Below are 288,358 nucleotides of genomic sequence, written 5' to 3'. Positions count from 1 at the left end.
TTTCTCTCCTGCCACTGAAAAAGGTTGAGGAAGACCTCTCAGTCATTTGTAATCATCCTCACTGTTTTGGGGAGCTAAAGTTCATATGGTAATTGACCTAAATCTAATTATAGTTTTCATATTTCACTTTTCTTCCCTTAATGAACAAGACCTCAGAATTTGAGTACATTGCATGGGATCTGAGGTCAAGATTTTGGCACCTGAACCATACCAACTTCTGCTTTGCAATTCTGCCCAGGAGGTTGTAACCAAAAGGAAGATGAATCAATGGAAAACAAAGTATACCACTCATGTAATAGCTTTAGAAGAGCACCATGACTGCAGACTTCTCAGTTAAGCTGCGATTGAATGACTTAGGCCCCTGTCATCCCCTACCTTTCATAGAGAAAGCCTGGCTGAGGAAAGCCCAAACTCTGATTTCCCACTTCATTTGGAAGAGAGAATGATAGGCCTGCCCCCTAACAGGGCAAGAGAGACCGACTGCAGGTGGTTTCTGACCTGTTAATACATCAGCCCTGTTTATTTGTGAAAGTACAGCCTAATGGGTATCTTGGGCTCTCCTCAATCTGGTTAGCAACTCCTCTTCCCTTAGGAGGATTAACTAGGAAGGAGGCAGATGGAGAAGAGCAGGACATCCTAAATACTGTGCAGCCCCACACAAAAGGTGTGGGTCATGTTTTGGTGTTCTAGCCAATTTCTATGCCGTTGTTTAGTCGCTAAGTCGTGTTCCACTCTTTTGTGACCCCATGGACTATAGCCCACCAGGCTCCTCCATTCATGGGATTCTCCAGGCAAGAATATTGGAGTGGGTTGCCATTTCTTACTCCAGGGGATCTTTTGACCCAGGGATCGAACCCATGTGTGAAAGGTTGTTGTTGAATCATGCAAAGACGCTGGGATTCTTGGCCCCCGGAGGAGAAGAATTCAACACGGGGCCAGAGACGAGGCTTGATCGCTCAGAGTTTTTGTGTAATAGTTTTATTAAAGTATAAAGGAGATAGCTTCTGACATAGGCATCAGAAGGGGGCAGAAAGAGTACCCCCCTGCTAGTCTTCAGCTGGATGTTATATAGTCACTAGCAGTCTATTAATAAAAGAAAGGAATGTCTTAAGACTCAGAATGGCACCAGGCCCCTCACCCATAAGATGCATTTTGGGATAATCCTGGCACCAAATGGTTCATCTTGGGCCATAAAATGATTAACTTGAAGAAGGGCAGATCACCATACAAATAGTTTCATTTACATAAATTAGGGGAACAATATCTGAGTATAACATACTGGTTTGTCAAGTAGGTTCTGAGCCAAGAGGCGGAACTGACTTGACAGAGTTTGGGGTAAATGCATAGTACATTAGCATAGCTTAAGACAAACATTTCCATAAGAGAAATATATTGGTTATCTCTAGGTTTGACAATAGTTAACTTCAGGTGAAACCAGGTGTCATTATGGCAACACAGTCTTTTAAGAGAAACCTACTTTTAAATTTGCTGCTTGAGAGAGATAAACATGTCTGACACTTGCAGGCTATTTTCTTCGTTTGGAGACCCCTGGCCTTCCTGCCTGTTACCCTCATGTGTCTCCTGCAGGCTGGAGGCAGGTTCTTTACTGCAGAGCCACTGGTGAAGCCCTTCTATGCTGTACTACCATTAAACTGAAGATAAATTTCAAGAATGTGTTAGGCCTTCTAGATCTGCTCAGCCGCCAGCTGAATGACCTCACCTGATACCATGTGGAGTACAAGCCATCTAGCCCAGCCCTGGCCGGCTGAATCATGAGACTGAGTAAAACAGTGGCTGTTTTGAATCACTGAGTCTTGGGGCAATTTGTTACACAGTGATAACGAATGAACACCTATCACCTGAACCTATAAGTTTCCCCTTTCTCGCAGCTGGTGTTCAGTGTTTATTGGTAACTTTACATTTCAGAACCACCTCCATAGTTAGCTAAACCCGCATTTCATAGTTTGAAACATTCCAACTCTGATAAAACACCGATCTGCTTAAGACAAGTCATGCTACTGACCCTGCTTCAGGGAAATAAATTATAATTTGAATGCACCTGAATTTTACATTCTAGTCAGATGCTTTGGGGAGTTTGTAATCATTTTGTTAATCCTAACTGCATGCTTTCAATAAGATGTAGTTGGTTATTCTAAACAGTAGTTGTCATTGAGAGACTGAACTGAATGAGCACCTGCACACATTCCAGAGATGGTACTGAAAATTTTTTCATGAGTTTTTCTTATATTTGCTATATTTAGAATGCAACCCCTTGAATTTATCCCAGTTGCTCAAAGTTTCATTAAATGTTTCTGTACAGGCTTTCTTCCTTTTAAAAGCCTGCTATTTATTCTCTGAACAGCCAAGCATGGCTTGTAGTCTGACAGCCGTTAGGGAACCCATGAGACATTTCCTCGGGTCTTAAAAAATAGGTATAATGGTTTTCTCTAAAGCAGTTGTTTTTAATCTCACGGCAGAACACTGAACAGAGCGGATTTTTGTGTTAAGATTCTAGGAAGCTGAGAACCTGCCTTCATCAACTGCTAGTTTTCTAATTTCTTCCATCTTCGTTTTCCTTTCCCTAATTTCCTTACTTTAGGAAAAGCAATCCCCCCCGCCAAAAGAAACCAAAAACAAAACAATCAAAACTAGCATTGCAGACTATGTTTTTAATAAGTTGTCTTAAAAGCATTTCAGGGATCTTTCAGGAGCTCCTTAAGGTATTCTGAAGGCTCTTCTTTCATTACACTGTATCAGCATTTGGTACACTTTATAATGCTTTTGAGTTGAGAAGTCATAGTACTTCTGATAGTCATTAGCCTTCAAATAGGTCCAGTAAGTGAACTGAGTTTAGTTGACACAAGCCAAAGTCACTAAACCTGTTTCTCAATGGTTGTTTTGCTTAAAAAAAAAAAAACACAAGATAAATACATCCATTATTCAAACATAGATTTTTGTAGAAGCCTGAGGGCACGAAGAAACTTCCTTCTCATCTTTACCTAGATATACTTCTATACTGTGTTTTGAAGATTTTAACTTGTGAAGATCATATCTGAGATACAGCTATGGATCTTACCAGTTTTAATCCCTTAAAGAAAATGTTAATAAAGGTGACTTAAATTGACTTTCAGTTGAAGTATTTCAGTTTATTTCAGTATTTCACTGAATAAGGTATTTTACATTTGTTAACTCTTTACTTTGTTCCAAGTTATTTATGTGACTTAAAAAGATACATAAATAAAGGGACTTCCCTGGGGGTCCAATGGTAAAGACTCCATGCTCCCACTGCAGGGGGTGCAGGTTCGAAACCTGGTCAGGCAACTAAGATTCTGTATAATTTGCAGTGCAGCCAAAAAAAAAAAAAAAAAGATTGCAATATCCTGGAAAAAAAAGATTATTAGGTAAAAAACTAAGAAAATCTGAATAAAGTATAAACTTTAAAAAAAAAACTAAAGAATCAATGGAGACAAAAAAAGAGCATGTTACAATTTAACTAAGTAAATCCAGTGGACCCCTGAACAACACAGGTTTGAACTGGGTGGGTCCACTTATACATAGGTTTTCCAGTAAATCCATACTAACGTACTACATGTTCTGCAGGAGTTGACCAGTTGGTTCTCAGATGAAGACCCGTGGATATAGAGGACCTACTTTAAGTTTTTGACTTTTAGCTGCTTGGGGCTCAGAGCCCCTCACCCCTTTGTTCAAGGGTCAGCTATCTTCAGAATACATTTTGTGAGCACCTCTGACATGGGTTAGTGAGGCTGGCACCTAGGTTTAGTTCTTATCACTGCTTCCCAATCTAGAAAGCTCAAATGCTGCCCTGTGTGGGAAGGATTGGAGATTTCCAATTTTGTGTTCCCTGTAAATGCACTACAGTGTCCGAAATATCTGTCATAACTGCAGTTTTGAATACCAGATAATTCAACCTATTCTAGCTTCATGAGTCAGAAACCAGCACGCAGGTTAGACAGATAAAAAGTTGACCCATCCCCTTCAGCCTGAGAAAAAACTGGGTAAATTCTCAGTTGCACAGAGAAACACAATACAAAAGGGCCACCAGTTTTGAGTGTTCCAACACCCCAGCAGCATGAGTTGAAGAAACGTTCCGCTAAGAATGTCTCCTTCTGGAAGAATGTGTATGGGGTAAATGCTTCTTGATTTGATAGTTAATTCTCTCATAGCAGGTCCTTAACGTAAAACTTAATACTCTTGAAATAAAAGCTTTACTATAAAAGAGAACAGATGCTTCCCTCACTCTGCCTATAAATGTCATTTAGTTTTATTACTAGGCTGCTTGTGATGCTAAGCAGTAAACACAAAATAGGAAGCTGCTTATTTACTGAAATCCCAAGAAAGCAGTTCGGCAGAAAACAGAGGTCCCGTGAATAACGACATAAAGGAAGCAATAAGCCACCAAGAAGCATGAATAGAAATGACTGGTGTTCCTTGGGTGTCATGAGTTGCTTAGCAAGGATGCATATTTCTGCCACTGGAGACTTTACCTCCTGGCCAAGTTAAAATTATTTGAATACTATTCACTGGAACACAACCCTGAATATGGATAAAAATCTATCTTACCTCCTGTTTCAGTTGCTAAGGAAAGAAAATAGCTCTCCTGCTTCTACCTTTAACCCAAACTTTCCAAGTAGTCTATCTTTTAAGTCCTTTTCATAGCTTCATTTAGTTCTTTGGTCATATATTAACATACACACGCTCCAACACTTACAACATTTCTTTGATTTCAACTATGACTTTTACACTTGCAACAAGATCTCTGTATCCCAGCTTTACCAGTTTTCTGGATTTGAATGTGCAACTGACACAGGGCATCATCTCCCTATGTACACTTCTACATAATAATTACAGTATTGCTTATGTAGCTTTGAAAATACTTTAAATTTTTTGAATGTTAGCAAACTTTGTATTTTCTAAATATATTGATTGAGGTTCTTTTCCTTTTTACCCTCCTCAAAGGGTCTAAACATGAGTGGATCTTTTGTAGACACACCTATTTTTATTCCGGGTGGCATGTGACTGATTCTCTCTCAAATCAAATTTTAACGAGAAACCCCCCAATAGGGCCAGTCTATATTACTTTATGTGACAGTCGTGCTAATTTTTAAATTAGTAAATAAATAAAGAGGAGATGTACAATTTTGTGATTTGCTCGGTGAATCTTAATTACGGAACTTCTTCTTCTTTCGAAACTTCTTTCCTGCTGCATTTGCTGCCTTTTCAGCCATTATCTCTGAGTACTTCCTTCGGTTATATCTAAAAAGAAAAACCAAACCTTTAAGTTCTAAAGTATGACATACCAGACATTAGAAGTTAATGTAACTTTTTGGTGGTGTTTGGGGGGCAGAGGCGGGTGGGGGTGATGGGCAAGTGCTTCTAAATTTTTTTTTTTTTGCATTTTCACTATCCATCACATCTGTACCAAGTTCCATCATGAATAAGAAGCCATACTAGGAGCTGGAGACAGAGCAGTGAACTAGCCAGCCATAGTCCCTGCCCTCAGAGCTTGTAGTCTAGTGAGAAAAAAGTGGCCATGGTAGAGGCAGGCTTTCGCAAACTTTGAACCACTAGAGACCCATGCTGTAATTTCTGAGACTGCTATCACAATTACAAAATGTAGGTCAATATATGAAGTAAGCAAAGACTCAATCACCTTGTACTCGACACCTCTGTGGGATAGAAAGAGACAAGCTTAAGAAATAGGAAAATGGGAGGAAATCTGACAGTTTGAACATGGGATTGAAGGGAGAAGGTGGCGTTAAGGACTTGCCCTAAGGGATGGAGGGCAATGCCATTCAGTCATGAGAAACAGGACACTGGGAGAGGACTAGAATGTATAGGAAGGACGAAGTCAGGAGACCCCAAGTTAGCTCTCAGAGGGGCTTATGAGATACTCATTAGATGTTCCTGAGGCAGCAGCAGGTTATGTGGCTCTGGACTCAGGAGAGATCCAGACTATACATACATTTGAAAGTCAACAGTATACAGATTAATACAACTTTGTGGGGATGAGATTTCCAGGGAGAGAGAAATAAGTGAGAAAAGAGCCTTGCTTATTTCTAAAAGTTTCACCATTACCTAGAATCATGAAAAAGTTTATTTAACACTTGAATTAAATTTGTTTTCCATGCCTATATATTAAAATAATTTTAAAAATCCCTGATAAATATTTTCACTTTTGCTATTAAACCAGTCTGGAAGTTCAGCAGAAGTTTCTATATGAGGCATGCTTTTAAATCTATGCTATACACATACCTGCTTCAAGAACATTTAAACATACTTAACTGCCCCCATCTCAGGGGGAAAAAAATCCAGCTCCATTCACTAGCTGTGCCTCTTTTGTCTTGCTCACAACATCTCTTATTTCTTCAGTTCACTCTCAAGTACCGTCCAGTCTAGTTTCCTCCCCACCACTCCCCTAAAAACTCCTGACAAGGTTACTGTGACGTCCACGTATTAAATTCAGAGGAAGATCTTAGTTCTTAGCTCACTTGCATTCTCAGCAGCATTTATTCCTGTTAACCACTCCCTCTGGCTTTTCTACCTGCCTCTAACACCTTCTTTCCTTGACTTCTATGACACTGCTCTCCTGGTTTTCTTCCTGCCTCCCTGACTTCTTTCCTGGTCTCCTTTGTGGGTTCCTCCTCTAGTTAGTCTCATTTCCTTCTAAAGCAGTGGTTCTGAATCGAGAATGCTTTTGCACGCCAGGGAACATCTGAAAACGTTTGAAGACATTTTTGAATGTCATGAATTGGGACGGAGAGGAGTGCGCTACCAGCATCTAATGGGCAGACACCAGGGATGCTGTTAAAGATCCTACAGTGTAAAGTCCTCCCTAAGAATTATCCCACCCAATATACCTAATAGTTCTGTTGAGAAACTGTGCTAAAGCATTTAAAAATCATCTTGAATTTAAAGTTTTTGCACAATCTAAAGGAAAACATATATTATAAAGTGAAACATAAATTCCTTTACCTTCTGAACTCAGAATCAGCCAGCAGTTCCTCCACAATAGTTCTCTTCCTTTGTTTCTTGGGAACTCGTGAATGGTAGAAGTCAGCAGGATTGTCAACAATGGTTCCAATCTATGAATGAATGATTGAAATAAGTGATTGAAATAAGTCATGCAATACCTGAAAGTCAAGCTGTCGTCTTATCTCAGGGGAGCTCTAACAAAGTTTATTTATAGAAAGGAATGGAAAACACAGCTTATATTTTACCAGTATTAAAGTTAGTTTTGCCATTTCTTAAAAAAAAAATCACTTATTCAACCTGCACTGGGTCCTACTAGTGACATTTCTTCATTAAAATTTTTGAGTAAAACTAAAATTCCTTCTATGTAAGTGCTAGACTGTAAATTCTTGATGAATAGTCTAAACAGAAGAAAAATGGGACAGATAAAAATAACACCTTTTTAGTTTTCCAATTTAACGAGATTGATACACACATTCTACTATATACCTGTTAGATCTCCTAGGTTATCATAAATGCTGCCAGCTTAGAACCTTCTTACTGAACACTTGGCATTTGTTCATACATTCAACCAAGTAAAATATACAATGTTTGCTATGTGCCAGGAACTGGGCCAGGGTTAGGGAAACAAAGAGTATCTGGTCCCTGCTAGTGAGTGGCCAGTTTTATAGAAGATCCAAAGAGACATGGCTAAAAATGAAAGCATAACCTAGTATTATCTTGAACAAAACACTCTAGATTCTCTGAAAACAAAGTGGCCAATTCTACCAAATTCACAAGGATGACATTTTCGCTTGGACTTGTATGGGTAAAATTTCACCAAGCAGAGATGGCAGAGCCAAACACTAAAGTGAGAATGACTAGGCCAGCCAGTGCATATCCCGAGAAGACTGAGCAGCCGAGTGTGTTGGAGCTTAGAGGGCTATGTGACCAAAATAAGGATTAGTGAATTGGTGTGGGTGCAGATTGTAAAGGGCTACATCATAGGATAGAGATTCTATCCTACAGGTTATAAAGAATCACTGGTGGTATTACTGAATATCTTGATACCACTGAGGTGTATCATTAATACACGGTACACCCATCTTACAGGTTCCATATTCACAGAGCTCATCTGGAAACCTAGTTACCATTTGGAACACTGTATTTTGATAAGGAAAGCCATTACAGGCTGATGGCTATCTGAACTGGGTTCTGGCCATTATATGGTCCAAGCAGATATACACTGTAAATACACATTTAAGAGGAAACAAGTCACTGTAGTGTTTTCCAGACTAAAATCCTCACATCACCACTACCATTACTCTGTTTGCTTTATACCTGGAAGTACTTAGGGAAGCCATCTCTATCATTTTTCTTGTAAAACCTTTTTGGGTCCATGCTAGCTCTCATCTTCAGTGCTTTGAGATCATTTTTCAGTTCATCTGTCAGTTCTGGCGCTTTCATACCAAACCATCCATCACCTGCTGTTTTTTGTCGCTCTTGCTGAAATTCAAAATTTCAAAAACAATTAGAAAATTCTCATTTTTAATAAGTAGTGTATAACTACACCTCATTTCAATATTATGAAGAAAATTTCATGAATTAAAACCAAGTAAGGTTACTTAACAGGAATGTATATGTTAGTCTCCAGATACACCTTTCATAAAATGAATTAAATGACAAAAATCCATTTCTCTCAATACGTTAGACACAGCACTATCAGTGTCATAAATGACGGCTCCTTAAAATTAATTTTGTATCTCAGTAAGAACTGCTGACTTGTTGGGAGAATAGCCGACAATGTCGATGTTTTATTGTCTGAGATATCCTACAAGAGGTAAAGTATAAAAACATTCTTACATCTGGAGCCTTTCTATAAACATTTAACATTTTTATTCAGTCACCCAGTTGTCTCTTAAAAGTTACTCTCTCCAACATGCCCAGAATTTGTATTATTTCTAAAATTCAAAATCTTTCTGTTTTTTGGAAAATTTACAGCAAGTTATTTGCTCCATTTCATTGTTTTGTTCATCAGCAAATATTAATGTTTACCACCTGCCAGGGTGCTCTGGTCATATCAGTGACATTACTGGAGCACCATCCTCAAATTTCCTTGTGTACCATCCATAATTTCTTTATGCTTACTAGTTGAAATGGAAGTAGTCCCCTGTTTTTTACTCAAGAAATTCCTTGCTCTCATTTGGCAGACTAAATAGGCTGGTGTTTTTAGCTGGTGACATTACTTCAAGAGCCAGCAACAGAGTTCCCAGCCTTCTGTGACCAGTACCTATAAGCCACGACACAGTATGGTGTGGACAGTGACCACGTATGCTGGCTGCCACTGTTTTTAATGAAGGGAAAAAAGAGCTGTATCCAAGTGCACCAATCGCTGCACTTTCACTTCGTGAAAATTTACATGAAATGTGTTTATGAAACCATTTTATGGGCTCTTAATTACCTGTGATAATTTTCTTTGGAAACATATATTTTAATTGTACAACCATGTTAGACAAGCTGAATATATATATATATATATATATATATATATAGTCAAACACATTAAATGCTCTAAGTAAGAATCACTGTACTTACTCTGCGTTTTTTCTGAAGTTTATATTTTGATTCACTATATGGTGGGACACAGTAGTTTTTTTCAAATTCAGGCGTAATGACAGTTTTCTGCAGAAGCTACAAATATATTAAACTGGTTTTAAAATAATGTCAAAATGTCAACATTTTTGCCTTAAAAAGGAAACATCTCCCACACTGATGACTCCAGATACATTAACCTTCTTTATAGACAGATATACTACTGCAAAGTTGTTCCTGTTCTTAAATCTATAAATTATATAAAAATAAAAATGCTTTAGGAGACAAACTGAAGGGTTATTTTAGGGTATCTTTAAAATTAATATTCATTCAAATTTCTTTTTCTAATTTGAATTTGCACACACCAGACATACATTAATGTGTCCACTCGCATTTCATTGGTTTGCAACCAGCCACCTGCACCAACCAATTGGAAAACAAAGACAACAGAAACAATGCTATAGTGTTCTGGAACTTCCTGAAAAAACAAAAAAACACCTGACTAGCCTAAGCTCTTTTGATGTTGACAAAACAGCTTTATGTGATCTGAGACCAGCTAGACTTCTGATAAGAACAGCAGTATAGATTTTGATTAAACAACACATGCTTTTAATGGTACACCAATTAAATCATACCATCAAGCAAATCTGCTTTTTGCAACTCAACAACGTATCAAAGATGTTCTTTCAATGTCAATTCATACAAAGATCAACTTCATTCATAGCTGTTATGCACAATTTTTCTTGATATTTAGTTTAAGTCTCTATTAAATTTTTTTCCATTAAATATTATAAACATCTCTGAATACTTGTGATTATTTCTGTAAAACAGATTCCAAAACGTGTTGTTTAAATTTTGATAGGTACCACTAAATTGCCTTGAATCCAAGTAGTATAAACTCCTACCAGAAGGTAATCAGTACCTTTTTTTTTTTTTTTTTAACATAGCTAACACTGGTGATTATCTCTGTGTTTTGTCAGTGGTACCTCATGAATGTTTCCATTTGCTGCTGATCATCCTTTTGTGTTTTTTTTTTTAGCTGTGTATAAGTCTTCTTCCGTGGAACGCCTGCATCTGTTTGGGGTCGGGGTGGGGGGGGGGCGGTGTTCTTTTTTATTTTTATACAAGGTTGTGTTCTTATTAATTTGAAGAATTATATTCTGTATCTTAGTGGTATTAAACCCATGGCCTTTTACTTATCTTTGTTTAGATGTTTTTAATTGCCTAAGTTTAAAAACTTTAGTCAAATCTGTTATCTTTTCCTAAATGTCTTCTGCATTTTTTGATTACTTGCCTAGGGTAATTAAATACTGTCTTAATACTGTGTATGTGACTAAAAGGAACCTCAGACTCATTAGTCATTTCCCTAGAACAAGAACTAAAGACAGTTCACAAAACTGTTAGCCCGCAAAACAGTTCACAGGAACGTAGCAAATGTTAACTTGGTCAATAACATTTGCAATTATTAAATCTTCAATTCAAATTTAGGACTAGAAGTTGCTGCGTAGCACAGTAGTGGTCTAGACTTTCCTATCAGTCAGAGAAGAATGCATGACATTTATTTTATAGGTTATTAAGAGCTGGTTGTGTATCAAGTACTATAGTAGGGTTTAGAGTGGTTCTCAACTGAGAGCAACTGGCAATGTCTGAAGACATTCTGAGGTGGGGGGCATGAACTGGTAGAGATGGATGCTATTGGCACCTATGGGGTAGAGGCTGGGATGCTGCTAAACATTCTACAACACACACGACATCTTCCCACAACAAATAATTATCCGGCCCAAACGTCAGCTTTGCTAAGGTTGAGAAATCCTGTTTTTTTCCAGTGCTAAGAACACAGCAGGCAGACAGAGCCAGATGGAACAGAGGCACCTTGAAAGGCTCTGGGGAACCACTCAAGGACTTAAACAGGAGAGTATCATGGTCAGATGGTATTTTGTGTTTTTAGAATGAGAAATCTAGCAAGACCATTGAGGACGGCTTGAAGAAGAGGAGGCCAATGCAGTGGTCTAGACAAAAAGTAAAACAGATGTCACTAGTCAGTGACAGTGGGGTGGAAAGGAGGGAGCGGAATATTAATAGAAAGTATATAAGAGCACTGTCCTTTAAGCTTAGTTACTGATTACAAAAGAGAAATAGATTTTGGTGTTATTAACCAGGATAAATAATACAAGAGGAGAAGCTGGTTCAGGCAAAGAAGAAGAGAAGGGCAATTAGTGAAGTCAAGTGCCTGAATGCATCTGAATGAACAAAGAATAGGCACCTGAGTTTAAAGACCTGTGTAGGCTGCAAGACTAGGAAATACTACAGATTTAGGAGGAAGCCATTCAAGGTGGCAGCAGAAACTGAAGGCTTGTGTAAGGTTACCTAACGTGTAATTTCCTTCTAAAAATATATATACAATTTAATGTCTATGAGCACATATGCTTTTTCCCGGTGGGGTTAATGGGTACTCACAGCTTTCAGATTTTTAACAGAGTCCAAAGCAGTGAGGAACGAAAAATATAGCAAGAAAAAACGAAAAAACTCTGGGATCATAACTGGTGCTTGCCAGAAGAACACTGACCCTACATTAGTTTTCAAATACCACCTTTGGCTGGGATTTTATGATAAAAGAAAAAAGGAGCACAGTAGGCTAATGTGGTTTCACTGCAGGAAAACTAGTCTCTTACCAAGGACTAATCATCTCTAGAAGTGACTGGTGAGTTCTGTGCAGCTTACCTCATCTTTCCTTTTCTCTTTCATCTGTGTTAGGGTTCTCTTGTTCAACTGTACCTTGTCTGCATTGAAATTAATATACAAACCACCCAGCTCCTTAATATTCAGTCCAGTATCTATGCTGCTGCTCATCAACTTCAGACTGAAAGAGAAATGATCACTTTTAAGTGATTAAGAAATAATCTTTAGATCATTTAGCAATTCAAAATGAAAACTGAGACTTTTCATTTAGAAGAAATTATAGGATAAATAATGAATTAAGCCTTTTGAGAGCACATCCAAATTTATTCCCCAAATTTTCTTAAAAGAGGATTAAGGCCATATTATATGTCAACAGACTTCATACACGTATTTTACAAGGAAAGAGTTACAGAAAAAAGGAAATACATCTGGCATTTAGCTCAACTTCATATGTAGGTAGTAAATTAATAAATGTCCATATTTTTCCATCTCAAAAGCCAATGAGACAGGGCCTTTTTCTCTTTACTTCTAAGTTATCCAAACTTGGAATTTTTTCCTGAGTATTTAAGGACATTTAGTAGTGCCTCTAAATCAGTGAGTTTTAAACAACAGTGAGCATCTGTATTTTCCACCAGAGCTTAAAAAAAATGTAACTGTCATACCCTAGATCCACCAAATCAGAATCTTCAGCAGTTGGCTTCGGCTTCTGCCGTGTTTATGTAATTACTAAAGTCTTTTTTTATAAGTACACTTATATAAACACTTGGACTTAGTTTCTTCCCTAATTATTCATATAAACTGAGCAGTTTAAAGTTCCCATAAACAACCTCTATTCAATTACAGTGCCTTGGCAGTGATTCTCAACCCTGAGTGTATGTTACAGTTATCCTGGGGAAAGGGTGTGGCTCCTAAAAAATCAGTACACCTGAGACTAGTCTCGGAGATTCCACTGGTTTACAGTGAAGACTGGGCATCTGTTAACGTACAGTTCCTTCCAAGGATACCTGTATTTTCAGTGGATAGACTGCCACCAAAGGCCTGTGCCTGGGAAAAACAAATTTGGAAAACAGAAAAACTAAAGAAACCGCCTCCAAAGACTGCTTTTTAATGGCAGTACATGGGATTATAGGTTACTATTTTTCTCAGTTTTCCTCTATTTTTCAATTTCTCTACAATCAACATGCATAAAAAAGCCAAGTTACCTTCCTTCCCTTTTGTATGTTGCTCTTAATAATCATGCAAGAAAATCTTAACAGATCATTTTTAATATACCATCAAACGGAATACTTTTAGCTCTCACCAGTGGGAAAAATATGACTAACAAAGGCACCCACATAAACAAGGGAAACCCTGACAGATAAAGAACCCAAAGCAGTACTTTTTTTCAGTTCCTATGCTTTGTAATATTTCTATGGTAAATTATTGCCACTTGAAGCACGTATCAAAAGCTTACTTTAAAAAAATAAAAGATAAAACTTACAGTTTAGATTTTGTGTTACTTAGCAAGTTGTCTTCATCACTAAACTCATTATCTTTATTTCTGTCATGGTCTGATAGTTCTTCTTCACTTTCTTCCTCTTCCTCCTCCTCCTCCTCCTCAGTGGCAACCTCACCTGCCTTGTCTTCTTCATCCAAGTAAAAATTTTTATCAGCACTCAACCCGGGAGTAGTGTCAATCACAAACAATGCATTGTCATGTGACAGATTTTCTGAGTCTCCATTTAGGGACTCTTTGTTACCATTATTTTCAACAAAACACACGGTGTCCTCTTCATTCTCACTGTGTTCAGACTGTTGGCTTTCATCACTGCTGAGAACTAACAAAACAGAATCATCTTTATCCTGAGTTGTGTTGAACTCAAGATTACTTGGTTTGGTATCACTCTCAGAATCTACCTCCTTTTCTTTGCTCATGTCTTCACTAACACCTATAACTGTGCACTCTTCATCACTATCACTATAACTACCGTCACCAGGTTCTGAGCAGTCACTTGTTTTTATGGCATTCTTTCTCTCTTCATTCCATCTGTCCATTTCCACAACTGCAAATGTCTGAGCTAACGATTTCATCACAGCCTCATGGTTCAGAGTTGAAGACTCTGATGTGGTTTTGTCACTTTCAGGGGTTGAATGCCTTTGAGAAACTAACTGCTGAAGGCCAGTATCCTGAAATTCAGAAAGATTCAACTGAGAGTTCTTCTCATTACCTTCTTTTCCCCCATCTATTATTTTTTTGGCTTCTTCATCTAAACTTTTACAATTCTGCTTTGTTATTTCTTTGAGAGGTGAAATACTGTCCTGCTTTTCCTCTCTTATGGTAAAATTTCGGGTTTTTTTCACTGCTAGTTTTTTTCCTGAAATTCCAAAGAAGGAATCATCAGGGTCATTATAAATTTCATTATTAGAGAAATTTGGCTTATTTATCTGAGAAAGTGATCTTGCTAGTAAACGAGAAGTTCGTCTGTTAACTGAATCCTCTAAATTCACAGGTGTATGTATGATTTCCTTCTCATTTTCCAGTACAATCTTAGTATTATTCTCCTCAGTTTGTGCCTGTAATTTCCTTTGCATACTCCTTGTTGTTCTCCTAGTTGCAATTCCAGAAAATGAAATGTCTGAGCATGATGACTCAGCATCAGAAATAACTTCCACATGGGATTCTTGCTTTGGCTCTCTTTGGGATTTAGCCTTACTTCTTCTGGTTGTTATTTCTGTGGGAGGCATAATTCTAGAAATACCTGAAACATGTGAGTCTGCTTCAGAGACGACTTCTTCAGTATAAGACTCACTTACCCGAGTTATTTTCAGCCTTTTCCTTACACTAGAAACTGGGGTGCCTGCAACTAAGATCTGTCTTCTCCTAGTTACTCTGAACACAGGATCCTGGACCTCAGGCACAGAAGAACAATCTGACTCTGCTTCAGAGATCTCGCCATCCGTCGCAGGTTTGTTCATTTCTGGTAATGAGCCTGTAGTTCCACTCTTCCTGGTTTTAGGAGCTGGACTTCGTTCCGGAGTGGTCTGTGATTCAGTAGTATTTGGGTTATCAGGTGAAGACCCCTTCCTGCCTTTTGGGTGCACGTGAAGTCTTGTGACAGCAGAATTCTGTAAGCCAATTACACTGTAATTTAGGTAGGGCTGGGACAAGGGCAAAGTGAATGAGGCACTCCCTTCAAAAGCAAATTTTAAGGGGGCACTGGAAAAACTCAGTAAACAAAATTAATGTAAAATAATAACTACCATCACCACCCACAATTAAAAGAATCAATAGCTAGATACTGGATCTGACTTCGCATTTGTAGGTCCTGCCTCACTAGCGTTCACCTCAGTCCTGACTTCAGGAAACAAATAACTGCAAATAAAAATCTTCCTCATGCAAGGTCACAAATGCTTGGTGGACCTACATTCCGACACACATTCAGGAAAAGAACATTCCGACACACATTCAGGAAAAGAACAAAGAAACCAACGATGTGTTCAGGAAAACACGCCAATGAAATTACTTTTCATATCTACGTGGACTAATACTCCCTTCGCTTCATCGCAGCATCAGAGGCAGCAGACAATTAGCACCACTGAATTACGAGGTGACGTCACCGCGGTCCTCTCCCCTCCAGAAGGAAGTGCTGTCGAGGCACAGTCAGTCTTCCCACGTGAAAACGGTGCCTTCTCCAATCCACGATTGGCGGCCGAAATTAATCCTCCGTTAGCAGTAAGGTTAAAAAGCGAGCAGTGCATCTGCATTACGGAGCTGAACTACGCAAATCAAGTTACCTAATCTATTACCTGCCAAACATTACCTTAAAAGATCCCAATGTGGTCTTTAGAAGCTACAGGCTTAGAGAGGAGCCTGGTATGCAGAAGCGCGCCGCCAGTCCTGGCTTTTCTGCCGTTCCTTCCCCAAGGCTCCACTGGACCCCTGCACCGCCCACCTTTCTCAGCACTGCTCTGCGAAGCAGTTAGAAGAAATGAGGGAGACTTTCGAGTTTTCCTACCTTCTGCCGCAAGCTTTCAACTGACGTGGCTTCGTTCCCGGCCTGAGGCCGCGCAGACCTAGTAACCACCATCTTCCCGGCGTGTGGCTCCCGCAGCCTCCCTCTGGTCCCGCGACCCGGAAGTACGTCAGAGATGCGCCTCACTCGCGTTTCCCGCGAGAATCTCGGAACTCAAGAGAATCTCGTGCCGCCTCGGCCACTCAGACCTCAGTTCAGTCAGTTCAGTCACTCAGTCGTGTCCGACTCTTTGCGACCCCATGAGTCGCAACACGCCAGGCCTCCCTGTCCATCACCAACTCCCGGAGTTCACTCAGACTCACGTCCATCGAGTCAGTGATGCCATCCAGCCATCTCATCCTCTGTCGTCCCCTTCTCCTCCTGCCCCCAATCCCTCCCAGCATCAGAGTCTTTTCCAATGAGTCAACTCTTCGCATGAGGTGGCCAAAGTACTGGAGTTTCAGCTTTAGCATCAGTCCTTCCAAAGAAATCCCAGGGCTGATCTCCTTGCAGTCCAAGGTACTCAAGAGTCTTCTCCAACGGACCTAGGTCAAGGCAATCCGAGCCGGGATTCCGAAGGGCTCGGTTTTAGAGTTCAGTACATTGCGGGACTCCCATGGATGGAGGAGCCTGGGAGCTGCAGTCAATGGGGTTACTAAGAGACGGACGCGACTGAGAGATCACTTTCACTTTAATGCATTTTAGAAGGAAATGGCAACCCACTCCAGTGTTCTTGCCTGGAGAATCCCAGGGACGGGGGAGCCTGGTGGGCTGCCATCTATGGGGGTCGCACAGAGTTGGACACGACTGAAGTGACTTAGCAGCAGCAACAGTGCGGGACTTCGCTGGTGGCTCAGACGGTGAAGCGTCTACCGTCTGAGAATGCGGGAGACCTGGGTTCAATCCCTGGGTCGGGAAGATCTCCTGGAGAAGGAAATGGCACCCCACTCCAGTACTCTTGCCTGGAAAATCCCATGGACGGAGGAGCCTGGTAGGCTACACTCCGTGGGGTCGCAAAGAGTCGGACATGACTGAGCGACTTCACTCACTTGCACTCACTCACAGTGCGGGAGAAGACAGCCCAGGCTGGTGCAGGGAGAGACCTTCCCGCAATGATCTAGGGCCCTTGTCCCCATTACACCCGAATGGATTCGAAAATAGCATCATGTGCCCACTACATCTATCCTCTCGTTTGTTCAGCAAAAGACTTAATGTAGCCATGGTTATGGCCAAAGGAGACGTTTGCATTATTTATCGCTCCTCCTACTCCTGCTCCTAAGTCGCTTCAGTCGTGTCCGACTCTGTGCGACCCCAGAGACGGCAGCCCACCAGGCTCCCCCGTCCCAACACCTTAAAAAAACAAAAACATTCCCCCGCCCCCAACACACTCTTGTATTACGTGTGAAGTCAAATAAAATAAAAGCCCTAGTTAGGGTAAAAGATGTGTCTGCTAAATGCCCAGGAACTCGACTAGTTAGGAAGGAAGCTATATAATTTAAAGGTGAGATGGTGAGTAGGGATGGGGAATAAGCAGAATAGAAGAATGTTAAATTGCAAAGGAGATTTTTTTAAAAAAGATTTTTATTTTCAGTGAAAGAAAGAGAATGACCAGAACCAGGAAAAGCTTTTTGATTTTTCCTTCAGAATGGAGAAAGAAGAGCTAGAATATATTTGAGGGCAATGGATGAAGATGTAAACAGATGTTGGCGATGAGAACGCGCGCCTCATTGTTATCTTTTCTCTCCTACTTTATAACAGAAAACTATTTTTTTTTTTTTTTTTTTGCCTTAAAGTCACGAAGTACAGAATTTTCAGTGGGCACACTGCCCTCAGCTAAATAACTCCTCTCACAGTTTTATTTGCAGACAGATACGGCTGTTTGAGCTAATTACAGATCATTAAGTGTTGGGTAGTTCTCTGCTGCTGCTGCTGCATGGCTTCAGTCCTGTCCGACTCTGCGCGACCCCATAGACGGCAGCCCACCAGGCTCCCCCGTCCCTGGGATTCTCCAGGCAAGACCACTGGAGTGGGCTGCCATTTCCTTCTCCAATGCATGGAAGTGAAAAGTGAAAGTGAAGTTGCTCAGTCATGTCCGACTCTTCACGACCCCATGGACTGCAGCCTAACAGGTTCCTGCATCCATGGGAGTTTCTAGGCAAGAGTACTGGAGTGGGGTGCCACTGCCTTCTCCGGGGTAGTTCTCTAGAGACCTCTTAAAAGAGGAGGTTCTCCTTGCCTTTAACTTCATTCCACTCCCTGGAGAGTCATGTTCCCTGGTTTTCAAGCAGCAATCTTGTGCCATGAAGAGGAGAGCCATGCTTTAAGGATCGCAGAGCAGTGACAAAAACGTTTCTGACAAATTGGGGAACTGCCGTATCAGTTGTTGCAGTCACTCAGTCGTGTCCAACTCTTTGTGACCCCATGAATTGGAGCACGCCAGGCTTCCCTTTCACTGCTGCTGCTGCCAAGTCGCTTCAGTCGTGTCCGACTCTGTGCGACCCCATAGACGGCAGCCCACCAGGCTCCCCGTCCCTGGGATTCTCCAGGCAAGAACACTGAGTGGGTTGCCATTTCCTTCTCCAATGCATGAAAGTGAAAAGTCAAAGTGAAGTCGCTTAGTCGTGTCCAACTCTTAGCGACCCCATGGACTGCAGCCTACCAGGCTCCTCTGTCCATGGGATTTTCCAGGCAAGAGTACTGGAGTGGGGTGCCATTGCCTTCTCCCTTCACTACTGTCTCCCAGTTTGCACAAACTCACATCCAGTGATGCCACCCAACCGTCTCATCCTGTCACCCCCTTCTCCTCCTGCCCTCAGTCTTTCCCAGCATCAGGGTCTTTTCCAGTAAGTCAGCTCTTTGCATCATGTGGCCAAAGTATTGGAGTTTCAGCTTCAGCATTAGTTCTTCCAATGAATATGCTGATTTCCTTTAGGATGGACTGGTTTGATCTCCTTGCTGTCCAAGGGACTCTCAAGAGTAGTCTCAGCACCAAAGTTTGAAAGCATCAGTTCTTCAGTGCTCAGACTTTATGGTCTTGTTCATGACTACTGGAAAAACCATAGCTTTGACTATACAGACCTATGCTGGCAAAGTTATATCTCTGCTTTTTAATATACTGTCTAGGTTTCTCATAGCTTTTCTTCCAAGAAGCAAGTGTCTTATTCTAAACAGACTAATTTTAGAGCTGTTTCACCTGAGAGAAACATCTCTCACTTTAAACCACTGTTTTTTTGGGATTTTCTGTTTTGCAGCTGAGCCTAATCCCAGCTAAAGAATGGAATTTTTTAAAAAACTGGAGCTGGAGCTACAGAGGAATGTTCCTTCCTTTGAGGCAAGAGGGAAAAGTAGATAATTGAAGCAGAGAGGAGACTGTAAATGCAGGGGAATTAAAGTGGAGAGAAAAGGAGGGGATCTGAGAGAACATCAATCTATGTAAGTTGGAGTAGGTAAGAAAGAACAGAAGACATGCTAAATTTGAAGAGATGGGATGGGGTAGAGGAAGGAAGGTGAAGCAACAAGGTGGGTAATGGAGATCAAAGCAGCAGAAGACAACAGCTTCAATTACAGTAATCAGTAGTTCAGTTCAGTCACTCAGTCGTGTCCGACCCTATGACCCCATGAATCACAGCACGCCAGGCCTCCCTGTCCATCACCAACTCCCGGAGTTCACTCAAACTCATGTCCATCCAGTCAGTGATGCTATCCAGCCATCTCATCCTCTGTCGTCCCCTTCTCCTCCTGCCCTCAATCCCCCCCAGCATCAGAGTCTTTTCCAATAAGTCAACTCTTCGCATGAGGTGGCCAAAATACTGGAGTTTCAGCTTTAGCATCAGTCCTTCCAAAGAACACCCAGGACTGATCTCCTTTAGGATGGACTGGCTGGATTTCCTTGCAGTCCAAGGGACTCTCAAGAGTCTTCTCCAACACCACAGTTCAAAAGCATCAATTCTTTGGCGCTCAGTTTTCTTCACAGTCCAACTCTCACATCCATACATGACCACAGGAAAAACCATAGCCTTGACTAGACGGACATTTGTTGGCAAAGTAATGTCTCTGCTTTTGAATATGTTGTCTAGGTTGGTCATAACTTTCCTTCCAAGGAGTAAGCGTCTTCTAATTTCATGGCTGCAGTCACCATCTGCAGTGATTTTGGAGCCCCCCAAAATAAAGTCTGACACTGTTTCCACTGTTTCCCCATCTATTTCCCATGAAGTGATGGGACCAGATGCCATGATGTTAGTTTTCTGAATGTTAAGCTTTAAGCCAACTTTTTCACTCTCCTCTTTCACTTTCATCAAGAGGCTTTTTAGTTCCTAATCAGTAGAGCACTTACTATATGCTGGTACTACATGCATTAACTCATTTAATATATACTTATGTACACCATTTAATATATATGACCACTTTAACATGAACAAATGCATGAAAATAGAAATTAAGATCACAGGAGTTGTGTAGAAAATTGGGAGAATATTATTAATATATAACCAGTGTGTACTATTCACTTACAAGCATGGCCCCTTTAAAATGAAAAAGCAAAACGCTCCCAAGTATTTAGAATCTAAAAAGTTCAAGAACAAAAATAAAATACTAAGATTAAAATGTCAGTACATATTAGTAATATAAGAAGACTGGACTGGTCTGCTGATCAGGGGAAAAACTGTGAAGTATTCTATTTGAACTGAACATATCTGCCATGTTTCCCCATCTCTGCCTTCTTTACCTGCTCTCTTCTTTTCCCAAAGTGGATTTTGGGAAGATACAGTAAATATAAAAATACAGTAATTATTACTCAGGCCTAAAGGGAAACTCCCCCATAATATTTTACTAACTAAAAATCTTATAGGGTTGAATCTCTTGCAGGAATTTTAACCAAAAGGTAAGAGTTCAGTTCAGTTCAGTCGCTCAGTCGTGTCCAACTCTTTGCAACCCCATGGACTGCAGCACTCCAGTCCTCCCTGTCCATTACCAACTCCCGGAGTTTACCCAAACTCATGTCCACTGAGTCAGTGATGCCATCCAACCATCTCATCCTCTGTTGTCCCCTTCTTCTCCTGCCCTCAATCTTTCCCAGCATCAGGGTCTTTTCCAATGAGAATTTTAGTGCATATGCCTAAAAATACATACTATTCATGGTCACTTTACATTACTACATACAAAATATTACTTTTAAATTAAGTTTGACTGGTAAGATGGTCTCCATTGATCCTATCCTCTGGTCTTCATGCCCTTAAGTATGGGCTAGACCTAGTTTCTTATAATGAAAAGAACCTAACAAAAGTGATGGGTGTCACTTTCAAGATGAGATTACAAAAAAGGCTGGCTTCTCTCTTGTACCTTCTCACTCACTCATTCTGTTGGAAGCTAGTAACTGGTTGCTATGAGCTGCCCTATAGAGACGGCCATGTGGCAAGGAAGTGAGGAAGGCCCCTGGCTTATAGCCAGAAAGGAAACTGAGTCCAGTCAACAACCTCATGAGCAAGCTTGGAAGGAGACCAACCTCAATCAAGCACACAGAGGAGACTGGAGTCCCAGATGACAGGGACTGCAACATTTTGAGAGGCCTTGAGGTATCCAGGTGCAGCAATAGATAATACAGTCAATACTGTCTGTTCTAAAAATTTCATGTAAAGGAAATAATGTACTTTCATGTCCAGCTTCTTTCACTCAGCCTATTACCGAGACTCATCCATATTACTGTGTATGAAAGTGAAAGGGAAGTCACTCAGTCCTGTCTACCCTGTGGACTGTAGCCTACCAGGCTCCTCTGTCCATGGGATTTTCCAGGCAAGAATACTGGAGTGGGTTGCCATTTCCTTCTCCAGGGGATCTTCCCAACACAGGGATCAAACCTGGGTCTCTGCATGGTAGGCAGACGTTTTACCTTCTGAGCCACCACGGAATTCCAAAGTACTATAGATATTGGTATATGTCTTTTTCAGATATATGATTTCTCTTGTATGGATGTGAAAGTTGGACTGTGAAGAAGGCTGAGCACTGAACTGATGGTTTTGAACTGTGGTGTTGGAGAAGACTCTTGAGAGTACCTTGGACTGCAAGGAGATCCAACCAGTCCATTCTAAAGGAGATCAGCCCTGGGATTTCTTTGGAAGGAATGATGCTAAAGCTGAAACTCCAGTACTGTGGCCACCTCATGCGAAGAGTTGACTCATTGGAAAAGACTCTGATGCTGGGAGGGATTGGGGGCAAGAGGAGAAGGGGACGACAGAGGATGAGATGGCTGGATGGCATCACTGACTCGATGGATGTGAGTCTCGGTGAACTCTGGGAGTTGGTGATGGACAGGGAGGCCTGGCGTGCTGCGATTCATGGGGTCACAAAGAGTCAGACACGACTGAGTGACTGAACTGATCTGATCTGAAACACCTAGGAGTGGAGTTGCTGGGTCACATGGTACATTTTGTAAGAAATCTAGTAATTTTTCATAGTAGTTGTACCATTTTACTGGACCATGTGAGAGTTGCTTCCTCTACATCCTTGCCACTACTTGCTACTGTCTTTAAAAATTTTAGGTACTTTGGTGATATTTCATTATGGTTTTAATTGGCATTTCCCTGATGACTAATGATGTTGAACATCTTATATGTTCTTACTGAGTATTCATGTCTTCTTTGGGGGAAAAAAATCTGTCCTAAATTTTGCCTAATTTTTCTTGGGTTGTCTTAAACTGTAAGAAGTTCTTTAAACACTCTGGATGCAAGATCCTTATCAAATGTATGATTTTCAAGTATCTTATCCTGTTTTTAGGTTGCCTTTTGACTTTCTTAATGGTGTTTTGACTTTCTTGATGGAGGTTTGAAGTTTTTAAAAAAATTTATTGAAGTGCAGTAGATTTACAATTTTGTATTTTTACTATACAGCAAAGTTATTGTTTTATATATACACACACACACACATTCTTTTTATATTTTTTTCCATTATGGCTTATCTTGAATGCTGTTTTTGAAGTTCAACTTAAAAAAATTTATGTCCAATTTATTTTTCATAAGATTTATTGCATATATTTCATTGAGTCTGTGGCTCACATTTTCATTTTCTTGACAGTATATTTTTAAGAATGTAAGATTTTAATTTTGATTAAATCTGGTTATTGATATTTTCCTTTATGGTTACTTTTTTGGTGTTATTAGAAAACTCATAAGCCAGTTTTCATTTTCTTGCTTTATTCTAATTCCACACATATCAAAATGAATCAAATATTTCAAATGAAAAAAGAGACCAGAGGGAAAAACAGATTATTTCTAGGGAAGAAAATCCAGATTCTCATTAGCAAGAGTATAAATGCTGGAAATCAATGGAATATTATATTCAAGATGCTGAGAGAAAGTGTTTGGAAACTTAGAATTCTATAATGTCAAATGACCATTTAAGATTGTTAACAAAGACATTTTGAGACAAACAAAACCTAGGAAGTTTACTGCCCAAAGACTTTTAGTGAAAGAATTACTAAGGATATAATTAAGAACAAAGTAAATGTGAATGGAATAGGATGCAAGAATCAATAGTGAGTAAAGAAATAGAGAAAACAAAGCTAAGTCCAAATAAGTGATGCTTATTGTAAAACATGAACCTTAAGATAATGAAACCAAAACACAGACCAAAATCTTGTAGAACATTTTATACATTTATTCATTGCTCAGGGATACATATTAAGGTTTTGTCTGACGTTTCTGGTAGTGAAACTACATAAGACATACTCTAACATGTCTAGGGGACTGGCACAAGTTTTTGTCTTTTATAAAATGTGACTTTTCAAACCTTACCTACTCTTGTCTCACTAGAAGCCATTCCTTTCTATCTGATAAGAATAAGCTCTTGAAGAAAGTGTTTTCACTGAATTTCTGAAGTTTATATATAAACTGTTTCATCATTCAGTGTAAGTGTATTTATTGAATATAAACCAGGCACACCCCACATCCCACTCTATGACCCTAACTCTAAGGCTAGTTTCTTCAGGGAATTTTTCTTACGTATTCTCACTCTGCTTCCCAGCAGTCCCATTCCTTCCATATGACCCTACTCCCCTTTCACGGCTTTTATCATTAACAACACATGCAGCCCTTTATTGCTCTTGTTCACATTGAAATCTCTCTCGCCCCTCAAATATACTTATCTGCTCTTTGAAGAGAGGGCTGTTTTCATCTCTGTCTTTCTGCCAACACCTTGCACAGTGCCTGGCACATAGCAGGCATTCAATACATCTTTATTGAATGAACGTATGAATAACTTTATGGCTTGGAAGTTTAAATTTTTATCATAATTTATTTCCAAATCATACTCAGTTTGAATTTAAACAGTTCAAAATCAATGTTTCAAGATGCTTACAATTATTGCAACAACTCAATTAAAAAATATACAACTTATACTTTAAGTTCATAATATAGTTAAAATTAAAACTTATAAATATTTAATGATGCATTATATTTTGCCTTTATAGTATACTACTAAAGACACATAAAAGTAGAATTATCTAATTAAAACATTTCCCCCTCCTAAGTATATTTCTTACTCTGAAAACTATAAAAAATTAATAAAAGTTATAGTACATATTTTTAAAAAATAAAACTCACATATTGTGTATATACACACACACACACACATTATCTCTCTCTCTCTCTCTCAACTGCTTACATTCCTAAATATTGAATCTGGGTGGAAAAGTTAGAGAGACTTCTAAACTTTCTTAAGTTTAAACTTAAGAAGTTCTAAACTTGAACTTTTTAGGTTCTAAAAAGAGACACAATTAAATGAGCCTTAGACCTTTATCACTGAAAATCAAGATCCTATTTCAGTTACTATTAGGCTGTGGTAGGGAAAAGTCTTATCATTTATTCATAATAGAATAACTTCACTTTTCATTTCACACAGCTGTCTAAATGTTCCTGTGAATGGAAAAATTATTAGCTGTTATTCGTGATTCAATTTCTAGCAGCGGTTGTTGGATGCTCTATTATCATACTGGCACAATGTGGTCTTCAGAATTCACACTACATGAAAACACATTTTATAAGACACCTGGGTCCTTTTTTAGACTACAGTTTCTTAGATGAGAATTCAAAACAGACTCATTACAGAACAAATTACAAGTTACAGCACATTATTTTAAAATAAGGCTCCAGTGTATTTTGGACATATAATAATAAGCTGCAGCTTCTTGTCATGTTTACTGGAAAAAAAGTTATATAAATTCTTTATACCTTGGGTCACTGGATACACATCTCCCCAGAAAAACAAATCTGTTATATACACTATTGCTCACTTAGCTTTCAGTTTTAAGCAATTATTTGGTAGTATCATCACTCTTTATTTTATGGCTTTTTAAACATTAAATCCTTCAATATTTGAAAGCATTCACTATATTCTGACAGTTCACCAAATAAAGAAGTGAATATCAGCTTAGAAGATAAAGCCTTAAAAAACCAGTTTTTTAAAGAAAGGTTATTCAAGAACAGAAATTAAAGGTATAGAAGCAAAACAAAAAACACATTTAAAAAAAGCCATACATGATCTTCTTCATGAAATAAATCTATAATATTGGTTCCTTGTCAAGAGTTGGTGAAAAAGCACACAAAAAGGTCCCCCTGAAGTCTGGATATATTGGCAATATACGTTTTTGTTTTTTTTTTTCCTGTTTTCAAAATAACCTTTTAAAAATCCACTTTTGTAAGCCTAGGGTTTTAAAAAATAATAAATGTGATATTTAAGTACCTTGTTAAATATCTTGCCCAATTCACTGTATAGGCTTAAATTAAAATGAGCATTTAAGACTTATGTTACATGAAAAAATGTACATTTCTAAATTAAAAAGTTAACTATGTATACTTAATAACATTACATACAATTAATATAAAGGCTACAGAAGGCTTTAGGAAGCTGAAAGTCTAAACAAGTTTTAGCAGGTGAATCAGCTGATTTCACATTACAATTCTAATCAAATTATCCAACTACTGCTACTGCTAAGTCGCTTCAGTCGTGTCTGACTCTGTGCGACCCCAGAGACAGCAGCCCAGCAGGCTCCCCTGTCCCTGGGATTCTCCAGGCAAGAACACTGGAGTGGATTGCCATTTCCTTCTCCAGTGCATGAAAGTGAAAAGTCAAAGTGAAGTTGCTCAGTCATGTCCGACTCCTAGCAACCCCATGGACTGCAGCCTACCAGGCTCCTCCATCCACGGGATTTTCCAGGCAAGAGTACTGGAGTGGGGTGCCATTGCGTTCTCCGAATAATCCAACTAGTAAACCACAAAACCTTACTTAGGATAGGAGAAGAGTCTTGTTTGTTTATATAATATTGATTTTTAATGTGTTTATTTTGAATATGGAATCACAGCTCTTTTCCCTAAGCTGAAAAAACTTGGGCAAATTAGTTTTATATGAGTTACATACATGTGTGTAGATGTATATGTATGTGTATGTGTGTGTATGTATATATGTGTGTATGTATAAATATATATATTATCATTAGCTTAGTTTTACAAACCATATGTTAAAATACATGGTTTAAAAGTATTAATTGAGATACAAGAGATTTAAAAAAAATTTTTCAAACTATCTGGGTCACAGATACAAATTTATAGAATCACAGAGACCAACAGTATATGCCAAAGGTCACAACTTATTTGCTATTTTCTGGTTCTTAACCTAATGAGGAATCATATTAAATAATACACAGTCTCTTTTAGCTTTCAAGTTTGGGTTATACTCTTCTGCTTTTCAATAGTTAAGACTGTATCTCAAACAAAGTTGTCTAAATAGACAACACTGCCCCTGAACTAAAGATTTTTTTGACCTCTTTTCTGGCTTTTAGTCCCTTGTAGTTGGTTACTAGAAGGGAACAAGTATTGCATATTTTACTTAATTGTTTCTTCATCCCTGTGCTCCCTCCTTCCAGAGCCCACAGTGCCCAGCACATGGCAATCGCTCAATACTTATTGAATATTCGTGAATGAGTAGAAAGAGACTAAGGACAGATTGAGAATTAAAAAGAATCTAGATGTGACAATAGCTGCTTTTATAAAGTCCCCAAACAATAAGATCAAAGCTCCTAGTCTCCTTTACATATTTACTTTGGTCTGTCCTTGTAATAAAAGCAAGAGCAATTATGGCACAGAATTCAGCTTAAGTCATTGCAGGTAAACTACAAGCAAGGACACATTAAAAAATGTAAGTTTCCATTCATGTAGTGAAGAAAGGACTTTTATTTACACTATTAGTAGATCCCAGCTACTCCAGTGAGTCTGAGATATAATCATCTTATCAATGACAGAAAAAATATCTTCCAGTATTTCAGTTTTAACAATTGTAATTAAATTGCTTAGTTATACTATAGAGTAAGAAGCAATTAATGAATTTTTTAGAAATAAAAAATATGTATATATATTACCCTGATGCCTAGGCCAAAATATATCTAATGACAAATTTTCTTGATTGCTATTGTCATAAAAATAAAGGGAAAATATATTGCAAGTATATTCTTCATAGACAATTTCAATTAGAAAACAATAGTTTAATGAAAACAATATAGTGGTTCATGTGAGTGAACTGATATGGAAGCAAGAGAAGTATTCAAACTTGACAGATAACATATTGTCAAATATAACTAAAGAATATCTGCCTCCATGACACACTTACAGGCAGTAATTAGTTTTTTACACAGCTCCATGTTATCTTATATTCAAGGAAAATACAGGTCAGTAGGTTATGATCCTAAGCTGCAGTTACGAACCCTTTCTTTTAGCTTGTAAGATGTAGCCTTTTGATTTGATAATTCCTCTACTTTTAACAATGACTGAGTACCGCAGTAGCCACAGAGGCACCCACTCGTGTGCTCGAATGTCAGGGATGCTCTCCTGAAGTGCTTCTTGGAAACTTGCTTCAGAAAGCAGTTCTTAAAACAAACAACAAATAAAAACCCAAATTGTTAAACTTGAAATCAAAGCACTTTACTATGTAGGTAAGCATTTAAATACAACAAAAGAAACACCTCAAAACTGAATATTTATCCTCAATGTGTGCTACGAATATGAACCAGAATACCAGAAAAACCCAGGTAGTTCTTTAGAAAGTATCTACACCTGTAACGCAGCCAGTTCAACTCATAATTTCTGGTGAGAGGAGCCTGAATACTTGTGTTTTTTTGACAATCTCCAGGTGATCCCAATGTGCAGTCAAGGACAATAAAGAAAAAGGACAAAAGGAAAAACATGGACCATTTCACTACCGTGTATTTCCATCAAACTACTTTTTCCGTATATATTTATATGTATGTATGTATCCATATCTTAAAAATCAGAAATCATACTGTAGTTATAGCCTAATTTATTTATTTTTTCACGTATATTATGGATAGTTTCCCATGTAATTATTCTGTGAAAGCATTTTTCATAATTCTCCCAATATTTTATAGATATAATTTCTACATTTTCTTATTGTTGGCAAAAAAAATAGGTTTTTCCTAATATTTTGCTAATAAAAATAAAGCTTGATGAACATCCTTAAAATGCATGCCTGGCTATGGAATGACAAGGTCAAAGTACAAGTACCTTTGGAAGGTTTGATACATGGTGTATTGCCAATCGCTTTTCAGAAAGACTGTGCTTCACACTTGATACTGGAGTGCCAATCTTACCATATCCTCACCAGCACCAGCAATCATTTAAAAAATCTTTCCCGATGGTTATCTTTTAATCTGCATCTCTTTGATGAAATCATTATTTTCTAATTCCACATTTATATCTAAGACCTCTACCATTGCTGATTTACAACTCCCCTCCTCACTTCTTCCTCTCTAGTCACACTGGCCTCATAGCTGTAGCCTGAAATCCTCAAACATATTTCTACCTCGGGGGCTTTGAATTGGCTGCTCCCTCTTCCCTGAGCACTCTTCTTCAAGACACCCACATGGCTCTATCCCTTCTTGGAGGTCTGTGATTAATGTACCCTAGGACAGAGGCCTCCCCAACCGTCCTATATAAAACAACACCCCCTAAGCTGGGCACTCTTCTTCCTCAGGCAACTTTTCTCCATGGCACACACCACCATTTATCACATTCAACATTTATCTTATTTGTGTCTCCTCCCATCAGAATATAAATTCCATGACAGCTGAGATTTTCCTGCCTTGGGCCTGTATTTCTAGTACTTAGAATGCCTGGCACATGGTCTACTGAAGAAATCAGTCAATATGGAAAGATTCCACTTGGGTCAGAACCAATCCTACAGATAGGGATTAGATGACCATCTATGCAATATGATTTGGGAATGTCAAAGAACCTGCCTGCCCCAAAATGAACTGCTGTGATATCTGAATAACATCAATACTAAACTCTCAGTAAATATTAGCTACTGTCATGTGCCAGGCACTTTTCTAAGTACTTCACATGTATTAACTCTTTTAATCCATATGTTAACCCCAAGAGATGGATATAATTCTCCTTTGCAGGGAGAAATCGATGCAGAGACATTAGATAACTTGCCCAAGGTCACACAGCTAGTAAACGTAGTTTTCATAAATAAAATGGTAATTTCCCAAATATTTCTGTTCGTGGATCTGTTTTTCAGATTGTCTAATCGAGGAACCCTGAGGGAATGAGGCATAGTATAGACTTAATGGGAGTGAGGAGAGGAGTAAGGCCAATAAAAAAAGGAAAGCTCCTAAGTCAGAATCACATACTTGACAATTGTACTCTGACTGTAGTTAAACTGTTACCACAACTTCTAGGACAAAGAATAATGGAAAATAAACCTTCCTGAGGAATAAGGGTAATTACAGAAGAGAGGAAGGCCTTTAGGTGACTTATAAACAAGATTCTATTTTAGATGACAAATAAAGTTAAATGTTTTACAACTTGCTTGCTTAAAAAATAAATCCTACACAAAATCAGAAAACTATGTTATTCACTAACTACATTCTTTTAATTCAACTAATGTTATATCTTTAGAATCAGTAAACATGACAAAACTTTTAAGAGAACTGCTTCATTACAGATCAAAGTGTCTGAAGCTCCATTTATAGTATATGCAGGATCAGACTATAAATTCTACCTAAAGGGTTTAGAATTAAATTAAAGAGATATCCTAAAGTCAAATTACACTGGTAAAACAAAAACACACTCTCTCCAAAAGGATTAAATTTCTCTTCTCCTATACATATGTAGTATATTTTTCCATGATGATGTATTAGCACATAATCCACATGCCCACATTTAGATAAATGGAAATAAAACACTAGACACCTTACACTTTTCCTATTTCCTTTCCCACTGGAAAAAGAATTATGTGTTTTTCAAGTGGAGCTCAAATGGGGTACAGGCTCATCGATCAGCTGTTTGTAACAACTGCTGTTGGTGATAATTACAGTTGGAAGAGCCTCCACAAAGTAAATAGAAAAATTATATAATATATGCCAACACATAGGAATTTAAATTTTAAATAGCTTATATTTCAGAACAAATCAGCACAGCAATTCTTTGGTGGATTTTCACTAAAATGACCTTTTTTCAAAAAAATGAATCTAATTACTTATGCATGAAAGCTCTGCTAGAGACGGGAGGTAAAAGTAACTATGTCCTATTCTGGTATGATTTAAATGGAGGCTGATAAGAAAGTAAAGTTTCGGACCTGAAATACTACAATACTAACGTTTCAATCAGAGAGAGAGTGGGGAAAAGACTCCAAATTCACTCAGGACCTAGCTCTAAGTTCAGACTTCAGGCTAGGCCAAGCTGGGTGACCTTGAGGAGTTTCTTAAACTCTAAGGCTCTATTTCCTCATCCATAAAATGTCCAGTTTCAATTGTGAGAGTTACAATCTCTGAGGCATGTAGCATGCTGCCTAGCATTTGAGAAAGAATAACTATTAAAACTCCTCCCCCACTTCCTATAAAACAGTTAAAAAAAAAAAAAAAGAGAATGAGGCAGACTGTTTATAATAAGGTTTAAGAAGTTATCCATAAGCATCCTAAAAATAAATGGAATCACACCACCTATACAAATGCCATTTTTTAGAAATGAAAGTAAAAACAAAGTTTTTCTTTAGGAATCACCTATAAAATAAAATTTCCTCCAATTTTTATTAAATGAGAACTTCTATAAAAGTGAAAGTGAAGTCGCTCAGTCGTGTCCGACTCTGCGACCCCATGGACTGTAGCCTACCAGGCTCCTCAGTCCATGGGATTTTCCAGGCAAGAATACTGGAGTGGGTTGCCATTTCCTTCTCCAGGGGATCTTCCTGACCCAGGGATTGAACCCCGGTCTCCCGTATTGTAGGCAGAGGCTTTACTGTCTGAGCTACCAGGGAAAGTGTCATAGAAATTTGAAACTTTCACAAGATAGCTCTCACTTGACTATACCAAAAAGAACTATCTCATACAGCCTGTATATTTACTTAGTAAAACCCCAACTCTGCTCGCTATGAAACTGTGAAAAAATGAAAATGGAGCAGACTGCTAGTAACTAAAGTGTAAAACACTATCCTCCCAGCTTTCCAACTTATCTTGTAAAATGTTGATAAAAACATATCCTACAAAAGGCAGACAAGCCATTCTCATTAATCAAATAAAATTTCTGATTAACATCAAACATATATGTCTTGGTAGTAATGATTAATAAAATACCTAATCAAATACCCATCCTAAGATGCTTAAGTTTCAAATTAAATTTTATGTGCTGCTTTTTCCAGGTATTTATCCTCTTTAATTAAGTGGCCTTTTGGTGCAATCTCTGCTGTACTATATTATATGTGACACTACTTAGAGTATCTTACAAGATCTTCTCTGTGTAGCTTAGTATTTATAAATCTGAGCAGACTGGATGTTCAGGAAGTGATCTCTTCATTTCTTTTCCCATTGGTACAAAGACAAAATTAAAGCTTTCTGAAACTAAAATAAAGGTGTATGTATTTTTAACTATTAAGAATATTTCTAGGTGACAGCATTGTATCTTTATCACTATACAATTAAAAATTAAATTTTAACAAGTAGCTTCTTATAAAATAAAAGCAACTGATCAATCTCTACAAATGAAAATCTTAGTCTTACCTTTTGGATCATTATGAGTCAATAGCTGTATGTCAAACTGTTTAGCAAATGCAGTCAAATCAGGTGGCATCACACAGCAGGAGGCAAGATTAACTTGATTACTATTTGGTTTTACCTAGAAGTGAAAAAGAAAAATCATGACATCTCCTTTAAATTAAGTACTTCGAAAAGTAGAAAGCAATAAAAGGACTCAATTTTAGAGCATATGAAATATCACATTTTACAGTGCTTCAAGTTTATTTTTACATGAATTTATTTTTTACTTTTACTTATACTTGTGCCTGGAGAAGGCAATGGCACCCCACTCCAGTACACTTGCCTGGAAAATCCCATGGGCGGAGGAGCCTGGTAGGCTGCAGTCCATGGGGTAGCGAAGAGTCAGACACTTACTGAGTGACTTCACTTTCACTTTTCACTTTCATGCATTGGAGAAGGAAACGGCAGCCCACTCCAGTGTTCTTGCCTGGAGAATCCCAGGGACGCAGGAGCCTGGTGGGCTGTCATCTATCGGGTTGCACAGAGTCGGACACGACTGAAGTGACTTAGCAGCAGCAGCAGCATACTTGTGCCAGATTTTTTAAAATTTATTTTTTAATTGGAGGATAATTGCTCTACAATGTTGTGTTGGTTTCTGCCTTATATAAAACCATGCAGATCAGTCATGACTATATAAGTATCCCTGCCCTCTTGAGTGTCCCTCCAACCCCACCTCTCCATCCCACCCCTCTAAGTTGTCACAGAGCCCCAGCTTGGTCTGTGTCATAAAGTGGCTTCCCACTAGTTATCTATTTTACACATGGCAGTGTATATATGCTTCCCAGGTGGCTAAGTGGTAAAGAATCCACCTGCCAAGCAGGAGATGCAGATTCGATCCCTAGGTCGGGAAGATCCCCTGTAGAAGGAAACGGCAACCCACTCCAGTATTCTTGAGGGGGAAATTCCACGGACAGGGGAGATTGGTGGGCTACAGTCCATGGGGTCCTGAAGAGTTGGACATGACTTAGGGACAAAATAGCAGCAAGAGCAGTGTATATATGTCAATGCCACTTTCTCAATTCATCCCACCCTCTCCTTCCCCTGCTGTGTCCACAAGCCAATTCTCTACATTTGCATCTCCATTCCTTCCCTGCAAACAGGTCTATCAGTACCATTTCTCTAGATTCCATATATATAAACAAATGTTTGTGTGTGTGTGTATATCTATATATGCGTTAGTATATGGTATTTGTTTTTCTCTTTCTGACTTACTTCACTCGAACAGTTCTAGGTTCATCCACCTAACTATAACTAACCCAAATTCATTTCTTTTATGGCTGAGTAATATTCCATTGTTTATATGTACAACAACTTCTTTAACCATTCATTTGTCAACAGACATCTAGATTGCTTCCATGTCCTGTCTACTGTACATATTTCTGCAGTGAACATTGCGGGTACATGTGCCTTTTTTTTTTTTTTTTTACATGTGCCTTTTTGAATTGTGGTTTTCTCAGGGTATAAGCCCAGTAGTAGGATTGCTGTGTCATATGGTAGTTTTATTCTTAGTTTTTAAGGAATCTCCATACTGTTCTCCATTGTGGCTGTATCAATTTACATTCTTACCAACAGTGCAAGAGGGTTCCCTTTTCTCCATATCCTCTCTGGCATTTATTGTTTGTAGATTTTTTTGATGATAGCCATTTTGATTGGTTTGAAGTAATACCTCATTGTAGTTTTTATTTGAATATATTTATTAATATATACTTTTCTGACTCATGGTACTGGTAAAAGGAAAGGGAAAAATGGCTCTAAGGAGAGGGGAATAAGCCAATATATTACTACACTATTCAAAAGTCTCATGCTAGAACCTGCCATCTAATATATCTGCCTTGAAGACAAACATGATTCTAAGTGTGATGGTTCCACCTAGAAAGGAGATATCTTAGAGGATCAAATACAAATGACACATATATTTAATGCTGAAATATATAATATGGTTATTAATCATATACATTTGAAAAAGAGAAGAATTAGGTCATTTCTAATAGATGCTCTGGTTAATTTACAGATACATTTCAGATCACCCAAGTGATCTTAGCGATTCAGCAGAATCTTAGCCACATTCTGGCTATCACCAAGTCAAAGGGACAAGGAGGCAACTTTTCTCCAGGTTTTCCTGCCCAGAAGAAAATGAAAAGGCTGGGGATGAAGTAAAAGGAATAAAGAAAATACAGACAGTAAAGGTAAACTACTTGTAAGCAACTTCCCTAATAATTGTGTAGGTTATTAGGCCAGAGAGTGGGAGTCATTAATTTATGACTCCTACTCCATATCAAGTTATGTGAACTGAAGGTCTTACATGTCTTTAAATAACAGGGCAAAATATATGTTATATATGATATTCTCTTACTAGAACCATGGTCTAATAATACCTAAAGGAAAACATAATATTTTTATCACATAGTTCCAAAACTGAAGGAAAGAGCCTTAATTCATTTGGCTATGAATGTTTCAACACACATTTTCTAGAGTTTTCTGTCAAAGTCTGCCTCAAAATCCCCATATTTGCAACAGGCCCCCCACAGTGGTGTCTGCTATGTGCATGATGTTTAATGGGATGCAGCAAAGACTGTAAGGGACAGGCTGCTCCTGGGGTGCTTGGGATGCAGACGTCCTTTACCTGTGCCCACTGATACAGCTGCTCCAACTGGGTTTTGTCCAGATCAGAGGTACCAATAGCAACAATCTTTTTGCTCTGAACTAAGTTTTGTAATTCTTCCCAGTAAGGCTGCAAATGTTCCAAGGAAAGATTAACTCCATCTTCAATAGGAGGTGAAGCAATGATCACAGAATCCAGCTGTGCAACTCCAAGGACTGAACAGGCTGATGCAAAGGAAAACACAAAGAAGACAAACGTTTGTACGTAATAAAGGCAAGTTGTTTCTAATGTCCTTTCTCCCCCACTGAATTCTACCCATAGTTCACTAGTATTTTGTGTAACAGATTATTTCATTAGGTTTCATAATTTACCTGTCATGTATAACATTTCCATCTTTTTCAAAACAACGAGTGTCCGTTCATCTACTTGGTCTGTGCAGCAGACATGTGGGTTTCCTTGACTTGCCTCATTCCTGGGGAAACTCACAACTACTATAGGCTCCATGTTTCCTAGGCCCCAGGACTTTTTGGTAGCTTCTGACCTAATAGTCTATAATTGTTGGGTGTGCTGTGCGAGCATGCTAAATTGCTTCAGTCGTGTCTGACCTTTGGGATCCTATGGACTGCTAGGTTCCACTGTCCATGGGCTTCTCTAGGCAGGAATACAAGAGTGGGTTGCCATGCCCTCCTCCACGCGATCTTTCTAACCCAGGGATCAAACCCAAGTCTCTTACATCTCTTGCATTGGCGGTGGGTTCTTTACCACTAATGCCACCTGGGAAACCCTGTAACTGGTAGTCATAGCGAAGAATAAGCTTGAGACTATGAAAAACTGAATTTATGGCCTTAACTTACACATTAATCTAGGTGGCTCAGTGATAAACTGTCGCCCAAGCAGGAGATGCAGGTTCGATCCCTGAATCAGGAAGATCCCCTGGAGGAGGAAATGACAACTCACCCCAGTATTCTTGCCTGGGAAATCCCATGGACAGAGGAGCCTGTCGGGCTATACAGTTTAAGGGACTGCGAAAGAGTCAGATACGACTTAGCAACTAAACAACAATCGATATAGATAACTTCTTAGTTTTTATAAAAATGAGTTTATTTTTAACAATTTTTGTTCCTTCCATAGTTATATTAAACAGCTAGTTATTTAACTGTTCAATGTATGTAAATACAAGAAGAATGTTTTAAAAGAAAAAATACTCATTAATTATAATGCTATATAGTAACCTCACCATGTGATGAAAATAGATAAAAATGCTGTTTTTGCTGTTATTCTTTTGATATTTCACCTGTAGTACTAAAAAAGTTAAGAATATGACTAAAGAGAATTTCTATCTCCAAATATATAGTTCACATGTAATTATGTTACATCTTTTACATTCCTCTTATATATATCAAAATATGACCTTACATTGGTTGATGTGATTTCCACAGAAGCCTTAAGAAATTAGGCTAGAACTTGAAAAGGTAAATTGCAATGAGCTTTTTTTTTTTTTTTTAACTAGACCTGAACACAAGATATAATTAATACACTTACAGTAATTTAAGATTCACTATGAAAATAAAAGTTAAAATTTTGCTTACCCATGTCGACTGCATTTCTAGTCGATGATGAAGAGTTTGATCCTACAATGAACAGTTTTGCTGAGTGACAAAAACAACAAAACAGATTATTATATTTGAATAACATTCTACTACACAGCAGTAACACTGCTAAAATACTAAGAACAGATAATCCTGAATGAATTTTTTCCTTCCCTAGCTGCACTGTTTTATAGTTTTAAGACCTAAAAGTATATTTCCATGGTAATTTTAAAAAGATATGCTAGTTGCCAACAAGTATCTGATTGTCAAAACAAAAAGGCAAATATTAATTCTCCTTTATTGGAAAGCAGGGCAGATAAATATAGAAGCATTCAAAATATATATTTTTAAGAATTAAACATTAATGGAGCATATTATATACCTGGGCTTTCCTGGTAGCTCCATCAGTAAAGAATCTGCCTGCAATGCAGGAGCCCTGGGTTCCCTCCCCGGGTTGGGAAGATCCCCTGGAGAAGGAGATGGGAACCCCCTGCAGTATTTTTGCCTGGGAAATCCCATGGAGAGAGGAGCCTGGTAGACTACAGTCCATGAGTTTGCAAGAGTCAGACACGACTTAGTGACTAAACCACCACCACATTATATACTTTCTCCAATAAATTAAAGTCTATATAAAGATTAAATTAAATTGCTTGTAATGAGAAGAAAATTGAAAAAACAAAACCAAAAAACCCAAACAAACAAATATCTCACAATTCTACTTTCCTAATACAATCATTTTCAATTTTAGACAACAGTACCTTCAAGTTCTTGGTCATATGAAACATAGTATATATTTTGTACTTCTATGTATTTGGTTTATCACCCTTATGTAACAAATATTTTTTTTATATTTCTATGCAATATTTAGGTAAACTGCCAAGAGTCTCATCTCCCAAAGCAATTACTGTTTAGATTTTTATGTACTCTGTACTTTTCTTTTGCTTTTATTTTTTTTTTTTTTGGCTCTGTAGCTTGTGGGATTTTAGTTCCCTGACCAAGGGTCAAACTTAGGTCCTTGGCAGTGAAAGCAGAGAGTCCAGTCACTAGACTGCCAGGGAATTCCCTGTACTCTGTATTTTTAATGAATAATATCTATGGTAACTCTCTGTTCAACTTTATGCCTGAAGCATTTCTGAAGATCAGAAATGTAATTATGAGTCAAAGGATATGATTCTTTTGTTAGTCTTGTTTTATTTATCTCTTACTTAAAAAAAATTGTCTCAGGTTACCAGACCATTAAAAGTTAGAAGTTGCTCTCCTAACAATATAGGATGCTATTAAAAAAAAGATGTATATTTTTGCTAATTTGATACATAACAAAAGGAAATTGAAGCTCTGGCTTGATTTGACTCAACATTATATATATTGTATATATATATAAATATGTATATATTTACTTTATGTAATAAACTCACTGTTCAAAAATCTAAATTTACTCAACAAATAGAGTAATAGGAAAGCAAGAAGAGAGAAAATCATAAAGGGTAATAGAGAGAAAACAGGGTTAATGAAATACACTTATGTAAAGTGCCTGGCATTCAATATATACAACAAATTTTCTTTGTACAACATTTCTTGTTGTCATTTCCTTTGTCATTTCCTTTCTACTGCTGGATAATCTTCCTAAAATATTGCTTTCCTCATGTTACTTCTCTATCTAAAAGCTATCACAACTTCCTTACCAGCTGAGAGTCAATCTTCACCACTTTGCTCCAACTCAGCTCTGTAATTATATTCTGTGAAAACCCTCCCCATCATTACCCCACTGGCTATGAATTGGGTGTCATTTGAGATGGTCTCCTCTTTCCAAAAGAGGAGGCATTTTTAGGTAGGTGAAGAGAGGAAAGCACTTGATGCTTATCAAAAATCTCAAGCCTTTCAGGAATCAAGGATAACTTGTTAGAGTTCCAAGATGGATCTACACCATGATGAATTGCAATACACCAGAGAAATGCTGCTCTGATGACCTTTTCAACACAAACAGGAATGTGAAATTAACAAAAAGAAATGGGTTCTGTAGTCAGGCATACCTCGATGGACTCCTGGTTCAACCATTTACTTGCTACACGACAGCTTTCAAGTTATTTAATGTCACTTGTATAATGGGGATAATAAACCTACCTTGCAGAATTGTTTTGAAAATGCTATAGAACAAATATAACCATAATGTGGCAAGTACAATCTCTGGTATAAAGTGAGATTCAACAAATGGTAGTTATTAGAGTCAATGCTTTAATTCATCTTATGTGTTCATCCTAATAAGAATAATAATAAAATGACAACAACTACAACACAGCCACCAATAGTAATAAAAAACAGTTACCTGGCACTTTACTTTGTGCCAAGAACCATGCTAAGTGTTTCTTTTGTTATTTCATCTAACTCACAAGGAAGCTTAAGAAACAGGTGTATCCCCATTTTATAGATAAGGAAACTGAGCTCAGAGATGTTAAATCATTTGTTAGCCCTAGATTATGTCAGTCAGTAATCTGCACATCCAGGAATTTCAATCTAGTTAAGCTCAAGTATTTAATGACTATGTTATGCTGACTGTAAGCTGAGAACAAGAACGGCTTTCATTCCTTGAACTTAACACTATCTCTGGAAAGTAGCAGGATTCCCTCCACCTTTGTTGAATGGGTACAGTATGTATTTTATTTTTCTTCATGTGACTTGTTGCCCAGACTGGTTTCCCTGCTCCCAGGGGACCTCAGCCATTGCTTAGTAGTGTCACACCAGGAAGGGAGGACTTACGCTGGCTTCGGGTGAACATGGCTCTTAAGCCTTCCCTTTATTCTTTCTTACACCTTCTGCTACTGCTCTGATTAATAATGTCTCACATAAATTAGTGAGAATAAAATCAAGAGGTGAAGTTCTATTCTGCCTTGACTAAAGTAGCCAACAGTGACCTCCTATAACTCTTTCTTTAAAGCTGGCTATAAAATTATGTTATAAAGAATCTCTATATTTCCTACACTGAGTGATCGAGTTACTTATTACCAGAATCAAAGAAAGGCTTATCCCCATGCCTAACAAAACCTATTATCCACTGTAAAACAAAATGAACTGTAAAGGCTGGACTTTACCAGAAACTTTCATTTCTTCTCTTTCATCGGGATTTATCTTTTCTACTGCATGAGATACAGTACATTCCAAGACATCTGGAAACTCCTATAATAAACACATGATATTTACAATAAATATAAAATTAATGTTTTTACTTAGCTATATATTTTCTATTGTCCATAACACTCTTTAGAAGCAGAGAACACATAAGACAATAAAGTTCTTTACCTGATTGGCTTCAGAAAGTTTATAATGCCCTGAAATAAAGGTAAAGTGCTGTGTGTATATATGTGTGTGTCCATTTTCTGGGAAAAAGTGTCTCATTTTGATGAGATACTCAGGGCGGGGGTGAGGGAAGGATGTATGACCAAAAACAAATGAACAAACCAGCAAGCAAACTGGGCAGTAAGTGAAGAGTGAGAACCATTAATACAGTCAATACTTCTACTCTGAAATCAATGAAAAGTGGTATTTTCCTTCTGGATATTGACATGTTAAAAACTTCCCATATGTCAATCACAAACATTTTAATCCAAAATATATTTTTTTCTGAATGCAATGGAAACAAAGTAAAGGCAATTCCAATGCATAAAAATGAGTAGTTAATGAGTGAAATGTAAAATATTGGTACATAAAAATCACTAACATGCTAACATTTATAAAATTAAAACAAAGTAAACAAGATTTTCCCATAATTCTTGAACATAGAATGCCTGACCACATGTTAAGTATTTACAAGTCAAGCACAGAGTGAATGGTCACTTCTGAGAAAGGAGACTGACTGAAGACATTAGTGAATGTCTGCCTAGCGCCTTTAGTTACAAAGTTGCAGTATGCTCAGGGAAACAATTATTTTTAGTACATGTCCACTTTTTAAGTAGTCTCTGTGATTTGTGACAAGCCTTTGGCTAAGCTGGATTCCAAAGAGTGGTTTACAGACTGTGTTTTGTATATTAACATTTTTGATAATAGCCATATACTGATATTCAATGAAACCCTTACTGTTTCATAAGTAACTGACACAAAATTATTTTTAGCAACTATGTTTTGCTTATAGTCTACCAAAGCGATCTAGAAACCAGAACTGTTTGATAGTCATTCCTCTACTAGACCAAATATAAACTGGAACTAAATACACTCTGAGAAGACTGTGGAATCTTAGTAGCTTGTCTTACTGAAGAGTTGACTACAGAGTTGGATTTTCTCTTTCATGCTTAAGCCTACTGGGTCAAACTGCCATTTAGCAAATGGACCACAGTGATTTTCATGCTAGTTGCCTATCTGACTTCCTGATCAAACCTGAGAAAATTAATTTCCTGCTTATTACACGATATCTTCATTCACAGTTCACTCACCCTGATCAAATCTGGGCTGATTTGGGAACTCCACTCATTTAAGGTCTTTTGAATACAATCTCGAAGCTGCAAAAGAAATGCATTTTGAAACTGTTAACTATACACTACACTTTTTATGTACTTCTACAATGAAAAAAGGTTGAAATAAACCTTCACCTAAAGTTTTTTTTTAAAAAAGGACTGTATTAGTCTGATAAGTAGGAAAAAGAAGATACCCATAGGAAATACGATACAAACCAAAATTTTAATTCTACAAGGTTTTGTTTCCTTTAACAAAGATCAACTTATATCTATTTTTATCCTACTCTTAATTCTCAAATGTTCTTGATCTAAAGCAGTAATCTAATCATTTAAAAAGTATTTTTACACTAATGAAAATTTAAGTAAACTTTTGAGATGTAAAAGCATTCATAAAGAAACAAAATTTCAAGAATAAGGAAATTTATAAGTGGAGGAACTGTAATCAAGCCCAGGGGCAGCTGACTAGAATGAACCTTAACCACTATGTGCCTACATGAGAATCACCTGTGGTGTTCAATGACTGTTTAAATTCCCGAGCCCCATCCTAGATCTGCTGAATCACTTTCTAAGGGCAGCAAAACTTTCATTTTAAGAAGCATCCAAGTAATCAAAATGTACTCTAAAGTCTAGAAACCACCATAGTCATATCTCACAGGAGTCATCTTGCATAAAGTCAGTTCGTATAAGTCATTTCCTAACAGGCAGGTAGACCTTAGACCTGTCATCAATGTTTTCTTATACAATTTCCTTACACTAACATTGTAGTATTCTGTAAATTCATTCAAGTATCTAGTTATCTTTTATCTCTTATGACAGTGTATTTCCAACTTATTTAATAGTGGTCCAAAATAAGACATACACTAACACAGTGAGTACAGACGTACATACATATAACAACAAAAATTCACAACGTAATATTTATGCTTACTATATACCAGATAGTCTGCTGACTTCTACGAGTTAGAAAAAAATATGTTGCTCCATGAATCATTGAACTGACTTCTGACCACAAATGGGCCAACACTAGCAGTTTGAAATCACTGCCTTATAAATACCAAGGGCACAGTACTTTGCATTCTGTGGGCAATCAATGAAAAAATAAATGAGTAACTAGAAGCACATCCCTGAATTGCAAAAGCACTTTCCTAACACCAACAACAGAGATTAAACTTCTGAACTCACTATCTGATCTCTGAGTGCTTATGATACAAACCGACATAAGAACTTTACTGCTTATATTTCAGTATAGATAATTACAAGGGGCAACTGGTTTATCAAGAGCTCAGAATCACCTATTTAAGATTTACAGTATATAACAGTAATTCATGTGCTAGCCACAATAACCCACATGAATTCAATTTACAGGGTCTATATATTTATAATCAAATTTAAGTCATTAAATAAAAAATGATTAGTTGATAATAATTTTAGACAGATTTACAAGTCAATATTCTCTGAAAAAATTAATAAAAATTGAGGCAGCAGGAACAACAATTCTATCAGGAGTGCTGTGGCTCAAGTCATGGGAGAAATTTTAAGAAATTTTCCTCTTGTAAGATGGTTAACTGGTGGAAGGCTTTCCAGATGAATTTCTCAATTCATAAAGATAAGTATATTTTTAGAGTGTTCTCTCCCTTTTGTCAGGACAAATTATGGAACAGTCCAATGTTATAACAATATGAGAAATTCACTCACTATCACAAACTGGGTGATTTTTAATCTTTTATATGTTATCTATACTGAATGAACATTAACTTTGTACTTTTTTGTTCTCTGCTGTCTTCATTCTTACCACACATAGTATCATGGAAGATGAGCATCATCATAATTTAGTGTATCATTAGATCTGGAGTTGTATCAGAGTTTTAAATAAATCCTACATGATCAAATACCTTAACAAATAACTGTTCAAAACAGTCCAATAATGGCCCATTTAAAACACAAGATTTTATTTCAGAAAATTACAGTGAAACAAAAAATCTGGGCCGAGATTACAGAATAATTAAAAAACAAAACATTAGACTAGAAAAGACCTTTTAGGAAATTTAACGATCTCTGGTTTACAGCTCTGGTTGCTGCAAAGTTCTTTACACAGAAACAAAACACACCTCTCCTATTCTAATCACGTTTTCTCCACATATGCTAGCACCAAGCTTTCCTCAAAAGTTTTCAGATTTCTTAATTTTGTCCCTCCTTCACCTCACCCAAAATAAAATACACAAATCACAGTTAGTCTTTTGAAGAATATTTTTCAAACTGAGGGGTGTAACTCATTACTGCATTAACAGATCAAGGTTTTAAAAATTAAAATAAGAAAAAATTAGAATACATAGTATATAGTAAAATCTTTTCATAAGATTGTGTGTGTGTGTGTGTGTGTGTGTGCGCGCGCGTGTGCACGCACGCAACCATTAAATGGACTGTCAAGGCAAAATGCTTTTTTTTTTAACTGGGTTTACAGTCAAACTTCAAACTACTACTTTAGCATGTGTTGAGTGAGATAAGAGAGAGAAAATGTCACCCAGTACTATCTATGTGCAAAATGCTGTATTGAACCATCAACCCTGGAGAAGTTAAAGGTCTAGTACAAACACAGAAGTGTCTATCTTTGGGAGAAAAAGCACAAGTGAGGGTGTTTAAAGAAAAAAAAAACCAAGAGAGACAAACTGAGCTGCATCCTGGACACAGAATATAGTATGGATTCTGATTCCTATTAAAGTTGCAACCAGGAGTTACCATCCCCCGATTGGTCCTCACTGCCAACAGGAGGCCTGGGCACGGGTCCAACTCATACTCAGAGGGATGCTATAGCCACTACCTAGTATATCACCAACATCTTACTTAAAACTGATTAGGAACACAGTCGGTACCATCATAATTGACATAGCTTAGGAATTTTTTCTTTTAATCAAGATTTGTTTTATCTCTCTGAACCAGATGGCAAGGGAGATAAATGCTTGCATGGTGTTTCATATAGGATCTTTTATTCCTCACCGTGACCTGCTGATGATATAATCCAACTTTCAAGTCATGGAAATAGGCTCGCGAGGGTAACTTTCCCGAAGTCACAGAGCTCTTAAATTAAAAGTTTGTTTTATTGTTTGGTTTTTTTTTTAACACTAAAACCCGTCCTATATCACCAACATGCCTCAGCAATTAACTGTGCGTAATGATCAACTCTTCATTTCAGGAAGGACCAGCGATGTAACAAATATTCAAGGAGAGTATAATTCCAGATTATTCCCTGCCACTTCAAAACAGTGGTCAGTCTTTGCCAAACTAATCTTCGGCAAGAGAAATACATACCTTTTTCCAAAGCCGGATTTGAGTGTTCAGTCATTTGCCTCAGAGCCATAGAGAAACTACAGTCAACACCCTTAAAGCTAAATGGATTATTACTACTACCTCATCTGAGTCTTCAGCAAGCTAATCCCCCCAATTTTTCTTTACCTGGACATCGTGGGAGAAAGGGAGTGAGCTAAGGAGGGGGACGAAGCGCGGGATCTGCCCTCTCTGACCCCTCGCCCGGGAGAGCTATCCAATCAATAGGTTCGAGAGTTTGGTCATCAGCCGGGAGCACTGACAAGAGGCGTCACTCCTCATCAAGTTGCACCTGCCGAATTTGTAAAGACGCAGTGGCCCCCAACAGCAGGTTCGGACGCGACATCGAGCAGATAGCAGCCCCGGCTTCCTCTCGCAGGCGGAGCCCAGGTGCGCGCCTCGCCCACGTCCGCCGCGGCGCCCGGAGCCCGACCACCCGCCCGCGGAGCCTCCCGGCCCGGCCCGCGGCCTGTCCCTGGAGCCGGTCTCAGCCGGCGCGCTCGCCGCTCTCACCTCCTCGCTGTGCGTGGACGGACACTTCTTCCGCAGGCGGCCCCAGTTCAGCAGGTTCCCGGTCTGCAGGTGCAGGGTGCTGGCCCGCGCCAGGAGCGCTCCGGCCGCGCGGCTGTCGGTGCCCATGACAGCAGCCGACGGAGCGGGCCCGGCGGTGACGGGGCCGCAGGCGGGGAAGGAGGCCGCCCGCAGGACGCGGTGCCCGAGGCCGGAGAGCAAAGCGCGAGGCTGCTCGCCCCGCGCGGCGAGACCCCGGCCTGCGCTCGGGCCCAAGGACGACCGGGCGGCGGCGGAGCTGCGGCCGGGAAAGACGCACTGATGGCTGCGGCTCTCTGCTACAGCGGCCGCCGCGGTAGAGTGGACTCCCAACTGAGGAGCCGTTTCCTGGAAGACAATGACTAAGCAGAAATTGCGGCGGAGAAAGTGCTTCGTAACCGTTACCCGTCCCGCGGCGGCGCCGGGCGGGGCGGGGCGGCGAGCGGGCTGCGGGGCGCCGGCCCGCGGGTGACTGGCCCTCGGCCTGCGGCGGGCGTGGCGCCGGGCGGCAGGCGGGCGCGCGGCGGAGAGATCGCGGGGCACGCGGGGCGGGGCGGCATGGCGCGGGGCCCAGCGCGGGGCCCAGCGCTCGGCAGGGCTCCCCCTGCCGGCCAGAGGGCGGTGCGCCGGCCCGCTCCACCTTCCACCGGCTGCGCTAGCAGCCTCACTTCCCAGCCAATGGGCTATCACGTTGGTGATAGCCCTAAGATACCGCTTTAAAAAGAGAAAGTACCGAGGAGTTGAAACGCCCGCCGGTTTCAATTCTCAGAAGCAGTTCCTTTCCCTTCTTAAGGGCTTTCCCCCAAACTGTTCATTTTTCTTCACGTCCATTGATTAAAGGTCTATTGATTTACTCTATTTGCTGGCCAGTGTGTGAAGTCAAAGAGTAAGACTTAATCTCTGCCCTTGAGATTCTTCAACTGTAGTTCCCGATACGATTTAAGTATATGAAACAGTGAGTAATACTGTAAGAATATCATAGTTTCCAAATGAGATGAAAGAGAATGCTTAAACTGGTGAGATCAGGGAAGATATGCGCTGTTCCCTTAGAGTTTGTGATTCTTTCAGTTCAATTCAGTTCAGTTCAGTTGCTCAGTCGTGTCCGACTCTTTGCGACACCATGAATCCCAGCACGCCAGGCCTCCCTGTCCATCACCAACTCCCGGAGTTCACTAAAACTCACGTCCATCGAGTCGGTGTGATGCCATCCAGCCATCTCATCCTCTGTCGTCCCCTTCTCCTCTTGTCCCCAATCCCTCCCAGCATCAGAGTCTTTTCCAATGAGTCAACTCTTCGCATGAGGTGGCCAAAGTACTGGAGTTTCAGCTTTAGCATCAGTCCTTCCAAAGAACACCCAGGACTGATCTCCTTTAGAATGGACTGGTTGGATCTCCTTGCAGTCCAAGGGACTCTCAAGAGTTTTCTACAACCCCACAGTTCAAAAGCATCAATTCTTTGGCGCTCAGCTTTCTTCACAGTCCAACTCTCACATCCATACATTATCACTGGAAAAACCATAGCTTTGACTAGACGGACCTTTGTTGGCAAAGTAATGTCTCTGCTTTTGAATATGCCATCTAGGTTGGTCATTTTACTCCTATTAAATTTCATATGTAGTAGACTTGGTAGGAACCGCGAATTTAACATTTGCTGAGCTTTCCTCGACACATTTTTGCTTTTGTTGAGAGTAGTCAGATATATTAAACAGCAAAAACATAAACCTGGGTGGCTTGCAAATCTGACTTTATCAAGTACTGGTTAGTTTAACTTAGACAAGTCACTTAGTCTCTGTGTTTCATTTTCTCCCGTTTCTGCGGTTGATAGTTTAAACTTTGTGATATTGCTGATAACTATTTTTGAGCTACTGAAATAGCTAGTTCCCAGTGTTCCACCTAATACAACACTACTACGTTGGGTAAGTGTGAGGACTTAATGAGAGAACTTATGACAGCTGGCAGTACAGTACTTGGCTCATAGTAAATGTCCAGTAGGTGAGGTCACTTAGAAATACTGACTCTTCTCTTTCCCCCTTACAACCCACTTCTCACAACACTGGCAAGTTCATGATGTACTTCACAGCAACATCACTGTCATGTTTTTAAAATTTACACTTAGAGGGGAATTCCTGGGAGGTCCGCTGGTTAGGACTTGGCACTTTCACTGCGGGAACACAGGTTCAATCCCTGGCGGAGGAACTAAGACCTTGTTGGCCGTGGGGCATGGCCAAAACAAAAATTCACATGTGTAAACCCCTTTGGGCTTCCCTTGGAGCTCCGTGGGTAGAGTCTGCCTGCAATGCAGGAGACCTGGGTTCAATCCCTGGATCTCCTGGAGAAGGAAATGGCAACTCACTCCAGTATTCTTGCCTGGAGGATCCCATGGACAGAGGAGCCTGGCAGGCTACAGTCCATGGGATCGCACAGAGTCAGATTAAGACCTAGCAACTAAACCATCACCAAACTTTACTCTTCACAGCAACTCAGATAGGTGATTTGTTGAAAATCTTAGGTAGTACTAAGTTTTGGGGCCTCCACCAAAACCTAGATTCTTCATTTTCAAACTCCTTACTCTTCCATACAGCAATTTATGCTACATAAAGCATATTTATTGAGGTAATTTTAATTCTTAAATGTGTATGAGCATGATTTATATGCTTTCTGTGCTTGTACAGCTTTATTTTACTGTTTATTATACTGAATGATACCTTTGCCCTGGCATCGTAATTTTGGAAGAAAAAAAGCTTAATCTTCTAAATTTATTTGTTGACAAAAACAGGGAATACAAAATCAGAAGTATTTTGCTGTATATAGTTATTTTGAATGAGTTCCACTGCCCACCCCACCCCCGCCACCCCCCACTCCTTCTATGGAAGAGGAAAAAATGCTGACACATTCATCTTTGGAAATGGTATAAATTTCAGTTTTAGATACTTTCAAATTCTGCAAATGTGTGTAAGTATAAAGAGTGACTAATATTGACTGCCCTTTTTTCATTCTTCTTGACCTTTCTAGGATCTGATAACTACTGTCCAGGCTCTTCTTTAAAAACTACTCTCCTCACTTAGCTTGAAATAAACTACACTACATGTGAGAGTTTCCTCACCATATTTGATCACAGAACACTTTTAAAAATTATAATGTGTTGTTGGAAGCCCAATAGAGGCTCATGAGCTGTAAATGTTTATGTTAAACCAGACAGCAAAAATGGTCTCATAAATAAATTGTTGCAGGAAGTGATTATATTTTTAATTCATAGTCCATTTTTGTTTTATGTAAGAACAAGCAAAATATGAAAATTAAATTTATTTCACCTTATTAAGGGACCACTTGGTACATTTTATGCTTAATCAGTTAAAACTGATTTAAATTCTTGACTTTTGTTTTAATTCCCCAAATTAATGTTACCACATTCAGGAGTAACTAACTTGGTCATGGCCACTTTAGAAGTGAAGGTTTTTAAAAGGATTTCTCGGACTTCCCTGGTGGCTCAGTGGTAAAGAATCTGCCAGCCAATGCAGGAGACATAGGTTTGATCCCTCATTTGGGAAGGTTGCACATGCCACAAAGCAACTAAGCAGGTGTAGCACAACTACTGAGCCTGTGCCCTAGAACCCAGGAGCCGCAACTACTGAACCTCCCTGTGTGCCCTTAAGCCCATGCTTAGCAAAAAGAGAAGCCACCGAAATGAGAAGCCCGTGCACTGCAACTAGAGAAAAGCCCACGCAGCAATGAAGACCCAGCATAGCCAAAAATAAATATAACAAAATATAAAAAGATTTCTCTAGGGTATTTCTGAAACCCAGATCGTTTGGAAATAATACAACTGTCACTCTCACACAATTTGGAAGAACAGACTGGTGGCTTGGAATAGAAAGAACATGAGTTAAGTACAGAGGAGCGGAAACACCCACAGCATTTTTTTGAAAATAGGAAAGAGAGGCGCCTGCCTTAAGCAGGAGTACCCCTTAAAGGTGAAGGCAGTGAGAATGTGATTAATGGCAGACCATTATCAGCAACCTGGAGTTTTTGGATTTGGGTTAGGAAGACTTTGACCTTGAGTAAAACAAAGTCTTGACTCCAGGAAGTAAGAAAAAAAAATCTATATTTAAAGTAATATTAATTTACTCAACAGATATTTCTTACATGTCTAATACTTGTCAGATGCTGGACTAGGCACTACAGATTTAAGGTGAGCAAAGTGTGACTTTATCCCTGTCCCCACATAATTTATAATCCAGTAGAGGAGGCCACTTTAGTCATATGCTGCTGCTGCTGCTCCTGCTAAGTCACTTCAGTCGTGTCCGACTCTGTGCGACCCCATAGACGGCAGCCCACCAGGCTCCCCCATCCCTGGGATTTTCCAGGTAAGAACACTGGAGTGGGTTGCCCTTTCCTTCTCCAATGCATGAAAGTGAAAAGTGAAAGTGAGGTCACTCAGTCGTGCCCGACTCTTAGCAACCCCATGGACTGCAGCCTACCAGGCTCCTCCATCCATGAGATTTTCCAGGCAAGAGTACTGGAGTGGGTTGCCATTGCCTTCTCTGACTTTAGTCATATAATTACAAGTAAATGTAAAATTCTGCTGTGGCTGTTACTATAAAGAAGAGGTACAAATATTATAAGTCTACAAGTGGTATATAAAATTGTAGTGGGAATGTTTCAATGCCAAGAGACCAGTGCAAAGACTCTGGTAGTCATCTAGACATTGGTTAGTGAAAACCTGGCCCACAGTGAAAGAAGGCTGTGAAGATGCATTGAAACAGATTAGATGTGGGACTTCCCTGGTTGTTCAATGATTAAGACTCCGAGTTTCCAATGCAAGGGACATGGGTTCAATCCCTGATAGGGGAACCATATGCCCATGGTGCAGGTGAAAACAAAAACAAACCAACCAACCAAAAAAAAAACCAAATAGATTTGCCTTCATTTGCCCTAGTTATTGGAGAGAAATCAGGTTGCCATGGTGGGGTTAGAAAAACTGATAAGATTTACTTAAAGTAAGCAGAAGAGAAAATGGGGCTCAGAGAAAAGTGAGAGAACTGAAACGTATCAATTAGCCTTTAATGTTATTTTTCCATATCAATAAAGTGAAAAAAAGTGAAAGTGTTAGTCGATCTGTTGTGTCCAACTCTTTGTGACCCCGTGGACTGTATCTCACCAGGCTCCTCTGTCCAAGGGATTCTCTAGGCAAGAATACTGGAGTGGGTTGCCATTTCCTTCTCCAGGGGATTTTCCTGACCCAGAGATTGAACCTGGGTCTCCTGCATTGCAGGCAGATTCTTTACCATCCAAGCCACCAGGGAAGCCTTATCCATATTGATAAGAGCACAGAAAAACTGATGAAATCCTAACACCATCTGCCTCTCATTTATCACATCCAGTTTTTGAGTGTGTGTAGTGGGCTGAAGTCAGTTTGTGATAATTATCTATTACTTAGCAGATTGGGAATTACAGATTGGGGATCCTAAGGAGTGATCTATTTGCTCATGTAGACAGTATTCCTGTTAGTACAAATCAAGTGTCTGGCATGTGGTAGCTCAATAAATATTTGCTGAATGAATGAGTGAATGAATGAATGAATGCCATTTCTGATGATTTGTTTCAGACCTGGGTTGAGTATTTGCATATTGGTTATTCTCTGAGGTCACAATCATCTAGATGAATCATCTTCATTCTGTTGATGCTAAACTATTACTATAGCATCTGGAACTTAGGGGAAACAAAAGGCCCCAACAATCCCTTCTTCCCCATCCTCCAACCCTGGCCTCATTTTCCCCTGCCCCATAATGCTGCTACGGAGTCCAGGCAAAGGAGGGGAAAGCAGCCCTTTCTAAGGGAAGGCAGGCAGGGTGATTTCAAGTGGGTTACGTCTGTTAGAAAAAGGGAAGTAGAATCAGTCATTCACAGGCCTTAGCATGCACAGGACCACAACATTCCAGGGAAATAAATGGCATAAATAGCATTTATTTAATAATTCAGGAAATCTTATTGAATACTTCATGTGTCATCTAAGAACTTTTCTAAGGGATTTGGACTGGCTTTTCAAGATAGAGATGTTCCTTAATTTTAGTACATAGATATACAAAATAAGACTTTAAAATGATTTCAAATAATATTTAAGGCTATGAAGAAAATAAAAGGAGATTGTGATGGAGTGTAAGGGAGATTGGCAATCTTTATAACAATGCCTACAGTCTATTCATTGTTAAGCCCAAGCCCTGTGCACGTGCATTGCACCATTATAGCTTCAACTGTTATATTTTTCCATTACTAGGAAGAGGATATCTAGGGTTGAGTTACTGCTACCAAGAAAAGTGAGCAGATTTTTAATAAGGCTGTGTAGAGTTATTTTTCAGAAGGTCAGAAGGCAGCACTTTGCTGAGAGTCCTTCTGGTTTTCAGGTAGGCCTGGCTCACCTCCACAAAGCAGGTCAGACCCATTCTCCAGATACCAGACAACTTGGCAAGAATTCTGGACAGCAGGCTTCTGAAATTCCAATATTTCACCCTGAATAGGACACAACACCCACAGACCACTATGGTAAAATGATCAACCATCTTCTGTAAAATCCAAGCATGATGTTATTTAAAAATGAAGTTTAAATGAAATTCTGGGCTTTGGAGTCATTCAGAACTAGGTTTAGCTTCCTGTCCTATCTCTTCCTTTTTTAAGGGATGGACTCTAGAGCAAGACTTCCTGGGTCGGAATCTCAGTTCCACCTCTTAGTGGCCATTTGCACTTGGCCAAGTGACTTAACATTCTGTATCTTGATTTCTTCTTCTGTAAAATAAGCATAATTATATAAGCATAATTATCGTATTCTTGCTCATGTTGGTGCTATGAGAATTTAAATGAGTCAAAACCCATAAATCTCTTAGAATAGTGTCCAAAATATGTTCAATAAATGTTAGTTATATATGTGTTTTTGTGTGTTTAACATAAATGTGAATACACTATTATTTTTATGCAATTTATTTTAAATTTAATTATATATTACATGTATAATTTAATTATATATACATATATATGTATGTAGGTCAATACATAGATTTCTATTTCATGTATATTTAGAAACCTAGTATTATATAAATATACTATAATTTATTTATTTTCAGTATTGATGACCAGGTAGGTTGTTTTCAGGTTTTGCTAGAATAAACAATGTGGCCATAAGCATTCTTGGTACTTGCCTCTTTATATATCAGGGAATGTTTTTCCTGTAAGATAACTAAGTGTCGTATTGTTGTCCTGAAGGTGTGCATATTTTCTACTTTAATAGCTACCACTGAACCAATTTATACTCAAATCTAAATTGCATAAGACTACTCATTTCCTCCCATAATTCTCAATACTACATATTATCAGTCTTTTCAGTTTTTGCCAATTGAATAATAAATGGTATCCCATTATTCCTTGATTATAAAGAAGACTTTTAAGATTTTTGTTGTTTTATGATATACTGTGATCATATTCCATACGATTTTGCACCCCAAGAAAAAGAAATACAAAAAGGCAAACTGGCTGTCTGAGGAGGCCTTACAGATAGCTGAGAAAAGAAGAGAAGTGAAAGGCAAAGGAGAAAAGGAAAGATAAACACATCTGAATGCAGAGTTCCAAAGAATAGAAAGGAGAGATAATAAAGCTTTCCTAAGTGAACAATGCAAAGAAATGGAGGGAAACAATAGAATGGGAAAGTCTAGAGATCTCTTCAAGAAAATTAGAGATACCAAGGGAACATTTCATGCAAAGATGGGCACAATAAAGGATAGAAATGGTATGGACCTAACAGAAGCAGAAGATATTAAGAAGAGGTGGCAAGAATACACAGAAGAACTGTACAAAAAAAGATCTTAATGACCCAGACAATCACAATGGTGTAATCACTCACCTAGAGCCAGACATCTTGGAGTTCGAAGTCAAGTGGGCCTTAGGAAGCATCACTATGAACAAAGCTAGTGGAGGTGATGGAATTCCAGCTGAGCTATTTCAAATCCTGAAAGTTGATGCTGTGAAAGTGCTACACTCAGTATGCCAGCAAATTTGGAAAACTCAGCAGTGGCCACAGGACTGTAAAAGGTCAGTATTCATTCCAATCCCAAAGAAAAGCAATGCCAAAAAAACGTTCAAGTTACCACACAATTGCACTCATCTCACATGCTAGCAAAGTAATGCTCAAAATTCTCCAAGCCAGGCCTCAGTAGTACATGAACCAAGAACTTCCACATGTTAAAGATGGATTTAGAAAAAGGAAGAGAAAATGAAAAGTGAAAGTCACTCAGTCATGTCCGACTCTTTGTAACTCCATTGACTGTCCATGGAATTCTTCAGGCCAGAATACTGGAGTGGGTAGCCTTTCCCTTCTCCAGGGGATCTTCCCAACTCAGGGATTGAACCCAGGTCTCCCAAATTGCAGGCTGATTCTTTACCAGCTGAACCACAAGGGAAGCCATCAGAGATCAAATTGTCAACATCTGCTGGATCATAGAAAAATCAAGGGAATTCCAGAAAAACATCTACTTCTGCTTCATTGGCTAGTCTAAAGTGTTTGACTGTGTGGATTACAACAAACTGTGGAAAATTCTTAAAGAGATGGGAATACCAGACCACCTTACCTGGTTCATGAGAAATCTGTATGCAGGTCAAGAAGCAACAGTTAGAATCGGACATGGAACTACGGACTGGTTCCAAATTGGGAAAGGAGTATGTCAAGGTTGTATATTGTCACCCTGCTTACTTAACTTCTGTGCAGAGTCTGTCATGAGACATGCCAGGCTGAATGAATCACAAGCTGGAATCCAGATTGCTGGGAGAAATATCAATAACCTCAGATATGCAGATGATACCACCCTTATGGCAGAAGGCAAAAAGGAACTAAAGAGCCTCTTGATGAAGGTGAAAGAAGAGAGTGAAAAAGCTGGCTTAAAAGTCAACATTCAAAAAATGAAGATCATGACATCTGGTCCCATCACTTCATGGCAAATAGATGGGGAAACAATGGAAATAGTGACAGATTTTTTTTCCTTGGGCTCCAAAATCACTGCAGATGGTGACTGCAAGCATGAAATTAAAAGATGGTTGCTCCTTGGAGGAAAAGCTATGACAAACCTAGACAGTGTATTAAAAAGCAGAGACATTACTTTGCCAACGAAGGTCCATCTAGTCAAGGCTATGGTTTTTCCAGTAGTCATGTATGGATGTGAGAGACCATAAAGAAGGCTGAACACTGAAGAAATGATGCTTTTGAACTGTGATATTGGAGGAGTCTCTCGAGAGTCCCTTGGACAGCAAGGAGATCAAATCAGTCAATCCTAAAGGAAATCAATCCTGAATATTCATTAGAAGGACTGATGCTGAAAAGCTGAAGCTTCAATACTTTGGCCATCTAATGAGAAGAGCTGACTCACTGGAAAAGACCAGTGATGCTGGGAAAGGCTGAGGGCAGGAGGAGAAGGGGTTGACAGAGAATGAGATGGTTGGATGGCATCACTGACTCAAGGGACATGAGTTTGAGCAAGCTCCGGGAGATGGTGAAGGACAGGGGAGCCTGGAGTGCTGCAGTCCATGGTGTTCAAAGAGTTGGACATGACTGAGCGACTGAACAATAAGAACTTCTTGAGACAAACAAGCTTTTAATAAGAAGTGATGTAGACAGTTAAAAAAAAATCCACAAGTCAGGTTTCTTCTCTCTTGGTTCCCGGTTCTGTAGCATTTCCAATGGAGCGTGTTAAATAACCCTGCATACCTCTTCATAAAGCATTGGAAACTGCCATCCAGTTACTGAGTTGGCGGTTTGCCCATGGGACACAGACCACAGTGCCTCACAGCTATAGGAATTCAGTGCTACCTTATTTGATAGTGTGTTTGTGGTGAAAATCTTAAATTGCCACTCAATCCCCAAATTCCTTCTAGGGTGCTTTCCTGTATGATACAGCCTGCAGGCTCTTTCACTAATTCTCAGAATTCCTTACAAGCCCTTATTCTAGGTACAAATTAGATTACATGAATTCCATGTACTAGGTTTGGATTTCAAAGTAGAAGTTCAATGGAGGGCATCTTCCTGCATTGTCAACTGTTGAATTTGCCACAGCCATGGTCTGATGTTCTACCCCCAGCTTTGCAGATGTCACGGAGGCAGTTAGAACCACTTTCTGATCCCTGAATTGCAGCAATGATGATTCCATGGCAACCTCCTGGCTGCTCATCCTTCTTATTGTGTCCTAGGAGAAGCTCTCTTGAAGGGACAAGTTGAACAGTGTCACCATGGGTGTTATTTCTAGACACCTGGTCCAGAGCTTGTTTGTCCAACCTTCAATTATTTCCTGAATTAAATATTATCTTCTGCTTTAACAAAATAGTTTCTTTTTACCCCAACTGAACCCTGACTGATACCATTTCTATTCTTATAATTTCATTTAAAATGTGTTACTACTATGGGAAAAATGTACTACTATTTTAAGATGTAATATACATTTCTTCCCATCTCTAGCAAATAAATATCACTCTATAATTTTTAAGTATACATTGATACAAATGTTTATACATTTGGGCAAAGTGCTAACTTTAGTTTGCAATTATACCCACAAAATCACACTCATGAGTATGATATACATATTTTAAAATTATTACATGAAAATATAATAGTACAGTTCTGCTGTTGCTGCTGCTAAGTCGCTTCAGTCGTGTCTGACTCTATTCGACCCCATAGACGGCAGCCCACCAGGCTCCCCCGTCCCTGGGATTGTCCAGGCAAGAACACTGTAGTGGGTTGCCATTTCCTCCTCCAATGCATGAAAGTGAAAAGTGAAAGTGAAGTCGTGTCCAACTCCTAGCGACCCCATGAACTGCAGCCCACCAGGCTCCTCCGTCCGTGGGATTTTCCAGGCAAGAGTACTGGAGTGGGGTGCCATTGCCGTCTCTGAGAACAGTTCTAGGAAGATTAAAAAGAGGGAAAAACTAAATTCTCATGTGCATTTCTGAGGATGATATTCATTGATAGATGAATGATAGACAATGCTAACCAGAGAAGCATATACAGGAATGGTTAAGAGAGCAGGAAAGCTGCATCAGATGACCTTAGTTCAAACGTTTGCTCTGACACTTGCCAGAAGTATGTGTTTGGGTAAGCTTTTTACTCTGTTGAAGCCTCCGTTTTCTCATCTATAAAATGGGGTGGGGGTAATCCTAGCACCCAACTCATACAGTTGTTATGCAAATGAGAGAATATATATAAAATTCTTAGCATAATATCTTAGCATGTGTAGCTCAAGAAATGTTATCTATCATACAAATAAATACTTTTTTTGCATGATTTACTTAGAAAATACAAGACTATTGGGACAAGGATTCTAAGAGTTTCTGGCAAAGATACTGTCCTTATTAGTTTCTAGTTTTAGCTATTTGTATATATCATTTTATATTCTCTGTGATGTGTTGGCTACCTTATTCAAAGAAACATCCAAAATCCCTGAGGAAATACTCCATGATGAAAGAAACGAACTTTAAAAGTCTTTGAAACTTGCTAATACTTGCTAACTCTATACAAGTTATATTTGAAATCTGACTAGTGTTGAGCCAACTTTAGGCTTTCATTAAATTGTGGCTTATTGGTTTGGGGATTGGTGGGCATTAGCAGCAAGTCCAGAGAAGGCAATGGCACCCCACTCCAGTACTCTTGCCTGGAAAATCCCATGGATGGAGGAGCCTGGTAGGCTGCAGTCCATGGGGTCGCTACGAGTCAGACACAACTGAGAGACTTCACTTTCACGCATTGGAGAAGGAAATGGCAACCCACTCCAGTGTTCTTGCTTGGAGAATCCCAGGGATGGGGGAGCCTGGTGGGCTGCCGTCTATGGGGTCACACAGAGTCAGACACGACTGAAGCGACTTAGCAGCAGCAGCAGCAAGTCCAAGCATCAGTGCATGGTGGAATGTGGAAATCTAGATTCTGTCTTAAGTGTTCTCAATGATGCCTCCATCCCAAGATGAGCATGTTTGTCATTAAATGACAAATTACTATTAAGAGACTGAAGGGCTTGGAGAAAACTCTGGGCTGCCAGGGAATCAGGTGCCCAGGGATCAAGGGAGCAGAGACACAGAGCAAGTAAGCCCATGTGCCACAACTGTTGAGCCCTCGCTCTAGAGCCTATGAGACACAACTACTGAGCCCACACGCTGCAACTACTGAAGCCCATGTGCCCTAGAGCCTGTGCTCTAAGACAAGAGAAACCACAGCGATGAAAAGAACACACGCTGCAGTGAAGAGTAGTCCCTGCTGTCACAACTAGAAAAAAGCCTAGGCAGCAATGAAGACCCAGCACGGACAAAAATGCATAAATAAATACTTTAAAAAAGAAAACCTACCAATATAAATCATGTTAGCAGTCTTAAATTGAAAATCATATACTTACTTTGCAAATACTGAAAATGCATTTAATAAAATTTAAAAATACATAAAGAAGAGACTGAGTTGAGATATTCATATTATACTATTTGTGTGTGTGTGTGTCTGTATGCTCAGTGCAGTCTGATTGTTTGTGACCCTGTGGACTGTAGCCACCAGGCTTCTTCTGTCCATGGGATTATCCAGCTAAGAATACTGAAGTGGGTTGCTGTTTCCTCCCCCAAGGGATCTTCCTGACTCAAGGATAGAACCCAAGTGTCCTATGGCTCCTGCATTGGCAGTAGAATTCTTTACCACTGAGCCACCTGGGAAGCCCCAACACTATTTGGGACTGTCAAATACCATTATATAGTAGAAATCAAAGACTGGCAGGTTTAGGGGATGAGAACAGGAAATCTGCCTTTTAAAGAAGCCTTCCAGGTGTCTCCTAGGATCACTACAACTTGAAAACCATTGGACTTGTATATGTATTTTTTTTTTGACATCTGACTACAGATACAATTCGTTATGGGATCCTAAATTATTTTGTCTAGCAATTGTCTTTAAAAAATATTTTTTCACTATAAGAAGAATGTATTTTATCACAGAATATTTATAATATGCAGAAAAGTAGAAAAAAATAACTTATACTACTCAAACATATCTATATTGGTTTTTAAACACATATTTTTAATGTGTTTTTAAACACACATTTACATGACAATGACTCATACTGTCTCAACAAATGTATCTTTTTTCAACTTAACATCATAGTAAACATGATGTTTTTTTCAACTTAACATCATATAAAATTAATACCTGTTTATTATAAAAGATTAAAATATACAAACAAAAAAGAATAAAATCCAAAATCTTACCATCCCAAATCACCATTACTATGATCTGTCACTGGTTAGATGTCTTTTTTTTTTCTTTTTGGCTAGATGTCTTTTGCATATTTATATATCTTCATTTTTAAAACACGATCATACTGTTTGAATTGTTTTATAATCTATTTCTATTTACTATATTGTGAATATTTTTATGTTAACAAATATGCACAACATAAAATGCATTATATATATTCCTGACAACACTGGTTAGTAGCATTTCTTTTATTATCTCCATCTTAAAAATGGTCTCCTAAATCCCGCTTTCTCATGGAATTCTATGTCCTGTTAACATCCCTTATTTTTGGGCTTAGGACTGTTTCTAATTTTTTGCTATTACAAACTACTTTATATTGAATATTCTTGTGATACATCGTTAGGATGTTGTACTGTTAAATATGTAGAATAATTTTCCAAAAGTAAGATTGCAAATCATAAGAGTATATATTATAAATGTTGATATAAAGGATGATATCAATTTACAGTCTCACCAAAAGAGTACTGAGGGACCATCGTCACTCATGTTAGATGTTGTCAATTTGTAATTGCCAATCTGATAAGCCACAAATGATATATTTTTTAAGATTTGTATTTTTCCATATAAAGAATGTTGCTCGCTCCTTCACATACTAATTGGTCATTTGTCCTTGTTTTTCCAGTAGTACCTGATGATACCTGCTGTCTGAGACCATTTGGGCTGTTGGAATTAGTTATCATGACATAAGTTTATTTCTCACAGTTCTGGAAACTAGGAAGTCCAAGATCAAGGCACTGGCAGATTAGCGTCTGGTGAGGCTCTGCTTTCTAGTTGTAGATACCCTCTTGTCCCTGTGTTCGCACATGGCAGAGGGGCAAGAGCTCTCCCCGGGGGGTGACTTTTGTAAAGGTGGAGCCCCAAAGCCCCACCTCCTAATACCATCACATTGGGCTTAGATTTCATCATTTGAATTGGGAGGAGGGGACACAAGCATTCAGTCTATGGCACTTGCCATCATCAAATATTGATTATCCACCCTCCCACTGCAGTGGAGCCTACTTACACAACCAATTAAGGTTAGGCTTTGCCATCTGACTTGCTAACAAAATGTTAGCAGGAGATAGGTGACTAAAGGTCCAAACTGCTTGGATGGTGGGGAGTGCATGTTGGCCTTCTGCCATCTCTTTGAGAAGAACATGCCCAGGCCAGCCTGCTGCCAGAAGCATGAGAAACACATGGCTCGGGCCTGGACTCTGCCTGTGCTAAGCCCAGTGCCCAAACAACCTCAGTTGACTTGCATGTCATAAGTGAGAATAAATGTTATTTTACACCTCTGTATTCTGGGCCTCTTTATTATTCATCATTTTTGTGGCAATAGCTAACCTAGAAGGGCTTCCCAGGTGGTACTAGCAGTAAAGAACCTGCCTGCCAATGCAGGAGACCTAAGAGATGCGGGTTCGATCCCTGGGAAGATCCCCTAGAGGAGGAACGGCAACCTACTCTACTATTCTTGCACAGAGAATTCCATGGACGGAGCAGCCTGGTAGGCTACATCCATAAGGTCGCAGAGAGTCGGATATGACCGAAGCGACAGCACATAGCACACACAGCTAACCCAGACACTGTCCTAGCTACTCTTGCCACTGTTCTATTTTCTTACTGATTTGTAAGAACTATGGACATAATTGCTTTGCTAGTATGATGTTCCATGTAATTTTCCCTTTGGGCATTTTCTTTTTAGTTTCCGTTACTGTGCTTATTGATTTACTGAAGATTTTTACTTTTTTCTAATAGACAAATCTGGCATTCTTTTCCTTTATGGTCTCAGCCTTTGGTATTATCCTTAGAAGGGCCTTTCAAGATAACATAACTATCTCCCTCTTGTTTTCTTCTAGTACTTTTCTTGCTCTGGTTTTTATACTAAATCTTTACTTGATTTATAATTTATTTTATAAATTATTTTATAAAATAGCTTTATGAAGATCATGGCATCCGGTCCCACCACTTCATGGGAAATAGATGGGGAAACAGTGGAAACAGTGTCAGACTTTATTTTTCTGGGCTCCAAAATCACTGCAGATGGTGACCACAGCCATGAAATTAAAAGACGTTTATTTCTTGGAAGGAAAGTTATGACCAACCTAGATAGCATATTCAAAAGCAGAGATATTACTTTGCCAACAAAGGTCTGTCTAGTCAAGGCTATGGTTTTTCCTGTGGTCATGTATGGATGTGAGAGTTGGACTGTGAAGAAGGCTGAGTGCCGAAGAATTGATGCTTTTGAACTGTGGTGTTGGAGAAGACTCTTGAGAGTCCCTTGGACTGCAAGGAGATCCAACCAGTCCATCCTGAAGGAGATCAGCCCTGGGATTTCTTTGGAAGGAATGATGCTCAAGCTGAAACTCCAGTACTTTAGCCACCTCATGCGAAGAGTTGACTCATTGGAAAAGACTCTGATTCTGGGAGGGATTGGGGGCAGGAGGAGAAGGGGACGACAGAGGATGAGATGGCTGGATGGCATCACTGACTCGATGGACGTGAGTCTGAGTGAACTCTGGTAGCTGGTGATGGACAGGGAGGCCTGGCGTGCTTCGATTCATGGGTTCGCAAAGAGTCGGACACGACTGAGTGACTGATCTGATCTGATTAAATAAAATATTATTTATAGTTTATTTATAATTTATTGTGATAAATGATATGAAATAGGTATCATATAATTCATACCATATTTGGATTTTTAAAATTGAGATAGAATTGAATTTCAAGTGTACAATATAATGATTCAGTATTTGTATATAGTGTGAAATGATCATTACAATAAGTCTAGTTAATGTCTGTCATCATCAGCTCAGTTCAGTTCAGTCGCTCCCTGTCCGGAGTGACTGTCCGTGTCCGACTCTTTGTGACCCAATGGACTGCAGCATGCCAGGCCTGCCTGTCCATCACCAGCTCCTGGAGTTTACTCAAACTCGTGTCCATTGAGTCGGTGATGCCATCCAACCATCTCATTCTCTGCCCTTCTCTTCTCGCCTTCAATCTTTCCCAGCAGCGTCTTTTCAAATGAGTCAGCTCTTTGCATCAGGTGGCCAAAGTATTGGAGTTTCAGCTTCAACATCAGTCCTTCCAATGAACTCCCAGGACTGATCTCCTTAGGATGGACTGTTGGATTTCCTTGCAGCCCAAGGGACTCTCAAGAGTCTTCTCCAATACAACAGTTCAAAAGCATCAATTCTTTGGTGCTCAGCTTTCTTCACAGTCCAACTCTTACATCCATACATGACTACTGGAAACACCATTGCCTTGACTAGACGGACCTTTGTTGGCAAAGTAATGTCTCTGCTTTTTAATATGCTGTCTAGGTTAATCATAGCTTTCTTTCCAAGGAGTAAGTGTCTTTTTATTTCATGGCTGCAGTCACCATCTGCAGTGATTTTGGAGCCCAAAAAAATAGTCTGCCACTGTTTCCGCTGTTTCTCCATCTATTTGCCATGAAGTGATGAGACCTTATGCCTTGATATTAGTTTTCTGAATGTTGAATTTTAAGTCAACTTTTTCAATCTCCTCTGTCACTTTCATCAAGAGGCTCTTTAGTTCTTCTTCACTTTCTGCCATAAGGGTGGTGTCATCTGCATATCTGAGGTTATTGATATTTCTCCCAGCAGTCTTGATTCCAGCTTGTGCTTCTTCCAGCCCAGCATTTCTCATGATGTACTCTGCATATAAGTTAAATAAACAGGGTGACAATATACAGCCTTGACGAACTCCTTTTCTTGTTTGGAACCAGTCCGTTGTTCCATGTCCGGTTCTAACTGTTGCTTCTTGACCTGCATACAGATTTCTCAAGAGGCAGATCAGGTGGTCTGGTATTCCCATCTCTTTCAGAATTTTCCACAGTTTATTGTGATCCACACAGTCAAAGGCTTTGGCATAGTCAATAAAGCAGAAATAGATGTTTTTCTGCAACTCTCTTGCTTTTCCGATGGTCCAGTGGATGTTGGCAATTTGATCTCTGGTTCCTCTGCCCTTTCTAAAACCAGCTTGAACATCTGGAAGTTCATGGTTCATGTATTGCTGAAGCCTGGCTTGGAGAATTTTGAGCATTACTTTACTAGCGTGTGAGATGAGTGCAATTGTGTGGTAGTTTGAGCATTCTTTGGCATTGCCTTTCATAGTGATTGGAATGAAAACTGACTTTTTCCAGGCCTGTGGCCACTGCTGAGTTTTCCAAATGTGCTGGCATATTGAGTGCAGCACTTTCACAGCATCGTCTTTCAGGATTTGAAATAGCTCAACTGGAATTCCATCACCTCCACTAGCTTTGTTCGTAGTGCTGCTTTCTAAGGCCCACTTGACTTCATATTCCAGGATGTCTGCCTCTAGGTGAGTGATCACACCATTGTGATTATCTGGGTTGTGAAGACCTTTTTTGTACAGTTCTTCTATGTATTCTTGCCACCTCTTCTTAATATCTTCTGCTTCTCTTAGGTCCATACCATTTCTATTCTTTATTGAGCCCATCTTTGCATGAAATGTTCCCTTGGTGTCTCTAATTTTCTTGAAGAGATCTCTAGTCTTTCCCATCCTGTTTTTTTCTTCTATTTCTTTGCACTGATTGCTGAGGAAGGCTTTCTTATCTCTCCTTGCTATTCTTTGGAACTCTGCATTCAGATGGGTGTATCTCTCCTTTTCTCCTTTGCTTTTCACTTCTCTTCTTTTCTCAGCTATTTGTAAGGCCTCCTCAGATAGCCATTTTGCTTTTTTGCATTTCTTTTTCTTGGGGGTGGTCTGTCACCATAAATAATTATAATTTTTCAATGAGGACTTTTAAGATCTACTCTTTTATCAACTTTCAAATATGCAATGTAGTATTATTAATGATAGCTTCAGGTGAACAGTGTCGGATTCTTGATCTCTGAAGAAGACTTAGGTTTGGGACCAGGGACCAGGCTTGATCACTCAAGAGCTTTTGTGTAGCAGAGTTTTATTAAAGTATGAAAAAGGACAGAGAAAGCTTCTGACACAGACATCAGAAGGGGGACGGAGAGTGCCCCCTGATTTTTAAATTAGTTATTACAATAAATCAAAAGAATGTCTCAAGGTTGTAAAGATCTTAGTAGACCCACTCTTATAATCTTATTTTAAGATAACAGAATTAGCCAAAAGGTTTTCAGGAAGGAGAAACTGTCCTCAAGCAGGATACATTATTGTTATATAATCCTTAGTACATAGTTTAAACTGAGTTGTTTGTTGTGTAATCATCAGTTCAGTTCAGTCGCTCAGTCGTGTCTGACTCTTTGCGACCCCAGCACACCAGGCCTCCCTGTCCATCACCAACTCCTGAAGTTTACTCAAACTCATGCCCATTGAGTCGGTGATGTCATCCAAACATCTCATCCTCTGTTGTAATCATCACTTTAAAGAAAAAAACATTTTATGTGACTAAGACTAAGACTTAAGACTAAGGAATGTAGAGAAAAAGAAGATGTTTGTCCTTTCTCCTTGAGAATTCCAGACCCCTATGGGGCTTCCCTGGTGGCTGATAGGTTAAAGCATTTGCCTCCAATGCAGGAGACCCTGGTTTGATCCCTGGGTTGGGAAGATCCCCTGGAGAAGGAAATGGCAACCCACTCCAGCATTCTTGCCTGGAGAATCCCATGGACCGAGGAGCCTGGTGGGCTACAGTCCACGGGGTCGCAAAGAGTCGGACACGACTGAGCGACTTCACTCACTCACATCTCCTTCTTGAGAGCCCAAGACCCAAGACTGGAAGTGTGTATCTTTTAACCCCCTTTTCCCATTTCACTCATTCCCCACCCCCTGCCTCTGGCAACATGCTCTGAACCTATGAGCCTGGGTTTTGCTTTGTTCTTTTTAGATTCCACATATAATAAGATCATATGGTATTTGTCAGTCTTTGTCTACCTTATTCCACTTACATAATACTCCTGAGGTCCATTTATGTTCTCACAGTGCCAGAACTTCATTTTTTTTTCATTACTGAAAAATATTCCGTTTCCATATACATGTTACATTTTCTATATTTATTCGTCCATTGATTGACAACACAGAGTATTTCCATATCTTGGCGATTGTAAATAATGCTGCAATGAGAAGAGGGGTGCATATATCTTTTCAAGGTACTGTTTCTGTTTTCTTTGGACAAATACTCAAAAGTAGAATTGCTGAATCATATGATATTTCTATTTTTAATTTTTTGAAGAAACTTGATCATATGTTCCATACTGCCTGCACCAATTACATTCTCACTAACAGTACCCAAGTGTTCCTTTTCTTTAATATCCTCACCAATACTTGTCATTTTGGGGTTTTTTGATAATAGATATTCTAACAGGTGTGAGGTGACATCTCTTTGTGGTTTTGATTTACATTTCCTTGCTAATTAGTAATATTGAGTATCTTTTCATGTGTCCGTTGGCCACTGTGTGTCTCCTCCAGAAAGCTGTCCATTCAGATCTTTTGTCCATTTAAATACTTAATTAATTAACTAATTATTTAGTTCATCAACCAGGGATCAAATCTGTGCCATCCTGCGGAAGAGTCACAGAGTCTTAACCACTGGACTGCCAGGGAAGTCCCTGCCCATTTTTTAATTGGATTCTTTGCTATTTTGCAGTTGAGTTGATTGAATTCTTTATGTATTTTGGATATTAACCCCTAATTAGGTATGTGATTTGCAAATATTTTCTTTCATTCAGTAGACTGACTTCATTTTATTGATGCTTTCCTTTGTTGAGCCTTTTAGTTTGATGTAGTCTCAACTGTTGATTTTCTTGTCTTGTTGTTTGATATCAGTGAGCTTACTCCCTATGTTTTCTTCTAGGAGTTTTATGGTTTCAGGTCTTTCTTTCAACTCTTTAATCCATTTTCAGTAATTTTTGCGTATGGTGTAAAAGTGCAGTCTAATTTCATTCTTTCACTTGTGCAGTTTCCCCAACATCATTTGTTGACTACTGTCCTTTCTCCATAATATATTCTTGGCTCCTCTGTTGTAAATTAACTGATCACTTACATGTGGGTTTATTTATGGACTTTCTAATCTATTCCATTAGTCTATGTGTCTGCTTTTGTGCTAATACCATAGTGTTTTGATCATTGTAGATTAGGTCTGCTCCCACTCTTTCTATTCTCTTCCACAGATGGAAGACAAAACTACGATATACCATCCAGTCGAGGATGCATATGCATATGTTCAAAGTAGAAAGTAAAGGAAGGAAATGGTAGTCACAAAATTTAGGACAGTGAAGGTGAGGTTTCAAATTGGGAGGTGCACACAGCTGGCTTCTGCCAACATTTTATTTCCTGACCTGGGAGAGATTACACAGGGGTTCACCTTATAATAATTCTTTAAGCTGCACCAATATGTTTTGTTTGATTTTTCAATAAAGATGATAAGTCTCATAATGTAAGAGTGTTTTAGAAATTCTTCCTATACTCAGAGTACCTTTCAAGCATGTGTGTAGAGAGGATTTTAAATATAGCCAGGTTTGGATGCTTATACTTGGAAAGTTCAGATATCATTGATATGAACATTATTTTGGCATAGTTCACAGCTCATGGAGGCAGGTCTGTCAGGATGTTTGTTTCAAACCTTCTCTCCCATAACATGTTCAGACTTTCAGGTAAGGCCTCCAGATGTCCTTCACATCCCTCACTCCCACTCCTCAGCACCCACATTCCTGTTGAGGTCAGCACAGCCTGTGCCTGTCTCCCCATCTGGGTAGCTTCTGTAGCTCTCCCTCATCCGTCTTGACCTTTGCTATCAATCAAAATGCTATGAATATTGCTGGCTGTTAAGCTGTGAAGCTATCTATCATCACCTGGCATTCCTCACACACAGCTTCTGATCCAGTACATCCCCTTATCATCCACAACCAGGGACTCTCACTGCCCTCTGAACAGAGTCCAATTCTCTACAGGTCAGCAACTCCCAGCTCCAGTCTGCCTTTTGTCTCATGCGGTTGACTTCCTAGTCAGGCCCTACAATGAAGGCAGCTGCACTTTGTGCTTTTCCTCATACGGACTACATTTTTCAGCCTCTCTGATTTTGTCCTTCCATCTCAACATCCCAAGTAGCCCGGTCTTCCAGACCTACCTCACACACTGTCTTCGTCACAAAGCCACCCTCACCTCTGCTCTGCTTCTCTCATGGCCTCGTGCTCTTCTCCCTCAGGGGTGATCAGTTTGCCATCCATCTAGTTGTCCCCACTCCCACCTTTCTGATGCCCCATTTCCTTTTCTGCTTAGAGTCCCTTCTGAGATTTCCCATGACCTCCTCCATCTAGAGTCAGGGCCCTCAGACCCCCTCCTGTCCCGCTGAGGTCGCTCCTATGTGTGGACCCTCTGCTTTGACCAGAATCACCTATTCTCTAGTCTTGAAACACTTGGTGGGACACATGCTGCACCTTCAGTCCATTCCCTCCCTCCAGCCTGGTGGCCTTCTCCTTTATTTAGTTTAGTCTAGTCGCTCAGTCCTGTCCAACTCTGTGACCCCATGGACTGTAGCCTACCAGGCTCCCCTGTCCATGGAATTTTCCAGGCAAGAGTACTGGAGTGAGTTGCCATTTCCTTCTCCAGAGGACCTTCCTGACCCAGGGATCAAACCCAGGTCTCCCACATTGTGGGCAGACACTTTACCGTCTGAGCCACCAAGCTTGTTCAAACTCAGTTCATCCTTCAACACTACGTTTAGATCGCACCTCTCCTCTGTGAAATGTTTCCTCATTACTCTGATTAAACTTTCTATTTCCTACCTCTGAACTTTTGGGACATTTAATTTCTATTGACATTTGTTCCATTTATCCTTACATTTTCATTTTGGTACTTGATTATCTAGTTAATTAATTATCAGCTCCTGGAGCTGATGTTCTATTTCTTCAGTTCAGTTTAGTTCAGTTCAGTTGCTCAGTCATGTCAGACTCTTTGTGACCCCATCAATCACAGCACGCCAGGCCTCCCTGTCCATCACCAACTCCCGGGGTTCACTCAAACTTATGTCCATCGAGTCGGTGATGCCATCCAGCCATCTCATCCTCCGTCGTCCCCTTCTCCTCCTGCCCCCAATCCCTCCCAGCATCAGGGTTTTTTCCAATGAGTCAACTCTTCACATGAGGTGGCTAAAGTACTGGAGTTTCAGCTTCAGCATCAGTCCTTCCAATGAACACCCAGGACTGATCTCCTTTAGGATGGACTGGTTGGATCTCCTTGCAGTCTAAGGGACTCTCAAGAGTCTTTTTCAACACCACAGTTCAAAAGCATCAATTCTTTGGTGCTCAGCTTTCTTCACAGTCCAACTCTCACATCCATACATGACCACTGGAAAAACCATAGCCTTGACTAGATGGACCTTTGTTGGCAAAGTAATATCTCTGCTTTTGAATATGCTATCTAGGTTGGTCATAACTTTCCTTCCAAGGAGTAAGCATCTTTTAATTTCATGGCTGCAATCTATTTCTTAGGCTTCTCTATTTTTAGTATCTCCCATGGTTCTGGGTATTGTGCCTCAGCACCTTAAGTTACTTGGTACAGATGTATTGATTGAGTGCTAACAAAGTACCTAACTCAATTCTGAGTAATTGCGGGGTTCCCTGGCTTGGGACCTGTACATTTACCTTCTTCCTATATTTCTTTTCTTGTTTGAAAATGGTGATAATTTTATTAGGAATGGATGGGACAAAGATAAACCGGATATACGTTCTGTATTTTTCAGTGTTGTATATTTTTATTATTGCTTAAAATAAAGTTGCTTCCTATTTACGATGTAATAGAGGAAGCCAGTATCTCTGGGGTGTGGCTGCATTCCCCAGCTAACTTGTGGTAAAAGCTGATAGGGTTTGGATTCAACTAGATAGCTTAGGAAAAAGAAACAACCAACACAGAACTTCACAAAGTTCTACTTATGAAAAGCCCTCAGAATAGAGGGCTGAAACAAGCTCTGTGGCACACAGGGGAAAGGTTTTAGTCACTAAGTTGTGTCTGACTGTTTTGCAATCCCATGGACTATAGCCTGTCAGGCTCCTCTGTCCATGGGATTCTCCAGGCAAGAATACTGGAAGTGGGCTGCCATTTCCTTCTCCAGGGGATGTTCCCGACCCAGGGATGGGACCCATATCCCCTGCATTGGCAGGCAGATTCTTTTAGCACTGAGCCACCTCGGAAGCCCCATGTAGGGGAAACAGGTGACACCTTTCCTTTAGAAGTTGAAGCTGAGGAACGAACCCAGCCCGTGCTGTGTGCGCCATCAGACCCCTACATCTGTCTCCCCATCGGATATCTTCACTTGGTGGGCCCACCAGCACCTTGAACTCCTGCCCGCTGAAGCTGGCTCCTTATTTCCTCTCTGAAACTCTTTATCTGTGATGGTACCACCTTCCACAGTTCTCAGGAACCACAGGAGCCAGGGAACCCTCCTGTCATTTTTATTGCTCCTACTCCTTATGCTGAGTTTCCTTGTGAAAACCACCGTTGTTTTCCATTCCTACTCTGAGTCCCCTCAGTCCAAACAGTGCAGAGCCTCTTCATGCTGTGAATTTCCACAGTGCCACCTCAGAGATCTTTCTAAACTGCAAATGAGCATCTTTGCCACTGTTTGAAACCTATTTCTCTGTACTCTCTGTTCTGAACCAGATGTGTCTCCTCGCCTGTCCACCTGCACACAGACTCATCCTTGGAAAGCCCACGTGGCTGTCTATTCAGCTGGGCATCTTTGATTCTCCCAGTAAATTATCTCTCCCCTTCGCTTGTGTAGCCATCCTGTAGGTCCATGCAGCAGTCTCACACTCACTCTAGTTAGGGTTTCCAATCTGTTTTCTGTACTTGACCATGAGTACCTGGGATAAAGACGTGACTTCCTCATTTTTGTGGCCTGACAGAGTGATTTAATTGTCTTTGTATCACTGTATTCAGCAGGTTTCCCAGCACCTGATAGCAGATGCTTAGTTAATGTCTGTTGACTTGACCATGTGAGTAAATCATCGCAGGCTAGTGATCCAGCCAAAAGACAGGAAATGGTATCTTCTCATTTCAGCAGGTATCTTGGAGCCTCCAAACAGCCAGTAGCAGCTGCATGGCTTTGCTCTGCTCTGTTAATCTGTGCATCTGACGGGGCAATCCTTCTCCTCTTGTGCTCCATCTCCTTCCCATCAGCCACCCCTCTCCATTAAGAAGCAAATTTTCCCTACCCTCTGCATGGTGCAGTGGAAGGGTCACTGAATTTGGATTAAGTCGACCCAGGAACTCATCCTGGTGCCTCTGTGTGACCTTGGACAAATCAAGTATTTTTTCTCAGTCTCAGGTCTTCCTACTGCACAATGGCAGGGCCAGTGAAGTTTGACTACAATGAGAAGTTTTAGAAGTGCTCACGGGTAGAGAGCACTTCTTTGACTTTGTAGATCACAACAAAGTGTGGAAAAATTCTTCAAGAGATGGGAATACCAGACCACCTTACCTGCCTCTTGAGAAATCTGTATGCAGGTCAAGAAGTAACAGTTAGAACTGGACATGGAACAATGGACTGGTTCCAAATTGGGAAAGGAGTACGTCAAAGCTGTATATTGTCACCGTGCTTATTTAACTTTTATGCAGAGTACATCATGAGAAATGCTGGGCTGGAAGAAGCACAAGCTGGATTCAAGATTGCCAGGAGAAATATCAATAACCTCAGATATGCTGATGATAACCACCCTTATGGCAGAAAGTGAAGAGCAACTAAAGAGCCTCTTGATGAAAGTGAAAGAGGAGAGTGAAAAAGCTGGCTTAAAACTCAACATTCAAAAAACGAAGATAATGGCATCCCATCACTTCATGGCAAATAGATGGGGAAACAATGGAAACAGTGACAGACTTTATTTTCTTGGGCTTCAAAATCAGCGCAGATGGTGACTACAGCCATGAAATTAAAAGATGCTTACTCCTTGAAAGAAAAGCTATGATCAACCTAGACAGCATATTAAAAAGCAGAGATATTACTTTTCCGACAAAGGTCCATCTAGTCAAAGCTATGGCTTTTCCAGTGGTCATGTATGGATGTGAGAGTCAGACTATAAAGAAAGCTGAGGGCCGAAGAATTAATGCTTTTGAACTGTGGTGTTGGAGAAGACACGAGAGTCCCTTGGCCTGCAAGGAGATCCAACCAGTCTGTGCTAAAGGAAATCAGTCCTGAATATTCATTGGAAGAACTAATGTTGAAGCTGAAACTCCAATGCTTAGGCCACCTGATGTGAAGACCCTACTCATTTGAAAAGACCCTGATGCTGGGAAAGATTGAAGGCAAGAGGAGAAGGGGACAACAGAGGATGAGATGGTTAGATGACATCACCGATTCAATGGACATGAGTTTGAGCAGGCTCCCAGAGTTGGCGATGGACAGGGAAGCCTGGCGTGCTGCATTCCATGGGGTCACAAAGAGTTGGAAACGACTGAGCGACTGGTCTGAACTGAAGGGAAGAGAGCAACAGCTAGAACTGGGGCCTGGATCCTGCCTTCAAGCTCTGTCTTGATGTGTTTTTATTTGCTCATATATATTAGTAATATTTAGTTTGAACAAAGTGTTCCTCAGTCAAAACATGTTTGAAAATCCCTGGCATAGATGAATTTAAAATCCTTTTCTTCTTTCTATTATCCAGACTTCTTCATTTGCTAATAAGAGAAAGGCCGTCCTAGTCTTCTGAAAAGGATTACTACTGGCCAGGAAGATTTCTCCCTTTGTAGTTTTCTTAAAATTGAAAACTAGTCATAAGTCCCACTGGTTCTCTGAACTGACTTGATTTGTACAATCCTGATGTGTTTGTATGTTTATTGTCTTTTCAACCTTCGTTCTCAGTTCATGCTGAGATTTGCCAGTTGACTATAAAACACACCTCTGTGGTGAGGTCACCCTGGAGATTAGCTTTCTGCTCTAAGAGATCAGAGGCAGGCCCAAACTTGCTTTCCTGTGAGTTGAGTAGAAAGAGAAGCATTGGGCATTGGCAGAATTCATTTTAACATTCAGCATTTAAAATGCATTTATTAAAAAATATTGAGATGCAAATTAAAATTCAATGCATTCAAGTATAAAAGAAAAAAAGGCTTTTGCTGGATACCTACCGTGTGGAAGGTGTGCTGGGGGTGATGTGGGGAGTAAAAACAATAATGTCTTCTCTTAGGGAGTCTATAGACCAGAAATCGTTCAAGAAATAATTCAATTAACCTAAAGATTTGAGGTTCATGTTTGTTTCCTACTGAAAATAAAAAGAGAACTTGTGAGCCATTGTGACCTTGTTGGTATGACCTTCAAAGATGCCTTAAGTTCAGACTTGCTGTGGGGATCAGAACCTGAATTTTCTGTTTGTTCATTAATGGTTCAACGGACAGAAGGCATGTTACTAACTCTGATAACTGTTACTCAGTGACTGAACTTCTGTTTGCATCATTTTTTAAAATGAAGCAAACTCACCAAACAAAGTGTGGACTTTTGCCCCCACATTTTTCCACGTGAAGTCACTCAACCTGGAACATGCTTCTCCTTATCCTCAAATCTCCTTCCTGTGGTTTAAGTCTCTGTTTAGAGTGTGGCTTCCCAGGTAGCGCTAGTGGCAATGAATCCACCTGCCAATGCAGGAGACACAGGAGTTCTATTCCTGTCCTTTGGGTTCTGTCCTTGGGTCAGGGAGATCTCCTGGAGAAGGAAATGGCAACCCACTCCAGTATTCTTGCCTGGAGAATCCCATGGACAGAGGAGCCTGGTGGGCTGCAGTCAGTGGGGCTGCAAAGAGTGGGAGATGACAGCACACAGCAGCACATCCTTTGGGAAGCCATCCCAAGTCCGGGTTTATGCACCCTTTTGGTGTGCTCCAAAATAGTCTTGTACTTACCCTTGATATAGACAGCACTTGTATTTTACTATAGCAGTCTATTTCATTATCACTATAGTCTGTAACATTAACTTCTTTGTAGGACTTACTGGGTGCTAAGTGTAAACAGACTTAACAATGTATGAATTCACTTAATCCTCTCATCACTATGAGGTAGGTCACCATCACCACTGTACACATGGGGAAACAAGATACACAGGGGCTAAGTGACTTGCCCAGGGCAACAGTAGCTAGTACATGGTAGAGCTGGGATCCTAATCCAGGCAGGCTAGCTCCAGAGTCTATATTCCTAAGCATGATGCCAGGACAGTCTTGCTTGCAGGTGTAGCCCAGGGCCCAGAAATTTGCTTGGCACATAGAAGACATTAAGGCACTTCCTGCTGGAAGAGAGGATGAAGCATGACCCTCACCTCCAGGCACTTCCTGCTTGGTGGCCTGGTCATTGAGAGCACTAACATGAGGGTAGGGCAGAGATTTCAGGAATGCTATAGACCCAGGGCTGAGGGTGTGAGGAAGAGAGAGCGACTCCTGCTATCTGGGAGCTGGAGACTGACCACGTGGGCTCAACATTCTCCCGTAGGGAGCCAGCTAGGCTCTGCCAGGTGGTGATTGCCCTTTCTGGTTTGTCTGGACAACTTGGAACTGTCTTGTTCTGAACGTTGAACTAGTCACCAGATGACTTCAATTTCAAGAGAAATATTATATATTTGATTTGTAGAAATCATTAAAAAACAAATATACTCCCATATGTAAAAATAGATACCCAATGGGAAATGGCTGTATGACTCAGGGAACTCAAACCGGAGCTCTAGAAAGGTGGGATGGGTTGGGAGGTGGGAGGGAGGTTCAAGAGGGAGGGGGTGTAGGTACACCTATGACTGATTCATGTTGATGTATGGCAGAAACCAACACAATATTGTAAAGCAATTATCCTTCAATTAAAATGGACAACCAACAATAAAACATTTTCTCTCAATGCCAAACAGCTAAAAAAAAAACAAACTTTAAACTTGCAGGAACCATTTGCACAGCAGAATTTCCAAAACACAAAGAAAGAGCAATTTTCTTTTTAGAAAGATATTGAGCCTGAACAGCTTGCATGGTGGAAGCTACCCTGACCCTCCGCTGTTCACAGAACCGCAGGTATGTGGAGGGAGCAGGGTGTCAGCACCGGTTGGCTGAGAGGAAGGCCTGAGAGGACCATCCCTGCCTGCTCATAACTCTCTCATCCTGAGTGCTAGCTGCTAAAATTAACAGGTGCTTTAACAGCACTCATTTATACAAGTTCAGGTATGTTTTAAATTAGAGATTAGATACATTACAGCAGGAATGTGAAAAAATTTTGCCTTAACAAAGTCTATGCTTGGTCTTGCCCCCACTTCCTGTACCCACCAGACTCCTTCACAGCACGTGGGTGCCTGGCCTCCTGCCCGGGACCTCTCCAAATCCTCCCCCTTCCAGTGAACCTTCTTGAGTAACTGCACGGCTCATTAATCTCTCAAGTTTTGGAAATACTACATTTGTGGTTGGTAGTAAAAAGGTAAAGGTAGTATTACCTGATGCTCTCCCACATCAGGCTGTGGGGCTTAGGATCTGCTTCTGCCAGCTTTTTGAGCATGCCACTAACCCCTCTGAGCCTTCGCACTAGTGACAGCTCCTGCAGCAAGGGGTCACTAGGAGGATTAATTAATTAACATCTCACACCACAGAGATGTGGTGTGAGGCGTGTACCACCCCGTCATGGGCCAGTCCTGTACAACAGGACCCCATCGGCCTCTCTTTTTCTCTGGGTCCTCTTTGTTCCTGGTGGTGTCCCAGAAATGACTTGGTGTTTGAGGCAGTCCCATCACCCACCACACCGCAGACACAGGAGCAGGGAAGGTGAACAGGGACTGAAGCTACAAATCTAGTGTCTTTGTCCCTCCACGCAGGAAAGATCCCTTCTGGGCTACAGAATGGAATGTGCCAGAGCAGCTTAATCACTGGCTTATTTATTAACCAGCTCAGGGAGAGTTTGGCTGAGGAAGCTAACATAGATTTGGGGCATTAGTCTTTATTAACTCTATTGCCTGTCTCATTTTGATCCTTTGGTTTGAATAAAAAAATAAAAAAAAAAAGGACAGAAAGAAAGAAAAAAAGAAATTGAAGCTAACCCAAAGAGACAAAAAGGTTTATTGCCCCAGAGCTGGCAGAGACATCTGGGGTTCTGCTTCTCAGTTCCAGGTGCCATCTGTCATCATGTATCCTGAATATGCACCCTTCTTCCAGGTGGTTACCCCTCTACAAAGCAGGCTCAGGGATTTTTCATGAGATTAAAAAGTAACTATGCGGAAGGTCCCAGTATGAGTAAAGAAAAGCTCACTGGGGAGGAAGCACCATAGCCTCCAAGTCAGAAACTTGACTTTGAGCATCCTTCCCTCAGTGCTGTGCTGCCAGGGCAGAAAGAGATAGCAGATCTGAGCTGTGGGGATTCCTGGAGGGTCAGAAATAGGCTGGGTCTTTGGCTGTGGGTTTCCATTTTTACAGTTCTCAGTTGTTCAATCAAAAGTAGCTGGAACTGTGGGGTGGTGAGTGAGGTGGCATGAAGAGACCTGACTTATGGGCTGTGGGATCAGGATTCAATTCTGACCATGACTCATAGGGAAATTCTTATAAAAACACCCCATTTCTCTTGGCAGACATTTCCAGGCTGTAAAGATGCTGACATTTGCTCAGCAACTATCTAGGCCCTGTGCTGTGTGGTTGATAGATGTCGCTTCATTTGATTCCCGTAACAACTCTGCCTTGTAAGCCTCCCAGGTAGGCCTTCTGTCTGCACTCTGCAGATTCAAAACTGAGTGGCAGAGAGGTGGGTAACTGGCCCAAAGTCAAATCATTAGAAAGAGGCAGAATTGAGACCGGAAGCCAGGTCTCACTGATGCCCAAGCCTGTGCGTGTAGCAGAATAGAAGAAAAACATCAACGAACTTTCCTGTCCCCCAGTTCAGTGAAGTCACTGGGAATAGATGTGTTCCCCTCTACCTTATAGCACTTCCCAGGTGGCACTAGTGGTAAAGAATCCACCTGCCAATGCAGGAGACATAAAAGACTCAAGTTCTATCCCTGGGTCAGGAAGATCCCCTGGAGGAGGGCATGGCAACCCATTCCAATATTCTTCCCTGGAAAATCTCATGGGCAGAGGAGCCTGGCAGCTACAGTCAATAGGGTCGCAAAGAGTCTGACATAACTGAATTGACTTAGGACACGCACACTCTACATTGTAACATAGGCAGTAGCTTCCCACATCTAGCACCTTGGAAACAGGGTGTGGATTTGGCTCTGGAGTTGCCTCAGGGAGGGAGGCTCAGGCTGGTGACAGAACTGTGGGGCCGGTGACTGCCTGGTCTTGGAAGAAATAAAGTCCAGGTAAAACTTATACCCTGGGAAACGGGGTGCAAGGAGGCCTGTGTCCTTCCCTTCAAAGGAAAGGTGCCAGTTCAGTCTAGATTTGCTTGTTTGTGCAAAGCACCAGCTGCAAAGGCCTTGGTAAGATTCTTGCCCTGTGACCCAGATTGAATGTCTGCTGTGAGGAGCATTTGTACAAGGCAGGAGGATTTGGGTTGGTCTGTATCCAGGGCTGAGGTCAAGGTTGGGTGGAGCCCAATTGATATGCCTTTCAGATTGGTCAGCTCTTCTCCTTCCACCCCCAGGGTTTAGCCAGTACCTAGCCTCTACTCCACAGACCCTGGGGCGGACACAGGGGCTGCCAGGCCTGAGAGGTGAAGGCATGTGCCCACAGTCACAGCGAGAACTCCAGCCCCACGGTGCTTTTCTCTGTCCTGCCAGGCCTGAGACTCCCACTTGTTCCTGGTAAATTGACATACCAAGAACTTTGTGTGGGAGGCCTGCAGTCCCACTTAGCTCTGTGAGCATTTTAAAAATGTTAGTTATTTGTAATTGAAGGATAATTGCTTTACATCATGGTGATGGTTTCTGCCATACATCAACATGAATCAGCCGTAGGTATACATATGTTTTCCTTTCCCTCGTGACCCTCCCTCCCACCCCCTAGGTTGTCACAGAGCCTTGAGTTCCCTGAGTCATACAGCAAGTTCCCACCGGCCATCTCTTTTACACATGGCAGTGGATATGTTTCCATGCTACCCTCTCCGTTCGTCCCCCCTCTTCTTCCCACCCTCCATCCACAGATCTGTTCTCTATGTCTATGTCTCCTTTGCTGCCCTGCAAATAGGTTCATCAACAGCATTTTTCTAGATTCTCTCTCTCTCTATATATATGTGTGTGTTAATATATGACACTTGTTTTTCTCTTTCCCTTTGTGAGCATTTAACTCTCTTCTTATGTTCTCTTCCACGAAGAGACATTTTAGTAAGTGCTGTTATTTCTTGGTGTTTTGCCACTATCCTTCCCTCGGGAACTGTGAAGAGCTTACATGTGGGTCAGTGAACATGCAGGGCCCTCCCATGAGAATGCCTGCAGGGTGAGGCCAAGCCAGCATGTTCCTCTTCATTTAGCAAATGTTTACGGAGCCTCACGACCAGAACTGGAGGCCATGGTGGTAACACTCTCACTCTTGCTGGACGAAAAGCTACCAGTCAGCTGGGGGCTGCAGACATGTAATCAGGCAACCATTCTACAGAGTGGTGATGTTTCAGGGCGTCAGGAGCAGAGCTGCTGGTGTCTCACCCGGGGTGGGGGGCCCTCAGAGGGCCCCTCAGGGAGGACTCTGCAAGGGGTAATAATGCAACTGGGAATGGAAGAGTGAGGAAAGGGGCAGGTGAAGGGTAGAAAGAGGAGACCACTCTGGGGACCATACCTGGTTTAGTATGTTCAAAACTCAAAGAGGAGATAGATGAGGCTGGAGAGGAAGGCAGGGGCCAGGCCTTGTGAATCTGGATGAAGATGCTGGACATTTTCATGAGAGCAGCAGATCATGAGACCTCGGTTTCATCTCTCACTTGCAACCTAGTGTGTGTGAGAGAGAAACCCTCTGAACCCTGTGGTGACTGCCCCCAAAACAGTGAGTTTTTCTGAGATCTCGAAGGAGAACAAGTCAGGGCCTCTATGCCGGTGATAGTCACTAACCCTGACATTCCACGCTGGCCACCAAAACAACTTTTGCCCCTAGACACGGTTCAGTTCCAGAACCAGTTCAGGCCTAGGAAGCTCCTATGTATCCCTGTCACAGGTCACAAAACACGGGATGACTAATTGTGGACTGGTTCTGTTACCAGCCATGCTCTAGAGCAGGGCGCCATCCTTGAAAGGCAAATGCCGTATCCTGTGTATTTTTTTTTGTTTTTCTAAGTGGGACTATCTTTTTGTATGTTACTATTATGAAAGTAATATATGTTTCTTAAAAAAAATGAAACATCCCTGAAATGTATAAAATAGAAGGTAGAATTTCCTGTCTCCTCTCATAATTCCATTTCTCCAAGAAACCATTATCCCTCCAGACTTAAAAGAAATGTATGTATATATGTATGTCCAGACATTTTCTGTTGTAGTATCCCAAGTAAAACCAGGCTCTCAGGGCCCTCACAATGTCCTCCAGTTCTTTCTGGAAGTCCCCAAAGGGTGTCTCACCTCTGTCCCTAAACCTGTCTGCTGGTTCTGTCTCCATATGGTAACTTCTAAGTTTCTCTTTGCCCCTGCTTCTTGTGTATCTGCCCAGAAGCTTGGAGAAGTTAACAGAAACCCAATGTCAAAGTCCATGCCATGCAGTGCTATTTCTAGATGTCTCCAAAGTGTCCATTTTTTAAAAAACACTGTCCAGTTTTTTGAGGCCTATTCACTGACAGGTGCAGACCTGGACCCACAGGGCAGGGAACTCACTGGTACTTCTCCGTCCTCACCACTGCCTGGCCTGTCAGGAACTTATCCCAGGCTGTGAGCCTGCCCTGCAGGTGGGAGAGCAGCACTGTGAGCAAAGAGTGGCTCAGCAGCGCGAAGGCTGTGGGCTCCACACACGGGTGTGCGCTCACAGGTCTGCCAGCGGCTCAGGGCCGTGTGCAGGTTACCACGCCCCGCATGGTAACGCCCGCTGCCTGGAGCTTGCAGTCCCTGGCTCAGCAGCTGCGCAAGGCCAAGACGCTCTCCCAGGTAGTTAATGTAGGCCTTCATGCTGGGTTACATCAGGAAGAGCCTGTGGAGCAGGGAGTACGGGGAGGGGCTGTCCCTCCAGTGCTGGTGCTCCAAAGGTTCCAACTCTTGTTTGGCAGAGTTGGGATGTTGAGCTTCGGGCAGAGGTGGGGAAAGGGCCACCTGCTCACTGTGTGCCAACCACCCTTTGTCACTGGGGTCCCCAAGGCTGTTCTGCTTAGATCCCCAGACTCCAAACGTCTCTACTGAATGGCTTCATGAGCTTCTCTGCTAAAGACTTGTATTACCTCTATTAACCCTCTTATTGATCTACGTTGAAATATTTATGTCAGTTTATATTTAACATTGTTAGTCTTGTTATTTTTCCTTAAGAAGTTTCAAAAGTTATTTAATTAAACCCTCTAATTTTCCCTTTATTACCTCTGTGTTTTCTGTTCTGCTTATAAAGGACTGCTCCCGTCCAAGATTAAAGGTCAAGATTCTTTTGTAGCAATGTAGGAATTGTATATTTAAATTAAACACTTTCATCTACCAGGATTTGTTTTTGTGAATGTCATATATAGAGTGGAATTTTAAAATTCTCCATAGAGCTGAGTGTAGAGGCTAAAAGCTAAAAGAAGAGATGGAGGGAGCAACTCAGCTGGCTCTTGGATGCCCTGGGGAAGCTTGTTTGCTGAAAACACAAAGAATTGTGCTCTTGGCTGGCTTGGAGTTCCATCTGCTTCCTGCTGAGAATGACTCTCAAACCTTGTGTCTTTATAGCCAGTCTTCCGTGTGTGATTTTAATCCAGGCTTCAGAGGTTGAGAGGAATATGTTCAGGGCTGCATTCTGTTGATTGCGAGGGGAAGCTGAAGAATCACTGTGGACCTCACTGAGTTTCAGAGAGGGCCAGAACTCTTCTGTCCACAAGGTCTGGCTCCATCCTGGTGAGGTGGGCAGAGAACCATGAGTTCTTGAGTAGCTCCAAGACCTATGGCATCAAGTGGCATGCTTGCTACCTCCTAGCTAACTTTATTAATGTTGGGTCCTCAGTGCCTGGCGTGTGTTGGGACCTCAAAATATTTATTTGTTGAGCTGTTAAAAATCTGTTAGGAAGGAATGGGACTCCCAAGGAGATGATGGTCAAAACAGGAGAACTTTAATGGAAGTCATATATAGGATGACATCTATCATTTGCTCATTCAGTAAATATTAGGCGAGTGCCTACTATGTACCAGACACTTTTCTAAGAGGTTGGGTGTGTCATTTTTAAAATAACAACCAATTCTCTCCTTCTCTAGCACCATCTGGGTGTTCACAGTTCAATTCTGACACTAACTGCTTAGAGTTATTGCAGACTCCATAGGTTAGGGCTTCCCTGGCATCTCAGATGGTAAAGAATCTGCCTGCAATACAGGAGATCTGGGTTTGATCCCTTGGTCAGGAAGATCCCCTGGCAAAGGAAATGACAACCCACTCCAATATTCTTGCCTGGAGAATCCCATGGACAGTCAGGAGCTTGATGGGCTACAGTCCATGGGGTCACAAAGAATCGGACACGACTGAGCGACTAACACATAAAGGATAAAAATGAACAGCCAGATGAAATGGTACATAGACGAGATCCAAAAGGGTCTCAACTGCAGGAATTTTTGTCTTGGTGGAGTCAGGGTACATCATGCTCCAGGCATGCAATTTTGTTCAACAAACTGAAAAGTGCCCTGAATCTGTTGCTTAGAATTTGTATGAAAATGAAAGTGTTATTCATTCAATTGTGTCCAAGTCTTTGAGATCCCATGCGCTGTAGCCCGCTAGGCTCCTCTGACCATGAAATTCTCCATGCAAGATTACTGGAGTGGGTAGCCATTCCCTTCTTCAGGAGATCTTCCCCAGAGATTGAGCCTAGGTCTCCTGCCTTGAAGGCAGATTCATTACCTCTCAGCCAACAGGGAAGCTCTTTTGTTTAGAGTTTGTATAGGGAGTCTCATTACATAGGCACAATTGATTAAATCATTGGCCATTGTGACTGAACTCAAATTTCATCCCTTTTCCCCTCCTGGAGGTTGAGTGTGGGGCTATAAGTTCTAAACCTCTAATCATATGGTCGGTGTTTCTGGCCATTAACCTCCATCCTGAAACTATCTAGGACCTCACCACTAGTCACCTTATTAGCTTAAATTCAACTATGATCAGGAAGAAGCTCACTATGACTAACAAAATACATTCCCATAGCTCAGGAAATTCCAGGGGTTTAGGTGCTTTGTGCCAGGGACCAGGGGAAAAAATCCAGTTATATATGTACCACAATAAGATATCTTCCCTTGTGGGGGCTTACAGTCTGATGGGAGAATATACACAATAAGTCATATGATATGTTGGAAGGTGATAAATGCTTTGGGGAAAAAAAGGCAGAGCAGAGTAAAGGGGGTTTGGAGGGCAGGTGGGTAGGGGTGACAAATATGTTACAATTTTAAAAATGTTTCTGCTGAAAACTAATTTAGTTTTAGACAAACACCCAAGTACTGTGGTTGTAGCAGAATAAAGTGGTTGAAAGAAGGGACATGGAAGGAGGGCACAGTAGGGAATAAAGCATATGGTTAAAACAAATTGCTTTGATTTATTATTCTCTCTATTGATAAAGATCTGAGCTCAGTTTTGGCTGGTCAGCATAAGACAAGGGTAATGTCAGCAGTAACTCTGAGTCTGGTTCCCAGCTAATTTGAGGCAAACTTAAAGTACTGACTAAAATCCAGCATAGAAATGTGATATTGCAGTCGTGTGTTCTGCTTGGTGAGCCAAGTACAGATAGAACATTGATCAGATGGGCGTGAAAGAAGCTCCTTTAGAAATGGGGTCTGAGGGGCCAGCACTAAAGTCCCAGAATCGGCATGTTAATCTTTTCTTCCCTCTTCACAGAGCTGGATGTTGACATTCTTGTGATGTTGCACTCATTTGTTTCTGTAGGAAAAAGCTTCAAACAAACTCTGGGGTTCATCAAAACATATGCATTCCTCAGATAGCTGTATTAAAGTCTCCTTGAAATGACTGTTATACCAACCATCTACAGAAACCTAGACCTGAGGGTGGGTTTAGAAGACTTTTGGTCATTTATTTCAACTCCTGTTTTTATAGATGCAGGAATTGCCCAAAGATATGGCAGAGAATTAATAGGAATCACATTGCCTAACTTGTTATATGGTGTTTTCCCCATCCTATTGTTCTATCCATACAATAATTTTGTGCTTAGAATTTAGAGTTAGCTATATGTTATATTTTTATGAATAAATATTAGGAACAACTACTTTCCTTTGCTAAAAACTCTGCCCCTTATATGGGTGAGTCCTGGCAGCCATGTTTCTACCAGGTAACCCTGCTCCAGAACTGGCTGAATTAGTTGGAAATATTCACTTCTCATTCTGAGAATTTGGCCTGAGTCCTGAGGCTGGGAATTGAGTCATGTAAGCTGCCTCACCTGTAGAAGGAAGGTCTTTAAACTCCCTACTGAAACCCTTACAGGTTTCCCTGGTAGCTCAGCTGGTAAAGAATCCACCTGCAATGCAGGAGACCCTGGTTTGATTCCTGGGTCAGGAAGATCCCCTGGAGAAGTAATAGGCTACCCACTCCAGTATTCTTGGGCTTCCCTGGTGGCTCAGATAGTAAAGAATTCACCTGCAATGTGGGAGACCTGGGTTCAACCCCTGGGTTGGGAAGATCCCCTGAAGGAGGGCATGGCAACCCACTCCAGTATTCTTGCCTGGAGAATCCCCATGGACAGAGAAGCCTGGCCAGCTACAGTCCATAGCAAAGAGTTAGACACAACTAACAAAGAGTTAGACATGACTGAGCAACACACTGAGATCCTGCAAGTTGTCTTGCCCTAGTTATTGAATTTCATACTTCCAATAAAACCACATTTTATTTATGCTAAGTCAGATTGGTTTCTGTTATTTGCAACCATGACATCTTAGCCAGGAATCTTAGGAGCTGAGGACAGTTTCTTTCAGACATGAATTTTAGGTTTAGAAGTCATGGTTCTTTTGTTGTATGCTATTCATCATTACCATTTTGTTTATAATATTAAATCATGAGGGTTTATATGAAGACTTAGTCTACTTGGAACTATGATGAGATTGAGCAGTCATTGTGAGGGACTTGTTCTCAAAAAGCTTTTCTTCTGTGTTATGTTAAGAGTCTTGACTTGTATATTAAAAATACTTCTACGAGACAGTGTGGAAAAATGCTTGAGTGTTCCAGAGGGGAAACTCATTTCAGAAACAACCTCAGTTTCTTTACCTGGGAAGTAGTGCTAATAATATTGTCATCATAATGTGAAGAAGAGCAAATTACATTAAATGAAATAGATGAGAGAACACATGGGTGGTGAGAGAGGCAGACTTTGGCTCAAATCCTACTCTGCCTCTCATTAGCTGTATGGATTTGGCAGATCAATCTCCTAGAGCTTGCGTAGGCTCATCTAAAAAGTGGGGGTAAGAGTAGATACTTCAGAGGATTATCTTGAAAGCTTTTTTTTTTTTTTTGTCGTGGTAACTTGACAAATATCAGCGCTCCTCCCAAACCTATTATGTCTTTTCAGCCTTATCTGTTTGCCATGGGTGGGTTGCAGAGTCACAGGCTTTGCCATGTGATTATTACAGCTTAGGTAGCTGGAGGCTATGAACTAAGCTGACAGTTTGAGAACGGGGAGGACTCAGCCCAGTCCATCTGAAATACGGTCTCTCAGAATGACCATGCAGGTGCACACAAAGCCTTTTGTATAGCTGTTAAGATGAAGGGTGGCCCAGCTGTGTGTGTGTGTGTGTGTGTGTGTGTGTGTAAATATTGGTCTCCTGAAACTCACTTTTGTCATTTGGTGTCTGAAAACTGGTTGAGCATCTTTGAGTAGGGTCTCTGAGCTGAAGGCACTTGGGAGGGGAGGCAGTGGGGCCCCCGTCTTTGAGTTCCACCTTAATGGCACTATATAAACATGCTGTGGGGCATCCTAGGCCAGTAGGCCGCACAGAACCAATAGGTAGGGTTTTTGTTGTAATTTTTGTTTATGCCAGGTGGAAATTCTTGATTATAAGACCAAGAAATGGCTGTGTTTTCCAGACAAGGCAGCAAACCCAATTTTCTAGCAACTCATTAATTATAAATATTTTTGATACCTATGTTGAAACGTACCCTTCAAGTAAACATATCAAGTTAGATATTAGATTAGATCTTTTTAGGTACCAGTTACATACTCACAAATGTTATTAGACCTCTCTCTCACACATGCACACACACACACACATGTGCACAAATTATATTTACATGTGTTTGGCAGATTTCCCCAGTGGTACAGTGGTGAAGAGTCTGCCAGGGGACATGGGTTCAATCCCTGGTCCGGGAAGATTCCACATGCTGTGGGGCAACTAAACCCATCCACCACAACTACTGAGCCCAGGCACTCTAGAGCCTGTTCCACAAAAAGAGAAGCCACAACAAGGAGAAAGAAGCCTGCACCCCTCAACTAGAGAGCAGCCCCCACTCACTGCAAATAGAGAAAGCCTGAGCACAGCAATGAAGACCCAGAGCAGCCACAAATTAATAAATAAATTTAAGATAAATAAATGTTTATAGACTAGAATCTGACTGGCAAGTTAACACAGAAAAGCCAAAATATTTGAGGTAGTCCCCCTGATCCAAATGCAATCACCTTCTAATGGCTATTTAAAGTACCTGAACAAGATTATTTTTCTTCTCTAGATCCCCAGTGGGGTCCTGCCAGGTGGTCAGTGAGGCTCCATCACAGAAAATACTAGTCAGGATTCAGCTGGCAAAGGGGCAATCCTGTAAGCATAAGCCAACAGCATTATTCGGGGAGTATTCAGGAAACATATGTCCCAGGCTAGAGTCTGGTGCCTGGGCAGTGGCAGAGCTGAGCTGGGAGGACTTTGGCTGGGGCTAAGAGTGGGGCCAGCCTGACCACATGAAGGTCTCTTGGTCATTTCAGACCTGCTCATTGGAGTAGCTGCTTGGCACAGGGAGCCAGAAGATGCCCAAGACAGGATTCTTGCCCTTTGAGATGGTAGAATATGAAACAAAATGTTACAGATCACAGCATGGTCCAACTTTGGAAGAGATGTGACTTTTGCTCTGGAAGAGGCACGGGAAGGTGGACAGGTTCTGGGACTAAAGGCTCACTGGGCTTGGATCTAGGTGTGGGTGTGGGTGGTGAGTTGGGGTGAACATCACCCAGCCTCCTATGCTGTCAGCCAGCATCAGTCCGCCTGAACGTTTTACCATGGTCAGAATCATCAGATTATAAGAAGGCAGTTTTTGCAGAACTGCTGCTTGACTGATTCAGCAGTTCCAGGAAATGAGTGTGGCTTTTGGTTGGAATGTCATTGTTGTAGCCATCACAAAATATTTATCAGTGTATTTATTGCCATTGGCTGCAAGAAACTAGGCCATGCTAATCAGGATGGGTTCAGCTCTCTGAGGTGACATTATTGGCATTCCAGGGGAAAATGCTGATGTGGCTTGCACCCAAATCCCCCTGGGTCTTTATTAACCAAATGAGCACAGGTTCTGTCCTGTCAGGAGCTTCTGTAGCACCAACAAGACTAGACATGGGTCTGCTCCACCCGTCTGCCCCTTTAAGAGTCTGTGTCCTCCAGCATTCAGAAGTTCATCAGTGGACCTGGAGCCCCAAAGCTTTCCTGCTTTCACAACCAGTACCTCTTGTTGCCCTGGATTTGGAGCTACAAAACGTTCAGAACAACAGGCCAGGAGCACTCAGGCATAACTTTCCCAGTGGACTCCCTTCTTAGGAGACTATCTCTTTCAGAGCCAACTCTGAGCGCTCCAGGCCCTGGGCAACAGAAGGTTACTAGGGGATTATCAAAGGATTAGGGGCTTTTGCTGAGTGAGCACGTATGCATACTTTCTGCCAGAGCGACTTTTCTGAAACAGATTTGATCATGCCACCCCTCTATGACTCCCCGTCTCCTATAACTGAATTCAGAAAAGTACTGCCCAAGCATACTCTGCATCAGATTTACTCAGCAGAGGGAGAGGTTATTAAAATGCAGATTCCTGGGTCCACTGCCTGACCTGTTGAATCTAATGTTCTATGTGCAGGGTTCAGGAGCCATAGTTAAAAATGGGGTCCCTCACTGACTCTTATGTACACCAAGAATCAAGATACATTACAGGATAAAGTCCAAACTGCTTAGCCAGGAAGACAAAACCCACCAGAATGTGGGTATGCCTGCCTCTATCTTCTCATCCCTCCTGGAAGCACTTATCCACCCCACCCCGCCACGTCTAGACAAACTGATGCACAGAATTAGGGTCTCCCTCTACCTAATGCTCCCATTGCTTAAAACACTCTCCCTCCACTACCTCCCCTTCCCCATGTTACTCTTTTATTCTTAACGGTTCGCTCCGCTGCTGCCTCCTCTAGGCGCCTCTTAGCAGCGTCCACACTGACTCCTAACCATCTGGGACTTGTCTTTCTTCCCACTGGACTCTGAGCTCCACAAGTTGGGACTGTGTCTTGTCCTGGTTCCCCAGTGTGCTATGTTCCCTGGCCCTTAGTAGAGGCTCAGAAACAGTTGAGAATATATCAAAATTTCAAGTTAGAGGCACTGCAGGCTTGGGTCTACTTGAGTTGAGCACATCTTCTTAACAAAACCCAAATATTGGTGGTAGTAGTTGTTTTTAAATTCTGGTCTCTTAAAGACAACAATGGAGGGACTTCCCTGGTGGTCCAGTGGCTAAGACTCCGTGCTTCCAACGCAGAGGTCCTTGGTTCGATTCCTGCTCAGGGAACTAGATCCGATATGCTGCAACTGCAACTAAAGATCATTCTTACCACAATGAAGAACCCCAGATCCTGCGTGCTGCAACTAAGACATGGTGCAGCCAAATAAATATTTTTTAAAAAGACAGGAATGGGAATAATAAATTAAGTAATAAACCCGAGCTATGAGATTAATTATATACACTTTACTATAAATTGTTAGGCATTATATATGCAACAAATTTCAGATGGGGGTACAATCACAATTTGGTTACGTCCCATCTGTGCAAAATCCCATTCAGGGGGCCAGATTTAGATGATGAGGGTGTTGAATAGGTGGGCAGCTGCTGGGAGTTGAGGAACCCAGGGCTGAAACTAAGATAGGAGTCAGGACCTCCAAGGAGAAAGGAGTCAGAGGTCTGGGTCAGCACTAGCAGGCATACCGAGGGTTGGGGCTTCCAAGATTAAGTATCCTTACCAAAGCCTGAAGGCAGCAGTTTGTAGAGCCATGAACACCACCATTATCAAGAGTTATGAGCTGGATGAGAAGTGGGCCAAGAATGTGAAAAGTCTGGAAAAGGCAGGCTGGCACTGTTCTCCAGGAGCCCTTGGAACAGCGTGATGGTCTCCGGGATGGGGTTTTATAGTGAAGGCCCTGCTTTAAGAAGGTCAACTGAAGGTAGCTATGGGACCTAGACATAGGTTCATGGGAACATGACACCTTGGGGAAGGTGGGCATCTGGACAGGATGGTCAGGTAGCCCTGATAAAATTCTTACCAGCCTCCTTCCCTCCTTCCTTTAAAAATAAAGCTGTTTATTTCTCACGGTTCTGGAGTCTGGACGGTCTGTGATCAGGGTGTCAGCATGGGAGCGTTCTCGTGAGGATCCTCTTCTGGGTTGTATGCTGCTGACTTACTGTATCTTCGTGTGGCTGAGAGCAGAGAAGGGAGTACGTACAATTATTACTCCGCTTTGTAGATGAAGAAATGCAGGCACAGAGATGTTAAGCATCTTGCCCAAAGTCACACAACTAGGAAGTGGTGGAAGCTGTCTCTTCCCTGGCCACAATAATTCTGACCCTGAGATTCTGGAATTTCATGGTTCTAGGATGTCTAAGGGAGAAGGCAATGGCACCCCACTCCAGTACTCTTGCCTGGGAAATCCCATGGATGGAGGAGCCTTGTAGGCTACAGTCCATGGGGTCGCGAAGAGTCGGACACGACTGAGCAACTTCATTTTCACTTTTCACTTTCACGCATTGGAGAAGGAAATGGCAACCCACTCCAGTGTTCTTGCCTGGAGAATCCCAGGGACAGGAGCCTGGTGGGCTGCCGTCTATGGGGTTGCACAGAGTTGGACACGGCTGCCGTGACTTAGCAGCAGCAGGATGTCTAAGAATCTACAACTCTTAAGGTCCTGGTGGCCCCAAATTCCATCAGCTTGAAGATCTTAAAATTCTCAGATTCCAGGTTGAAAAAGCAAATGCCTGGCATCCGTGGGAGTGGGGGCCCAGGCTGTGAGGGGAAAGGAAACTTTTTTGTTCTCTCTGGCTCTGCTACTGACCACAACTTCAGTGGTTTTAGATAAGGCCAGCATCCCTTTTCCCGCTCTGGCTAACCTTAAGTAGTGACATTTTCATCAGTGTTCTCCAAAATGAAGTCATTTCATGAAGTGGTGAGCCTCCAGGTCTGCATGTTTGGAGTTTTAGGCACACTCTGAAAACTGTGCTCCTCTTTACAGTGAGGGGTCCCTGAACACTGCTGCCTGTTTTATCTCTGCGCCCTTTGTTTTTCAACCTTGGCCTGATGGAAAGCTCATGTTTGGCCTCCTTGGATTAACCGAGTCTCTTCCCAGAGCTCCAGGGAGTGTCAGCACTGGAGTGTTATTCTGAATGGCTTCTTTAGCTTTCTTAAGTTCTTTTGTCTTATTTCCAGTTTGGCCTGTATCTGCCATTCTTCTCATCTCCTCAAAAGGTTGAATGAACAGTGTTTGTTCATGGGATATCCCATGGAACCATGCTGTTGGAGAGCATCAGAGAGGCAAATTGTTTCTGTGTCCTCCAGCCTCTGTCCCGGGCCCTGGTTCTCCCTGCGTGGCTGTGTGCATGACCTTGGGCATGTACCTGTCTCCAGGTGGGTATGGCCTCCCTTACCCCAGTCCCACTACACACAGTTTCATCATCATTTCGATCTCGTCTCTAGCCAACCCTGCTGTTTCAAGCCCAGAGTTTGTTTCTCCTCGTGTTTTCAGCACTGCAGTGCTCTTTGCTGGTTATTGTAGATGTACCATGTTTTTGAGAAGAGGGTGTGACAAGTATATACATGCAATTTTTGGCCCTTTCTTGAGACTGGTCTGTTTCTCTGGTGCTTTTTTAATTTAAAAGAGTAGGAGGTATGAGTGCAGGCTGCAGACAGGACTGGGATCATTAAGACTTGAGTCTGATCCAATCTCTGACATTGAGTCTCCCTCTGGCCTTCTTTAAATTTTGAATGAAATCTGTAATGAAGGGTCCAGAAGTTTCTTGGGGGATATGCTAAATATTGTTGAAAATACTATTTATTGAAAATATCTTCTCAACGGCATAGCTGTATCCTTTGGCAAGTTACAAATTTCTGTTTTGCAAGTCCAGGGTCAGATACCCTCTGCTTGAGCATCATCAGATAGCTGACTCATTTTTTATCAAAACAGGAATATTATGGGCATTCATTACTTGTAGCTATTAAAAAAAACACACAAAAAAAACTCCTGAGCAAATTCAAGTAGAATGTGGTTATGAAAACCAAGGTCCATTGCCAAAAAAGATGTGTGTGTGTGTGTGTGTGTGTGTGTGTGTGTGTGCGCGCGCGCGCGCGCGCATGCATGCTCTGGGCCATGTGCTGTGTTGTATAACACCTGATCCTTGACCTCTGGATGTTATCTGATGAGTAGCTGGTTGGATTTGGGTCATTATGTGCTTTGGGAACAGTTTATAGCCTTGTTGGGAACTACATGACTATGGAGTTTCAATCTTGCTTGAAAAACAGTCTCATCCCCTGGTCCATCTGACACTGCCAAGCTCGATTGCAGGGCCAGCAGTCTTGCCTACTGTGTCTCTAGAGAAATGGTTGTGAATGATCAGCAAGGAGCGGAGCTCATGGCCAGTCATCCCAGACTTGCTGGGAGGGTTTCCAGCACTTGTGAGGACATCTATTTTTCCACACTGAGGTTTACAGGCTTTCTCTGTTAAGGAACTTTAACATCCTAAGCAGCTGCTTGAGTTTTTTGGAGGGAATGTATGTATTATTTCCCCTCTAAGCCAAGCTGTTTCTTTGGGGCTGGCCCAGAGCCTAGTGCTGCCAGTTTATAGTCCCTAGTGGGTTGTTATAGCATTGGATTTGTCTGGAAGAGTCTATTTTTGGTTGTTGGGTGAATCAAAAATAGTATTTCTATCACACCACTTAAGTCAATCAAGCTAGGCTGCTGTAATGTAATGAAGACACAGACTAGTTTGGGCCACCTAATGGTATAGGGGAGTGGGCTGCGCTGCTGGGCAGTTCTGCTCTACACACACACTCAGGGCCTTCTATCTGTGGCTCTGCCATCCTGAATCCTTGAACTTGTCTCCACGGTTACCACAAAAATCAGGTTCCAGTCAGCAGAGCTGGGGAAAGCGCATGGAGGGGCACTTCTACTCCGCTGTCATGCCTGCCACTTCCATTCCATTCTGCTGAAGAGAGCTTAGTGACCAGGCCAAACTTACCACAAGGCTGGAGAAGTGCTGACTCTGCCTGGGCAATTTGGCTCCAAATCACTGCTCTGTTATTGTGGAAGAAATGAGTGGATGTAGTACATAGTTAGGAGCCTCTCCATAGCCTATTCTTTTAAGTCATTCGGCTACTTAATGAGTTCTGTGTTCAAAGCCTGGCCTCAGGGCCGCATTCATGAGTGTGAGGCCTGTGCACTTGTGCTTGATTTAATGCTCTGCTAACGGTGGCACTAGTGGTAAAGAATCCACCTGCCAGTGCAGAAGATGTAAGAGATGTAGCTCAGTCCCTGGGTGGGGAAGATGCCATGGAGGAGGCAATAGCACCCCACTCCACTATTTTTGCTGGGAGTTGCAAAGAGTTGGACAATACTGAGCATCTGAGCACAACTGCCATCTTGAAATTCTAAATAATTTTCTAATAAGCTTTCATTTTGCACTGGGCCTCCAAAATTATGTAGCTGATCCTGCTTGCCATTTCCCAAATTAGCATTTTCATCCTACCTAGTTCAATATTAACCAAAAATCCATTTTATAGTAAGAGAATCGTGAAAGTCATAGGAGGGATGGGATGCAAAGGCGAGTGAGATTCAGTATCTGGCATCCTCTGGCCCAGTAGCAGGGGTGGGAGAAGTGGAGTAGCTGTCATTCAGAAGAGCCCTCAACACACTGCTGTGAATATTCCTGGGAGCAAAGGGTGGCCTCTGATAGAGGTGGTATTGTTAGGCGTAGTGGGTGGCAGTGTAAGATATTAGTTCTGGATAGGATAGTTTTTATTTGTTTTTATTTATTTGGCTGCCTGGAGTGTTAATTGCAGCACACAAGATCTTCGTTACACCCTCCAGGATCTTTCTAAATGTGGTACGTGGACTCTCTAGTGGTGCACAATCTCAGCAGTTGTGGCACGCAGGCTTAGTTGCTCCACAGCATGTAGGATCTTAGCTCCCTGATCAGAGATCAAATCTGCGTCCCTTGCACTGCAAGGCAGATTCTTTACCACTGGACCAACAGGGAAGTCCTGTGGATAGGATAGTTTTTAAATGAACTATTTCAAGCCTACAAAAAGTAGAGAGGGTAATCTTAAAAATACCTATGTATCCACCAGTTGGTTTTATCAACTCTTGACATATGACAATGCTTGCTTCAGATATTTTTAAGAAATTTGAATATTACACATACAGTTAGACCTTCCTTGCATCTCACCCTGAATGTCATTCCCTCCCTCATACCTAGAAGCAGTCACACCTGAATTTGGTGTTCATAATCCTCAAGCATAATATTCTTCACTGCACACACATGTATCTATAAATAATCTTTAGTGCTTTCACGTGTTTAGATTTTATAAAAATGTCAGGGTACACTATTTAGTCATTAATTCAACAAATATTGATACTTACTGAGTGGCTCCTACGGCCAGGCACTGTTTTTAACACTGGGGATGGGAAATATGCTGGGCAGCTTCACCGAGTGGGCCATCATCATTGCTGGCATGCTGTGCTCTATCACCGAGCGTGCCAAGCAGCTCTGCCTGGGCATGCTAGAGATGCTCTCTGGGTCCCCAAATGAAGAGTCATGACCATTTGTACCAGCCCATGCCGGATATCTGTCATCTGTGAGGGCTGCCAAGGTGGGTGCAGTGATGCTGCAAGCTATCCCTACACTACCCATGACCCGGAGGAACCACGACTACATGCCTACTCAATTCAAGGGCAACACACCATTTCTCCACTCCATATGGCTAAGTTAAACCAGATGGCATCACTTTGCTGTGATTCGTGGTGAGACTGGATTTACCAGAATTGACTCCAGCTTTCCAGAGATAAAAGGCTATTGGGCAAGTTTGGATGCCTTTAGTCCAACCACCCACGAACGCACCATTCTAAATAGCTTAATTGGTTAGTCAGGGGCCAAGGCACCAACATTAATGAGATTTGCCAGATGTCCAGGGCCCAGATCAAAACTGCTGACCCAATGGAAGGCTGTCCTGGAAGGCAGATTGCTATCACTGATTCTGTGGCCAGTGTTAGTGTGGCCCAGAATCTAATCAATGCCAGGCTTTCCTCTGAGAAGGGCAGGTGCTGTAGCTAGAACAATGTAGGTTCACTCATAAACTTTTAATCTTGTGTCCACATAATCAAATTGTGTGATTTCTGGTCAGTGATTTTCAGGTTTTAAATTATTTCTAAGTGTTCAGTTTCTATACAACTTTTTATCATTTGCTAAAAATTTAAAAATCACATTCTCTGTTCAGCTGTTAATGCTGGGATTCGTATTTAGTTTCACAAGCTTTTCTGTTTTTAGTTTTGTTTTGGGCTTTTTGGCTCATGAAGTATAGTTATATTTGTTGATAAGAAATGTAAGAGCAGAATGTTACATTTAAGTTTAGTTCTGTAGTGCCAAGAATTTAAAAATTAAAAATGGTTTGGTTAACAACAACCAGAAAAAACAAGAAACTAAACAAAAATTTCTGCCCTCATGGAGTTTGTATTTAGGGGAGCAGAGAAACAATAAACAAGAAGAGAAAGTAAAAACATACAGTATGTTTGATAATATAACTTCCAAGGATTTAAGAAAAAGCATAGAAGTGGGTATGATGTCAGGATGGGGATGGGACAGTTGAAAATTTAGATTGAGTAGCCAGAGAGGGTCTTGCTGTTACTATCCTGCTGCTGTTGGCTATTTTGCTAATCATTAAGTTTTGAGATTTATCTATTTTGAAATATATATTTTTAATTAATTCATTTCCACTGCTATATAGCATCCATTGCATGAATTGGAAACAATTCATTTAGTTCATTGCACTCTCTGGCCCCTTCAGAAAGTTTGATGACCCCCACATGAGAATGTGGGGATGTGAGAGTTGGACCATAAAGAAGGCTGAGCGCTGAAGAGTTGATGATTTCAAACTGGTGCTGGAGATGACTCTTGAGAGTCCCTTGGACTGCAAGGAAATCAAACCAGTCAATTCTAAAGGAAATTAACCCTGAGTATTCATTGGAAGGACTGATGCTGAAGCTGAAGCTTCAAAACTTTGGTCACCTGATGTGAAGAGCTGGCTCACTGGAGAGACCGTGATGCTGTGAAAGACTAAAGGCAAAAGGAGAAGGGGGCGGTAGAGGATGAGATGGTTAAATACCATCACTGACTCAATGGACATGAGTCTGAGCAAACTCCAGGAGATAAGGGAGGACAGAAGTGCCTGGCGTGCTGCAGGCCATAGGGTCCCAAAGAGTTGGACATTGCTTATCAACTGAACAATAACGCATGAGAATATTAATACCACAGAGACATTGGCTGTATCTTGTGCTCTGCTTTAGACCCAGGATGTGGAGCACTGGATGCTCCTGCCGTCTTCTCCCCTCCTCTCTTATCTTTTCCTTCTCTAGCTGGCATTAGAGGATGGACTCAGCAGTCAGTATCATTCAAGACCACAGAGATTTCCAAGCTCTGGCGGAAAATGAGAATAGCACAATTGCAGAGCTGTGTGCCAGGGATCCTGTCAACTAGGTGCTGTGTGTGCAGTGCTTTGTAGATGACGTGTCCTTCCTGAAACTCACCACAAGCCAGGACTAAGGGATTTGGCTACAAGGTGTTGTGGTCCCTTAGGAAAGTTGCTAATGTGCTGAACCAAGAGGATGACTGGTTTGGCCAAAGCTTGACTGATGAGACACACATGTCTGAGCCTTGATATCAGACAGCTGCTTGAAAAGCTGAGTAGGTGTCATGGTGAGCTTTGGGAAAGGCTCTGAGGAGAGTAGCTTTGAGGGATTCCCATATCATGTATGTCTCAATTCTTAAAGTAATAAACTAAGCAAAGAAACTGCTAAATAACGCCCTCCTTGGTGAGGCAGGCTCAACTATCAACTTCTTGGATTCCTTGGAGTCCTGTGTTGGACGGTGGTGATGCAGAGCCAGCTGCCCCATGGCTTACCCCTCTTTTCATCACTTTCCTGCTTTCCCAAGGGCCCTCAGCCATGAGCAGACTTGAACCTGAGAGATCAAGGACCATCTATGACCCAGGAAAGAGGCCCACTGGGCCCTAGAGGCAGACTTTACACCAGCTGGGCAGGGAATTCTGGGTCTGATGGGCATGTGTCTTCAGACATGCAAGTGAAGTAACCAGAGGAGGACCAGAGTGAGGCCTGAAGGGAAGCCTGGATGGCCGGCCAAGTAGTTGAATCCTTCTGGGACTTGGTTTCCTTTTCTGTCAAAACAGTGTAAATCAAACAATTACATAAGGATTTCATCTTTGAAAACTGAGCCTTTTTTTTTTTTTTAGCTCTACAAGCCTTTAAGTCTCTGAATCTGAAACTTCTAGTGCCTCTGCTTTCTTTAACTTGACAAACACCTTGGACAAATGTGGCAGCAGTTACGCCCTGTGGATACCAGGAGTCTTATTCATCTCAGAGGACCTCCTGAGGCATTGAAGTACCACACTGAGGAAACCAAGCCCCAAATAGCCTGGGTCCAGAGGGCTGAGAGCTTCTGGGGCCTGTTTCAGGAAGGGGATACTGCTGTCCTTCTAGGGGAAAACCTTTCCCCTTTCTCCACAAGCCCCTCAGGCTGCTGGTGCTAACTTCCTCCTCACTGGTCCTGGTGCAAATACTTAGGCTCTTCTCCCAAGCCCAGCGCTCTGCTGACCTGTTTTCTGCCCCGCTTTCCTCTTCTTCTTTCTCTAGGAGATCTAGAGTAGCAGGAACAAACCAAGCTCTCTATGAGCTCTTTACTTAGACTGAAAGAGATCCTCTTAATCTCAGCTGTTCTAAAATCTTGAGTTCCCCAAAGAAGAACAGGAAATTAGAAAATATGGAAGCAAGTCATACTCCTGAAACACCTCCCAAGTGGTCTTGTTTTCTAAACTGACTCTTTCCATTTTCTCCTCCTCGTCTTTGTAAATCTCTCTTATTAAACCAGATTGGGAAAGTTTTCAATAAATTAAACATGTTCTTAGGAGATTTGGGTCTAGTTTCCCACTTGAATTCTCCTCAAACCCAGGCTAAGTATGTGCATGCCTCCTCCCTCTCGAGGTTTCCCTGCTTATGTTTCACGACTAGTATTTCAAAATTTTTATTTATTTATTTTTTGTGGTACCTTGTGGCTTGCGGGATTTAGTTCCCAGACCAGGGAACTAAACCTAGATGCAAATAATACCCAGCTGACAGTGGATAATGTCTACACGCATTGCCAGTTGGGTGTTGTCTCAAACCCTGTGAAGCAGCCTTGACATGGAACATCGAGACTAGCTCATTACAGAAGCTTGCTGTGACTGGCACTCCTGGGGCAATTACTCTCACATAAGCTCATGCAATGATGGCAAGCGTTATGGGTATAGGGAATGTCCAAAACTACACCAGATCGTGCACGCAGGGAGAGGAGTGAATTGGGATAGTTTGTTGAAAGTATGTTTGCACTTTATTTTCTCTTGAAAAATAACACACACATACGTACACACACACAAAAAGCAGATCCACTTGAAATGAGAGCAGTATGGAGGCCACGGCCAGGAGGAAGACGGACCAAGGCTTCTCCTGTGGTCTGGACGAAACGCGTTTTGCACTCCTTGGTTGGGTAAGTTTCCCATCAGGTGTTTCAGGTGAGTGAGTCAGTTCCTGTTTCCTTCTGAAAAAGCCTCCATTTGGAGTCTACTGTGTGCCTCCTCTGTGTTCATTTCTGCTGCCAAGGGATTGCTTATGCTGGCTGGTGTGAATGACCATATGGCAAAGGCTCCTGCACTTTCAGCTGCCTACAGTTCTTTTTAAGCTGCAGCAGAAAACCTGGGCAGTGTAGAAGGAGATCAGGTGGACTCTCTTCATCTCGGTGTTCTGGTTCGATGGCTTTTAGACTTTAAGTTAAATAGCCGTTGGTCAAGCTCTGAAGGAAGCTCAGCTGAGGGCACTGAAGTCTATCAGATCATCCAAGTTTACAGGTTATGTTTATTTCCTTGTCTGTAATGTTTGGAGCCGATGATCCTGCAGGTTCTGACTCTACGATCCAGATGTTTTAAAGATTCATGCCCCACCATGCACGTACATGTTGACATGTGTGTTAGCCACACCCTCTGTAACATTTCTCATGGTGCCTTTGGTTTGTTTTTTTAGCCCAAGGAAGTTATCATGTCCTTACTGTCTTAAAAGCCAAGAAATCATAATTAAGGTCACCCTTGAGGTGCAGAATTCCCTTTGTCCACTTCCTATAGAAGAAAATTGTTTTGAAATGGGATAATGTAAACAAAAACATAATTACTATTTGTTTCATGACATTTACTTATGTACAATGCTCTGCAGGAGGGGTTTTGCAAAGCTTTATAAAGGTTGTATGTCACAGAGTCAGGGTTAGGTTTTGAACCACACATTTATTATGGAAAAATGCTGATTTAATAAATATACGCTGCAGTAGGTTTTCTAGTATCTGTATGCTAAAATGTGACAGACAGAATAGAAAACGATCACATCTAGTAAGAGGGAAAGTTTGGAGTTAACTGCTGCAGATCACGGATCATGAATGCCCCTTGTCAGGTCCAGAGATGACCTGGTATTACCCCTTTATGAGGGCACATGCCAGCTGGGGGTGAGGAGATCACTGACAGTTTTAGGAAAAACTTTTGAAACCAAATTATGTATTTTGAGTTACAAAAGGAATTTGTAACTGCAACTACTTTCAAAGAATAATTTTCTGCTGGTGTAAAGAGCAAATATAAGATTTATAAATCAGAAAGAATGGCTGGAAAATCTCAGCAGAACTAATTTTCCCTGGACAGATGCCTTTACGTAGGTATTTCTGGGCAAAGTCAGCCTTGCCAAGTAGCCATTAGGTCTCTGCTGGTCAAGAGAAATGGGGAAAATGCATCACAAATAGTGCCTTGGAAAGGAATGTCTCGATCATTACCTGCACCTGGTTTTTCTCACAATCAGGAAACTGGAAGGAATGAGAACTTTATGGGAAATTAGGCTTATTGAAAAACATACTTTGATTTTATTTGATTTACTCTCCAGGTAAGTCAGGAGAGGATGGCTGAATTAATTTGATCCTTTAACACCCCAGGCTTAGGTCGCCTCCTCCAGGACTTTCTCCAGCTCTCTTTTGTTCTCTTTCTGGGGAACTGGGATGAATGTGTTCCTTACGTGGGTGCTGTGTCAGGGCAGGAATGTGGAGGCACGTATCCCAAGAGTTATGACAGGCCAGGATACATACCTTTTACTGTTACTTCCTTCATCATCTTGAAATTTTTATAAAGAGCAAAGAGCCCTCTTCATAAAACAGAGAATGATTTTTAGCCAAATGAGACCACCAGTGAAATGAGTGCCAGTTAATTTCCTTACTTTGAAACTCAAACATAAGACCAGATGTATATGTCAAGTATCCCAACAACTGAAATATTTTAATATTCTCTCCTATCTTCCCTGCTTATTTCCAAAATCCAATTTTTTTTTTTTTTGCTATAAGCAAAAATATATGAGAAAGTTCTTTTCAAAAATGTTCTCTGATACCATCCAAAAGTTTCCTGATTATAAAAGGAAGGTACACAGCTACCTTCGGCCCAGACAAGTGAGGAGTGGCAGGGAGGAGGTGAGGGCTGCTATGGGTGGGACTCTCTGCAGGAGGCATGTCTGGGGCCCCTGCAGGCCCAGTGTGTCAGTTGGGTCCCTGAGCCAAGGATCTGCCCCAAGCAGTGGACAGGGAAGGGGTGGCAGGGGTACCTTGGCCTGTCGGCTGGCTCCTGCAGCTCGAGGGTGCAAAGGGAGGTCGTAAGTTTCATTCTGCTGTTTAGCAAAGTTCACAAATACCTGGAGGCAAGAGAAGGGCAAGAGTAGGTGGATAGTTCCAGAAAAGGGCGCCCTCTACCTACCCTCCCACCCACTCACTTTGTTGTTTCCCACAGTTAATGTACAGCCCTGCTGGAGCAGCCTGTGTCCTGCCCAGGGCACAGGGCTTCTTCTTAGACTTGTGAGCTAAGCCAAAGGCGTGCCCACAAGAGGATTATGGGTAAACGAGGCAGAGTTTCAGCTAGTGGTAGCCTCCTAAACCTCTACAGGAATAACTAAAAAATCAAAACCAGGAAGACGGGAGCTGATCGCTCCAGTTTTCTATTCTCAATTCAATGTGCAGTGTGACCAACTCTTGTCTCTGCCTCCATCTATTTATGCTGGCAAGAAGGTGCTGGGAGCCAGCTCCTCAGAGAGTAAGCAGGGACTTGCCTGTTTCTACTGCTATGCTGAGTAATCTTTAAGGATATTTATTTTAAAAAGAACAAATAAAAACCAATGAAACCCAGAAACAAACATCCATATAGATGAATGGATAAACAAAACATGGTATATACATACAACTGAATATTATTCAACCTTAAAAAGGGAGGATATTCTGACACAGGCTCCCACATGGATTTACCTTGAGGGCATTATGTTCACTCAAATAAGCTAGACGCAGAAGGACAAATACTGTGTGATTCCACGTCTTCGAGGTATGTGGAGTAGTCAACAGAATGTAAAACAGTGGCCAGGGGAGCAGTTCTTGGGAGTTACTGCTTGATGAGTACAGAGTTTCAGTTTGGGAAGATGAAAAATTTCTAGAGATGGATGGTGGTGATGGTTGTACAACAATATGAATGTACTTAATGCCGCTGAAGTGTAATGCCACTTAAAAATGATAATTACATATATTTTATATACATATTTTACCACAATAAAAAATGATCACGTTAAAAAAACCTGACACATGGCACATACATTTATCAAAACTCACTGAATTGTACACTTTAAATAGGTGCATTCTATTGTATTTAAATTAAGCACCAGTAGAGATGATTTGAAAGGAAAAAAGGGCCATCGCCACAAACTGGGAAGGAGAAAAAACATCATAGTGTTGTGAGGAAGAATGCTGTAAAAAAGTCAGTGAAGTCTGTTGATGACTGAAATACTCTTAGAAAACCATTTCTGAGTTTCCAAGTTTGCCCTAATGGACAGAGGGACTTGGCACCTGGGCACATCCTCCCTTGCCCTTGTGTAGATTCCAGCTGAGCTGGGCACTGCAGCCCAGGCTTTGCCAGATGGGCACCCCCCAGCCTTGCCTGGTCCAGTGTGGTCTGCGTGACCGAGTACTCCTCGATGAGCAGGCTGTCCTTGTGGGAGACGAGCAGCCGGAAGATCCTGGCCAGGGAGGAGGAGGAGACCTGGAACTGCAGCGTGTTGTAGTGCCGCTCCCTCTGGACGCTGCCTGGGAAGTTGCCCTGGAAGAACTGCTCCACCGGACCCAGGTCAGGAAGCAAGTCGTCCTTTGGGGATCTGATTTTCATCGTGACAATGTAGCCGTCTCCAAACCTGGGGGATGCACATGGCGGTGTGGAACAGGCCTGTTAGCAGCTGGATCTAAGGAAATCCTGAAATGAGGACTAGACTTATCACAAATATTGGGGATTAAAGGCCCATACTATAGATCTTGAGAAGAGAAGGAAGCAGCTACCCACTCCAGCATTCTTGCCTGGGAAATCTCATGGACAGAGGAGCCTGGTGGGCTCCATGGGGTCACAAAAGAGTCAGACACAACCTAGCAACTAAACCAAAAGAGATCTTGTGTGCATGTTTAAAACTAGGACCAAAAGGGCCATGATGGTTCCTGGAGAGGTGGTTTGACACTAGTTTTTAGAGGTCTTAATGCCTCATGTGGTGAAGTAGGTCTCCAGGTCTATGTCACACCTTCCTGTGTCCACCTTCTGGAGACACAGGTGTTCCCTGCTCCATTCCCTTTAATGTATGTGCTGAAGTCAAAGGTTGTCTGAGCCCTGTGCAGAGATCACAGGCTGCCCAGGGCTTCCTCAGAGGTGGAAAGACTGCCTGGGCCTTTAAGAGACTGGCCTGGTGGGAGAAAAGCCTTGGGAAGGCAGTGCTTCCCTGGGGAAGCTTCCAGAACAAATGGAGCTGCCAGGTCCTGGGCCATGGATGCCTCCCTCCTTCACTCACCAGGTCACTCGCATGTGGATAAATGGTCCACTAGAGAGTGAGTGCACGGCCAGATGGCACCCCTTCACACTTACCTCATGGTGTAATTATTTCAGTGCTCCATCCAGGTTCCAGGGTTGTTTCCCTTTACAATAAAATGCCTTTACCTTTCACCCCCAGAAAAGTGACCATCCCTCACACAGGAATGTTCCCGCTCACCTGCTCTCCTACAGGAAACTGAGGACTGAGAGGGAAAGGGGGTAGGGAGCATCCGTTCTCCAGCAGGTGGACACTGGAAGCTGCTGACATGGGTCTGGTGACCTCACATGCTGAAGTCCCTGTATAGTGTCCAAGCTGTAGTTACTCAAGACATTATGGGTCTAGTGCCCAGATGCAGCTAACCTATTAGACCTTCACCTCAATTGTTGTTGCATGTGATGCGTTTGAAGCCTGATGTGTGCTGTGCAAGACACTCCCCTGGAACATCGAGGCGAAGTGTCTTGGCACAGATGCAGTGGGTTATGTGTTCCTCCTTTCACCAACTGCCATGGTGACTTTTTCTATTCTGGGCTCTCAAAATGTGTTTGATAAATAAGTAATAATTTAAAGTCCACCCTTCCTAGTTTATAAAACATATCAGAAGGCAAGGGAGTATGGCATTATTATCCAAATCTTATTTTAAGTGATTGTCCACTTTGGCACACAAACTGTTATTAATAACACGTTATTTATAGCAGTTTACAATTTATCAGGACAGGATAATCCTACTAAAGATTACTGGCATTGCTGGTTTGTCATATAATACGTGGTTATTTCCCAAACTCAAAAGCATATGATTCTGTATTTTCCAAGTCTCCTGTAAATATGTTATAATACTTACATAATTTAAAAAATAAAAAAGAAAGAGAAAAAAAAGCATATGACATGCCAGAAAGAAACTGACTGTTCAGGCTGTTTGGTCTCTGGATTGCTCCTATGTTGGTTGTGGACTCATTAAATAGGTCACGGGTTCTGGACTGTTGGGATAAGTGGTGTGATAATGAGGCAGTAGTAATGACCCTCTCTCATCCCAACTGGGCTCTGCATTTTCCCCTTTCAGAATTCCCATCTGGAGCCTCAGCAAGCCTTCAGCCACAGGCCGTTAGCCCAATAAAGAAGAGCTACATTCAGCACACCGGTTTTCTCCACCTGCTGCTGCAGAATCAGGCTCAGATACCTCTGCCCATGGCATGGGGGAGCAGCAAGACATCTCACGTGTCAGAAAAGAGCACAGGGCCTTGTTGACTCCCCACTTCTCCCCCGAAGGTAACAAAGGCAACCCCCCACAACATCCTTACTTGGACTTGAGGTGCTGGATGGTGCCCAGACACTGAAAGGCGCCCTTCACCATGATGGCCAGCCGGGTACACAGGGCCTCGCACTCTTCCATGCTGGGGGCAGGGAGAGAGCAGGTGAGGGCTGAGAGGACTGGACTCCATCACCCGCCTGCCCCACCTCAGCCCCTGGGAATCTCTTGCCTGTGGGAAGTGAGGACCACGGCTCTCCCTTCTCTGATGATGCCCATGATAGTGTTCCACAGCATGCGGCGTGCCTGGGGGTCCATGCCTGTGGTGGGCTCATCCTGCGGGGAGGCAGAGGGCAGAGGGCCAGGCTGGGAGCCAGCCTCCCCCAGTTCCTGCACCCTCCTTGGCTGCACCTTCCTCTCTGAGCAACATTGCTCTCTGGCAGATAGTGCACAAAGTCACTCCCCAGTGGGCAAGAGCCAGGGAAGGGAGCACAGGCCTTGGAAGGCAGGGGGCGAATCAGGAGCATGAAGAAACATCAGCACGCCTCTAGATCTGTAGCCCATGAATGACTTAAAATTCATTAAAACAATGATAGAACTATTTTTAAAAAAGAAAAGAAAATTCTCTACATGTGCTTGCAAGGAGGCAGGAAGAAAGCTCAGGTGACTTTTCAGGGTCCCTTCAAGACCCATGCCCTCATGAACCCCAGACTGCCTGGGAAAAGGGCCTTGGGCCTGGTCTAGCTTTGGCGAGAACCACATGAGCCTTTGCTCCAGGCCAGCGCTCCTGTCCAATTAGGACCTCAAAGAGGCAACCCACTCCAGTATTCTTGACTGGAGAATTCCATGGACAGAAGAGCCTGGCGGGCTACAGTCCATAGAAAGAGTTGGACATGACTGAGCGACTTTCACCTTCACAGTCCTCCTCAGGCAGAAGTAAGTTTTGACCAGTCACTGACATTCTGCAGAAGGGCTGAATTTCCCTGCTGTGAGCCTAAAGCCCCACTAGAGGCTTCCCAGGAACTCAAAGTAATACTGTGTATTGACTCTGGTTTCCCCCAAGAGCTGTGAATCAAACATTGGACTGATTCACTCAACATGAGCAATATAGGAACAACCCAGACAGAGACTGCTGCAGTTCCTAAATCTGCCGGCTCAACCACAGAGATGCAGCCCTCGGCTCTCACAGGCCCTCAGGTGGCCTCCAGGGTCCTCACCAGCAGCACCAGTGGGGGGCAGCCTATGAGCGCAATGGCTGTGGAGAGTTTCCGCTTATTTCCTCCACTGTAGGTGCCGGCCAGGCGGTCTGCATAGAGAGACAGGCCCAGGCTCTGAATACTCCAGTTTGTCACCTAGGGAGGAGAAAGAAATCCCATTTGGGAAAAACAAACAAGCAAACACCCCACCAATTCAAAGTCTTGGGCTCCTAGATCTCACTCCTCCAGGATGACAGACCCAGTGAGGCCGAAACGTGATGACTTATGGAGTGGCTCATGGCCTTCAAGGGCCAGGCGTCTCCTTTCCACCCTCAGATCCTTAGATCCCACTATGGTTTGGTCTGCTTCACATCCATTGGATGCAACTCCCTGAGAAATAGTTTTCAGCCTTTCCAGAGCAGGACAATGCCTCTTACCCAGTGTCCTGGATGGACTATGGTTAGGAGTGGAAGAGGAAGAACTCTGGCTCCAAATGACATAAACCCACTCATTCATTTACTTAGTCCTGTAAAACATGTAAAATTGTTTCAGGAGTGCTTTGCCCACGCCTCTATAAAAAACAAATCGACCAAGAAGAGCTCATAGTTTGTTTGTAGTTCTTTCTCTCCACTCTGCCTGCCCAGGACCGAGGATACACAATCAAATATTGTGTCATCAGCTATTTGTATTAGTTCTTTTCCTCCCCTTCCGTATGATTATTACATTCATTTGAAATAAAATTGGATTAATTGGTTTTAATTTGCTTTCAGTGTTAGGATTTCTTTTTGTTTTCACTTTTACCTCTTTCTCATTCTTACTGATTTAGTTTTATTTTTTGAATATGTAGAATGTTAGTGATTCCAAAAGTTTGGAATCACTATACAAAACTATACAAATCTATACAATCTATACAAATCTATACAATCACTATACAAAACTATACAAAAAAATATCCTGATAGAAGTGTTATTCCCTCCCATTTCCCTTTCACCCTATTTCCCTCATGCTGATCACCACATTCGTTGTTTTCCAGTTAATCCTTCCTGTATCTCTATTTGTAAAGGTAAGCAGACATATTTATGCTTTCTTATTTGTCCTACTTTCTTACATGAAAAAGTAGCATTCTACCTGTGCTCTTTTACACTTTGCTTTCTTCATTTAACAGTATCTGCTTGAAAAAAAGTCGGTATCATTCACAGAGCTATTTTTTTGGTTTTGATTTTTCTTTTTGGCCACACCAGGCACGGGATGTGGGATCTTAGTTCCCCAACAAGGGATCAAACCCATGCCCCTGGCAGTGGAAGCACAGAGTCTTAATTGCTGGACCACCAGGGAAATCCTGTTTTTTTTTAAATAGCTGCATAAGACCTTGTTGCATGTATTTATGGCATAAATTATTCAATTTCCTATATACCTGAACATTTAGCTATTTCCGATATTTTATGACTAAAGTGTAGTGAATATGCATTTTTGAATACGTCTTTGTGTACTGTGGGATGTGTGTCTTCAGGGTAAATGCCCAGCAGTGGGATGGCTGGATCAAAGGGTAAATGCATATATCATTTTGTTAAATAGGATGGTGGGAATTTTTTTTCATCTGGTTTGTTGACTGCTATGCCCTTGTTTTCCAGAAGAGTACTTGGCACACAGCAGACACTCAGTTGAGCATTTGTTGAATGAATTAACGGATAGCATGCTCCAGTTTTCCCATATCTAAATAAATGCATTCTCATGAAGCAGGTTCATGGTTTACCAAACTATTAACTGGACACAACAAAGCAAGCTAATTTACCCTCTCAATTTCCTCTGCTGGTACACCTCGAAGCCGGGCATAAAGGTAAAGATGTTCTCGCCCAGTAAGCAGGTCATCGATTGCATCAAACTGAGGACAGTAGCCCATACTTTGATGGACGTCAGAAATATTGGTCAAAATACTGCAAGAAGAAAAAACAATTAGTAGGTTTCCTTCACAAAATGGGTGACCAGAGATCTGGGACTGGAGGAGTTTCTGCCAAAACGATAATAAAGCTCCCTCTCCTCTTTTCCCATTTTTGCTTTAAAAATGTGAACAACATTTAGGAATCAAAGTAGGGGCTCTTTGGTTAGAAACTGATAAACTCCAGGAGTTCTGAGCTTTGAATCCAGTTGGATTCTCCTAGATTCCCCTATCTAGGATAAACTGAATACCTGTTACCCGAAGACAGCTGTGCTTTTAGATTGGATCACCTCATGTGTGAATTTAAAAACAAAGGGAAGATCAAACTTAAGAAAATGAGCAAAGTTTTTTGATCCCTTTCAAATTTTTGGGAAGTAGCTAGAGAAGATGCATGCTTCCCAATGGAAGTGAACTTTTCAACTTGTATTTAATGACAGAGATACTGTCAATGAAAGAGGAACCAATCAGATCACCACACAGAGCAAGAGACTGGCAGAAGAGATGAAGAGATGAAGTGAGTTCTATCAACTCCCTCTAATCAATATATTCTCCTCCGCTAAAAAATATATTGCCTTGATGAAAAAACAAACTGACTATAGACTGGTCCAATTTTCTTCCTCCTTCTCTCATAGCTTAGGGTCTAAGAATGAAGGATAGATGCAATGGTATGGGACGGAGAGAGGCCATGTACTTCCCTACTATGACAGAACCTCTTAGGTATGGCCAGTTAAAATCGCCCAGGGAAGCAAGGAGGGTACTTCAGCAAGTCCACTGGAACTACTACACTTAAGAGCCCCAATCCTGTGCCTTAAACCTATAGTTTCTTTCTAGCTTCTGTCTTGACTTTACCTGTGTTTCATTTTGATGTCTCATGGTAAGTCTTATTTCATCCCCTTGCTCTCCACTCCCTGCCCTCTCCCCTTTTGTTTCCCATCATGAAGTCATTTACTTGGTTGTAGGCCAAGCTAGATCTGAAGATGAGATGGAACCAGTCATGGCCTGGCTCCACCTCTGCCATCCCCTTTGCTCTAGACCCAACATCAAGGCTGGGAAGGCTGGGGAACCAAATTCATCCTGTCTGAGCCAGTGAAGAATGCTTAGGACTCTCCTCACCCAGGGAGCATTGGGCCATGTTGATGATGGCTTTCCCAGGTAAGCAGAAGTTGGTTTCATGTCAGCAGTGCCTAACTCCACTCATAAACCAGGACAGAGATTTTCTCTGGGCACAATATGTGTGAGCTCTGCTATTCCAGGAGCAGCTTGTAAAGAGGCAGACAATGCCAGCTCATGTTTTCTGTCCTGTCCTGTCCTGTCCAAGACCAGTCTGTTTCCATGTTCCTTATTTCAGAGAGCAGCAGGCACTCTCCCAGAATCCAAGAGCACATGCCAGTTCTCCCTTTATAAAAGAATCTTGGCCAGCAAAGCCAAGTGTTGGCACAGAAATAGCCAATGCAGATTAAAGCTTCCAAGGCTCCTGAACAAGCGCCATGTAGATACTCAACCCAGAGAAAGGGTGCTTCATCACAGACGTTCTTAATCTGGGTCCTAGGGGTTCCTGTAGGGTCATAACTGTGCTTCAGGGCTCAGTTAATTCCCTGAAACTGTTTGTAAAGAACATATGAAGAGAGGTAATGGGAAGCAATTTTTATAGGTACAAGAATCCCAGGGATGGGGGAGCCTGGTGGGCTGCTGTCTATGGGGTCACACACAGTCGGACACGACTGAAGTGACTTAGCAGCAGCAGTGTTCATCACATGATCAAAGGGTCAGAGGCTTATGACCCACAAAGGATGACCACTGATTTGGTGCTTCCAGAATTTTCTGAGAATTCATGCTAATGGAGGAATATTTTAAAAATCACAATTCAATTCAGTTCTCCAGATAGTCTTAGACTTTTCAGACCGTGTTTGCTGGGAGGTCTGTACCTCCACACAGATCTTTCAGGCTCTCAGAGTCATCCTCAGGTACAGGGTGGGGACGAGGACGTGCCTCAGGACCTGGGAGAGACACCCTGAGACAGGATAAGTGGACACTCACCTCTTGCCTGCGACAGTGGCATCGCCTGAGGTCACTGCGGTGTCCCCAGTGAGCATCTTGAATGTGGTGGTTTTGCCAGCTCCGTTCACACCCAGGAGACCAAAGCACTGAGGGAGAACACACAGAATTGGCCTTGCCCTGGAGCCCAAGAAGGTCAGAGTGTCAGGCCCCAGGGCAAGTGTATGTGGTGAAGGGAGGCATGCTGGACCCATGCTGCCATATAAAGGTGATTAGTCATTTATGGCGTATGGAAGCAGAATGTGTCATTTGGCATGAGGGTGATTGTAAGCTGAAGGCAAATCGGAAGAAGCAGATATAAGACAAGCTGTCTGCCCTCTCCTTATTTGCCTCAAAGCAGGACATAAATTTACAAGGTGTTCCCTTTTCCTCTCTATCAAGATGAACAAAAGTAATCACTGGAGACAACTTTAGACTCTTACTAGCCTGGAGACGACACTGCTGCTGCTGCTGAGTCACTTCAGTCGTGTTTGACTCTTAGCAACCCCATGGACCGCAGCCTACCAGGCTCCTCCATCCATGGGATTTTCCAGGCAAGAGTACTGGAGTGGGGTGCCTTTGCCTTCTCCAAGAGATGACACTAGAGGAATCTATATCACAAGCTTTAATAACTAGCCTTTATCTGCCATTATTTACACATACAGGGCTTCTCTGGTGGCTCAGATGGTAAAGAAACTGACTGCAATGCAGGAGACACAGGAGATGTGGGTTTGATCCCTGGGTCGGGAAGATCCCTTGAAGACGGAGTGGCTACCCACTCCAGTATTCTGGAAAATTCCATTGACAGAGGAGCCTGACAGGCTACAGTCCATGGGGTCACAAACAGTTTACCCATACACTTGCCTGCAACCCACCCTGCTAGAAACTGTAAGTCTATCTCCTTTGCCTTGTAACTTCCCTAAAAATGTATTGTTCCTCTGCTAAGGTGCTACATGAGCCCAAGTTCCCACCACCCCTTTGGGGTAGTCATCTTTCCTGCGCATGTGCACATGCTAACAAGCTTTCTCTTTGCTTTTCTCTCGTTACTCCATCTTTATCAGTTCAGTTGACAGAGCCCTGGCTCCAGAACCTAAAAGGGTAGTAGGAAGCAGAATTTCCCTCCTTGACAGTGACTGCTGAGCATTTGAAATGCATCTACATGTACTATGAGCTTAAATGCACACTAGATTTTGAAGATTTAGAACAGTAACAAAAAATAATGTAAAATATAAAAAACATTTTATATAACTTACATGTTGAAGTAAGTATATCTGATACTACTTCAGATATATTGGACAAGATTAATGATTAAGACTAATTTCACCTGCTTTTTCCCCTATGGCTACTAGACAATTAGAATGACCTACGTGGCTTGTGTTTTATGTCTGTTGATCAGCTCTGTTTCAGAGGGGACCAGAGACATGCATGGGAGCTGGTTTCCTGAGGTTCTTTCACATGTGGCCCACAGAGTACCCACCTCTCCAGGGCGGACTCCCACACACAGCCTGTCCACTGCTGGGCTGGAGGTGCCTGAATAAACCTGCAAGATCAGAGAAAGTGGACTGAGGACTAACAGAGGGTTAAACAGGGGGAGGGCAGGAGAGCAAACGATGGCTTAGGTGAAGGTTACACATCGACATGATGTGCACAGAGGTGCTGTGAGCGCTGAGAGCGTTGAAGCTGAGCCTCTGTGCAGAAATGGAGTGCAGGAAGATTCATTAGCAGGGCTCAGTTGCAGCGGCTCTTGCTGAGGCCCTGTGTCAGTGCTCAAGATAAATGCTAGGGAAAGAGCATTGAAAGTTCTTGGAAGACTAGTTATAACAAAGATGACAATCTCACATAACACTGGGGAAAGGAATTGCTTGCATTAGCATGTTGCCTATTCTTCAGAAGGTAAATTACAGCTTCGTGCCATCTTAGTCCAACTGGCACCTCCAAACTAACATTCCTGTATCTATTCCCTTACCTTGGTGAGTTCATTTAGCCTTAAGATATCAGTTTTATTTCCTCCACTAATAATTCTCTGCCTTTCTTCAGCCACATCATCATCTTCATCTGTGATGGGCTCCTTTGCAGGCTCGGTAGTCCTAGAGGAAGAAAAGAGGACGGAGGGGGCTGGTTCACAGTGTCCTTAGCGCTGTCCTTTCATCTTACCCTCTGCTCATTCACTGGCCTCGACCCCAGCCCAGCCTTCCACGCCTAACGCTTGGCTCTCAAAAGGACTCTGCACAGGAAAGGTGTCGGGCATTAGGCAGAGAAGGCAAGCGCTCGAGACCAGAGTCTGCCCTGGTCTCCAGTCCTGCCTCCCTGTCTGTGACTGTGGGGATGTTGCTGAACCTTGCCTCCTTCAACCATAAGACAGGGAGGGGTGGTAAGAGTGTCTACCTCATGGGATTGTGGTAAAGATGAACTTGGCACAGGGTCTGGCATAGAGTCAAGACTCAAAACGTGGTAGCTGCTGTCATGATAGAACCCTTCATCTATGGTAAGCACTCAACAAATGATAGTTACTAGCAACCAAGCCTCCTACTTCTTTTAGTCCATCAGGTTATCTCCTGTCCCAAACTATAGTTTTCCATCAGCTGTAGGTTAAAATCCTAACTCCTCAGCTGAAATCCCAGAGACCTGCAGTCAGGCCCCACCTACCTTTCCCACTCATCCTCCCATTAATCTTTCTCCTTTTTTTTTTTCATTCAAAAAATTGTAGAGGGTTTTATTATTGCAGTTAATGGTATTATTATTGGTAGAGTCCCTTGGACAGCACTGAGATCAAATCAGTCAATCCTAAAGGAAATCAACCCTGAATATTCATGGGAAGGACTGATCCTGAAGCTGAAGCTTCAATACTTTGGCCATCTAATGAGAAGAGCTGACTCACTGGAAAAGACCAGTGATGCTGGGAAAGGCTGAGGGCAGGAGGAGAAGGGGGCAACAGAGAATGAGATGGTTGGATGGCATCACTGACTCAATGGACATGAGTTTGAGCAAGCTCTGGGAGATGGTGAAGGACAGGAAAGCCTGGCGTGCTGCAGTCCATGGGGTCAACAAAGAGTCGGACGTGAATTAGTGACCGAACGACAACAACATTGGTAGAGAAATTACATTCCAAATGGCCTGGCCCACCCAGTTAGTGACTCAAGAAACAGAGAGTAGCAGAATTATATCCAATCTCCTTATTGTCCATTTGAGGAGATAGGTTCACAGCGGGGCAGGCGCTTCTGTCAGGTCAGGTCCTGCAGCTCAGAGCCCTGCCTCCTTGCACTGGATGGTTCCCTTGCAGCACAATTACTCTCCAGTAATTAATTCAGTAATACTCAAACCCTTTTGAATATGTACACTCAACATAACTTTGAAAAGCTTTAAGTAGATACCTAAATTTTCTCCCCACACGTTAAAAGGTGTTTTTTTTTTGGCCATGTTGGGTGGCATGTGAGATCTTACCCATTTATCTCTTGGACTGACTCCTCCACCAACCCATCTACCCATAGCTCCCTCTACCCATCTACCCATAGCTCCCAGCCCAGGTTAGGCTTTCCCAGCTCCCAGCTCCTGCAGGCATTTCCAACGGCTCAGTGTTCTTGTTCTCCTGCCCTGCGGAGCAGAATCTCACCATCCTTAACAACACAGCCTCTTCTCTGAACACCCTGAATACCCTGACCTACATGCTCTCCTCCATCCATCTCTGGCCATATCCAGTTCATTACAAAGTTTTGTCTAACAAACTTCTTACTATTTACTCCATCAACTTCTTTTACTTCATCTCCTAACACCCTCGTTCCTTTCCAGGCTACCCCTGTCTCTTGCCTAGGTAACAAAGCAGCTTCCTGTCTGATCTCTCTGTTTCTAATGCTTGCAGATCATGTCATTTCCCTGATTAAAACACCCCAACAACTTTTTGCTGTCCTCAGGCTTATATTCTAAGTCCTCACCAAGGTGAGGGGGCATTTCATGACCTGACTCTGCCTTCTTCTCCAGACTCATCTCTCACCACCCCCACCCCAACCCTCTCCTTTCACAGCCATCCTGAACTCCCCACATGTGGGCATACCCACTACCAAGAGCACCCGTTCTTCCCTCCTCTAATTTCTCTCCTTTCCTGGTTGTTTCTCAGGATGGGCACTGTTGTCTTCTTGAAGCCAGAGATTCGGAACACTTCTCTGGTCCTCTTTCTGCTCTGATACAGAAGGACACACTTGATGTGTTGACACCAGAGTTTGAAGCTAATGCGTCTGTTTTAGTAAATAACTCTTGCTTCTCTCCCACCCAAGGCCTCTTAAAGAGGTGCCTCCCCTCAAAAAAAAGAGGTGGTCAAAGCTGCAGAGCGGGGCCTGCAAGAACTGAGGGTCCCATGGACAAATCCTCATGCTAGAATCACTTTCTGGTCATGTTTTTTTATTCTAAGTGTGTTGACATTCATTATCTTATTCCACCTCTTTCCAATAACTCAATTCCCTGAGGATTAAAAGCTAAAGATAAGTCCTCTGAATCTTTATTTATATGTGACCACATTTGGCCTGAGAGGGTAAGAGGGTAAGGGACAAACACTGTCTAGGAAAGCTTGTTCTGAGTGCCCAGTGACTTGCAGTTCAGGGCTCTGAGCCGAGGCCAGTAAATATCAACTTGGGTTGCAGAGGGGGCTGCCTTCTGGAAACCTGAGCACCCACTTCAGAATGAGGCAGGGCCTTGAGCAAGAGAATGGGAAGAAAGGCATGGCTGGGCTGGGTCTGGGTTGGCAGACAACCCTCTTGCTCCCCAACCAGGGGGGCATGACCACTGCTCCACCCCCGCCACACTGCACCTGGCCGCCTTCACCTCAAATATCACCCACCGCGTTACTCTCTTCCCCCCTCTGCCCTGTCCCGACTCTCAAATCTCTAATTAGCAAAGGGGTCTGATTTGTCTATTTCCTCATGAATGCATGTATTTATTTCCTAGTACTTTGGATATCAATTAATCATTATCATTTGTGATGCTATGATCCAATTTAATATGATTATGTTTATTAAATGAATGGGATTAAACACTAGTGATTGAAATTAATTGCACTGTATTCTAAACACTTTAAAATTTTCACAAATTCTAATGTGACTGTTTTAATGTGTCTCTCCTTGCATTATTCAGAACAAGCCAGGCTTTGAGAGCATAACAGTCTTTATGGAGTGGGGCTCATGAGGAAAGAGACGACCACATGGATGTGAAATCAAGTCCCCTGACTGACAGATGTGAGGAGCTGGGCTTGGTGCCCTCGGGGTGGTGGCGGAGCATACCATCGGCTGAAGAAGAACTGGTATTGGATGAGGAGCGTCAAGAGGAAGTACACCACACCTTCTACTGCCATGGCAGCCAGGTTCTTCCCGATCAGGTCCCACTGGAATGGATTTGAAGAGTGCTCCTCACCTGGGGATGCAGACCACCAGAAAATGACAGGTAAGTCCTGCTGCCCAGCCGTCCCGCTGCCCCAGCCGTCCCAAGACCTAGTTACAACACGAGGCTCAGCTAGACCACGCCTTATGCGAGGGATTAAGTCAGTGACAAACCCGAGTCTCTGTGTTGTGTTTAGTTTCTCAGTTGTATCTAACTCTTTTTGACCCCATGGACTGCATGCAGCCCGCCAGGCTCCTCTATCCATGGAGATTCTCCAGGCAAGAATACTGGAGTGGTTGTCATGACCTTTTCCAGGGGATCTTCCCAACTCAGGGATTGAACCAAGTCTCCTGCAATGCAGGTGGATTCTTTACCATCTGAGCCATCACCCGAGTCTCATATTGGCTCAAGTCAGAGTAGGAACTGTCCCTGATCCCTCCTATGCTCCTCAACCATGGACACAGAAGCACCCTGATTCCTTCTAGTATCAGGAAAAAATCCCAGACCAACCAGGTGCCTCCAGCCCCAGTCCGGGCTGCAGGTTGGTCATAGAAACTCCCAATGGAGCCCTCCCAGTCTTGGAGGATCCAGGGCCACATGACTGCTACCCACCAAACCGGGCATAGACGTCTGTCACTGCCTGGCTCAGTGCCAGGTCAATGAGACCCCGGCCCAGGCAGAAGTGGGGGAAGATAATGAGCAGCTTCCTCAGCATGGCATTGATCCTGAGCAGCGTCTGAAATTTAGAAAAGCAGGACAGTCAGTGATGGGGCCAAGCCTGTCCGCCCCCTCCTGAGTAGAGTAGGGCCAGGGGATGGTGTGCAGCCAGAGGGGCCTGGCTGCTGGAGGGATCTGTCAAGCAGATAGGAGGCTTGGGAATACTCACAGGAGGTGTCCCTAGCCAGCAGCCTGCTTGGGGAGCTTTCACTGCAGACTCACTTTGAAATTACACAGGAAGCCTCCCAGGCTTTTGTTACCAGGAGATGCAGCAGCTGCTGGGCCTGTGGCCTGAACTCTCCCTCCTTTGGTACAGCTGCGGGCTGCGTTGGGGCTCAGGCTCTGTCGCTGGCAGTGTCGTAGCCTAGCTTGTACCAAAGCGGAGAGGGCCCCTGAGCATCTTCTAGCTCTGCCTCTCAGCTCCCAAAGGACAGCAATGGCTGTCTGCAACTGTCACCAGCAGAAAAGATGGCCGGAGATCCTACCTGGTGCCTGGGTTGTGCTGGGGGACTTATTTTTCAGGTGGTAGATTGTATTTGCTGTATGAGCCTCAAGTGTCAGTGTCAGGCAGAGGGACACAAGGGGCTGAGGCGGACCTGCTTTTCTGGCCCATCTCTGCCGTACAACCTCCTTCCTCTCTGGCCTCTGCACTTTTGCTTACATCACCTCATCGCCGTCTATCTACCCTCCCCACCGTCCCCCCACACTCTTCCTGGAAGGCACTACGTTCTTATCTCTAGGCCCTTGCACTTGTAACTTCTATTAACCATTGCTATTAGTGAAAAGAATGCTCTTTCCCCTCCTGTTCTCTGGTAGATTCCTGGCCTTCTTTAGAAACCTAGCTCAAATACTCTCTTCTCGCCTAAACCTTTCCCGGTTCCCATGGAAAAACATCGAACCCTCTCTTAGAGGACTTACCACATCACCACGATTAATTTTTTTTCCTACCTGCATATTTTCTGCACTAGTCACTGCTGCCCAGAGAGCAGGGACTGGGTCCAAATTATTTTGGTGTCCTTCCTAAGCACCTGACACCTGATTAGCTCATTGTAGGTACTTCACTGTTTATTAAGTGGGTTAATAAAATACTACTTATTCCAAGCCAGGTATGAATTGAATTCCTCTATCGAGGCCCTGCTGACCCCATAGTCCAGCTCTTTTGGCCTACTCTGGTCTGTGGTGTTTTATCAGTCTTGCTCCTTCGATGTTCTGTCACACACTGTCTCATGGAAGGTTATGAACCTCCGCTTATATTGGTTCCTAATTCAGCATGCAGATCATTTCCTCACCGGAAGGGAGTTCCTGGGGCCACACTGGTTTATACTGGCACATTCATCACACAGTGCTCTCCTAGTGGATGTCTCTGTGACCTGAGGAGCCTCCTGTGGGATTCTGGGAATTTCTGCAGCATCCGTCTATTCCACAATTTAGGGGGAAGCAGCCAGCTTTTTTATGCAGGGGAGGGGTACGCACTCAGTAATTGTTGGCTAAATGAGTGCAGTCTGCAGGAGTGGGATGTTTTGAGTTGGTTTAAGCTCTTTATTTTGAAGTAACACACTCTATCAAGATGTGGTGAGCTGTGAGCCTGTGACAAAAGCAACTCCAAAGAGCAGCATATTCAGTCTTCCAGGATGCTCTGGTCATTAGTGGAGTCTGTGTTCTCATCCACCTCCTTTCTGGGGTCTGACTGTGATGTGGTACATTTTTTATCAGTCATGGGACAGCTGGGGTTTTGCTTCTTGCTTAGTGGCTACAGAAAGCCTGACGAAGTCAGGGAAAGAGTTGCTCTCCGGAAGCCATGGGACTGGATGGTTAATGCAGGTTTGCCTTGGGTCCTCCCAGCAAGGCCTGGAAGCAGGCGTGGGGGAGGGGCCACAGGACAGGTGTGCAGATGTGCTGGCTGGTGCCCACCCTCTCAACTGCGAAGACCTTCTGAGAGAGAAGGGCAAGAGAGGTGCTGGGGACACAGGCACACAGGAGAGCCCACTGATCCTCGGGAGTGTTTCCAGGACGGCCAGGGCTGAGACACAGAGGACCGGGGGAGCAAGCGCAGAGCAAAGACAGCCCTGGGCACTGCCACTGTGTTAGTACTCCTTCTGCCAGTTCTTGCTGGGCAAGGAGCAGTCTGCGGGTGTGCATGTGACAACTGCACCGCACAGCTCATAAAGTGGGTCGTTCAGCACTACAGATTCCTAAGCCTAATCTCAGGATTAATTTTCATATTTTTCTGTTACAATATGTGTATGAAATTGGGAGAAAGATCATATATGTATTCGTTTATATGTCAGCATACTGAACACCCATGCATGTACTCCAGAATACATAGGAAATTCAAACAAAACGTTGCCTCTGGAGAATGGAACTAGGCAAGTGGGAAACAGGAGTAAGGAGGAGACTTATGTATGCCTTTCTGTTCTTTTTAAACTCTGAAATTACATGAATGAGTTACCTTGTGTATGTAAAATCTAAGACCCAAAGTCCCCAAGGATACTTTCTTGAAGAAGTAAGATCTAAAAGCTTAGAATTATGAAAGGTCCTTTATAAATTGCAGAAAGGGTCCAGAAAACCATGACATTCAGAGCATATGAATGAACAAGGAGCTTAAAGAAACAAAGAAAGGAAGGGAAGAGGGGAGGGATAAAGGAAGGGAGGAAGCAACATTCATTTACACACTAAGAATGCACAGACACGGAGTTTGCCCCTGGCTCTGCTTGACCATCACACACTCTCTAGTGTCCAAATAATCAAAAGAAGCAGCCAAGAAAGGCACGCTTACCCGGTTATTCTCAAATAATTCCAGGACGAAAGTGATGGCACTGCTGTTGATGCCAATGAACAGATTAGCACAAGATAAGGCCACATAGGCAGTGCTGGGGATATCGAACAGGAAGGATGCCGGATACATCATGGGAATGACTGCCCACCTGTGTGAAATGACACAAGTCAGTTGATGGAGTTCCAATTTCCACCCCACCTGCTGTGCCCCTAGATATAATTCATCCCCCTTTCACACGGGGTGGTATGTTTGAACTGATGAAGAGTCCAGGGGAACCAAAGAGATACTCCCTTTCTTGGTCTTTGCTCTTCAACTTTGAATGGAGACAATAATGCCTTTCCTGACCACCTCGTGGAGTTTTTGTGAGGAGCAATGAGATAGTAGCTGTGAATGTGCCTTGTAAATTATAAAGCCTTACACAATATATAGGAGCATTCTCTACCCTGCAACACTTTCCATTCTAGTCTGGATCAGCAAAGCTGGGCTGAGATTCCAACAGGCTAATATTCATAGTTCACTGGAGCTGATATGTCATATTCACACTTGTTCCTGAATTCTCTAAGAGAGATGAATAGAGGCCATTGCTCTGGCAAGACACTGCTGGCTCCTGTAGGAAGGGCCAGGTATCCTGATCTCCATTTTGCAGATGGGGAAACTCAGGCCCCAGTGGGGTGAATTACTTGTCTACAGTTATATGTATGACTTCACTTTCACTTTTCCTTTCATACACTGGAGAAGGCAATGGCAACCCACTCCAGTGTTCTTGCCTGGAGAATCCCAGGGACGGGGGAGCCTGGTGGGCTGCTGTCTGTGGGGTCGCACAGAGTCGGACACGACTGAAGCAACTGAGCAGCAGCAGCAGCAGCAGCAGTTATATGTATAGTAAGTGGTGGGCTTGGATATAAAGTTGTATGCTCTGTAATTCTATTGGATTTAATCCTTGTGTTATTTTCTGGTCCTGACCCAGGAATGACTTTTCAGCTGTAGTCTTCTATGTACAAATAACTTTTGGCTAGTATAGGAGACACTGAGATGGACAGATTGACCACAGATGAATGAGAGTCAGAGCTGAGTGAGGAACTGGGCAGTGATGGATTCTCAGACTTTGGTCAGGCCATAGTTTGAGTGGAGGAGGATTAAGATTCAAACCATATGTGTGTCTCCATTGTTCCTGAGTGCACTGGGCTGCAGGAACACCTCCATGCATGGAGTCAGAAACAGAAGCCAGCCAGATTCCTGATCAGCAGCCACAGACCCTGCCAGGAACTAGAAGCTGATCTTGACACTGGAAACCCAGGTTTTCTGTCAGAAGAGCAAGCTCCTCCCCTGGCTTCCCTTCTCATTAGCTAAGGGCCCACACAACTCACCCATACAGCATGAGCAGTGCAACAAGGGCTGGAAGGTTCTCTGAAGAAGTGTAGGCTTTCTTCTGAAACCCGATGAAGATGCCCACCACCAGTGCAGCACTTACAGTGTAATTCATCTTGAAGAGAGAAGAGGGGAGCAAGGTCCTTAATCTCTGCATCTCTGTTTCTCATTCAGTAAGACATGGGCTGGGCCAGGCTCCTCCAGTACTTACAGTTTGGGATTCTGACTCTATTTGTATAAGCAGTTCTTGGCTAGCAAACGTATGTAAAGGTGTCCTTCGTCCTCCTACCCTACTTCACCCCCACCTCCCTGCACAGGAATCTTCACTTGTATCTTTTGAAACAATGAATTATAAAATTCCACCTGATTTCTCCTCTTTCTAATCAGTCTCAAAGTCCTGTTGATTCTACTTTCTAAGCATGTCTCCAGAATTCAGAAAAATTTATAGTATAATCTTTGGCCTCACATCACTTCCTCCCCTCTCTTCTTAACAGAATTTAGTCCATCAGGCTGGACAGGGAAAGGTGGGCAGCCATGGTGAGGGTAGGGGAGGAGTCAAAATGGTCCCAAGCAGAATGAGAACCTAAGAAGGACATCCATGGAGGTGACTTGGTACGGGGTGCTGGAGCCCCAGGCGGGGTCAGGATGGTGTCTTACAGGGGCTGATCTGGTGTGCGATATCAGAGCCAGAGCAGAACGGAGATGGCCTGCGCAAGAAGGCGGGTGGCTGGAGGAGGGAGAGGAGGGTGTCCACACAGCGGGGAGGACGAAGGCAGAGATGGGGAACTTGCTACATACAGGTGTGTAGCTCAGGCAGGTAAATGAGTCAGGGGCAGCAGCAACCAGTTGTTCACTTTTGGAGAAGGGAGTTACAAATATGGAAAGACAGAAACCAGAGTGAACCTGTAGTGCTGGATTGGAACTGGTGGTGTTTTTTTTAGTAAATGTTTTGTTCAGTTTTGTTGGATCCCCAGGTCCCTCAGTGGTAAAGAGTCCTCCTGCCAATGGCGGAGGCAGGTTCAGTTCCTGGGTTGGGAAGATCCAGTGGAGAAGGAAATGGCATCCTACTCCAATATTCTTTTCAGGGAAATCCCATGAACAGAGGACTCTGGCAGGCTACAGTCCGTAGGGTTGCAAAAGAGTTGGACACAACTTAGTGACTAAATAGCAATAACAACAATTGTTCAGTTTAGTTCAGCATATAGATGAAGTACAGATGTAATGTGTGCATGTCTATGTAGATACGTGCGCATCTCACCTAGCTGTCTCCACCGTGAAGGCCTGGGACCACTGATACCCCAGGGGCAGTGAATATATTCACCACCAAGGTCTTGGTTTTGAAGGACATCTTCCACTGGAAGGACCCAGAACTCCTTGGGGAGATGACTGACTCCAGGGTAGGACTGGGCAGAGAACTTGGATGAATTCAAGGAACATGTGGACACAAGTCCAAAGGGCATGGGAGCTGGGGTGGAGGAGTTCCCACTGGCCAAACGGGATAATCTGAGCACCAAAATCAGTAAGAATGGTATCAGATTGTAATCTGGATTAACACAGGAACCGTGACTCCATAAAAGCATAAATAAACATACAAATAAATGGAAAGTTTGATTTAAAAAACCAGGATATTTACATAACTTCAAAGTTGTTGTTCAGTCACTGAGTCATGTCCTGGGGAAGGACATTTTTAAATGTCTGTGCGTGGCTGACGTCCACGTTCCAGAAACAGACTTGAAGAAAGTGACCTCTCAGCTGCCCTACAGATCTTTTTTCCTTTGAGGTAAAGCGATCTCTTGAGTATTGTTACAGTTTTACTTTTGTGTTGGATGAAATTTAAAAGATTACTTTGTTGTTGGGGAACTTACTCTGTTTCAATAGGACTCCATGAGGCTAGAAAACTTTAAAAATTGTGTTTTATTTTGATATTTGGCAAAACTAATACAATTATGTAAAGTTTAAAAATAAAATAAAATTAGAAAAAAAAAGAAAACAAAAAAGAAAACAAAAAAATAAATAAAAATTGTCTTTTCTTTAGTGGAAGTTTTAAGTTTCTAAATAACTCCTCTCATCTTATTGTGGAGGCCATCTAAAAATATCATTGATACCCCAATATTTTTCATTGAAAAATATTTAGTAACCTGGAAAATTGATATCAAATTAGAACTTACTTAATTCTTTCATTTAATGTAACTTAGGTCTCAAACCCTGGAAAGACAAGGGAGATGTAGAAATAATTTTTAAATGTCTGTTGTTGTTGTTTAGTCACTCAGTCACGTCCAACTCTTTTGCGACCCCACGGACTTTAGCCCAGAAGACTCTTCTGTGTTTGTTTGTTTGTGTTTGTGTGTATGTGTGCTCAGTGGTGTCCAACTCTTTGTGAGACCATGGACTGTAGCCTGCTAGGCTTCTCTGTCCATAGGATTTCCTAGGCAAGAATACTGGAGTGGGTTGCCATTTCCTTTTCTAAGGGATCTTCCTGACCCAGAGATTGAACCCATGTCTCCTGCATTGGCAGGTGGATCTTTACCACTGAGCCACTAGGGAAGCCCTAGCTTCAAAGTACCTCTCTCCAAATCCTGATGAATTATAAGGGAAAAAGAGTAACTTTACAGTGAACAAGCTCAGCAGACACCATCTTAATCGAGTGACAAAAGTGATCACCAGTAATAGGACAAACTGAAATTAGAAGCTACCTGATAGCGTGTAGTGAGCAGGCTAGAGCATGCTTTCATGAAACTGCTGCTATGACCTGAATCCATCATGAGGAGACATTAGGCAAACCCCAACTAATGGGCATTGTGCAAAACAACTGGTCTACGATCTTCAAAAGTGTCAAGTCATGAGTGTCAAGGAAAGAGGGAGGATCCAACCCAGGCTGACGGAGACTGAAGAGACAGGGCAACAAAATGCAATGTGTGTGTGTGTGTGTATGTATCTTATGAAGAAGTTACTCTCAAATGGCTCAGAAAAAAGTTTAAAACTGTATTTTCAATGTTTTTATAAGTTTGTGGTTATTTCAAACTTTAAAAGAAAAGAAAAACAGATGATGTATGCCTGTGGTGGATTCATTTTGATATTTGGCAAAACTAATACAATTATGTAAAGTTTAAAAATAAAATAAAATTAAAAAAAAATAATAAAAATAAGAACTTACAACATCACATATGTGCTGAGTGAATGATATAAACAATGTGTTTGTTCATTTATTCAACAATGACCTCCAGGCCAATGTTATCTTTTTACCATTGGCCAACGAGGGTGCTTAGTCCCAACAATATAGCTCCTTGAAATGATTCCAGGCCATTCGTAAAATTCTAGAGCATCAGGAAGCCTGCTGGCATCATAGTCACCATTTCCAAGCTCTTCATTAGACTGCCAAGTGTCTACTTTGCTAGAATCATCTCCCATTTAGACACTCGCTTTGTCTTTCTGTCCACAAATTTGTCCTTAGGCTCAGAGATCTCTGTCTATAGCCAGGCACGTGCGTGGGTCAGCCTCAACTCTAAATTCTATTCCTTGTCTTAAAAAAAAAAATAGGATGCAAACCCAGCACTTTAATAGCTTTTCAGTGCAGGAGAGCCTAGCTTCACTCATGTTTAAGCACAGGCCAACATGAGTGACTATAAGTGACGTTCTTGTTCAAAGGGAGGCTTATTGTCTCTGACCTCTTCCCCATGTGTTCATAAGTGCTTCCTCAGGTAGACAGAAGCTAGAGAAAAGATTAGTTGCTACCGGTGATTTCTGGTTTTACACTGTTAAATGATGGCTACTTAGTAAGTTGAGTAAAAGAGAAGAGAGCATGTCTTCATAAACCCTAAATCTGTCATCATTATTAAAAATCATAGTGGAAAAGGTTGTGTTGGTCTCCATCATGACATATTCTATCTTCACATGAAGTGGAAGACTAACATCTTCATGTTAGTCTTAGAATGTTGAGATAAAACAAAGTATCTTGGTCCCGAGATGCCTGGAATAGACTGGAATTGGTGTCAAGCAACTCCCACATTATAAGCAGACCTCTGCTGTCAAGTCATTTGGATCCTGTGACCTGTAGTACAGTAGCCCATCCTGACCCTTTCTTCCCCCACCAATTCTGATTCTGAGGTAGTAGTCTGCTTCTGATTTGATACATAGCTTTTTCTTCATGTTCTCTGAAGTGGTAGCTCATCTAATATAATGAAGATCTGGTTGGGAAATCAAAATAAGGCCCCTGGATAGGGTTTCCAGATTTAGCAAATAAAAATGTTGAACATGCAATTAAACTTGAATTTTGGGTCAGAAACCGATAAATGTTTTTGGGTAAGAATGCAATATTTGAGGGGGAGTTAGGGTAAACTCCTACAAATAGCTCTGAAAGGAAGAGAAGCAAAAAGCAAAGCAGAAAAGGAAAGATATAAGCATCTGAATGCAGAGTTCCAAAGAATAGAAAGAAGAGATAAGAAAGCCTTCCTCAGTGATCAGTGCAAGGAAATAGAGGAAAACAACAGAATGGGAAAGACTAGAGATCTCCTCAAGAAAATTAGAGATACCAAGGGAACATTTCATGCAAAGATGGGCTCTATAAAGGACAGAAATGGTATGGACCTAACAGAAGCAGAAGATATTAAGAAGAGGTGGCAAGAATACACAGAAGAACTGTACAAAAAAGATCTTACGACCCAGATAATCACAATGGTGTGATCACTCACCTAGAGCCAGACATCCTGGAATGTGAAGTCAAGTGGGCCTTAGAAAGCATCACTACGAGCAAAGCTAGTGGAGGTGATGGAATTCCAGTTGAGCTATTTCAAATCCTGAAAGATGAAGCTGTGAAAGTGCTGCACTCAATATGCCAGCAAATTTGGAAAACTCAGCAGTGGCCACAGGACTGGAAAAGGTCAGTTTTCATTCCAATCCCAAAGAAAGGCAATGCCAAAGAATGCTCAAACTACTGCACAATTGCACTGATCTCACATGCTAGTAAAGTAATGCTCAAAATTCTCCAAGCCAGGCTTCAGCAATACGTGAACCCTGAACTTCCAGATGTTCAAGCTGGTTTTAGAAAAGGCAGAGGAACCAGAGATCAAATTGCCTACATCCGCTGGATGGTTGAAAAAGCAAGAGTTCCAGAAAAACATCTATTTCTGCTTTATTAACTATGCCAAAGCCTCTGACTGTGTGGATCACAATAAACTGTGGAAAATTCTGAAAGAGATGGGAATATCAGACCACCTGACCTGCCTCTTGAGAAACCTATATGCAGGTCAAGAAGCAACAGTTAGAACTGGACATGGAACAACAGACTGGTTCCAAATAGGAAAAGGAGTACGTCAAGGCTGTATATTGTCACCCTGCTTATTTACCTTATATGCAGAGTACATCATGAGAAATGCTGGGCTGGAAGAAGCACAAGCTGGAATCAAGATTTCCAGGAGAAATATTAATAACCTCAGATATGAAAATGACACCACCCTTATGGCAGAAAGTGAAGAGGAACTAAAAAGCCTCTTGATGAAGGTGAAAGAGGAGAGTGAAAAAGTTGGCTTAAAGCTCAACATTCAGAAAACTAATACCATGGCATCTGGTCCCATCACTTCATGGGAAATAGATGGGGAAACAGTGTCAGACTTTATGTTTTGGGCTCCAAAATCACTGCAGATGGTGATTGCAGCCGTGAAATTAAAAGATGCTTACTCCTTGGAAGGAAAGTTATGACCAACCTAGATAGCATATTCAAAAGCAGAGACATTACTTTGCCAACAAAGGTCCGTCTAGTCAAGGCTATGGTTGTTCCAGTGGTCATGTATGGATGTGAGAGTTGGACTGTGAAGAAAGCTGAGTGCCGAAGAATTGATGCTTTTGAACTGTGGTGTTGGAGAAGACTCTTGAGAGTCCCTTGGACTGGAAAGAAATCCAACCAGTCCATTCTGAAGGAGATCAGTCATGGGTGTTCATTGGAAGGACTGATGCTGAAGCTTAAACTCCAATACTTTGGTCACCTCATGCGAAGAGGTGACTCACTGGAAAAGACCCTGATGCTGGGAGGGACTGGGGGCAGGAGGAGAAGGGGACAACAGAGGATGAGATGGCTGGATGGCATCACCGACTTGATGGACATGGGTTTGGGTGAACTCCGGGAGTTGGTGATGGACAGGGAGGCCTGGTGTGCTGAGATTCATGGGGTCGCAAAGAGTCAGACAGGACTGAGCAACTGAACTGAACTGAACTAGGATAAACTATATTAAAAATTATTCATTGTTTTATCTGAAATTTAAATTTAACTGGATATCCTATGTTTATGGTGACTCGACCACAGGGGAGGTTCCATTTCACCCACTTTGAGGGTGTGGTGAGATTTAAGAGGAGCATGTAGGGTGAAGGACCTCTTTATATTACCTCTTCAGCTTCAGATTATTCCCAGGAAGGCCAGCCTCAGGCCTGCCGAGCAGTGATTTTTTGGTGGGTCAGAACATGCAGAGCACCCCCCACCTCAGTTGCTGAGCTGTGCCCTGCATCTTTCCCCAGCTTGGGCCCTGGGCATGGCACCCTCTGGCAGCCCTGGCCACATAAGAGCCCCACCCTGCTGTGTTCCTTCAGTCAGAATAGACACAAACACCCTTGGGCCCAGGGTGGCGAGAGCGGTGCCGTGACCTGATACTTACGATGTCCCAGAGGAAGTTGGTCAGCCAGTAGGTGGTGGGGCTCACTCCGCTGACAAACTGGAGGTGCTTGGCCTTGTTCACCCTCTCCTGGATCAAATAAAGGACAAAGCTGGCAGGGACGAAGGACATGGCAAAAATCACGCAGATGGCCACTACAGCGTCCACCGAAGTGGTCAGTCTGCAGAAGGACGGGAGACATGGGGAGAGAGAGGCAGGTGAAGGAGGAGGCGTAGAAGCAGAAGGACAAGATCAGGCTCTGAAAAGTCCTCACCCCACCCAGGGAACAGCCTCCAGAATCCCCTTTCTTAACCTGAAGCTTGTCATCCCACGGGACTGTCTAAATCAAACTGGGTCAAGGTCAAGGTGAAGTGGAGATTTGTGTGTTTCCTATTCTAGGTGATGTTGAACGTTAAGGTTATGTAATATATAACCATGTATGTAATATCATATGCAGTTCCCTGTTAATATGAAAGTCTAGACACATTTTCTTTGTATTACGTTTTCTAATTATTTGTTGATTGTGTATAGGAATGGATTTTTACCTCAAAAATATCATGCACTATAATGCTTTTATTAGTTCTAATAATTTGTCTATAGATACTCTTGAATTTTTAATGTAGACAAATACATGGTTTGTGAAAAGAAATACATTTTTAAAGGCAATAAGTTATTAAATCATGCATTTAAGAAACACATCAGAACACAGAGAAATGTTACATTATAATGTAAGTTTAAGTGAGAAGGGAACAGGATGGTTATGCAGGCACTTGGCAATATTCACTCTTTCCTGGATCAGATAGAAAGCATCTGCCTTACGGAGCAAGTATGGGCTGAAATCTAACCCAGCCTTCACATACGAGCCATGAACTCTAGTGTGGGCCATTGCCCACCTTGACAAAGGAACATGTGTTCATACTATGTTGCTTCAGTCATGTCCAACCCTTTGTGGCCCTGTGAACTGTAGCCTGCCAGGCTCCTCTGTCCATGAAATTCTCCAGGCAAGAATACTGGAGTAGGTTGCCACGCTGTCCTCCAGGGGATCTTCCTGACCCAGGGATTGAACCCGTGTCTCTCTACATCTCCTGTATTGCAGGTGGGTTCTTTACCACTAGCACCACCCGAAGCACCCTTCACTAATTCCCACAAAAGCACTATGTGTGCTGGCCGGTGCCCCTGTTAAAATGACAGACAGCTTGATCCACACATATAGTAAGGTTAGAACAAATGATCAGAAGGAAACGCCAAAAAATGGTTATAGGAAATACCCTAAATTGTTGGGTTATAGAAACTTAGTTCTTAAAACTCTCTTCTATAAACGTTATTTAATGAACATATACTATTTTATATACTATTCTTATAATCACAAGACTCCTATCTCATATTTCATATTCAAAAGGCTTGGCAGAAAGTACAGAAACTGAGGTTAAGTGGGAATGGACATAGACTACTTTTCCTCCGTCTAGGGCGTCAGTGGGTGTCCCAAGGAAGGTCCCTACGGCTTCAGATCCAAGTTTAGCCATGACCTTGGGCATGGTCAGTGCACTTGGAGTATACAGGGCCCCCTTACTGCCTTCCAGAAGGAGTCTGTACTAACAAAAGCACTCTAACCAAATATAGACCTTTGATAAGGCAAACATGCTACAAATTGCAAAAGAGCAATGTTTTTACTGCTTGAAGCTGAGCCTATGCTTTAGGAAGGTAAGGATATGTTGACAGTTCCAAAGCCTGACCGTCTGGGGGAAATTACCGGAATCTAAGATAATCACTGCTGGGGCAATGAAAGATTTACTGAACTTCCCAGTCACTGGCAGTCATTTTGGATAATGGAAAGGAGACGCTTTGTGTAAGTTCCAGGAGCAATGTGTTACCAAAAGCAAAAAGGGAATGGAACCAAACATATGCTTACTTTCCAAATAAGTAAGGAGAAAGAATGGCCAAGCAGTTTGGCACAAGGAATCTTATGTTTCTGTGCACCCGATTAAACAAGCTTGCCATCCAGTCTGGCAGCGCCTGCTAGTGAGAATCCTCTTGCGGTGTTCAGAGTGGAGAAGGTGACAAGAACTCTGTGAGGCGGGGGGCACGGTGGCTTACACTGTGATCTCAGAGAGCTGCTCCTTGGTCAGGTTCAAGGGCTGGCTTATGACGGTGATGCCATACTCCTCGGGGTTCTTGTCCTTGTGCAGGCTAGCCCGTAAGATGGCGTTGTGGGCCACGTTGAGGAAGCTGACCAGAGCATGCCAACCTTTGTTGTTAAACCACACCTAGAGGACAGGAAGGTGGCTTCGTTAGGCTCTACTCCACAGGACACTCTGCATGAACAGCAGCTATTTAAAGAAAAAATGAGCTGCAGGAAAAAGAATGGGAGCAGGAGGAAGGTTTTGGCAGCTGGGAGACATTTCATGCCTGATTCCAACAGGAGTGGGGGTGGAATTTAATTAAGCTGGGAAAATAAAACAGCCACCAGCTCATGTGAGTTTTTAGCTCTAGGGCAGTTCAGGCAGGGCCAATACCTTAATATTGTCTTCAGTTTCTAGTTGTTTAAGGAAAGCAGGCATTTCTTTAGCAGCCTCTCTGGTCATAGGGCCCTAGAAAGCCATAAAAAACAAACAAGAGGGTTTTTCCCACTCCCCCTCACCACCTCTTCTTAGCACTCATGATCATTTCTATAAGTGGCCAGTTGAAAGTCCCACCAAATCTCCAGTCTGTTTACATACCCCGCTCACATTCATTAACTGGCCAAGGTCACTTAAAAATCCAACAAGTGCTTCTCCAGTGAAGGGGGGAGCTGGGAGCTTTCCTCCGACAGAAATTCCTCCATACCTGACAAGGGAACAAGAAGTCCTCAGTTCTATGTCATGAACCATGTGACCATGTGTGTGTACCTCATGGCTGCCATAGCTCTCAGTTTCTGTAGGAAAAGGTGCATTTTTGCAGGAATAGTCTGCACTAGTGGGAAACATGGCTTCACTTTACAAACCAACTTTTCACAGCTTCTTCCTTATCTCCAGGATGCAGTCCTGACTCCTTCTGAGCTTGGTGCCTGCCAAGCTCTCCAACTTCACCCTCCTTATGCCCGACCTCCAGTGGCCCATTCCAGCTATCCAGTCATGCCACAAGCTCAGCATGGTCTCTTTGCGTTTGCAGGGCTGCTAGTTTCTCTGGGTGCCTTTCCAACTCATCTGTCCTGTGTTATCTTCTCTTTGAGGTCTTCCCTGACTTTCCCCCCGTGCCGCTTCTATACTTTGCAGGTACTTCTAGTGTGCTGGACTCACCTGCCCAGTCTGCCATCCTCTCTTGGTGCCTCTCACCCATCCCTGCCGCAGGGAATCCCTCACCACTCCCTGCGTTGACTCCTATCTGGTCTTCAACTGCGATCCTAGCCTCGGGTCTCTCCCTGTCTAACACCCCCTCCACACTGGTGCCCTAACACTGGCCTGGGCGTGTCACTCTCTGGCTTAAAACTCTTCAATGGCAGCATAAAAGCCAAACTTCTCAACAAACAAAACATATTGAGTAGGGGAGGCAGAGGAGGAGAACTTTATTTCTCAGAGACTCAACTTGTCCTCCCCACCTCCCTACCTTTCTGCTTCAGTTGAGGCCCCTCACTACCTTTTAGGGAATGATTCTGAAAGCTGAATTTTACTTTCATGGCCTGGATCCTGCCCAGGAAATCAAGTCAACATCAGCTCCACATTCATTCTAGAGGCCCTGTTCCTGAGGGACCCTAGGGAGGCCAGCTCACTCGTAGACTGTCTCTGGAGGATTCTCAAACCTCAGGAACCTCATGAACCTCCTAGATACCCAGGGACAGGGTGAGTCAGGGGCTGGGCCAGACTCCCGGAGCCTTAAATGGAATGGGCCAAGGAATGCCAGGGCGTAGGGAACTCGTGCTCTCGTTATAAACTGTTATTTGCTTGGAGGTTTTAGAACCTCCCTGGAGGGAGAGTGCTCTGGAACTCCTCTTCAGGAAGTATCCCCTCTCATTTATGTCCTCCAAGGAGATTCACTGCTGAGCATGTTCTGGGCATAGGGTGTCTGTAGCCACACGTCCCTTAAGACATGTCTTACGAATTCCTGGGCATGTACAGAACAGCTCATTCACATGACTGAGGTGTGACTTTTTTAATGTACAATAATTTAAAATAGATCACTCTGAGATTTTAATTTCTTACAAAAATAGTTTCTTACCTCTGTTCATTGACCCAGAATTTGCTCTTCAAACTGAAAGCCAAAACAAATCATACAGTGAATACAACAAATATACAGACGTGTTGACTTTCTTTCCCAAATGCCCACTGGTGTGTCCCAGTCTTCAAGGGGCATTTTTGTATTTCCTGATAGCCCCTCATAGGCCAAGGGCTGAGCCTGAAAAAAATCTGTGGAGAAAAGACTGATATTTTCTAACACTTGCCCTACAGTCACATCCTGACTGCTAGGCCTTCTGGCTGGCCCCTGTTGTAAGGTCATCTATCAGATGATCTGGACCCAGGAAATATGACAATGACCATGCCAGCATGCAATGAAGGCTGCAGCCCTCCCCTCTTGCATCCGGCAAGAACGAGACTCTCATAATCACCTGCACGCTCAGAGGAAGTTCTGAATTACTCCTAGTGCAGAGTTAAGGGACTGACTTCCAGCCAACAAGGGACAAAATTACAAGATAGGAAACACACAGAACCAGCTCTAGTCCTCAGAGTTCAGTCCTCACAAACTATCTTCACCACAAAGCACAAAATCCAAAATTCCACACTGCAAATGTGCTGCTGAGAACAAAGGGTGGGATGCGGTCATTGTTTACTGCATTATTGAATAAATTCTATGCACTCTGCTTGTATTTTCGTGCTCGAATGGTGTTCCTCATTTGCTAACTGCTGGCTTGGCACTCCTTTCTCAGCAGCTGCTTTCACCATCTGCAGTGTGTTGTAGTTAACTGAGTCCATTAATCCTTTGCTTAGGGACTGGGAGGGGAAGCAACTGAAAATATGCCTGAAGTTAGACAGTATGTTTTATTTTAAAATTCCAGAGAACATGGGGCTTAGACCAGGGTCCCCTACAACCCTTTCTCCATAGCATGCTCTTGTCTCACTGTTTGCTGTGATGGGGCTGCTGAAGTTGGTCCATCCTGGATGGAGCTCAATGAGAACAGCTGCAGAGCTGAGAGGAGTGCCTGGCACTGGAAAGGGCAGTGATACCGGGGCTAATTCACAGTTAGAGTACGACAGGTACAGTTAACCTGGACAACCTGTGGGCTCACACGGACTCTCTCCCACTGCCTCGCTCCTATCTTGGTCTCATTGTTTCCTTTCTCCTTGTTGCTTCTTACTTTTCCTTTTTTACTTCTCTCTTTGTCTTCTCCCTGTCCCCCTTACTCTCCTTCCTCCCTCCAAACTTCACCTCTCTTTTTGAACTACTTAAAATATGAGACTGTGTTTTGGAAAAATTCTATACTTTCTTATTTTACTTGTAGTAGTGCATGGGTTAAACTTTGCTTGGCCTAAACAAAACCAAAAACAGATCAAAATTAATCATAAGTTGCATTTGACTGGTATATGCCCCAGTTGTCTTTTCTATCAGTTGAGACTTTCAAATTAGGAAAAAGAAAAAATTCCACTGCCCTGATTGTTGAAAAGTCATGAGAGGAAATTATCTTCTGATCTTAGTTAATATTTTCCCAAGGGACCCAGGATGAAAAGTACAAAAAAGTATCTTACCTGCTTCGGATAAGAGCAGGATATGTTTTTACCAGGAAGTCGGAGACATTCCTGTCTGTAAGGTCCTGCAGAATTTCAGTGCTGCGTTGTATTCTCTGAAGCAAGGACATATCTGCATTAATTACTTCTGAATTTGAGGTGAAACTACTTGTTCTTTTCCAAAAATTATTTGTAGACTCAACTACTGGGAAGACAGTAAAGGATTGGTGTCTCCCTAGTTCCCACAGCAATGATGTGAAAGTCACTTTCGAGCCCTTTTTTTTCTTTATTCCATTGATGACCCAGGATAGTTCTCACTTCAGAATCAATCTCCAACCCAACTGCATGTCTCCAGCTCTACCATATCACCCTAGACCAAGTCTCCACCCAGGCATCACCTGGGCCTCTACAGACACTTCCAAACTGGTCTCTGCTTCCACCCTGGCCCTCCACAATCCATTCTCCATTCAGGAGCCAGACTGAGCTTAAAAAAAAAAAATCAATCAGAATATACCATTTGCCTTGCTTACCACACTCCAATAAGCCATAGGATCAGATCCAAATTTGTTACCAAGGCTGAGTTCACCTGTAGGTACCCCCTCGCTCCCTGACCTCCCCACTTCTGTTTCTCAGATGCACACCTCTCATTCCCTCCCTCTCCCTGGACAACCTCTCATGGCTAACTTGTCATCATTCAAATCTCAGCCCAAAGTTTATTCCTCAGAGAAGTATTTTCTGTATCCTGTCACACATGGTAGTATTGTCTTCACAACTTCATGTCTATCTGAAATTTTCCTTTCAATCTGTTTACTTGTCTTTGTCTGTAGGATAGGACACAAATTCTGTGAGAGCCAGGACTTTTTCTGACTTGTTAGCTGTTGTGTCCCCAGCAACCAGAATAGTATCTGGCATAGAGTTGACACAATAAATTGTGATGTGAATGAAAGAAATCAAACAGTGCCTTACAATTTACATCACTTTGAAAATCCATCTAGAACTCGAGGTAATCAAAAGATTTTAGAGAATTCAAAAGTGCGTGAGTTTGACCACCAGGTGGCACTTTAAATATAAGAATACATAGCATTTAGTTTCTGGTCAGTCATGAACCTGGGTGTCAAGAGCGCCACCCAGAGGCAGACGTGTACAGTAAGTCGCCTCAGTCATGTCTGACTCTTTGTGACCCTATGGACTGTAGTCAGCCAGGCTGCTCTGTCCATAAGGATTCTCCAGGCAGGAATACTGGAGTGGGTTGCTGTGCCCTCCTCCAGGGGATCTTTCTGACCTAGGGATTGAACTCACGTGTCTTATGTCTCCTGCATTGGCAGGCAGGTTCCTTACCAGCTGAGCCATCTGGGACCCCTAAGAAAGTGTAGTTATCTTCAATTTATAAGTGAGGAAATTATCTCCAATTTATTAGAGAGGCTAAGTAACCCATCCATGGCTCTCTGATGCCAATGATGGTGCTCATTCCACTGCCTCTTGGGGATTTCTTCATTCATTCATTGGCAAATCATGAGAGATGACCATAGAGGACCCAGCTCTGTCCTAGTCAGGCCTCTTATAAACCTTAGGCAAACTAAGACTTCTCTGGCCCAGCTCACTGTCTCTGAAACCCCATGGGGAAGCTCATTGTGATACATTATGGCGTTTAGAATTCCATGAGGATGCTGCTCAGAGCCAAGATTGCTGATATCCTTGAAAAACATAGATTGCTAACTCTGTGTGGTGTGCATGTGTGTGTATGTGTATGTATGACAATTACACAGCACATGGCAAACTTCTTAATTAAGATTGTTAATAAGTGTGCACTTGAATGGACACTACAACATTGTTTATAAGAGAAAAATGGAAAACCCACATGTTCAGCAATGAGTGAAAGTTGCTCATTCATGTCCAACTCTTTGTGACTCCATGGACTATGCAGTCCATGGAATTCTCCAGGTCAGAATACTTCCTGACCCAGGAATTGAACTAGGGTCTCCTGCATTGCAGGCAGATTCTTTACCAACTGAGCTATCAGGAAAGCGCCTATCAGCAGTGTGAGCTTGCTTGCTTGCTTGCTTGCTTGCTCAGTCACTTCAGTCATGTCTGACTCTTTGCGACCCCACGGACCTCGGCCCGCCAGGCTCCCCTGTCCATGGGATTCTCCAGGCAAGAATACTGGAGTGGGTTTCCATTTCCTTCTCCAGTGATAAAGTATGAAGTGAGCAAAGTGAGTGAGTGAAGTCGCTCAGTTGTGTCCGACTCTTTGCGACCCCATGGACTGTAGCCTACCAGGCTCCTCCATCCATGGGATTTTCCAGGCAAGAGTACTGGAGTGGGTTGCCATTGCCTTCTCCAATGAGAGATGAAATAAATTAAAGTAAATCCAAAGGATACGTAGGATAGTGTGCAGGCATACTATGATGAGGTAGGTGTATATTTACTGATGTGGACATATGTTCACGATATGTTATTGATAGCAGGTTTCAGGACAACATTTTGAATATAATCCTATTTGAACAAATAAAAACTAAATGTTATTGGTGGTTATTGCCAAGTGATAGGGTGAAATATTTTTGTTCTGACTTCTCTGTATTTTCTAATTTTTCTATAGTAAGCATGCATGATGTATTATTTTCTCAATACTTAAAGATATTTTCTTACTAGATTGAACGGGAGTGTTTAATGGAAATGAAACTCTTGGTCAGTGACTTCCTTCAGTTGGTGAGGACCCAGAGCCTCACTTAGTCCTTCACTTAGCTGTTAGTTTGAAATGTTAGTTGTCTAGAAACTCAGGAGGTGCAATGGCTGCTGTTGCAGGCAGGCTCAGGGCCCTGGTGGCCCCGGAGGTGGAGGTACCTGCGGGGGTGGGAGGCCCCCTGCGCCCTCAGGGCACTCAGGAAGCATGGTGAGCTTCTCTCTGGTGCTGCACCTGCAGGAAGGTGAAGGTTGGTCCGCTGTCCATTTCTGCTGTTGGAGCAAGTGGGTGACATCCGGGGACACAGATGGAGTCTTCCAGGGGCTTGAATTTCCACAGGGGAACTCCCTCATGGAAGACAAGAGCATATTCCACAATCAGATCCAAAGTTTATAAAAACTCCTAAAAATGAGAAATAGCACCCAGCCTTTTCCTTCTTAACCATTTTTGCCCTTTCCTCAGACCCATGCATTTTCTTCTACTCTTAAAGGTTTCTGCTCAAGAAAAATCAAGACTAGAATTTTGTTGATTGACTAGGGGGTGTGGGTCTGGGCAAATTTTATCTGCTGGCAGCTCTGATAAGGGAACAAATACAAGAATTTGAAATTAGTCTATTTTGGTCCTCACAAATAACTCTGAAAAAGACTAGATGAAAAAAGCATTTAAAATTATACTGAACATTTTAAATTCTTGGTGTATTTCAACCACCAATGAATAAAAGCATGACTTTTCCTCTAGAACTCTCTTCTCTACACTGAAGGCAATATTGAAAGTTGGCCATATATGTAAGTAATGCCATTCTAGATCCAATTACACAAGAGCACGCCCCCATCTCTCTCCTTCCTCCTTCAGATTCCTTTCGCATAAGTTGTGAGTAGCATATGTCAACTCAGTTTGGAACTTTATAGAGAATTATAGAAATAGAGACTTATCCAGTGATGCAGAGGCTTCCTGAAAGCTAGTGAACACCCCTGCACACAGGTGTTGAAGGAGAGGCCAGGTGAGTGCTGCTCAGGGATATGGAAGTGTCTGAGTAATATAGATGGGGTCTCGCCAACCATGCTGTCCTAGGCTCCCACTATTGGGGTCTCCCAGGGCAGCTGTTGGTGTTACAGCAGGGGAGCATAGGGACTTACGGAAGCCACTCTTCCTTCAGGCAGCGGTTGCCAAAGCCTGGCTTATTCACAAGGACATCTGCAAGTGCTGAGAGCCATTCACTGTCCGGCTGGTCCATGCTAGACAGTGAGAGGGCATAGACAGTGGACATGTGACTGGGACAGAGGAACAAAGCCACCAACATGCAACTCAACAGATGTCTACTGAATGGGTACTGTGTGCCAGGCCTGTACACAGGGCATAGGACGCTGCCTTGATGTGGCTATGGGTCTCCTGAGAAGGGGGTAGGTAGGCTGCCTGAACACACTCAGTAGTCTGATGCCACATCATGTCTGCAATTCAAAACAAGGGAACTTAAACCCACTCACCCACCATCTGCCTTCTCTTTCCTTTACTCCTGGCAGTTTTGGGTGTCCACGTGGAGGTCACCTTTCCCAAGTGGCAGGGAAGTTATCTTTCTTTCCGAGGGCAGCCTGAGGACCCCTATCACACTGGGACTGTCCCAGAGAGTAGGAAGGTCAGGGCCCTACCAGTTAGCAGGGGACCCAAGGGCCCCACAACCCAAGGAGGTGAATGATGACCTTTGGGGACGAGTCTACACACCTGAAGAAGGTGTACTGCTGTCCATACATCCAGGGGTGAAGGGTCAAAGCAGGATATTCACCAAAAGGAGGGATGATGAGGGAAAGCATTAGAGCCAAAAACACAAAAGTGGCCGGGAGCACAATCTGTGGGACAATAAACATGGTAACTTAGGCTATGGTATGTTACACACACACACACACACACACACACAGAGTCTTTTAAACATTTATCCGGCAGCCTCATAACTAGCCCCTAATAGAGATTAACATGATGGGCAGATGTGCAAAGGCAAGTTGTAAAGGAGAACAGAGAACGTTCCCCCCTTTGAAGGGTAGTTAAAGCAGGCCAGTATTGAACCCTAAAGTAGGCCAGTGCTCAGCCAGAGGTAAACCAGAGTTTCTGCATCTGAACAAAAAATCTAAAGAGAAAAAGCAGACAATGACGTAGGGTCCGCAAAAAATGAATAAAAACATGATTTTACCTTCCCTTGTAAAAATAAAACCAATATTAATATATTCATTATTATGCTATTTTCTCTGCTAAGTGTACTAGAATACTTACAAAGAAGCTTCATGTTACCAAGAAGAAGCAAAGGTTGGCAAGGAGAAAACAAAGCTGACAGAACCCAAAGATGGTAGCCGTGGCTATGTCTGACCCCACATGCCCAAGAAAGCCTGGGAGAGGATGGGGAGGCCAGGGAGGCCACGAGCAAACAGGCACAGCCAAAGACCGCAGTAATACCTGGGCCAGGAAGTCCTTGTGGCTGCGGATGGTGTGCTGGAACCTCTTGACCAGCAGTGCCTGCACGTGCTGGACAATAAGCCGAGCTCCTGAGTTCAGTCGGCTGTGTCCCTCCCGCTCCGGTGGAGGCTGGCCCTCCGGGTGAGCAGCTGGCTCTCCGGGGTGGCTGCTGGAGCCCTGGGGAGTCTGTCCGGCCTTCTCGCTAGGACCCGAACAGGGGTGTCGAAGGTTGATGTTTTCTCTTTTCTGCTGAGTGCCTCCTGGTTTGGAGGATGGAATGAGTAACTTAGAAAAACATTCACAAGGTCAATTTTTTTTTCTCACTGTGTTAGTTTTCCCTTCATCTAAGTTAGAAACAAAATATCTGTCAGGAAGGTTAATAAAATTTTTTAAATTCTACTTTCTGATATCAAATATTTTTGACAGAATTGCCTGAAACTGCTTAAAAAATCTCTATACAGTTAAAGAGGACAAGACAGAGAGGTTCAAAACATATAAGCAAAAAAAAAAAAGTTTCAGAACAATACGTGTAATAAGATCATATTTATGTTAGCACATGTGTCATTTGGAAAGAAACACGTTTTACATATACACATACACTCACGATGTATACACATGTGCAAAGTTCTGAAAGAATACCTCTTAATTGTTAAAAGATCACTTCAGGGGCAGAGCTGGATGGGGCAGGGGAGGAAGTGGGAAGGGTTAGCCTTTTTTGTATTATTTGAATTTAACAGCAAAATATATTCATGTATAACCTGTGTTTCTTTCTATATTTTTAGAGGTCACCGAGAAGTAGAAAGTAGAAAGACCAATAAACTAGGAGTTGGCAGACCTGGGTGTGAATCCTGACTCTAACTAACTAGACATGCAAATTTGTCTTAATGACTCAATCTGTCTGAATCTGAGTTTTCTCATCTGTAAAATGAAAACAAGAAAAGGGTTATTATGAAGATTAAATGAGCTAACACATGTGAATGTGCTTTATAAACCATTGCAAGTCATCAGCTATTTTGAAGCTAGAGTTAATTAAAATGTACTTGCAGAATGTGCTGTTGGACCTAGAGAGCTTAGAGGATGGCTGGCTGGCCCCCACGTCTCTCTCCTAACGTCCTCTAGGACAAGAACAACTGCAGAGGGAGCTGGGTCAGCTGAGTCATTCTTTCAGCTAATGTCCACAGGCACCTGCCGTGTACCAGGCTCACTACTCAGAGGGTGACCATCTGTAGGCTCACTGACTACTCAGCACCAGCGCCCCAGTTCTGCCTCCTTTCTCCTGATCTGGGCTTGGCTTTGACGCCTTCGCTGTGGCTGGCCCTCCCTCTGGCAGGATTTCTGCTGCCTGTCTTCATGCCTGTCCTCTGAGCCGTGCTCTCTCCCTGAAACCCCATCCAGGCTGGAGGCCACTGTTCAGATCAGAGTTGAGGGCTTCAGGCCTGTTTGTCCCTGGCTCTCTGCTACCCTCTAGAGGCCACTGGCAATGAGACATCCTTCAGAAATGGCCTGGAGTCTCTTGGTACCATGCAGTGTATGACTTCATAGACAGCCACAGCTCCTTCAGACTCTGAAGACAAGATCAGAAAAATGTCGGCCTCAAAAACAGCCCTTTCAGACAAATGCAATTAGCAATCTGAAAAATGAGAGACAGTAGGAGTGTGTAATTGAGGGCTCTAGATTTGAGAACTGAGACCAAGGAATAAGACTCAGAAGCCTATATGACTTTAAGGCAAGTCATCCAATTTATAAGAGCTGTTTCGCCAGATGTTCTTGCCTGGAAAATCCCATGGACAGAGGAATCTGGTTGGCCACAGTCCATGGAGTTGCAAAGAGATGGACACAACTGAGTGACTAACACTTTTAATTTCTTTTCCCCAGATGGGGCCAATTCCTGCCCTACCAGCCTCATAAGGTTATAGTGACAATCAAATAAAACAATGGATATTTAGTTTTTTGTAAAGTATAAGCTATGGCTGAGTTTGAGGTAAGAGATATTTGTAAGTGCTGAGATGAGGGTATTGCTGAATCATTAACAGAAATTGCATACTGCATTAAGACTTAGCATGCTTTAACTCATTTAATTCTCTCAATAACCTAACTATGACAAAGCTAGACAGTGTATTAAAAAGCAGAGACATCACTTTGCCAACGAAGGTCTGTCTAGTCAAAGCTATGGTTTTTCCAGTAATCATGTATGGATGTGAGAGTTGGACCATAAAGAAGGCTGAGTGCTGAAGAATTGATGCTTTTGAACAGTAGTGTTGGAGAAGACTCTTGAGAGTTGCCTTGGACTGCAAGGAGATCAAACCAGTCAATCCTAAAGGAAATCAGTCCTGAATATTCATTGGAAGGACTGATGCTGAAGCTGAAGTTCCAATACTTTGGCCACCTGATGTGAAGAGTTGGCTCATTAGAAAAGACCCCAATGCTGGGAAAGATTGAAGGGAGGAGGAGAAGGGGATAACAGAGGATGAGATGGTTGGATGGCATCACTGACTCAATGGACATGAGTTTGAGCAAGCTCTAGGAGATGGTGAAGGACAGGGAAGCCCGGTGTGCTGCAGTCCACGGGGTCACAAAGAGTTGGACATGACTGAGTGAGTGAACAACAACCTTCAAAGGTGGATACTATTATCATCCCCATTTGGCATATGAGGAAACTGAGGTACAAAGAAACTAAATATTAATAAGTACTAGGGATATAATGTACGACATGATAAATTTAATTAACACAGCTATATGTTATCCATGGCAGTTATTAAGGGAATGAATCTTAAGAGTGTTCATAAATAAAAAAAGAGGCTAAGTATCTACCCAAAGGGGCTTCTGAGGTGGCACTAGTGGTAAAGAACCCATCTGCCAATGTAGGAGACATAAGATGCGGCTTAGACCCTTACCTAGGTCGGGAAGATCTCCTGGAGGAGGGCATGTCAACCTACTCTAGTATTCTTACCTGGAGAATCCCATGGACAGAGGAGCCTGGCAGGCAAAGAGTCGGATGTGACTGAAGCAACTTAGCACACATGCACCCAAAGCCACTCAATCAACAAATTATAGAATTCAGGTTTGGTGTTTGGCCTGCTTCATTGTAGAGGCTACACTTAACTCCTACCTCTGTCTCTTTGGAATATCCTATTCTATTAATATATCCAGAATGATCACTCTTCTGATTTATAATTTATTCTTCTGCTGCTGCTGCTGCTGTTAAGTCGCTTCAGTCGTGTCCAACTCTGTGTGACCCCACAGACGGCAGCCCACCAGGCTCCCCCGTCCCTGGGATTCTCTAGGCAAGAACACTGGAGTGGGTTGCCATTTCCTTCTCCAATGCATGAAAGTGAAAAGTGAAAGTGAAGACGCTCAGTCGTGTCCAACTCTTCATGACCCCATGGACTGCAGCCCACTAGGCTTCTCCGTCCATGGAATTTTCCAGGCAAGAGTACTGGAGTGGGTTGCCATTGCCTTCTCCGAATTTATTTATTCTTCTAAGAGGACTAATTATTAAGCAGAAGCACTCTGTGCAGATTAAAGGCCCCAATTCTTGAGTTCATCATAGTTTCTAATATAAATTATCATGTTTTCACTCTGGTCTTGGTTATGGGAGTTTTTGCCCTTGGGTGAGTTGCGGGAATTTAATTCCTGTGTCTGAAAAGCTGGAAAGAAGACCTGGGCCCTGTGGTGAGGTGCTCTCACTCCCTCCAGAGCACTGTTCTTTACTCCCCACCCTGCCCAGATGGCCACCTCTTCTGGCCACCACACAATCTACCTGGATCCTGACACACATTTGGGCTGATATATTGGACCACTGATAGTTCTAGACATAGCCGGGATCACTTACAAAGCAAGATGAAAACCATGACTTAAGAGCAGGCACCAGAAACAGAGAGGAAACAATCTTTGTACAGGAAAATGCTGTGGTATGTCACACTTGGTAGAAAGAGGTAACCAGTGGCAGGTGCCCACGTCAGCAAAGGTGAATTGCTTCAGAGCTCTGCCCACGACCAAGGAGAGGGAAATGGAACAAGAAGGGAGAAGCCAGGGAGAGGATTTTAATCAGACTGGGTGGATGCCAGTTTTTCTATCAGAAGTGGCCTGTGTTGTGGCAGTTAAGTCCTCCTGCACGTCCATCCTCCCATTCTCCGTCCTCCACAGTAAAGACCACTTAAGTCGTGAGTGCTTTTTGTGGCTCTGAGATTTGGTAGAAATTGTGGAAGGGGATAAGAAACCCCCAGAACCCACAACATTTATGGTCCCCACAGTTTCAAAATTCCTCAGGGCACTAAATGAGGGCTCAGAACCGTTTTATCTCCATCTCAAAGAGGCCAGGTGTCCTAGCTGGCATCTGGATTGTACTGTCTCTAAGAACTCTGTGAGCTGTCACTCCTGCAGGCAGAGTGGATCATAGGCCTGGTAGAGAGAAGAGGAGAAGATGAGGGTGGTGATGTGGAAGGAACAGGAGACCAGGAAGCGGGATGCGAAGCTTGGGGGTGGCAGAGCTCCCAGCCTGACCTTCTTAAGACTCCCGATTCACCTAGCATCTTCCCACCTGGACCCAATTCTACTTACCTTTCCTGTGTCATATAACCAAGAACTCAAAAGGCCTGTTATTTGGGGGTCAGATAAATAGGATGCAGGAGTGTTAGTCTACTTTGTTGTTTCATGAGTTTATCCTTAGATTTTTGAGATAGAGCATAAGGGTTTAGTGAGGGGACAAACTACACACTTGGGGGCACCATACCAGCAAACAGATGTCCTGAATCCAAATCCTCTGTGACCTTCAGGAAAATCTGTCCAGAAAGAAAAAGAGAATTTGATTCAGGCGTTCCCAGTCTATAAAAAAATCTAACCCAGGCTCAGTTCTGTTGGGTATTGCTTCATAATGGGAAGGGAATACATTATGACTCTTTATCTAAGAACATATTCTTCTGTAAATACAGAAGTGTGTGCACATGGTGACCACAGCTATGTAAAATATGTGTGAGTATGGATAAAGGCAGGAGGAAGTAAGCCAAAAGTGAAGACAGCTGCTACGCTTGGGCAAGGAATTATGGCTTTTTGCTTTCACAAAATTTCCCTTCTAGACTTTTGTGTTAGACTTTGGCAAGGAACTACCTCTCTGGTGCCTGACAGAAACCAGCGGGAGTCTCTGCCTCACCTCTTCTAGGGGAGTGTCAGAAATTCCAAAACTGCTGAGTCCCAGGTCAGCCAGCGTCTCCTCCAGCTCTCTGAAAAGGCTAGCATATGCTCTCTGCTTGAAATTCTTATTTGGAAGAAGGAAGATAAGTTCTTGACCAATGCATTCTACCAGCTTCGCCTCTGGAACATGGTGGTGAACCATATCCGTCAGTTCATTCACATCCCCTAAGACAAGAAAAAGGCTGACATCAACTGTTTTCCAGAAGCTGGAAGACAGGGAGCTTACCCAGGTCCTCTACTTTCTTCTGTTTTGCGTTTGAGGAAGGCCCATCTCCTTTATCAGTAGTGACTCTTGTGGAGGAATATTGCTCCATCATGTCTGTTTTTAACTTAGTAGACCCTGTGACAGGCACTGAAAGGGAGATGGAGATGGAAGCCAACTCCCCCCAAATTAGCTGTGTAACCTTGGGGAGCTCACATAACATTCCTGTGCCAGTTTTCTCCTTTGTTTGATCAAATGTTCTGTTCTTTACTAGCTATATGGAACATCAGGCAGGTCATACCATAGTTTCTTCATTTGTGTAAGAGAAAAATAGTGGCACCCATATTATTATTATGTGTGAGGCTTGGATGAGTTAATCTACAGAAACCACTGAGAATGTTGTGTCTGGCCCACAGATGAGTGATAGCTGCTCTTCTTATCATGAACATCATCTGAAGTAAGAAAGCTCTTGTCATCAATGTTGCTCATTCTTAATCACCACAAACCTGAGTCAAAATTGCTTTCATTTTTCTGGTCTGGCCAAAGGTGTGTGTGTGTGTGTGTGCACCAAGTTGCTTCAGTCATGTCCAATTCTTTGCGACCCTATGGGCTGTAGCCCACCAGGCTCCGCTGTCCATGAGATTCTCCAGGCAAGCATACAAGAGTGGGTTGCCATGCCCTCTTCCAGGGGATCCTCCCACTTCAGGGACTGAACTCACTTCTCTTATGTCTCCTGCATTGACAGGCAGATTCTTTACCACTAATGCCACCTGGGAAGCCCCAAGGTATACGGGACTTGACCAAGAAGTAGACCCGGACCTGGTGACCAAGCTAGATGAGAACCCCACTTCCTACATCACACACCCAGGCCTGGCCCAACTTTTTGGAGGACTGCGCCACTTCCCTTGGAATTGCATCTGCTTCCTCAAATAAACAAAAAATCCCAGCTCACAGGAAATGCAGAAGGAGATTGAGAAGCTGTGGAGAAGGACCAAGGGATGGAGTGCAGGAAGCACAGCATGGGGTAAAGGGAAGTATCCAGTATCAGGTATTTACCTGATATACTCATGCAATCAGAATTGAATTTTATGCATGAGCATATGTTACTTTAAAATTAAAAATCTAGGGATTTCCCCAGCAGTCCAGTAGTTAAGACTCTGCCTTCCAACTCAGGGGGCACAGGTTTGAATCCTGGTCAGGGAGTAATATCCCATATGCTGCAGGGATGGCCCCAAATTAAACAAATAAAAACACTTGTTAAAAATCTAATTAACATGCATTTAAAGAGACAGTTCCCTAGCATACTGTTCTGAGAAGCAGGTCAAAGGGGAAGGGATTCTGGGCGCCCAGAGCCTAACTCTTGTGTGTTTTGCGAGTAACCCTCCCAGAGTCAGGATCACCCAGTGAGTTCTCTTCTTTCTTTGTTTCAGAAATGACTCAAGAGGAGGGATTTCGTGGCTTTCAACCCAAATCCTTCTGCCTAGCTGGACTGGAAGGCTTGTTTTATGTCAAACATGCAAATGAGGCTCAATTGTCTACAGTTCCAGATGACTTCATGCAGGGGCTAGAGGGCTCCTCGTGGGAGGAAGCAGCTCTGCCCTAACTTCTCTCCGGGGGTCACGTTCATTGTTCTCTGAGGAAGGAAATCGAACCTGAAGCTGCTGGATTCCCAGGAATTGTGTCTTAGATGTGTGTGTCAGCCTTTCCAGAAGTGGTCCTTCTGGGCGGCAGGGCTTTCAGCATCTGGCAAGGGGGTCTGCCAGTGTGTGTGGTTTGCGAGTCTGTACAAGTGGAAAGCCTCTCAAGGAGCTAATGGGAATTGAAATGATCTTCCTTCTCTTGTTTGGGGCACAACAACTTACTGTGCTTCCCACTATTCACAGCATCCCTCTTCTATTCAAAGAAAATAAACCTTTATTTAGAAATCAAGTAATAGTTAAAGAATTTACCCCACCCAGCAGGCTCTGTTTGCATATCGACTTTGGGGTGTGTGTTTCACTTCAGTCGTGTCTGACTCTTTGCAACCCCGTGGATTGTAGCCTGCCAGGCTCCTCTGTCCGTGGGATTCTCCAGGCAAGAATACGTGAGTGGGTTGCCATGCCCTCCTCCAGGGGATCTTCCCAATCGAAGGGTCCAACCCGTGCTTCTTACGTTTCCCGCTTTGGCAGGCAGGTTCTTCACCACTAGTGCCACCTGGGAAGCCCCCGTAATTAAACATGTTCTTTTCAAAAAAATTATTTGGAAAGCAGGGAGGGGCCTACAGCAAGGCAGACTAGGAAAAAGACAGAAATGTTCTAAGAAGATATGTGCGTGTTCACCACAGGTTCTGTCAGTGCGAGAGAGGGTGAGAGAGTAAATATGATGCACCTCCGGGCATTTTCCCTCAGCTTTAAGCATAGTGCACAAACTGCCTGTTTTCTTGTTTCAGATTTTAGTTAGAAAAATATTTGTGCTTAGGAAACTTTGTCTTTAAAAAGCAAATACTTTCCCCTTAACTTGGATCAGCACATAGGTTTAGTTTTGTTCCTACTTAGGAATATGGGGAATATGGTATTCCAATTCTGAGGACAACCCCTCCCCGTCCCTTCTCCTCCACCCAGGCCGCCCCTCCACTGCCCCCAACCAGGGAAGGATGAGAGGCAGGCATTAGCGGAGAATAGAAACAGCTGTTGACAAGCACTCTGGGGCCAGGAAGTCATGGCCCCATGAGTGCTTCCACAGTGAGAGTCTCTGTTTTGCATCTTTCTGGAGGTGGAGGTGCCCCTTACAAGGTTTAACACACTGTATCTAATCCAAGGGAGAATCACTCAAAATTAGGAAACTGAGAGAAAATCTGGGAGTGTAATAGGGTTATGCATTAACCCACAGATTTGGCATCTACACCATGCAACCTGACTCTCTGGAGAAGTTCACTGTGAGGGCTGTGCATCGCCGAGGCTCATAGGCTCCAGCTGGCACCATTCGAAGACCTCCTCTCCAGATACTGAGGAAAGTGGCTTGGATCCAGGCAGGGGGACCCCAGAAACACAGGCTTAGTATGGGCAAGGGTGAGGAGTAAACAAAGACTGGGTTCCTCATTAAAGGGAGAGGGCTTGTAAGCCCAAGACTTCAACATTCTTTGGGAATGGAGGAGGAGACAAAAACTCAAAGAAGAAGATGAGCAACTGCATGACTGTGAGCTTGAGAAGCACACAGAGTGTTCTCTTTGCTCCCATTGAAGTGCTCGACAGCTGGACACACCAACAAGACCTGGAGATGATGGCCAGACCAGGACCAAGGGACAGTCTGCTTGAGTCCTTACCGTCCAAGACTTGTTCTGGAGTTATCGCCTCGGCACAGGCCGGACACCTGACGGAGAAGCCCTTAGACGCACAGCTGCAGGTCGCCTACGAGAGACGGGCGGGAATCACTCCTACAGCGCCTCCCTGATGCCCCTGATGCCCACCGCTGTCACCACCATGCTTTGTCTCTCACATCAAGTGTGCTCAACACATTTTTCTTCACTGTTTTAATCTATTACTTCATCTGAACATTTGAGGGTGTGGCTGTCTGATTTTGTTCTGAGAGTGTGTGAATCAGGCATGGAGAGAGCATTAATGGATTCCTTTGGCTTGTCATCACTTATGTGACAGCTGTAGGTCAGCCCATGCGAGACTTTCTGCGTCTCCCTCTCTGGGGATGCACACTGGGCTGTGGAAATCTACCCAGAGCTGGAAAACCCAGAAGCAGCCAGACACCTGAACTACAGGGCTGAAGGCGTAAATGATGCTATAACACAATAAAACAGGCATGACAGGACAACTGGAAGGTGAGCAGTGCCTTTTTAGGAGCCCAAAGCACATTTATCATACTTGATCTCATTTATCTTCACCACATCCCTGGAAAGCAGAGTGGGAATTATCAGCTTCACTTTCTATGTGGAAAAAACCCAACAACAATGAGGAATTAAGGAATTTGCTTAAGGTGACACAGTCTGTTCACCTTGAAGCCCACACTTGAACCTGGGATTCTTGACACGCTGAGGTGGTCTCTGCTGGGTGGCACTTTTTTCGTGTCACCATTTCCAGGTTATAGTTACTAGGGAAGCTTTTTCTTAGCTTTCATTTGCCAATGGAATTTGGGTTTAGCTAGCTAACATAAATGTTTGAATGAAAAAAGAAAGCTTGAATAACTACTGTCCTTTAAACAGTGTAACCTTGCAGAGTAAGTCATTCCCTCCCTTCTATGTTGCATGAAACCATGTGTGTAGTTTAGGATTCTGGCCTGTAATAATTTCAGGTCTTTTAAGCTAGTTGGTTAAAGCATTTCTGTAGGGGAGTTCAGAATGTTCTTTTATCAAAATCTACAAATGGTTCCAGAAACAAAGAGGTCAGTTCTGCTAGCTGGAGTCTGATTTGGGTAGAAGTGTCTGGAATGACGTTCCTTCTCACCCAGGACAGGCTCTTTCCCTGGACAGACACAAACCTCGCGGCCTCTTCCTTGGCTCTGAATAGTCTTCATCCTGCGCACCAAGGTTAAGTAGAAGCCTGTGCCAAAGCAGTTCTTCAGGAACAGTGGGGTTCCAGAGCAGTAGAGCCGTCCCTGGGATATGATGGCGATGCGGTCCCCGAGGATGTCGGCCTCGTCCATGTGGTGAGTGGACATGATGATGGTTCTGCCTGCAGAGGCAGGGGTCAGGGGAATTACCAGGCAGGCCTGGGTATGGATGGGAGAAAGTGTATAGCAAACTCCATATTCCATGGGTTGCAAAACTGGGAGTTAATAAATAAAAACAAGTATTCTGCAATACAGTCTAGAATATTAGAATAAAAAATAACAGTAGCTACCATTTTATAGCATCCTGCATATTGTAAAGCGCTATTTTATAGAGTATTTCTTCCTTAGCATAGGGCCTGATGCAAATAAACCACCATGTATGGGACATATTTATTACTGTCAGTCAGTATCTATTGAGTTCTATAGTATATTCTCTGGATCATTAAGTGCTACATTTATCATCTCTGCAAAGAACACACACACACACTCACACTTACATTCTTTCATACTAGAGATGTCCTTAAAATAAAATGGTAATGAGGATTCCAAGAAGGCAAATATACCACAGGCTTAAACCACACTGTTACTTTTATGGTGGCTCTGCTTGCTGTCTTGTCTGGGTCTGTGCATCTGGTTTCAGGTGCCATGACAGAGGAGGGACCGTCCCACTGAGATATTTCCATCCACAGCACTGAATATAGGCTCCTCACCCTCACACCTGGTTTTCGTAGATAATTCGGGTCCCTTTGTCAAAGGGAATTTTACTTACAGCTGCTCCCATTGTTCCAGGCAGAAGGGTTTTGGGTTGAGAGAACTTTCTAGTGCATTTTGGGAAGTAGGCTGCTTCATCAGTAATTCCCTGCTTATATTTGGGTAAAAAAAATCTCAGGAGGCTTCACCCGGAACTTAGACTCCCCAAGCCAGTGATAATGCCACATCTGAGTGTAGTTGTGGCTGTTACTACACTGAGTTGCAAGATGCCAGGTGTAAGAGAGTAGATCACACACATTCAGCCTCAGCGAGAGCACAGGTGATGTGCAGTGGCCATTACCTGAGCGATACTTCAGGAGCAGGTCCCAGATTGAGCGACGTGAGTAGGGGTCCACCCCAGAGGTGGGCTCATCCAGAACCACCACCTTGGCATCTCCCACGAAGGCAATGGCCACAGACAGCTTCCTCTGCACGCCACCTAGAGGGACAAGGCGGCAGGGTCACGGGAGCTGTGAACCATGTGAAGGAACGGCCCAGGGCTGACGACGTAAGGAAGGTACCTTAGATCCAGCAGCAGCTTCAAGCTGCCTCCTTAGATGTCCACAGTGTTCAGAACCCTAGTGGTTCAGGCCTTATAATACACAACAGAAACTCCCTGCCTCCCAGGATCAGACCATGTGAAGATTGTTCTCACATTTTTAGTTCAAACACATAAACCTCAGAGCACATTAGAGCCCAGGCTGCTGCAGGATAGTGTTCTATGTAGAAAATAATCCAGAGTTGGGTTTCTCTTAGATGCTCAGAATAACTTTATAGATTATTCCAACCCTTAGGAGCTCTCCTGTTACAAGTTTAAGAACACACACACACACACACAAGCACACATGTATATATACAAGGCCCTGTGCACTGGGAAACCGTGGATTGGCCATCCGAAGCCCATTTTCCAATACCAAGCACCTGACAGATCCTGAGCCTCTTCGTTCCTCTTGTGGTGGAGGCCTGTGTCCTCCAGCATTGCTTCCATCTCCAGCTGGGCCTCGTCCCAGGACCTCCCTTTCAGCTGCGCGTAGAACAGGATGTGTTCAGCCACGGTGAGGCTATGGGGATGGGGCAGCGAGAAACACAATGCGCTCAGCATTTCCACTTGTAACAATTTACCTTATAGAGATAATTAAAGATGAGCACAGAGGTTTAGCAATCATGATGTCATCATGGTGTTGTTCATAACAGAAAAATGAGACAAAATACTGATCCTACCAAAATATCTGGCAGCTTAAATAGCACATTATACAATGGAATAGTACATATACATTAAAAATAATTTTAAAGAAGAATACATAACAGCATGAAAAAATGTTCATGATATCTTAGGTTTAAAAAAGCATTAAAATAGCAGGTTACTAAACGGTAAGCAGAGTTTTCTCTTTTATAATTTCAGATATATGTATAGCTATACATGCATAAGAGAAAGCTTTGAAAAATTATATATCAAAGTGTTAACAGTGGTTTCCTATGGATGGTGAAATTACAGGTGATTTTTAGTTTCAATCTATATTGCCTTCCTTCCTGTGATCCCTCCTTCCTTTATTCAATGACTGTATATAATTTTTTATATAAGAAAAGTTTGGGGAAAAAAGCAACTGAAAAACTTCCTCAAAAGTCGGTTTTTAATGCCTGGCTGAAGAGTAAAACAGGAGCCATGTCCCCTCTGTGTGTCCCTTCGTGGTCCCTGAGAGTGACCAGACTTCTGGGCAAGTTCTGAGGAAGGGGCCCCAGGACCAGCCACCCTGGCAGAGAGAAGGTAGTGCCAGTCTCCTGAGCATGAGAGAAACAGTCTCATGTTCTGAGGGACCTTCTCAGTGCCAACAGGACAAAGGACCCCAAATGTGGGGGAAGTCACTGAAGAGTATGGCCTCTGGCCCCAGAGCCAGCATCCCTCAGCTGCACTCTAGGGAACATGTTAGGGGAGGGCAAGGTGAGGTTAGGGCACCGGGAGGGTCTCAGTTCCTGTTCTACTTACTGGTGGAACAGGATGTTGTGCTGTGGACACATGCCAAGGCTCTGCCGGATAGCATCCAGGTTGGTTTCAATGTCCTTTCCCCCAACAAGCACAGTCCCGGATGTCGGTGGCAACAGACCGGTCATGATGGACCTGCCAAAAGCAGAAATTAGTGGCAGAGAGCCTGGCCTTTGGAACACCTTAGGATAGCAGCCTCCACCCCGGGGTCAATGAGGACTCTCAGTAATTCTACCCACACCTCTCAGTTAAACGCAAACCATCACTAGTGGCAGGAACCAACAGTTTCCCAGACAGGGCTTAGCACTAGTGTGTCCTCAGGACCCCCAGGAGGGTGAGTGCATCTGCCGTCCTTCTGTGCTTCTCTTACGCCCTTGTGCTCACAGGCAGGTGCCGATGGGCCTCTGGGGTTTCCAGATGCAGAATGCTCGCTTATAGCCAGAGATCCCTCCCCCACTCAGCCATCACAGCTCCTGGCGCTGTGGGGGCTCAGTTAAAGGCATTCAGCACATGGGTCTGTGTTTTGCCTGATGTCACCATCACAAAGTGCAAGGTCTTGGTGAGAAGCCCAAGCATTCAACACGTATTTGTTAATTAGTTGATTGAACCCAGGCCTGGGAATTCTCACAACAATTTTGGATCCAAAGTAAGAAAAAGCCCACCACCACTGTTAACTTATTTTTGTAAAATGGGAAATGATGACTCTCACTTCATGGGGTATTTTGTGAGGATTAAATACAATTATTACCTCTAAAGCGCTTAGAACAGAGCTAGCATAAAGGAAGAGTAAAAAATGTTATACTACTTTTATTAAGCATTGTGTTCCAGCCCCCAGGTGATGTTGCGTTTCTCATGCAGTTTGGGGTCCTCTGACCATATTAGTTAACAAGGAGAGAAATGAGATGGGTCAGTGCTGCTCCTCCCAGCTTTGTTCCTGAGTCAGATACAATCTCAGACTCTCTAAACTTGTCTGTTGGATCAACCACTAGAGGGAAACAGAATCAAGTGGAATGGCACCAGCCCCACATTCCATTGGCACTGAACCCGCCCTCAGAGAACATTCCAACGCAGGGTGTACACGGCTGTTCCTTCCTGGGGCTCTGCAAAAAGCCAACGGACTTGATGAGTGCATTCACATGGGTTCCCTGCCCCTTGAAAGGGCCGCCCCTGCTGTTTCTTGGGGAACCTTAGATGGCCATGTTCTCTTTACTGCAGATGGCACCTGGGTCCCTTAGAAAAGCCAGGAGAGTGTCCTGAGCTGAGGCTTCCATGAAGAGCTTTCATCTTTCCTGAACTTGGTTTTCAGTTGCTCAGCTTTTTATTATTTTGGATCCAAAATTGTTGTGGTGATAATTCCCAGACCTGGGTTCAATCAGTTAATTAAAAAACACATGTTAATGCTTGGGCTTCCCACCAAGACCTTGCCCTTTGTGATGGTGACATCAGACAAAACTTGGACCCATGTACTGAATACCTTTAACTGAGCCCCTAGAGCGATGGGCTTCCTGGTGGCTCAGACAGTAAAGAATCTTCCTGTCATGTGGGAGACCAGGGTTTGATCCCCTTGGTCAGGAAGATCCCCTGGAGGCTGGAATGACTACCTACTCCAGTATTCTTACCTGGAGAATCCCATGGGCAGATGGGCCTGGTGGGCTATAGTCCATGGGGTTGCAAAGAGTCGGACATGACCAAGCAACTAACATTTTAATACAGCACCAGGAGCTGTGATGGCTGAGTTGCAGAGGGATCTCTGGCTGTAAGTGAGCATTCTTTATGTATCCTTTTCTCCAGAGCTATCACCAACCCTCACAGGTAGGAAAAGGAATGCTCTTTGAAAGTAAGTAGTGCTCTACAGGCTTCTCAGGTAGCGCTAGTGGTTAAGAACCCGCCTGCCAACGCAGGAGACTTAACAGATGTGGGTTTGATTCCTGGGTTAGAAGATCCCGTGGAGAAGAGCATGGCAACCCATTCCAGTATTCTTGCCTGGAGAATCCCATGGACAAAGAGCCTAGGAGGCTACAATCCATAGGGTCACACAGACTTGGACACGACTGAAATGACTAAGGCATTCAGAGGGTAGCCATCTATCAGAAGACCCTAGAAACCAAATGTAAGGAATCCTTTCCATCATTGCCTTGGTTTGCATGTGGATGGGCACATCATCCCTGTGTGGAGAAGCTGATGCTGTAACTTAGCCTCTAATGGGATTGGGGAATATTTTTCTCAGAAGAGTCACTGAGAACCCAAGAGGGATGTTTCTTAATGAGTGGTAGAGAAAAATCTGGTGGCATAAGATGGCAGAGTAGAAGGACGTGCACTCATCTTCTCCTGTGAGAACTCCAAAACTACAACTTGCGGCTGAACAACTGTTGACTGGAGAATGTTGGATACCACCAAAAAAGATACCCACATCCAAGGGCAAAGGAGTAGCACCATAAGATGGTAGGAGAGGTGAAATTGCGTTTAGAATCAAACCCCTTATTGGCAGAGATGCTCAGAGGGCTCAAAAAAGCCTTGTGTACACTAGGTCCCAGAGACCCCACAGAGACTGAGCCAGAACTGTGTTTGAGTGTCTCCTGCGAAGGTACAGGTGAGCAGTGGCCTGCCACAGCGGGCAGGGGCTCTGGGTGCAGCAGACCTGGGTATGGCATAAGCCGTCTTGGAGGAGGTCGCCGTTAACCCCGCCATAGAGCCACCAGAACTTACACAGGACTGGGGAAACAGACTCTTGGAGGGCACAAACAGAACCTTGTGTGCACCAGGACCCAGGAGAAAGGAGCAGTGACCCTACAAGAGACTGACCCAGACTTGCCCGTGAGTGTCCGGGAGTCTCCGGCGGAGGCGTGGGTCAATGGTGGCCTGTTGCAGGGTCGGGGGCACTGAGTGTGGCAGTGCTTGCATGGGATCTTTTGAAAGAGGTCCCCATTATCTTCATCACCTCAACCATAGTTTGCCCTCAGGTGAAACAACAGGGACGGAACACAGCCCTCAACAGACAATTGGGTTAAAGACTCACTGAGCATGGCCCTGCCCATCAGAACAAGACCCAGTTTCCCCCTCAGTAAGTCTCTCCCATCAGGAAACTTCCATAAGCCTCTTATCCTTACCCATCAGAGGGCAGACAGAATGAAAACCACAATCACAGAAAACTAACTAAACTGATCACATGGATCACTGCCTTGTCTAACTCAATGAAACTATGAGCCATGCCATGTAGGGCCACCCAAGATGGATGGGTCGTGGTGGAGAGTTCTGACAAAATGTGGCCCACTGGAGAAGGGAATGGCAAACCACTTCAGTATTCCAGCTTTGAGAACCCCATGAACAGCATGAAAAGGCGAAAAGATAGGGCACTGAAAGATGAACTCCCCAGGTCAGTAGGTGCCCAATATGCTATGGGAGATGAGTGGAGAAATAAGTCCAGAAAGAATGAAGAGATGGTACCTAAACAAAAACAATACCCAGTTGTGGATGTGACTGGTGGTGGAAGTAAAGTCCAATGCTGTAAAGAGCAATATTGCATAGAAACCTGGAATGTTAGGTCCATGAATTGGAATTGATCAAACAGGAGATGGCAAGAGTGAACATCGACAATTTAGGAATCAGTTGACTAAGATGGACTGGAATGGGTGAATTTAACTCAGGTGACCATTATATCTACTGTGGGCAAGAATCCCTTGGAAGAAATAGAGTAGCCATAATAGTCAACAAAAGAGTCCTAAATGCAGTACTTGGATGCAATCTCAAAAACGACAGAATAATCTCTGTTCATTTCTAAGGCAAACCATTCAATATCAGAGTAATCCAAGTCTGTGCCCCAGCACCAGCAATGCTGAAGAAGCTGAAGTTGAATGGTTCTATGAAGACCTACAAGATCTTCTAAAACTAACACCCAAAAAGATGTCCTTTTTTATTAGAGACTGGAATGCAAAAGTAGGAAGTCAAGAGATACCTGGAGTAACAGACAAATTTGGCCTTGGAATACAAAATGAAGCAGGTCAAAGGCTAACAGAGTTTTGCCAAGAGAACACACTGGTCGTAGCAAACACACTCTTCCGACAACACAAGAGGAGGCTCTACACATGGACATCACCAGACGGTCAGTACTGAAATCAGATTGATTATATTCTTTGCAGCCAAAGATGGAGAAGCTCTGTACAGTCAGCAAAAACAAGACCAGGAGCTGACTGTGGCTCAGATCATGAACTCCTTATTGCCAAATTCAGACTGAAATTGAAGAAAGTAGGGAAAACCACTAGACGATTCAGGTATGATCTAAATCAAATCCCTTATGATTATACAATGGAAGTGACAAATAGATTCAAGGGATTAGATCTGATAGACAGAGTGTCTGAAGAATTATGGATAGAGGTTCGTGACATTGTTCAGGAGGCAGTGATCAAGACCATCCCCAAGAAAAAGAAATGCAAAAAGGCAAAATGGTTGTCTGAGGAGGCCTAACAAATAGCTGAGAAGAGAACAGAAGCTAAAGGCAAAGGAGAAAAGGAAAGACATAGGCATTTGAATGCAGAGTTCCAAAGAATAACAAGGAGAGATAAGAAAGCCTTCCTCAGTATCAGTGCAAAGAAATAGAGGGAAACAATAGAATGGGAATGACTAGAGATCTCCTCAAGAAAATTAGATACCAAGGGAACATTTCATGCAAAGATGGGCACAATAAAGGACAGAATGGTATGGACCTAAAAGAAGCAGAAGATATTAAGAAGAGGTGGCAAGAATACACAGAAGAACTATACAAAAAAGATCTTCATGACCCAGATAACCACACTGGTGTGATCACTGGAGTGCAAAGTCAAGTGAGCGTTAGGAAGCATCATTACAAACAAAGCTAGTGGAGGTAATGGAATTCCAGTTGAGCTATTTCAAATCCTAAAAGATGATGCTGTGAAAGTGCTGCACTCAATGTGCTAGCAAATATGGAAAACTCAGCAGTGGCCACAGGACTGGAAAAGGTCAGTTTTCAATTCCAATCCCCAAAAAAGGCAATGCCAAAGAATGCTCAAATTATTGCACAATTGCACTCATCTCACACACTAGCAAAGTAATGCTCAAAATTCTCCAAGCTAGTCTTCAATAGTATGTGAACTGTGAACATTCAGATGTTCAAACTGGATTTAGAAAAAGCAGAGGAACCAGAACATCTGGTTTGCCAACATCTGCTGGATCATCGAAAAAGCAAGAGAGTTCCAGAAAAACATCTATTTCTGCTTTATTGACTATGCCAAAGCCTTTGATTGCGTGGATCACAACAAATTGTGGAAAATTCTGAAAGAGCTGGGAATACCAGACGACCTGACCTGCATCCTGAGAAAACTGTATGCAGGTCAAGAAGTAACAGAACTAGACTCAGAACAACAGACTGGTACCAAATCGGGAAAGGAGTATGTCCAGGCTGTATATTGTCACCTTGCTTATTTAACTTACATGCAGAGAACATCATGTGAAATGCCAGGCTGGATGAAGCACAAGCTAGAATCAAGATTCCTGGGAGAAATATCAATAACCTCAGATATGAAAATGACACCACCCTTATGGCAGAAAGCGAAGAACTAAAGAGCCTTTTGATGAAAGTGAAAGAGGAGAGTGAAAAAGTTGGCCTAAAACTCAACATTCAGAAAAGTAAGATCGTGGCATCTGGTCCCATCACTTCATGGCAAATAGATGGGGAAACAATGGAAACAGTGAGAAGCTTTATTTTGGGGGGCTCCAAAATCACTGCAGATGGTGACTGCAGCCATGAAATTAAAAGATGCTTGCTCCTTGGAAGAAAAGCTATGATCAACCTAGACAGCATATTAAAAAACAGACATTACTCTGCCAACAAAGGTCTGTCTAGTCAAAGCTATGGTTTTTCCAGTAGTCATGTATGGATGTGAAAGTTGGACTATAAAGAAAGCTGAGCACTGAAGAATTGATGCTTTTGAACTGTGGTGTTGGAGAAGACTCTTGAGAGTCCCTTGGACTGCAAGGAGATCAAATCAGTCCATCCAAACGAAATCAGTCTTGAATATTCATTGGAAGAACTGATGCTGAAGATGAAACTCTGATAGTCTGGCCACCTGATGCAAAGAACTGAGTCATTGGAAAAGACCCTGACGCTGGGAAAGATTGAAGGCAGGAGGAGAAGGGGACAACAGAGGATGAGATGGTTGGATGGCATCACCAACTCTATGGACGTGAGTTTGAGCAAGCCCCGGGAGTTGGTGATGAACAGGGAAGCCTGGTGTCCTGCAGTCCATGGGGTTGCAAAGAGTCAGACACGACTGAGTGACTGAATTGAACCAAAATGACTTAGCATGCAAGCACACACAATGCTCTACAGATGGAGGGCATGTGATGGTAGTGGTCAAGACTTTATCACCACCATCATGATAGAAACGCTGGGGATGTTGGGGATAGGGGGACCAGCTCACAGCATCAAAGACAAGAGACGATCCGGTTCTTGCGTCCATGGAACCACTACAACGTGGCTTCCTTGGAAAGTCACTTCGCTCTCTGGATGTCCCCATCCCTGGCACCAAGGGGGCAATGAACTTACTACTCCACCTCTCTCTCCAACTTCATGATCTAATAAAATGATAAATGTGAGCAAGCTTTGAAAACTGCAGTATACTATACCTTCCTTGCACACACATATAGAACACATTTTTCTCACTAAACTTCTGTGGGAAAGAATGTGAAGTTGCTCAATTGTGTCTGACTCTTTGTGACCCCATGGACTGTAGCCTGCCAGGCTCCTCTGTCCATGGGATTCTCCAGGCAGGAATATTGGAGTGGGCTTCCATTTCCTTCTTCAGGAGATCTTCCCAACCCAGGGATTGAAACCGGGTCTCCCACACTGCAGGCAGCCTCTTTACCTGAGTCACCAGGGAAGCCCTGGAGTGAGAAAGAATAGACTGAAGCTAATAGAGGAAGAAGAGAGTCAGAAAATGATCAAAGACTCACAAAGTCGTGGTTTTCCCTGCTCCATTGTGACCGAGGAATGCGGTAATCTGACTTTCATAGAAGGTAATGTTAAGACGGTCCACGGCTGGCCTGCCATAGGGCTCAAATATCTTTACCAGATTCTTCACACATACTCCGGGAACCAAGCCTGGAAGCTCACGTTCAAAGAAGCAGTCTTGGAAAAAATGAACATGATGTAACAATGGCTTCACGTACACACTACCCAAGGTTCCTTGTTGAGACCATTGTCTTCTGTACCTATGGCTTTAACTATAGCTTTATCACGGTGACTACAGAATAATAATGGTAATAATAGTGTCTAACATTTGTTGAGCTGTTACTCTGTGCCAAGCATTGTTTCAAGTGCTTTATATATATTACCATGCCATTTCTACAGATGAGGAAACCTAAAGAGATATCAAGAGTCCAATCAAGGTCACATGGTTTGTGAGTGGCAGAGCTGGGATTTGAATGCAGATGTGCTCATTGTCTGTATGGAGAGTTAGCCCTAAGCTCAGCCTTCAGTCCCAGGCCTTCATTTCTGACAGTCTGCAGGGGATTTGCTCAGGAATTTCTTGGAACAGCTCAGGGTCCTCATTCTCTTTCCCAAACAGTGTCTTCCTTCAGGCTATCTTATGTCCATTCTCCTAGTCACCTTGGCTCACATCTTTGAGTTAACTCTACTAACGCTGACTACTTGCTTTTAGCGCTCCAGTTTCTCCAATTAGGGTAGGACAGTCCACTCTTTCTCACCACTGTCCCTCAAACTCTGTCCCTCCACTTTTAAACTCCATACTCCCCTCCAGTTTGAGGTCCACTTGGTGTCCACTTCTCCCTGCTTTAGTTCACACAAGACAGTGATGGGGCTTCCCTGGTGGCTCAGATGGTAAAGAATCTGCCTGCAGTGCAGGAGACCTGGGTTGCATCCTTGGGTTGGGAACATCCCCTGGAGAAGGGAATGGCTACCCATTCCAGTATTCTTGCCTGGAAAATTCCATGGGCAGAGGAGCTGATGGGCTATAGTCCATGGGGTCACAAAGAGTCAGACATGACTGAGTGACTAACACTTTTCATTTATATGTGTTACTTAATTTGTCACCTTAATATTGTAATTCTGAGCACTTACTCCCCTGCCAAAGAAAGGGGGGAGGGGGAAATCCCAGTGCTGCTTCTGTGCTTCCTCTGGCCTTGCTGACAGTTGAGGTGGGACTGGACCCCCACCCTCTGATTTTGGTCTTGGAATTCCACTCTGGGAGGAGGGTCTTCCCAAAGGTTCTGCTGACTGGAAACTGCAGGAATCACAGGTCTCCAACCTCAGCTTTGTGAAATGGCACCTGGGGTGCGTCAGACACACGGAGGCTGGACCTTCTCCTGCAACAACAGGTGAAGTCCAGAGGTCATGCTGCCTCTCTGCACCCAGGGTGACAATAGCGGAGCATTTCAGAATCCATAGAGGAATTCTAGAGAAATCCATATGCTTGAGGAAAGAAGAACATGGTGGGGGTGGGGTGGGGGTGGGGGAACCGGGACAGAACTGGTTCAAGAGGGAAGGTAAGGGAGGTAAAGGCCAAGAGAACACTTGCAAACTTGGTCTATGAGTTGAGGAATTACTAAGTAACTTCCATGGTCAGGAAAGGCCTTTGATGGCTTGAATGAATGGACCTCTAGATTTGTAAATCACAAATGAAATGTAGTCAGCTCCTCTAGACACGCTCCCCCTGTGCACAGGAGCATTTATTTTTGTCTTTCCTTATAGCTCATATCCGCTTGAAGTCCCAGTGACCCAAGTTATTGTTCTTGCTAAATCCTCGGAAGTCAGCACATTTGTGCAATTCACTGGGGGTTTGCCTAACAAGGGCACAAACACACCATATACTTGGGATTTGCTTTCTCCAGGAAATATGTGTTAATGTCTGGCTGGACCATTCCTTCCACACATGGGCAGCTGGACCCTAGAGAAGGTATCAGGTTTAACCCCTGTCAAGAGAGTCAGCTTCCTGGGTTCCATTTCACCCCACTCAGGAGGTGTTCTGCTCTAGCCCTTTGCAGTATTCTAAATCTTCTCTTGCCTCTGTTCTGCATTCTTTATTGAGGGTTTTTTGTTTTTTACCATTTATTCCTTCTGGGTATTCTGGGTCCTCCATTTCCTCTGTTATTGGTTCTGTCTTTTCCAAGGCTCTTTCTTCTCTGGTTGAACAGCCTGCACAAACCAAAAGCCACTGTTACTCTCCTGGTGAAGGCTGAGAATCAGGAAAGACAGGAAACAAGAGAAGAAGAGGGGAGCAGAGTTTCCTACCATAGCTGGAAAATAGCTGGAAAGCACAGTTCCCTCAGAAGGCCAGGTCGACATTGCCAGGACCAGCCCCGAGGAGGGCCCTGCCAGCCTCTGACCTGTGGGGCTGTGAAGTTCCCACAGGGTCTGGGGAGAGGGGGTGCTTCCCAGAGGTCTGATTTGGCAGCTGTTGGTGAGCACAGAGGGAATTTTGTACTAGAAGTTTCACTTATCCTCAGGTGGAGCCCACAGTGCCAGAAATTGTGATTTAAAAAAAAATTAAAACCAGGATTGACTTTTAAATGGGTTAATTTTTTTTTCAGCTCACTAATGGTACTTTTCACTCCAATCCAAAACACGTCAAAGTCATGGTGAATCTCCAGTAAAAGTCCATTCAAGCTGATATGATGGGCAGGCAGACTGAGACATTGTTTACCTGAGAAATCTGTCAATACTTTCATGGGCATTCAAGTATTTGGGGATTAACACCAGAGGTGAGCCTGGCTACTGGACAGGCTTACACAAATTGTGGTGTAAACACTCACGCACATGTTCTCACACTCACACACACCCTGACACTCACAACACCCATACCCCTAGCCCTCACAGAGGCGCTTTTTGTAAACTTCACCTTTGGTTTCAAAGGACAAAATAGATAACTAATGAGAACACATTATACAGCACAGGGAACTCTACTCAGTGCTCTGTGGTAATCTAAACGGGAAGGAAATCCAAGGAAGAGGGGATACATATACACACATGTGGCTGACTTGCTTTGCTGCACTTAGAAACTAACACAACACTGTAGAGCAACTATTCTCCAACACAAAAAATAAATTCATTTCCTGAAAAAAAAGGACATCACAACACCCTGAAAGGGGAAGAGAAGCAGAAACACAAGCCAGCTAGAGAAGAAAGCAGAGGCGGGAGGAAACCGTCGTCGCCAAGCATCTAAAGGCCCTGGCTACAGGTGCACATCCGCGAGCAGGCTGGTGTCCTAATGCTGCAGTCGGCCGAGGCCTCTCCGCCCACACTGCTGTCTGTAGACCGCAGGCTGTGTGGTGGGTGATGCGTACTGGGCCCTGCTCAGGGACCGGCCCCCGCTGGCACTGCTGTTTCCTGAAGGACTTTTAAATCTATTGCCCACAATCCCTTTGATCACTTTACTAGCCATCATACTGCATTAAATGTATAATAATAAAATAGCAGGAGGAAATATTCTCCTAGTCACTGGAGTGAGTTCCTTGCCAGGAAATACATGTCCCAATTCCAGATTTAGTCCAAAATGGCCAACAGGAACTGGGTTAGACATTAGATGTCTCTTGGGCTCCATGTCTTCATCTATGAAAGGAGCAGATTAGGTGGAAAAACTCAGCTCTTTTCTAATTTTAGAGAAATTTAGGAATCTATTTCAGTCTAGCTTGTGAGACAGGTGAAAAATATTTAGCTTCTGTTGGCAAAAATACATGTGACTCATTTTTGAAGGAGCACATTTGTCTTAAAATTTTTCTTTTTAGAGGCAGCATATCTGTTGAGATTATAGAGGGAAAAACAAGCCCACAAAGTCGTGATACTCACTGAAATTAGAAACATATGGAACAGACTTCTGTGTTGAAAATTCCCATTTATGATAGGTTATAAGTTTATTATAGTAGAAGTTTAAAAGTTTACTAGATAGACAAGAAAGACAGACAAGGCAACATAATGGGGAAAAAACCCCACAAAACACTGAGCTGTTGAAATGTTGTTTGAATCATTAAAAAAAAAGGCAACCCCCACTGCAAACCTTTTAAAGGTCCTAGACTAATCCCCTAGAGAAAACAAACATTTATCTTAGTGCTTAAAGGCTAAATCCTGGCCCAGGCCCAATAATACAAAGTAAAGGGCAAGTAGGTAAGGAACAAGCAGATTGGAAAGCATCTCCTTTGCTTCCAGAGACTCCTAGCTCCAGGGGCGCCTCCAGCTCTCAGCTCTGGAATTTCTCTATCTCCTCATCCCTCACAGGAGTCTATAGTACACAGCTCCCCTCTCCACCCCCCACTTCTAGAACTCTCCCTTGGCTTCTGTCCTGTTCAGGAAAAAAGGTAAATTTTACTTATGATGCATTCTGGGCAAATGTCCTTTTAACCCTCTTTTCCAGTCACAAGAAAGACCAGCGCTAAGGGAATCTGGGAGTCTGCCCCAGCCTCTGGATGCCAGGAAAATAAACTTATTGCTTTGGGAAAATAAATGTATTTATATTTGAAAAAGTGGAGAGGACTAAAAAACCACACGAAGAGACACAGCAGAAGATGGATTTCTCTGTGATTCTCTAGATCTGTCTGCTTTATTATTTAATTAATTATTTTAATTGGAGGTTAATTACTTTACAATATTGTGGCGGTTTTTTGCCACACATCGATCTGAATCAGCCACGGGTGCACATTGTCCCCTGGTCCTGAACCCCCCTCCCACCTCCCTCCCCATCTCATCCCTCTGGGTTGTCCCAGTGTACCGGCTTTGAGTGCCCTGTTTCATGCATTGAACTTGAACTGGTCATCTATTTGACATATGGTAATATACATGTTTCACTGCTATTCTCTCAAATAATTCCCCCCCCCCTTGCCTTCTCCCACAGAGTCCAAAAGTCTGTTCTTTATGTCTCTTTTGCTGTCTTGTACATAAGGTCATCATTATCATCTTTCTAAATTCCATATATATGTGTTAATATACTGTATTGGTGTTTTTCTTTCTGACTTACTTCACTCTGTATATAGGCTCCTGTTTCATCCACCTCATTAGAAATGACTCAAATGTGTTCTTTTTAATAGCTGAGTAATATATACACTTTGTATATATACCACAACTCTCTTTTCCAGATTCTATAGATCTGTTTGCTTTAAATTGAGAAGTTGCAAACCTCGTTTGCACCCTCAAGTGGTCTGGCTTTCTTTTAAGCGTGCACTTTAATCCACTGGGCACAACCAGGATGCAAGGGCTTATCAATGCTCAGCCATCACCCTGGTCCAGTCACTCACAAAACAGGGGCTCCCAGAGGCCGTGATGATGCACTAAGGAACAGAGCCCCTAGCAGACAGCTAACTAATCAGGAATCTCACACTTCATGTAAGAACCACCTCTACAATGCACACATATCCAATATAAAGACAAAGGAGTTAATTTCAAACATTTGTTTTTCTTTCTTAATTAAAAAAAAATTTAAACAACTCACCTTCACCACCTAGCCAGTAAGACTCTTGTAGAAGGAAGTACCAAGGAAGTGGGGTTCCATAGTCCCCTAAAGATAGATAGGCAAATAAAGGGAAAAAGTCTCAGTAGTTCAATCTTACCATAGTTCTATAAGATCTAGAATTTATCTACCTGAACCTCAGGTTGTAACTATATATATTTATAGTTCATAAGCATTACATAGCTATCCATATGGTTCCTCTAAGACTACTTCTAATATGCTTCAATTCAAAAGGTCATGTTTCGGGGGTGAAATCAGCAACACCAAGACTGATGATCTTAACTAACAGTAGTTTTCCAAGAAACCATTTAATTAAAGAATTTAAGCATGCTCTTTTCAACAGTTACCAGATAATAATAGTGATGATAACCACTAACATTTGTTGAATGTTCTTTCTGTGTCAAACATAACTGTGAGCCCCTTCAATGTGCTAAATAATTTAATCCCCAAAATAACACAAAGGGATAGGTAGTATTACTATTCTTGTGGATAAAGAAATTATGGCACACTGAATTTGAAGCTTCTGCCCAATGTCACAGCTAATTTAATAGAGGTGTAAGAATTCCAACATTGGTAGTCTGGTTCTAATACCACTGATCTTTTTTTAAAAAATTAATTAATTATTTTTGGCTGTGCTGGTTCTTTACTGCTGCAGGGGCTTTTCTCTAGTTGCAGTGAGTGGGGGTTACCCTCTAGTGTGGTGCATGGGCTTCTCATTGCGGTGGCTTCTCTTGTTGCAAAACACAGGCTCCAGAGCACACAGCCTTCAGTAGTTGCAGTGTGTGGGCTCAGTAATTTCAGTTCCCAGGCTCTAGAGCAAAGGCTCAATAGTTTTGGCACATGGGTTTAGTTGCTGTATGGTATGTGGGATCTTCCTGGACTAGGGATCAAACCCACGTCTCCTACATTGGCAGGTGGATTCTTCATCATTGAGCCACCAAGGAAGCCCAACACCACTAATCTTAACCATACCATCCTACTGGATCCACTTGAGTTTCAAAGAATCAACTACCAAGTTTCTAGTCCAGTTCTCCTAGCTTGCTGCCTATAAATGTTGATTTTGTGAGAATATTATCTTTGCTTATTTAATAGTTACCCTGTGCCTTATGGCCAATGCTAGACTGTAATCCCTGAAGGACAGGCTTGGGTCAGTTTTTTTCACTTTTTCTTCCCTGAGTACCTGTGCTACTGAGTCTAATACATTAGTGCTGCTTAGTACATAGTGGTTGATCATATTAAAGCTTTATCTTGGCTAAAAGAAAGCTCTTGAAATATGCACAAATTATATTTTCAATCTAATTAATTTTCACTTATTATACCTCTCTCTAATGGCCCAGTGAGATGGAAAAAATGGAGGCTGAGAAAGTCAAGTATATTTCTTTGAATTCACTGTTATAAGGTTGAATTATATCCCTTGACTCTCTCTTCCCCCAAAAGAGATATATTGAGGTGTGTGTAGAATACAAAATAATAATTGATCTTTGTCCACAGTTCCTGGTACAGAGCTCTTAAAACCTCTGGAGTTTCCTGAATGATAGAAGTGCCCTTGTTATTCATCAGTTCAGTTCAGTTGCTCAGTCATGTCCAGCTCTTTCTGACCCCATGGACTGCAGCACACCAGGCTTCCCTGTCCATCACCAACTCCCAGAGCTTGCTCAAACTCATGTCCATTGAGTCAGTGGTACCATACAACCATCTCATCCTCTGTCGTCCCCTTCTCCTCCTGCCTCCAGTCTTTACCAGCATCATGGTCTTTTCCAATGAATGAATCAGTTCTTTGCATCAGGTGGCCAAAGTATTGAAGCTTCAGCTTAAGCATCAGCCCTTCTAATGAATATTCAGGACTGATTTCCTTTAGGATGGACTGGTTTGATCTCCTTGCAGTCCAAGGGACTCTTGAGAGTCTTTTCCAACACCACAGTTCAAAAGCATCAGTTCTTCGGTGCTCAGAGATTTTTGTGTATGTAATTTGTATCCTGCAATTTTACTAAATTTTAAAATTAGTTCTATCAGTTTTTTTTTTTTTGATGGAGTCTTTAGAGTTTTATAAACTTTAGAGTTTTCTAAAAACTTCTCTGGAGAAGGAAATGGCAACCCACTCCAGTGTTCTTGCCTGGAGAATCCCATGGATGGAGGAGCTTGGTGGGCTACAGTCCACGGGTCACAAAGAGTTGGACACGACTGAGAGGCTTCACTTTAACTTAGAGTTTTCTATACATAAAATAATGTCATCTACAAATGTTACTATGTATAAATGTACCTCTTTTCTGATTTGGATGTCTTTAATTTCTTTTTCTTGTCTGATTGCTGTGGCTAGGACTTCCAATATTATGATGAATACAATTAGCAAATGGGTGTTGGGTTCTGAGATCCCTCCTGGTTATGGATCACTGTGCCAAGGGTGGGGATTATGGTGAAACTGTGTCTTAAACTCCCCTACCTGCTTTGCCTGATGTGTAGTTATCACTCAGCCAGACTTTAGGTTTTTTTAAAAGAGGAAATGGTGGCATATGAAGCTGAAGACTCGGTTCTCTATGAGGGAAGGTGAATTCAGCATCTTCTTACCCTGACATCTTCTGAAGAATTTGAACAGAGGATTGACACCACCCGACCTAGATTCTGAAAGGATCTCCCTGAACACAGTGTGGAAAACAGACTGGTAAGAGATGATGATGGAAGGAGGAGGCTTGGACTGAGAAGGTTGTGTAGAGGTGGTGACAAGAGATCATATTCGGAATCTGTTTCTAAAGGTGAGTCAAGCATTCACTGATGGATTTTTGGTTCCTGGATTTAAGATTTAAATATGGGTTCTGAGAGTTCAAGCTGAAAGACTTCAGAAAGAATAAGATTTTGAAAAAAATTGAAGTATAGTTGATACAAAATGTTGTGTTGGTTTTGGTAGAATCACTTTGCTGTACACCATACCTATATTTATACTCCTTTTTTAATTTCTTTCCTATATTTCTTTCCCATTATAGGTTGTTATAAGATATTGAATATAATTCCCTGTACAGCAGGTCTCTGTTGTTTATCTACATTATATATAGTATTGTGTACATGTTAATCACAAACTCCTGATTTATCCCCCAACTCTGCTATCACCTTTAGTAAGTATAGGTTCATTTTCTTTTTTTCTTCTTTTTAAAAATATTTACTTATTTTTATTTATTTATTTTGCTGCTCTAGGTCTTAGTTGTGGCATGCAGGATATTCAGTCTTCACTGTAACACGTGGGATGCAGGATCCAGTTTTTTAGTTGTGGAGTGTGGGATCTGGTTCCTGGACCAGGGATTGAACCCAGGCCCCCTGCACTGGGAGTGCAAATTCTTAGTTCCTGGATCATCAGGAAAGTCCCTATAAGTTTCTATGTCTGTGAGTCTATTTCTCTTTTGTAAATAACAAAACATTTGCACCATGTTTTTACATTCCACATACAAGTGATATCATGTGATATTTGTCTTTCTGTATCTGACTTACTTCACTCAGTTTGACAATATCTAGGTCCACCCACATCACTGCAAATGGCATTATTTCATTCTTTTTATGGCTGAGTAGTATTCCATTGTATATATATTCTTTATCCATTCCTCTGTCAATGGACATATAGTTTGCTTCTATTCCTTGGCTATTATAAATACTTCTGCTTTGACTATTCGGGTGCATGTATCTTTTCAAATTACAGTTTTCTCTGGCTATATGCCCAGGAATGGGATTGATGAATTATATGGCAGCTCTATTTTTAGTTTTTTAAGGAACCTCCAGACTACCTTCCATAGTGGCTGTATCAATTTACATTTCCACCCATAGTATAGGAGGGTTCCCTTTTCTCCACACCCTCTCCAGCATTTGTTATTTGTAGACTTATTAATAATGGCCATTCTGACTCAATTCAGTTCAGTTACTCAGTCGTGTCCGACTCTTTGCAACCCCATGAATCGCAGCACGCCAGGTCTCCCTGTCCATCACCAACTCCCGGAGTTCACCCAAACCCATGTCCATCGAGTCAGTGATGCCATCCAGCCATCTCATCCTCTGTCGTCCCCTTCTCCTCCTGCCCCCAATCCCTCCCAGCATCAGAGTCTTTTCCAATGAGTCAACTGTTCGCATCAGGTGGCCAAAGTATTGGAGTTTCAGCTTTAGCATCAGTCCTTCCAAAGAACACCCAGGACTGATCTCCTTTAGAATGGACTGGTTGGGTCTTCTTGCAGTCCAAGGGACTCTCAAGAGTCTTCTCCAACGCCACAGTTCAAAAGCATCAATTCTTTGGCGCTCAGCTTTCTTCACAGTCCAACTTTCACATCCATACATGACCACTGGAAAAACCATAGCCTTGACTAGACAGACCTTTGTTGGCAAAGTAATGTCTCGGCTTTTGAATTCTGACTAGTACCTCACTATATTTTTGATTTGCATTTCTTTAATAATTAGCAGTGTTGAGCATCTTTTCATGAGCTCATTGATCATCTGTATGTCTTCTTTGAATAAATATCTATTCTTCTTTGAATAAATGTCTTCTGCCCATTTTTAGATTTGTTTGTTTGTTTTTGCCGTTTAGTTGTGTAAGCTGTTCGTATGTTTTGGAAATTAATCCCTTGTCTAATGCATCATTTGCAATCATTTTCTTCCAGTCCATAGACTGTCTTTTTGCTTTATGCCTTTTTTGCTATGCAAAATCCAAGAAGTTTGATTATGTTCCATTTGTTTATTCTTGCTTTTATTTCTTTTGCCTTGGGAGACTGACCTGGGAAAACATTCCTATAATTTATGTTCAAGAGTGTTTTGCCTATATCCCTTTCTAGGATTTTATGGTATCACGTCTTATATTTTAAGTCTTTAAACCATTTTGAGTTTATTTTTGTGTACAGTGTGAGGGTGTGTTCTAATTTCATTGATTTACATGTAGCTGTCCAGCTTTCCCAACACCACTTGCTAGTCAATCTGTTCAGTCGCTCAGTCGTGTCCGACTCTTTGTGACCCCATGAATCACAGCATGCCAGGCCTCCCTGTCCATCACCAACTCCCGGAGTTCACTCAAACTCACGTCCATCGAGTCAGTGATGCCATCCAGCCACCTCATCCTCTGTTGTCCCCTTCTCTTCCTGCCCTCAGTCCCTCCCAGCATCAGAGTCTTTTCCAATGAGTCAACTTTGCATGAAGTGGCCAAAGTACTGGAGATTCTGCTTTAGCATCATTCCTTCCAAAGAAATTCCAGGGCTGATCTCCTTCAGAATGGACTTGCTAAAGAGACTGTATTTTCTCTATTGTATATCCTTACCTCCTTTATCAAAGATTAATTGGGTGTAGTTGTGTGGATTTACTTATGGGCTCTCTATTCTGTTTCATTGATCCATTTGTCTGTTTTTGCTCCAATACCATGCTGTTTTGATTCCTATAGTTTTGTAGTATTGTCTGAAGTCTGGGAGGTTATGCTTCCAGCTTTGTTCTTTTCCCTCAGGATTACTTTGGCAATTTTGGGTCTTTCATGGTTCCATATAAATTTTAGGATTATTTGTCCTAGTTCTGTGAAAAATATCTTGAGTAATTTGATAGTGAGTGAGTAAGTGAAAGTCACTCAGTCATGTGTGACTATTTGCGACCCCATGGACTATTCAGTCCATGGAATTCTCCAGGCCAGAATACTGGAGTAATTCAATAGGGATCACATTAAATCTGTAGATTGTTTTGGGAAGTATGGCTATTTGAACAATATTAATTCTTCCAATCCAAAAGCATGGGATATTTGATTAAGATTTAAACTAGAGTGAAAAGGCAGAGGAACTAAAGAACATAATTACCTTTACCCTATGGAGGAGGACCCTTACCTGGGAACACCTGGTCAAGATACCAGGCAAGCAAGCCATACAGAGCAGCATCAAGGAGCATCATCTTCATGGACATCAGAAAACTGAATTCATCCCCTTCCATGGGACTGTTCCCAATATTGCTCCACTGCAGCCCCACACCTTGCTCTTCAAAACGGGCCAGGTACTCAGTGCCAAACCCAAATGCCACAGGAGACAGCAGGCTCTGCAGTGGGGCAAAGAAGGCATAAAAGATGAGCAGAGGATCTTTAACCCAACCCAACAGAACCCACAAGGTATGGAGGAAGGCCGATGGAGGGTCTACAATGTATTCCGGTCTAAGACCACCCCAGGGAGGGGTTGAGGCAGTCTTCCCACCGGAAGAGAGTTCTGGGAATACTTCTCAGGCCTCAGGGACCCCTGCCCAATACCTACTTGGCACCTTTCACCTGTCCAGTGGATCACAGTGGTACACTAGGGGAGACAGCACAGCACAGCACAGCGAGGGACCAAAGGTCCTCAAGCTTGTCTTCCTACCTCTCCCTGCCTCTACCTGCCTCTTCTACAAAATCTCACAGGTTTTGGTACAACAAAGAAGCTAACTGGAACTGCTTTGTGAGAATCCCAATAGAACTGTCCATAAACTCATCAGTGTTTTAGAGCAGACTAGAAGGCTAGACAGGATATTGTCTCATGACCTCCTGAGCAATGTTAAGCCAAAAATCCTCAGCTTATAATGACTATCACCTTTTCTCATTTCCAGACTAGGGAAAATCTTTTTCTTAGAATCTCCTTGAAGAGCACAAGTAACTGAGTAAGTGGTATGCAGAAAGTCTAAAGAGGAAGTCCCCCAGCCATATCCCCACAGTTGCTCCCTGGCATGGCAGAAAGCACATACACACATACAGAGGGATGAGCTATTCCCACTTGCTCTGCTGGGAGGCCTACCTCTAGTTTGCAGGACATAGGATGGGGTTCAGAGCATCTCTCTGCAGAAGGAAGGGATTCCCTAGCTATATCTTCACAAAAACCATTAAAAAAAATCTCAGCCCAGCCCTGGTCCACAGAGCAGCCAGAACTATAGCTTCCTGGTAGATCCACACATGCAAAGAACTAGTTGTGGCTTCTAAGTGCCAACTGTCTAGATACCAAGATAGCCCAGCTCTGCCAACAGCCAGAGTCATAAGAATTTCTTGCCCATTGTGATAACATTAGAAAATTAGGTGCCATAAACAACAGTAATTAATTCTTATTTAACATGAGAAATAAAAGGCAGATGCCCTGGCAGCACTTGAGCCAAATACGCTTGAGTCTTGAGAACAAGTTCAACTTAAATTTTCCCCAGTGAGATGCAGGTGACAGTCCTTTCTCAACTGCATTGTACAAAGAACCGTGCACAGGGAGATTTTGGAGGACAAAGAAATTTGCATCCTACAGGGCTTAGAAGCTATTTAGTCTGTTTAATGACAGAGTGGACATAGATTATTTGAAAACAATTAGAGAAAAAAAAAATAAAACCATGTTGTTTGGGCATTGTGAAGAGGTCTTTCAGGCAATCCAGAGTCAATTTCTGAAGACCTCTCCTGGGAAGAGGGCCCAACTGGCTCGTTTGTGCACCCCTGTCTGAGTGCCCTGGTAGAACATGACAAAGACACATTAGAGCTACTCTGATTCAAATTCTTTTACAGATAAACAAAAACTTTTAATTTATGGAAACATCTTTCTGGGCAGATTAGTAAAGGAGAAGCTCCCTCCCTTATGAATTTTCTCAGATGTTAGGGAAAAAAAAAGAACTGAGTGAAATGGGCCCCATTGTTCTCCTCTTATGGATACACAAAGGGACCCATGAGCTGAACTGATTTTCGATTACTTCCCAGGGCAGACTTATCAAGCAGATGTGGTGAAGAGGAACTGTTAGGTTGCTCAAGATGAAGACTACTCCCACTTTTGTACCTGTGCCTTTAAACCTTATGTCCATTTCTGCCAAAGGCAAAGTGGACCCCCTAAAGGGCGAGCCAGTCCTCTCAGACTGCTACATACCCTGCAAGTGGAATGCATCGTATTCTAGGTGTAAGCCCAGGGTCCCTTACCACAGCCATCTTCATGTCGGCTGTAATTCGGTCCTGCCAAGCGAAGCAGAGAATGTGTGGCAGGTAGAGGGTGAAGTAGATGACACCACTGCAGGCTGCTGCCAGACTGGCCCTGGAGAAGAAGGTGCTGAGCAGGAAGCACTGCATGATTGTAGCAATGGAGAAAGCCAACAGGAACAGGAAGAGGACGAACGGATTGCTGTAATGCAGGATCCTTCCATGCTGAAACCAAAGTGGCCACTTGAGTCAGTAATTTCTATCCACATCCAGGAGCCCCACCCCTTTAGGAAGTGATCTCTATGTGTTCAGAAGCCCTCCGCCCCAAAGGGATCTTTCCCATGAGCCCAGTGTGTGTTAGCCGCTCAGTTGTATCTGACTCTTTGTGATACCATGGACTGTAGCCCACCACACCCCTCTGTCCATGGAATTCTCCAGACAAGAAATAATGGAGTGGGTAGCCATTCCCTTCTCCAGGGGATCTTCCCGATCCAGGGATCGAACCCCAGTTTTCTGCATCTCAGGCAGATTCTTTACCGTCTGAGCTACCAGGGAAGCCCTGTTAGTGTCTAATTTTCCACACTTAATACTCAACATGTTGCTGCTGCTGCTGCTAAGTCACTTCAGTCGTGTCCGACTCTGTGCGACCCCATAGACGGCAGCCCACCAGGCTCCCCCGTCCCTGGGATTCTCCAAGCAAGAACACTGGAGTGGGTTGCCATTTCCTTCTCCAATGCATGAAAGTGAAAAGTGAAAGTGAAGTTGCTCAGTCGTGCCCGACTCTTAGCGACCCCATGGACTGCACCCTACCAGGCTCCTCCATCCATGGGATTTTCCAGGCAAGAGTGCTGGAGTGGGGTGCCATTGCCTTCTCCAACTCAATATGTTGAGGTCCTTTAATTCTAATTATGTCATTTTCTCCTAGGAGGGTAACATATTGAGCTACCCAACAGTACTGAGTAATTGTTATGGTTCAGTAATGAAATCCTTGGGAAGAGGAAAGTGTGGAGGAAGGAGCCTCGAGCAGGGAGGAAGATCTGCAAAGGGGGTCTTGGAGCATCAATAGTTCCTGTGATATACTGAATTTATGAGGAACAAAAGAGGGAGGTGGGAGACCACCCAACAAGCTTTAACATTTTGCTTTGGTTCTGGGAAATGGCAATCCACTCCAGTATCCTTTCCTGAAAAATCCCGTGGACAGAGGAACCTGGCAGGCTATAGTCCATGGGGTCGCAAGAGTTGGACATGACTTAGAGACTAAATCACCACCACCTGGTCTGTTGACTTAATCATTTATACTTATATTCTGAGATTTGCCTCTCACATTGGTGAAAATGTCTGTAGTTAATCCACATCACTTGAAAGTGGATTAATCCTTGCAGCACATGATATTATAGAAATACATTTCACAGAATCTGTGGACAATATTCAGTACCTTTCATGTGAACTAATGGGTCAGTCACTGGCTATGTAGAAAATAGAACCAAACTAGCTATTTTTAATGAGTGAGCTACTATCCAATTACATTAGCAGATAAATTGAGATGTTAAAATTGATCAAGTCTACTTGTTTCTCTTTTGCGATAGGCCTCCTATGAGGATTTTTACACTTTGCACATAACTCCAAATATGTATAGATCATCCTGTTCTTTTCTTGGGAACATAAAGGTACAAATTGCTTTACCTCTTGAATTGGTTCTGATTATTTGGTGGTGGTACCCTAAAGCACTGGGTTTCTCTAAGTAGAGAGGAGAAACCAATTAGCAATCTGTGTGTGTGTGTGTGTATGTGAGTGTGTATGTGTGTACTGACAGAATGTGGTCCACTGGAGAAGGAAATGGCAAACCACTTCAGTATTCTTGCCTTGAGAACCCCATGAACAGTATGAAAAGGCAAAAAGAAAGGACACTGAAAGATGAACTCCCCAGGTCAGTAGGTGCTACTGGAGATCAGTGGAGAAATAACTCCAGAAAGAATGAAGGGATGGAGCCAAAGCAAAAACAACACCCGGTTGTGGATGGGACTGATGATAGAAGCAAAGTCCGATGCTCTGAAGAGCAATACTGCATAGGAACCTGGAATGTTAGGTCCATGAATCAAGGCAAATTGGAAGTGGTCAAACAGGAAATGGCAAGAGTGAATGTTGACATTCTAGGAATCAGCAAACTAAAATGGACTGGAATGGGTGAATTTAACTCAGATGACCATTATATCTTCTACTGTGGGCAGGAATCCCTTAGAAGAAATGGAGTAGCCATCATAGTCAACAAAAGAGTCTGAAATGCAGTACTTGGATGCAATCTCAAAAATGACAGAATAATCTCTGTTTGTTTCCAAGGCAAATCATTCAATATCACGGTAATCCAAGTCCCCCGACCAGTAACACTGAAGAAGCTGAAGTAGAACAGTTCTATGAAGAACAAGACCTTCTAGAACTAACACCCAAAAAAGATGTCCTTTTCATTATAGGGGACTGGAATGCAAAAGTAGAAAGTCAAGAAATACCTGGGGTAACAGGCAAATTTGGCCTTGGAGTACAGAATGAAGCAAGCAAAGGCTAATAGAGTTTTGCCAAGCGAACGCACTGGTCATAGCAAACACCCTCTTCCAACAACACAAGAGAAGACTCGACACAGGGACATCACCAGACGGTCAATACCAAAATCAGATTGATTATATTCTTTGCAGCCAAAGATGGAGAAGCTCTATACAGTTGAGCAAAAACAAGACCGGGAGCTGACTGTGGCTCAGATCATGAACTCCTTATTGCCAAATTCAGACTGAAATTGAAGAAAGTGGGGAAAACCACTAGACCATTCAGGTATGACCTAAATCAAATCTCTTATGATTATACAGTGAAAGTGAGAAATAGATTTAAGGGACTAGATAGACAGAGTGCCTGATGAACTATGGATGGAGGTTCGTGACATTGTACAAGAGACAGGGATCAAGACCATCCCCATGGAAAAGAAATACAAAAAAGCAAAATGGCTGTCTGAGGATGCCTTACAAATAGCTGTGAAAAGAAGAGAAGTGAAAAGCAAAGGAGAAAAGGAAAGATATAAGCATCTGAATGGCAGAGTTCCAAAGAATAGCAAGAAGAGATAAGAAAGCCTTCCTCAGCGATCAATGCAAAGAAATAGAGGAAAACAATAGAATAGGAAAGACTAGAGATCTCTTCAAGAAAATTAGAGATACCCAGGGAACATTTCATGCAAAGATGGGCTCGATAAAGGACAGAAATGGTATGGAACTAACAGAAACAGAAGATATTAAGAAGAGGTGGCAAGAATACACAGAAGAACTATACAAAAAAGATCTTCATGACACAGATAATTACGATGGTGTGATCACTGACCTAGAGCCAGACATCCTGGACTGTGAAGTCAAGTGGACCTTAGGAAACATCACTACAAACAAAGCTAGTGGAGGTAATGGAATTCCAGTTGAACTATTTCAAATCCTAAATGATGATGCTGTGAAAGTGCTGCACTCAATATATCAGCAAATTAGGAAAACTTAGCAGTGGCCACAGGACTGGAAAAGGTCAGTTTTCATTCCAATCCCAAAGAAAGGCAATGCCAAAGAATGCTCAAACTACCACACAATTGCACTCATCTCACATGCTAGAAAAGTAATGCTCAAAATTCTCCAAACCAGGCTTCAGCAATACGTAAACTGTGAACTTCCAGAGGTTCAAGCTGGTTTTAGAAAATGCAGAGGAACCAGAGATCAAATTGCCAACATTTGCTGGATCATGGAAAAAGCAAGAGAGTTCCAGAAAAACATCTATTTCTGCTTTATTGACTATGCCAAAGCCTTTGACTGTGTGGATCACAATAAACTGTGGAAAATTCTGAAAGAGATGGGAATACCAGACCACCTGACCTGCCTTTGAAAAACCTGTATGCGGGTCAGAAAGCAACAGTTAGAACTGGACGTGGAACAACTGACTGGTTCCAAATAGGAAAAGGAACACATCAAGGCTGTATGTTGTCACCCTGCTTATTTAACTTCTATGCAGAAGACATCATGAGAAACACTGGGCTGGAAGAAGCACAAGCTAGAATCAAGATTGCTGGGAGAAATATCAATAACCTCAGATATGCAGATGACACCACCTTTATGGCAGAAAGTGAACAAGAACTAAAGAGCCTCTTGATGAAGTGAAAGTGGAGAGTGAAAAAGTTGGCTTAAGCTCAACATTCAGAAAACTAAGATCATGGCATCCGGTCCCATCACTTCATGGCAAATAGATGGGGAATCAGTGGAAACAGTGGCTGATCTTATTTTGGGGGGCTCCAAAATCACTGCAGATGGTGATTGTGGCCATGAAATTAAAAGACACTTACTCCTTGGAAGGAAAGTTATGACCAACCTAGACAGCATATTAAAAAGCAGAGACATTATTTTGTCAACAAAGTTCCGTCTAGTCAAGGCTATGGTTTTTCCAGTAGTCATGTTTGGATGTGAGAGCTGGACTGTAAAGAAAACTGAGTGCAGAAGAATTGATGCTTTTGAACTGTGGTGTTGGAGAAGACTCTTGAGAGTCCCTTGAACTGCAAGGAGATACAACCAGTCCATCCTAAATGAGATCAGACCTGGGTGTTCATTGGAAGGACTGATGTTGAAGCTGAAACTCCAGTACTTTGGCCACCTGATGTGAAGAGCTGACTCATTTGAAAAGACCCTGATCGAAGGCAGGAGGAGAACGGGACGACAGAGGATGAGATGGCTGGATGGCATCACTGACTCAATGGACATGAGTCTGGTAAACTCCAGGAGTTGGTGATGGACAGGGAGGCTTGGCATGCTGTGGTTCACGGGGTTGCAAAGAGTCAGACACAACTGAGCGACTGAACTGAACTGAAACTGATGTGTGTGCTCAGTCGTGTCCAACTCCTTGTGACCCCATGGTCCACCAGCTCCTCTGTCAATGGAATTTTCTTTCTTTTTTTTTTTTTCATGGAATTTTCAAGGCAAGAATAACAGAGTGGGTTGCCATTTTCTCCTCTAGAGCAATATCTGTAATGGGCATGTAAGATTTGAATATAAAGAAAATGTGCCACTTACCTCCTGCTGCTACCATTTCTTCTTCCTTCATGCTGTCGTGCCTGCTGGGCACTGACAGAACAGATTGAATAATGGAATAAAACAAATGGCAAAGGATGTGGAAAAGAGCCATGCTTTTAACTAAAAGCAAACTTTGAGGAAATCTAAATAAAATCATGATTAAGACTCAGAAGCCTCATTTTGTATCAAAGAGCTCTCCACATTACCCTGGAAATCTCACTCCTTATCCTTAATGCCATGCAACTCAATAAAAGCAAGTCCCAGACTGAGCACATGGCTTTTGGCTGGAAGACCTTTAAGATGGTTGTTAATCTCAAAAGAATGAAATCAATTTCTTATCTCAAATCAAAGTAAGGTCCTACAAACTTCTAGGCTATATAATTTCTCATTGGCTTAAGACAGAGATGAAAGTGGTTGGCCTTGGCTTTTTCTTATGACCACTTTTCTTTTTTGTTTTAATAGCTTGAGTAACAATGGAACCCTTCCATTGTCCCCGCTTCCAGCTTCTTTCCTGCATAGTTGAGGTGGGAAGTAAGGACAGGGGAAAGATGAGAACGTCATTCAAAGGAAAATCCTATTTTGTTGTGGAAAGCTCTGTTTCCGCCATCACTGGAACAATGTCCTGGTTCCCACAAGGAGAAACCCCTTTGTACAAGAAAGTCTTCATAAACATTCTTTACCTCACATCCTAAAAGCTTTGAAGTCCTAATGCCCATTCTCAGGGAGGCAACTCTCAATGCCACTTATCAGCAACACATCTCAGGGCCATTACAAGGCGTCATGCATGTTTATGCATTTTGCATGAGTCAGATGCTCATGTATTTTGACTCCTTTGATTCTGAGGACACTAAATGTCTTAGTAGTGAGGAAAAGAGTAGACTGAAGGGTGGGAAGGAACAAAGATCCCTAGAGGAAGACAAGTTACTCAGCTTCTCCCCTCCTCTCCGTGGAACTCCAGGGCCCTTTGAGTACTTAATGCTACATCTGGGTCTGGTCAGACTGAGCAGGCTGACTTCAAAATCAGCATTGGTTTTGATAGGGCTCTAGACCAGGGTTTGGCTAAGGCCACTGTTCACTGACTCTCAATGCAACACTTACACCAAAACCATTCAGACTTAGTACATTTTACTGCAAAGAGAAGGGACAGGATTTGGTTTAACTGGATATGTGTTGGTCGGCCAAGATATGTGATGGAACATTCTTGGATCAAGTAGCCACCAGGTATGGTCCAGGAAAACAAGGGACACACTTAGCCAGAGCCTATGCATCAGCACACATATTGCTTAGTGCAAGGAGCTCTTAATAGCATGATGCCAAAGACGCACAAGTTATCAGAAGCTTGCAAAGCCTGAAGTCTAAGCCTTATACTAAAGCCCAACAAATAAGTGTAAAAAACTACCTACATTTCTGTCCCATCATTTAATAAGTACAAAAGTTCATCTATTGTAGAGGAGTTGAACATGAAGCACAAAAGGGTATTATGAAATAAAGTTTTATATATAAGTTTAGCTTGCATGGGAGCTGTAAATTTGTGGACAATGACCTATGCATGCTGTCTGCGCTGATTAAATATCTGTCACTTGGAAAGGATGGATTCCAAATTCTATCCAAGATTTTGTAGGCATCAGAACGTTCTTTGGTCAAGCAATGAATGGAGTGACCATGATGGTTATTAATAAACAGTCCAGATCTCCTCTCCTAATATATTGAAAAGGCTCTCAACATTCCCACTCCAGCTAGTGGTTGGGACAGTAATCCCAAGAAAACACTCCTTAGATTCATTTCTTCTGTATTTGACAAGATAGAACCCTTTGCACATACAACCACCCAGTTAGCAGAGTCTGGGATCTGCTAACAGCAGCTTTTCCAGATAGTTCATGTAATGGGGTTAAATAATCTATCTATTAATAGATTGTGGCTACCCAGGCAGGAAGTGGGGACAGGGAAGATGCTCGGATACAGCGGCTCCTTGGAGAAGAATTTGTCTCTCTGTCTTCCACCTTGGCCTAAATGGCAAGACAGCTACATGTGATGCTATCATTGTTGGTGAGATGACTAATCTAGGTACAAGTTCATTAACAGGAAGGGAAGTAAGAGGAACAAAACTATTCGAGGTTTTCTGGACCTTCTCCATCTGGCTTACCATGATGAATATTGTCAGCAGGCAGATGCTCATCGACATGATAGAGAAGCTGTCCAGGAACCAGGTACACCAAATCACCCTGTTGGAGACACCCTGATTTTTCAAGGTTTCCTTCAGTCTCAACTCCTTCTCCAAGACAATGCTCTTTACAGTCATGGAGACAGAGTAGATCCAGGCCAGCACCATGAAGATAGGGAAACAGCGGTTCAGGATGATCATAAAACTAAAGCAAGAGGAGAGAAGCAGAACAGTAGATTGCCCTGAATCTGGTGGAGTAAATGTTTGAGTAATGAAGTAATGAATTGACAATGAAGCACAGGTGGAGGGAAAAGGCAGAAAAGTCTCCACGGGGCATTCAATCTTTTAATATATTGGACTCTGCCTCCTCCCAAATAGTATGTTAGTTGTTCAGTTGTGTCTGATTCTTTGCAACCCCATGGACTGTAGCCCACCAGGGTCCTCTGTTGATGGGGTTTTCCAGGCAAGAATATTAGAGTGGGTTGCCATTTCTTCCTACAGGGGATCTTCCCGACCCAGGGATTGAATCTGGGTCTCCTGCATTGGCAGGTGGATTCTTTACCGTCTGAGCCACTAGGGTAGCCCCAAAGGATTACTTTTTTCCTTAGAGCAAGTTGGTAGCCTTTTGGTTAGCCCTGATGAAAACTCTGTGAGTAAAATGTATAAATAAAATTGTACTATGTATATTACACAGCATTCGTTATAAGATCTCAGCTTTTTGGTTAGTACAGATGAGTTCTCTCTGTACATAAAACATGTAAATTAAATCATACTATATATGTTACATAGCTTCTTATAAGATCTCCCAGGAAAGGACTGATAATACAGGATGTGACTGGAAGAGATACATGCTAACTGATGTTGAAGTCCAAGAAGGTGGACCAAGGGAACTGGTTGTGGTGAGATCATTAACTGAGCTCACAAGGGGTCAGCCAGTGAAGCACTACCTACCCTGAAGATCAAACCTCAGTTATACAGGAAGAGGCACAAAATAACTAATCACTGTGGCACTTTTAGAAGGCAACTGACCCACTGACAAATCAATCAGTGATTCAATGGTCACTGATTCCACCGGCCTATACTCACAGAGTACATTCATGGATATTCATTCCAGCAAGCAGGGCAAATTTGGTATTCTGGAATTACTCTAGTGGGAACTTTACATATGTTTTCCTTACACTTGACCTTTATAGTAAAGCCCTTGAGGTTATTATCTATTGAAAACTTCTGGGTAACACAGTAAGGGCCCAATTCGAGGGTGGGAGAGTTTCACTAAGATGGCCCTAGGAAGAGAATCATACATTCATAAAGCCCGCCCTTCTGGGACCTGCCACCAGAGGGCTCTCCCACATTGAATGGCCAGAATTCCTGCCTCCTCACTGTCTACCTGCCACTCACTTCTATTCTGATCATAAAAGTGGAACTGGGCTTTTGCTCCTGGTTCCATTTCCCGTCTCTGCCTATTATCCAACCCTAAACTGACTGTGGAACAGTCCCTGTTATCTCTTTCAGTCTTTTGCAGAGCTGAGCAAGAAGAACTGATTGGACTAAGGTATTACACCCATACGGGGTTTTATTTATACAACCTGGCCAGCTGGCAATTTGACTCTTCTTTTCTTCAGGCTGTGCACATTTCTCTCCTCCCTGAACCCCACAGACCCACATATACACTATGGTGAACTTGCCAGTTTTTTTTTTTTCTAGGAGTTGAATCCCTAAGCCAATTGCAGATCTCTGCTCCTGTCCTGGGACATTTCTGCCCCCACCCACCACAGTAAATGAGCCCTCCCAGCCCCTTCTTCCTCTTTGTCCCTCCCTCTACCGCTCCACCCCCAAATGCATGTTCAGAAAACAGTAGGATACTAGCATGTCTTGCTACTGGGCAGCAAATGTACAGGCTTGGGGATGGGGGTGGACAGGAAAGGGGGTCCAAGCTCATCCAACACCCCTCCACCTTTTCATGAAGCACACATCATGGGAATGCTAATTAGGGAAGGAGCTGCATTATTCCAAGGCTCCTAGGAACCGGACCTACTTGTGATGCAGAATCCTACTTTGCTGTTTTGGCAATCACTGGGCAAACACTCTGACCTGAACTCTTCCACATACCAAACATATTACATAGTGGAAATTTTAAAAGCCTGTGTTCCCTCCCCCAGCCTCACTTTCCCTGCTTTAATTTTCACCTTCCCTTTTCTACCAACTCCTTTTTCCCACTTTACTTATCCATCTGGCCCTGCCTGCAGCTGAGGGGGCAGGGCAGGTTCCTCAATCAGAGCTCTATTCTCCCCGAGCTGGCCCCAGGATCCAAAAAGATTTTTCTCCAAAGAGATTGAAGCCTGGGGAGCACCTCCCCTTCATCCCACCCCAGAAACCTGATTAGCTTGTCCTGGAGGGGGCCTGGGACCTCCGACTCACGAGTCATCCACGAAGCAGGGGTAAGGCATCTGCTGGAGATAGATTCCAACCGGAACCTCCTCCCGGGCCTGACTCCTCGTGATCCCCTGTTCAACCATGTCCTGCAGATAGGCAAACCCTCCCCAGATGTATCGGAAGTCTTCCACAGGATCAGCTCTGGGGCCAGAATCCCAGTACCTGAGAAGAAACCAGAGACAGGGACAAGGGATGTGGATGGGAATGGACAGGACAACTCACTCGTTATAAGCATGAGGGGACTTGGCATTCACTCTCCTGAAACTCTCTCCTGAACTTTTCCACACTCTCTGATTCTGTTTTCTGGGTCAAAGTTTAAATCTCAGTGATGAATATTAACCTCAGCATGATTTGTAATGGCTTTCATTCAAGGACTCTACTTTGAGCTTTACAAATTATCTTACTTCCTTTAACTTAATTTTTACTGATGTATAGGCTGAGCCCAGTTTCAATCCCTTACTCTGTAACAAATGTAATTTCTCAGTGACTCTGGTGAAACCTCATTTGCAGGATCTCTGTGAAGATAACCCAATACCTAGAGATTTTCATCTCCAAATTGCTCGAAGGCCAGCCAAGGACAAGTGCTAAGGTGAGGAAGTAAACACATGTAGCTGAATTCGCCTGGTCCCACCAACTAGCAGGGTCAACTGTCTAGCTTAGTTCTTTGATACCAAAGTGCTTTCCTGTGCCTTTCCAAGTGACCCTTCTGTCTCAGGAGGAGATGAGTGGCCTGAGCCCACAGGAGCCCCCTTTCCTTGCCTCATACATCACTGGGGATACCCAGGGTCTTCTGAGATCTCCTGAAACATCACCTGTCTTTGATCTTATTGGTTTTCTCCACCACATCTATGTCCATTCGGATCTTGTACTTCACATGGGGTGGTAAGGAACTGGTCCAGGGGTGCATGTCCGGAAATACCACTCCAGCCCAGAACCTGTTTTCCTCCAGCAGGGACAGGGCTCGCTGAGTGAGTTGAAATTCATCATCGTAGCTTTCAAACTTATCCAGGATCAAGCACTGTGCATAATCACAAAGGTTGAGAGTCTGAGGAACACCAAACGCAAAGACTCAAGGGCAAAACAGGGCAGAGGATCAGGGTTGCTGCCCCAGTGGATGGGTCAAAAGCAAGAAGACTTATAAACTTGCTGTTTGCTTAACTCTGGGCTCTGGTGTCAAGTCTTCAATGTGTGTAGATTTGGGGGGTGAAAGGGGGCTTAGAAACACTGACTTGCTCTCATCCCTGCAGATTTAGTAAGGACTGCACAATTGGGCTGTCCAAGGCTGTCCAAACATGCAAGTCATCAAAATGACAAAAATACTCCCAGCTCTCACTCCCCAGTACATGGAGTCTAGGGAGTGGGGTCACATCAGATACAAGCTGCTTTGAAGATCAGAAAGCCAGCCGATAAAAGAGTTTTAAAGGGAGACAGAAACAGTCCCAGCAGTGAACCTTCCTGCCTCTCTGCAAACACACAAGGATGGCCAGCTGAGGGAAGAGTGAGGAGGAAGAGAGAAAATAACAGAAAACCAAAGGCATTTCGTCAGAGAAATCGTTTCCAGTTACAATTTTATGACAGGTAATGAGGATAGAGAAGGAATCTCCTAACCTGTCTTTTTCTTTTCTCCGCCTGGAAGAGAAAAAAATTGTTATCTAGAAAAGAGCAGAACTAAGAATTTCTTTTAATTTGAATATTGAGTGTTGTCCACTTTTATAGATTCATTAAAGCATTGTATTGTACTCGGGTGTGTTTTTTCCTTAATCTCCTGTTTCTATAATACACTGGGGTTATTGTGCGATGTTTCTTTCTTAGAATGTAACTCACAAGAGGTCAGCTGGCCTTGCTTTGATTAATCTGTTCACGGAATACTTACTGAGAGCCTGCAAGGTGCCAGAGCCTGTTTGGCTCCAGGGATACAAGGAAGAAAGATAAAATCTCTTCCTGAAAGAAACTCCAGACCTAACGAGAGAGAGTTGGTGTAAGCCAACAGTCAGAATGCAGGTTCTGGTGGAAGCAGGCCTGGGGTAGTCAAGCAGCCCGGTGGTGGAATGAAGCTAAGTCTACCTGGAGGGGATCCTAGAGGGCTGCCTGGAGGAAGAGACTCTTGAGTAGGACGAGAATAAGCAGGAATTAGCCAAGGGAAGAAAGCAAGGGAAAGGTCAGCTCAGGCATGGAGAATCACTCACAGAATTTCTCCAGACCTGCAAGAACAGAATAGAGATCCCTTTCCCTGGTGCTTTCAAACCACTATGGAGATTTTAAAAGACAACTATACTTAAGTCCCACTCCAAACGACGAAGTCAGATTCTCAGAAGGCAAGATCATGGCATCAGTATTTTGTCAAACGCCCACACCCAGGTTGTCCTAGGGTATAGACAAGAATGTAAGTGAGCAGAGGTGAGTGGTGAGAGGTGTGCACTAAAAAGGCAGGTGGAAACCAGGTCAGTTGCTCCGCTGGGTTTGCAGGGTGATTGGCCAACTGAAAGGTTTCATGGGATGCAGGGCTTTCCATGCTAGTCAGGAGTTTTCCTGGCAAAACCCTAAAAAGCCACAAGAAACCACTGTGGGGCTCTAAGCAGAGGTATGACATATGAGATTAGATCATATTTCTCAAAGTTCACTGGTGGTAGGAAGGGGAAGCTGGAAGCCTGGTTAGAAGGCTGCTGATGTAACACAGGCTTAAAGGAACACATTAACTCTCCCACAGAGCCTGGTGAGTGACCTGGAACCCTAGTTTTATTGAGGAGGAGACCTGGCAGAGCTCACATAGCTAGATGGTGGCAGAGTCTGGCTTCTCTCCCCATTTTTCAACTCTAGGTCCAGACTTCTTCCCACACCAGAAGCCACTGGTACAGCCCAATCTATGGGCTCTCCATGTGCTACGATTGTCTCATAAAGTAAGAGAGCATGCTTGGATGGGGGATGGTTGGGAGGAGAATGGATACACATGTATGGCTGAGTCCCTCTGCTGTTCACCTGAAACTATCACAACGCTGTTAATCATCTATGTGTGGGTTAGTCACTCAGTCATACCTGACTCTTTGTGACTCTATGGACTGTAGTCCACCAGATTCTTCTGTGCATGGGATTCTCCAGGCAAGAATACTGGAGTGGGTTGCCATTTCCTTCTCCAGAGGATCTTCCTGACCCAGGGATTGAACCCAGGTCTCCTGAATTGCAGGCAGATTCTTTACCATCTGAGCTACAGGGATAACCCAATACAAAATAAAAAGGTAAAAAAAAAAAATAGAGCATAGCTATTATTTTTTATTCCAATCCCAAAGAAAGGCAATGCCAAAGAATGCTCAAACCACCACACAATTGCACTCATCTCACACGCTAGTAAAGTAATGCTCAAAATTCTCCAAGCCAGGCTTCAGCAATATGTGAACCGTGAACTTCCTGATGTTCAAGCTGGTTTTAGAAAAGGCAGAGGAACCAGAGATCAAATTGCCAACATCTGCTGGATCATGGAAAAAGCAAGAGAGTTCCAGAAAAACATCTATTTCTGCTTTATTGACTCTGCCAAAGCCTTTGACTGTGTGGATCACAATAAACTATGGAAAATTTTGAAAGAGATGGGAATACCAGACCACCTGATCTGCCTCTTGAGAAATTTGTATGCAGGTCAGGAAGCAACAGTTAGAACTGGACATGGAACAACAGACTGGTTCCAAATAGGAAAAGGAGTACGTCAAAGCTGTATATTATCACCCTGCTTCTTTAACTTCTATGCAGAGTACATCATGAGAAATGCTGGGCTGGAAGAAACACAAGCTGGAATCAAGATTGCCGGGAGAAAGATCAATAACCTCAGATATCCAGATGACACCACCCTTATGGCAGAAAGTGAAGAGGAACTAAAAAGCCTCTTGATGAAAGTGAAAGTGGAGAGTGAAAAAGTTGGCTTAAAGCTCAACATTCAGAAAATGAAGATCATGGCATCCGGTCCCATCACTTCATGGGAAATAGATGGGGAAACAGTGGAAACAGTATCAGACTTTATTTTTCTGGGCTCCAAAATCACTACAGATGGTGACTGCAGCCATGAAATTAAAAGACGCTTACTCCTTGGAAGGAAAGTTATGACCCACCTAGATAGCATATTCAAAAGCAGAGACATTACTTTGCCAACAAAGGTTCGTCTAGTCAAGGCTATGGTTTTTCCTATGGTCGTGTATGGATGTGAGAGTTGGACTGTGAAGAAGGCTGAGTGCTGAAGAATTCATGCTTTTGAACTGTGGTGTTGGATAAGACTCTTGAGAGTCCCCTGGACTGCAAGGAGATCCAACCAGTCCATTCTGAAGGAGATCAGCCCTGGGATTTCTTTGGAAGGAATGATGCTCAAGCTGAAACTCCATTACTTTGGCCACCTCATGTGAAGAGTTGACTCATTGGAAAAGACTCTGATGCTGGGAGGGATTGGGGGCAAGAGGAGAAGGGGATGACAGAGGATGAGATGGCTGGATGGCATCACTGACTCGATGCACGTGAGTCTCAGTGAACTCTGGGAGTTGGTGATGGACAGGGAGGCCTGGCGTGCTGCGATTCGTGGGGTTGCAAAGAGTCGGACATGACTGAGTGATTTGATCTGATCTGATCTGATTACTTGTCTATTTTAAAATAAAAACGTCTCCCTTTTTTAAAAAAAAATCAGTTTGTCAAGTTTAGGACTGCACATACAGAGTTTTAGCATTGACAAATAGGGTGAACTTGAAATTAAACTTCCAAAATAAAAAAGAATATTATTGGGGAGATGGGAATTCTTTTCAGTTTCTTGTGGCTGTGACACACACACACAGAGAACAGTCTATCAATTCCCTCATAGCATTACAAGGCACTTGGCCAGAGGAGTCATAGAGGTCTTACGGTCTGATGTCTTTGCTTCCCTGATGAGGAAACTGGTATCCGATGAGCAAAGGTCCTTGTCTAAGGTCAATATGGGTCAGAAGCAGAATATGGATCCATGTCTTCAAATGTTAAGCCTGAAGGGTGGTGCTGTTCCTTCACATTCCTCTAAGAGCAGCCACAAAGTGGGAGTAACAGAATTCTTGAACAAGATCTCCTGCTTCTGGTCAATAGACCAGCACTGTCCAGTAGAACTTTCCACAACAATGGAAATGTTCTACTTTTGCCCTATCCAACATGGTAGCCAGGAAGCACACACTGCTATTTTGCACTTGAAATGAGGCTAATGCATCTGAGGCACTGGCCTTTTCACTTTATTTAAATTTAAATAGTCACATGTGACTGCTGGTTACTGTATTGTTAGCACAGCTCTAAAGATAGTAAATTTCCGGAGGTCAGGGGCCATGTCTTGTTTACTAAGTCTCTGTAACAGTATTTCCTCATGAAAGGGGCTTAATAAGTGTATACTGAATTGAGTTAAATTTAGAAGTCCCAAATGCTGCAAGAAATACAACCTTACTACTGTGTGTTTTGAACATAATCCTATGCACCTGAAATCAGATGACAAACTGGGAGAAATTAGTGAAAGGTGAATTTTTGGTATAATGTTAACAAGAGTATAACTCTCATTAAAGCAAAAATAATAATAATAATAAAAACAAATACATTTTAATAATATGACTTTCTGAGCAATCTAACCCATTCTCTTTGAATTCTTCTTTCATGTCTTAAAGGGAAATCTTTAATAGTAGAGTAAGTGCTGATTTTTCAGTGATATTGTTTAGTCCTGCAATGACCGGGGCTCCATCCTGGCTGTTTTATCAGGCAGCTGATTCACAGCCATGTTTCCTGCTGTGTCTCTCTAGATTGGTACTCTGATAGTCTCTGGAAAAACAAAATCTAAATGGTTCTCACTCATTTTCACCCTGAAACATTTGACCCATTTTCCAAGTTAAATTATCATCTCTAGAAACATGGTACAGGGTGGTGTTTGAATGCCATCCCTACTTTGCTGTTTGCTAACCATGTGGCCTCTCTTTCTCTATTTGCAAAACAGAGATGTGCCTACCTTATAGGTATGTTCTAAGCATCACATGAGTGTGTTTGGGAAGGGCCAACCACTGCCTTCTGGTAAGAATAACAGTTGATGCTTAATGAAGGCTTACTATGTACCCAAAACTGGTCCAAGGGCTTTGCTTGTATTAACCCCGTGAATCCTCCCAACCACTTTATGATGATCACTCCAAGCTCTCTTATGAGGGAAACAAGCAAACTTCCTCTGGAGAGAACCTGTGTTTTAACTATGTAGGATCCTAAGAGTGAGTGAGTGTTAGTTGTTCAGTCGTGCCCAACTCTGTGTGACCCCATGGACTGTAGCCCACCAGGCTCCTCTGTCCATGGGATTCTCCAGGCAAGAATACTGGAGTTGGTTGCCATTCCATTCTCCAGGGGATCTTTCTGACCCAGCAATCGAACCCAGGTCTCCTGCATTACAGGCAGATTCTTTACTGTCTGAGCCACCAGGAAAGCCTGTAGGATACTAAACAATTTCACAAATAATGAGGACTTGATCAATACCATTTTAATCACTGTTTTTGCAAAATATCTTCAAAGTTAAGAGAGTCCAGTGGCATTTAAGCCCAGCCATTTATAATAGCTGTTTGTCTAGGGAAGAAGACAGTTATTTTAAAAAAACAATATGGCTGGGAACACAATCCATCCCAAACTTATCTGCAGCACCCCATCTGGTTAGAAGTATGCTATGAACAGAAGCCAAAGCTTCCACCTGGGCAACAGGGGTGGCAGTGGGATGGATCCTAAGCCACTGGTGTTCACTAGCTTGCTCATTGTCCATTAGTTGAAAGTCAGACAACTCTATCCAGAGGAAGGTCTTATGAAACTAATCCAGAGGTCAAGGCAGAGCAGCTGTGGAAGCTGGTTTGGACATGAGTCAGAAGTCCCTAGGTCATACCCTGAGGTATGATTCATAATGTATCCTTGCATTCTCATGGGGAGGCTACCTGCCTCACAGCAAGTGACCTCATTCCCTACTGGCACTTACTCTGGGTCCCTGAAGTGAAGATCTTGACTAATGAACACGTATACTCATGTGAATAGGTGCATGAGTGTGTTTGGGAAGCAATGGTGAATGACTACACCCTTAACCAAGGTCATGAATTTTGACACATCTGGTCTGGTCTGGTTGGCTTGTTAAGTTAAAACATAGTAGATTCTAATGAGACTGAAGCCACAGAGTCTGTTTATAAAAGCTCTTTGATTCTAAACAGAGAGAAACAGTGTGATCATGGATGCTGGGAAGAATATTGTAGGTAGATAAGAACTGGCCAGTGAGAGAGGCTCAGCAGAAAGATAGCATCACGACTAGGAAAAAATTCAAAGGGCATCTTCACTGATTAAAAAGACAGTCTCCGGGGTCTCATGGCTATCGTCTAGACAAATTTTGCAACCAGAGTTGAGAATCTCAAAGAGAATTTTTAAAATGCCCTGTGATAGCCAAGGGCAGTAAAGCAGAGAAGAGGTTTCCTTGTCTCATTCAGTTTCCAACTGCTGTGGCCAAAATCTGGGTGGCAGGGTCATTGCCATTTGAAGTCTATACAATTCCTACCATTCCTTGTTGGTTGTTTTGCTGATTCTCAGCAGGAAGCAGAGTTCACCCTGCCGGAAGAGGTGTGGCCTTCTCCAGGGCAGACAGCTGTGTTCAGGACCTCTGGAGAATGCAGTCATTTGTTTATACAGCTAAGTCAAACACCACCTTGGGAGAAGAAGCTGCAGTAGCAGCAGGCTTCCTTCTTCAACTGTGACCCCTCCAATGCTAATTCAAACACATTAAGTAATAAATAAATTAAATTATCTCTTAAGTGGAAAACTATATCCAGTAGAGGCAAAGAAATAAAGAACCATTCTCTTGGCTTGAACTTGATAATCAAAGGAGACTGGTACTCTGGGCTGACCTTTTTTGGCTAATACGTTCAGGACATGTGAGGCATAAATCTTCAGGGAAAAGAAAAGCACTGCACCCTTAGAGACGCTGGCTCTGCAACCTTGTCTCTTACATCTTTAACTTCCACACTCAGGCCGAGAACAAAGTGGCTGATGAATGCCTCAAGTGGTCCTGCTGGTGTTAATGTAGACACCTGGGGTTCCTTTTGAAAAATGCCAATGAATGTGGGCAAACATCCCAGAATGAATTTCCTGGCAGATCTAAACCTTAACACTCAAGATTTGTTTCTCCCCACATGGAAAAAGCCACTGGATAAAATAGCTTTGGGCTGTTTGTGTTGGTTGGGATGGTGAAGTACAGGCCAGAGGCGCCGCAATAAATTTTATCTAACACACTGGGCACCATGAACAGACATCTGAAATGTTCAACTGTAAAAAGTGAGGAAATGCACCATGACTGGAAAACAAAGGGAGAGGAAATGCACAGCTGTTTAAAAATGTCTGTTTCTAAAATAAATACAATAATGAAACAAATAAAAAGGTCACGTTGGAGCATGAAGACTCACACTCCACCAAAGCCCCCAGGTGATGCTTCCTGTGTAGCTGGGTTCAAGGAAAGAGAACAGTCTGGCTGACTGCAGGGCACTTTAGCTCTCAAAGCTTTCTTGTTTAATCATTCCAACAACTTTGGGAGGTGAGTGTTATCATACTTAAAATATTTAATAAGCAACAGAGCCGGGCACTAACTGTTGAAAGCACATTCCAATCACAAACACCCAGTCCAGCCACATTGGTAAATGCTGCCCTGGCTGTAACTTCACTTATCATCCTTATTTTCAGCAGGCAGGGGAACAATATTGCCTGAAATCACAGAACCAGTAAGTGATGGCAAGATGAGTTTCAGAAAATCTCACTGGGCAGTATGGGAGCTGAACAGAAGCAGTAAGAGACCAGAGGCCCAGAAACCAGCGAGGAGAGTTGGTACCAGTCCCTGTAAACAGAGGCCGTACATGGAGAGAGTGAGGAAGGGGGGTTTCAGAGACAATTTGGAGGATAATTGACAGAGCTTGGAGGATTTGTGACATTTTGGATTTGCGCAACTTGCTTCTCCTCCATCAGATTGAATTGTAGCAGTTCTCTGAGATACTACCACTACGAAGGCCTTGGTAGTTCAGTCAGTAAAGAGGTTCGACCCAGGTTCGAGCCCTGGCAGGTGGGTTCTTTACCACTGGTGCCACCTGGGAAGCCTCTAAACCTAGCTATTTCCAACCAGAAAAGACTGAAAAAGAATAGTATCTGCTATCCTGAACTTTACAAAATAATTACTGTCCTTATCCAATTTATTAAATGGGCTTCCCAGGTGCTCCTAGAGGCAAAGAACTAGAGTTCGATCCCTGGGTCACAAAGAGTCCTGGGAGGGGGAAATGGCAACCCATTACAGTACTCTTGCCTGGAGAATCCCTCAGACAAAGGAGCCTGGCAGGCTATGGTCCATAGGGTTGCAAAGAGTTGGACACGACTGAAGCGTGCATCCAACTCATTATATAATTTATCCAAACTTACTGAGCTCCCTACTAATGTGGCCCCTATGGTAGAAGAAAAAATTTCCTCTTCACAGCCAGACAGTTCTGGGTTAGAATTCTGAAGCCATCTCTTATCTGCTGTGGTATATTAGGCAACTAGGTCTTTCATTCTATAAAATGGTAACAATTATGCCCGCTGGGCAGGCGGGAGTGTTGCACGAGATGACGTGTAGGACTGTCCAGCACAGTGGCTGGTCACAGCAGGCTCAAACGCCGCTTCCTTCCTTCCACCTATGACTCAAGCCCTCCCTATCCCCGACCTGTGTTCTCCTTCCTCCATCCAGTTCTATGTTTCTGAAAGACTGATGAGACATAAAATAAGATCATTGTCCATAAGCTGTTTGTGATCCAGTTCATGGCTCTTGAAATAATATGCTTTCATGCTGTAGACTTTTGTACCCTTCTGGAATTATCTGACAGTCCTGATTCTAAACCAGTTCATAAGGTTAATATGAAGAGTGGCTTCATATCCCTGGTTAATGCTTACATGAAATGAGAAAAAGGACATTCCTCACATGGCCTGTGGTTCAAGGGTAGACATCCTTGTGGTTCACAGCAAGAGCTGCCATGCATCAAATGGCTAGGTGCCCAACCCTCTCCAGTCTCATCCTCACAGCCACTTGGAAAGGAGGGCACTGCCAGCCCCACCTAAGATGTGAGGAATCAAGGGCAGAGAATTTACACACAGGCTTAACTAATCAATGGCACTGAGTGAGTGCCATCATTCTAAGTGCATCGCACACTTCACTCACTTCATCCTCCACAGCGATTCTGTGAGATCTGTTGTGTTATTACCTATATTTTACAAATGACAAAATTGAGCCTTTGCAGGTAAAGTAGATTTCCCAGAGGGATACAGCTTATAAGCCAGATCCAAGATGTTTATCCTCACTGGTGGGTGAGAAGATTCCCCAAGCAGTGACCTAACATGGTATACAATGACCCAGCAAGGCGGCTCCAGAGGCATGGTACGCTCTCCAGCCTGCTCCATGGAACGTCCAGTAACTAAGGCCTTACCCCAAGCAGAGAGAAAGAAGATTTAGCACTTCTATGAGGTGAGGAGAGAACCTACTGAATCACTCCCCTTTCCTATAATGACAAAATGTATAAAAATTTGGTCTTAGTTCTTGGAGCTGCTGTTGTTCAATATCACTTCTGAATGCCACACTGACCTGTGAAAGTCGCTCAGTCATGTTCGACTCTTTGCAACCCCATGGACTGTATAGTCCATGGAATTCTCCAGGCCTGAATACTGGAGTGGGGAGCCTTTCCCTCCTCCAGGTGATCTTCCCAACTCAGGGATCAAACCTAGGTCTCCCACATTGCAGGCAGATTCTTTACCAGCTGAGCCACCAGGGAAGCTGACCTGGATCAACATATTTTATGTTTTACAGTATTTTTTGCTGAATTTTCCTGAAATGATTTTTTTCTTTTCTTTTTTTGGAACAGGCAGGGAAGTAGGCTTTGAGTCTGGCCCAGAAGTTCTCAAAGCTCTTTAACAAAAGTCATATTATTGAAGAGGGGAGAGGCTCAATCAAGCCTTAAACAGCCTGTGCAGGAACACGCTTACTGCCCTGTCCTGGAGAAGTCCTGCAGCCACTGTGAAGGGGTTTTCATGCCCTGTCTGCTCCTGAGGATAAGAACTGGGGAGTTTCCAAGGCTCTGCCTTGGACTTCCCAATTCCAAGGCTCTTCCTGACTTCCCAAAACACAAGGACAAAAACAGAACATCCCGGGACCAGTTGCAAGGATCAGATTCTTCTTCACTACTCTTCACCCCCTTCTTCTCTTTTCAGGTCACTGGTCCTCACTTTTCCTCCCCCCACCACCCCTGAGGGCAGGAAGATCAGAAACCTCAGCACAGTTACCTGCTGGGTTTCTGCCACCATCAAAACCCCTGTTAGGAACCCCTGGGGCAGGCCACTAACTGGTGGCTACCCTAGTCTTTGCTTAGGAGCACTTGGCTGTGCTAATGGGATTGCAAGTCCCTGGGGACATGCTGGTGGCTGATGTTAGATGAGATTATAGTTTTGAAATCCCTAGAGGAGCAGCAGGAGGGGCTCAGTGTCTGGGCCTAATTTCATTAATTCCACTCGCCTCCTCCCAAGCAGTAGCTTCTGTTTGTTTGTTTGTATTTTACTAAAAAGTTAATATTTAAGTGCTTACTAATTGCCAGGCACTATCTTAAGTGTTTTGCAAGGATTAACCCAGTTAATTCTCCTAACAAGCCTATTAGATAAGTATCAATATATCCATTTTACAGATGCAGAAATTGAGGCACAATTAGCAGGGATTTGAACCCAGGTGGTCTGGTTCTGGAAACTAAATTCTTAACCATCTAATATATATTAAGTATCTATTTGGTATCTGGTACTATATTAAGCACAAGATATGTGGAAAAACTGATCTTTCAAGAAAATAAGTCCTTTACATCACTATACAAATATCAAGTCAAACAAAAGGTAAGAGGTATTCTGACAGGACCTCACAAAAAACACTGTGAGACCCAGTGAACTCCATTCAGCAAGAATAAACAAATAGAGTGCCTCTGTCCAGAACCCATCCAAAAATCCTGCCTAAATTATAACCACAGTGGCAGACGGGGGTGGGCATGGCCAGGAATGGGGGCTTAGCTGGCAGAGGCATTGCAAGAAGAAAACAGCAACTGAGTAATTGTACGAGGGACTCCGAGGCCCCACCAATCTGATAGGTCTGTGAAAGTACAGATTACTAGGCCTCTTCCCTGGTAATTCTGAGTCAGTCGATCTGGGTTTGTGTCCAGAAATCTGTCTTGTAGAAAGCACCTATGGTCACTGCTGCCGTCAGACAAGTGGGAATCACTTTGAATGACCTGAACATTGGTTGTGTTGCTGCCACGCCTGGCCCCTTCTGAAAGGCCTCCTAGGAAGCCTGTGCTGACACATCCACGGTTCTGGAGAGGAAGTGACGCATACACTGGGAGAATTCTGGTGGCTCCAAGAGCAGCAGGGAGTCTTTAAGAATGCTGTGGTGACAGATGAAGGTGGGCTTTTTTTTCACTAGTCAGTTATCCTTAGGACCACGGAGTATGGGGGAGATGGGCTTGCTCTTGGGGGCCACTGGCTTAATTTCCTCTCCTATTTCCTTGAGCATCTTCTCTGTGTCAATGTGCTGTATGACATGAGGCCCATTGGTAGCTGCAATAAGCTCCCAGACAGAGATGTTCCCTGGGAGTCTGAGGTTGAGAATTTGAACATAACTAGAATATGTTCCCTGACTCTGATAACTCCAGTCTGCTTATCAGCTGGAGATGGACATATTAATAGCTGACACGAATCTAACTGGAACAAGATCTACGAGAGATGCGAAGAGAGGGCCAGGGAGGCACAGAGGAGTGAATGACTAACCCTACATTGAAGCAGAAGTGACATTTGAGAGCTAAGTCTCAAAAAATGAATGAATAGTCACTCAATCGATGGGGAAGGGAAAGCTTTTTGGACTTCTCTGCCTTGTGTTTCTTCTTTTGGGGAAAGACCTTCCCCCACTTTACAGTAACCCTGCTCAGTCCATGAGACTCAGATGAAGCTAACGCTGCCTCCCTTACCCCTGGGTGGTACACAGTCCCCTAAGGGGCTGGTGATAGGTAGAGTGGCCAGGCCAATACTGTCCAGGAGGACTGTGAATGCTGTGGGAAAGCCACTCCCTCTTTCCGCAGAGATTTTGGTATAAGGATGACCACTGAGGGCTGTGAGCAGCTGACTCACTACCCAGTGGAGAGGATCTGGCTGAGATCAGAGTCGGGCCGAGGCAAACAGCAAGGTAAGAGGGGGAAGGACACAGTGTCCTAGGTCCCCTGAACTTCCAGGTTATGTCAACCAATAAATTGTCTTTATTTAGGCAAAAAGCCTCCAATACTTTGGCAGAGAAACAGCCCTTTGTAAAGAATGACACCATGAGAAGCCAGGGTGTGCTTTAGGGTGGTGGCAGGGCCAGTGGTGCAGAACTGAAGATGTGTGAACGAGCAGAGGCTGGGAAGGCGGGCTGGGGCAGGTTTGGAAGGGACTTGTCTTCTTGGAGGGTGGGTCATTAAGACTGTAAGTGTGAGAGTGATATTAGCAGATGTGAGTTTGGAATGTAACTCTGGTGTCATCATGGAGAAGAACCTGAACCAACAAAGAGTGGACTCTGGAGTCCAGGGAGGGAGGATTTAGGAAGGACTGGTAGAGAGATGAGAAGGCCTCTGGGGTTCAGAGAGCCTAGAAGGTAAGAGGAGGAGCTGAGAAATACTAAGAGATGAGAAGACAAAGCTCAGTGACTGGGCATGACAGAGGCAGGGCAGGAGTCTGGGCAGCAGGCTCTACCTCCTGTCTACTCCACCTAATAGCTAATGGGGATCTTACCTAAACTCTTTAAGCCTCAGCTTCTATATCTGTAAAGTGGGAATGATGACAACCGACACTTGATGGAGCTGTCGGAGGACTGAAGGGACTAACGTACGTGAAAACACTTAGCACAGAGATTGGCACAAAGTTACACAATTAATGAGAAGTGTTGTGTGGAGGGCGATTTAAGGGTGACCCTAAAACCTCTAATTTAAGAATCTGGAAAAATGCAGAGGACTTGATCAGGGTAGGAAATGCTGAAGGAGGATGCACTGTACAGGGAGGGTGAACGCAAATTTATTTTGGGACATGTTGAGTCTGATGTGCCTGTAGAACCTGAGGGTGGGAGTGTCTAACAAGCAGGGGGACCTCATAACTTGAGGTTCGGTGACACTAGCAGTGGACAGCCGCTGAGGCAATGCAGACAAGAGATGGCTAAGGACAGACGTGACACCATGAGGGCTACAAGGGAACAGCCAAGAAGGATTTAGGGAGCTGTCAGGAGGCAGGAGATGTGAAGAGGGAACTGTTTCAATTGTGGATAAGCTGATAGAGAACAAGATCCATCTCTGTTTGGGGACTGTGGCAATCTTTGAGTGAGGAAAATGAGATTTGAAACCCAAGACCACTTGACTTGCTAAGGAATCTCTGGCTCCATGTACAGGGCTGTCCTGAAGGGGTCTTGGGTGGCCCTCAGGTGACTTGCTACCCTTACCTCCAGATATTGATTAGCCAGGCGTAGGGCACGATCAGTGATGTTAAATATATCCCTCCAGTTGAAGTTGTCCACATCGTCAGCCTGGCCCTCTCGAGGCCCGTTATAGAGGAAGCTCAGGACGGCTTCAGCAGTGATGCCTTCCTCACCAAGCTGCCTATTCCAAAAAGCTTTTACTGTTGGGTTCTCCAGAGTGTTCTTGGGAAGAAGCAATACAATTACAGCATTTAGAATTCCACAGGATCTCTGGTCTTGTTTTTAGGCCATTGTCAATTTTTAACAAATAGGATAGACTCTAAGTTTCCCTAAAAATCTAATGGGTTTTCTTCTATCATAAAGCATATCTAGCTATATCCTGTTTTCCCCCTATACATAGGTCTCTATAAGAAAGGAGAGATGGGGGAGAGGGGTAGGGACATGGTATATTGGAAGCTTTCTTTTTCTTAAGGATTTTCTTTGGTTTCCTTTAAATTATTTCTGCTACGCAGGACTCTTATCTCCTGATTTTGCAAAATGGAAAATGGGACCAGGGAGACACATTTGACTATCTTTGCAGTTACAGAACTGGCCCCTTGCGGAGATGCCCCTTTGAATCGGAGGCTCTCATGTATATGCATAACAGTGAAGAACCTCAGGAGGTCACTTGTCTTATGATGGTTCTTGTATTTCCCCAGTTTCAGAAACCTGTGCTGTACTTAGTCGCTCAGTTGTTTCCAACTCTTTGTGACCCCACTGACTGTAGCCCACCAGGCTCCTCTGTCCATGGGATTCTCCAAGCAAGAATACTGGAGTGGGTTGCTATGCCTTCCTCCAGGGGATCATCCCAACCTAGGGATAGAACCCAGGTCTCCCGCATTGCAGGCAGATTCTTTACCATCTGAGCCACCATCAAAGCCCTAGGTCCCATGCAAAGTCAATGATTCCACTTAAGGACAGCTTCAAAAACTGGCGCCTGTTATATTTTGATCTAATTCCAGGGAAAGTTTTGGGAAGAGGAAACAAATGGAACTTTCCTGGCCCTTCTCTTCCCCTCTCCCTCCCGACCTCTAATGCCATCCGTACTCTGATCATGCTCATCTGTGTGCTCTTGTCAAAGAAGTACCAGATCTGGGGCCCTACTTCTTCCCAGACTTTGACCAACTTCCTGACACGCTCCAGCTCTTCAAACGTCGAATTAGCCTAAAATCAGACAGAGACAGCAAAAGAATGGAGAGAGAAAAAGTAAGAGAGAATCTTTGGTTGTACCTTTCCTGTCACTAACCTTCAATGTTTAGGAAAGTGTTTTCAAGGAAGTGTCTTTATTTTTTCAGTCAACTGATATGTCCCAGAACAATCGGCTATTTCCCAGCTTCCAGGACTGACAGAATCTCATTTCTCAGTGGTATTCCTAATATTGATGATGTATTGTCTCAGAATCTCATTAAAGCTAGATTTGGACTCCCTGTGAGCAAATGCTCTCCCTCCCTTCCTCCCTATCTTTGTCTATTCCCGGAAGCCAGGCTTCAGAGAACTGTGAACCCCTCTCTAAGGGATAGAATTTAGGCAATGAGGAAGAAAATATCATTGCAGGCTCCATAGAGAAGGGAGGGTCCAGGCAGGGGCACCGGTGCAAAGCCTTCCCAGGGGAGGAACCCAGTGTCCACTGAGCAAAAAACAAACAGAAGGCTACCACCAGGAGGGCACAGTAAAACACACACACACACTCACACATACACACACATGCATGCACATACACTCTCATTCTACTGGACAGCCAGAGGCAGAAGGCAGAAGGGACAAGACCAGCTGGGACCTTACATTCTTCAGTATCCTGCGTGTTGCAGGGGAATCTGGAGTAAAGAGGATTTTTCCCATCAACAAAGGCTTTGCTGCCCTCCAGGCTATTTTGGTTAGAGGGTTTGACTCCAGGCTCTGGATCAATGCGTTACAAAAGGTTGCTGTCAGGAGAGAAGGGATGGATTTTATAGGAACTCCCTGTTGCTCAGCTAAACATAGTCATTAGTGTGTTCAAATCACATGTTTCATTCAACTATATGCTGGAGGATTTGACAAATAACCTAAATTAATAGGCTGCACTCCACCAATAACAAGCTCATCATTAGTAAGTAACAAAATGCCGCAGTGCATCTCAATAAAGGCCTCATCAGAGAAACAAAGGACGGGGCTTGCCCTCGCTTTCTTTTTTTTTTACCCCCCTGCTTTAGAAGAAGGTTGAGAAGACTGCTTGCGATTATTAAAAGGAACAGAGGACATTCTCAGATGAAAGGGACCGAGAGGCCAAATGAGGCCTTCACTGGAAATCTCAGCTTTAGTTTCAATAATTTCCCTTCAATTAGCCGCTTAACTTCTTTGTTGTGTGTGGCTATCTTGGGGCCCAACTGCTTTGGGTGCGTGCCTCATTGCCTCTTTAATTTTTAACTAGTGGGCTAAGTTGCATTTTGTCCATACCCCACCCTCCTTTACCCCACAGGAGCCAAAAAAAATAGGGAAAAGTGGGAAAGATAACTTGCAAGCAACTTGCCATTTGGAACACAATTCAATAGTACTCACACGGATTTTCACCGTATTGTGTTTGTAAAAACATCCCCCAGCCATATTTATTTGCCAGAGCCCTTCTGACCCCAGCTCTGCTTGCAACTCTGGGCTGCCTCCTCATTTATCTTTCTCTTCCTCTAGAACTTAACCCTAGTTCAATCAGATCAGTAGGAAATGTCCCCTCTGTTCCCTTTCCAAGTGGGTCTCAGTTCTTTCCTTGACTCACTTCCAGATTTCTTTCGGAGCACTGCCCCTCTTCCTACTTGGGGAAATGGACTCTGTGCAAGGAGAAGCCTCTTTGCCCAAAGCTGATCAACAAGACCCAGGGTAAGTCAACCCCAGGATTAATTTCACCTGCAAGTGTTACCCTATCAGCTTAACCCAACATTAGAAGCCAATTTATATGCAGGACTTAGAAAACTTACTTGTTCTTTCATCATAAGAATAGATAGGATCTTTCCTTGTGGAGTCGATCCCTAGAAAGGCCTTATAGTTATTGTCTTCATACCAGTTGAAGGAGAACACCCGAGATCCTCCTCCCTCGGGGTAGCCACACAAGAGGTCAGACAGGATGCCCATCAGCTGCGTGAAGGTCTCCGGGCCACCAGTCTGCACGAGTGGCCTGGTCACCCACAGCAAGTCTTGAACACTTGGCCGGTGGATGAACTATGGCAAGGCAAAGGCTTCAGGTCATTCTAAGGCAGTCAGAGTCACAACCCACTGTGAAGCCAAAGCTCCAAAGTTTGGGGAGATCTCAGCATATGCGTTTGATTTCCACATTTAAAAGAAAATATAAATATTCTTGGCGATCTTTAATCCAGGTGTGAAATAAAAGCTACTGCCATCCACTCAGGCCCTAGGAGGAAACTAGGATGAGCCTTAAAGAAGATAAAAGAGTTAACTTCCAAAAGCATTTTAATATTACTTCTCTTTCCCAGTCTGTTTAGCGTGAATTCCCTGGGAATGTATCCTTAGCGAAATGTAGAGAATATTTCTTTGTAAGTCAGTTCTTTGGTTCTGTTATTTCCACCAAGATGGAGCTACTGGAAAAAACTGGGAAATGAAATGAAGGAGTAGCTCTGTCTTAGAAAGGCAAAGTCAGGGCAAATTTGGTCTTTGGCCAAAAGTTTAGAAATTAGTTTCTTATATTTGGAAAATTATCTTCTTATTAGCTTAGCTTTACCAAATGTGGACTGTTCCATTTACCTGAAATGTGTGGTTTGTGGTTTCTTTCCGTCTGTGTGTGTGTGTCTATATTTTAGGATCGAAGCAAATATAGAACAAATGAACTCTCCATTCCTGGAAAAACTCTTTAAATTCTGCACCAAACTAAGAAGAGGCTGGTGGTCCTCTCTCCATATGGGTACTGGTGGCACTCACTGGCCTCATTTTTTGAAGGTGAATCTATAATGCTGAGAACTAAGTTAAGGGCTGCCAGAGTTGCCAAGATATCAGTTTCCATACTACCATTTGACTTTAAAGGAAAATACAAAATAAAAACCATGCTGCTTTTATTCCCCAAACACACTTGGTTACCTGTTTTCAAAGGCATATGGAGGTCTTAAAAAACCATTCAATCTGGTGAGACTGAAAATAGTTCTCCTACTGCAATAAGTGATGTTTACCTGTCATCTCCTCTCTGTCCACATGCCAACACTTGCCCTCTGAGACTGTTGAGTGCCGTGGAGAATCCACATAGTGAGTCACGCCTATAATCACAGTCTAGGCTTCAATAATAAAGATGGAATCTCAAATTGCTTTAATAGCAGTAAGCCTTATGACAGTCTTGTAAGAGGTTATTACCATTATTATGTTGCTCATTTAATCAAAGAGCTCAGAGATGAAGAGGCTGTTCCAGGGTCAAATGGTCTAGTATCAGTTAATGTAAACAGGGCCATCTGTTTCAGTGCAGTTCACGAATGCTAGACTTGTTATCTAGTCAGGCAAGAAACTTTCTGGAACTCCCACATGGAGTTAAGAGTGTTGATTTGCTTTGGAGATTAAAAAAAAAAAATTCTCTATCAACTTCAACCCTATTATACTGATATACATTTTTTAAATGCTTATGAAGAGAAGAATGTTAAATAGAGACTCCCACTACAGCAGGTGGTCATCAGTACAATGGGTCCTTTTCTAACTTGGCCTGCACAGCACTCTGCCCAGGCTGAGCTTAGTTTTATGAGGACAGATTCTAACCATGCAGATTTCAAGGTTGGCAAAGCCCAAATCAGCTGAGAATACTGGAGGGAAAAAAGTTGGGGGAAAATTATGTTTCCCCTTTGCCTCTCTTTCATAATATTCATTACACATGAAGCTAATTGTTTATTTCACAGCTCTCCTCCCTGTTGGACTACATATTTCACAAGGCAGTGACCATATATCTGTCTCTTCATCATCGTGACCACAGCACCTGTCATCTGTTGAGTGGAAAATCGTTTATATATGGGCAAAGGCTTGTGTATTTGATTAAAATGTGCACATCATTTATAAAACAACACCAAAAAGTCACTCTCTTTGTGATGAAATGAGTAAAGTATATAAGACACTTAGAGTCTGTAAGTATATGCTATTACTATTAATGGTATAGATTCATGTGGATTTTAAGGACATAAGAGAATATAGGATCATGTCAGAAAGAATGAAAAGATTTGAATTCAGTTGTCAGTCCCCTGATAATCCACTATACCAGTTAAAGTGTTGTTTCCTTCTAGGTGTGAAATTAGACAAATGGTTCCTTTTTGTCTGCCTCCCACTCAGGAGCATGGATAATTAAGGATATATGAACAGGTGTTTTGAAATTGCTAGATGGAAAAATCAAATGTATTTCTCCTTGGACGGGTCCGAAGTACAATTAAATTATTTGATATATTAAGTGTGATAAAACAGTGAAAAGATATAATGGAATTATATTACTATCATCAAGCCACTTACTTCTTGAATTCTTGGTGACATATCAGATAATATTCTTCCCCAGGATCTCAGATTCATACCTTGAGAACGGCTGTCTAGGAGTCTGGGAAACTGTAATTGATAGGGAAAAAATATTTTAAAAACATATATATACATGTATGTTTGTGTGTATAGGTCTACATATGCACGTTTGGTGCTATCTGATCTCCGGTATGCTGGTAAAACATTTCCTACCTTCTTTCTGATTACAGGACCTCTTCTGCAAGATTGCTTTCAAAAACAAGTTTTTGTCTAAGAGAAAATCAAAGGTTCTTATTCTCAACCCTACTGAACTAGTCAATCACAAATAGTTTTATGGTGACATTAAATACACCAAAGTGATTCTGATTGTTGGTTTAGTGATACCAAACAAGACTCCTGGAGGAAGGAAAAGAGAGCAGCTGCTGGTGCGTAAAGGAGGCTGCGTGCGGAGGGCGCCCATCTGTTCACCTGGGCTTTGCGGACACTTGCAGGTTTCCTTGTCATTGTTGTCCCTTTATGTCCTTTCCAGACAGGTTGTGTTTCTTCCTCTGTTCAGCACCAATCTGTTATGGATGTGCCAACTCCAGCACCTTTCTTTTCAAAGCTGCTGCTGGCAGCCTTGAATAGAGAGAGTAGTTCCCTCTCAGAGTCTCTGTCTCATGCTAGTGTTCTAGTGATCCCAGGCCTGTGCAGCAATACAGGGCTGTTTGCATGTTTTCCACCACTGTGGGGAAGGTGGAAGTTCACGAGTTTTCTGGCTCTGAGTCCCGGAGCCTGATGTGAACACCTTGTTTGGCAGAAATCAAGTTCAAGTCCTGAATGAATGACTTCATTCTTCATAGTTTCAAAATGATTGAATCACCAGTTCTCTGTTTTTTTAGGATTGAATTCTAACTTTTGAGATGGTGATTCAAACTCAAGTGTGCCCCTTGAGTAGGCCTGGAGGGGATCTGCGTTTTAACAAGCTCAACATATAATTCTCATTCATATATTTGTGGACCACAAGCCACAAGCCTTGCCTTCTCATTTGCCAGTACCGCTCTCCTAAATGCTGGGGGTACTGACCCAGCTGCAGCAAAGCAGAGAAGCAGGTGGAGTTGGGCTTTGAGCAGCCTGGCTCTTTCTAGCTGTGGCCCTGCTCCCCTCTCTCCTGGCTGTAGGTGCAGGAGCCCTCATATTTCTCTCTGACTCTGAACTGAAGAGTAAGTGTATGTACACTTATGGAGCATTAGCGTTTCAGACTTACTTTATAACTGCAGTATGAAAGACCTCCTTATGCATGCGAGCTACAAAGCAGCAGCAGGAGAATTTTCTAGACTAAGGAGCAGTAAAGCCACCATTGAGACTGTAACCTTGAGAAAAGTCTTTTCTCCTTAACCTTTACACTGGTCCCAGACTTTGGTCTTGCCATGACTACTTTGCAAACTCCTTGAAAATAGCTTCAGTGTTGGGCAAAGTACTTTAATTCCTGTTTTCCCATAAGATGGTGGGGCTGAGAAGAGTAGGTAGGAAGGGAGGAAGCCAGCAGGTAAAAATATATGCCAGTGGTAAGATATCACTCAGTCCTGCTGACTCGCCTTCCAAACTACCTCCAATAAGAACTATTACAGATGAAAGGGGATATAAGACATAACCAATTACAATGCTACTGTGAACCTTATTTTGACTTTGATCTGAACAAACCACCTGTAACAAGCAAAGGGAAAGTTAACGTAACAGGGTATTAGGTATTATTGAGGAATTAATTTTGTTGGGAGTGATCATAGAACTGTGGTTTTGTTAAAACAAGTAAGTTTTTATGTTAGGGATACATAGGGAAATATGTGTGGGTGAAATGTTGTGTATAATTTGCTTTAAAAGACTTCAGGGAAAAAAGGAACAGATAAAACAAGAACAGCCAAATGTTAATAATAGTTGAAGCTGGGTGATGGGTACATGGGAGTTTATGATGTTATTTTCTCTATTATAGTTATTTCTATAAAAAATTCTAAAAATAAAAAGGTTTTTGCATGCATAAATAAATTAATATTGCATGAATACTCTCGCCTCTCTTTGTTCTTTCCTCACTAAACTGTTTTGCTTAAGTTCTCTTTGCTTCTTTCTCAGAACATCTTATGAGAACAGCCTTCTTGCTGGCCTCTTGACCCTAATCTCCTTCCTTCAGATGCACCCTCCACACTATAGCCTGAGTTACCTGACATGACAATACAATCATGTTACTTCTCCCGCACAAAGATCCTCCGTGGCTCCCTACTGTCTCCAGGAGAGAAGATCAGTACCCATGCTGGACACACATGACTTCTCATGAGCTGGTGCGTGGCTCCCTCTCAAGCCTTCTCTCTTACTTTTCCTTCAGAGTCTAGACTTCATTCTACACTCCCTAATGTGCCAGTCCCTTTCTCATGCTTCCTGGCCTGTGCACATTGTCTGCCTCCCTCCTCTGCTTGGTAAAGTTTTCCTCATTCTTCAAGGCTGATTCCTAAGACCACTATCTATAAAGCAGTGTTCTCATGGTAGATTCAGATGATGCTTCTTTTTATATGCTTCTTCACTCACCCTTGCTCTGTTGAGTTTTTAAGGTGCCCTGTTTATTTCCTTCCTTGCACTCTTCACCATAGGTAATGATTCTACTGTTCACATGTTATCTGTCTCTCTTATTATACTCTAAGCTCCATGTAGACAGGAACTATGTCTGTGTGTTGGGCACATAGTAGACATTCAGGCACATATCAAATATGATGAATGAATGCTCATAGCAACAAGCAGGTGCCTGCTACTTCATGAAATGGTATGCTTACTAAGGGCAGTGCATAGGTAGATAGGAAGATAGATAGATAGGAAGACATTTATTATAAGGAATTGGCTCATGAAATTATGGAGGCTGGCCAATCCCAAGATCTTCAGGGTGAGTTGGTAGGCTAAGTGTGTATTAGTCGCTGAGTCATGTCCAACTCTTTGCCACCCCATGGACTAGTTCGTCAGACTCCTCTGTCCATGGAATTCTCTAGGCAAGACTACTGGAGTGGTTAGCCCTTCCCTTCTCCAGGGGATCTTCCCAACACAGGGATTGAACCTGGGTCTTCTCCATTGCAGATAGATTCTTTACCATCTGAGCCACCAGGGAAGCCCAAGCGGGCTGGAGACCCACAAAGAGTTGGTGTTTCAATTTGAGTTCAAAAGCAGAAAAAGAATCAATGTCCTATTTCAAAGCTAGTAAGGCAGGAAGAATTCTCTCTTACTTGGGAGAAGGTCTTCCCTGCTCCACCCTTTATTCCCACATTTCTTAGAAGAACAATTCACATTCAGTGATTCATTTCCTCACCAGCACTTCCTAGTCTCCTACCTTCATCATCCTACCAAGATGCTTTCACTAGAATCCCCAGTTTTAGAGGCTAAAGGATGCTTTCGGTTCTGGTCTTTTCAGACCTCTCTGCTCTTGACAATTTGGTCATGCTCTTTTCCTCCATGACACTCGGCTTGCCTGGTTTCCTCTGTTCTCTCTCTGCCTGTCCAAGTGCTTCTGCTTCCACCTTCTGCATTATGTGCTGAGGTTCCCGAGGACCTCCATACCCTTGCTCTTCTCACTCCACACACTCTCTCTGGGTTTTTTCATTCCCTTTATCATTTAATCCGCTACATTTTTGTTGATGACTTCTAAATCTGCATCTCCAACTTTCAATTGTTTGCTGGATAATTTGCTCAAATCCAATTTGTCCTAAACTGATCTCATTATGTTCTCCCAAACCAGCTTCTGTTCTGGGATGCCCTTCCTCAGTTGGTGGCACTGCCTCCTGCCTGTCACCAGAGCTGGAAGCCTGGGAGTCACGGGTGATTCTTCCCCATCCCATTGTCAAAATCCAAGCCTGAAGATCTAGAAGCTGGTGCTGGATCTGAGTGTGGGCCAGGATGAGCCATTAAAATGCAGAGAGGGGAGCAAAGAGAAATAGGAAAGACAGCCTTAGAAAGAAGCTGGAATCAAGGGATGGAGACTAAAGAAGCTGTACAGAGAAAAACAAGCAGGGTCCTAGATGATGGGAGGCACCTAAGAGAGACGAGAAGCCCAGAGGCACAGAAGATAAGCAACTGTCACATTCATGCACCCAGAGACTGGACAGCAATCAGTCAGTCACAGCTCCTATCACTTTTAAGTACTTTCTCTTCTTTGTGAGTTTGTTGTGTGTTTTCCTTACTTAACTGTGGACTAGATACTATCTATGTCTGTGCTTTGCCTCAGTGGACAGCTTCTTTCCATCCTCTCTCCTTCATCTCCATAGGCTCTAGGCATGCTCTGATCTTAAAACTTGATCCTGCCTCAAATTCACATGTTTAAAGCATGTGTGTCTCTGTCTATAGCTATATTGATACAGGTAGATAGATACACATTTTTAAGGCTCTTAATTTTACTTTTGAAATTTGACTTTGACTAACTGCTTTATACAGTCAGCAAAAACAAGACCGGGAGCTGACTGTAGCTCAGATCATGAACTCCTTATTGCCAAATTGAGACTGAAATTTAACAAAGTGGGGAAAACCACTAGACCATTCAGGTATGACCTAAATCAAATCCCTTATGATTATACAGTGGAAGTGAGAAATAGATTTAAGGGACTAGCTCTGATAGACAGAGTGCCTGATGAACTATGGATGGAGGTTCGTGACATTGTACATGAGACAGGGAGCAAGACCATCCCCATGGAAAAGAAATGAAAAAAGCAAAATGGCTGTCTGAGGAGGCCTTACAAATAGCTGTGCAAAGAAGAAAAGTGAAAAGCAAAGGAGAAAAGGAACGATATAAACATCTGAATGCAGAGTTCCAAAGAATAGCAAGGAGAGATAAGAAAGCCTTCCTCAACAATCAGTGCAAAGAAATAAAGGAAAACAACAGAATGGGAAAGACTAGAGATCTCTTCAAGAAAATTAGAGATACCAAGGGAACATTTCATGCAAAGATGGACTCGATAAAGGACAGAAATGGTATGAACCTAACAGAAGCAGAAGATATTAAGAAGAGATGGCAAGAATACACAGAAGAACTGTACAAAAAAGATCTTCATGACCCAGATAACCACGATGGTGTGATCACTCACCTAGAGCCAGACATCCTGGAATGTGAAGTCAAGTGCGCTTTAGGAAGCATCACTATGAACAAAGCTAGTGGAGGTGATGGAATTCCAGTTGAGCTATTTCAAATCCTGAAAGATGATGCTGTGAAAGTGCTGCACTCAATATGCCAGCAAATTTGGAAAACTCAGCAGTGGCCACAGGACTGGAAAAGGTCAGTTTTCATTCCAATCCCAAAGAAAGGCAATGCCAAAGAATGCTCAAACTACCACACAATTGCATTCATCTCACACGCTAGTAAAGTAATGCTCAAAATTCTCCAAGCCAGGTTTCAGCAATACGTGAACCGTGAACTTCCAGATGTTCAACCTGGTTTTAGAAAAGGCAGAGGAACCAGAGGTCAAATTGCCAACATCCGCTGGATCATGGAAAAAGAAAGAGAGTTCCAGAAAAACATCTACTTCTGCTTTATTGACTATGCCAAAGCCTTTGACTGTGTGGATAACAATAAACTGTGGAAAATTCTGAAAGAGATGGGAATATCAGACCACCTGACCTGCCTTTGAGAAACCTGTATGCAGGTCAGGAAGCAACAGTTAGAACTGGACATGGAACAACAGACTGGTTCCAAATAGGAAAAGGAGTTCGTCAAGGCTGTATATTGTCACCCCGCTTCTTTAACTTCTATGCAGAGTACATCATGAGAAACGCTGGGCTGGAAGAAGCACAAGCTGGAATCAAGATTGCCGGGAGAAATATCAATAACCTCAGATATGCAGATGATACCACCCTATGGCAGAAAATGAAGAGGAACTAAAAAGTCTCTTGATGAAAGTGAAAGAGGAGAGTTAAAAAGTTGGCTGAAAGCTCAACATTCAGAAAACTAAGATTATGGCATCTGGTCCCATCACTTCATGGCAATTAGATGGGGAAACAGTGGAAACAGTGTCAGACTTTATTTTTGGGGGCTCCAAAATCACTGCAGATGGTGATTGCAGCCATGACATTAAAAGACGCTTACTCCTTGGAAGGAAAGTTATGACCAACCTAGATAGCATATTCAAAAGCAGAGACATTACTTTGCCAACAAGGTCCATCTAGTCAAGGCTATGGTTTTTCCAGTGGTCATGTATGGATGTGAGAGTTGGACTGTGAAGAAAGCTGAGCACCAAAGAATTGATGCTTTTGAACTGTGGTGTTGGAGAAGACTCTTGAGAGTCCCTTGGACTGCAAGGAGATCCAACCAGTCCATCGTAAAGGAGATCAGTCCTAGGTGTTCATTGGAAGGACTGATGCTGAAGCTGACACTCCAGTACTTTGGCCACCTCATGTGAAGAGTTGACTCATTGGAAAAGACTCTGATGCTGGGAAAGATTGAGGGTAGGAGGAGAAGGGGACAACAGAGGATGAGATGGCTGGATGGCATCACAGCCTCGATGGACATGAGTTTGGGTGGACTCCGGGATTGGCGATGGACAGGGAGGCCTGGCATGCTGCAATTCATGGGGTCGCAAAGAGTAGGACACGACTGAGCGACTGAACTGAACTGAACTCATTTAATGAATGATCTGGTACAATGTCTAAGCAATCACTGCAAATACTTACTAATGTTTGTAAAGGGAAAGACTGATCTATAAACCAGTTTTTTAAATTTAGAATTTCATGAATATTAAACTTAACCATAAAGTTGAATAACATTACCTTTCTTAAGGATTCAATTTAATGTTTATTAACTTTAATTCTAAGCTTTTTCTTTGTATTTTGAAGCCATTATTTTTATTTTTAGTAAAAGGTGAAAGATTTATGTGATCTGAAGAGAAACCAGAGTATGATTAATTTTTTATTTTTAGATCTCAAACATTTTTGTAGGCCTCTGCAAACCCTGTTGCCTTTAGTTACTAGGTTATCATTTTAGGGCCTAATAAAACAGCCTACCCACTCCATCTCACCCCATCCTCACCCTATTGGCCAGTCAGGTCAGGTAAAACCACCTCATCTTCTCCAGAAAGCTTTCTTCCCCTTCACCATCATGCTCTTCTTGCCCTCCTTCCCCGTAAGTTAATGTACCCCGTCTAGTTGCTCCTAAATCCTCTGTCCTTTTATCACTTTTACACTGGTTTGCTATTTTTTTTTTAAGTCATCTCTCTTTCTGTTGTTGTTGTTTTAGTTGCTAAGTCGTGTCTGACTCTTTTGTGACCCTGTGGCCTGTAGCCCATCAGGCTCCCCTGTCCATGGGATTTCTCAGGCAAGAATACTGGAGCGGGTTGGAGATCCAGGGGATCTTCCTGACCCAGAGGTTGAACCTGCATCTCCTACATTGGCAGGTGGATTCTTTATCGCTGAGCCACCTGGGAAGACCCTCTGTCTTTCTACTATACTGTAAATTCATTAAGCATAGGAATACATTTTTTTTTATATATATCTTCAGAGTATGGTACATAGTAAATGTGCAATAAATGTGTACTGTATCACTTAATGAGAAAATAAACACAATCTAGTGGATAAGAGACAAAGTCTGTTGTGATTTTAGGTTCAATGAGAGATATTTTTACAGGATACAATGGTGACTTACAGAAAGGGTGTGGTCGGCTCTGCCTAGGGATGGGGGAAGCTAACACTTGGTTTTGCTTTGAAAGAAGACAAGGTAATGATCGTGAGAGTGAGGGCAGTGTTTATGGACAGAACAGGAGGGCCAGGAATTTCAGGAGGAGGAATGTAAGGAGAGATGGCAAGAGAGACTAGAGGGCCAGCCAGTCAGAATAAGACCAGAAATTTGGGGAAGGGGGACAGGAGGAACAACTGCTGGAGGTTTTTGTGTTTGGTTAACATTTTCCTTTTCAGTCTTGTCTGTTATATAGAGTGAAGTAAATCAGAAAGAGAAAAACAAATATTTTATATTAGTGCATATATATGTGGAATCTAAGAAAATGGTACCCTATTTTCTGGGCAGGAATAGAGACACAAATATAGAGACTAGATGTGTGGACATGGTGGGTGGTGTGGTATGGATGAATTGAGAGATTGGGACTGACATATATACACTGCCATGTGTAAAATAGATAGCTAGTGGGAACCTGCCATATAGCACAGGGAACTCAGCTCGCTGCTCTGTGATGACCTACATGGGTATAGGGTGGGAGGGAGGCTCAAGAAAGAGGGGATATATGTGTGAATATAGCTGACTCATGTCGCACAGCAGAAACTGACAATATTATAAAGCAACTATATCCCATTAAAAAATAATTTAATAATATTCATTATGTTAATATAAATATTTACTGAGTTCCAGCTGTATCCCTGGTACCACAGCTGCAATGCCTTTCCTAGCTCTTTCCAGTGGAGATGGTAAATAATGAGGATCTTGTACTCGAACCTCTGTTTTAGATACCACCTACATCTCAGAACAGTGCTCCCCCATCCCGTCTCCCCAGGGAACACTTCATATGTGTCTAGTCACCAACTGTCTGATTGATGTTGCCATAAATTATAAAATAACTTTCCCAGGCTCCCTCCCCCAGTATCTATTCAAATTTGCATGGATTGTTCCTGCCAAAAGAACCGGAAGGGACTGTAAATTTATTTGAATGGAAATATGAAAACATTTCTGGAAAAAAAGGTCACAGACCAAAATGGCAAGTATCATCATCTCTCTCTCTCTCACACATACACACGCACACCACTGTTTCCTATGCCAAATAAATTCTCTCAATTTCCCAAACAACAAGTAACCCTTCTATGTCACGCCTGTCCTCAGCACTCAAGTTGAACTCAACCCGTTTAAGACCTGATTAGATCTCATAAGGAAGATTGGATATACAGATAGGGCTATAGAAAAGTAGGTCTCTATCATCTTCCATCAGCTTTGGGAGGTCTGAGGGGTTCCTGGGCCTTGGTCCAGAACTTGAAAAATGGATACAAGGTCCTACCCAGTAGCCAAGAAAATTCTGGTTACATGAGGTCTCTGGGTTCTCAAGGGACGAGGTACATGCCTATCCTTTGGGACTGTGTAATATTTTTTCTTGAGGCAGAATAAACTATATTCCCTACTAACAGAGAAAGCAATGGTAACCTACTCCAGTACTCTTGCCTGGAAAATCCCATGGGCGGAGGAGCCTGGTAGGCTGCCGTCCATGGGGTCGCAAAGAGTTGGACATGACTGAGTGACTTCACTTTCACTTTCATGCATTGGAGAAGGAATTGGCAACCCACTCCAGTGTTCTTGCCTGGAGAATCCCAGGGAAGGGGGAGCCTCGTGGGCTGCTGTCTGTGGGGTCACACAGAGTCGGACAGAACTGAAGTGACTTAGCAGCAGCAGCAGCTACTAAAAAAGTCTCACTTGAGCAATTCTTGCTGACACTTTGGATCCGACAGGTTAATCAAACAGATGCCACGCTGTCAGCACAAAAAAAGACATGTTTTAAGAGTTGACATTTTTGTTTTACTTTCTCTGATTCAAAGAAGGCCATCTGGAAACCAGTATTGATTTCTAAGTTGAGGATCTAACACAAGGGTGAATAGGTAACCTTGGGTTAAAATTGTCTTTACAAGGATAACGTGGTCTCTGGGAACTGGTGGAGGGCTCTGGAGTAAAGGGTGAGCTTCTGTCTTTAAACCACCCAGACAGAGGTGAAAAGCAGACGAAGCGGTAGACAGACAGTGAGGGGCCCACTGTGTTTAATTGTGGGCTGCTACAGGAAATCCAGATTTATCCGGGAGGGAAGTTGTTGCTAGGCAACTGGAGGAATGTAGATTTGAAGCATGTTTGTTGCAACCTGACAGTTGTGAAGCATCAGATGAAAAGAGAGGAAACCAGCTTCAGTGGTGAGGGGGCAACCAGGAGGGGACACCCTGAGTACCAGGAAATGCGTCATGAGTAGAGAATTCAGACTAAATCACTCAGAGCAGTGGGGAAATGCCAAACTGTCTCTACCGGGAGAGGTCACAGAGACAAGCTGTCTCCCAGAACTGGGGAGGAAGGAGGGGCAGAGAGTCTGAATGAGAGGGTGGGCTCTTGAACAGACAAGTAATGGGACTCTCTCCGGCTCAACAGAAACTGGGCCTTTTTCTTTCCATGGTGACTTCAGTTTTGTTTTCAGTATTTGTGGCTGATGAATGCAAAACTGAGTTTGGAATCTAGGGGCAGCCAAGAGACTACCCCTTGAAATAGTCCTCTTCCTAGTCTGAGGGTCTGGGGGTCTGGGGAGGAAGAATGTCCCACCTAAGTGTTTGAGGAGGACACTTCTGGGAGTGGAGCAATGAGGCGGCCCCCCACAAAGCAGCGACATTCTTATTTTTGTAAGAGCAAAAATGCTTTTTGTTTCAAAGTGCTTTTCTACCTCTAATGTAAATTTCACCACTGAATCCTATGAGATCCAGGGAATAGGTTTTGCTGTCTCAATTTTACACATGGAGAAGCTGAGTTCCTTGCAAATGACAGCAAGGAAGGGGCCAGTGCAGAGCCAGGACCAGGCCCCTGACCATCAGGAGATCTTGTGCACCCCAGCAGGCTGTCGGCCTTCTGGTCCTTTCTCTCTCTCTGGGGTCCTGTGCTCAGGGGAGAAGCTGATTACTTGATAAGGAGAATTAAGGAAGAATCTGTGGCTGTATTTTAAATCTTTTGGAAAGGATATACATGAATGGTAAGTAGGAAAGAAATTTTAATGCAAAAGCTCTTAACTTGGGGTCTGACTTCAGAGGCTTCAAGCGCCCCCACCTGCTGTGTGTCCGTGTGAACTCACATTTCTGTAGGGAAAAGGCTTAGAGCTGTTGTCACGTTCTCAAAGGCAGTCCTAATCTATAAAAAGATTAAGAACTACTGTTCTGGAGAGATAAGAAAACTCAGAGGCAGAAATCCTTCTTTAAACCAGTTTACCTTGGAGAAAACCGGATGCCTAACACGTTGCTACTCTATCTACAGCTACTGAATAAAGGCCAGAACCCCAGGACACTTTATCCTAAGAGCAGTCTTTGCAGGGGACTGTTTGTGTCCTAAGTGACTTTAGTTTTGACCTCTAAGTCTTTTTCTCCTTTTTAAATTCATAAAACTACAACTCATCTGCTAAGAAAATAAGCCCTGGCCTATTTTAGGCTCCAGGCACCTACTGGTGCCTGGAGCCTAAAAGAAACCATTGCAGGCCAATGCCAGTCAAGCCCATAATCCTAATATACATTTAACATACATTAATGTCCCTCTCTCTTCCATTTCATTTCTTTATCAAAATCAGCTTGCCAAAATTTTGAATTATAATAGACACATAATTTTGTAGCTGTAGAAAGAACAAATACTAATGCTATAAATCAGCTGTATTTGCTGTGGCTAAATAATTTTCAAAAAACAATCTATTTTCTAACTTGATTTTCTTTTTGCTCAGCCTGCTGCGCTTCCCTCCACATTGCTGACACCGAGCACCACTGCTTTCTCTTCCTTCCCCCGAGACACCCTGCAAAAATGGGAGAATGTTGACAGCCCAAGGATTCAAAGATGGGAGGAGAGAGATCATGAAGTGAAGTCACTAATGGGAGAAACCATCACAAAATCCTGGAGACATGGGGCTTTTCCAGAGAATTTTGAGGTGGCAACGTCACCCGAAAACTGAAACGCATAGTTGAAATTTAACAAACTGCAACGAATGATCCAAGAGAGCAGAAACCACGGCCAGCTCACACTGAGCAGGGGCAGTCCACCCACGCTTATTCCCAGTGATTCAGGAATTTAGGGAGCAGAGCCAAGAACAAAGCAGGACATTGAAAAGAGCATGTAGCAAGCACCCCTAAGACTGGCCTTTCTCCTATGGAACTCAATCAATGTTCAGCCACCCCATAGTCACAAAGACACAGGGAAAATGAAGTCAGAAAACTAAAAATGTTTCAGAGTAGTAGTTGAGGGAAAGGAAAGAAAGCTGAATCATGTCACATTGGAAGCGACTGCAAAGGGGAAAACCACGGGCCAAAATGCCGGGGAGGCCAATTTCCTCTATCAGTGTCCATTGAGAGGGGGAAGGGAGGGAAACGCAGATTTCCCAGCAGCGTGGCAGGTCTTGGCACCCACCTCAGTTCTCCTGCCGAACTTCCACAAATAAACATGCAGAGCTGAAGGGACAGATTTGCTTCTCAGCAAGATTTCAAAGCTGTGCACCAGGAGTCAGGGAGAAAACAGGAAGGATTGAAGGGGGAGGAGGAGGGGGAGGGACACACACGCCTTGGGCCAGATCAGATGGGAAACAGCCCAACCCCTCACCCGAAACTGACACACCGTTTTTTATGAGGTGCAAGACGTTTCAGGTAGCCTCGGCAGTCTCAGTACCTCGGCCCAGGCCTGAGCTGCTGGGTTTCAAGCTGGGGGTGTTAGGTCTGAAAAGGCCACAGGTGAAGGCAAGCTCTTTTAAACCATCTCAACCCAGGTGAAAGCAAGAGGGGCTAATTCTTCTTGGAGTAAATCCAGTCAGCTGGCTGCTGTTTTTTTCCCAGTCTGCCTAGGTTATTGGGCACAGAGAGAGAGAGAGAGAGGAGTGTGTGTGTGTGTGTGTGTGTGTGTGTACACGCGAGCGTACATCTGGGGATGGGTGGGGTGGAGGAAGGCGTGGGTACTGCACTTGGATTATTTGAGGATGACAACACTCAATTCTGATCTCCAAGGGGCTGAGGAAAAACACAGCTGGCCCCAGTTGGTGCTGAGTCCCCAGCCCCCTTCTCCTAGTTTTCTTGGCTGTATGGCCAGTTTGGGGGTTAAACTTCCACCCACACGCCCAGGTCCTGACACAACAGGGGTAGGTGTCATGCAGTGGTTTAGTGAGTTGGCCCCTCTCTCTTTGTTAGTGAGCACCAATTTGGCAATTACTGAAAGCTTATTTATACACTGATACACATGTGCCTGAAAAACAGCCCAGGAGAACGGAAGACGCATTCCGCGCACAGGACCTAAGCTTGGCTGCTTGCCAACCAGCTGCAACAACAGCCCTCTCCCAGGGAGGCCTCTGCCCCGGCCTCCGAGCAGCTATGCCTGGCCCATGCCCCTCTGAGAGGGTTGGAGGGTCTGCCCTGAGCTTTTCTGTGCCCGTTTCATCACTGTTTTTCTAAAATCATTGATAGGGTGGGTATAGGAGCAAAAGTTCCATCTTACTGCAAATAATTCCTTATAGGTTTCCTTCTTCATGTTGGTGTTAATCGCTCAGTCATGTCTAACTCTGCAACCCTATGGACTGTAGCCTGTCAGGCTCCTCTGTCCATGGGATTCTCCAGGCAAGCATATTGGAGTGGGTTGCCATTCCCTTCTCCAGGAGATCTTCCTGACCCAGGGGTCGAACCTGCGTCTGCCTGCAATACAGACAGATTCTTTACCATCTGAGCCACGTAGGTTTCCTTCTTTGTAGATGTTTAGTTACTTAGTCCATTTGTCAGCTGGAAAAGCACGTTTCAAGGTCATCACCTAGGTTGTTTGTCCTCTTTGCTTGGGCCCATGTGTCCTGTCTTGGTCAGGTCTTCCCCCACAGACAAGCAGGAGCAAGAAGATGGAAGGTAGGGCAACCCTATCTGCAGGGTTAGCCCATCTCCTGCCAGGGCTTTCTCCTCTTGGCAGTCTCTGGGTCAACAGCAGGGAAGACGCTTCTGCACAACACCCTGGTCTTAGGGGTGGAAAGTGAAAGTGCTTTGAGGCCTTCGGGGCATTTGGGTACTATTATTATTACGCTTGGTCTTCCCTCATAGCTCAGTTGGTAAAGAATCCGCCTGCAATTCAGGAGACCCCGGTTCCATCCCTGGGTCAGAAAGATCCCCTGGAGAAGGAGATGGCTACCCACTCCAGTATGCTTGCCCGGAAGATCCCATGAACAGAGTAGCCTGGTGGGCTACAGTCCATGGGTTGCAGAGTCAGACACAACTGAGCGACTAGCACTCATTCACATGCTTGGTCTACAGAAATTAAGTCTGTAAATCAAACTCCTATATTGTAGGTCCACAACTCTCAACCCTGGCTGGAATGAGAATGCCTGGGAAGCTTTTAAAAATGCTAAAAGAGAGCTTCCCTAGGGGCTCAGTGGTAAAGAATCTGCTGGCCAAATGCAGAAGACACGTGTTCAGTCCCTGATCCAGAAAGATCCCACATGCTGCATACCAACTAAACCTGTGTGCACATCTATTGAGCCTGTGCTCTAGAGCCTGGGCGCCTCTATTACTGAACCCACATGCCGCCACCACTGCAGCCTGAGCTCCCTAGAGCCAGTGCTCCGAAACAAAAGCCATCACAATGAGAAGCCTCTGCACTGCAACTAAAGGAGTCCCGCTCTCCACAACCAGAGAAAAGCCCACACAGCAATGAAGACCCAGCACACCAAAAATAAAATACGTAAATTTTTTTTTTAAATGCTAAAAGCAATTGAATCAAAATCAATCAGCTGTGGGGAAAGGTGGTATTCGTAACTTTTAAAAGCTCCGCAGGTAACTCAGTATTCAACCACGCTGGAAACCACTGTTCTAGAGGCCAAATGTCCTAAGCCTCAGTGCTGTGACATGGCCTGTTTGTCTCAGGGTAGCTGGGAATTCAGTAAGGGTGTGAAGACCATGGCTGGGCCCTTGGCCTCAGTGCCTGGTCCAATTCAGGTTTGAGTGCATGGACACGTGTACGTGGGTGGTGGGCAAGCACCCAGGGTCCATCTCAGGGAGGTGAGGGTGACCAACCAAAATTCTCTGGTTTCTGAATGCTGACACTTGCCAGAGCAGCATATAAGGACAGAAGAAAAAGCATGCTGGTCTTGCTTATATGATAAACATCTAAAGTCAGTAGCCTAAGTTATGGGTCCAGACCCTAATGAACCATTGTGCCCAGGTCGCCCTTTGTCCTGCTGTATCCAGGCTGTCTGTCTTCATGCCCCAAAGGTACATTTGCTATAAAGGTGCTTCAAAAAGAGACACATGCCCCTACCCCTTTTCTAGCGCCCAGAGGATTGCATATCCCAGGTACTCAGGGAACCTCCCACAGATCTTCAAATACAAACCTACAAATGCAGGAGCTGGTCTCCCACGGTGCTGGGGTTCAGCTGTCCAGAATAAGGACCTTTATCACCTACTCACTCTCCTGTCTGAATCTGAAAACAAACTAAGAACTGTCTAAAATTGGGTTCCTCGAGGCACTTTGGACAGAGAAGTTAGAAATGCGTGACTTTTTATTCTCCTGGCAGAGATCTTTTCTGGGGCCCTTGACTCTCAGTATCGGTGGCATCCATAGATATGACCCCTTTACCCACTCTGGATCCCCAATGAACTGGGAAAATTATGGAGTGACATTTCAAGGAAAAGTCACACTGAAAGGAATGAAGTGTGAACCTTGCCATTAACTGTGGGGTCTTGTTTTACTTTGTTTTTAAAGGCCTTCACCTTGCTTTTAAAGACAAGCCTAGGGCAAATTTTCTACTTGAGAGAGCAAATTAAAAAAAAAAAAAGCAAAGCAAAGCAAAAATCCACAGTGCTTCGCTTGTGGTGCAGTGGTTAACAATCCGCCTGCCAATGCAGGGGACACAGGTTTGATCCCTGGTCTGGGAAGACCCCACGTGCCATGGGACAACTAAGTCTGTATGCCACAACTACTGAAGCCCACGTGCCCCAGAGCCTGTGTCCTGAAACAAGAGGAGCTACAGCAGTGAGAAGCCCACAGACCACAACTAGAGAGTGGCCCCCGCTCCCGCAACTAGAGAAAGTCCATGAGTAGCAACAAAGACCCAGAGCAGCCAGAAATAAATCAATTAATAACTCTCTTAAAAATATACTCAGAAGCAGTTTGTTTTGTTTTTTTAAGACAAAACACAAATTCCTCCAGCAAGTTCTCAGTTGACTGGCACTCCCTGAAATATAGTTCCAGATATTACAATGTAGGCGAAAGAGAAAACACAATTCAATGCTAGAAAATTCTAATTCTGAGTGTTTCTTGAAGCGTGGCCTACAAAGACCTCTATCAGAATCACCTATGTTAACAGCAGATTGCGGCCCAGCCCAGGTTTCCTGAATCAACCTCTGGGGGTAGGAATTTAGAGCTTGCATCTTTTACCAGCTTCCCTGATGATTTTCAGGCACTCTGAAGTGGGAGAACAAATGCCTGAAGCCTATCCCTCTCATCGTGTGTGTGTGTGTGTGTGTGTGTGTATTAGTCACTCAGTCGTGTCCGACTCTTTGAGACCCCATGGATTGTAGCGCACCAGGCTCCTCTGTCCTTGGAATTCTCTATGCAAGAATATTGGAGTGAGTTGCCATTTCCTTCTGCAGGGGATTTCCTGACCCAGGTATTGAACCTGGGTCTCCCGTGTTGCGGGCAGATTCTTTACCATCTGAGAGCCACCAGGGAGGCCCCTTCGAGCAAAAGAAGAGATACAATCGAATCCCAAGACTATGTAGGATGTCGTTCTGAGCATAGCGTTGTGCTAGATCAGGCATGCCAAATTTTTGCAAATTTTCTGTAACATTTTCTCTGTTCTTTTCTACCCATAAACAGTAAGCTCTGAGGTCAAAAGCAGACCCAGAGAAGGGAGTGTAAAGCTCTCATTCACTGACATTTATTAAATGTTTTGCATATATTTTTAATGTATCTTTTCTACTATTCTTCAAAGTATTATATTTGTCTTACAGATGAGTGATAGGGCCAAGAAAGGTTAACCATCATGTCCATGATGACCTAGCCAGGAAGCCAATCCAGGGGTCCCCCCAGGCCTCCTCCTTTCCATACTGCCAGTGGTGGCGAAGAGGGCTGGTCCCACATTTGGCATGGGCCTAGGCCTGCCCCAACCCAAGTCTAAGGGTGAACCTAGTGGTGACTGCTGCATGTCTGGGCCATGTTCTGGAAATACTGTCAGCTGGTTTGGGGACCTCTGGAGCCTGTCTTGAACACCAAGTTTATGCCTTCCCTGACTGTTCATTCATGAGTTCCCAGTGGCCTGTCTCCTGGCCATACTGCCTCCAGAAATTACCTCCCAAGGGGCGAGCAGCTGAACACCTCCCTTACCACGTGGAAGAGCTTGAAGAAGTCCACGTTGGCGTACAGGGTGTCTTCCATCCACTGTAGGGTTCCCTGAGAGAGGGAGCACAAGCTGCCACGCACTGTCTGGGCTGCACGGCGCTGGGGAAAGATCAGGAAACGCTCCAGGAGGGCCTCGCTGCAGGCGATGTCCTTCAGCATCAGGTCTGGGACTCCACGAGCAAACTGCAGAAAGGAAAAGCAACACTGGAAACCTCCCTGTGTAGAAGAATACTGGTCCCCCAGTGATTCCACGTCCTAACCCACAGACCCTGTGAATATGCTATGCAGCACAGCGAGCGGAATTAAAGATTGCAGATGAAATTAAGGTTGCTATTCATCTGACTTTAAAATAAGGAGATGATTTTGGATTATCTGGGTGAACCCAATGTAATCACGAGAGTCCTTTAAATGTGGAAGAGAATAGCAGAATAAACAATGTCAGGATAATTTGATGCGGGGAAGACTGGACCGGCCACTACTAGCCGTGAAGATGAAGGGAGGCCACCAGCTGAGGAACGTAGACAGTCTCTAGAAGCTAGAAAAGGCAAGAAATTGAACTTTCCTCTAGACTGCCCAGTAAGGAGCACAGCCCTGCTGGCACCTTGACTTTCAGAATGTGATCTCTGGAACCATAAAATAATAAATGTGTGTTGTTTTAAGCCACTAAGTTTGTGGTAATTTGTTACAGCAGCCACAGAAAATGAAAACACTCCCAAGCCTCATTTTAACAGAGAGACTTTACGACATGAGCCATTCCTTCTTAGCACATGATGCTAAGGTACCATCAGGACCTACTGTGTGCAGCTGAGGGGGGCAAGTAGCTAGAATGCATTTGGAGTGATGGTGAATGACCACCTCTCCCCCTTCCTGTCTCACCAGATTTATATATACAAATACTGGATGCCCAGTTAAATCTGAATTTCAGATAAACAGTGAACAATTTTTGGTACAAGTATGTCCCAAATGGAGTCCAAATAGAACATCCTTATACTGAAAAAATTATTTATTGTTTATTTAAAATTCAAATTTAACTAGGCACCCTGTATTTTATCCAATGATGTTAACCCCTGGAGCACCCACATCAGAAACCTCCCGTGGGCAGTGACTCTCAAAGCACAAGCTCCCTGATGGCCTCCAGAGGCAAAGGAGGCCTCAGCCCTGGCCAGGGACCTTTATCCACCCAGCACAGTAAATGGCCTCCTGGAGTCCTGGACTCCCAGTGGACAAAAGCATTAAATACCATGAACAGAATAGGCTCATGGACTTCCTTGGCCTCCACAGTCCCATGGATTCTACACAGGGGAGGGAATTAATTAACTCATTTTGTCCAAACCTCTAGTATCTCAGAGGAGAGAAGTGAGGCTGAAGGGGTTAGGTGACTTGATAGGGTTATACAACAGGCTGGAGGAAAGCTGGGACACCAGATGAGTGCCACTCATTCATTCAATGCTCATTCACTGTGTTCCCATTCTGCAGGGACTAGGAGAGTTACCAGGCATGCAGAGAAAATGAGATAAATTTTCTGCCCTCCAAAAAGCTCATGGGCTAGCTAGAAATGCAGGCATTTAAACAGCAGCAGAGTATATCATGAGAAACACTGGGCTGGAAGAAACACAAGCTAGAATCAAGATTGCCAGGAGAAATATCAATAACCTCAGATATGCAGATGACACCACCCTTATGGCAGAAAGTGAAGAGGAACTCAAAAGCCTCTTGATGAAAGTGAAAGAGGAGAGTGAAAAAGTTGGCTGAAAGCTCAACATTCAGAAAACGAAGATCATGGCATCCGATCCCATCACTTCGTGGCAGATAGATGGGGAAACAGTGGAAACAGTGTCAGACTTTAATTTTTTGGGCTCCAACATCACTGCAGATGGTGACTGCAGCCATGAAATTAAAAGATGCTTACTCCTTGGAAGGAAAGTTATGACCAATCTAGATAGCATATTCAAAAACAGAGACATTACTTTGCCAACAAAGGTTCGTCTAGTCAAGGCTGTGGTTTTTCCTGTGGTCATGTATGGATGTGAGAGTTGGACTGTAAAGAAGGGTGAGCGCCGAAGAATTGACGCTTTTGAACTGTGGTGCTGGAGAAGACTCTTGAGAGTCCCTTGGACTGCAAGGAGATCCAAGCAGTCCATTCTGAAGGAGATCAGCCCTGGGATTTCTTTGGAAGAAATGATGCTCAAGCTGAAACTCCAATACTTTGGCCACCTCATGTGAAGAGTTGACTCACTGGAAAAAACTCTGATGCTGGGAGGGATTGGGGGCAAGAGGAGAAGGGGACGACAGAGGATGAGATGTCTGGATGGCATCACTGACTCGATGGACATGAGTCTGAGTGAACTCCGGGAGTTGGTGATGGTCAGGGAGGCCTGGCGTGCTGCGATTCATGGGGTCACAAAGAGTTGGACATGACTGAGCGACTGAACTGAACTGAACTGAACTGAAGTGCTAGAATGAACGTAGTGAAACCAGAGCACGGAAGAGGGAGCATTAAGAATCGCTAGTAAAAGTAGCTGGTATTTATTAAGTGTTTACTATGTGCCAGGTGTTAAGTGGTTTATAGATACTAAGTCTTTAACCTCCCACAACCACTGTATATGGTAGGAAATTTTATTGTCTCCATTTTACACATGAGGAAATAGAGTGATTAATTTAACTTGCAGTTAACTGTGTGACCTTGCTGAGATTTGAACCCAGAGCTTTTGCTTAGCCATTTTGAACAACTTTTGCTCTTAATTCTCTTGTCAAGTAGGGCAGGGGGAGGGGCGGGACAAAGAAGGGAGAGTTTATGAACCATTCGATTGAGGAAGTAACATTTGAGCTGGGCCTTGAAGAAAGTTCAGGAGTTTCCTGGGCTGTGGGTAAGGGGTGTGGTGAGGGACAAGCCAGAGTACTCTGCTACTTCAGTCATCTAATAATTCCCTAGATGGGGCGAGGGGATTCCCTTTGGAGCTGTGCTCAGATACTAGGCAGAGGGATATCCAGTCTTGACAGTCAAGAACAAAATCCCATGTATAATGATGATCAATTAGAGAGCAGCACACCCTATGTGATCGATTAAGGTAATTAAAATTAAATGGCATTTAAAATTCACTTCCTTACTTGTACTAGCCTCGTCTCACATGCCCACTAGCCACACACGGCTATGGTTACCCTATAGATGGCACAGAGAGAACTTTGCCAGCATGGAGGAAGTTCCAGGGGACAGTTCTGTCCAGGAGTTACAGAGTTGGTTGGAGATGGAGAAAGAGGTCAGGAGGAAGGCTCACAGGTCACTGGGGCTGAGAAGCAGGGTGGGTAGGAGGCATGGAGGGAGCTGGGTCCACATGACTGGCCTCTGGAGTGCAGGAGCTGAGCTCCTTCCTAAGCTCAGGGAAGCCTCAGCTAATCAGAGCCTGCAACACTAAACACAGGCACACCCCAATGGCCCTGTCTCCTCCCCACATGAAAGGCTGTTGCCCTGATGTTAGCAACACAGCAGCTGGAGACCTAAATGTCACAGAGGTGAGGAACTGGAAAGAAATTTCCCCTAAATTCCTGCCCTTATCTCCATCTCCCTTGTGTTACCAACTGGAAGTCATCACAGGCATTTCCAGGACTTGAGTTTTATGAGCTGAAGAGAAAGCAAAGGGAAAGTGAGCAATCCATGCTGCCTGCCATTGGGTTGGAGTGGGAGGGGGAGCCAAGCAGAGCTGGGCAGCCAGCCAGGCCTGACCCCCAGGGCCTACCCAGGCGTGCACTGGGGCCGCACCTGGGCACTGCCCTCACTCCAAGTGCCCTGATGTGCTGTGTCAGGGCTGAACCTTATTTCCCCTTGTCTAGTTTCCATGAAAACCTCAGGGACTGAGAAGCCAGAAAGGTAGGTATGGATTTCTTCACTGTTGTACTGGGAACCAGCTTGAAAAGCCCATCCAACAGAACCAACCTCAACCAGGCAGGTGGGTAAGTCCCCTCCTCTCCCCGGGCTCAGACGGCACCCTGTGCAGACCTTTGCCTCAAGACTGACACAGGCCCTGAAATTTCTCTGTTTACATCTCCGTCTTCCCTGGAGTCTCTAGTGGCTCAGAGGTAAAGAATCCGCCTGCCAATGCAGGAGATGCGGGTTTGATCCCTGGAGAAGGAAATGGCAACCCACTCCAGTATTCTTAACCGGGAAATCCCTTGGACGGAGGAGGCTGGTGGGCTACAGTCATGGGGTCAGGATGAGTCAGACAAGACTTAGTGACTAAACAACAATTCTTCCGGAGTCTAGAGGAGGTGCCATCCTGGCCAGGAGAGGCAGGCAGGATGTCTGTGCTAAGGCTCCTGCTTATCATGCATTCTCTCTGTGTTTATCACACTAGGAACCCACACACCCAGGATGCTGGGCCAGGAGCCCATGAGGCCCTAGATTAGAGCCATGGTTCTCACCCCTGAGCTGTTAGAACCACCCAGTGGGTTTGTTAAAGTGGAGAGTGCTGGTCAGTCTGGGGTGAGGCCTGTGAATTTACTCCCAGTCCTTGCTGATGCTCCTGGTCTGGGGACCTTGAGAACCAATGAAAGGGCCCAGGACTGAGAATGAGAAGACCCCGATTCCACTCCAGCTCCAGCAATTCCAGCTCTCTAGCTGGGCACCAGTCTCTCGGCCACCAGGCATGTCAAGTTTCTCATCTGTTTGACCCATCTTGGGATTAGTGTGAGGAGCTCAGGTGCTCAGAGAGGTGGAAGTCTTACTTTAGTGGTAAAAATGCTCTGAACAAATACAGGAGATTATGAAAACAGATGACACAGGTTTAGCGGAGTTACAAGCAGTTTGCCTGGCATTGAGGAGACACGGCCCAGGAAAGCAGAGGTCTGCTCTGTATGCAGCTGTTATCAGGCTCCATGACCTTGAAGGTCACCTCAGCACACTTGATCCTGGCTTTGCCTGTTTCTCAGCTGGCACTCTCCTCTCACAGGCATTTGCATTGGGTCTACTGTTCAGTAAGATCTGCTTAGATAGCATCTCCTCAGGAAGGCCTTCTCTGATGATTACATTGAAAACTGCGCCCCCGTCCCTTCCTAACTCAGATGCTGCCGGACCTTCCTCACGACCTGGGAACGCACGTAGGTGCCCTTGGCTTACGTGGTCATCGCCTGTTGTCCCCACTGGAATGTGAGCTCCCGGAGTCAGGGGTTTCCTCGCATTGTTCCCACTGCATTCTGGTACCTAAAACGTCTCTATGTATTTGATGGCTACATGAATAAACCTCAGTTTCCTCAACAATAAAGGGAGTTTGAGCCACGTGATCTCTTAGGTTCCTTCCAGTCTTAAAGCTCTGAGGTGTTTGAAGTGCTGCCAGCTTCTGTGCCACTTCAGAATCCCATCATGGGGACTGTATCATCTCACTGAACCCGAGGTGTTCTCCTGAGCATGTGGCATGAATCTGAATGCTTCTGAATGTGAAAGCAAGAAAGAAAAAAGAAACTCAAGGTCTCCCTTGCCTTTCTCAGGCTCAGTGCCTACTCCTCCCCTCCAGGGACCACTGGGCCAATGACATCCACCTACCTGCTCTGGACGGACTTGGGAGTTGACCAGAAGGTAGACGACTGAGTCAGACAGACCAATGTTCTTCACGAGAAACAGTGTCAACGTTTCATCATCTTTTAGGACCTCCCGAATTCGTATTCCTCTTCCTGCATACGAAAGAGAAAAAGAGCAGGGTGTTGAAGGAAAAATGGGTCAAATAAGGGAAAATATCGAGAAGTGATTTCTAACTGGACTCTCAGAGGAAGGCTCTGTTTGGGGGCTCCATGGGAGCACCTAAGGGTCAGGCCTGTCACCAACACAGTCACAGCATTTACTGCTGGAGCAGATAGGCAAAATTTGTGAGAAGGCACACAAGCTGGAAAAAGCTAGGTTGGCCTGGAGGTGGTGGTGGTCATCAGATCCTTTGCAGAGTCGGTGTTGGGCAATGGGGTGGGGTGAGGAGCAGTTTTGTCCTCCTGGGAATATATGGCAATGTCTGGAGACATTTTTAGTTGTTACAACTTGGAAAATACTGGTGGGTAAGTACTAGTGGATGCCACTAAACATCCCACAATGCACAGAAGAACCCTGCTTCCCTGACCAAGCAAAGAACTATGCAGTTCAAACGGTCAATAGTGCTGAGGCTGAGAAACCCTTCAGTTCAGTTCAGCCGCTCAGTCATGTCCGACTCTTTGCGACCCCAAGGACTGCAGCACCCAGGCCTCCCTGTCCATCACCAACTCCCGGAGTTTACTCAAACTCATGCCCATTGAGTTGGTGATGCCATTGAATCATCCCATCCTCTGTCGTTCCCCTCTCCTTCCACCTTCAATCTTTCCCAGCATCAGGGTCTTTTCAAATGAATCAGCTCTTCACACCAGGTGGCCAAAGTATTGGAGTTTCAGCTTCAGCATCAGTCCTTCCAATGAATATTCAGGACTGATTTCAAACCCTAGACACGTGGAATTGGAGGAGACACGTGCTCTGTCCACAGGGCCATTGTCAAGGGGTAGACGACCCTTCCTGGTGTTTCTGTCACGTCAGCTATGGCTCTAAGTTCAGGGTATGCACTTGGACTAAGACTTACGGGGCTGTCTGGGGCAAGAAAATCTTCAAGTGGGGAAAGGGGAGGGTCTATTGCCCGGGCTTGCAGTCTCATGCCCTGATCAGCCCAGTCACATTCTTTCCACTCCACTCAAACCCACTGGAAGCAGAAATTTCTTTATAAGGAGGCATAAAGGATTCCTAACCATTACAGTGACCCTGGGGCAAGTGATTGACCCTCTCTGGGTCTGCATTTTCCACATATGCCTCTTAGGATTGTTGTGGGGGTGACTTGGAATAAAGAATGTAAAGTACTTAGCTGCCAACTTAAAAAAAAAAGAAAAAGCTTGTCCTAATTGCATTAATATTATTCTTACCCTTTCTAGGGAATTCCCACTCACCTTCTCTGCCTGCTTCCAGGGCCAACCTTCAGTCTCAAGCTGGCCACTGCTCCAGTTCTGGAGGCACCAGCCAGAGAAGATGGCAGAGGGTCCAGATATTTAAGAAATCATTTCAACATGCAGTTCATTTCAGTTCCAGTTGCTCAGTTGTGTCAGACTCAAATATTTGGGTTGCATGAAAATGCTTATCTCTACATCCTATCTTTGCCAGGAGCCTGGTTGACTGCTTATCTCTTAGTTCTTCTTTAACTTTAACCATCAAATGTCCCTGCTCCTTCCAGGTTCTAATACTACAGTGCCTCATCTGCTCTGTCCCCAAATCCTCCCTTCCCCAGGCAGCCAAGAGGTTCCCTTGAGTGCTTGACAGCCACCCTTCATGTTCAGGTCGTGACTTTCTTTGTATATGCCGCCTCCAGATTGATGTTCTGCTAATTTCCTCTTGAAAGGGGATGGGCCAGCCACAGACCTGCCCATGCAGCTGGGGCCAGCTTCGGGGAACCAACCCTGAAGTTCTATCACACGGACACCTCCCTCACCACCATGGAGCGTGCTGACAGTTGTACCACCAGGGAATCCAGTGTCACCCAAAGCCTTAAGGAGGACCTGACTGCAATAGTCCCTTTATCTTCAGTGGATATATTCCAAGACCCCCAAGGGGAAGCAGATAGTACCAAACCCTATATATATATATACTGTGTTTTTTTCCCTATACATACATACCTATGATGAGGTTTAATTTATAAACTAGGCAGAGTAAGAGAATATCTGAATTGCCAGCATCATTGGTCTTGCACTTTGGGGCCTTTATTAAATCAAATAAGGCTTACTTGCACATAAACACTGTAATACTCTGACAGTCAATCTGAAAAAAGCCAGGGAGTAAGTGACTAATGGGCAGGATACCTGGATAAAGGGATGGTTTCCATCCCAGGCAGGTAAGTGCAAGAGTTCATCATGCTACTCAGAAAGGCACACAGTTTAAAACCTATGAGTTATTTACTTCTGGAATTTTCCACTTACATTTTCAGACTGGATGACCTCAGGTAGCTGAAACCATGGACTGGGGACACTACCCCAGGAGAGAGCAGTGGTTCTGAGAGGGGCTGCTCTATTTTCTTCTTGCTTTCTTTCCTTTTCAATGACTTATCTTCCAAACCCAGATTCCTTTTTTTTTCTTCACCTGGGGCTCCAACTTGGTAGTTCATCTCCAAATCATCTCTTTGTATATAGTATCATACTATATCCTCTGACCTCCAGCAACACAACTCCCAACACACACACACACACACACACACACACACACACACACACACACACATTCACAGAGTCTCTTGAGAGTAGAGAGCTACAGATACTGCTTTTATCACACTCCCCATCATACCTAGCTGGGCACAGAGATGTAAGCCCTCCAAGTCATCTCTATGTGACACCCAGCACTAGAGCCTGACATGGAATCAGGGCTTTGGTGAATGTCTATGGAGTAATAGGAGACACCCAGTAAATAACTGTTGTCTTGACCTGAGAGTCAGGACCCTATCTGACTATTGAACTCTTCGTTATTCTTTAACTCCCTCACCTGACCTTACATACAAACATCTACAAACATCTCGCTTGGGAAAAGGGACAAAACGAGGGGAACTGGGAGCAACTTTGCCCTGGCCTAGATTCCCACCCAGGTGCCTGGGCTGCCGTGGCCCCAGGGAGAAGGTGCATGAAAGAGCGTGCTGGTTCAGCACACCTGAGGAAGGGTGGGGGCCACCCTGTAGGGAGATGTGGGGCCAGAATGTAAGCAGTGGCCGATACCAGACAGCAGGATTCCCGAGGGAGAAATGTGAACTGGGGGGCCCTGAGGAAAAGAAAATAAATGTAGTTTAAAATGTTGTTCTTCTTGTTCTCTTCCCTGGGAAGATTAGAGGCTGGGGGAAGGGGCTGCTGAGGCCCATGGAGCTCAGAAGGCTGGGATGGGGGTGGGGAGACCAGGAAAATGCGTGCGTGAGGCTCAGAGGGCAATGTTTAAAGATGACTGAGAGACTGCAGAGCTTGCTCGGGGGTAAGAGGGGAGGGGGCTTCACGGCTAGTGTTTTTTTTTTACCATTAATCCTCCTCTGTGGAGAATGCAGTACTACAGGTTTGCTAGGAAAGGAAAATGCCCTAGGTCACTGTTGGCATACTTTCCCAGGTGACTGGGGAACTGACAGGCAAAAGTACACACCAGTGACAGCCGCCCATCTCGCTTTCAGAGGCTTAACCCTCCACTGCAGCCTGGGGCTGAGGATTCAGTGCTCACAGCCAGCAAGGTCCTGGGAGCCCAGGGACAGACTCTGAAACTATCTTCACTACTGACTGTGGATTTTAGTGCTCGGCCAGAAGTTCCTTCAGACACCCTGTCCTTTTTGTTGGGGATGGTCTGTTTTCCCCTCTCATGGCCACCAAGGACAGGGGTTCTGCAGAGTCCATGTTCTCAGCCCCCAAATTCCTTTGGACAGTCTCAGCTGGCCTCCTCTAACGCTGTTTTCCCAGACCCCCCCGAAGCCAGTCTCATGAGGGGAATGTTCCCCCACAGCCCGAAGGCTGACACAAGAAGCACCTGTATGGCAATTCGAAACTAGCATTGTGTTGGCTTGTAAGCAGTGATTTCGGTCCTCATATAAAGGCTTGAAAGACCACAGAGACACTGTGGTTTGAAATGACTTCCTTTTTGCTTCCTTCCAGCCAGACCATCTGACAATGAGAAAACGCAGTGAAACGTGCACTGATGAACAGGGTGGATAGTCATTCCAGGCGTTGGGCAAGCCCGTGTTCTCATCTGCTGTTCAACCTTGGGAAAAACTGCTGCCTTGTTGGTGCTTCTCCCCCTTATTTCCCTCATATTAAAATGTCAACTGTGCCCAGACCCTGCAAGGCCCTGCGGTTCTTTCAACCCTTACTCTTAGTAAACTCCTGAGCAGCAAAGAAGGTCGTGTTTGTACTCTAGTTTTACGACATAACATGTATGCATTACTGATTTCAGAAGCAGTAGAATGTAATGAAGGAATCTTAACCGTCATCTGGTCAGACTCCTGTGCTTTATTTTTCCAATAGGGAGAGAAGGGAGAAGGTGGCCCAGTGGCAGGAGGATTGGGTTCTCTTTGGACCTACTCACCTATGCTGTTTGGCCCTCTGCTTCCCTCCAGCAGCCCCCACAGGGTGCGGACCTGGGCCTTCCACTTCTGCCCAGGGATCCCTCGGGGGAGGGCACTGGTCTAATGACTCTGTCACCAGGCACCAGCACACGGCCTGGCTTGCATGGGTGAGGAGCCCTGGGCGACTGTTTCGTACCATTCTCCCTAGCCAGAAGCTGTCCGATCCAGCCCCTTCTGTCTCCTTGGACATCACCTTCCTCACCGTTGTCATCCTGCAAGGTCGTCCTCATGGTCAGTTCATCTCCATTCAAAGAGCTGACATTTCCCAGCAGCCACAAACCACTTCCTTTACAGCCTCTGAGCCCATCCCTGAACAAACTTCCCCACCCGGGCAGCCTTTTCTCCACCCCCACAACCACACTGACCCCTGGGGTCCTGGCCAGCCTGCTGCCTTCCAGCTGTTCATTTACCCCTGAAAAGCGGGTGTGGTCCACCTGGTGCCCAGGCTGTTTCCATAGCCAGTAACTCCAACCACCTACAGAGGAGCCTATGGCGGATGCGAAAACCACACAGCATCCACTTGTGCTCTGAAAAGAGGTGTCCGAGATTTTCTGGGTTTGGGTTTTGCTTGTTTCTAGTTCTTGCCCTGGAGAGGGGGGCATGGGAGAGGGAGCTCCTTCCCCCTCTGTCCTCAAGCTTCTGGATTCCAGGGGGCTCTCCCACCCCCGCAACCTCTGTGTCCATCCAGCCTGCTTTCCTTTGCCTTCCCGTCGCCTAACCTTCACCTCTGCTCCACTTCAACCTCCATGGCCATGCCTGGGGGCTTGTTCTCATCTGTCCTGCATGCCTTTGAAATCCTGAATCCACATATTTCACATTCTGACCACAGCTGTCAATCTTTCTATCCTGTTGTTTTCTCAGTCTGTAACCAGCGTCATGGAACCCTCTGAGGCCTCCATTCTTTTGCCTCTCCATTTCCCTTGGGCAATTCCAGTCCTTCTGGCTTCTCCTTCATCCATATGCAGCCTGGACCCTATCTGTGTAGTCCAATCACTCCCCTCAACGCCCTGACCTCCTGGACCTTCCCTGGCACCTCCCTACCAGCCCCCAATCCTACTTCCCCCAACTTTGCACCTGCTCTGCCTCAGGGCCTGGGACGCTGAATATTACCAGAATAAAAAGAAGGACTATACATATTTATGTCGTGATAAACACATGCTCTGGGCTTCCGGTGGCTCCGTGGTAAAGAATCCACCTGCGAATGCAGGAAATGTGGGTTTGATCCCTGGGTAGGGAATATCCCCTGGAGGAGGAAATGGCAACCTACTCCAGTGTTCTTGCCTGGGAAATCCCATGGACAGAGGAGCCTGGTAGGCTACAGTCTATGGGGTCACAAAGAGTCAGACATGACTTAGCGACTAAACAACAGAAATAACAACAACCAACATGTGCACTGATCTTCCTGGCTCTTTACTGCTACTTGGCATTGCTTCTGCACAGTCCTGGGTAGCTCACTCTCTAGGACTCTGTGAATATGGTCCACATCTTTTCCAGGCTCCATGAACTCTTTCCCCTTCACCTGGCCTCAGACTTTCCAGAGCACATATCTTTCCACATTCTCCTATCTCGCGACTTACCTGGGATGAGATCTTTCTTGCCCTCCTTCCTAACTTTCTACCTTCAGGCCTGGTAAAAAGAGGAGTTCTTACCAAGGTAAGCCTCCTCCTGTCTCTAGATCCCTTCCTACACCCTCTGGTATCTTTTCCAACCAAATCTAATTCCTTTCTGTATTTTCAGTTTGTCTGGTGGAGGAGGCAAACGAGAAGCAAGTGATACTTAAGAACACTGAAGCCCACCTCACCTGCAATCCTCTCGGGGTGCATTCGGAGGGTGTTCATGAGCTGGGACAAGGTGCGAAGTTCTCTCCAAACCTGACCAAGGTGCTGGCTCTCTGGTGCATCCATGAGGAGTTCTTGAAAATCTCTATACACCCTTGCCAAGCTGTAAGAATGAGCCTCATCATTAAAGACATAGCTGTCATTTTCATCATTATTATAATACATTGTGTAATTTTTTAAGATACCACCTGCTTGACCCCGCTGCATATACTTACATTATATATCCTCTCAATATTGCCAAGACAAAAGGAGATATTTTTACTTCCTTATACATATAAGATAACGGGGGCTCTGAGCAATTTGTTGTCAAAAGTCTTCCAACTTTGTCAGGGCTGGGTCACTTCTCAACTCTTTTCACTATGTGTTTCCTCCTCCAAGAAGTCTTAGGATGATAATAGGAGATATTAGTAGGGGCTCTTTTCAGCCAGTATCCACTTCTCTGAGACCTGCCCTTCCAGCCATTCATATGCTCAGGTTCTAACAGCCATACTTAATCTACAAAGCCCTCCTTGCATGCATGAACACACACACCTCTGCCAAGGCTGACTGGACAAGGGAAATAAAGCTGGGGAAACAAATTTGTTCCCAGGAATTTGAATGGTACTCACAGATGCTCTTCTGATTGCCCAAGCCCAGGCATCGTGAACTGGGCAACTAGCACCAGCCGAGGCATTGAGAAGCAGGGCAGAGTGCTCAGTGGAGAGAGGCAGATGGAGTAGAACCCCAGACGGTGGTGGAGAGGCTGGACCTTGTAGGCCCAGACAGGAGGGAGCAGCTCCTGGTGGTTCTTCTGTTCTTGTCCCCCTCCCAGAGAACTGCTTGCTGCTCTTGGCTTTTTAAGAAGGTCTAGTGTCCAAATCATGTCTTTCCTTCTGAGGTTTAAACTTGTTTAAATGTGTTTCTGTGCCTTGCAAGCAAATGAATTTTGAGTAAGCCAACATCTCACGTATACTATGTGCATGAAACATGAAACTCAGATTTCCTGGCTCAGATGCTGAACACAGCTAGAGTCCAAAGCTGCTTCCCCTCCCCAGTTCCACTTCTCAACCTGTGGACCCTCAGAGCCAGTCCCACCAAAGCTCCACGGAGCTGCTGCTGAAGCACCTCCAAAGCGCCCCTGATCCCATGACGTGACTCATGGGGTCTCTCTGGATAGGCAAGTGTTTCTTCTTAGGCACCTCGAGAAGGCTCAAGCTGAAAGTACAGATTGTAAATTAAGATGTTTGCGGCCAGGGGAGCCCAGCTAAAATGCTGTCTTCCAGGAAGATGGGTGTTCTGTGTTCCCTCTTCTGTCTTCCAATAAACCAGGGGTTAGCAAACATGTTATAGGCTTGTGGACCAGGCAGTCTCTGTCACAACTACTCTTGCCTTGTACGGCAAAAGCAGTCACAGTTTGTTCCCAGTGGGGAAGGTTACCTCTGAGTATTAAGTGGAATTACCAAATGTTCTTTTTCTTTTTGTCAAAACGCAGTTTTGCCCTGGTGGAATTATATCCAAATCTCCTCTAAGGAAAGAACTGGAGCAACCCAATATCTCAGTTTCCATCTGACTTGATGTTTATACAAGTAGGTGAAGCCTGCACTCCAACAAGCCCTTGTTGGTGACCCTTGGGCATAAGCATCACAAACTGCAGCTGGAGGTCAGCCCAGTGGCTGGAGGACAACCGTGTCCTCATTCCTGCTGCTGCTGCTGCTAAGTGCTTCAGTCGTGTCCAACTCTGTGCAACCCCATAGACGGCAGCCCACCAGGCTCCCCCGTCCCTGGGATTCTCCAGGCAAGAACACTGGAGCCTCTGTCTATAGAACATGCTACATCAAGTCCCCCTATCTACTTCAAGGGAATTCCAAATATAGACTATCTTATGGAATTTGACTTGAAATTCAATCCCAGACCAGAGGTTATTAACCTGGAGTCCACATATGCCCTGAAATCATATGCACGGTGTATGTTCTGTGGGTATGTGCATCCTCATTTTCCTTGGGAAGGGGACCATCAGTTTTCATCAGCTTCTGGGAATGGTCTTCAGCCCTACAAGTTAAGAACTACTGCTCTCAAGCAACATCCTAAGATCTGGCCAACCAAGAGAACTAACGACATTTATGACAGAGGATTTGGAAATTGTCTCTTTTTCTTCCAAGAAGCAAATTTCACCTTGTAAACTTGGTTTCATTCACCCTCAAAAGGTCCCCTGACAATTTTCTTAGCTTTTAGATGTCCAAGAAGACTTTTAAAAGAACAGAGATCATTCAGAGTTGATCCAGGGTGGAGAGTGACATAAGGAATCAGAAGGGGAATGGACTGTTTCTCATGCAGTGACTCCGCTTGAGCAGATGGATGAGCTGGAGGCAGTAGACACATTTCAGCAGGGTGCTGGCATCAGACTCCTAGTCATATCTTTGGGATATAAGGACCAAGAAATTCTGTCATCTGGCCGAAGTTTGTAGCCTTTTCCTCAAGTGCCCTGACAGCTGATACAGAATGTTCCAGAGTGGAAACATGCCCTGCTCCTTTGAATTTAAGGTTTCCACAAGCCACGAGACCACTTATTCAGCAGCACATGCTCTGTGTGCACATACACGAACTCCGAGGCAAGAGGAGAATAAAGGGTGTACGGTGGGAATCCCAGCACTTACATGGAGTTGTTATAGTTTGACACAATTCCAGGAGATTCTCCTGCAGTGGGACTTTGAAAACAAGGATTGTTCACATTGCAGAAAATTCCCTGGAGCCATGGCAACATTCCTGCTGAGGGCATCGCCTTGTTGGGAAAATGGCCTTTAAGAAAGGAAAGGAAGACAAGGAGTTAGACATTGACACTAAGAAGGATGCAGGTCCTAGGAGCTAGAGCCTCTGCAGGATGGACCCTGGTCCTTCTGGTGCTTTCCTTCATGTACCAATGTTTAAGAAGCAGAAGCATCTAATGTACGCCTGGCCCTGTGCTGGGTGCTGGAGACAGGGTCTCTTCTCTCAAGCTTCCAGGGTAGTGGTGGGATGGAAACATACCTAACAGAGGCATGGATGGACCTGTGAAGGGCGAACAGAAGAGGAGCACACTGTGTTGTGGGGAGATGGAAGGGGTGGAGCGATGTTCGAGCGAGAAGCCTCCATGCGTTGCTGATGTTTAACGAGGAGAAGAGGTTTGTCTATTCCTTCCACAACTGTGTATTGAGCATCTAACCCCAAGCATTAAAGAGGGAGCACAGGTTATAGGCTCCTTGAGGGGTCAGGTACACAAGCAAGTGTTTAATGGGCAGAAGGCTGTCCATATGCAGAATATGGGGCCTGAAACTCACTAACAAGAGGATGGAAAACCAGAACAGGGGACTGAACAGCTGGTATGACTCCTGAGGATCCCACACCGGCTGCCAAGAGCCCAGAAGAAGTCATCCCAGCCAGAAACCAGGCGAAAGCTTTCTCTGAGGAGCATAGTATAAGAGAGGCACACATACCCTCATCCTCGGTCCCAGGACACCTCTGGGGTCCAAGAAATATTACATTATTAATACACTATTTTCTGTCCCTTCTTATTTATTTAAATTGGAGGCTAATTACTTAACAATATTGTAGTGGTTTTTGCCATACATTGACATGGATCAGCCATGGGTGTACATGTGTTCCCCATCCTGAACCCGCCACCCACCTTCCTCCCCATCCCATCCCTCTGGGTCATCCCAGTGCACCAGCCCTGAGCACCCTGTCTCATGCATCAAACCTGGACTGGTGATATCCCTTCTTATTTTTTCTTTAGCACCATGCCTAATATATTTCTAAACTATCTTCAAAATATAGGGCTGGCCAAAAAATTTGTTTGGGTTTATCTACATCTTAACTGAATGAACTTTTTGGCCAACCCAATATTTCAAAGAATTCATCTATAATCTGCTCCCTTTAAAAGTACAAAGAGTTTAGGTGTAGAAAAAACCAACCAAACAAAAAATAATTACACAATTCTTTAGTAACCACATGTATTTGTGTAGAATGTGCAGGATTTAAAAGTTAGTTTGCATAATGTGTTTTCTGCATTCTAGGCATGAAATGATGATAAGCAGATCAGATCCTGGCACCCCCCAGTCCCCAGACCCTTTCTTAAACAAAGTGATAGGGACCTCCAGGCATGCCAAGGCTCCCCCTACCCCAGCTCTGTTATGCTTACATTCATGTTTGCTGTAGAGGGGGTTGACATTCCTTAACCAGATCAAGACCAGAAATAAAGATAAAGGCCACACGAGTTCCACCACAAAGCGAATCTGGAAAAACAAAACACAAAGTGAGAAAGACCAGTGATACTAAGTGACTACAGGAAACATACCCCGAGCAGACACACTTCATTTCCATGTCTGTCTCTGCAACAGGACTCTGGTTGTGGCATATTTAAAGGACTTCCTTTTTTAGACCTTACCTTCCATACTGCCTCTACTCTGATATATTGGACCCCCAAGACTTGGTGTCATCTGGGTTCCAGTCTGCCTCTATTTTATTGGGTTGGCTAAAAGGTTCATTCGGGTTTTCCTGTAAGATGATATGGACAAATCCAATTGATTATTTTGGCCAACCCAATTGAAAACTTTGTTAGCACAGTACATTCATCAAAAATCATCAGGCTAAGTGCTTCAGTGCTTTTTGGATGTTGCTATGCACGTGAACGCAAATTCTGATTCTGTAAGGCCCTATCAGATCTCACATGTCTAACAAGCTCCCAGGTAATGCTGATGCCGCAGGTAGTAAAGGTCTCCTGATAACCTCTCCTTCTGCAGATGAGGAAACAGGGGCCCAGGAAGGGCAGGTGACTGGTGCAGTATCTCATGGGCAGTGACGGCATTGGAGCCAAAATCCAGCCTCCTGTCTCCAGGCCCAGAGCTCTGCCCCTCCTCACTGCCCTGTTTTCTTATGGTGCCACTGGACTTCGCATGTGTGGTCACTGAATGAATGAATGAAGGTGCAAATCCTTCCATGAAATACTGTGATTCACAGTAAAGTCAAACCCAGAAATCTAAATTTACCAACATTTTTCTTCAACAATTTCTTGTTGCTTAAATAAACAAAGAAGGGCACACTGCCATGAGATTTTACAATACTGGAAGGAGTTATCAATATCAACATATGACTAAACGTCGGTATTTAATTTAGGTTCAATTTAGAGTTTAAGGACTCTTGACTCCAAAGAAGAACCAGTTGGTTGCTGCAGCCCACACTCCAAGGCATGTCAGGGTGTGGTTGGAGGTGTGGGATTATTGGTATTGACAGATATGTATTGGGGAATGTAATAGTTCTTCCACCCAACCCCCATTCAGAAACGCATTAAAACTAAAGCAGAATTTAAGCAGATGGCTGAAAATAGAAATGTAAGCCTATATAGATCAGCTAGGGGCTATTCATGTGGCTTTAAATTTAACCCTTTATTGTTCCTTCCAAAGAAATGTACTTAAATTCTCAGCAGAATGGTGGACACCATATCAGGTGCTCAATAAACCTTTGTTCCATTTCTATGGGTTAGGACTAATGTACTTAAATTCTCAGGAGAATGGCAGACAACATCAGTTCAGTTCAGTCATTCAGTCGTGTCTGACTCTTCGAGACCCCATGAATCGCAGCACTCCAGGCCTTCCTGTCCTTCACCAACTCTTGGAGTTTACTCAAACTCATGTCATCGAGTCGGTGATGCCATCCAGCCATCTCATCCTCTGTCGTCCCCTTCTCCTCCTGCCCCCAATCCCTCCCAGCATCAGAGTTTTTTCCAATGAGTCAACTCTTCGCATGAAGTGGCCAAAGTATTGGAGTTTCAGCTTTAGCATTAGTCCTTCCAATGAACACTCAGGACTGATCTCCTTTAGGATGGACTGGTTGGATCTCCTTGAAGTCCAAGGGACTCTCAAGAGTCTTCTCCAACACCACAGTTCAAAAGCATCAATTCTTCAGCGCTCAGCTTTCTTCAGAGTCCAACTCTCACATCCATACATAACCACAGGAAAAACCATAGCCTTGACTAGCGGACCTTTGTTGGCAAAGTAATGTCTCTGCTTTTGAATATGCTATCTAGGTTGGTCATAACTTTCCTTCCAAGGAGTGAGCATCTTTTAATTTCATGGCTGCAATCACCATCTGCAGTAGACAACATAGCATATGCTCAATAAATCTTTGTTCCTTCTCTGTTGGTTAGGTCTGCTGGCAAACAGATTATTACAAATCATAACATAAGTCAATGAGAGAAAAAAGACAATACATTGAAGAAAAGAAAAAAAATGTTTAGGATAGGTGGTGATTATGCTGTTGTAACATTTACAAAACCTTTTATCCAAAATATGTCTAGGGATGATGTATTAGAAGACAAACTCACACAAACATTATGGGAAGAAGAAAGAACAGTAGATTTTTCCTTAAACCACTCGTTTTTAAGACTTCTCCTATACATTCTCCCCACAAATGGCTAAACACCAATATCAGACAAGTCCCATCCAGTATTAAAAGGACTGGCTCCGAGCACACTTGATAGTCATAAAAATGTTGGCAGTTCCCCCAAGCCATGCAAATCAAGGGTGGAGGGGTAAAAACTGTCCACAGTTACCCTGTTTCACTGTTAAGGACGCACCCATTCTTGCTGGTCACTAGAGCTCTTCCCATGGCACTCATCGTCATTACTCCTTCATGCAGGTGGACCCCTCCCTGGCTATAAGCTTCCTGAGGGCAGGGACCATGTCTATCCTTGTCACTACACCCAATACAGGGCCAAGTTTATAAAAAATGTCCAGTAAATATTGGCGGAATGAATGAATCTTTGTCAAGACTGGTCTAGGAGGCTCCTCTAGAAAGTTGGAGGTGACTCAGTGGCTCAGGTAAACAACAGTTTGCAAATTGAACAAACTGCTTCCCTCATGGACAGTACGCTGGCTTCACAGCTTCCATCCCAAATTTCCCCATCCCACCCACTCTCCAACCAGTCCCCATCACTTGGTAAGGTTGGAGAGCAAGTTCTGCAAGATAGTAATGTGAGTGATAGGTGCAAACTATGAAACCAAAACTTTTTCCTGGTGTCCTCACCAAGGAAATGAGACAACCAGTCCAAATTCTACATCTTTGATTCTTCCTTAAGACAACTGCTTGCGGCATTGGCTGTCTATCGTCTACTAAGTCAGCCACCTTCCATGTAGCAATGCCTACCTGGGAATAGGCTGGTATATGAAACATTGCTGCTGATTTGGGAATGGGGAGACCTAGGTTAGGAATCACTTTGGGGCTTGTTTTATCTCCAAGTCTCAGTTTTCTCATCTGTGAAATCAGCCTATTCTATCCTATAGCTTATACTGAGGGTTAAAAGTGTGTCAACAGCAGAGGTTCTTAGCTGACTTTTCTGTCTACTAGCTGTACAACCTTGGGTAACCCATTCGATCTCTCCATGCCTTGGGGTCTCATCTGTAAAATGGGAGTGCTATCAGGACCTACCTCTCAGAGCAGTTGTGAGAATGAAGTGAGTTCAGTTTGTAAAACACCTGAAGCAGAGTCTGGCACATAGAAACATACTATGGACATGAGACGTTTATTACTGACCCTCACTTCCCACAAGGGTCACAGGGACATTATAAGTGACAGCACATTGTAAAGTCTGAACAGCAAGGAGCTATAATTTAAATTATCTGCAAGGTCCTAGGTCTGCCCTCCACTCACATTCACGTTTCCTCCTTTTTCTTCCTTTCTGGAGTCAAAACTACTCAGTTTTCAGTTTGGAAGCATGGGGCTTTCTGAGAAAACTAACCACACACTGTCCCCTACTCCATGGAGGATCTTGGGCCAGGGGAGGGTCAGCCAGCCTGGTCTACCTGTCCTGTGGATAAAATTCCCAAACCCAGGCTAGTGGATCTCATCCCTCTTTGTCATGTAAGTCACACATTCTCTTACCCACTTACTCACTCACACTTGTAGTTTTGAAATATCTGGTCTTTGCAAGTCCACCTATTCGGGGAGGCCAGTTCAGAACTTTACTTTCCTCCTTCACCCTTTGCTGAGGGTAAGGACTAGTACAGCTTTGCAGGTTTTCCTCTTTACCACATCTCTGAATTAGGGCCTCTATTTTCCACCTAAAGTCCCTGCCTCTCAAATGATCACCTTCATCAACTTAGGTCTGCGGTTCTCACATGGCTGAATGCAGGAATCTGTAGGGAGCTCGGGCCATGCCCCACATCAATTACACCAGGGTGTCTGGCCATGGGACATCAGTTTGGTATTTTTTTGTTTGTTTGTTTTTTAACACTTCTCAGGTAGTTCCAGTGTGTGGCTGGGACTGAGACCCACTGGCCCAAGTAGTAGTTGGTAATCTTTGAAAAGCAGTTTTGGAGAAGTCAGTGTTACTGTTCAACTCTGCGAGTATTTGTTTAGATAGGGCTGCATTTCACACTTCACTTCCTGCACAAAGACCACCAGCAATTCTTTTCTAGCCTTTCTAGCCTGACAAGTCCCCACAACAACCTCGTCCCCTCCCCCAGAACTGTATGTGTAGCCCCCATCCCAGAGCGGCATCTTTGTCCTTGATGCTCAACTGTGCACAGGCATACCCTAGGGAGAAATTCCACAGTATAATTAAACACATGTTTTCGGAGTAGCTCTCCCTCCCCACACCCCTCGTCTTTAAACATGTCTGTAACTAATTAAGCCCAGCCGAAGCTCAGAAGGGGCTGGTGGAAATTTTTTTTTCTCAAACTGGTATTTCCTTGTTCTCTCTTTTTTTTTTTGCCCCCTCCTCCCCCTTTACCACTCAATCTACTTAGGGGAGGAGGGGGTCACAGGGAAGGGCAGAGTCATGCTTGTTGTTTGAAACCTTGGTCAGCTAGGTTTTCTTCCCTCCTACTCTGTTTTCAATTTGAAAGCCGGTGGCCAAGGATCCAAACAGCTGCATGATTTCCCCTTTTGCACTGAGAGCCCAGACAGGATTGTCATCCTGAATGAATATGCCCCAAGACCTGAGGAGGTTTGGAACTAGCTGCCCAGCCTTCCCTCACCTGCCAGGTTCTCCTCACCTAATTCTGGCCCCTAGGTCAAAGGTCATGGATATACCAGATGCCCAGGTCTGGGGCCCAGGAAATGATAAGCCCCCTACTCTCACAAATCCTCGTGTGCGCCTGCTAAGTCGCTAAGTCATGTCTGACTCTCTGCGACCCCGTGGACTGTAGCCCATCAGGCTCCTCTGTCCATGGAATTTCCCAGGAGAGAATGCTGGAGTGGGATGCCATTTCCTTCTTCAGGGGATCTTATGGACCTGGGGATCAAACCTGCGTTTCCTGCATTGGCAAGTGAGTTCTTTACCACCAAGCCACCTGGGAAGCTCCATGAATTCTCAGGTTTCCCCAAATATCCTGCCCTGATATGGAAGCTGGGACCAGAGAGATGACACCAAGGGGCCCTAGACTGTGGGCTCTAAGGGGCAAGAGACACACCTAATATGTCTTTATAAACCCACTCAACACAGTGCCTGCCTCATCGAAAGTATGAGCAAGTGTGTACTTGCTAGGGAACAGAGGGAGAACTCTTATCACTAGAAATGCATACTCTGGGGAATGAACTCCTTGAGGAGTCTGCTCTTATCCCTGCCAACCCCATTCTCTCTTCTGAGCTCCCAGAGCTCATCTTCATCTCCTGCCCCATGCCGCCTTCCTCTCCACTACTGCACATGTTTTGCTGCTCAGTCATTGTGCGCAGATACCCGCTCCCACCCCGGCTCTGAGTTCCGTGAGGACAGGGGCTATCTAACGCGCAGATGACTAGGCCACAGAAAGTGGAAGTGTCAGTCACTCAGCTACGTCCAGCTCTTTTCGACTCCATGGACTGTAGCCTGCAGGCTCCTCTGTCCATGGAATTCTCCAGGCAAGAATACTGGAGTGGATTGCCATTCCCTTCTCCAGGTGACCTTCCCAACCCAGGGATTGATCTTAGGTCTCCTGCTTTGCAAGTAGATTCTTTACCATCTCAGCCACCAGGGAAGCCCCTAGGTCACAGATAGTGACCATAAAACCCACTTTCCCAGGTCTGTTATCACTTTACACTCGTTGTTCTGGTATATTCATCATTAGTGCCTCCTTTCACTTTTAAAGCTACCCTGGATTGGATGATAAACTAGATGGTCACCCTATCTTTGTTGTCTTCCTGACCAGCTTACTACACAGGGCTTGCTACCTGGGGGCAGTGTGGGGTCACTGGCGTGTCTGCCTGTCCTGGAGCCCTGGGTCCAGCCCCACCAGTCACTAACCTCCAAAGACTCAATAACGTCACTGATGCCCATGGTGGATAATAGTGGAGGCTGTCTCACAGAATTGAGATGAGGGTTAAATGAAGTGATACTTAGTGCCATGCCAGACATTCAGTAATACTTGATAAATGTCAACAGAGGAAGGAAAAACAAAGGGATGGGGGTGGGGGAAGCAAAGATCTGAAGACTTTCCTTTTATGACCTTAAGGGATAAAGAGAGGAGGAAGGGGGAAATCTGGTATCTGGTTTTTGCTCTTGCTCTGCCCACAATAGTAAACATCCAAAACCATGAAAGTCTGAGGAATTAAAAACCTAGGAGCTGGGTTATGGGCTGGGTGAGTTTTTTCTTTTTCTTTTCTTTCTTATAGTCATCATTTTGTGGAGGCAGAAGCTTCCAAAAAGTTTACAGAAGGGGCCACAGATCCCTATCAGAGCTCTTGGGGGCTGTGGGGATATCTCCATCATACCCAGACATCCTGGAAATTCCTGGAATGTAGCAGTGGAGAAGCTAGCTGGAGGCACACCAGACAAAGACTTCAATCTCCATCATCCCAATGGCACCAAATGATTGTCAGGCCTGACTATGTGCACCCTGGGAGATTCCCCCAGCCAAGGTCCTCAGCCTGAAAGGCCCTGTCTCACCACAGAGGCGCTGGCAATGCTGCCTCCAGGAAGCACATTGGGGAGAAGATAGAATCCCTGAACAGAGACCACCCACCAGCACCAGGGAAAGCAAGCAGAAACCGTGAGGGCCTCTGAGCCAAAAGGGTTTTGAAGATAGGGTTTTTGAAAATAGGGTTATTCTCTGTAACAGCAACACACTTGCCACAGGAATGGAATCATTTCAGGCCAGCAGCTATTGTCCCTGGGTGCATTTTTAGAGGACCATGAAGAGCACATTGAGAGTAAAACTGAGTGAAAATCTAGGCTAAACATCATGTAGGCAGAGACCATGATTGTCTTGTTACTGTGTGCCCAGCACCTGGCCAAGTGCCTGGCTATTACTGTTGTCGTTTAGTCACTAAGTCATGTTTGACTCTGCGACCCTGTGGACTGCAGCACGCCAGACTTCCCAGTCCTTCACTGTTCAGGCCCACTGAGTCGGTGATGCCATCCAGCCATCTCATCCTCTGTCGCCCCCTTCTCCTGCCCTCAATCTTTCCCAGCATCAGGGTCTTTTCCAATGAGTCGATTATTAAGTATTTGTTAACTGAAGGAGCAAATGAATAAATGAATGAACTTAATAACGAGTCTGCTTCAGTTTTTGCCTATTTGCATTCTACGAAGGAAGCTCCTGGAAATAGAGATTAAGTTTCTGATTACTTTTAGTATAGCGTTCTTGGGGTAACATATAACTTCAGTGCTAGTTTGAAAATCACACCAGCTTTGACAAAGGAAAGCAGCCTGAGGATAGTGGTGTCTCCCAGTAGGAAGGGGTCCTAACTTGGCTTCCCCTACAGTCTCCCTAAATCCTGTCCAAGACACACAAATGGGAAGAATCATCTGTCCACTGGTTGACTGTGGCCCTTGCTGCTCCCTTTCGTGCCAGTTATTAACCTATCGTCTCTCAGCTCCAAACCCTCTTGCTAGCCAGGGCTTCCTCCTCTTGGGTCTGAGCCTGAGACTGGGCTCAGAGACCTCAGCAGTGGCCTCGTTGTGTCCCTTCCTCACAGATCTGCATTTCGGCTCTGCTGACATCACCTCTGTGTTTCTAATATTTAGCAATCCCACTTTCTCCCTGGTTCTCTCAGGTGTAGGGGTGGTAATTGTATCCTGCAATTGCTGCCTCCATGTCACCTGGAGCTCTTTTACATCCTCAGGTACCAGCTTGCTGCTGCTGCTAAGTCACTTCAGTCGTGTCCGACTCTGTGCGACCCCATAGACAGCAGCCCACCACGCTCCCCATCTGTGGGATTCTCCAGGCAAGAACACTGGAGTGGGTTGCCATTTCCTTCTCCAACGTGTGAAAGTGAAAAGTGAAAGCGAAGTCGCTCAGTCGTGTCAGACTCTTCGCGACCCTATGGACTGCAGCCTACTAGGCTCCTCCATCCATGGGATTCTCCAGGCAAGAGTACTGGAGTGGGTTGCTATTGCCTTCTCCTAGGTACCAACTTGGTTACCAGCTAATGCCTCCTTCCATTAGAGTCCCTCTGACTGGACTGTGACTGAGATACTCATCAGGGGTCCTCAGATATTACATCTGTTGGCCCCCTTCCTTCTCCAATCTCCTTTCCAATACCCATGAAAACCCTGTCCTGACCACAAAAACCCACACGGAATCGAGGCTTGGAACAGATCCGTTGTCTTCCTCCCCATAGCCCATCTTCCTCCCCGTCTCCTCCTACCTCGCCTGGCTCTCTCTCAGTCCTATCCACTCAGTCCTCCCCCGCTTCTTCTTCTCTTGGCTCCTTTAGTCACCCAGCATTTCCATGCCCCTGAGGCCACAGCAATGTGCGTTATCTATAGTTACGTATTCACTCTGTATCGTTTCCCAGAAAAAATTGACAGAGGCCAGATGGATTTACATGTACACCCTTGGGGTCCTCTGATCTCTTGTGGCTGTTGGCTGTTCTTCTCAGGGGATATTTGGCCTGTGTTCCTTTTTCTTGCTCTTGGTCTCAAAACATACTTCAGTTTCTCTCAGCCAGACTAGAAATGAGTCCAGGGTAGGATCTGTGCCTTTTAAGTCCCTGGTCCAGCCCAGTACATGTGTGCTCACTGGAAGGCTCAGTAAACATCTGTGGTGCTGATAAGATATTATAGCTCATCGAATCTGACACCATCAAGATGCGTTGTTACCTTTTTTAATGGGTTGTTTTTGCACACTAAGAAAAGAACGCATCACTTGATTGTGAGCTGTAGTTCAATTTCAGAAATGTGAAAAAACAGTGTGCCGTTTAGAACCAATGAAATATAGTATCATTGGTTTGGGAAGCTCTTGGAAACCGTAGTTTTCCTTTGAGCCTGATTTTTAGGACTTTGGACTCTTTCCGCCACACAGTATGAATGCACAAGGGAATGCCGACAGAGACGGAGGCTTAAAAACCAGGGGCGGGGAGGGATGGGCAGGCAATGGGTTCATGTGCAGGACAGGCAAAAGCACACTTCACAGTACGGCCATGCTGGGCTGCGGATGGAGGGCGGCTACCTCAGGACAGAGAAGCACATCTTCCTGGGAAGGACCCTCGTCAGAGCGGCACATTACTGAGGAGCCAGACATTACTTGCTGCTTCGGTGACAAATAGCAACTAACCCATCGGCTTCTCACCCTCCCCGCTCCCACCCCACCCATTCTCTCCATTGTCTATTTGCTCCACACCTCCTCAGTCCAAGACCACAGTTTCCTCTCTTACCTTTTGCCTTTTCCGCAGGGTCCAGTTCTTCCACAGCAGAAGCTTGATCTGTCTGGCAAAGCCCATGCTGGTGATCACGGAAGATCGGAGATCACTCCCAGCCCTCTGTCTGTGACAGGGGCTCACAGGCAGCAATGGACATAAATGGTGCCCAGAGCACCTCCAGCTTAGGCTGCTGTGTCCTTCACGGGGTGATTAAAGGCTACTTTCTTCAGAGCATAATCCCTTTTAATTACACATAAGCCCTTCATGGAGGAAAGCAGGCTGACACTCTGTTGGCTTCTTTTTGGGAACACATGAGTGACGGAGCACTAAGTGAATCGAGGTGGGGGCATTTCATGGGAAACCAAGACCCTCAGGCTCCCTGTCCATCAAAGGGGTTCCTAGAGTTCCTGAAGAGGATATGCCTTTGGGAATCTGACCTTTCAGTTTGGGACAGAATCTCTCCCCATAAATATAGGGTGGGCTGTGTCCTCTGAAATAGCTTGCCCTGAGCAAGCACCCAAGGACTGACGACTACTTTAAAGCCCAGTCAGATCACTTGCCAGATCTGAAGTCATCTCTCCTTTTAAAAAACCTTTATCTTGCTCTGTAGTGACTTTAGGTCAGCTATTTGTAGGCATCTCTGAGTTTAGTGGATGGTAAAGAGTTTTTTTCTCCTGTGCTGAAATTGATCAGCTAGTCATGGCTACCTGGAGCTGTGGTGGAAAAGTTGCTGGAAACCTCCATGCTCAGCAGAACAGACTGTGATTGGCCAGTCATGCCTGACACAGTCTAGGCTTGAGAAGAAATAGTGGGTGGATAAGCTACTATATTCCAGCTCACAGTGGATGGACTCGTCATTTGCAGGTGGATCCATGATCCCAAACATCTCAAACAGAAGCCTTTCTGCTGCTTCACCACTGGGAACTTTTAGTCTCCACCATTTCAAATCTTAGTAGTTACTTTTTTTTTTTTTTAAAGACTCTAGACCCTTGAGACCTTGATAGGGTGGAGGGAGAGTCATAGAGTAGGAATGGCTGCTGACTTCATGGAATTAATGATCTGGTTGTAGACATGAGACATGAACTTGGATAAGCTAAGGAGTGTGATGGAATCCATGAGCACAAACAGGCTGTGTACGGTAGGGTTTCCAAGAGGAAGAGAATGGTTTCTGGTTTGTTGTTCAGTAGCTAAGTCCTGTCTGACTGTTTGTAACCCCATGGACTGCAGCACTCCAGACTTCATTGTCCTTCACTGTCTCCTAGAGCTTGCTCAGACTCATGACCATTGAGTTGATGATGTCCTCCAACTGTCATCCTGTGTTGTCCCCTTCTCCTCCTGCCCTCAATCTTTCCTAGCATTGGGGCCTTTTCCAATGAGTCAGCTTTTCGCATCAGGAGGCCAAAGTATTGGGGCTTCAGTTTCAGCATCAGTCCTTCCAATGAATATTCAGGATTGATTTCCTTTTAGGATTGACTGGTTTGATGTCCTTGCTGTCCAAGGGACTCTCAAGAGTCTTCCCCTGCACCACAATACAAAAGCATCAATTCTTTGGTTTCTGCTTAGGATATCAAATAAGTTTGTTGGAAGTGGTGGCATTAAAATTAGGCTTTGATGAATTACAAAATAACATTTTATTTTTATGGTTTACAGACCACTTTTGCATACGTCATTTCATTATATCCTCACTATAATTTTGTATGGTAGGTGTTTACAAGACAAGGAACAAGAAGTCTAGTTAGATTAAATACTGTGCTTAGGGTCACACATGACAATGCCGGATTTCTGAACATCTCATTTAAACCCCATGCAAAGCCAGAGAGGCAGGAATAGCTTAATCCTGCCCAGGAAAACCAGAAGTACAACAGACTGAAGTGGAGGATATGGGTGGAGAAATGCTGAAAGAAGCAACTAGAAAGGAAACTTGACCGACAAATTGATGATTACCTTTGACTCGACTGAGGTTTCCTGGGCTCCCAAGAAGTGATCGCTCAGTGGTCCACAGGTGCAAGGCACACCCAAACAGAAGGGGGCGCTGTGCAGAGTCATTACGACATTGCTGCATGCTACGGAGTATGGGTTTAATCATGCAGGAAGCTATTGGAGATTTTAATCCAGTGGCTGCCAAGAAGGGTAAATTCACTCTGGCAGTAGGGAGGGAGTGGTGGGGGAAATAGAAGGCCTGAGCCAAGGCAGCAGGTAATAGGGGAGGGACTGGACTGACAAAAGGAAGACGGCACAGACGGCTGGGTGGCTAACTGGAAGTGGGTGAGGAAGAGGAGGGAGAAGTCAGTTAGAGTAACTAAAGTTCAGGGCTTGGCTGGCTGTATAGTGAAGTTGGTGTTGCCCGTAACTGGGAGGAGAATGCCAGAGGAGGGCCTAGGGAAGTAGGAGGAAGCGGGAGAGAAGATGGGCTCAGATTTGACATATTGACTTTGAGGTCCCTATGACCTCCCTATCTGACTGGAGGTATTCAGCAGGCCGTTCTGAGATGGAGACATAGATTTGGGACTCATCAGCATATAAACAGAAGATTAAGCCCTGGGAGTGATTAAGTAGATTCCCCAGGGAGGATAAACTTGGAGAGCGTGTGGAATTGCTGTGGGGAGCTACAGCTGGTGAAAAAATATGCCTCTTTTCAAATTCCCAAAGGGAAGAAGTTGTAGTCATCAGATATCTGCTATGTAAATTGTGTCTTGTCACAGTATACAAATATTCTGTTTTTCATTGAGTTACACCAGAAAATTTTAAACTTTGAGCACTTTGCTAAACTCAACTGCTGATACTGCAGTGGCTTTATTCCCATGTAACTGATGTTCTTGTCTACACAGATATTTGTTGATGTTGATACTATTTTTATTGTGGCAAAATATATGTAATATAAAATCTACCATTTTAACCATTTTTAAGTGTATAGGTCAGTAGTGCCAGGTACATTTATATTGTTGTCCAACCATTACCACTGTACACTTACAGAAGTTTTTCATCCTACCAAACTGAAATTCTGTCTTTATTAAACAATAACACTATTCCCTCCTCCCCTGCCGAGGCCCATTCTATTTTCTGTGTTTCTGAATTTCACTACTATAGGTACCCACATAAGTAAAAATTAGTGTTTGTCCTTTGTGTCTGGCTTATTTTACTTAGCATAATCTTTAAGGTTCATCCATATTGTAGCATTATGTTAGAATTTCTTCCCTTCTCAAGGCAAAATAATATTTCATTGCTCTTTGATCCACAGTAATTTGTGCTGTTTCCACATTTTGGCTATTGTGAATAATGTTGCTATGAACATAGGTGCACAAATATCTGTTCAAGTCTCTGCCTTCAGTTTTTTTGGATAAGCACCCAGGAGTGGAATTGCTAGATCAAATGGTAAATCTACATTTAATTTTCTTAAAAATGACTGTTTTCCATAAGAGCTGCATCATTTTACATTCCATCTGTAGTGCGCAAGAGTTTCAATTTTTCCATATTCTCACCAACACTTACTACTTTCTGTTTTGTTTTATAATAGCCATCCTGTGCATGTGTGCTAAGTTGCCTCAGTCGTGTCTGATTCTGTGCAACCCTATGGACTGTAGCCTGCTAGGCTCCTCTGTCCATGGGATTCTCCAGGCAAATATACTGGAGTGAGTTGACATGCCCTCCTCCAGGGGATCTTCCCGACTCAGGGACTGAACCCAAGTCTCTTACATCTCCTGCACTGGCAGGCAGGTTCTTTACCAATAGCACCACGTGAGAAGCCCAATAGCCATCCTAGCGGGTATGAAATGGTATCCTGTGATTTGATTTGTATTTCCCTAACGACTGGTGACGTTGAGGACAATTACTCTTCAAATATTATAGCTATTTTTAAGTGTAATTCCCCCACCTTACTCCTTGCAGGTAACTATAGTTGTTTAAAAATTATGTCAAAATAAATCCTATGTTGTTTTCTCAAATGCTTCTGAGAATATGCATAGTTAATCAAGAATGGTGCTAATAATTTCATATTTTATTCTTATCAGTTCAGTTCAGTTCAGTCGCTCAGTCGTGTCTGACGCTTTGCAACCCCATGAATCGCAGCACACCAGGCCTCCCTGTCCATCACCAATTCCTGGAGTTCACCCAGACTCACGTCCATTGAATCAGTGATGCCATCCAGCCATCTCATCCTCTGTCGTCCCCTTCTCCTCCTGTCCCCAATCCCTCCCAGCATCAGAGTCTTTTCCAATGAGTCAACACTTCGCATGAAGTGGCCAAAGTACTGGAGTTTCAGCTTTAGCATCATTCCTTCCAAAGAAATCCTAGGGCTGATCTCCTTTAGAATGGACTGGTTGGATCTCCTTGCATGCTGCTGCTGCTGCTGCTGCTAAGTCGATTCAGTCGTGTCCGACTCTGTGCGACCCCATAGACGGTAGCCCACCAGTCTCCCCCATCCCTGGGATTCTCCAGGCAAGAATACTGAAGTGAGTTGCCATTTCCTTCTCCAATGCATGAAAGTGAAAAGTGAAAGTGAAGTCGCTCAGTCGAGTCCGACTCTTAGTGACCCCACGGATAGTTATCACCAATAACACTAATTGATTGGGGGTAAATCTAGAATTGATGTAAATGTAGGGAATGCAATGGTTTCATGCTAGGACCCTACATGAGGATTGAGAATTGTTTGTGGTTTGGGAATTGTGAAGTTAAGTGATAGATTATATCAACCTATATTTATCTTCAAAAGTACAGAAATTCAAGACAAATGGTGAAGTTTAAAGATTTCATTTCTGTTTCTGAGGGTTGAAATGCAGTGTGATCAAGAAAGAAACATTCTATTACTTATACCAGTTATTCTGCAAAAATTATGTAGCAGAGAAAAATAATTTATAATTTTAATAAGTTTCTTCTTGGAGAAAATACTCAGGAAAATATGTAAGCTAAATGAATTAGAAACACTATAATGTTGGAGTGGAGATAAACTTGATAATGAACTAATACCAATAGATAACAATAGTTCATTTGAAACAAGCTGAAGAAAATAGAATATTACCCTAATCCATCATTGGACACATATTTCTTTGAAAACAGTGATTACAGGTGGGGTGGGAAGCAGTAGGAATCTATGTCATAAGCATAAAGACAGTTTTGAGACATCACAGTGTAAGACAAAAGGGAAAATATTTTGCTTTCTAACTTTGAGTTTATTCCTGCTGCTGCTGCTGCTAAGTCACTTCAGTCATGTCTGACTCTGTGCGACCCCAGAGATGGCAGCCCACCAGGCTCCCCCGTCCCTGGGATTCTCCAGGCAAGAACACTGGAGTGGGTTGCCATTTCCTTCTCCAATGCATCAAAGTGAAAAGTGCAAGTGAAGTCGCTCAGTCGTGTCCGACTCTGTGTGACCCCATGGACTGCAGCCTACCAGGCTCCTCCATCCAAGGGATTTTCCAGGCAAGAGTACTGGAGTGGGGTGCCATTGCCTTCGCCAGAGTTTACTCCTACCAGATTTAAAACTAAATAATTGGCAGTTAAATTCTCAAACTCCTTCAATTGTAATGAATAACATCTCCTCAACTTATTCAATAATATTTGATAAGGTAATAGTGTAGTGTGATGTACTGTGCTCAGTCGATTCAGTCTAGTCTGACTTTGCAGACTGCAGCCCGCCAGACTCCTGTGTTCATGGGATTCTCCAGGCAAGAATGCTGGAGTGGGTTGCCATGCCCTTCTCCAGGGGATCTTCCTGACCCAGGGATTGAACCCATGTTCTCTTAACTCTCCTGCATTGGCAGGTGGGTTCTTTACTGCTAGAGCCGCCTGTGAAGCCCCAATAGTACAACAAATGAATACAATTCAGTTTATGTAATTTTCTCCAAAAAAAATTATCCAAACCTGGGTAGGAGCTGCCAACAGATTGGCTGCCTGACTCACAGACTTGTTCTCTTCTGGGGGTGACCCCAATGCCAAGGAAAGGGTCTACAGTAGCTAGGAAATGCTGTGGGTCTGTGGTCAGAGCTGATTGGTCACGAGTGGTTTTCTGACCTTAGTTGGGTCAATCAGAGCCTAATCACAGAATGTTTTATTGTGAGCCTGAGAGAAGCTTGAGTTTATCATTATGGAAGCACAGAAGTTGGTAGAGAAATCAGAGGCCATGCTAGGTCGTTAGGTCCAGCTGGTACTTTGTGCAGGTGAAGAGTGGAGTGGGTGCAATCTCACTTACTTTTACTGACTAAACCATGGGCCCTGGTATAGGTTGTTCTTGTATCCAAGAAAAACGTGTGCATTTTTCAATTCATGAAGATGCCTCTTCTCACCAAACTATGCAACTGTGGAGCTGTCTCCGCCTTCTAATTTGTTCGAAAGTGCTATAGGGCGTGGATTCGATCCCTGGCTTGGGAAGATCCCCTGGAGAAGATAATGGCAACCCACTCCAGTATTCTTGCTTGGAGAATCTCATGGACAGAGGAGCCTGGCAGGCTACAGTCCACGGGGTCACAAAGAGTCAGACACAACTGAGAGGCTCTGTGGGCATGCGCATGCACACCCACATGCCATGGACCGGCAGTGGCCTCGAGGCTGTGTACCCCACTATGGAGAGAAATCTGATCTGCAGTGAGAGGGAATGATGGGAATGCACAGGAGAGACTGAGGCTGAGAGCAGCAGTCTCAGCTGCAGCTGTGGCCCTCCTTCTAGCTATGGCCCTGCTTCCAGCTGTCCCCAGGACACAGCTGCTCTCCTGCTTTTCTTCCAGGCAATTTAGCTGTAAGACACCCCAGTCCTTCCAATAAAATCCACTTTTCCTAACTTAGCTCAAGTTTGACATCTATCACTTGCAACCAAAAAATTCCTGACTAATGTGAGTTATTGTAATCAAGGAGAGGCTATCACCTGGACAACTGACATAGGGCAAAAATTGATTTGCAGCCTGTGAGATGTATGTGAATAAAGTACCTAGGTAGGTACATAATTACAATATTAATATAGCAGAAAACTCAACAGAATTGCAGCAAAGTTTAAAGAACTACACTGTCAGAGTTCCAAAGAATAGCAAGGAGAGATAAGAAAGCCTTCCTCAGCGATCAATGCAAAGAAATAGAGGAAAACAACAGAATGGGAAAGACTAGAGATCTCTTCAAGAAAATTAGAGAAATCAAGGGAACATTTCATGCAAAGATGGGCACAATAAAGGAGAGAAATGGTAGGGACCTAACAGAAGCAGAAGATATTAAGAAGAGGTGGCAAGAATACACAGAAGAACTGTATGAAAAAGATCTTCACGACCCAGATAATCATAATGGTGTGATCACTCACCTAGAGCCAGACATCCTGGACTGTGAAGTCAAGTGGACCTTAGGAAGCATCACTACAAACAAAGCTAGTGGGGGTAATGAAATTCCAGTTGAGCTATTTCAAATCCTGAAAGATAATGCTGTGAAAGTGCTGCACTCAATATGCCAGCAAATTTGGAAAACTCAGCAGTGGCCACAGGACTGGAAAAGGTCAGTTTTCATTCCAATCCCTAAGAAAGGCAATGCCAAAGAATGCTCAAACTACCACACAATTTCACTCATCTCACACGCTAGTAAAGTAATGCTCAAAATTCTCCAAGCCAGGTTTCAGCAATACGTGAACCGTGAACTTCCAGATGTTCAAGCTGGTTTTAGAAAAGGCAGAGGCACCAGAGATCAAATTGCCAACATCCGCTGGATCACTGAAAAAGCAAGAGAGTTCCAGAAAAGCATCTATTTCTGCTTTATTGACTCTGCCAAAGCCTTTGACTGTGTGGATCACAATAAACTGTGGAAAATTCTGAAAGAGATGGGAATACCAGACCACCTGACCTGCCTCTTGAGAAATCTGTATGCAGGTCAGGAAGCAACGGTTAGAACTGGACATGGAACAAGAGACTGGTTCCAAATAGGAAAAGGAGTACGTCAAGGCTGTATATTGTCACCCTGCTTATTTAACTTCTATGCAGAGTACATCCTGAGAAACGCTGGGCTGGAGGAAGCACAAGCTGGAATCAAGATTGCCGGGAGAAATAGCAATAACCTCAGATACACAGATGACACCACCCTTACGGCAGAAAGTGAAGAACTAAAAAGCCTCTTGATGAAGGTGAAAGAGGAGAGTGAAAAAGTTGGCTTAAAGCTCAACATTCAGAAAACTAAGACCATGGCATCCAGTCCTATCACTTCATGGCAAATAGATGGGGAAACAGTGGAACAGTGGCTGTCATTATTTTTCTGGGCTCCAAAATCACTGCAGATGGCGACTGCAGCTATGAAATTAAAAGACGCTTACTCCTTGGAAGGAAAGTTATGACCAACCTAGATAGCATATTCAAAAGCAGAGACATTACTTTGCCAACAAAGGTCCGTCTAGTCAGGGCTATGGTTTTTCCAGTGGTCATGTATAGAAGTGAGAGTTGGACTGTGAAGAAAGCTGAACACCGAAGAATTGATGCTTTTGAACTGTGGTATTGGAGAAGACTCTTGAAAGTCCCTTGGACTGCAAGGAGATCCAACCAGTCCATCCTAAAGGAGATCAGTCCTGGGTGTTCATTGGAAGGACTGATGTTGAAGCTGAAACTCCAATACTTTGGCCACCTGATGTGAAGAGCTGACTCATTTGAAAAGACCCTGATGCCGGGAAAGATTGAGGGCAGGAGGAGAAGGGGACGACAGAGGATGAGATGGCTGAATGGCATCACTGACTCAATGGACATGGGTTTGGGTGAACTCCGGGAGTTGGTGATGGACAGAGAGGCCTGGTGTGCTGCAATTCATGGGGTCGCAAAGAGTCGGACATGACTGTGCAAATGAACTGAACTGAACTGACACTGTCATGAGGATCTTTTAAGAAAGCAAAGGAATTTCAAAATATTCAACACTGTCAGTTCCTCTTCTATTAGGAAAATGTTGACAATTTTTTAAAACATGCTGCAGGCATAACAAGTGGGAAGATGTGTGGCAGGTTCAAAGCACATCAGCCATTGTGAATTCTTAGCTGGGACTATACTTTCATCGATGATCTAAACTGAAAATTATGTCAACTGATTCTTTACATATTATACTTTGGTGGCCAATGAATCAAGTGTGATATTGATATTTGTTTCCAATTTTGAGCCAGCTTTTTGTTTAATATTTATTTACAGTTCACTAAGTGTTACAAGAATTCTTTCTAAAGAGCCTCAAAGGGAAACTGTAAACACATTTTTTCTTTGTTTTTAAAAGTAGAAGCAATATCACATAGTTTATCATCAGAGGGAAACGATGACTATTTCCAAACCATTTGGCACAGAGTAGAAGAATTTCTTCAGAAAATAATCTCTACATGTCTTATATTTGAAGGATAAAAATAATCTCTATAAGTCTTATATTTGAATATTTATATTCATGAAATTTTGGGAAGTGAGAAAAATCATGAAATTTTTTTTTTCTACCTCCTCAGGATAGTATAAAATTAATATCTTTTTCTATGGATTGCTAATTATACTACTAGATTTGAATTGACATTTTTTTTTGAGAATGGTTATACCAAAATAAAAATAATTTCTGAATTATCAAATAAAGCAGTAGCAAAATACATTAAAAATTCCTTTACAGACTTGATGCAAGTATAATCCCAGAACTTTGGTTTTACCTACAGTATCTACAGCTCAGTTTCATCTATTAATTGATCTTGACTCTTACTTGACGTGGTCTTATCAGTGAGCCTTGTGACTTGGAGCTGTCACAGGTTGCTTTGACTTGGTTGACTACTGCGGCAAGGTTGGCATGCACACTGTCTACTGTACCTTGCTAGAACATTTACACTGTGTCATCAAGAGGTCCAAGCCCTGCTAATTTTTGTGGAGTAGAAGCTAATGACCAAAATAAGAGAATGTAAACTTTCAGTAGTACTATGGAATCAATGGCCCTATATGCTGAAAAACAAATTTTCTAAATTAATCTCTCTTATGAGAATCTTGCACATTACCTATATGCCTGGTCACTCATTCACGTCCGACTCTTTTCGACCCCATGGAGCTATCCATGGAATATTCCTCTATCCACGGAATTCTCCAGACAAGAATACTGGAGTGGGTAGCCATTCCCTTCTTCAGAGGATCTTCTTGATCAAACCTGGGTCTGCTGCATTGCGGGCAGGTTCTTTACCACCTGAGCCAACAGGGAAGCCCTTGCACATTACCCGGCACTACTTTAATCTTTGGTATAAGAATTTTGGAATTCAGGTTGTTGTTGGGCTAACTTGAAGATGCTAAATTTAAACTTTCGAAAATTGTAATTGAAAAAAATTATGTGAAATACTTCTAGCAGCTTCTTTCTTATTTAGTGAGAAGGGACACTGGCTTTCATGTCTAAGCCATCTTTGCCCATCTGCCCCTCAAATATTCCAGAGCTTCTCTGGGTGACAAGGTAGAGGGAGAGATTTAGGATGGAAATCTAGAGAATTCACCATTTAAAAGCAGGTGCATGAGTGTTCTGCTGTTACCATGCCTTCTAATAGCAAAACCTTGGAAATTCACCAAACAGCCATCACAGAAGAAGGGATAAATGAATTGTGGTGTGTTCTCTCAGTCAAAGCTCATACAGCAATGAGTGGGAACAAAGTCAGAAAATGATAGCTAATTCTCCCATATACACATGACAAGCAAAAGAAGCCAGATACAAAGCATTCATAGTTCACATTTATATGAAGTTCAAGCCCAGGCAAAACTCATGCCTTATTTTCAAAATCAGGAGGGTGGCTACTCTTTGCGGGGGCAAGTTGGCTGCATGGCAGCTGCAAGGGTGATTTCTGGGGGCACTGGAAACAGTGTTTTGACCTGGGTTCTAGTTATTTTGGTGTGTTCAGTTTGTGGAAATTATTAGCCGGTAAACTTAGGACTTGGACACTTCTCTATATTATACTTCAATAATAATAGTTTCTTAAAAAGCAGGTGAACAAAGAGAACCCAGCAAAGGCACTTGAGCAGGATTAGCTAGAGGTGATGGGGAAAGGTCTGGAAAAAGCGATACCCTGGAAGCCATGGAAACAGGATGTTTCAAGGAGGGGGAATTGGTTCAAAGTGCCAAATGGCTCAAGAAAGGAGGTTGAGTAGAATGAAGACTGAAAGCTGTCTATTGGGTAGGATGACTGGCCTCTGAGAGAACAGTCTCGAGGGAGGTAGATACCAGACAGCAGAGGACTGAGGTGTGAGACACATGGAGGGACATCAGGTCAGTCAGGCTTTCTTTCCCTGAAGACAGGAGAGATTTGACCTTGTTAATATGTGGGGAAAAGAATACTTTGAAAGGAAGATGCTAAAGCTAGTGCGGATGATTAATGTGGCCCCAAGGAAGGGGAGGAAGTAGAATTAGCCTTGGGCAGGGGCAGGGACACCTTGCATCCCACAATCATTGTGGGAAGGATCTTTTTTTTTTCTCCAATTCTTTTATTTTTTTAAAATTTTAATTGGAGGCTAATTACTTAACAATATTGTGGTGGTTTTTGCCATACACAAGGAGCAGGGGCAGATTCACTTAAGAGAGCGGAGGCCAGGAGCTAGGGGACCTCACTCTAGTGGTTCCTGTCTTAAATGTGGCAAAGGAAAAATAAGAGGATTAAATGAGATAATGTGAAAATACCTTGTGAACTGAATGAGAAACAAATATGCAAGTTTATTTCTCATCTTTCTTTTGTCCTCCTTTGAGCTTTTTGTTAAGCAAAGTGCATGTTGAGCCATTTATAAAGGGAGAGTAACGGATCTGCAGTGTGTAGAGCTCTTAGGGGTGAAATTATTCATTGAACCCCTCCTCCCCCAAACATACTTGTCACTATATTCACCTAATGAATTGGCAAGTCACAGGTAGGGTCTTGTTATTAATTCAACTTGACGGTTTAAACCGATAACCAGCACCAACTGAAGTGTTTTCTGGAGATTCCTATCCCAGTCACAGTACTTCTGCTCTGGGAGGGCAAGACCCTATGAAAGGTCAGCTGTCCCTGGGGAAACAAGATCTGGGTTCCTGGGTCTCACCTCCACCTCAAGGCATGCTCCAAAAGGCCGCGTGGACTCACATATCGCCCTCCTCTCTTCCCTGGATGCCCAGTCCCAGCCTTGTTTGTAGAGTCGGTCTGAATTTCTTCTCATTCTTCAGCCTGACTGGCATCCTCATTTCCATCAAAGTTAGATAAATTTGGGGAAATAATCATATGGAAATTGAAGCTCTGGAAATGTATCCATGTCAGCTGTCTTGGTCTGGTATCTTTGGAAAGTCTTTGAGGACTCTTGGAGGTGGGGGAGGGGGGTAGCCCACTTGCCCCAGTATAAAGGACTCTGTTCTAACAGAATAAATAAAACTAAATCAAGCTGTTATCAAAAATGAGGAGGCAGGTTGCTATTCCAAGCACATTCTATGCACTCACTTCAAAAGCTGTTTAGAGTTGTGCTGACTTGACATTCAGAAAACCCACAAGAGCCCAGAGATTTCACATTTTCTGGGAATTAAGTACAAAATACTTGTCAGATAACAGAGTTTTAGGGGATGCTGAGGAGTGTTTCATAGCAGACCATTAGTCTGGGATGTTATCACATGGGCCTCAGTGGGGGTATGAGCTGCTGGCTGTGGGCAGAGTCTGATAACACCTGAGTAACCTCACCCCCAGGGCCAGACCTGCCAATCTGGAATCTCAGGGCATCATAAGCTCAGCTTCCAGAACCAGACATTCCGAAGGACTCCAGCTAGAGGCAAGCAGCACAACCAAGGGGTAAGCTTAAAGAACAGAGGAAAAGAGGTATTTCAGTGCCAAAAATAACTGAGACTCAGGGACCCGGACTAATTCAGAACAAGTTCTTTGTGGTGATCCATTTAGTGAGACAAATAATAGCAACAATTTGAGTGCCCATGTGGAAGATATATCTTCCTTATAACACCAAGGAAGGCTTGGTGCCCCTCCTTGGGAATTTGCTGTCAGGAGGTAACAAGTTAAGTCTCTGCAGACTCTGCCGAGAGGTCTGCAATAACTCAACAATGGGCAACTCACCACAGGCGAACCAAGAGGAAGGGCTTGCTCCGATTTACCCGCCAAGTGGCAAAACCACGCAACGGCCAACAACGATGTCAGCTTTCCAGTAACTGTTTGACCTTGAGCATAGAAAAACAGGAGGAAAACAGAGACTATTGAACACTTAGGCAGCGTTCTATGAGGTGGTGAAGTGGCGTGGGAAAATATTTCACATGATTCTTGCCTGCTCAGCCTGACAAAGAAAGCTTGTGGTTTGCTGTCAGATTCCTTCAGCTAAATTTGTCAAAGGGAGAAAAACCTCTGTCGGGTGAGGGAAATCTTTCTCTTCAAACAGCTCCATATCACCCCCTGCCTTAATGATTCCCAGCACTCAGGGCCCCCCTGGCCCTCTGTCTCCCCTGCTCTTTGCATCTGTTGGGGCCGGGGGACGGGGCAAGATCCACATGCAGAGCTGCGGGGTGTGTGCCAGCCTTCGCCCCTGCTTTGGATTCATTTCTAGCTCAGCCCCAGCGAGAATGTGGCTTAGTCATTTTATCTAACACAGAGAGCCGAGGCAGTGATGGGGTCCCAGCATTTCCCCAACAGTCTCCCGGGAATCCCCATGAATGCTGTGCAAGCATTTCCGTCTCCATAGCTTAATTAAATTCTGATTCTCTTTTCTTCTTAATGAAATTAAATGATTTTCAAAGTGCTACTCTTTGATATCAATCAATAAAGATTTGAGTACAAGGACTGTGGTATGGGGAAAAGTCCCTGTCTTTGGAACCAGAGAGACCCTGGTTTGGATGTCAGACTGCCCTTAGCTGTGTGACTGCTAGTAAGAGAAAATGTCTCTATTAGACCAGGAACTTCTCAGGAAAATACATGAAGGGATTTTTTTCTTTTCTTAATAAATGATGCTTCTTTATTTTAGTTTTAATTGCTATTTAAGTTACTAGACTATATTCGGAGAAAAATCCAACATGGTCCACTGAAGTCCCTTAATATAGAAGACTGTGTTGCTTTCTTTTGAGGTCACATCAGGTCAATACTGGTTTCTCAACAAGCCTGGAGAAGCCATCCTAAATGAAAGCCCTGTCATCAAAGGCTTGCAAAACAAGCCTTGCAGTAGAAGAGTTGTCACTAGCTTTTAACCTTTAGCAGTTAAGATGCAGCTGCTGCTGCTGCTAAGTTGTTTCAGTCGTGTCCGACTTTGCGCAACCCCATAGACGGCCTTCTACCAGGCTCCTCCATCCCCGGGATTCTCCAGGCAAGAACACTGGAGTGGGTTGCCATTTCTTTCTCCAATGCATGAAAGTGAAAAGTGAAAGTGAAGTCGCTCAGTCTTCTTAGTGGCCCCATGGACTGCAGCCTACCAGGCTCCTCTGCCCATGGGATTTTCCAGACAAGAGTACTGGAGCGGGTTGCCATTGCCTTCTCCATAAGATCCAGCTAGGGCCTGGCAAATATTCAAGGCCTGAACTGAGCAATCAGTCCCAGTAGGACTGTTACAGACCCTTCCAGAGCACTTAGGCTTTCTTTCTGAAGTATGTTTATGATACTAAGAGTAAATTCTCATTTTTCAAAGTAGAGACTCATGCCCTGTGTAGAGGTGCACCCATGGTTTGAATCCTGTGTAATGTAGGGTGAAAAGTGTATTTTTTGGAGAAGAAATAAAACAATACTTTGGCTCAAATTGGCTTCCTTGTGGGGCAAGTACATTCAACCAGAGTAGGGAAGGTGGGAGTATGGGGTGAGCTTTGGAGAGAATGTCAACAGAGCTCTTTACTGTTATTATTACTGTTGTTGAAGACAAGAGATCAACAGAGATCAACCGGAGATAGCTCCAACAAGCTCCTCTGACATAAGACTCCGTTTTCAAATAGAGCGCTTTTGTCAGAGCTTCCTAAAATCTTTTGCTTCTACTTTTGCCATGTTTGCTGGATCTGTGTAATACCTGTACTTCATTATATTTAATTCATTTTAAATTGCTTCACTTTTTATACTTAGCTGAATTCTCAAAAATAATTTGGGATATCACAGTATTTTGATATTTTTCTATTCTATATTGTTCTAATAAACAGAACTATTAAAATACATTTTCAAGTACCTCTTGAAATAATCTTGTGTCTCACCAGTTGGCACACCATACTTTGAAAGCCACTTTTTTAGATAATCAGACTATTGTATACTGAGGCAGCGTTCTGTGAGGTGATGGAAGTGGCATGGGAAATAAAAGGAGTGACTATTGCAGAGGATTAATGGTTCCTTTTTTTCTATATTACTTACCAAACCTTCTCTCAATCTCTTACTGGTTGAGAAACTCCTAACAACACCCTCCCCTTTCTTTAATATCTAAACATACTTTTATGCGCACCATTCCACTTGACTCTCACAACTCCCTATGAGGTGGGTTAGATAAACATTATGACCTTCACTCAAAGCAGATATTAGGGCTTGGATTTTAAATCACTTACTCAAAGATACATAGGTAATCAGCAATATGAGCTAAGCTTTCTGGCCCTTTATCAGTCAGTTATAACACATGTCTCCTTCATAACAAACTCATGGCTGACAGGAGCCAGGTATAAAGGAGGAGTGTGTGTTTGTGTGTGTGTTTGTGTGTGTGTGTGCCTGTATCTAAGCTACTCTGACCATCATGTACCGATTTCAAAGACAGGACCTTAAGTCAAGGTCAGCTTGTCACAGAGACAAGACTTCTGTTCCAATTCAGTGGAAAACAGTGTGGTTTCCATTCTCTTCAAGATTTTGGTAGTTAAAGACACATGATTTAGGGTCAGATATACTTGGGTTAAAAAGTCTATTTCTCTGCTTATTAGGTATATGCCCTTGGGGAATTTTTTAAAATTTAATTTTGATCAGTTTCATTATCTCTAAAGTGGGCATAATAATACTTACTGGTGTAGGGCTGTTGTCTACAGTGTCTGGGAAGAATGCTTACATTTTGGGGCTATGGCTCAGTCTGATGGTATAAAGGGAAGAGTTTGTTATCACTATGCTCAGTCTAAAGAAAACATTAGATGATGGCCATTATTATTACTTTGGTAAGAAATGCCTACTGTTGATGCATTTGCTACCTAATATTTTGAAATGAAAGGTGATATAATTGAACTTTCAAACGGAGGTCATCTTCATACTTACAAAAATAAATCTATGATAATGAGTATCTTCATTTAAACACTATTTCCCCTCTAAATGCAATAACAGTACACTGACCTCTCTCTTACCTTATTACTGTGATCAAGTAACCATGGCCAACCCCTCCAAATACCTTCACAGCCACAAAGATGCTTTACATTTTTATAGGGCTGAAAATGTACATTAACTCAAGTATACTAATTCACCTATCCGTCACAGCTGCCTTGTCATGCAGATATTATTCTAATTTCACAGATGAGGCAGCACTCTCAAAGGGGCTGAATGACCTGCCAGTGTCACACAGTGCGTAAATAGAAAAGCTGGGATGGAAACACAGGACTTCTCATTCTTTCCTGCCACATGAGTCTCTGACAAAGCAGGAAATAACTACATGGTTGAATCTTCCTTTGACTTATATCTCCTCTTGCGGGTAGATAATGTCATTGTGTGTGTGTTAGTCGTTCAGTTGGGTCCGACTCTTTGGGATCCCTGAACTGAGCCCACCAGGCTCTTCCGTCCATGGATTCTCCAGGCAAGAATACTGGAGTGGTTGCCATGCCCTTCTCCAGGGGATCTTCCTGACTCAGGGACTGAACCTGGGTCTCCTGAATTGCAGGCAGAGTCTTTACCATCTGAGCCAGCAGGGAAGCCCAACAAAATGTCATAAGCTTCTGCATAAAGTTCCCCAGCGCCCCAGTGAGTGCCTTTCGATTGATACGAATGCAGGTAGCGGTTATTACTCTCTGTCCTAGATGCCATTGGCCTGTGCGGTTTTATCCCTTTTATTTAAACTGGGAAATCAGGCAGCTGGAATTGAACATTTTCTAAAAAGGAAAACTGAGTCATCTGTTTTTCAGTGATTTCCATCCTAACCTCCTTCTGTCTCGCTAGATGGCAAATAGCTTCCAGATCGTTTAGTGACTCAGCTACAGGTTGGCAACTTCTCTGGGATTCCAATTCAGCTTCAGGATGTTAATTTCCTATTTCCTCCCTGTTTCAGAAAGTATCACAATAGACTTTAATTACTGCTGTCGGCACTCAAAGAAAGGAAAAAAAATGGGTTGGTTTTACAAACTGTTGTGCCCTTTCAATCCTGAAGAGGAGACCTTTGGCTGAGAACCTGCAGGTCAATGTATCACCCAGTCATCTTTTAAAAAGGTCAAATAACCCCCTTCAATGGGCTCTAGGGCCCAGACGTCACACATATTCTCGAGAAAAAAGACAGGAAAACAAAAATAGAGAGCAAGGGAGAAAGGAGGAAAATAACTAGAAAAGTTGAGGGCAGAGAGAAGGGGCACATGCTAACCTCAGGTCCCTCTCACAGTCCCTAAACCCCAAACAGGGAAAATCCCAGTGGCACGCAAACAGTTGGAGAGCATCATTATTCCTTGTTTTCTCTCCTCTCCGACCACAAAGCCCTCACAGTCTAAATCATCATCATTACTACTGAGTACTTTTGCAACATGGTTTACCAACTGCTGCTGCACTTTAGAGAACTGCTATTGGGTCAGATTACTTGGCAGTGTTTTCTCTTGATTAGATTATGAATTATATCTGCGGTTGTTTTAGTACTGTCTGTATTCTATTTTCATTAGGATTAAAGGGTAGGATTTGTAAAAACATTCCCAACTGCTTTGGTGAGAGTTTAATTCACTAGACTTGAAAACATTGGCTTCAAGACTGAATTTCAACTAGGAATAAATATGTCCAAGGGCATATAAATTCTTTGGTATACAAATACATGTGTTAAAAAACAGATTAAAACAAAAAACAGTTTAATACCTGCCTAGCACAGGAAAACTCCCATGACGGCTTCGGCTGTTAAGCCCTTGCACAAGTTACCTTCAGATATTGGAAAGAGAAAAAAACAAGAAAACAAAACAGCACAATCCAATCCTTTTATAGGTGTCACACCCCCTGCATCAGAATCAACAGCTGTTAAACATACATATTCTCAACCTTGGTGGCTAAGCCACTCAATCAGAGTCTCTGGGGGTGAGGCCAGGAATCTGCATGTTTATCGAGGTTTCCAGGTGATTCTGCTGCACCTCACCTTTGAGGAACAACGTAAAGAACAGAAAGATGGGCCAGCCTTTCACTGGGGTGCCAGGGTTTGCCTTCAGACACTGTCATCCAAGTCTTATTAATTCTCACGACTAGGATTACTACAAACCAATTGCTGCTGTAGGAACTACTTAAAAGTGGAATTAGTTTATACTAAGAAAATGTAATACTGACTTCCAATCACAAACAAATCTTTGGGAATGTTATAACTCAGCTCTGGGATCTTTTATTTGAAGCTCTTCTTTGAACACATGGTTATTTACTCATTTTTAATTCAAAGAAAAGGACTCCATAAAGACTGTTTACGACAACAAAGGCATATTCTTTCTGCAAACTCAGACTGCTGGCAACCAGAATCTCCTTGAAAAAAAAATTTTTTTTTAATTACAAAAGGTTAGGTCTGTCCAGGTTAAGTCAATAATTTGGTTGGCTCAAATGACACAATTCAAACAAGTGCAGTTATGGCTTTGTCAGTATTTTATTTACTTGGAATCATTGGACTTATTTGACTTACTTAATTGATATTATGACTGTCAATTACCTTTCAAGTGAAGCTCCATGTCAAACCAGTTCACCAATTACATAAATATCACCAGCAAAGTCCATTAACAATTTTTCAGGACATAAAAATAGAATCTGGATGATAAAGGCTAATCCCTTTCTTCCCTTTGTACTTGGTCTAGTCTCACTTGCTCATGGGGTACTGCCTGCAGAGGACTGCAGAGGCTTTGGAGGTTCACGTGAGGATGACTGACTCTGATCTTTGAGTATACCCTGATGGGGTAAAACAGTGGCAGCCTTCAGCCAAATTCAAAGCAACTCAGCCCAGCAACCCAACACTTCCATATGGTACACACACAGTGTAGCTCCCAGAGTAATCTGGACTGTGCCCCCCTTCAAGGGATCATAATATGGAATCATTGGGGATTGGAGATTGAAACCTCACACCTGTCTGTCTATTGCCTCTGGCTGGTCTTTCATGATATCAGAAGCCCAGGGACAAAGGGAACCTGTGGATGAGAGGGAACCATTGCAGTCTTGTTTCTGCTTTGCCAGTAATGCTATCCTCTTGACTTCTCTACAAGGCAACAGTGGCTGCCCTAGGGCTTTCTGCTTCTTTGCCAAACTCTGGGGATCAACAGTAGCATTCTCCATTTTCACTTGCGGTTTGGTTAAGGAAAGTGGCCAGCCCTGTGAGCCAAGAGGTGAGACTGGAAAAGGGAGTAGGTAACAAGGACCACCTGCTAACTCAGAATGAGGACACTCAATCCGATGCTCAAATGTGAAAGTGTCCCAAGGTAGGAATGGGACTGTGACTTGACCTCTTCCAGGCAGCACTAGTTTCTCTGAAGTGGGCTGGTGAGCATGTGAGCCACTTGCAGAACCAGGAATCCCATGATCAGGAAGCCCTGTGAGCTACTAGCAAGAACAGGGAACACCCACCCTCAATCTCTTCTCCCCACTCTGCTTATGAGGCAAATTGGGTGATTCTTGACTGACGTTCCATGGGCACTCCTCCTGTTATCAGCACAGAATACCACCTGCCTCAGTGATCTGGGCAGTTAGTCCCATCTAAACTTCTGAGGAATGTTCTGACCCAAGTACAGATCATTACAAACTCAAGGGGGACCTCCAGTTATATCAGAGTCCACGACATTTGGACCTTCTATTGTGATCTTTTGACGAAACCATTAGTAGTTGGTGCTGCTTCCCAAAATTTCCTGAGCTATGAATCATGTAATATAGCCTGGCCCCAAACTCTGACTGGGAGTTGGCCTGCTGATAGGTCTCTAAATTACATTATTTTACAGTTGGACTTGTTATGTGAGAGACAAAAGAAATCAGGTGAATTCCCTATGTCCAGTTTTTTATAGCCTTAGAACAAAGACCTTCAAAAGGAATGTGGACTCTCCTCCACTGGGGTAATACCAGTCCTTGACCCTCTCCCTGAGGACCTTCTTGATCTCTTTTCTAATCCTCTTTCTACTGTTCCCTCCCAAAACTTTTCCTTTCATATATCGCGATTTGGACTACAGGCCCAAATCCCCCAGAACCCAGTCCAGCAAGTACATTAAGCAGGGCTAATTATTAGGAAAAGTACTGCATTTGAGGCAGGTCCCTGATAGAGAAGGAGGGCTTATCTAGGTATACATTCCATTTACCATTTCTGGTCTATATAACTAGAAAAGTCACAGGAAGTCATTGAGAGAAGATCCAGAGGGGTTCCTGCATATGATTAGGGGAATCTTTCAGATCCATCACCCCACGATAGGTGGGCTAACATCTAGACCCTCCTCAGCTTACTCCTAAGAGAGGAAGAAGAGGCCACAGTCTTCTCAAAAATCCAAGAGGAAGTAGACATAGAGAACAGAAACAATGCTGGTCATGCTATTTTCAGACCAGGGAATCAAGTGATCCCAGATAATGAACTTACCTGGGACCACTGAGATAATAAAGAAAGAAATGGAAGACAGAGTCTGACCCACTATAAAAATGTGATCCTAAAGGGAATCCTGGAAAAATCTTGTCAATTGAAACAAGATAAAGGAAATCAGTCAGGAGCGAATGGAAAACCCTTTGGCATTACTAAAGGACCTCAGGGGATGCCTCAAAATCTATAGTATCACCAACCCTTCCTTCATTGGAAGCAAATGCAATCCTGAGGTTATATTTCATTTCCCAAAGCACATAAACTTGAGAAACTGGAAATAGACGCAGACACCCCTACCACTCACCTGATCAAGATTGCCTACCAGGTGTTTAATAACTGAGATGCAGAGGAGGAATTCTCTATTTCTAGCCCATTAGCAGCCAGTATTCTTGGGCTTCCCTGTGGCTCAGCTGGTAAAGAATCGCCCGCAGTGCGGGAGACCTGGGTTTGATTCCTGGGTTGGGAAGATTCCCCTGGAGAAGGGAAAGGCTACCCACTCCAGTATTCTGGCCTAGAGAATTCCATGGAGTGTATAGTCCATGGGGTCGCAAAGAGTTGGACATGGCTGAGTGACTTGCACTTTCACTTTTCATAGAGGAGAAGTCAGAGGATAAAAAGGCCCAGAGGCAAGCCCACCTACTGGCTGTTGCCTTCCAATGTCAGGAATCTGGACTAACCACCCATGAAGACTCTCAACTCCTTTGAGTGACTCCAGGGCCCCACTGAGGGCTAGCAAGCCAAGGAAACTAGGATCCAATCTTCACCATATATAAATAAGAGGGACAAGAATGCCCTTGCCACTCCTGAAGGAGGACAGAAATGGCAGATCCCAACCACTGCCCTTGAAGATAGATAGTCAACAAAGATGAAGAATGATGGGGCCAGGAGACTCAGGCTGGCATTCCAACTGAACCCTGAGAAGCCCTGGCTGACACTGGACATAGTGGGAAAAACAGAGGAATTCTTAGTCGACACCAGTGCCACTTACTCGATTCTGAACACCAGATCAGGCAAATTCAGTGACAAGAGTTATAAAACAATAGGGGGGATAACAGGGAAGGTCTAAGAATGGGCATTCATAGAACCTTTAGAATGTTAATTGGATCAACACACATCACTCATTCCTTCCTGTATGTCCCTGAATGCCTTATACCCCTGCTAGGAAGAGGTGTCCTGCATAAATTTGGGGTTACTATCCACATATTGGGAGACAAACTGGAGATTGGCATCCCCTTAGACAAAGGGCACAAGATGATAATATTAATGACTAAAGATAAACTTCCCCAGACAGAATAAATCAATCTCTCCAGAGTAAATCCTGAGGTCTGAGCCCAGGGACTGGTGGGATGAGCTATAAAAGCCAGTCCTGTGATGGTCCATATAAAACCCTGACATACATGACTCAACGGCAAACAGGACCCTCTCTGTTGGGAGGCCTTATTGGGCACCACCCCTGTTATACAGGGTTTAACTCACTAGGGCTTCCTTAGACTATGCCAGTTGGACTGTAATACCCTATTCTCCCTCAGGGCTGTCAATGAAGCAACTGAGAAAATGCATCCAGTAGTCCCTAATCCCTATGCCCTGCTGGTCACTCTACTGTCCACCAGGACCGGGTATTATGTGGTAGATTTAAAAGATGCCTTCTTCTGTACTCCATTAGCCCCAGAGTCACAAGCCATTAGCAGCCTCACCCCTTCTAAAACTAGAAAACAGCTTTGGGGTTTCCTGGGGATGGCCAGGTTTTGCCACATTTGGATCCTTAAGTATGATCTAGGCCTCTATATGAAAAGTTGAAAGATGATGATTCCTTTGAATGGAATTCAGAAAGCAAAAAGGGCCCTTCAAGAATTGAAAAAACAATTATTTCGGACCCATCCCCGGCCCTCCCAGATTTAGCTAATCATTTCGACCTTTACATTCATGAGAGAAGGACTGTACCAGCTACTTGTGTAGTTGCTAAGTTGTATCCGATTTTTGCAGCCCTGTGGACTGTAGCCCATCAGGCTCCTCTGTCCATGGAATTTCCCTGGCAAGAATACTGGAGCAGATTGCCATTTCCTTCTCCAGAGGATCTTCCTGACCCAGGGACTGAACTTGCGTCTACTGCATTGGCAGCTAAAGGAGGCTGAAAAATTGAGGTTTGGTCAGCCAGTCACTATATGGACTCCACACTGGGTTCAGGCATTAGTATGTTCTAAGGGAACAGAATGGCTATTCCTCAGAAGATAGATAGAAATTCATGTTGGACTTTTAAATAGTCCAGTGGCTGCCATAAATACCTGTTACATGCTAAATCCTGCCACTCTGCTCTCCCTGGAGCATGACTCTATAAGACAACCTACTCTAGTCACTCTAACCTAAGAAGTGAGCCTCTCCCAATGCCAAAGAAGAATGGTTCACAGGTGGGAGCAGTTTCACAGGAGAGGAAAAAGCTGGTGGGATACACAGTAACTTCCCAGACCCATGTCATAGAAACAAGACGCCTACCCCTGGGACTTCTGGCCTGAAGGCTGAGCTGATAGCCCTCACCTGAGCCATAGAGCTCAGGAGAGGGATGACCTTAGATGTTTACACAGATTCCCAATATGCATCTGGCATCCTACATGGACACAGGGCTGTTTGTAAAGAAACAGAGTATACTTACTGTGGAGAATAAACAGGTGAAACATGGCTTAAGCATATTGAAGCTCTTGGAAGCACTATGCTGCTGTTGCTGTTAAGTTGCTCAGTCGTGTCAGACTCTTTATGACCCCATGGGTTATAGCCTGCCAGGCTCCTGTATCTATAGGATTCTCCAGGCAAGAATACTGGAGTGGGTTGCCATTTCCTTCTCCAAGGGATCTTCCCAACCCAAGGATCGACCCAGGTCTCCTGCTTGGCAGGCGGATTCTTTACTGCTGAGCCACCTGTGAAGGGAACCTGGAGAAGACTGGTAGATTGATTTCACTGTCATGCCAAGACATGTCACTGCCATTGCCAAGTACCAGAAAATTTCAGATTTCTCTTGGTGCTGTGTGCATGTGCTAAGTCACTTCAGTTGTATCTGACTCTTCACGACACCATGGACTGTAGCCCGCCAGGCTCTTCTGTCCAAGGGATTCTCCAGGCAAGAATACTGGAGTGGGTTGCCATGCCCTCCTCCAGAGGATCTTCCTGACCCAGGGGTCGAACCTGTGTTTCTTATGTCTCTGGCCTTGGTAGGTGGGTTCTTTACCACTAGTGCCATCTGGGGTGCTAGTAGACATATTTTCTGGGTAGATACAAGTATTCTATGCTAGAACCAAAATGGCAGCTGAAATGGCTAAGGCATTACTAAAAGAAATAATCCCCAGGCTTGGGTTCCCAATATCCCTCCAAAGCAGTAATGGTCTAGCATTTGTATCTCAAGTGATAAAGGGATTATGAATGCCCTGGGCATAAAAATTGACCTTGCTCTCAGTCTGGAGACCCCAATTGTCAGGTAAAGTAGAGATTCAATCAGACTTTGACAAGAGTCTCAGCCAGACTAGGTCAGGAGACTCAAGAAAATTGCATTAAGTTGCTTCTGATAGCCCTGCTCTGCATGTGGTTAGCACCAAGGAATAAGTTAAAGTGAAGTCCATGTGAACTCATGTATGGTAGACCCATTCCCCAAGCCTGAAAGAAGGGACACCTTAACCCTCTTATCCCCTTAACCTCCTTAGTTGAAACAGAGCAACTGAAGTGTGCCCTCCAGGTAGGAGAAACCATGCAAGCCCTCATGGTATATGATAACCAGGTGCTACCTGCACCTGACCAGGAAACTGGGTTTATTTATAAAAACCTGAAAAAACCAGAAGCTCACAAGATCAGCTCAGTCCTATGTGGAACAGATCCTGCTTGGTGATCCTAACTACCCATTCTGGCCTGCAGTTGCAGGGATCACTCTGTGGGTACATCACACTCAGGTGAAGAGGGCCCGCAAACCCAAACGTCCAGAGACACAACCTGGGGCAATAAACCTCCTTGACTACTCATGGAACTTCTCTTTGACCTGAAGTTTCTCTTCTGGAAAACAAGAAAAGTTTGACTTGGGGAGATTCGGGCCACAGCAGTGAGCCTTGTCATCAGAGCACACTTTTGCCTATGGGTAAAAGACCTAGACACCTTCACTTTCAGGAAAAAATTGACATGTGACCATTATTCTTCAGTTCAGTTCAGTCACTCAGTCGTGTCTGACTCTTTGCAACCCCATGAACTGCAGCACACCAGGCCTCCCTGTCCATCACCAACCCCCGGAGTTCACTCAGACTCACGTCCATCAAGTCAGTGATGCCATTCAGCCATCTCAGCCTCTGCCGACCCCTTCTCCTCCTGTCCCCAATCCCTCCCAGCATCAGAGTCTTTTCCAATGAGTCAACTCTTCCCGTGAGGTGGCCAAAGTACTGGAGTTTCAGCTTTAGCATCTTTCCTTCCAAAGAAATCCCAGGGCTGATCTCCTTCAGAATGGACTGGTTGGATCTCCTTGCAGTCCAAGGGACTCTCAAAAGTCGTCTCCAACACCACAGTTCAAAAGCATCAATTCTTTGGCGCTCAGCTTTCTTCAGAGTCCAACTCTCACATCCATACATGACCACTGGAAAAACCATAGCCTTGACTAGACGGACCTTTGTTGGCAAAGTAATGTCTCTGCTTTTGAATATGCTATCTAGGTGGGTCATAACTTTCCTTCCAAGGAGTAAGCGTCTTTTAATTTCATGGCTGCAGTCACCATCTGCAGTGATTCTGGAGCCCAGAAAAATTAAGTCTGACACTGTTTCCACTGTTTCCCCATCTATTTGCCATGAAGTGATGGGACCAGATGCCATGATCTTTGTTTTCTGAATGTTGAGCTTTAAGCCAACTTTTTCACTCTCCACTTTCACTTTCATCAAGAGGCTTTTGAGTTCCTCTTCACTTTCTGCCATAAGGGTAGTGTCATCTGCATATCTGAGGTTATTGATATTTCTCCCGGCAATCTTGATTCCAGCTTGTGCTTCCTCCAGCCCAGCGTTTCTCATGATGTACTCTGCATAGAAGTTAAATAGGCAGGGTGACAATATACAGCCTTGACGTACTCCTTTTCCTATTTGGAACTAGTCTGTTGCTCCATGTCCAGTTCTAACTGTTGCTTCCTGACCTGTGTACAGGTTTCTCAAGAGGCAGGTCAAGTGGTCTGGTATTCCTGTGTCTTTCAGAATTTTCCACAGTTTATTGTGATCCACAGAGTCAAAGGCTTTGGCACAGTCAATAAAGCAGAAATAGATGTTTTTCTGGAACTCTCTTGTTTTGATGATCCAGCAGATGTTGGCAATTTGATCTCTGGTTCCTCTGCCTTTTCTAAAACCGGCTTGAACATCTGCACGTTGAATAATAAGAACCATTATTCTTAATGTGTCTTATATTGTCTGGTGTCTTAATTTGGCCATGTGTCTTATTAAATTGACTGGTGCCCTTTGTCTCTAAAAGATTAGACAACTGGTGATTGCCTAGAGATAGGAACATCAGGACTGATGTCTGGTGACAGTAAAGTGTAGCTGGGGAGAAGTTCTGCTCCTCCAACTGGGTTCATGATGCCCAAAGTAGCAGAAAGTGGTTATAGAAAGATGGACCTGCCTCTCAGCACCCCTCGCGAATGAGGAGTAGGACAAACGGCAGAGGCGGGACTTGTCATGGGCAAAATCCATTAACAATTTTCAGGAAATAAAAGTAGAACCCGGGTAATAAAGTCTAACCTTTTGTTTTTTCTTTGTGCTTCACCTATTTTCACCTGTTCATAGGGTACTGCATGCAGAGTCCCTCTTCAGGCCAGTGTTCCAAGTACAAAATGGCTGCGTCAGACACAGCTCTGCAGGTATGTGCACGTGACACCTCAATTCAAGATGGCGGTGGCCGTTGTCAGCGGGAGTGCAGAGACCCTGCGCCTGGCACTGCGACGACCTGGCGTGAGTGCCGTGAGCAACACGCCTGCGCCGGACCAGCAGGAACTCCCACAGGTCCCCCTCTCCTCCTCACCACCATCACCTCCCCCCAACCCCCACTAAGGAGAACCCTATAAAGCAGCAGTGCCAACGGTCTTTCTGGAGAGTGTATACACTAGAGTGAGACCTTGCCTGGCTCCACTCTTAGATAAAAGCTTGGGACTTCACTGGTGGTCCTGGCTAGGACACTAGGCTTCCAACGCAGTGGGTGAAGTTTGATCCCTGGTCAGGGAACTAGATCCCACATGCTTCAACTAAGAGTTTGCGTGCCACAACTGAAAAAGATCCTGCACAGTGCAACTAAAGTTACCACTTGTGGCAAGAAAGAAATAGCATGCCACAAGTAAGGCATGACACAACCACCATAGCCAAATAAATCAATATTTTTAAAAAGAAGAAGGAGAACAAAGCTTTCCTTTGCTTCCAAACTGAACTCAGTCTCCTTCTATTGGTATGAGTGACACAGGACAGGAGGACCCTTGTTGGGACCTGACTCAAAAGGGTTTGTATCATAAGCAGTTTTTGAGGGTTGTCTATGGGTCAGTTATGCTGGGTGCAATGGATGGAATTAGGCATAATATTAAAAAGAGTGCCTCCCAACTCTTACCTATATGTCAGAATTACCTATAACACTTTTTAAAAAATACTGAAGTATGGGGCCCACCCAACATCTGCTGATTCATCAGGAGCAATATCCTTGCGACATAATATAAACCTCCCAGGTGATCTTAATGAAGAGCCAAGGTTCAAAGCTGTGGTGTTAAAAATCCTACCACCCATGAATTTTAGTCTACAACAGGTAATATTGATGTAAATAAATCTGTTATAGGACAAGTAGTAAGGATACCCAGAGAAGGCAATGGCACCCCACTCCAGTACTCTTGCCTGGAAAATCCTGTGGACGGATAAGCCTGGTGGGCTGCAGTCCACGGGGTCCCTAAGAGTCAGACACGACTGAGCGATTTCAATTTCACTTTCACTTTTCACTTTCATGCATTGGAGAAGGAAATGGCAACCCACTCCAGTGTTCTTGCCTGGAGAATCCCAGAGATGGGGGAGCCTGGTGGGCTGCTGTCTATGGGGTCGCACAGAGTCGGACACGACTGAAGCGACTTAGCAGTAGCAGCAGCAGTAAGGATACCTATTAGACAAAAGACAATAGTGGTAGATAGCATCAAGTCCGACGCAGAAACAAATGAATAGATGGAAGGATAAATGCAATATTGTCAGAGGTTAGGGAAATCACAGAGATTTCTCTGGGTAGGTTCTATTACATTTGGTTGACGGGAGGAATAATACACTCTGCTGTTGTTACTGCTTTTTGTGTGTGTGTGAATTTCAAATTAAAGGTTTATAGTCAGAAAAAGTGCTTCTGGTTTAAAAGGCAATGCTTTAACATCTTCAGATGTATTTGAAGTTGTATTAAAATTACATAAAAGGTATACCTACAGTGTATACAATTTGTATTAAAATTATATGATTTTTATATTTTAAGGTAGAACTGCAAATAACTAATTTCTGCAAAAGACTATATATTTTGTCCACGAAAAAAATGAAAAACTAGACCAATATGCTGTGAACATATATGAACATATATTACATCCATGTTTAAGTGAATTCTAGGCAGTTGTATATCAAGTGAAAAGAAATCAAAGGTTTGCAGTCTGGCTAATGAGAGGTTCTCTGAAGGGCATTCTGTGGAATGCATTTCTCTTGGCAGTTGCTCTAGTGGATCCAATTCAGTTCTAAGCAGATTTCTTTAATCCTTAGCTCTAACTGGGTCAGCATCATCTGATTTTAAGTATTATTAAAGCGGACATATGCACAATGATTATTGAAATAGCTGCAACAACCTTGCCTGGAAAGTTGCTTTTTCTTTCAAAATGCTCAAAAGACCCTATTCACATAAATTGAAAAGTTTCAGGTAGGACCACTATTATTATAGGGGAGGGAACAAAGCCAAGGTAGTCCTCACATGATAAAAATACCAAAAATTCCATTGAGTTTTTTTAATAGGCTACTTAGAAAAAATTGCTTAATTACCTTATCATAGTCTCTGTTTTGGTTTAGGAAGATTTCATTGGGTGATTTGAGAACATCTGCTTGAGGATTTTTCAGAAAATCCAAACAAAACAGTCAGTTTTGTGTTTATTCCTCAGTAGAAACCATTATCAACAGCTGTGTCAGTGATACTAGTTCAATATAGATGTTAGGTGCTCTTCATTACATTCAGATTTTATTACACTCCACTGTTTTACCAAAGTCCCTTATTATTTGCAGTTTGTCAGTGATTCTCCTTGAGGTTTTAGGTTTACGATCATGTTTCATCTACAGATAGTGATCATTTTATCTTGTCATTTCCAAGCTTTTTCCCTCCACATTCCTTCTCTTGCTTAATTGTACTAGCCAATATTTCTAGTACAATATTAAATAATAGTTAAGTAATAGTAGTGATAGGTATTTTTGCTATGTTTTTCTATATCAGGATGCCTCTGGTATTGTTCATCCACAAAGTATAATGCATATTGATATTTTAGGCTGTTACTCCACTTCATCCCTAGATAAAATAATATTAATAATTTTTAAATTACAGAACCATCCATGAATTCCTGGAGTAAACTCCAGTACTGACAAATATAAGAAGCATTATACCTGATAAAGTCATGGTATCATTTCTCAAGTAAGTGAACTAAGGAAGAAAGAATTTAATTCCATTTGCTTTTGAGATCTCAAAATAGAGAATTCATCACAGGAAACACTCATTATCCATCTCTGTATTCATTGCCCAAATGCACACCATAAGAAACATTTCCAAATGTCTGCCCATCTTTGTAACTAAGTCTTCTAGTCATAAAGCCAGATTAAACTAGAGTTCATCACCTCCTCAGACACTCTCCTTTACACTGGCATAGTACACTAGCTACCAGGACTCGTGGTAGTCAGTAGGTTTATAAACTCAGCGCTATTATTGTCTTTTTCCCTCAGTCAGATATCTCTGCCCATTTGTAATAAATCTCTTTCCAAACTAGTGACTTCCACAATAGAAATAGCAACATATATTCTTATTAAATGGCTTCAGAAGCTGGAAAGTGTCTATAAGCTGAGGATTATAGATAGAATGAGATACTTGAGACCCCTGAAGCAGGACTTCCTGACTCACCTCAATGTATGTAGGTTGGTAAGTGTTGGGGAATGGAAAAGGGAGATGAACTAAGAAGGAAGAAATGGCAGCAGGAAACGATACTCCCAAGGAGGTTTGCCAGTGAGGGCAAACGAAGATGTCAGTTCACCAGGTAATTCCATTATATTCTCTGACTTGGTTGTCTCAACATGTTAAAAGACATGTGAAGGTATTTTGAAGTGCATAAATACTAACACCTATTATTTAATGGTAAGATTAAGAGTCCTGATTTTGTAATCTGACAGTTCATTGTGTGAGTCCTTGCTCTGTCGATTACTGGTTGTGTGATCCTGGACAAGTGTCTTCATTAAGCCTTCATGCCCTCATATGTAAAACAGGCATAATACAACAACATATTTTTTAAGCTTATGTGGATGAAATGAGATGATGTGTGTAGAGTACCTAACAGGGCCTGACATGTTGGAGGCTCAATAAGTTGTTACTGTTGTTCAGTCGCTAAATCATGTCCAACTCTGTGACCCCATGAACTGCTGCACGCCAGCCTTCCCTGTCCTTTGCTATCTCCCTAAGTTTGCTCAAACTTGTGTCCATTGAGTCAGTGATGCCATAGTTACCATGATTTCTTTTAGGTTTCCATAAACAATACAATGCTTTTATATTTCAAGCACTAAGGACTAAAAACAAAGCTATTAAGGCAAAGAGAGTGGGCTATTTTTTTCCCCTCTATTTCTTAATGACATTCAGTACTATAATACAACTTCCTGTGAAATTTATTTTATCTCATAGCCAAAAGAAGTATGATTCAAAATGTTGAAAACCATGTGAGTGGCTCAGACTTGAATAAAGTCTAAGAGATCACAATTTCAGAGGAGCCATGAGTCCTTGAAATAGGTTACAAATACTGAGTTTACATATATATGAGATATATATATATAAACGAGCTATAACAAGGTCATATAAAACATTTGCTATGGGTAGACATAATATGCACATACTAATATGGACATTTAGGCTATCTTGGCCAGTCTTATATTCTATTTTAGACACATTAGTCAAAACGCAGAAGAGGGAATTCCTGTACGTAAAACATTTATTGTAATAGCAAGTGTAATATTTAGCGCACCATCTGACTCATCAAATACAGAGGTCAGCAAATTTTTTTCTATAAAGGGACAGACAGTAAATATTTTTGGTTTTGCAGGCCGTAGGGTCTCTGCTCCAACTACTCAACTCTGAAGGAAAGCAGCCACAGACACTGAAAATGAATGGACACGATTGGGTCCCAATAAGATTTTATTAACAAAAATATGTGGCAAGTCAGATGTGCTCTGAACTAAGCCATGTATCATATTCTAAATAACTTGACTTAACTAATCAGAAGCAAGCTTAAATTAACCTGATCTCTATAGTTAACAATCTGTGCACTGTTCACATATGAAAAAATAAAATTACACATTATATATATCTATATGTGTAAATATAAACATAACCAAGTTTTAAATGTCTTATAAAATTGTGAAAAAGCTTAAAACTGTATTTTATTTATTTTTATGTTCATATTTCAGTTGTTGACAGTTTTATTTTTTTAATTGAAGTATAGTTAATTTATAATGTGTGAGTTTCAGGTATATAGCAAAGTGATTCAGTTATATATATATATATATATAATTTCTTTTTCAGATTCTTTTCCACTGTAGGTTATTATTAATACAAGATATTGAATATAGTTCCCTGGGCTTTACAATAGGTCCTTGTTGTTTATGTTATACATAGTAGTGTGTCTATGTTAGTCGTTGACAGTTTTATATCGTGTACTTCTACAATGAAAAAATGCAAGTAATCTCGTCTGAATTGTGAAGTTCAGGAAATAGTAATATTTGTAATGTGGTTTGATGGCTTTAAAACACTCATCCCTCTCCCAATATTTCTTCTTTCCTTTTTGTACATTCTGTTTTTTTAATATGTAACTCAGTCCTGGACTTTTTCACCATTATACAAAATATTTATTGCCACCTTGAATCTAACTGAAAGTTTAAAATTTACATATATCAAAGCCCAAGTGCTGAATGGTAAACTATTAACATTTTAAAATCTAAGTAACGAGCTATAACTAAACCATGTGATTCAGAAACAGGCCTCTGTGCATCTTCTTTGTACAATCCAGATAACTGTCACTGGTAAAAACTTCAATCCTGAAATAAAAATATATAAATATATTTGCTAGCCTTTGACTATTACAGAAAATATTAGAAAGAAGCTGTCTACATTTGGAATACAAAAGCTTATGTTTATTAACAGGACAACTGTTAAGTCTTGTCATCTCTTTTCATAACTTTGTAATTTATACCAGTAGAGGTTTTTTTTTTTTAACCAATGTAGTCAGAAATTCAGTTCTATAAATAAGCGCTTAGTTGCACTCAAGAAAGTGAAACTGCTTCTTACTGAGTGTATCTTTCAGCTTGACAACTGTACTTTATTGAAGGTAGATTGAGTCCATTTTACAGGAGCAAAAAAAAAAAAAAAATCAATGAAACTTTACAATTTAAACATCAGTGTGTTCTATTTATGTTTCAAAACACAAAATATACTGAAGCTTGTACTGCTCAGAAGTCACTCAAGAGACTAATCAGTTCAGTTCAGTTCAGTCCCTCAGTCGTGTCTGACTCTTTGCGACCCTATGAATCGCAGCACGCCAGGCCTCCCTGTCCATCACAAACTCCTGGAGTTCACTCAGACTCACATCCATCAAGTCAGTGATGACATCCAGCCATCTCATCCTCTGTCGTCCCCTTCTCCTCCTGCCCCCAATCCCTCCCAGCATCAGAGTCTTTTCCAATGAGTCAGCTCTTCGCATGAGATGGCCAAAGTACTGGAGTTTCAGCTTTAGCATCATTCCTTCCAAAGAAATCCCAGGGCTGATCTCCTTCAGAATGGACTGGTTGGATCTCCTTGCAGTCCAAGGGACTCTCAAGAGTCTTCTCCAATACCACAGTTCAAAAGCATGAATTCTTCGACACTCAGCCTTCACAGTCCAACTCTCACATCCATACATGATCACAGGAAAAACCATTGGCTTGACTAGACGGACATTTGTTGGCAAAGTAATGTCTCTGCTTTTGAATATGCTATCTAGATTGGTCATAACTTTCTTTCCAAGGAGTAAGCGTCTTTTAATTTCATGGCTGCAGTCACCATCTGCAGTGATTTTGGAGCCCAGAAAAATAAAGTCTGACACTGTTTCCACTATTTCCCCTTCTATTTCCCATGAAGTGATGGGACCCGATGCCATGATCTTTGTTTTCTGAATGTTGAGCTTTAAGCCAACTTTTTCACTCTCCACTTTCACTTTCATCAAGAGGCTTTTGAGCTCCTCTTCACTTTCTGCGATAAGGGTGGTGTCATCTGCATATCTGAGGTTATTGATATTTCTCCCAGCAATCTTGATTCCAGTTTGTGCTTCCTCCAGCCCAGCGTTTCTCATGATGTACTCTGCATAGAAGTTAAATAAGCAGGGTGACAATATACAGCCTTGACATACTCCTTTTCCTATTTGGAACCAGTCTGTTGTTCCATGTCCAGTTCTGTTGCTTCCTGACCTGCATACAGATTTCTCAAGAGGCAGGTCAGGTGGTCTGGTATTCCCATCTCTTTCAGAATTTTCCAGTTTATTGTGATCCACACAGTTACAGGCTTTGGCATAGTCAATAAAGCAGAAATAGATGTTTTTCTGGAACTCTCTTGCTTTTTCCATGATCCAGCAGATGTTGGCAATTTGATCTCTGGTTCCCCTGCCTTTTCTAAAACCAGCTTGAACATCAGGAAGTTCATGGTTCATGTATTGCTGAAGCCTGGCTTGGAGAATTTTGAGCATTACTTTACTAGTGTGAGATGAATGCAATTGTGTGGTAGTTTGAGCATTCTTTGGCATTGCCTTTCTTTGGGATTGGAATGAAAACTGACCTTTTCCAGTCCTGTGGCCACTGCTGAGTTTTCCAAATTTGCTGGCATATTGAGTGCAGCACTTTCACAGCATCATCTTTCAGGATTTGAAATAGCTCAACTGGAATTCCATTACCTCCACTAGCTTTGTTCATAGTGATGCTTTCTAAGGCCCACTTGACTTCACATTCCAGGATGTCTGGCTCTAGGTCAGTGATCACACCATCGTGATTATCTGGGTCGTGAAGATCTTTTTTGTACAGTTCTTCTGTGTATTCTTGCCACCTCTTCTTAATATCTTCTGCTTCTGTTAGGTCCATACCATTTCTGTCCTTTATCGAGCCCATCTTTGCATGAAATGTCCCCTTGGTATCTCTAATTTTCTTGAAGAGATCTCTAGTCTTTCCCATTCTGTTGTTTTCCTCTATTTCTTTGCATTGATCACTGAGGAAGGCTTTCTTATCTCTCCTTGCTATTCTTTGGAACTCTGCATTCAGATGCTTATATCTTTCCTTTTCTCCTTTGCTTTTCACTTCTCTTCTTTTCACAGCTATTTGTAAGGCCTCCCCAGACAGCCATTTTGCTTTTTTGCATTTCTTTTCCATGGGGATGGTCTTGATCCCTGTCTCCCGTACAATGTCACGAACCTCATTCCATAGTTCATCAGGCAGTCTATCTATCAGATCTAGGCCTATTTCAGATCTATTTCTCAGTTCCACTGTATAATCATAAGGGATTTGATTTAGGTCATACCTAAATGGTCTAGTGGTTTTCCCTACTTTCTTCAATTTAAGTCTGAATTTGCCAATAAGGAGTTCATGATCTGAGCCACAGTCAGCTCTTGGTCTTGTTTTTGTTGACCGTATAGAGCTTCTCCATCTTTGGCTGCAAAGAATATAATCAATCTGATTTTGGTGTTGACCATCTAGTGATGTCCATGTGTAGAGTCTTCTCTTGTGTTGTTGGAAGAGGGTGTTTGCTATGACCAGTGCATTCTCTTGGCAAAACTCTATTAGTCTTTGCCCTGCTTCATTCCGTATTCCAAGGCCAAATTTGCCTGTTACTCCAGGTGTTTTTTGACTTCCTACTTTTGCATTCCAGTCCCCTATAATGAAAAGGACATTTTTTGGGGGTGTTAGTTCTAAAAGGTCTTGTAGGTCTTCATAGAACCGTTCAACTTCAGCTTCTTCAGCGTTACTGGTTGGGGCATAGACTTGGATTACTGTGGATATTGAATGGTTTGCCTTGGAAACGAACAGAGATCATTCTGTTGTTTTTGAGATTTGCATCCAAGTACTGCATTTCGGACTCTTTTGTTGACCATGATGGCTACTCCATTTCTTCTGAGGGATTCCTAGAACATCATTAGCATATTTGGGCTGCAATGTTCTCGGTGCCCTGAAAGTAGCTCAAGAATTTAGAGCTGAGCAAGATCTAGATACTTACTGATTTTTTAAAAAAGAGTATCTTGTTTCAAGGCCAAAAACCTAATTTTTTAAAAAAATGGAATGTCAATTAATTTTTTACAAAGCAAATTTCAAGGGCATTTAATTAGTAGCTAAGTTTGACTGAGTTCATAGATGTATAACCTTATAAATCAATAGAGAACTCGCTAAAGTTTGTTGAGAGATAGATGCAAAGTGCTTAGAACAGTACCTGATCTAACAAATTCTCGGTACAGTTAGCTATTTTATCACGATCAACGTTTCTTGGAATGAACTCTATATCATGAGGTAACAGAATGACCACAGGCTTGGAAGCCCACCAGCCTAGGTTCATATCCAGCAAAACTAAATTGCTTAACTTCTCTTGGATAGTTTCACCATGATGGACAAGATGGTCATATTCCAGATTCTACAGAAGAACACTTGCAAAACTTGTCTTTACATTTCCTATTTCTGTCTTTCTTTCATTAGAAGAACTTAGAATAAGTCTGTGTATAGGCAGAGTTACAAGTATAATCAGATTTTAAAGGAATTTGATTAGAGATTTTTCATTTTAGAGAGGAATGATGTTTTGAGCACTTCAAGTAGGTATATGATTGCATCTTTTGAAAAAAATTTTATTGGAGTATCAGATCAGATCAGATCAGATCAGTCGCTCAGTCGTGTCCGTCTCTTTGCGACCCCATGAATCGCAGCACACCAGGCCTCCCTGTCCATCACCAACTCCTGGAGTTCACTCAGACTCACATCCATCGAGTCAGTGATACCATCCAGCCATCTCATCCTCTGTCGTCCCCTTCTCCTCCTGCCTCCAATCCCTCCCAGCATCAGAGTCTTTTCCAATGAGTCAGCTCTTCGCATGAGATGGCCAAAGTACTGGAGTTTCAGCTTTAGCATCATTCCTTCCAAAGAAATCCCAGGGCTGATCTCCTTCAGAATGGACTGGTTGGATCTCCTTGCAGTCCAAGGGACTCTCAAGAGTCTTCTCCAACACCACAGTTCAAAAGCATCAATTCTTCGGCGCTCAGCCTTCTTCACAGTCCAACTCTCATATCCATACATGACCACAGGAAAAACCACTGGAGTATAGTTGCTTTATAATATTGTGTTGGTTTCTGTCATTCAGCAAAGTGAATCAGTGATCAGTTCAGTTCAGTCACTCCGATGTGTCCAACTCTTTGTGACCCAATGGACTGCAGCATGCCAGGGCCTCTCTGTCCATCACCAATGCCTGGAGTTTACTCAAACTTTAGTCCATTGAGTTGGTGATGCCATCCAACCATCTCATCCTCTGTCATCCCCTTCACCTCTCACCTTCAGTCTTTCCCAGTATCAGGGTCTTTTCAAATGAGTCAGTTCTTCGCATCAGGTGGCCAAAGTATTGGAGTTTCATATTCAGCATCAGTCCTTTCAATGAATATTCAGAACTGATATCCTTTAGGATGGATTGGTTGGATATCCTTGCAGTCCAAGGGACTTTCAAGAGTCTTCTCCAGCACCACAGTTTAAAAGCATCAATTCTTCGGTGATCAGTTTTCTTTATAGTCCAACTCTCACATCCATACATGACTACTGGAAAAACCATAGCTTTGACTAGATGGACCTTTGTTGGCAAAATAATGTCTCTGCTTTTTAATATGCGTCTGCTGCTGCTGCTAAGTTGCTTCAGTCGTGTCCGACTCTGTGCAACCCCATAGACGGCAGCCCACCAGGCTCCTCTGTCCCTGGGACTCTCCAGACAAGAACACTGGAGTGGCTTGCCATTTCCTTCTCCAATGCATGAAAGTGAAGTTGCTCAGTCGTGTCCAACTCTTCGTGACCCCATGGACTGCAGCCCACCAGGGTCCTCCATCCATGAGATTTTCCAGGCAAGAGTACTGGAGTGGGATGCCATGTGTCTAGGTTGGTCATAACTTTTCTTCCAAGGAGCAAGTGTCTTTTAATTTCATGTCTGCAGTCACCATCTGCGATGATTTTGAACCCCCCAAAATAAAGTCTCTCACTGTTTCCATTGTTTTCCCATCTATTTTCCAAGAAGTGATGGGACCAGATGCCATGATCTGAGTTCTCTGAATGTTGAGTTTTAAGCCAGCTTTTTCACTCTCCTTTCACTTTCATCAAGAGGCTGTTTAGTTCTTCTTCGCTTTCTGCCATAAGGGTGGTATCATCTGCATATCTGAGGTTATTGATATTTCTCCCAGCAATCTTGATTCCAGCTTGTGCTTCATCCAGTCCAGCATTTCTCATGATGTACTCTGCATAGAAGTTAAATAAGCAGGGTGACAATATACAGCCTTGACGTACTCCTTTCCCGATTTGGTACCAGTCTGTTGTTCCATGTCCTATTCTAACTGTTGCTTCTTGACCTGCATACAGATTTCTCAGGTGGCAGATAAGGTGGTCTGGTATTCCCATCTCTTGAATAATTTTCCACAGGTTGTTGCAGTTCACACAGTCAAAGGCTTTGGCATAGTCAATAAAGCAGAAGTAGATGTTTTTCTGGAACTCTCTTGCTTTTTCCATGATCCAGCAGATGTTGGCAATTTGATCTCTGGTTCCTCTGCCTTTTCTAAAATCAGCTTAAACATCTGGAAGCTCACGGTTCATGTATTGTTGAATCCTGGCTTGGAGAATTTTAAGCATTACTTTGCTAGCCTGTGAGATAAGTACAATTGTGCGATCAGCTATACTTATACATATATCCCCTATTTTTCGGACTTCCTTCTCATTTAGGTTGCCACAGACCACTGAGTGGAGTTCCTTCTGCTATACAATAGGTTCTCATTAGTTATCTATTCCCTACATGAAAATGAAAGTCACCCACTTGTATTGGACTCTGTGACCCCATGGACTATGCAGTCCATGGAATTTCAGGAATTCCAATACACAGTCCTGGAACTCCAGGCCAAAATACTGGAGTGGGTAGCCTTTCCCTTTTCCAGAGGATCTTCCCAACCCAGGGATTGAACCTAGGTCTCCCACAATGCAGGTGGAGTCTTTACCAGCTGAGCCTCAAAGGAAGCCCATTCTATACCTAGTAGTGTATTATGTCAGTCTCAGGCTCCCAATTTCTCTCACACACTTCCTTCTCTTAGTATCTGTAAGTTTATTCTCTACCTCTGGGTCTCTATTTCTGCTTTGCAAATAAGTTCATCTGACAAGAAGAAAAAAAAAGGATCATCATTTTATGTATCAAAATCAAATGTGAAGCTTAATAAAAAATGTGGACTGACAGATGGACTCATTCACAGAACAATGGAGAGATAATTTATTAAAACAAACTGTTCTCAGTTTAAAAAGTACATAGGAATTAGTGAATATTTCTTTCTACTAAGTAGACAGAAACTGTTTCCTACTCAATAGGAATACCTATCCCTGGAGATATATTAAAGGATTAAAAGTACACTTTGAATGAAATTGTAAAATTATGTATGTGTGTGTGGGTATTTAAATTAATGTAACAAACTACAAAACATGCTTTAAAAAAAAGAAAAAAAAAAAAAACTCTCCTTCTGAGAAGTTCTATTTATAAAAATTTCAGTAAGAATTTCCACAAGACAATTTCACAGAAGTAAACTTGTTCCAAAGAGTTGTCATGATTTCAATAGGCAGATATTGGTAATTAACCTCAGAAAAGTTACACCAACCAAACGCAGGTGCCCTGAATCCCAAGGCTTTTGTCAACTCCCTTAATCCACTTTTCAGATACATCAAATCCATAGCACAGTGAGAGCTATCATATTAAATGCTTTAGATGCCCCTCTTAATCTGATCAACTAATACATGGACTGTAACATTCATCCTGTCTGATTAAAACTGAATAGCTTTTTTAAAATTTATTTTTTAATTGAAGGATAATTGCTTTACAGAATTTTGTTGTTTTCTTTCAAACCTCAACATGAATCAGTGAATAGTTTTATTTTAGGTAAAAATTGCCATTCTTCTCATTTACAGTTTACTCCCAGACTTAACCCACAGTCCATGTGTTTTCAAACTAGTTCCCTGAGCTTCTTCAAACCCTGACCCTTTTTGTTAAGTCTTCCCTGAAAAATTCCCAGCTGGAAAATTCCAGCTGTTTGCTCACACTCCTTTTTATTGCTGAAAAACATCAAACAACTCTGGCTTTGAACTTCAGCTTCAGAACCCTGAGCACAGCATGCTCTGTTGCCAGGTCCTTCTTCCACATTTTGGGGACAGCAATCTGCAGACAGGAGCCCATCAGAATGACCTAACAGTTACCACCTCATCTGATCTTCCTTCTTACCTGAGACTATGGAGCTTCCCTGGGCTTCCAGTGCAGTGCTCTCTTATTTTGATTTCCCAGGTCCTTTTCTATGTGTATAGAATACCTTAAGGGACCTGATGCATTTCAGTTGACTATTGTTCAGTTGCTAAGTCGTGGCCAGCTCTTTGTGATCCCATGTACTGCAGCACACCAGTCTTCCTTGTTCTTCACTATTTCCCAGAGTTTGCTCAAACTCATGTCCATTGTGTCAATGATGCCCTTAGGCACCAAAGTGCTTTCTTTTGTTCTAAGGGAAAAAAACTACAGAGTAATGGATAAGAGAGGGCTTCCCTGGTGGCTCAGTTGGTAAAGAATCTGCCCACAATGTGGGAGACCTGGATTCGATTCCTGGCTTGGAAGAGCCCCTGGAGTGGGGCATGGCAACCCACTCCTATATTCTTGCCTGGAGAATCCCCATGGACAGAGAAGCCTGGTGGGCTATATAGTCCATGGGGTTGCAAGGAGTCAGACATGACTAAGCAACTAAGCACACCACAGCACAATGGATAAGAGTGCAGTCTCTGAAGCCCAGTGTTTGGGTTTAGCTCAGTTCTGCCCCTTTGCAGAGGGCAAGGTGATCTAGCTGTCCCTCAGTGTCTTCATCTGTCAAAAGGAATCATAACTGTATCTATGGCAATGTGTGGCCTAAATGATCTAATCATGAAAAGTGCTTAGAATTATCTAGTATATTGTAAGTACTTAGAAAGTGACATTTTTCTTTCCTTCATGTGAGGGTATATCAAGAAAACGGCATTATGGAAACCAGGAAGAAGGTTCTCTGCTGCTGCTGCTGCTAAGTCCCTTCCGTCGTGTCCGACTCTGTGTAACCCCATAGACGGCAGCCCAACAGCCTCCCCCGTCCCTGGGATTCTCCAGGCAAGAATATGGAGTGGGTTGCCATTTCCTTCTCCAATGCATGAAAGTGAAAAGTGAAAGTGAAGTCGCTCAGTCATGTCCGACTCTTAGCGATCCCATGGACTGCAGCCTACCAGGCTCCTCTATCCATGGGATTTTCCAGGCAAGAGTAATGGAGTGGGGTGCCATTGCCTTCTCCAAAGAAGGTTCTCACCAGACATCAAATCTGCCAACATTTTCATATTGGACTTCCCAGCTTCAACAATCATGAGATAGAAATGTCTGCCTTTTAAACTGAAAAAAAAAAAAAATGGCATTTACTATTATTCATAATTGGGAACCCTAGGTAATGGAATAGTGAAATAAACACATATATAAGAATCAGACTGGGTTTTCACATTCTGATTGAACAATTTAGTAGGGGCATGATATAGGGGATCTTATGAAACTGTTCTTGGCCTGCTGCACTATGAGTTTACTGGGGTTAATTCTACCTTTTTTTTAATATTTCAGAGTTGTTATATGAAATAAAATCAATGGAATTAAGCACCTAGCACAATATGGAGAATAGAGCAAGTAGGAAATTGCTGTTTTTTTTGTCACCATCCTTTTGGACACCGTGATTATTGATACTATTTTATCATTGATGCTAGCTTTTATTATTGATGCTAGATTGTAGATCAATATAAAATAGAATTTAGTTCTACTAGTAACCCACTCCAGTACTCTTGCCTGGAAAATCCCATGGACAAAGGAGCCTGGTAGGCTGCAGTCCATGGGGTCGCTAAGAGTCAGACACGATTGAGTGACTTCAATTTCACTTTTCACTTTTCACTTTCATGCACTGGAGAAGGAAATGGCAACCCACTCCAGTGTTCTTGAGAGGAGAATCCCAGGGACGGGGGAGCCTGGTGGACTGCTGTCTATGGGGTTGCACAAACTATGCGGACACAACTGAAGCGACTTAGCAGGAGCAGCAGTGTATAAAACTGCAGTTAACAGTGGAGACATTTCTATCAGCATGTATGAACTCTGAAACTAAATAAATTATAAAGAAAAACAGTGAATAAAATGGTATAATGAAATAAAAATATACATTCAGTTCAGTTCAGTTGCTCACTCGTGTCCGACTCTTTGCGACACCATGAATTGCAGCACACCAGGCCTCCCTGTCCATCACCAGCTACCGGAGTTCACCCAGACTCATGTCCATTGAGTCAGTGATGCCATCTCATCCTCTGCCGTCCCCTTCTCCTCCTGCCCCCAATCTCTCCCAGCATCAGAGTCTTTTCCAATGAGTCAACTCTTCACATGAGGTGGCCAAAGTACTGGAGTTTCAGCTTTAGCATCATTCCCTCCAAAGAAATCCCAGGGCTGGTCTCCTTCAGGATGGACTGGTTGGATCTCCTTGCAGTCCAAGGGACTCTCAAGAGTCTTCTCCAACACCACAGTTCAAAAGCATCAATTCTTCCGCGCTCAGCCTTCTTCACAGTCCAACTCTCACATCCATACATGACCACAGGAAAAACCATAGCCTTGACTAGACGGACATTTGTTGGCAAAGTAATGTCTCTGCTTTTGAATATGCTATCTAGGTGGGTCATAACTTTCCTTCCAAGGAGTAAGCGTCTTTTAATTTCATGGCTGCAGTCACCATCTGCAGTGATTTTGGAGCCCGAAAAATAAAGTCTGACACTGTTTCCACTGTTTCCCCATCTATTTCCCATGAAGTGATGGGACCGGATGCCATGATCTTCGTTTTCTGAACGTTGAGCTTTAAGCCAACTCTTTCACTCTCCACTTTCATTTTCATCAAGAGGCTTTTTAGTTCTTCACTTTCTGCCACAAGGGTGGTGTCATCTGCATATCTGAGGTTATTGTTATTTCTCCCGGCAATCTTGATTCCAGCTTGTGTTTCTTCCTGTCCAGCATTTCTCATGATGTACTCTGCATAGAAGTTAAATAAGCAGGGTGACAATATACAGCCTTGACGTACTCCTTTTCCTATTTGGAACCAGTCTCTTGTTCCATGTCCAGTTCTAACTGCATACAGATTTCTCAAGAGGCAGGTCAGTTGGTCTGGTATTCCCATCTCTTTCAGAATTTTCCACAGTTTATTGTGATCCACACAGTCAAAGGCTTTGGCAGAGTCAATAAAGCAGAAATAGATGTTTTTCTGGAACTCTCTTGCTTTTTCCATGATCCAGCAGATGTTGGCAATTTGATCTCTGGTGCCTCTGCCTTTTCTAAAACCACCTTGAACATCAGGAAGTTCACGGTTCACATATTGCTGAAGCCTGGCTTGGAGAATTTTGAGCATTACTTTACTAGCGTGTGAGATGAGTGCAATTATGCAGTAGTTTGAGCATTCTCTGGCATTGCCTTTCTTTGGGATTGGAATGAAAACTGACCTTTTCCAGTCCTGTGGCCACTGCTGAGTTTTCCAAATGTGCTGGCATATTGAGTGCAGCACTTTCACAGCATCATCTTTCAGGATTTGAAATAGCTCAACTGGAATTCCATCACCTCTACTAGCTTTGTTCGTAGTGATGCTTTCTAAGGACCATTTGACTTCACATTCCAGGATGTCTGGCTCTAGGTCAGTGATCACACCATCATGATTATCTGGGTCATGAAGATCTTTTTTGTACAGTTCTTCTGTGTATTCTTGCCATCTCTTCTTAATATCTTCTGCTTCTGTTAGGTCCATACCATTTCTGTCCTTTATCGAGCCCATCTTTGCATGAAATGTCCCCTTGGTATCTCTAATTTTCTTGAAGAGATCTCTAGTCTTTCCCATTCTGTTGTTTTCCTCTATTTTCTTTGCACTGATCGCTGAAGAAGGCTTTCTTATCTCTTCTTGCTATTCTTTGGAACTCTGCATTCAGATACTTATATCTTTCCTTTTCTCCTTTGCTTTTCACTTCTCTTCTTTTCACAGCTATTTGTAAGGCCTCCCCAGACAGCCATTTTGCTTTTTTGCATTTCTTTTCCATGGGGATGGTCTTGATCCCTGTCTCCCGTACAATGTCACGAACCTCATTCCATAGTTCATCAGGCACTCTATCTATCAAATCTAGGCCCTTAAATCTATTTCTCAGTTCCACTGTATAATCATAAGGGATTTGATTTAGGTCATACCTGAATGGTCTAGTGGTTTTCCCTACTTTCTTCAATTTAAGTCTGAATTTGCCAATAAGGAGTTCATGATCTGAGCCACAGTCAGCTCTTGGTCTTGTTTTTGTTGACCGTATAGAGCTTCTCCATCTTTGGCTGCAAAGAATATAATCAATCTGATTTCCGTGTTGACCATCTGGTGATGTCCATGTATAGAGTCTTCTCTTGTGTTGTTGGAAGAGGGTGTTTGCTATGACCAGTGCATTCTCTTGGCAAAACTCTATTAGTCTTTGCCCTGCTGCATTCCATATTCCAAGGCCAAATTTGCCCATTACTCCAGGTATTTTTTGACTTCCTACTTTTGCATTCCAGTCCCCCATAATGAAAAGGACATCTTTTTTGGGTGTTAGTTCTAAAAGGTCTTGTAGGTCTTCATAGAACCATTCAACTTCAGCTTCTTCAGCGTTAACTGGTTGGGCATAGACTTGGATTATTGTGATATTGAATGGTTTGCCTTGGAAACGAACAGAGATCATTCTGTCATTTTTGAGATTGCATCCAAGTACTGCATTTCGGACTTTTTTGTTGACCATGATGGCTACTCCATTTCTTCTGAGGGATTCCGGCCTGCAGTAGTAGATATACTGGTCATCTGAGTTAAATTCACCCATTCCAGTCCATTTGAGTTCGCTGATTCCTAGAATGTCTACATTCACTCTTGCCATCTCCTGTTTGACCACTTCCAATTTGCCTTGATTCATGGACCTGACATTCCAGGTTCCTATGCAATATTGCTCTTTACAGCATTGGACCTTGCTTCTGTCACCAGTCACATCCACAGCTGGGTATTGTTTTTGCTTTGGCTCCATCCCTTCATTCTTTCTGGAGTTATTTCTCCACTGATCTCCAGTAGCATATTGGGCAGCTACTGACCTGGGGAGTTCCTCTTTCAATATCCTATCATTTTGCCTTTTCATACTGTTCATGGGGTTCTCAAGGCAAGAATACTGAAGTGGTTTGCCATTCCCTTCTCCAGTGGACCACGTCCGGGAGGACCAAAATATACATATATGTGCATAATGAGCATAAATCAGACCACAGGCAAATGCATATTAAAAAATAACATCTAGTGATTTCGTAAGTCTAATTTGGCCCTTTTTTTTTTTGGAGCAGTTAGACCAATATACCTAACTATGAAACTGGATAGGTCCTGGATAATTCTCACTTTACACAACACATCCCTTACTTGGTATTGATTCATGGCAGAATTTCCCATCTGTTATAAAACATATTAGATAAATTAGTTTACTGGTATCCTTGTAGTTGAATTTGTAATATTTGATTAATACATTATCAATGCATATTTGTACAAACCATCAAGATATATTTTACATATACAGAATAAAGTGGTTTTCCAAATTATCTGTTTTCCGAATATCATGTATTGCTGCTGATTCAAGTCATTTAGTGGAAACTAAACTACTTTAGGAGAAGGCGATGGCACCCCACTCCAGTACTTTTGCCTAGAAAATCCCATGGACAGAGGAGCCTGGTAGGCTGCAGTCCATGGGGTTGCTAGGAGTCGGACACGACTGAGCGACTTCACTTTCACTTTTCACTTTCATGCACTGGAGAAGGAAATGGCAACCCACTCCAATGTTCTTGCCTGGAGAATCCCAGGGACGGGGGAGGCTGGTGGGCTGCCGTCTATGGGGTCGCACAGAGTCGGACACGACTGAAGTGACTTAGCAGCAGTAGCAGCAGCAAACTAATGACATTCTCTATTGATAGTATGCTAAAGTCTTTATCATAAATAAGTATTAAAGTTATCAAATGCTTTTGTGCTTTTAAACATCTTCAAATCCAGCTTCTAAATATAATGGTTCTTTAGGTCAACACCAATAGAACTTTCTGCCATAAGAGAAATGTACAAAATCTTCATGGTCAAATATGGTAACCACCAGACACATGTGGCTATTAAGCACTTGAAATGTGGCTATTATAACTGAGGAACTAAAATTTTAATTTTATATAATTTTAATGAATTTCATTTTAAGTAGCCATATGTGGCTTCTGGTTACTGTATTGACAACTCAGATCTAGATGGGCAGCAGAAGACATTTCCAGTTAGAGCTCATGATTGTTTTCAACAAGTTTCCTAAAATTGTGGACATGACTCTCCTAATTATTCACTGCAGAATTTTAGATATGGGTAATAAAACGAAGATCACGGCATCCGGTCCCATCACTTCATGGGAAATAAATAGATGGGGAAACAGTGGAAACAGTGTCACACTTTATTTTTCTGGGCTCCAAAATCACTACAGATGGTGACTGCAGCCATGAAATTAAAAGACGCTTACTCCTTGGAAGGAAAGTTATGACCAACCTAGATAGCATATTCAAAAGCAGAGACATTACTTTGCCAACAAAGGTTTGTCTAGTCAAAGCTATGGTTTTTCCTGTGGTCATGTATGGATGTGAGAGTTGGACTGTGAAGAAGGCTGAGTGGGGAAGAATTGATGCTTTTGAACTGAGGTGTTGGAGAAGACTCTTGAGAGTCCCTTGGACTGCAAGGAGATCCAACCAGTCCATTCTGAAGGAGATCAGCCCTGGGATTTCTTTGGAAGGAATGATGCTAAAGCTGAAACTCCAGTACTTTGGCCACCTCATGTCAAGAGTTGACTCATTGGAAAAGACTCTGATGCTGGGAGGGATTGGGGGCAAGAGGAGAAGGGGATGACAGAGGATGAGATGGCTGGATGGCATCACTGACTCGATGGACGTGAGTCTGAGTGAACTCCAGGAGTTTGTGATGGACAGGGAGGCCTGGTGTGCTGCTATTCATGGGGTCAAAAAGCGTCGGACACGACTGAGCGACTGATCTGATCTGATCTGAATAACAGTATTTTAGGAACAAGTCATACTATGTTAGTTTCAATATATAATGTTCTTTCTATTCTCAGACTGTATACAGAGAAATTCCCTATTCATTCCTTAAAAAAGCCATATTTAACAATTCTGGCTTTTCCAAATGTGAAAAAAAGAACCGAGAGCCAATTTCTAATAATATTAGGTGGTAAGATCTGCAAGGACAGGAAGTGTTTTTTAGTTTCTGTTTTGTTTCTATGATCTGGTTTAGTGGATAGATGATTCATGGTAAGTTGTCATTAAATGCTTGTTGAATTAAGTGACAAAGAAATACAATGTACCCTAAAGCTTTCTATAATAAAATATACAAAAATCTACAAACATAGAAATACAACAGCACCATCACATTTATGTTGCCAGTAGGCCAGGAACCTGGGAACCAGGAACAATGATCCTGTCCTATGACAGCTCACAGGACATGAGCTGTCAGGCAAGGTCTCTGCCAGTTGTCTCAAAGCATGTTCGGAAGCAGCCCGGCCAGGTAATGAGGTTTATTTGCTCCTTGCTGATCCTGCAAACAGGGCTGTGTCTAAGTAAAAGATTAGACTTAACTCAAGGCCTTAACAATCTTTAGTTCAGTGTTAGAACGTGCTTTGCTGCTGCTGCTGCTGCTGCATCGCTTCAGTCGTGTCCGACTCTAGCGACTCCATGGACTGCAGCCTACCAGGCTCCTTCGTCCATGGGATTTTCCAGGCAACAGTATTGGAGTGGGGTTTTACTAATTATTTAAACCACATCCTCTGTCCCAAGAGATTATTTCCCCATTCAAACTATGCTTAAAAGGTGGTCATCTAGTTTTTGTATTGGATGTGTCCCCCACATCTTCATTTTAGATCTATTCCAGCTGTATTACTTCTTTGTAATACTTCCTTGTATTACTTGTATTACTTCCTTGTATTACTGAGCAGACACCTGTCACCTATAAATCCTAGCCGTGGTCACATGTCTCCCTACAGGAGCAAACAAGCATTCTTATTGTCATCTCTTTCCTCTTCCACTGTCTGAGCATAACTGTCATGTTCCCAGCTCTCCTCTTTTCCAGGCTATGTGCCTCCCGGTCTTCAACCATTTATCATGTGACCAGTTTCTAGATTCTGACTATTCTCTACCTTATCCAACTCCAGTCTCACCTTTTGCAACTCCACATTCCTAATAGGTCACTAAAATCAATTACAGTTCCTCAGTTCCTTGAACAAGTCTTTAGTGTTCCCTCTCCGCTGCCAACAGGTATGTTGGTGGTTTTATACATTTATACATTGAATTATGACACATTATACTTCAAATATTATCTGACTCGCGAGGACTTCAGAGTGAGTCCAAGGAAGTCAGATAACAATGAGGAAACCCTGCGAAGCTCTGGTCACATTCTTTTATGGGGAGCCTTCTGTCAGATAATAGCTTAGCCCAAGCAAGATTACCAGCTTTAAACATTTCTCTTTGATGAACTTCCCTGGTGGTCCAGCACGTAAGACTCCATCTGCCAATGCAGGGGACGTGGATTTGATTCCTATTTGGGGAAGAGTCCACATGCTGCAGGGCAACTGAACCCATGCGCTTCCACTACCTGAGCCCACGTGCTACAACCACTGAGCCTGCGCACCTAGAGCCCGTGCTCTGCAACAAGAGGAGCCACTGCAGTGAGAAGCCTGCACACCGCAACTAGAGAGTGGCTCTCCTTGCTACAACCAGAGAAAGCTGGAGCACAGCAACAAAGACCCAACATGGCCAAAAACAAATACATTTTAAAAACTTCCTTTTGAAATTAAACTTAGCTTAAGGAGAGCGACATAGTAAGGAAACAAAAGGCTTATTCAATGAATAACCAAAAGAAGATGCGATTAACACCACTCACTCAACTCTCACATGCTAGGAAAATTTTTGTCTTTATTATGAAAAATCTTTACAGGATCCCAAATAATTTAAGGCTTGCTCTAGATTGGGTCTTAATTTCTGGGGGTAGCTAGAACTTTGTTTTTACAAAGATAGTTAAAACAACATTCAGTTAAATATTTAGGCTCACATCTCCAGAATGTCCCTGAACAGCAACTCAAAGTATTTGTTGACAATCTGCCTGTAAACCCCAGTGCTGCATGGAAGTCATTTCTGACTTTAAATTCAAAGACTTTATTTATAAGAGTAAAATTTCTATAATATGTAGAACTCACGTGGTTCAATGGTAAAGAATCCGCCTGCCAATGCAGGAGATGTAAGACATATGGATTCAATTCCTGGGTCAGGAAGATCCCCTGGAGAAGGAAATGGCAACTCACTCCATTATTCTTGCCTGGAAAATCCGATAGATAGAGGAGCTGGCATACTGTAGCCTGGCTACAGTCAATGGGGTCACAAAGAGCCGGATATGACTAAGCACACATTCTTTCAGCTTTCCACATGTTATTCAATATATCAGTTCAATTCAGTTCAGTCGCTCAGTCGTGTCCGACTCTTCGAGACCTCATGAATCGCAGCATGCCAGGCCTCCCTGTCCATCACCAACTCCCGGAGTTCACTCAGACTCATGTCCATCGAGTCAGTGATGCCATCCTGCCATCTCATCCTCTCTTGTCCCCTTCTCCTCTTGGCCCCAATCCCTCCCAGCATCAGAGTCTTTTCCAATGAGTCAACTCTTTGCATGAGGTGGCCAAAGTACTGGAGTTTCAGCTTGAGCATCATTCCTTCCAAAGAAATCCCAGGGCTGATCTCCTTCAGAATGGACTGGTTGGATCTCCTTGCAGTCCAAGGGACTCTCAAGAGTCTTCTCCAACACCTCAGTTCAAAAGCATCAATTCTTCCCCACTCAGCCTTCTTCACAGTCCAACTCTCACATCCATACATGACCACAGGAAAAACTGTAGCCTTGACTAGACGAACCTTTGTTGGCAAAGTAATGTCTCTGCTTTTGAATATGCTATCTAGGTTGGTCATAACTTTCCTTCCAAGGAGTAAGCGTCTTTTAATTTCATGGCTGCATTCACCATCTGCAGTGATTTTGGAGCCCAGAAAAATAAAGTGTGACACTGTTTCCACTGTTTCCCCATCTATTTCCCATGAAGTGATGGGACCCGATGCCATGATCTTCGTTTTCTGAATGTTGAGCTTTAAGCCAACTTTTTCACTCTCCACTTTCACCTTCATCAAGAGGCTTTTGAGTTCCTCTTCACTTTCTGCCATAAGGGTGG

The 288,358-nt window shown here is 43.2% G+C and overlaps 3 protein-coding genes, 1 long non-coding RNA gene and 1 pseudogene across 6 annotated transcripts; 2 read left to right on the top strand and 3 right to left on the bottom strand.

Annotated features, from left to right (window-relative positions):
* Positions 1-2,649: 2,649 nt before the first annotated feature.
* Positions 2,650-16,387, bottom strand: DNTTIP2 (deoxynucleotidyltransferase terminal interacting protein 2). Its single transcript, XM_019957030.2, has 7 exons — positions 16,236-16,387; positions 13,721-15,345; positions 12,283-12,421; positions 9,565-9,660; positions 8,311-8,475; positions 6,994-7,103; positions 2,650-5,274 (listed from the first exon to the last, which is right to left on the bottom strand). The coding sequence occupies exons 1-7, from the start codon at positions 16,305-16,307 to the stop codon at positions 5,181-5,183; spliced, it is 2,301 nt and encodes a 766-aa protein (XP_019812589.2). The 5' UTR covers positions 16,308-16,387; the 3' UTR covers positions 2,650-5,180.
* Positions 16,388-23,856: 7,469 nt separating this feature from the next.
* GCLM (glutamate-cysteine ligase modifier subunit) lies at positions 23,857-45,327 on the bottom strand. Of its 2 annotated transcripts, none has more exons than XM_070786075.1 (7): positions 44,790-45,327; positions 40,935-41,000; positions 39,600-39,684; positions 36,514-36,573; positions 34,946-35,148; positions 32,287-32,401; positions 23,857-28,137 (listed from the first exon to the last, which is right to left on the bottom strand). In XM_070786075.1, exons 1-7 carry the CDS (start codon positions 44,913-44,915, stop codon positions 27,968-27,970), a joined length of 825 nt encoding a protein of 274 aa, XP_070642176.1. In that variant the 5' UTR covers positions 44,916-45,327; the 3' UTR covers positions 23,857-27,967. The 2 variants fall into 2 exon arrangements, with proteins under 2 accessions (XP_070642176.1, XP_070642177.1); XM_070786076.1 differs by lacking the exon at positions 44,790-45,327 and adding an exon at positions 41,884-42,212.
* Positions 45,328-90,989: 45,662 nt separating this feature from the next.
* LOC109556807 (poly(rC)-binding protein 1-like) lies at positions 90,990-91,639 on the top strand (annotated as a pseudogene).
* A 3,298-nt stretch (positions 91,640-94,937) lies between these two features.
* ABCA4 (ATP binding cassette subfamily A member 4) lies at positions 94,938-220,623 on the bottom strand. Of its 2 annotated transcripts, XM_070786074.1 has the most exons (47): positions 220,287-220,623; positions 218,881-219,008; positions 213,333-213,530; positions 196,289-196,378; positions 193,783-194,023; positions 192,620-192,759; positions 191,885-192,001; positions 190,823-191,020; positions 177,108-177,313; positions 176,281-176,457; positions 173,845-174,067; positions 166,633-166,854; positions 164,564-164,768; positions 158,724-158,789; positions 155,351-155,440; positions 153,241-153,415; positions 146,278-146,409; positions 145,215-145,354; positions 144,595-144,732; positions 143,472-143,665; positions 142,309-142,393; positions 138,765-138,970; positions 138,348-138,396; positions 133,616-133,875; positions 132,893-133,017; positions 132,310-132,408; positions 131,335-131,521; positions 128,515-128,609; positions 126,992-127,024; positions 125,518-125,623; positions 125,314-125,388; positions 124,895-125,064; positions 122,804-122,981; positions 116,162-116,277; positions 114,795-114,942; positions 111,914-112,037; positions 111,205-111,334; positions 107,904-108,024; positions 107,415-107,477; positions 105,941-106,047; positions 103,760-103,901; positions 101,989-102,123; positions 101,004-101,107; positions 100,824-100,916; positions 98,619-98,868; positions 97,249-97,335; positions 94,938-95,741 (listed from the first exon to the last, which is right to left on the bottom strand). In XM_070786074.1, the coding sequence occupies exons 3-47, from the start codon at positions 213,504-213,506 to the stop codon at positions 95,706-95,708; spliced, it is 6,252 nt and encodes a 2,083-aa protein (XP_070642175.1). In that variant the 5' UTR covers positions 213,507-213,530; positions 218,881-219,008; positions 220,287-220,623; the 3' UTR covers positions 94,938-95,705. The 2 variants fall into 2 exon arrangements, 1 of the variants encoding a protein (XP_070642175.1); XR_011565790.1 differs by lacking the exons at positions 94,938-95,741; positions 97,249-97,335; positions 98,619-98,868; positions 100,824-100,916; positions 101,004-101,107 and adding an exon at positions 102,405-102,493 and having other exon boundaries at positions 101,993-102,123.
* LOC139182189 (uncharacterized) lies at positions 189,464-209,445 on the top strand. The gene is made up of 3 exons (XR_011565791.1): positions 189,464-189,544; positions 193,590-193,684; positions 207,721-209,445. It is a non-coding gene; the product is annotated as an uncharacterized lncRNA (long non-coding RNA).
* Positions 220,624-288,358: the final 67,735 nt, after the last annotated feature.

Source organism: Bos indicus, chromosome 3 (genome assembly GCF_029378745.1).
Source record: "Bos indicus isolate NIAB-ARS_2022 breed Sahiwal x Tharparkar chromosome 3, NIAB-ARS_B.indTharparkar_mat_pri_1.0, whole genome shotgun sequence".
NCBI lineage: Eukaryota > Metazoa > Chordata > Mammalia > Artiodactyla > Bovidae > Bos > Bos indicus.
This window is presented reverse-complemented; position numbering and strand designations above follow the sequence as displayed.

Bases quoted from the DNA above. Each gene is read 5' to 3' on its own strand.
- DNTTIP2 (XM_019957030.2), bottom strand. From the start codon at position 16,307: ATGGTGGTTACTAGGTCTGCGCGGCCTCAGGCCGGGAACGAAGCCACG. The intron at 8,476-9,564 runs GTAAGTACAGTG...TTTGAATTTCAG, and splicing joins AACTTCAGAAAAAACGCAGA to CAAGAGCGACAAAAAACAGC. The intron at 7,104-8,310 runs GTATAAAGCAAA...ATTCATTCATAG, and splicing joins GCTTCCCTAAGTACTTCCAG to ATTGGAACCATTGTTGACAA.
- ABCA4 (XM_070786074.1), bottom strand. From the start codon at position 213,506: ATGCTGAAGGACATCGCCTGCAGCGAGGCCCTCCTGGAGCGTTTCCTG. The intron at 143,666-144,594 runs GTAATGGCCACT...CTGCCTCTGCAG, and splicing joins GCTCCTGAAGTATCGCTCAG to GCAGAACCATCATCATGTCC. The intron at 116,278-122,803 runs GTAAGTATCAGG...TCTCTCTTCAAG, and splicing joins CCAACTTCCTCTGGGACATC to ATGAATTACACTGTAAGTGC.
- GCLM (XM_070786075.1), bottom strand. From the start codon at position 44,915: ATGGGCACCGACAGCCGCGCGGCCGGAGCGCTCCTGGCGCGGGCCAGC. The intron at 41,001-44,789 runs GTGAGAGCGGCG...TTTCTTTTGCAG, and splicing joins CGTCCACGCACAGCGAGGAG to CTTCGAGATTGTATTCAAAA. The intron at 39,685-40,934 runs GTGAGTGAACTG...TGTTTATTATAG, and splicing joins TCAGCCCAGATTTGATCAGG to GAGTTTCCAGATGTCTTGGA.